This window comes from Canis aureus, chromosome 8 (assembly GCF_053574225.1).
Source record: "Canis aureus isolate CA01 chromosome 8, VMU_Caureus_v.1.0, whole genome shotgun sequence".
NCBI classification, from domain to species: domain Eukaryota; kingdom Metazoa; phylum Chordata; class Mammalia; order Carnivora; family Canidae; genus Canis; species Canis aureus.
The window spans coordinates 44,271,681-44,553,215 of NC_135618.1; the positions used below are offsets into that span (position 1 = coordinate 44,271,681).

The window sequence follows — 281,535 nt, forward strand, 5'->3', positions numbered from 1 at the left end:
TATATATACATAAAGACTCAACCAATGTCTACTCAAGGGGCCAGAAAAGTAAATATTTGAGGCATTCCTGGCCGTATGACCTCATCACAACTGTTCCACTCTGCCACTGTAGCATGAAAGCAGCTGTAAACAGTTGCAAATGAGTGGACCTAGCTGTGTTTCAATAAAATTTTACTTCTCAAAGCAGACAGCCCCACTGGATTTTTGCTGGCTGGTTCTACATGAACTCTTCAGGGATTAAAGAGAAGAATCTGTGTTATAGAGCAACTATTATATATACCAGGTGGCAAAATAACTTGCCCAAAGTCACGTGGCTCATTAGCAAAGGTCAGGACTTGAATCCAAGACTCCAAAGCCCTGGCTTTTGTGGCCACATTGCACTGACTGCACTAGGATGGTTGTTGGTTCCAGTGATCCCCCTCCAGGTCCCTCAGCGCCTGTACACCCCTATCCCCACTGGCATTCCAGCCTCCCCCCACCCCCGCCCTGCGCCTGTGGAAGCCTGCTCATCCCTGACCGCATGCAACCTGCCCCATTTGCCTGCAGCCCTTCCGAGCAGCCCACCCTCCCTGGATCTCCCTCCCATCCACCCGCCCAGACAGCTGTCTTGCTGTTTCCTTCCCCCGGAGCTCAGTGCTGCTCTGTCAGCAACACATTTCCCTACCCGGGAAAGAAGAAATCGAAAATTTTGTTTTTGCACAAGCTGTCCTCTTCGCCTATGGCTAAAATCCCAGAGAACAGGAATAATAACCAAAGTCGTACATAAAGTCGATATATATTGAGCTGGCACATGAGCCGGCAGCTGATTAGGTGCTGGTTAGAAACTGGAGAGGCAGGAGGAAGAATGAAGAGCCATCTCCAGGAGTGGATGGAAGCAAACACAGACCCTCCTGCAGGAGCATGGAGTTCCCTTAATTCAGCCTGGCAAGGGAAGCGGGGAGACTCCAAAAGATGGGAAGCTTGTAGGAGCTCATCAATGGGAAAGTCACAAGGAAGGGCATTTCGGTGCAAAGGTCTAGAAGGAGAGCATGGTCCTGGTGAAACAGCCAGCAGCCTGGTGTGGCTGGCCACCAGGAGGGAGGGCTGTCTGTGGGCATCTGGGGTTTCAGGCTGCCCAGCACCTCTTCCCCCTTCTACACAGGAGCACCATACTTTCCACTGCACAGTCCTAGTGGGGCTGTCAGTCAAGGTGTCCCACCCCCTCACAGCAAGCTAGACCATTCAGATGCTCCCGTTTCTGGAATTTGCCTCAGGAACACAGAACACAATGAAGGAAAATGCTTGGGGGCATTGGGTTTACTCATTTCTAAGATGATGCCTCGCAGAAGATCCCTTTGCTTCTGTCTTAAATTTTCTGAGCCTCTCCAGCCCCTGTCCCTTTCAAGGCCTGGCTTCTCCAGCTTGTCCTTCCATTTGCTATGAGACCCCCCACATGCATTGTCACACCTTTTAACATCAATCAGCCATTGCTGGTTCCAGGGGCTTCTAACCAGGCCGTCCAAACTGGTGCCAAGCTGCATAGGGTCGGGCGGTCATGGGAGATAGTAGAGAAGGGATTGGACGATTGGACTTTAGAGTGATTGAGTCTGGTGTCAGAAATGCAAGGTGGGCAGTTACTGCAGAAATACAGGTGAGCAACAAGGTGGCCTGAACTGTGACAATGACGTTTGGAACCAAGAGGAGGGTTGTGGTCCAGCCCAATGCCAGAGATGTGCATCATTCATTCAATCACAAGCATTTCTCTAGCACCTGGCATTTGCCCACCTGCCTGCTTCTTGGTCATCTGCCACTTGTCTCCTGCAGTAGCTGCACAACAAACTACCCCAGAAGTTGACAGCACAAGTTAATACAATAAGCATTTGTTATCTCCTGTGAGTTGGGAATTTAAGGGAGGCCTCGGGGGTTCTGGCTCTGGACCTGTCTCAAAGCTGCAGCCAGGATGCCAGTTGAGGTTGTAGTCATCTGACGGCTGGACTGGGGCTGGAGAGTCTGCTTCCAAGACGGCTTGGTCACATGGCTAGCAAGTTTCTGATTGCTGCCAGGAAGGCTCAGTTCCTGCCACATGACCTCTCCATGGTTGAGCATCTGCACGACATGGCAGCCAGCTTCCTGGAGCAAGTGATCCCAGACAGAGCAAGCAGGAGCCTGCGATGCCTTCATGACACAGTCTTGGAAGCCACACATCTGCTGCTTTCTATTCGTTATAAGTAAGTCACGAATCTACATGCGAGGCAGGAAGGGAGGCACATCAAAGAATTTATGGACATATTTTAAAACTACCACAAAGTCACAATACTGCTCTTCCTCCACCTGCCATCTCTATGGGATACTCAGGCAACTCAAGCAAATAATAACAAAAGCCCCCATCTGCTGAGTACCTACTATGTCCCAGGACTGTGTTGGCTTACTAGGGCTGCTGTAACAAAGTGCCACAAATTGAGTGGCTTAAACAACAGAAATTTCTTCTCCCACAGTCTGGAGCCTGGGGGTCTGAAATCAAAGTGTTGGCAGGGTGGGTTCCTTCGGAGGCTGGGAGGGATCTGTTCATGCCTCTCCCACTTTCTGGTGGTTTGCTGGCAACCTTTGGCATCCCTTGGTTTCTGCTACATCATCCCAATCTCTGCCATCCTCTATTTGGTGTTCTTTCTGTGTGCATGTCTATCTCTTTCTCCAAATCTCCCCTTTTTCTGAGGACACTAGTCATATTGGATTAGGGCCTACTCTCATGACCTCATTTTACTTTGATTATCTCTGTGAAGACTCCCCATCTCCAAACCAAGTTACACTTGGAGGTCCTAGGGTTAGGACTGCGGTATATATTTTTTAAGGAGGACACACAAAAAAAACCTGTGATAGGCTCTGTCCTAATTCCTTATATATTTAAATTTTTTTCTCCTTGGGGCTCCTGGGTGACTCAGTGGGTCAAGCATCTGCCTTTGGCTCAGGTCATGATCTCAGGGTCCTGGGACGGAGCCCCACATCAGGCTCTCTGCTCACCAGGGAGCCTGCTTCTCCCTCTCCCTCTGTGCCTCCCCCTGCTTGTGCTCTCTCTGTGTCAAATAAACCAAATCTTTAAAAAGAAAGAAGACGAGGGGACACAGACATGGAGGCAAATTCCACATGAAGACAGGAGCAGAGACTGGAGGGACGCACACCTGCCAGGAAGCACCCAGGGCGGCCAGTCACCACCGAAGCTGGGAGAGAGGCAGGGAGCAGATCCTTCCGGCAGACTTCAGAGGCCCCCAGGACAGTGAGGGAAGGAATTTCTGCCATATAAGCCACCTAGTCTGAGGTCCTTTCTTGCAACAGCTCCCAGGAAACTCCTCCACTCAACCACAGAGGCTGGATTCCCCTTGAGCCCTCCCATGCCGGCCCTGTTCTGCCTCTCTCTCTCTCTCTCTCTCTCTCTCTCTGCAGGTTCAATCACATGCATGTGAGTTCTCATCTCTGGGTCTGCTTTCGAGAGAGCCTGACCTAACACAGCTTCAAATTTCTGAAACAATTTGCAGCCAGACTCTCCCCAGGCCAGTCCTCTGGGAGCTGAGTGACTGCAAGCAAGTGACTTCGCATCTCTGACCTGCAAAACAGGGCCAGCCTTGAACCTTCCCCATCAGGGGGCCTGGAGTATGTAAGCACGGGTATGTAAGCCTGGGCTTGGGTGCCATGTTCTGCACTGTGTGGTGGGAGCGGGGTGGGCAGTTCCCCAGGCAAAGCAACTAAACCCCCAGGCAGGCTCTCGAGGCACATTCTGGAAGATGAAGACTCTCCACGAGCCCCTGGCTGCTCGGTGGTGACCAGAATTGGTGTGTGAAGCGTTCCCAAGATAAAAGGAGCTGATGACGAACCATATAATCAAAGTGTATTTGTGAGATGTGAAGGCTCACGAAATATCTTAGGATAAAACAGAGAAAAACGCAAATTGGAGAGAGGGAAAGAAGATAGACCACAAAGGCCGAACAGCCTGCATTGGGACCCTAGAATAACAGTCCCCATTTCTGTCCCCAAGGGTGGTGCTGACATAGGGGGCAGCATTGCAAGGGAGAAAGCATTGAATAATCCTGCCCTCGGTCATCCAGAAAGAAGCCAGAGCTCAGCGAGGTTGCCCACAGTCTCCTGGGCGGGGGGAATCTCAACCCCAGGTCAGCTCCAGTCCAGAGCCTGGACTCCCAGCCCCTGCCTCCCTGATGCTGCCCAAGGTCCCTCCTGACCCTGCTTTTCTCCAGCCTCCAGCCTCTTCCATCTCCACCAAATTCAGCATTTCAAATCACAGGCATTTTTGGAGGTTCCTACTCAATACAGCTATGACCCCCAGAGGAATGATGGTGTCTCACAAACAAACAAGAAAGCGTCCCCATGTGACAAGCAATGGTCATCCATCAGGCCATCATTTTCCTGGATGACTGCCCACCTGCGCAGATTTCAAAGTGCCGCGAGGAAACAGCTAACTACAGCTCAAGCTGGGAGCATCTCTGCAGTTAGTTTTGGTGTATGAATGACGTAATGAAAAAGTACTCTGGTGGCACAGGGAGAGATTTAAATGCACTTCCTCCTAGACAGGGCTGGACAGAGTTTAGAATTTCACCTGCTAGGTGCATCCCTCTACTTGTCCAAGTGAAGTTGAGGCTGTTTGAACAAATTCATGGCATCTTTTTTGCTCCACGTGGGGCCAACACAGCTGAATACAACTGAAAGAGCAGATGTAAAGTTGCTGAGATGGAATCACCCCAATGTCCATCACCGTAGTGTGAATAAATAAATAGCAGTATATATTTTTTAAAGGTTTTATTTATTTACTCATGAGAGACACAGAGACTGAGGCAGAAACAAAGGTAGAGGGAGAAGCAGACTCCCTATGGGGAGCCCGATGCGGAATTCGATCCCAGGACCCCAGGATCACAACCTGAGCCAAAGGCAGATGCTCAATGGCTGAGCCACCCAGGCGTCCATAGCGATATGCTCTTTCCATGAAATATCATGCTGCAGTGAAAATGAGTGCCCTGCCCCACCTATGGCACAGACTAACCTTGAAGCACTGGGCAACAATACTCAAACGCAAAAGAATAGACAGTTTCGTATGAGTGTGTTTTAAGTCCAAGAAGGCAAAACTACACTATACTGAGGGTGTGCATGCACAAGTGGTAAAACTCTAAGGACAAACTAGTAACTGAGCACCTAAGTTACCCTCGTTACCTAAGTTACCTAAGTTACCTTCTGGGGGTTCTGGTAATGCATAGATTTTCACCCGGTAGTAACACGAGTGTTGGCTTTATAACTATTGTACTTTACACGTATGTCACGTGGGTATATCACAGCAATGCTGTATTTCGTAATGGGTTAAGACAGTCCTTATGGGGTTGCAGATGAAAACAACAACGAGGTACCCTTACGCACCTGTTAGAATCGCCAGAATCCAAAGGCTGACAACGCCAAATGCTGGTGAGGATGTGGAGCAAAAAGGAAGCCTCATCTGTTGCTGGTGGGAATGCAAGATGGCAAAGCCACTTTGGAAGACAGTTTGGTGGTATCTCATAGAACTAAACATACTCTCACCAGGTGATCCAACAATCGTGCCCCTTGGTATTCTCTTAAGTGAGTTGAAAACTTAATCGTCATACAAAAACCTGTCTGGAACAGCTTCATTCTTAATTGCCACAACTTGGAAGGAACCAAGATGTGCCTTGGTAGATGGGTGGATAACTAAGCTCTGGTCCATCCACACAATGGAATGTGATCTGTCTCTAAAAAGGGATGAGTTCTCAAACCATGACCAGACATGGAGGAAGCTTAAATGCATATCCCTAAGTGAAGGAAGCCAATCCGAACAGATGGCATGCCATAGGATTTCAACTATATATGACCTTCTGGAAAAGGCAAAACTATGGAGATGGTAAAGAAATCAGTGGCTGCCAGGGGCTAGAGCGGAGGGAGGAATATATGAGCAGAGTGCAGAGGATTTCGGGACAGTGAACACACTGTGTATGACTATGATGATGGACACATGTCATTATGCATGTGTCCAAACCCACAGGATGCACACCACCACCAGGAGTGAAGAACAAGGCGACCTATGGATTTGGGGTGATGATGACGTGTCCCCATGTGTGGTCCTCAGTTGTAACAAATGCGCCCCTCTGCAGAGGGTGTTGAGAGTGGGGGAGGCCCCACGCATGTTGCAGGAGGGGCCTAGGGGCATATGAGAAGTCTCTATAATTCCCCTCAGTTCTGCTGGGAACCTAAACCTGCTCTAACAAAATAAAGTTTGGGATGCCCGGGTGGCTCAGTGGTTGGGCGTCTGCCTTCAGCTTGGGACGTGATGCTGGAATTCCGGGATCGAGTCCCACAGCAGGCTCCCTGTGGGGCCTCTGCCTATGTCTCTGCCTTCCCTCTGTGTCCCTCGTGAATAAATAAATAAAATCTTTTTTAAAAATTTAAAAAAATAAAGTTTATTCATTTTTTTAAAATGTCAGAAACGAAGGAGAGGCGAGGAGGGAAAGGTGTTGGGCCTGTGACCTTACCTCTCCGGCCTCATCTGTAAGATAGGGATAGCAAGCCTTCTGTCCTCGGACCCTGCTACAATGACCAAGAGTGATGCACTATGCAGGATGCCTGGCCTGCCTTCCATTCCTCTGGGATTACCAACCAGGACTTGGCTTTGTGTTCCAGAGTCACTTCCCCTTACAGCTCAAGAAGATCAGCCCATGCCCAGCTCCAAGGAAACAGACATATTTTAAATAAAATGAATTAGAAATCAGATGACAGACCCAAGAGGCTGTTGAGAAGTGGGGGCCCTTCTCTGGGGACATGGCACATTAGCCCCCCTCCCTGCCCCTGGCGTGCTCTTGCCGCTCTCGGTGCTCAGAGATGATGTACCCCACCATTGGGGCCCCCGGCGATTACCCCAGGACCTTACAATAAGTGCCAGCCTGCAGCACTGGGATGCCTTGGTTGGGCAGGACCATAACTGGAGGAGGGAGGGAACCCAGCTGGGAAGACATGTGGCTGCTCGGTGTCCGTCACCAACATCCTGGATCCCGGATAACCTAGCGGGAAGAAGAAAAACAGCAGGCTTGTGACGACTGGAAATATTCATTACTCCCCAGACACAGGAGAGAACAGGGCGACTCTGTAAGCTCATCTCTGAGGAGAACGTTTTGATCCAGGTCTAAGTGGATCAGTAAAACCTTTCCTGCTCAACACACACAGGGGGTGGGTAGAGGGTCCACGGCCAGCCTCTCTGAAGTCGGGGTTCCTGATGACTCCAGCCACGTTCCCAGGTTCTCCAGGCTCTCGCTCATTCTGCAACTGCAGGTGCTCAGCATTATAAGGACGACCAGGATGGGTAAGGCCCTGCTCTCATGCAGCTTACATCCTAGCGCAAGAGACAGACGATGAACAAGTAAAAAAATGAGTAACAGAACATTCCAGAGAGCAACAAGCCTATGCAGAACATAAAACAGGGGTGTGAGGAGAGCCCCTGCCCACCCATCCCCACCTCCCCGGCCCAGGCAGGTGGTAGGGGCAGCACCGAGTGGGCCAGGAGAGCTCTCTGAGCAGGGCGCTTTAGCTTTGGGCCCAGCCCTGAGGAAGCCCATGGAGCCCACAGAGACCGGGCTGGGCACTGGCACCCTGAGCCGCGGCAGGAGCGGAGCCTAGAGGCCCGAGCCAGTTTGGGACTCTCCCGCTAGTCTGCTAATGGAGCATCACCAACAGGGAGGCTTCAGCAACAGGAATGGATTCTCTTGCACTTCTGACCACCCGAAGTCTGCAGTCAAGGTGTCCGCAGGGCTGGTTCCTGCAAGAGGCTCTGACGCAGAGAATGCTCCACGCTCTCTCCCGCCTTCTGGGATCCCCGGCTTGTAGCCACATCCCTCCAATCTCTGCCTCAGTCTTCACAGGGCCTCCTTCTCTCCACGTGCCTTCCTCTTTCCGTAAGGACACTCCCAGGATGGTGGGTGATTTCATCTCAAAAATCCTTACCTAGTTACATCTACGAAGACCCTATTTCCAAATAAGGTCACATTTGGAGGTTCTAGGTGGACAGGAATTTTTGGAGGCTACCATTCAGCCCGCTACACACTGGAAATGGTATGATTTTAACACTGCGGGGGGTCACCTCCAATGAAGGAGGTGAAGATTGGCTAGGTGATCCTCAAACAGTTCGCAAGAACAACAGTAGTAGGCGATATGGATTCATTACCATAGCCCCTCGTCTACCATAGCCCCTCGTCTGCACCATTTATTTCTGTGCTTGCAGGGCCTGACTTTGGACAGGCGGCCCCAGGACATTTTCTCTGGAGTCACTCTGTTCATACACAGCTGACCAGAAAAGCCAAGGAATTAGCAGCCCCAATCAATGACTGTAGGATTTTGGGATGCCTGGGTGGCTCAATGTTTGAGCATCTGCCTTTGGCTCAGGGCGTGATCCCGGGGTCCTGGGATCGAGTCCCACATCGGGCCCCTCGCAGGAAGCCTGCTTCTCCTTCTGCCTGTGTTTCTGCCTCTCTTGTGTATGTGTGTGTCTCTCATGAATAAATAAATAAAATCTTAAAAGAAATAAAAAAAAGAAATGACTGTAGGATTTGGTGTACAAATTCCCCGGTGCTCTCACCTCTCAGGTGTAGTAACTCAGAAGCCCATGTTTTACCTAGGTTCCAAGAATTCCCCAACAAGATTAAACTCCAGGGACCTGGAGCCTTTGCACTCAGCTGGAGGGAATGTAAAATGGTGCAGCCACTTTGGAAAACGGGCTGGTTGTCCCTCAAAAAGTTAAATATAGCATTACCATTGGAGCCAGCAGCTCCACTCCTCAGTATGCAGCCAAGAGAAAGGAAAATTTATGTCCATATAAAAACTTTACATGCGTATTCATAGCATCTTTATTCATAATGGGCAAGAAGTAGAAACAACCAAATGCCTATCGACCAGGGAAGGCACAAACAAAATGTGGTCTATCCGTCTAATGAAATGTTATTTTGTAGTTAAAGAGGAATGAAGCAGTGAGCCAAGCTACAACACGGATTAACTTTGAAAATATGCTCGGTTAAAGAAGCCAGACACGAAAGAGTACCCATTGTAAGATTCCATTTCTATGAAATACCCCAGACAGGCAAACCCATAGCCAGAAAGCAGATTAGGGGCTGCCAGGGAAGAGGGCAACTAGGAGTGAATGCTCATGGTTTCACAGTTTATTTCTGGGGTGATGAACACGTTCTGGGATGAGATGGTGGTGACAGCGGGATGGCCCCGTGAATACATTAAATCCACAGATCCGTACACCCGCTCATTGGGGCTGCTGTAACAGCACGCCAAAGAAAGAGTGGTTCATAAGCCATGGAGATTTCCTTCCCAAAGTGCTGGAGGCTGGAAATCCGAGGCTAGAAATCCTCCCGAACCTGCCCCCATCCTATCTTCACCCAAGAACAAACCGCTACATCAATCTGAAGACATCTTTCCAGACCTCTGAGCATTTACATCAGCTGTGTGCATCCTAGAAAAACAAAACCATGTAATATTTGGTGAGCATTTTTTTCTTATATAACTGATATTTATACACTTTGTATGGTCCTGCAATGTGCTTTTTTTTTTTTTAATCTAACAACATGACTTGGTAAAATTAGTGAAATTCAGGGATTCTTCAAAATGTAACGGATGCTATTAGATCACCCCAAGGGGGCAGGAGAGTCATGCCTGGCACCTTCCTCGTGTTCTATTTTTGTTATTCTTTCTCAAAACAACACTTCAAGATAGGTATGATTTCAATTCTGGAGAAATTCGAATGTTAAGTTCTAGGGAAGTAATAACGTGCCCGACCACCTAGCATGTGGAACGTTCCCCGCGATTCCGAGTGGAAAGGACTGGCCAGCGGCCCCACTGAGGATTCGAACCCAGCGCTGGCGAGCAGACAGGTCAGCTCGGTGCCTCTGGGCCCAGAACCAGGAACCAGAGAGCCAGGCGATGATCGCTGCACATTTGCAGCAGGTGTTATTAGAAGCTAGAAGCGGGCAGAAGGCAGGGGGCAGAGTTATAATCGCCTAGGGGAAGAGCTCTCCCTCGGAGGACAAAATCTTCCAGCGCTGATTGAGAAAACACATGAAGCATTCGGTAAACACAGCACCTTTGGCAAGGGGGCTGCTCTGGATGCCCCAGCCAGTCATAATCACCTGACGGCAATTTCCTGCAGCCTGGCTTCTCATCACACATCTGGCAGTGCGTCCGCCGTCCTCTGTCGCATACATGATTTGTCATTAGCCCAGGCGGTGGGGGTAATGTACACGCCGGCGAGTGTGAGCTAGCACTGTAACCCTGGGGTCGCCAAGCCTTGGGAGAGCCACTGGAGGGAGGAGGCATGCAGGAAAGGGCCTTTCACTGAGGCGTCATCCAGCAGGCAGGCTTGGACATCTGGGAGATGGCCTGCCAGCTCCGCCATGCAGAAGCTGGGTGACTCCCAGAAAGGCACTGGGCCTCTCTGAGCCTCCGGGGTGGTCGTGTGGATGGAGGAACTGAACACGAAGGGGACAGCAGAGTGGCTTGTAAATAGCTGAGTGGTGGAATAGGGAGAGACCTCTCCAGACACCTGCAGAGCTCTGCAAAGAAGGGCTGGCTCTCCTCCCCCTTTATTCTGATAGGCTCCTCTCCAGTGGCAAAGGACCTCAGGACCTCAGGACAAAGTGGCATAAACAGTAACCCTTTTGTTATGTTCCTGGATTCTGTGGGTCAGGAATTCAGGCAGGGCACCGTGGGGCTAGCTTCTGTTCTAGGTTGTCTGGGAGCTTCAGCTGGGAGGACCAAGAGGCTGGGTGTGGAAGGGGGGGGCAGTACTCACAAAGCAGGGGGCTGAAGAGCTGGGTCCAGAGCATCCCTTCCAAGATGCTTTCTATTGTGGGTTGAACGGTGTCTCCCCAAAAGATATGTTTCAGTTCTAACCCTGTACCTGAACACAACCTTATTTGGAGATAGGGTTTTTGCAGATGTAATAAGGTGAAGATAAGGTCATGCTGGGTTAGGTGAACCCTAATACAGTAACCAGTACCCTCACAAAAAGGCAATTTATTTATTTCCTTAAAATATTTTATTTATTTACTTATTTGAGAGAGAGAGAAGGGGATGGAGGGAAAGGGAGAAGCAGGCTTCCCACTGAGCAGGAGCCTGATGTGGGGCTTGATCCCAGGACCCTGAGATCATGACCTGAGCCCAGAGGCTTAGCAGACTGAGCCACCCAGGCGCCCTGAAAAGGCAATTTAAACACATACATACACAGAGGCAGAAATTGGAGTAATGCATCTATAAGCCAAGGACTGCTGAGAGCCATCAGAAGCTACCTCCTTGCCTCTGGAGGTAGTGTGGACCCAATGTTTGTGTCCCCACAAATTCATATGTTGAGGCCCCGACCCCCCAGTGAGGACATATTTGAAGACCGAGCCTCTAAGGAAGTAGGTAAGGTTCAATGAGGTCCTAAGGGTGGAGCCTGACTGTGGAGAATTAGCATCCTTGTAAGAAGGGGCACCAGGGAACCTGCTCCCTCTCTCCTTGTACACATGAAGCAGAAGCCAGGTGACAACGCAGAGAAGGCAGCTGCCTGCATCCCAAGGGGAGAGCTCTCACCAGAACCCGACCACGCTGGCACCTCGGGCTTGGAATTCCCAGCCCCCTAACCTGTGAGGAAGTAAATGTCTGCTGTTTAAGCCATGATGTCCATGGTGTTCTGTTATGGCAGCTTGAACCGACTAATACAGAGTCTCTGGAGAGTACAGGGCCGGTCACACTTGATTTCGAACTTCTGGCCTCCAGGACTGTGGGAGAATAAACTCGTGTTGACTTAAGCCATCCCATTTGTGGTAACTTGTTACAGCAGCCATAGGACATTAATACAGTTTCATGGCTCACATTCCCAGGGCCCGGAAGGATGAAGAAGAGATTCACCCAGGGCTGTTGACAAGAATTTATTCTCCCACAGTTCTGGTAAGAAAACTGGTCAGCCACGTGCAAAAAGAATGAAACTGGACCACTTTCTTACACCTCACGCAAAAATAAACTCAGAATGGATTAAAGACCTAAGTGTGAGACCTGAAATCATAAAAATCCTAGAGGAGAACGCAGGCAGTTAACTTCTTCAACATCCGCCCTAGCAACTTCTTTCTAGATGTGTCTCACTTGTTTCTGCAAGGGAAGCAAAAGCAAAAATAAACTAGTGGGACTTGATCAAAACAGAAAGCTTCTGCACAGCAAACGGAACAATCAACAAATCTAAAAGGCAGCCTACAGAATGGAAGAACATATTTGCAAATGACATAGCTGAGAAGGGGTTAGGATCCAAAATATATAACGAACTTGTGAAACTCAGCACCCAAAAACCAAATAATCCAAGTCAAAAAAATGGGCAGAGGACACGAACAGACATTTTTCCAAAGAGGACATACAGATGGCCAACAGACACATGACAAGATGCTCGGGGTGATGATTGGGCATCAGGGACATGTAAATCAAAACCACAATGAGATATCACCTCACACCTGTCAGAATGGATAAAATCGGGCAGCCCGGGTGGCTCAGCAGTTTAGCGCCACCTTCGGCCCAGGGCATGATCCTGGAGACCGGGGATTGAACCTGTCGGGCTCCCTGCATGGAGCCTGCTTCTCCCTCTGCCTGTGTCTCTGCCTCTCTCTCTGTGTGTGTGTGTCTCTCATCAATAAATAAAATCTTTTTTAAAAAATGGATAAAATCAACAATACAAAAACCAGCAGGTGTTGGCGAGGACATGGAGAAAAAGGGACCCTCGTGCATGGCTGGTGGGAACACAAACTGGTGCAGCCACTGTGGAAAACAGTGCAGAGGGTCCTCAAAAAATTAAATAGAACTCCCCTATCATCCAGCAAGAGCACTCCTGGGTATTTACCCAAGGAATACAAGAATACTCCTTCAAAGGGATACACACACACACACACACACACACACACACACCCGTTTCTAGCAGCATTATTTGCAAGAGCCAAGATCCGGAAGCAGCCCAAGGGTCCATCGACTGATGAATGGGTAAAGGTGTGGCACAGACACAAAGTGGAATATCACGCAGCCAGAGAAAAGAATGAAATCTTGCCATTTGCAATGACACGGATGGAGCTACAGTGTGTGATGCCGAGTGAAATTAAGTCAGAGAAAGATAAATACCCTATGATCTCACTCATGGGCAGCATTTCAGAAACAAAACACACGAGCAAAGGAAAAGCAGAAAGAGACAACCCCAGAAACAGACTGTTAACGATAGAGAACAAACCGATGGCTACCAGAGGGGAGGTGGGGGAGGAGGAGGATGAGAGAGTACACTTACGATGACGAGAAAATAAAAATAAAATTTAAAAAAATAAAAATTAAAGCTTCTCCCCCCCAAAAATAAATCACGTCTAAGTATAAATCTTTTTTTAATTTTTATTTATTTATGATAGGCACACAGTGAGAGAGAGAGAGAGAGAGGCAGAGACACAGGCAGAGGGAGAAGCAGGCTCCATGCACCGGGAGCCCGACGTGGGATTCGATCCCGGGTCTCCAGGATCGCGCCCTGGGCCAAAGGCAGGCGCCAAACCGCTGCGCCACCCAGGGATCCCTAAGTATAAGTTAAAAAAAAAATAAAAATTAAAGCTTCTCCCCCCAAAAAACTAAATCATGTGTAAGTATTATAAATTTAAAAAAAGTAAAAATTAAAGCTTCTCCCCGCCCAAAAAATAAATCACGTGTAAGTATAAGTTTTTAAAAAATAAAAATTAAAGCTTCTCCTCCCCCCAAAATAAATCCCGTGCAAGTACAGTTGCCATTTCCTGGGTGCTCGCAGCATGCCGAGGATGATGCTAAGTGCTTTCCGAGCATTATTGTGTTTCCCCTTTCCGATTCAGAGAAGCCCAGCATGGGTTGCAGATGTGAACCAGCAGCTTTTTCTCTCCCCAACGCATTCAAAACCTAGTGGGGGAGACGGTAAACAGGTCTTGACAACCAGAGTCACAGGCGCTCTGATGGAGAGAGCTGGAGGAGGGGGAATCCAGGAAGGCTTCCTGGAAGAGGTGACCCCAAGTAGCCTAGCCCCTGGCCCATAGCCTACAGTAGGATCCTCGTGGCCCGACGTGCAGGTCGGTCTGTGCCAAGCCTCGTGAATGGCGAAAGGCGCAAAGTCCCAGGGCTGCAGGTCTAGGCAGGGTACCCGGCCCCGCCCCCCGCGCGGCTCCGCAGGTGGGCGTGGCCACGGCGCGGCGGCGGCGGAGGGGGCGTGGCCGCGCCTGCGCAGACCGCCCACAATGGCGGCCGCCTGAGCCCGGCGGGGAGAGGCCTCGGCCGGACTCCCTCCTGCAGCCCGCGGCGGGTAAGCTCCCGGGACAGGCAGCGGGATGGGGACGGTGCAGGGAGCCTCCTGGCCGCGGCCTGGCCCTGACGCCAGCCCCCACTCGGCCTCGCTGTCCCCTGCCGACCCGGGCCGGTGGGAGACGGGGCCGCGCCGCCTTGCAGGTTTCGGTCCGGGGGTCCAGGCCGCCCCCGGGTCGCGGACCAAGACGGGAGGGCGAGGCCGGAGAGGGACTGCCCTGTGGGCGGCACTGAGGGAGGCGGCGAGACGGGAGGGGTCCCCGCAGCCCCCGACTCCGGGCGCCGAGTCTGCGCAGGGCTCCCGCGCCCCGGGCCGCCGTCCCTCCGCCCCTCCGCCGCCCCGACCTCCCTCGCACCTGCCCCGCCGCAGCCGGTTCCCCGCCGCAGCCCCGCCCCGCCGCAGCCCCGCCCCGCCGCAGCACCTGCCCCGCCGCAGCACCTGCCCCGCCGCAGCCCATTCCCCGCCTTAGCCCCGCCCCGCGTCGGCTCCTGCCCCGTGTCAGCCCCGCCCCGCGGCAGCCCCGCCCCGCGGCAGCACCTGCCCAGCCTCAGCCCCCGCCCCGTGTGAGCCCGTAGCAGACGTGCGCCCAGGGCCCCGTTGGTGAATGCGTGAGTTGACCAACACCTGGCAAAGGGAAAGCCTGGGAGGCCGGGAGGTCTTCTAATCCACAAATAGGAGACCCTGACTGGGGGGCCCGAGGGGAGAAAGGATGAGCCTGGCCCCCGACAGCCTTGGAGAGGCGAGCTGCTGCGGGATGAGCCTCAGCCCCAGGGAGGCCCATCTGCAGGCTGGGGGTCCATTCCCCCCCTCTCCAGAGGCGCCCGGACTGAAGCCATCCAACTGTAGCATTCCCAGAGACTCTGAGTCAGCTGTTCCTAAGTAGAAACACTGGCTCTTCTTGCCTTTTTCCACCCTCCAGCACACTCTCCAATAGTAATTACTTTTTTTTTTTTATTTTTGTTTATTCATGAGGGACACAGAGAAAGGCAGAGACACAAGCAGAGGGAGATGCAGGCTCCACGCAGGGAGCCCAACGTGGGACTCAATCCCGGGTCTCCAGGATCATGCCCTGGGCCAAAGGCAGGAGCCCAACCGCTAAGCCACCCAGGCATCCCTAGTAATTACTATTGCTGCAACAATTGACACTTACTGTCGTTACATGTTGGCCGTTTAACTCTGTCCTGAACCCTAAAACCGATGGTCTCATTTAATCTTCACACAGGCGGGGGGTGGGGGGGGGCAGGTAGGTACAAGACACTACTGTTCCCAGATAACTGGTCCTAGGAGAAGCCCTCTAAAGGGATCCCACTTCCTGGTTCTCAGTCGTAGGGTACATTTCTGGGAAGCCCGGGTAGTTTGAATTTTAAAACTAAAAATTCAACCAGAAATGAAGAATTTGAGTTTGATTTTTTTTTTGTCTATGTTTAAAAAGAGTTAGTGTCGAATTATAATATTATGCTCCTTCGTGGGATGTGATTTTTCCAACGAAATTGCACTATAGCAAGGAACAGCAAGCGTCCTTTGGTTGTGTTTGACTTTCAGAGCGTCGTCACAGAGGATCTTTTTTTTTTCTTCTTCTTCCAAAACTGTATGTGGAAGTCCTCAGGATATCTTTCAGCCCTGGGAGAGCCACATCTACCTTTGAGACATTTATTCCTGTCTTTGGATCCAGCCTAACTGTTCCAGACCACATTGGTTGAGGGCTTTTGCCTGAGGAAGGAGCATTTCTCCTCCATCGCTTTCACTGGCACTGTGAAATCCTACATCATTTTACTAGATTCACAGCATCACTTCTCAATCCACTTACTTTGTGCCGGCTTCTGGTGTCAAGTGAGAAAGCCAGCATGGAGGCTGATTTAACAAGGGATCAGCTTTTCCACAAAAATTTTTTGTGGGGGGACACCTTTGGCTTCCCCATGGCACATCCTTAAAGGTAGGAACTCTAATTAGGTGCGCTCAGACTGTGAGGACAGCCCAGGTTACCGTAATCCCACTTTCCAATTGAAGAAATATAGGCCCGAGAGGTTTCATGCCATGCCTAGGACACACGGCTAGTGCATGCACCTACCCAGGTAGGAACAGCTCCTGTAGAAGGTCAGGGGTTATCAGCAGGTTTGGGCCAAACGCACCTGAAACCAGCCCAAGACAAGGAGTTAACAACTGCTGTGGGGCCACAGACTCTGCTCAGTTCTTTATGCCCCGGGCACCCTGTAAGGTGAGAATATAGCCTAGAGGTGAAGAAACAGGTCAAGAGAGGTGAAGTGATGTCCCCCAGGTCACATGGCGACGATTCAGAAACAGGTTTACACCCACTCCGCCAGCATCCCAGCCCATGGCTGTGTGTTGCTGCCATGCAGTGAGGCAGACGTTTAGTTGCAGAGGGAGCCTTCCTGTTTTGACCCCTTTGCCTCAGAGGTAGTTTCCGCAGCCGTTGGCTGTGTCACCTGCATAATCTCTCACATCTGTACCTCACGGGTACAGTGATTCCCTTGGCTGCTTTATCTTTGAATCTCCGCTTGGTGGCTCATTCTCTTTCTAATTTAAAAAGAATGCTTTAGGGGCACCTGGGTGGCTAAGTCGGTTGGGTGTCTGCCTTCAGCTTGGGTCATGGTTCCAGGGTCCCGGGATCAAGCTCCATGTCAGGCTCCCTGCTTGGCATGGAGTCTACTTCTCCTTCTCCCTCTGCTGCTCCCCCTGCTTGTGCTCGCTCTCTCTCTCTCCCCCCCCCATCAAATAAATAAGTAAAAACTTATTTAAAAAAAAAAAAAAGAATGCTTTAGAGCAACAAGGGTATTTGGGCAGTTGAAGTCAACTTCTAGAATTAAAAAAAAAAAAAAAAAAAAAAACCTAAAGGAGAAATAACTAAATGCAAAGCGTAAATTGTGATTGAATACTGTTTTAGGAAAAGCCAGCTATAAAAGCATGAGAAATGGAGAAAGTTGGCTATGGACAGGGTTGGGGTTTTAAATGGTACAAAGAAATCTTAGGTTATCTTAGATCTGCTACTGATCTTGTGGTTATATGACAGCATGTCTTAAGAGAAAGACAGTATGGGGCACCTGGGCTCAGTCGGTTTAGCGGCTGCCTCCGGCTCAGGTCATGATCTGGGAGTTCCAGGATGGAGTCCTGCATCGGGCTCCCTGCTCGGTAGGAGTCTGTTTCTCTCTCTGCCCCTCACCCCACTCATGCTCTCTCTCTCATTCTCTCTGTGTCTCTCAAATAAATAAACAAAATATTTAAAATGGGAGAAAGAAACTGTAGAGAAATTTAGAGATAAAATGTGGTGTCTAGAATTTCCTTTTGGTTCAAGGGAGCAAAAACCCAGGTAGACAGATCAATTGACCCCATATGAGAAGGTGTTGATGACCACTGGATCTAAGCAGTGGGTATATAACAGTTTATTATGTTATGCCCTCAACTTTCTTGTCTCTTTGAAAATTGTCAAATGCAAAAAGTAGGAAAAAATTAAAAGTGAAGGAAAACTTTATCAGTATAAATGGAAATCTGGATCCTTTGCCATAAATAAAAGACTCCTGTGAAACTGAACACACTGTAAACAGAATAACACAATTCTAGCTGGATTCTTTTCCCTTGCAAAGCCTCCGAGACTTTCTCCTTTGAAAGAAAGGAGAGAATCCTTGAAAAATTGAGAGAATCAGAAAAGGGAAGCATCTTCCCCCAGAGAAAGTTATTTACTACCGGGTTGGAGAGTATTTACAGTGCTCCCCTTTGGGACCTGCTGTCCTGAGGACTTGATCTTGCCTTCCAGGTGCTGCTGTCCCATGATTAACGTGGAGCCCGGCCATGGTAGCTGGCCCCTACCCCAGCCATGGACGAGGTTACGTTCAGAAGTGACACTGTGCTCTCAGATGTCCACCTCTACACCCCAAACCACAGGCACCTCATGGTGCGGCTGAATGGCATGGGGCAGCCCGGTAAGGTCCTGCAAGTGTGCAGAGGGGCCCAGCACCCTGTGGATCTGTTTTGTTTTCTACTTTCTCATATTCTTCTTTGGGGGGAAAAGATCAGCAAGTTTACATTGTTCAGCTGCTACTCTTGTTGGGTTGAGTAAACACCTGTGCTTTCCTGAGCACCTACTCTGTGTAGGGTGCGGGGAAGTGGATGGCAGTGGTGGGCAGGACCTGCTGGGAGTGAGAAGGGAACAAGCCAAGCCCTGCCCTTGGGGAGCCTGTTGCCCAGTTTGGGCTCCTTTTGCCCCACCCCAATTCAGGCCCCTCTGTCACTTGGCTGGATGCCTCCAGCTCCTCCCACCAGGGCTCCTTGGCTCTGCTCTGCACACCTTCCCCTACTCATCTCCCCAGCATCCAAGGGGATCTTTTAGAAATGTGACTCACATCAGCGCCCTGATTGAGACCCTCTGGTGTCTCCCTCTTGCTATTAGAATAAAATTGGACTCTTCACCCTGGCCTGTGAGCCCAGGCTGACCCAGTGTGTTCACACTTGCCTTTCTGTGCTCTGTTCTGTTCCTCACACACTGCATGCACTTCTTCCCTTCCAGCCCTGACTCCACATGTCTCCTCACACGGGCCCTCCCCAGCTTTGACACCCTGTTTCCACTTGTGATGTGATTAATACTCCTCTTTCCCTCATGTCCCAGTCTGGGCCCTGAATTCAGAAGCCTGAGATTCATGGATGGATCATTGCCCAGCCTGGGTCAGATAGCCAGGGGAGAGGAGGACTGCAGCCCAGGTCTATCCCCTCTATCCCTTGTACCTCCACCTCCAGCCCACCTGTCTGGAACACATACTTGTCCCAGTAACTTTCCAGCCACAGATGGGGGAGGCGGCATGGTGTCCTTGTCCTGTCCTCTGGGCTGGGTCTGTGTCTTACCTTGGCCGTGTCAGAAGCTGTGTGGCCTCGTCAGCTCCTTTCATCCCCCCAAGCCTCTGTGTCCACGTTCATAGGGTGGAGCTGGCACCACTGTCTTCATAGCGCAGGAAGGGTTAGGGTGATGGAGGCCGAGCACTTTCTCTATAGATGCTCGTCAAATGCTAGCTGCTCTCAGTGAGTGGCCCCAGCTTCTCGGCTGAGTCAAACGGGCTTTTTCTGTGGGCATTACTATGCCTGGCCTTTAGAACTCTGTCCCAGTGGAGATCTGGATTTTCTGCAGGGAGGAGACAGCCCGGAGATACCGTGTTCGTCTTGCCTTTCAGTTTTCCTGTCCCAGTTCAAGCTTCTGTGGAACCGAGACTCTCAGACAGACTCAGGGGCAGAGGGCGGCAGTCATGGCACGGTTCCCGCTGAGGACACGCCCCCACGTGGGTCGGGCAGTGCCAAGCCCCCTCTGGGGAGTGGCTGCAGGATTGACACTGGCCAGGAGGGTGTGGGAGCTCAGCTGGACGAGGACGGGGATTTGGACGTCAAGAGGAGACCCCGGGCTGCTACGGACCCCGAACCAGCAGGGCTTCCAAGAGACAAGGTACATCCCACGATTCTAACGCAGGAGGAAGATGACCCCCTGGCAGACGAAGCACAAGAGAGCAGCCCCCACGATATCATCAGAATAGGTAAGTACAGGCAGGCTGTGTTCTAGGCCATTCCATTGGGGGTGGTGCGGAACTCACTCCAGAACCCTACTCTGTGTCTTTCATGGATTACCTCTCTTCCTCACGGCCTTTCCAGGGATGAGCGTCCCCATTTCACAGAGGCAGGAGCTGCAGCTCAGAGAGGTTGAGGAACATGCCCCAGGTCACACAGCCAGTCAGTGGCAGAGTGGCGATTTGCACCCGGGTTTGCCTGACACCGCAGCCTATGTTTGTATGTCACGTGATCAGACCATTGGAACGTTCTGTCCTGGGGCGGGGAGGTGGAGGGGGCATGATGACTCTTTTCACTCTCAGCCTTCACTTGATTAGCTTCGCTGAGCAGGGAATGGCAGACTTGGGTATTCTATACCGAGGGCTTGGTCTCTGGTGTGTGTGTGTGTTTGGCGTCCTGGGAATTTACCTTCCTGACCTTCCTGCAGGCTGAGAACAAAGTCCCACAGCAGAGGGCCAGGGTATGGCCAGGTTCCTGGCCTGTCCATATCACAGACCTCGTGCTGAGGCCCTTCCTTCAGCATGCTGTCACTCCTGCCCGGCCTGAGGGAGCCAAAAGGCAATTAAATGCTCAAGCTCCAGGGATAACCCCGGTTGTGCCGTCCCCGCTGGAAGGTGTGATGTGAGGGACCAGATCTTGGACTCTGGCGCCCTGCAGATCTGGGCTTCAGCCCACTCCACCCCTCACGAGCCAGGTGACCTTTGACCCACAGAGCCTGTCCCGTGTTTGCACCCATAAACGGGGTACAGAATACTGCTCTCTGGTGATCATTCGGTAAATAACGCCCAGTATGTGCCTGTACCGAGCCTGATACAGAGTCGACCCCAAGCAGATGTCTGTCTCCTGACAACCATTTTCCTCTGACCCCACAGACCAGGCCATTGTTTTCAGGTTATGGACCCATCTAAGGAGCCGATTAAAAAACACCCGGAGGGGAGGGGCGCCTGGGTGGCTCAGCCAGTTGAGTGTCTGACCCTGGATCTCAGCTCAGGTCTTGGGTGAGTTCAAGCCCCATGTTAGGCATGGAGTCTGCTGTAAGAAAACAAAACCCAGAGGGGAGGAGGATGTTTTTTTCCAAATCATTTGAGAGAATTGTCAAAACCCTATAAAGGTTTTCCATGGACCTTCTAGGAATCCATAGATCCAAGGTTCAAAATAAATTATGATCATTTCCTGGAGAAAAGACAAAGAAACTGAGACCCAAACAGAAGAGAAAGAGGCAGGGTTGGAACTCAGATTCTGAGTCCTGTGCCTCTTCCCTTGACTCAGTGAATTGGGTAAGTCCCTTAATCACTCAGGACTCAGTTTCCTTGTCTGTAAAATAGGTATAACTACTTCCAGTTATAAAGAACAAAGAGATGGCTCCCATAGAGCTTTAGCACAGTGCCTGGCACATAGTAGCTATTCAGTCAGTGTGATCTGCTGTCAGCTTTAGTCCCTGGGGTCTGCTCTAAGTGAGGAGACAAGATACTGGATGAGAGAGAGTGGGGTCCCTGCAGGTCCAAAGACCCTATCCTGATGGGAGCAGGATACAGACCAGACTCTTAAACAATCTTCCTCACCCGGTTTGCTAAGCTTGGTCTCTCACGGGTATAATCCTGAGGCTGGGAGGAGGCCCACCCAGGGGATGGTGCATGGTGGGGTGCAGAGACTGGGGAAGGGGCCGGCTGGGGCAGCTGACACCGAGGGTCTGGAGCAGGGCTGGAGAAGCAAGGACCCTGAGGAAGCCGCTTCACTGCCTGCTCTCTGCTGCAGGCGCCTTCACCACAACAGGCAGGTCCTCCCCACCCCCAATGATCCATGGGCACCCTTTCAGGTCCCACTCTACGCCTGCCACTTCCCAGCTCTGCCCACAGGCCACCTGCACCACCTCCGTCAGCCTCATTTCCTCACCTGTGAGGTAACACTCAAGCCTGTTTCACTGGTGGTTTTGAGGATTAAATGACAGGTTAGGGGATCCCTGGGTGGCGCAGCGGTTTGGCGCCTGCCTTTGGCCCAGGGCGCGATCCTGGAGACCCGGGATCGAATCCCACGTCGGGCTCCCGGTGCATGGAGTCTGCCCCCCTCTATCTCTCTGTGTCTATCATAAATAAATTAAAAAAAAAAAAAATTAAAATAAATAAATAAATAAATAAATAAATAAATAAATAAATGACAGGTTATTCACAGAGCATTTGGCATGGTGCTAAGCTCAGAGAAAAAGTGCTTTCCCTATAACTTCTACAAATGCCTCAGCTTCAGTATCTTCATCTGTAAGTCGAAGCGGTGGTAGCTATTTCACAGGGCTGCTGTGACCCATCAGGAACAGCCTGCCTGGCCCCAGGCCTGGCTGGGGGACATCTCTCCACTAAGTGTTTAGTGAGTTAACTCTGTTGTTGGTGGACATGTTTTTATTCCACTTTCAAACCAGGTAGACAGGTACGTGTTGGGCTTCAGGAACCTGAAATCCTGAGGGGAGTGTATTGTACTAAAAGTGACCTCTTCCGAGCCACCAATATCCAGTCCAGCCAAGATGCTGGTGGACAATGCCTCAGTCATCTTCTATTTAAGGATCAGATTTTAAGTCTCCATGCAGGGCAGAAATCTTGGGTCAGATTTATCATGGAGAAGCCTGCAGAGCAGGGGCCCAGGTCCCCAGGAAGACTACACATGGCCGGGTTTCTCCCCTCTAACCTGGGGACAGATGGCTACTGCTTCCGTTGAGCACCAGACAGACAGGTTTCCTTCTGTTCTGGACCCCACTCAGCTTTATCTTTAAAGATTTTATTTATTTATTCATAGACACAGAGAGAGAGGCAGAGACACAGGCAGAGGGAGAGGGAGAAGCAGGCTCCATGCAGGGAGCCCAATGTGGGACTCCATCCCGGGTCTCCAGGATCATACCCCAGGCTGCAGGCGGCGCCAAACCGCTGCACCACTGGGGCTGCCCCCCACTCAGCTTTAAACAGGACTCTGTGAGATGCTGGTATTTGAGAGCTCAAGGGTCCAAAAACAAGGGCCTTCAGGCTGCCCCCCTCTCCTCGTAGGGCAGACCCTCACAGACAAAGTGTGCACAGCACCACCCGTGCTGCTTCTGACCCTGCAGTTCTCCTCTGCCCTTGGCCCCTTCTCCTATTTGTCACAAGCACGTGGTCTGATCTGGGCAACTCTGACAAGGACACAAAGCTACCCCACCGTGCACGTGTTGGGCATGTTTTAATTTGATAGCCATCGCCGTCTTGCTTAAAAATACCAGGGCTAATTCTTCTTTAACAGCAAGGATGTTTGCCACGTTCCTTTTTCTGTTTGGTCTCATATTTCTGTTCTCTCCCCTGCCCCCCACACCACCATCAGATTTTGTCTTAATACGTTTTGTGCTTGAGAATGCTTCTTACCATAGTTCACCTAAGAAAGGACATAAATTCCAGCTTACTTTGCTAACATCTGGTGTGGTTCTAAGCAGAAGAAATACTTGGAATGCACTGTGAGTCTTGTCAGCATAGAGACCCAGACAGCACAAATACGCTGGGACTGTAGTGCCCAGTCACGGGACATAGTAGGGTGGAGGGCGGGGTGTGTGTTTGGCTGGATTGGGCCAGGACGTGCAGTGACCCTGGTCTTCGGGCTGTGGGGCAGAGCTTCCCTGTTATCCAGGCAAGCCTCCGTGCCTGGCCTGGGAGTGCTGCTCACACACTGTACTCTCCCGACTGTTGCACGGCCCATGTTCCTGCCACCCTGCAGAACGCCCAAGGCCAGCGCTCATCAGGCCATGTTTGCAGATTGCCATGCACCTTGTCTGTCTTGTGTCCTATCTGTCCCCATTTTCATGGTGGCCCTTTCTCTTTTGGTTTCCATCCTGTCCAGAGCACACCATGGCCACCCCCCTGGAAGATGTTGGCAAGCAGGTGGGTAGGTCCTGTCCACTCCCTGTGGCCCCAAAGGGTCTCCTCAGAGCCTCACGTCGGCTGTCATTCCTTGTCCATCTCACCCCCAGGTGTGGCGGGGTGCCCTGCTCCTGGCAGACTACATCTTGTTCCAACGGGACCTCTTCCAAGGACGCACCGTGCTGGAGCTTGGGGCGGGCACAGGGCTGGCCAGCATCATCGCGGCCACCGTGGCACGTACCGTTTACTGTACAGGTAGGCCGCCATCCCAGGCTAAGGGGAGCAGTCCCTTCACAGGGCGTGTCCTGACTGTGTCAGAAAGTGAGGGGGAACAGCTGGAAATTGGGCCATCCCAATTGGGTGTGGTTGATTTTGCCATCCCATTCCGCTGGTTCTCTCCTGGGTTGTTTTCTCAATAACAGCAGGATGGCCCAGTGCGCCCGCAGGTGCAGGAGCACTTACACGGCAGGAGACATCGCTGTCCTGCTGACACCACCTCTCACACCCTGTGAAAGCACGGGTGGCTCAGAAAACCAGGATGGATACGCCTTTTATAGGCTTGAAAACAGGTGTACATTTTCTTCCCAGTTATAGACATCGTGCCTACTTTATTTTTTTTTTTAAGATTTTATTTATTTGAGAGAGAGAAAGAGTGAGAGAGAGCATGAGCAGGCGAGGAGAGGGAGAAGCAGGCTCCCGCTGAGCTGGGAGCCCAATGTGGGACTTGATCTCAGGACCCCACAATCATGACCTAAGCTGAAGGCAGTCGCTTAACTGAGACACCCAGGCGCCCCAAGAAATTGTGCCTGCTCTTAGTGGAGACTTGTAGGATGGGAAATCAAATTGACTCATACTTTTACAATCCCCAGATTTGTTCAGCAGTATGCAATTTATTCAGCGCCCACTCTATGCCAAACACAGTCCTAGATGCAAGAGATCCAGGAGTAAATAACAGAGTCGCTGTCCCCCAGGAGCTTTAGAACCATTACTTTCACTGTTTGTGTATGGTTTTTAATCATTTTTCCTCTTTTTCTTTGAGTGTGTATACTCCCAAATAGTAGCTGAAATCAGATTGTGTATTCATTGCTATATGTTGCCAAAAACGTGGAAAAACATTTCTTTGAGAGCGTTTTTCAGAGTCATCAGAAACTTTTTATAAGTATGACTTTTAATGACCAGGTACTATCTCATCTCTTTTTTTAACCATTTTCCTGTGTTTGGGCATTTTTGGTTGTTCCCATGTGCTTTGGAGTTTTTGTTTTTCTTTTTGCAACGTTGTCAGGTGCACCATTGTGCGATGATCCTCAGACTAGGTGTGAAGCAGGTGTGACCCTTTTTAAGCTTTTGATACATATTGCCAAGTGATTTCTTTCTCAGTTTTTTATTTTGAAACAGTACTAGGCACACATAGAAACTGCTAAAATGGTACAGAAAGTGCCATAGACTCCTCCTCTCCTCCCCTCAGTGATGGCATCTCATGTACCATAGTTCACTGATGAAACCAGCAATTTGATGCGGGCACAGTGCTCCCAACTACACCCCACTGGCCCATGCGCTTTTTCAGCTTTTTCCTAAAGAGTGTACCAGTTCGTAAGAGGGTAGGATTTCATCAGGTAAGTGTCCCTGCACTTTAAATCTTCAGTGTCTGCTAGGCAGAAAGGGGACATCTGCTGCTCTGGTTTGCACTTCCTTGATTCCTAGTTCCCATCCCCATGGCACACGTCTTTTGCTTCTGAGACAGGAAAGGGAAGCTAGGGATCACCTATGATGCCGGCACACTTTCCAGATACTCTGCATTAGCCACTGGCCAGGAGTGTACAGGGCAGGCCCCCGGTTCCACTTCATGCCAAGGTTCACATAAATTGTCAACAAGTACTTCCCAGAGTCATGTTATCATGCAACACCCAAGAGCTTTACCCTGTGCCTGGTGCCCAACAGCAGCACAGAATCAAATTGTCTTATCTTTGAGAGGGAGGTTTCCTGGCACAAAGAAGGGAGCTTGGATCTACATGGCACATTATTGTTAGCAAAGCCTTGCACGTGCTTCAGTGCCCACTCATAACTTCACAGTGACCCCAGGCAGTAGCCGGGGCACCTGTCCCCATCCATTGTCCAGATGAGCAGACTAAGTAAGAGTAAAGTCAGGTGGCTGGCCCCAGGTTGTACACACAGCTGCTCACACTATGGGTGGGCAGGGCCCCCGTGGTTCAGACTGTTTTCCATGAAGCATAGGGAGGGGCCAGCAAAGGGATAATTTGGGGGCAGCTCCAGGGCTCTGGTCTCCCACTGCTACTTGGCCAGAGGTGCTCCTCTCTTGTATGTTTTATGTGTTAGAACCCCACAGAAGATCTGTTTGGACAAAAACTCCCATAAAGACTTACAAGCTACTGTCAGGCACACACCACCAATATTCTCTCCCCAGTGGCCCCGGGAAAGGAATAGGTGTGTCCCTTTGGTGAGCGGGGATCTCCCCGCCCCCATTCAGGCTCTGCAGGTTCCTTGGAATGGAGAGTCCTCAGGGGGTGGCAGGACAGGGTCGGGGCGTCCACAGCTATAGTGGGCCAGCCAGATGTCACTTACACAACGTTCTGTACCTGCCACACATACATTCTCCTAAGTGAAAATCAGATTTTGATAAAATGCCCACACCCCACACTTCATCAGGGATGCAGTATACAGAGTCTCGGCTCTGCTGAAATGAAAGGAAGCACCAGCTCATCAGAGCAGCAGTGGCTCAGGAGACACAGATGGCCGAGACAGCGAATCATGCTCCCAAGAGCACGTCCCCAGCCTGCAGGAACCTGCTGTGTATCTCCATGAATCACATCCAGACACCGCACCTGATTGACACACGCTCAGAACTGGAGCTCTCACCACTTCCCTCTGGACTACACAGAGTCCGTCCCCACCAGCACCATCATCTCTTAAGGGAAAGATCCTTAGAAAGGGCCTTAAGGTGAACATACTTAATTTTGGCTGTCAGCACATGGGGAAACTTAACTTTCCATTTTGCACCCTTCTGCTGTCAGGCTGTCGAACCTGGAGAGGGGTGTGGTGATGGCTGGTGTTTCATGGCGTGCCCTTCTGTTATTTCAGATGTCGGCGCAGATCTCTTGGCCATGTGCCAGCGAAACATTGCCCTCAATGGCCACCTGACTGCTGCTGCAGGTGAGGCCCAGCGGCCCTTCTGCCTGGGTGAGAGGGGTCTGTGTTTGGCAGGTGGGACACTGAGAGCTGGGGTGTGCCCACTGCCCTGACACCCCCATGAATGGAGGGAGCACGGTCCTGGCTTCACAGAGCTTTGTATCCGATGACTCTGCCCTCGAGCCATCCCCTCCTCCCCATGCCCACTGCTGCGTCCTGCTTCAGCCCTCCCTCCCAGACAGCACAGCGGCCCCCGCCCGATCTCTCAGCTCCTTGTCTGATCCAGCCAGGCTATCCTCCCTGTAGCATCTACAGTGACCTTTTGAAAATGTGAGCCAGACCCTCTACTCCCCACAGAAAATCTTCAGGGGTGCAGTCCAAGCTCTCCCTCTGGCTCCCAAATCTCCTAGTCTGACCCCTGCCTGCTTTTCCTTTTCTCTTGACAGCCTTATTGTCCAGCCCTGTGTCCAGTGATCTGAGCACTCGTTTCACGTGCTCTTCCCTCTGCCCAGACCGTTTCCCCACCCCCCATCATCCTGATTGTTGGATTTCTGCACCACTCGCAGAAATGAGTTGATGTGATAGATGCCGGCAGCTGCTCCTCACCGGACTTCTGTCCAGAGCATCTCCAAGCAGCTTGGGGGATACCTTCCCACTCAGCTCAGGTCACTCCAGCCCACGGGCTTCGGACCCTTCAGAGGTCTCCCCTTGCAGTCTGAGTGGACTCTGAACTCCTCTGCCAGTCTCATAGCCTGTGGGGGCCTGGCCCTGCCATCTATCACCTCTGCCTCACAGGACCCCTCTGTTCCTGCCGCTCCAGCCTGTCTGAGAGCCGCAAGGCCTCCTGTTGCTTCCTCATCACGCCCAGACCTCCAGACTTCCAGACGAGGTCACGGGTCTCTACCAGAGCCTCATTTCATCTTGAACCATTGCATTTTGACGTTTGTGTGACTGGTTGATACATATCTGGCAGCCCACTAGGCCACACGCTCCATGGGGCAGGGGTCTGTGTGTGTGACGCCCTGTCACATTTGCTGAATGCCTGTCAACAAGAGCTGGAGGGGAGGAGCACACAGGACTCAGCCGCTCTTGGAAGCCTCCCCTGACACCCTAGTCTGACACCAGAGCTCCTGTCTCCTGTGCCCCTGGCACGTCCCCTCAACCACACCCTGACCACACTGCCTTGTCGGTGCGTGCTGACCAGCCGCTGCTGGGCCCCAGAGACAGGGACGCACCCCAGAAACCTCTGTACTCCCTGTGTTCCGTGCCAGACCTGATACCTGGCACTCAGAAATGCTGAAGGAAAGGAGGGATGTAGAGAGGACGTTGATGGAGAGGTGGAGGGATTTTGGCACAGAATGGGAAGTGTCACCCTTTTCCTTGTTTTGAGTTCTGCTTGTTTTTGCTTTTGCAGGCAGTGTAGTTAAGGTCAAAGAACTGGACTGGCTCCAAGACGACCTGTGCACAGGTGCATACCTCCCTGTCCCCCTGTCACACCTTGAGGCCATCAGCCCTGTGTCCTGGGCTGAGCAGAGGGTCCTGGCTGGTGCCGCGGTCCCTCAGTACACAGCCACTCCGCTCTCTTGGCTGATGAGTTACAGCTGCTGGCAGCCTCCACCTACTGTGTCACTCAGACTCGCAGTGTCCCTGTACTGTAGGCCCAGTAGTCCCTGAGTTACAGGTGAGGCCTGACACTCTGGGTTAAACACCTGCCCAGGCCTGGGAGGCAGCCTCCCACACAGCGCTGTGTCTTCTGTCCATGGCAAGGAGTCCTCCATGTGGCTTCAGGGCCGATTGAGGGGGAGAGTTTTCTGAATTTATTATTCACTGTTTTGGACCTGCATGCTCACTCACTCCTTGTATAAAAACTTCTTTTCCTGTCAATGGCAGGCGAGGAAAATCGTGGCTCATTGACTATCCGTCATCTGCCACGCGCTTAGCCCCGTAGGCCCTCTGTCTCCCCAGCAGACCTTGAGGGCAGCATTACTACACCCATTCCGGTGCAGAATGAAACCCAGAGAGGTGAAGCACCTCTCTCAGGGCCACACACCAAGTTTGTGGGGGCAGCAGTGCCTGCCCCTCAGCAGCGGAGGCAGATCCCCGGTCCCACGTAGGCAGCTGTGGCCTGAGGCTGGGGCGCTAAGATTCAGACCTACCTGGCAATGCCCGCCATTTCAAGCTACCCCCAGCTCTGTTTCCTCTCCTGGAGAGAAGAAATTTATTCAGCCTTTATTTATTCAGCCTTTATTTATTCAGCCTTTATTCTTTATTCAGCCTCAGAGCTGGCCTGCAGAGAAAGGAACGTGCCTAAAATGGCCTTTCTTCTTTCATAGACCCGGAGGTCCCCTTCAGCTGGTCTCAGGAGGACGTCTCCGACCTGTACAGCCATACCACCATCCTGCTCGCGGCCGAAGGTAGGACATCCTGATCAGCAGCGCCAGTATGGTGGGGAATCAGCACATTGAGCCCTCCCCTGAGCCCTCTCCAGTCTCCCAGGCGCCCCCCGCACCCACTTGCAGTTTTCAGCCCGAGAGCTTTCCAGTCTGAGCGTGGCTGTCGCTGCATGTTCCTGGAGACCCAGTGCAGGGCCCCGGGGTCCTCCGAAGGACACATGCCCCTAATGGTTACATTTTCCCCTCGTGCCCGTTCTTTTCCCCACAGTGTTTTATGATGATGATCTCACCGACGCTCTGTTTAAAACACTCTCCCGCCTCGCTCACAAACTGAAAAACGCCTGCACAGCCATTCTGTCTGTGGAGAAGAGGTGAGCTCTGCACCCCCAAGAGCCAGACTCCCCCTTCTGGATGCGTTCCATCAGCATCGTCCTGTCACTCACTGAGCATGTGCCATGTGCCCTCCGTGCCGCCCCTCACACGTGGCCTCCCGCCACCTGCCGGCCAGCCCTGTGCCTGGGTGCTGCCGTCCCACCATCACTGGTGGAGAGAGGAGGGCTTAGGGGCAGCAGGGAACCTGGCACAGCTGCTCTGTGAGTGGATGAGTGCCCAGAGCCAGGACACTTGGCCACGGCACTGTCAAGGGCCTCTCTGAATGTCCCATCTGGACGCCGCCTGTATCCTCAGGGCCCCAGGCCTGTCTACCCTCTTCTGATGCAGACAGAGCTCCCCCACGACACGTGCACTTGAACATCCTGAAGCATTAGGGCTCCCATTGAGGGAGTGTCAGTTTTGTGGTAGACATAGTGCTACACCGTTTTCTCCAGTTCTTATGCTAGGGCACAGCTTTTCTGAAGGCACTTTGGAATAAGTAGCAAAAGCCATAAAACTGAGGCACTTGGCTGGCTCAGGCAGTAGAGCATGTCACTCCTGATCTTGGGGTTGTGAGTTCAGCCCCACATTGGGTATAGAGATTACTTAAAATCTTAAAAAAAAAAAAAAAAAAAAAGTTATGAAACCAACGATACTCACCCAGCATCCAGCATCTCGAAATCCACCCCATTGGAAGCACTCATGTCTGTGTGTGCACTGTCCTGGTGTGGTCATCACAATGTTATTCATCCCGGTAATGTCAAGGAGCTTCTTCAAGGCACAGGTGACCAAGGGCAGCACACGGACCTCACTTAGATGCTGATTTTATAGACAAAGGGAAGCCTCGAGAGCGTCAGGAAATGTTGGGCCCTGACTGGATATTGGAATGTTAAAGAATTATCCTTGAATTTGTTTTAAGTGAAACAGAAGCAGAAGAGGGCTTATCTTTTCGGGATGCATGTGGCTGTACTTCGAGAGGAAACACCATAATGGCTGGCATTAGCTTTTTAATAATCGGGTCTGGACGTGTGGGGAGGCAGGGCCCACAGCGGCCCCGAGCTGGCAGTGGTTGACGCCGGGACAGTTCATCACACTGTTGGAAATCTCTTGTAGTGAGAGACCTTGGAAAGAAAAAGGAAAGAGGCAAAGAATTTGAATTTCAGGTCAAACCATGTTGCAGGTTCGGGTGTAGAAGTGGCCGTGTGGCCAGGCTGGGAGGACCGATCCTGAAGCTCCCCACCCACCACCTCCCAGCACCCTTCGCTGCTGCTCTCAGGCCCTGCCCTTTGTTCATTCATCACCTGCACCCTGTGTGCAGATTCTGTGCCGGAGGAAGCTGGGGAGGCCAGCAGGCGGTGTTCTGCGTCCACCTCCTGCTCTGCTTTGGAGCTCAGGGCAGGGCCTGTCTTTCAGGCAGTGGTATCTGCGGCACCTGACTTTGCCTTTCTGAGCCTTGGTGTCTGTGTCTGTAAAATGGAAGCGCCTACTGTGTCCCCTCCCAGGCTTTCTAGATTCAGGAAGGAAGTGCACTCAGTACACAGTAGCTGCTCCGTGCAAACCCACTGGAGGGCAGTGAGGTCAGGGAGGCAGCAGGAGGGCAAGGCGTGTGTGTCGGCTGCTTGTTTGCAGGCTGAACTTCACACTCAGACACCTGGACGTCACGTGCGAAGCCTATGACCACTTCCGCTCGTGGCTGCAGCGCCTGGAGAAGCTTGCGGATGGCCAGCTGCGCTTTGTGGTGGAGCCGGTGGAGGCCTCCTTCCCGCAGCGCCTCGTGTATGAGCGCATCCAGCAGCTGGTAGGTGCGGCCCCCTCTACACGCGGGCCACTGTGGCTGTGCATGACGCTGCTGACCCCAGGGTCCTCCAGATGCGGGCCCCACACCCTGGTGCTGTCGGGCAGAGGATCAGCTGGCAGCCAAAGGCTGTGGTGGGGTCTCCCCACTTAGGGGTCTTCCACCTTAGGGGTCACTGTGTCTGCAGGTGGGCCTGCAGTTGTCACCTTGGACTTCACACCACATTCTATCTCTGAGCGATTCAGGGCCCAGAGGAAGCAGGGCTGAGCCCAGGAGGTGGTTGGTGACCCAGGAAGTTGGGATGAGGGGCACTTGGTGGGGTTCTTGATGCAGAAGCCGCAGTGCTAGAGGCCACATCTTCACTGTGGGAGGTACCCTGGCCTCGCAGACTGGGCATGCTTGTCAGGTGACCAGTGGCCCTTCTGACCGGGCACAGGGGGCCATCAAACTAGGCCTCGGAGTAATCATCCTAGTAATGGTCCTCAGGCCAGGTCCCAGGCCAAGCTCCTCCCTCCCCTGCCTCAGTGGATGCCAGACAACGGGAAGTCACCCTGCCAGGCAACAGCAGAGCTGGGGCTTAATCTTACAGCCATGTCACTTCCTATTAGAATTTTTAAACCCAGCTCATGGGGAAAATCTGATAAATCAAAATTACCCTTGAAAATCCCTTATAGGGGGATCCCTAGGTGGCTCAGTGGTTTAGCGCCTGCCTTTGGCCCAGGGCGCGATCCTGGAGTCCCGGGATCGAGTCCCACATCGGGCTCCCAGCATGGAGCCTGCTTCTCCCTACTCCTGTGTTCTGCCTCTCTCTCTCTCTCTCTCTCTCTCTGTCTATCGTGAATAAATAAATAAATAAATCTCTTTAAAAAAAAGTCACTAAAAAATATTAAAAAAAAAAAGAAAGAAAGAAAGAAAATCCCTTATAATTACCAGGAGCTGCAAGTCCCAAGGTCTGGAATGCCTGGCTCCTGTTCCCTTTGCCTCTCAGCTGTGACCACCCCTTCCCTGGGTCTATGGAAACCAGTCTTAGATATGAGGAGAGGGGAGGGCTGGGGTGGCCAAGGGCTGTCCCTCTCACGTTCCCCGTCGTGTTCCCCAAACAAGCACAGCACTGAATTTGTGTGGTTGCCATGCATGAGGAGCAACCTTCTGTTCATGGCTACGCCGCCCCTGGACTGCCTCCCTGTAGATGGCAAACAGTCTACTCCTGCCAGCGAGGACTCAGGTTTCCACTAAGAACTTGGTGTGTTTTTGTACCTCCTCCACCTGCCGTGTCGAGAGGAGCAGCACATGGCCAGGAAAATCAGCTCCTCATAAAATGCAGAAGTCACAGGAAGTGACACCTAAGATCTCCCCAAATGGAAAAATTGTGATTCGCTGCCATTCTTCTGGTCCATCTTGATGCATCTTGGGTTGATGCCAGCTTTAACTCCCATAAACCCAGCTTCTCTCCCAGAGTGAGGCAGAAAGAACGGCCCAGAGCAGCAATCAGAAGCAGCTCCCCACCCCTGCGTGAGCTCGCATGCTGCCCATGGTTCACGTGTGGTTTGACTCTTCTCCTTTGCTAATTACTTCCCTCTGACGTAGTGAGGTCTCCTTCACAAACCTCGGGAATCTGCTTTCTCTGTTTGCTGCAGGAACTCTGGAAGATCTTTGTGGAACCGGTAATGTGACCCATCATCGCATCCACAGACATGGCTTCTCAACTGTTCTCAGAATACGTTTCTAATAAAATTGAAAGCTCACAAAGTAATGTGTTTGAGGTCGTATCATTTTAGAAATGGGGCAAATGTAGTGTATATGCCCCAGGACTGTCTTCTGGAGTCAGTTGCTACCTCCCAACAGCAGCCAGAGAATGTTCTTGCTCTCGGCTGGAATTCCAGTCCAGTTAGTTGCATGTTTTCTGTGCTGCATGTTCCAAGATACCTCAAGAGCGGAGACCGTGTCCGGCAGGTGTTCTCAGCTTGATTCCACTAGAGTCGATTACTTCAAGCTCCCTGGCGGGCAGGGGATCCAGGGCCGGGCCAGTAGCATCTAGTGCTCCCTCGATTATCTGCTTGCAGACCTATTTAACATCGTTGCCACAGTTACAGTAGGAACACTACACAGTATGCGGTACAGGAGCCTCACTGCCTTCCACAGCTATGTGTGCCCCATCCCCATCCCTCAAGTGAGGGCCCGTTCAGAGGAGGTGGCAGGAGCCAGCAAAGAGGCTTTTCTTTTCTGTTTTAGCTCATTATAACCAAAACCGGGGTGAGCTTAGAACAGACACAAGAGGGGATCCCTGGGTAGCTCAGCAGTTTAGCACCTGCCTTTGGCCCAGGATGTGATCCTGGAATCCCAGGATCAAGTCCCACATCAGGCTCCCTGCATGGAGCCTGCTTCTCCCTCTGCCTGTGTCTCTGCCTCTCTCTCTCTCTCTCTCTCTCTCTCTCTCTCTCTCTCTTGCTCATGAATAAATAAATAACATCTTTAAAAACACACACACAAGAGCAGCTCTTCCTGGTCCCGTGGGCTGACCCAGGGTGGAGCCGTGATCTGCCTCACAGCCTTCCCTCCCAGAGCCCAAGCTTCCCCTCCTCCCCTTGGGCCCCTTTCCTGCTTCACCACATGTGCATATCTCTGTCTGACTTTTTATCTTTTTCTCTGTGCCCCTCCCACCTCAACCCCTCCCCATTGCTTTACACCCTTTCCCACCATTTCTCCCTCCTCCTCCTTCCCAGCTCTGGTCCCACCCTCCTGCTGCCTTGGCCCTCCTCGAAGATCCCGGCCCACCCCGGCTCCCTTCCTGCCCCGCACAGCACAGATATCCCCTGGCACCTCTGCCTCTCCAGCTCCATCCAGACACCAGATTAACTCCCTCCATCTTCCCAACAGCTAGGACATCAACCTGGTTACACCCATTTCACAGTTTGAAGACTACTGCTCTAAAAGGAAAACATCTCCATGGGTCAGAGCCCTGTCTGTCTTAGACATCAGTACATTCCTGCCATATGGTGTAGCCCAAAGTGGGTACTCAACACCTACTGTTGAATGAGCAATGGGTAGGAGCTGGTGTTGGGGAGACTGCTCCATCACAGACACTGCTGCCTTCAGGGGCATTTGGCAGTGTTTGGAAAGGGCGATGGGTGCTGCTGGCCAGGGATGCTGGTTAAGCATCCTGTAATGCACAGCCAGCCCCCCATGCAGGAGTGCCGAGGTTGAGGAATCCTATTAGGAAGAACATAAGCTTCTTTAGGAAGGAAAAACTGGTCTCAGCTGAACGTGCAGAGAAGGTGACCCAAGAGAATGAGTCTCACCCTCCCCTCTAGGAGTGGGAAGAAGAGTCACACACATCATCTCTAAATCTTCCAAAGACCCTAGAAAGCAGAAATTAACCCCACCTTACACATGAGAAACCTGAAGTTCAGGGCAGTTGGGCCACCTGCCGGACATCGCACAGCCACCAAGTGGCAGAGTTGGGCTCAGAGCCCACACTCTCCCTTTTCCCACAGTGACTTTCCCGGCCCACCAGCAGCAGCAGCCCCAGCCCCAGCCTGACTCGGAATCTGCTCTTTGACAAGACCCCAGGGATTTGTGCACAGTGAGTGTTTCGGGAAGCTAGCCTTTGAGCTTTTCCCATTTTCTGAGTTTCCTACACAAAACCATCCCCGATAGACTTCCCCTAATTGGACAGAGTTGCAGATCATAATGGGATATATTAATAACGAGTCCTCCAAACAGAGCCCCACGAGGCTGATCCCCCAGCTGGCGATGTGTCAGCACTAGCTGACGTTTTCCTGGCACTCCCGGGGACAAGCCCATAAATGTAATTGGCACTAAGCAATAGAGTCACCGCGCCTTTCACCTGGCACATTAGGGTGAATGCTTTCATGTCTAAAGCTCTTGGCCTGAAAGCGTCCTCTAAGTGGGGCCCAGAATTAATCTTGATCCACTATAATTCAAAGCATCGTCAGGTTTTCATTTCTCGGAGTCGAAATGCACCCTTCTTGCTGTGTTTTACGGCTTTGCTTGAGCCTCTAGAGGTGTTCGTTTGGCAGCTGTATTTCAGAGTCCTCAAACCATCGGGATATTCTGCTAGGGAATTAACCTTGATAAACCACTGCACTTATTTTATTATTTTTTATACAGTGCAACCTTTTCGGAGAATATATGGCCCAAGGAGGGAACTTGGTTGTTCAAGCCTGTGCAGGAAAGATTTAATAAAACCAGCAAACAGTGATACTGTGGCCTCCATCACTTCTCAAATTACTGTGCACACAAGTCACATGGGGTTTTGCCAAAACGCAGATTCTGACTCAGGTCCCTCTGGGTGGGGCTTCATGCTGGAACTTCACTAGCTGCCGGGACTTGCTGGCACGACTGGTCCAGCAATCACCGTGAGGCACTCAGCTAGGCCGTGTCATTCCTGGTTAAGAGCACAAACTTGGGCTGGGCAGACCCGGATTCTGATCCTGGCTCTGCCCCAGACCTGCCAAACAACCTGGGGCAAGTGGCCTAGCCTCTCTGAGCCTCCGCTTTCCTCATCTGTGAAGCAGTTAGGCTTCTGTCCTGAGAGTGATTGTGAACGTGATTACTAGATAATCCACGTGAGATGTACCAGGGAAGTTTTCAATAGAGTGCGGGTATTGTCCTAATACAATTTTTTGGTTCAAGAGCATCTTCAGCTTGTACGCTGTGGCCTAACATCACCACCTTCTAGAGAAATCTTTGTTCCCATATCCTCCAGCAGTAGCTGGGCAAAGAGCAAATGTGAAAAGTCATGTGGAACAGGCCTGCCTTAAGTTTGGGCTCTGCGTTACACACTAAGGGTCACTTTGGACACCTAAAAGGCCCTCGGAATAGTCAGGCCATCATCCACACCGCGGACCCCAAGTCCAACGAGACACCCCGTGGGCTGCCGGCAGGAAGAGACATGTTTCCTGGGGACGTGACCTCAGAGACCAAGTTCTTTATAAAGTGAAGATAAAAGTGGGCCGTGGTGCCTGCCCGTCTGCAGTGAGACGGTCGTGTGCCGGGTGACCTGGACTCTAAGAGCTCTAAGCTGGTGAGCAGACCTTGGCCTTATGTGACTCTGACCTACAACATGGGTAGGAGACCCAGCTCCCCATCTGTGCATCAAGGTGACCCACACACGTCTTGACTCTCAGCCGCAACAGCCATACATGCCCCTACCTTGGGTGCAGGGTGAAAAAACCGTGTGCTTTGTCCTCCCAAGGGGATGACACCCCTGTGCGTGCTGGTTTCCTGCCCTGTATGCTCCTAGAAAGCTAAGAATGTACTTTCTCCTTAGTTAGGTTGCAGCCTCCTGCATCTCAGGAGGGACTGCCGGTTAGAACCCACCTCTGCCACTCGGCCAGTGCACCTGCCCAGCAAATAGCGGTGCCACAGACATTGGAAGGAGCGGGAGTTTCAACCCTGGATCCCGGCTCAAACCAGGGAGACCTTCCAGATTGTGCTGCTTCTCACATGGCAGCTCAGGGCAGCGTCCCAAAGCAGGTATCAGCAAGGGTCTGCTCAGCCGACATGGATTAGTGATTCTGCCCAGGAATACTGGGCTTGGAAATCCGTGGACTGTTAGGTGGTGTCGCAGCCTGGCTCCCAGCAGGCCGGTACCATCAACCTGACAGTTCTGTGCACCGAAGCCCTCTGATGCACCCCCAGGGACCCGGCTGCTCTAGAGGGTAGTGGGCAGGGTTGTCACCGCAGACCGTGGGCTTGCGTAGTAAAAAGTGCCCTGGACTCTTGGGGACAGCCCCGATTTCTGTCCCCACACAGACCCTCATTCTTGTCAGCCCAGACTGGCATTCAGTCCTGTGATTGCCTCACTGAAGAGATGAATAGAAAGGGTGGAAGGGGAGGGGCCCCAGGTGACTTGGGCGGCTGCGTCTTCTTCCAGAAAGCCTTTCCCAGGTGTCCACAGCCCCTGAGCCTTCGATGATATGACCTTTTATTTTTTTTTAAAGATTTTGTTTATTTATTCATGAGAGACACACACACACAGAGAGAGAGAGAGAGAGAGAGGCAGAGACACAGGCAGAGGGAGAAGCAGGCTCCATGCCGGGATCCTGACATGGGACTCGATCCCGGGACTCCAGGATCATGCCCTGGGCCAAAGGCAGGCGCTGAACCACTGAGCCACCCAGGGATCCCTGATATGACCTTTTTAAAACTTGGTGTGATAGGTCTGTTTCCCTGCATGCCTCACTCACAGATGGTGAGCTCTGTGGGGACAGGACTGGCGTCGTTCAAACCCAGGCCTGACACAACCCATCATTCTGTAAATATTTGTCTGCCCTTCTCCATCTGCCGGATGCTGACTGGGTGCCTGGGAGGCAGCAGGGAGCGAGACATCTCACATCCATGCCCTCGTGGGGTCCAAAACTAGATGAGGCAACAGGCAAAAAGCATAAACACATAGCGTGCATCAGGTCGTGTCCAGAACGATGATCCGAAAACCAGCAGTATGGCCTGGGGCTGACTGCTCGCTGCAGCCATGGCAGAGCGTGTTTGTGGAGCCCACTGGGCAGGATGCAAGCATCTGGCAGTTCTGGAAAACTCAAATCATGTGACTGAGGAAAACGCCAAGGGGAACGGTAGTTTTGCCCTGAGAGATGTTAACCAAATTTGGGTCTTCTATGGCGATTTCATCTTTGGTTTTTCCTGCGTATGGTAAACATCCCTGCTTCTCGAGGTGTCACCCTGCGTCGTCGATGTCATCTGACATCTCAAGGTCATTGGCTTCGTCCCTCGTTTGTGAATTGCACGAGACCGACCTGTGCTATCGATTTTTTTAAAAGTACATTTTAGTGGTTTGAGCCTTATAAACTTGACGAGGTTGATGAGGGCAATGAAGAAAGGTAAAGCCATCTAGCACTAGGTGAGCATCCGAAAAGGCCAGGTGAGGGTCCGTGAGGGGCCAGGCGAGTGTCCGTGAGGGGCCAGGCGAGCATCTGTGAGCGGCCAGGCAAGGGACTGTGAAGGGCCAGGTGAGCGTCTGAGAGGGGCTACATGAGCATCCGTGAGGGGTCAGGCAAGCATTCATGAGGGGCTACATGAGCATCCGTGAGGGGCCAGGCGAGCATCTATGAGGGGCTATGTGAGGGTCCTGAGGGGCCAGGCCAGCATCCGTGAGGGGACAAGCGAGGGATTGTGAGGGGCCAGGCGAGTGTCCGTGAGGGGCTACGTGAGGGACCATGAGGAGCCAGGCGAGAGACCTTGAGCGGCCACTCGAGTATCTGAGGGGCCAGTCAAGGGACCATGAGGGGCCAGGCAAGTGTCTGTGAGGGGCCAGAAGAGGGACTGTGAGGGGACAGGCGAGGGACTCTGAGGTGCAGGCAAGCATCCATGAACAGTTTTGTGAGGGTCCCTGAGGGGCCAGGTGAGCGTACTTGAGGGACTATGTGAGTGTCCTGAGTGGTGACATGAGAGTCCATGAGGGGCCCGGTGAGCCTCCGTGAGGGACCATGTGAGTGCCAATGAGGGGCTACGTGAGGGTCCTGAGGGGCCAGGCCAGCATCCGTGAGGGGCCAGGTGAGGGTCCTGAGGGGTGAGGCCAGTGTCCGTGAGGGGCCAGGCAAGCGTCCGTGAGGGGCCAGGTGAGCATCCATGAGGGGCTATGTGAAGGTCCTGAGGGGCCAGGCCAGCGTCAGTGAGCGGCTAGGCAAGCATCCACAAGGGGCCAGGCGAGGGACTCTGAGGGGTCAGGCAAGCATCCGTGAGGGCCCAGGCTGCATCCATGAGGGGCTACGTGAGGGTCCTGAGGGGCCAGGCCAGCATCCGTGTGGGGCCAGGTGAGGGTCCTGAGGGTTGAGGCCAGTGTCCGTGAGGGGCCAGGCAAGCATCCGTGAGGGGCCAGGTGAGCATCCATGAGGGGCTATGTGAAGGTCCTGAGGGGCCAGGCCAGCGTCAGTGAGCGGCTAGGCAAGCATCCATGAGGGGCCAGGCGAGGGACTCTGAGGGTCCAGGCAAGCGTCCCTGAGGGGCCAGGTCAGCCTCCATGAGGGGCCAGGCGAGGGATTGTGAGGGACCATGTGAGCATCCCTGAGGGGCTATGTGAGGGTCCTGAGGGGCCAGGCCAGCGTCCTTGAGGGGCCAGGCAAGCGTTCATGAGGGACCAGGCAAGGGACCAGGAAAGGGACTGAGGAGCACAGCGAGCATCCGTGAGGGGCTACGTGAGCGTCCTGAGAGGCCAGGTGAGGGACCGTGAGGAGCCAGATGAGCATCCATGAGGGGCAGGTGAATGTCTGTGAGGGGCCAGGCGAGGGACTGGGAGTGGCCAGGTGAGTATTTGTGAGGGGCTACGTGAGTGTCTGTGAGGGACCAGGTGAGCATCCATGAGGGACCAGGCGAGTGTCTGTCAGGGTCCAGGCAAGCGTCTGTGAGGGGCTACATGAGGGACCTTGATGGGTCAGGTGCGGGACTGTGAGGGGCCAGATGAGCATCTGTGAAAGGCTATGTGAGCGTTCATGAGGGGCCAGGTGAGCATCTGTGAGGAGCTAATGAGCGTCCGTGAGGGGCTACGTGAATGTTCATGAGGGGCTACGTGAGCGTCCGTGAGGGGACAAGTGAGCCTCCAGGAGAGGCCAGGGAAGCATCCTTGAGGGGCTACGTGAGCGTCCGTGAGGGGCCAGGCGAGCGTCCGTGAGGGGCCAGGCGAGTGTCTATGAGGGGCTATGTGAGCAGCCGTGCGTGGCCAGGAGAGCGTCCATGAGGGGGAGGCTAGGGACTGTGAGGGGCCAGGTGAGTGTCTGTGAGGGGCTACGTGAGCATCCATGAGGGGCCAGGCGAGTATCTGTGAGGGGCTACGTGAGGGATCGTGAGGGCCAGGTGAGGGACCGTGAGGGGCTTTGTGAGAATCTGTGAGGGGCCAGGCTAGCGTCCTTGATGGGCTACGTGAGCGTCCGTGAGGCGATCGGCAAGCCTGTGTGAGGGACCATGTGAGCGTCTGTGAGGGGCCAGGTGAGGGTCCTGAGGGGCCAGACGAGCGTCCGTGAGGGGCTACGTGAGGGGCTATGTGAGGGACCATGAAGGGCCTAACGAGAGACCGTGAGCAGCCACTCGAGCATCTGTGAGGGGCCAAGCGAGGGACCATGAGGGGCCAGGCGAGTGTCTGTGAGGGGCCAGAAGAGGGACTCTGAGGGGACAGATGAGGGACTCTGAGGGGACAGATGAAGTACTCTGAGGGGCCAGGTGAGCATCTTTGAGGGGCTATATGAGTGTCCTGAGGGGTGACACGAGCGTCCATGAAGGGTTCGGAGAGTCTCCATGAGGGACCATGTGAGTGCCCGTGAGGGGCTACATGAGGGTCCTGAGGGGCCAGGCCAGCGTCTGTGAGGGGCCAGACGAGGGACTGTGAGGGCCCAGGCGAGGGACTGTAAGGGGCCAGGCGAGCATCCGTGAGGGGCCAGGTGAGTGACTGTGAGGGGCTACGTGAGGGTCCTGAGGGGCCAGGCCAGCATCTGTGAGGGGCCAGGCAAGCGTCCGTAAGGGGCTATATGAGCGTCCGTGAGGGGCCAGGTGAGCATCCGTGAGGGGAGGCAAGAGACTGTGAGGGGCCAGGCGAGCATCCATGAGGGGCCAGGTGATTGTCCATGAGGGCTACGTGAGGGTCCTGAGGAGCCAGGCCAGCGTCCATCAGGGGCCAGGTGAGCGTTCATGAGGGGCCAGGCAAGGGACTGTGAGGGGCCAGGCGAGCCTCTGTGAGGGGCAGGGTGAGCCTCTGTGAGGGGCGGGGTGAGCGTCTGTGAGGGGCCAGGTGAGCGTCCGTGAGGGGCCAGGTGACCATCCGTGAGGGGCCAGGCGAGCATCTGTGAGGGGCTACGTGGGGGTTCAGGGGCCAGGCCAGCATCCATGAAGGGCCAGGCCAGCGTCCGTGAGGGGCCAGGCAAGTGTCAGTGAAGCGTCCGTGAGGGGCCAGGTGAGCCTGCGTGAGGGACAATGTGAGTGTCCGTGAGGGGCTACGTGAGGGTCCTGAGGGGTGAGGCCAGTGTCCATCAGGGGCCAGGCGAGTGTTTGTGAGGGGCTATGTGAGGGTGCTGAGGGGCCAGGCCAGCGTCGGTGAGGGGCCAGGCGAGGGACTCTGAGGGGCCAGGTGAGCATCCGTGAGGGGCCAGGTGAGAGTCCATGAGGGGCTACGTGCGGGTGCTGAGGGGCCAGGCCAGTGTCTGTCAGGAGCCAAGCAAGAGACTGTGAGTGGCCTGGCGAGCATCCGTGAGGGGCTACATGAGGGTCCTGAGGGGCCAGGTGAGGAACCCTGAGGGGCCAGGTGAGCATCCATGAAGAGCCAGGCAAGGGACTGTGAGGGACCAGGCGAGTGCCCGTGAGGGGCTAGGCGAGGGACTGGGAAAGGGCCAGATGAGCGTCCATAAGGGGCATGTGAGTGTCCCTGAGGGGCTACGTGAGGATCCTGAGGGTCCAGGCCAGCAATGTGAGGGGCCAGGCGAGCGTCTGTGAGGGGCTATGTGAGGGTGCTGAGGGGCCAGGCCAGCGTCGGTGGGGGCCAGGCGAGCATCTGTGAGGGGCCAGGTGACAGACTCTGCGGGGCCAGGCGAGGGACTGTGAGGGGCCAGGCAAGCATCTGTGAGGGGCCAGGTGAGGGACTGAAAGGGGCCAGGCGAGCATCCGTTAGGGACTACGTGAGCCTCTGTGAGGGGCCAGGTGAGCGTCTATGAGGAGCCAGGCGAGCATCCGTGAGGGGCTATTTGAGCGCCGTGAGGAGTCAGGCGAGCGTCCATGAGGAGCCAGGCAAGGGACTGGGAAGGAGCCAGACGAGCGTCCGTAAGGGGCCATGTGAGCATCCCTGAGGGGCTACGTGAGGGTCCTGAGGGTCCAGGCCAACTCTGTGAGGGGCCAGGCGAGCATCTGTGAGGGGCCAGACGAGTGTCCGTGAGGGGCAGCTGAGCGTCTTTGAGGGGCCAGACGAGGGACCGTGAGGGGCCAGGTGAGGGACTGTAGTGGCCAGGTGAGCGTCCGTGAGGGGCAGGTGAGTGTCCTTGAGGGGCCAGGTGAACGTCCCTGAGGGGCCAGGCAAGCATCCCTGAGGGGTTATGTGAGCATCCGTGAGGGGCCAGGTGAGCATCCGTGAGGGGCCAGGCGAGGGACCGTGAGGGACCAGGCTAGCATCTGTGAGGGGCCAGGCGAGGGACCATGAGGGGCCAGGCAAGTGTCTGTGAGGGTCAAGCAACCGTCTGTGAGGGGCTCAGTTGGCGTCCGTGAGGGGCTAGGTGAGGGTCCATGAGGGTCTATGAGGGCTAGGACCAAGAGGGGCTAGGCGAGCACGTATGAGGGGTAGGTGAGCGTGGATGAGGGGCAGGGACCGGGTTGTGGGGGGGCGAGGGGCGGGCTGAGAGAGGAGCCCAGTCTGAGAAGGAGCCCAGGGTCTGAGAGAATGAGAGGATGAGTGAGTGAATGAACAGAATCCCGGAGCTTCCAGGGCTCCTTGCTCTGGGCCAGCCAGTGGTGAAGACAGGTGCGGAGACTGTTCTTGGCTTCACGTGCCGGGCAGCCTGAAGGTCATTTTTTCCTCCCTGAGGTTGCAAGTTTGTGAGGCTTGAGGAGGCCAGCCTCATGGGCTCTTCACTGTGGGCTGGCTCCATGGAGGACCCTGGCCACGAGGTGGCGCACCAGCCTCATGAACTGACCTCGGGAGCTGCCCCATGGAATCCAGGGCAGTCCTCAGTGCCTTAGTCGCTGGCAGCTGCTCCAAAGCGTGGGTCCCCAGGGACTCTCGAGGCACCCTACGTAGCCTGCTACGTGCTGCACAGTAGCATGTTGGCTCTGAGAGCTGCCCGGTGGGCTGAGGCTTAGGAAGCATACGTAGGCTGTGTGAGGCCAGGACTAGAGGTAATGGGGGTGCGGTCTACACCCAGGTCTGTCGGATTCTGTGGCCAGCATTTTTCTATCGCCTCCTGCCCAGAACAGGGACTGTTTGCTGAGGGCCAGAAGGAGTGATGTGGATTGGAGGCTGTGCTGGGCCTTTGTCCTGGGGGAGGTTGAGGCGCGGGTGCACCAGGAATTCCACCCAGGCTCTACGAAGCACAGACATCGGAGCCAGGTAGGAGCTCTTCTGCCACCAGGGGCGTCTGGATCCGGGCGGGCGGCGCTCAGAGTTAGTCAGGCCAGGTGGTAGTGTCTCCCGCTTCAGAGCTCACCAAGAAAGAGCCTGGAGCTGACAGTCTAGATGTCGGGGCCACAGTTCGAAGGAACCGAGCCTTCTCCCGACGCCCACTTCCGCTGGAGGCTCCTGAGAGGCGGTCGCCCTCAGCGGGTAGAGCATGGCACATGGCGTCCGAACTGGGCTCAGACCAGCCCCAGCACTACGCCTGTGAGCCTCGGCACCCTCATCTGTAAAACGGACTCAATACCGACCTCACTCTCAAGGACGTACTTGGTGAGCACGTGAAGCACCTGGCACATAAACTGGCCGGGAGGGCCGGCGCAGGGCACGGTGGCCGTGGCCATCTCCGTCGCCATCTGGGGAGGGCTGCCAGGGTAGGGCAAGGCCGCCATCGCCGTAACCGTCATCATCGTGACTATTAATTACTTGCTGTTGCATTGCTATTAACTGCCGGTGGCAGGGGTGGAAGCTCTCCAAGCGGGCGCCTTGCTCAGCGGTTAATGATGGCCAAACAATCACCCTCGCCTCACCACTGTGCCTGAGTGTTACTTGACTGACAGCATGGGTTATTTTGAGGAGAGGAAAAAAAAAATCAGTCAGGCTCTTGCTGTCCCTGAAAGGTTTCCACGACAACGCACACCTGGATGTTCCAGGCGGAGGATGGCCCCTGGGGGAAGAGTCAGAACCAGACTCCAGGGGTGGGGATGGGGTCCTCCCACTCCTAATCTGCCGGCTGTTTGGACAGCCCTGAGCAGGACACTTTACGGGCTCTCCCTCTTGAGCCCCTCCACAGCCCTGCTACCATTCTAACCCCCACTTTACAGATGGAGAGGCAGAGGCTCAGAGAGATTGAAATGGGCTAACATATTCGGTGATTTGGGCCTTTCTGGGTTTCACTCGTCAAACTACAAGAGCCGCACTAGAGCGGGTTTCTCAACCTCAGCACTGTTGACATTTGGGGCCAAATAACCCTTGTTGTGGGGCGGTCCCATGCACTGTAGAAGTTTAGCACCTTCCCTGGCTTCCACTCATTGCCGGGAGCATCTCTCTCCTCCCAGTTGTGGCAACCAGTCAGGGGAGGTGCTCAGAAAGTCAGGCTGAAACCCAATGGTCAAGCTCCCCGTTGGGCTGCCCTCGGTCTGTGGGCAAGGAAACCAGGAGTCAGAGGGACGAGGGGCCCCCAACAGGATTGCTGGAGGCTCACGGGCGGGCGTTCAACTGGTGGCTGGGCGGTTTCCGGTGTAGCCTGTAAGCCCTCCAGACCCCAGGGGCCTTACTTGCTCACACGATGCCACCAGCTCAGCTTACTGTGCTGTATCACAGACTTGGGGACAGGCCAAGGCAGCCAGGCCAGCACAGCAGATGTCAGGTCTCAGCGACAAGTAGGGAAGTGGCATGGGGGGAGGGCTGTGGTCTCCCTGGGGTTACAGAGGCGAGTACAGGGTATTTCAAGGAACGCAGCTTTGATGCGGTGGTCCCCATCAAGGGGCCTTCCGTGGAGCCAGGATTGATTTCCCAAGCTATGTGCACAAGCTGTCACATTCAGTCCTCTGAGCAAACCAGCAAGAAGAAGCTGCCAGCCGCCTTTAAAGAACTTAGGTCAGAGTGTCCGTGACAGGCCCTAAGTCACACAGCTACAGAGCAGTGGTAGGTCTGGGGCTGGAACCCTGGAGAATCCAGCTCAGGAGCTGCTCCCTGGAGCCAGTGTGAGGTCTGGTACCTTCTGGCAAAGCTCTTCCATCTATTGCTTCTGGATTCAGCAGGAGAAGGAGCATTTGCACGCCCTTCACGCCCGCCAACTCCCAGGGAGCCTGGGATTCATTTTCAGGAAGACCTTTTTCCATGGGAAAGGTCTTTTAAATATCAGTCAAGCAACTGTCTAGTTCCCACCAAGTCCAGATCTTTCTGGGGCGTTCAGTTTGGAAAGAAAGAAAAATAAAGGAGGCCATTTCCTCTAATATGTTGTCAGTTCAGTTAAACATATACTGAGCCCTGCTCTGTGCTGGGCACTATGCCTGGCACCTGGCGTGGGGTGATGAGTAAGGCCAAGGGCCTGTCCCTGTGGAGCTTACTGGCCAGAGGAGATGGCCCTGAAAGAGATCCTTTAACAGCCTGCCTGACACACAGTAAGTAGCTGGTCAGCAGTTTTGGTGAGAGTGGGAGAATAAATGGGCAAGTACACACATGAGCAAATGAGGACTGGAATCAGTTTGTGAATTCGTGATGGAATGACGGAATTTATGAATACGTAAGTGCTATGGAAATGGTGAGCACAGACTATGGGAGCCTAGAGAATGGCATTTTAAAACCTCAGCAGTGACCAAAGATGAGGATGGGACAGAAGGAGGAAGAAATCCAAAAAAGTCTGGAACACTGACAGCACCCAGTTCTGAATGTAGAGCAACAAGATCTCTCATTCTTTGCTGGTGGGAACACAAAATGGTACAGCCACTTTGGAACAGTCTGGTGGTTTCTTACAGGACTACACATACTCCTGCCATATGACCAACCAATGACACTCCTTGGTATTGACCCAAGGAGGTTGAAAGCTGGCATCCATGCAAAACCCTGCACACAGGTGTTTATAGCAGCTCTATTCTTTTTCTTTTTTTTTTTTAAGATTTTATTTTTAGGGACGCCTGGGTGGCTCAGCAGTTGAGCATCTGACTTTGGATCAGGTCGTGATCCCATAGTCCCGAGGTCAAGTCCCACAACAGGTTCCCCGCGGGAAGCCTGCTTCTACCTCTGCCTGTGTTTCTGCTCCTCTCTCGTGTCATTCATTCATTCATTCATTCATAAATAAATAAATGAATGAATAAATATATCTTTAAAATATTTTATTTTTTTTTAATTTTTATTTATTTATGATAGTCACACAGAGAGAGCGAGAGAGGCAGAGACACAGGCAGAGGGAGAAACAGGCTCCATGCACCGGGAGCCCGATGTGGGATTCGATCCCGGGTCTCCAGGATCGCGCCCTGGGCCAAAGGCAGGCGCCAAACCGCTGCGCCACCCAGGGATCCCAAAAATAAAGATTTAATTAAGTAATCTCTATGCCTGATGTGTGGCTTGAACTCACAACCCCAAGATCAAGAGTCATATGCTCTACCGACTGAGCCAGCCACGAGCCCCATAGCAACTCTATTCTTAATTGCCAAAACTTGGAAGCCAGCGAAATGTCCTTCTTTAGATGAAGGGATAAACAAACTGTGGTCTATCCATGGAATATTACTCCGTGCTTAAAAAAAAAAAAGAGCTACCAACCCGTGACAAGCCACAGAGGAGACTTAAATGCATATCGCTTAATGAAAAAGCCAATCTGAAAAAGCTACCTACTGTATGATTCCAATTATGTGACATTCTTGGAAAAGGCAGAACTATGGAGGCAGTAAAAAGACAGTGGATTCCGGGGGCGAGGGAGAGAGAGCGCTGGCAGGCAGAGCACAGAGGGTGTTAGCCTGTGGGATGCTGTAATGACAGACACACGGCATGAACCTGTGAATGCACAGGAGTGAACCCTGATGGAAACTCTGGACTTTGGGCATTGGTGTGGCCATGCAGGTTCATAAGTCCTAACAAATGTCCCCGTCTGGTGGGGGAGGCCGTGCATGTATGGGGACAGGGGTGCATGGGAAATCTCTCTACCTTTCCCTCAATTTTGCCATGAACCTAAAACTGCTCTAAAGTCATTTGATAGGAAAAAAAAAGTAAGAAAAATACCTTAGCCATTGATGGTAGAGAGGGTGGGGGGCCCAGCCACTGCCAATGCTCTGCCCAGCATTCTCTATGTCTTTGCACACTCACTTGCCTTCAGTCTGTTACTGCCTGAGACTCAGCCTGATGTGGGCTCTCTATGGCCATCTCTGCCTGTCCAGCTCAAAAGGGACAAGCTGGAAGTGCTGGGGAGTTGACACCCTGGGCCAATTCCCAGCACTCCCAGCAGGATGCCACCCTGGTTGACAGCTGTGATCACATTATTGCCTACCTTTCCCATCCTGGCTCACTACCCTACCCCTATTGGTGTCTCCTGGGTCCCTTCCCAGATAAAACCCTCAGGATCTTGTCTCAGGGTATGTTTCTGGAGGAACCCAAAATATGAGTGATGATTATGAGAATGGTCATGATAATCACCAGTATTTGTGGAGGACCTCCTGCAAGCCATCCAGTCTGCCACATGCTCTACAGATGGTTCTCCCATTTGACACGCAGGCGAACCCAGTCATGCAGGCATTATTATCATCATCCTCATCGTCTAAAATTCCTCATTGTCACAGCTAGATCTCCAGAGTTTAAAGATACAACTGCTCTACCGCTCTGTGTCCTGGTTTTTGTCTTCTGTTGTCTGTAGGGAGGAGAGGGAGAGAGTGGAGTAAGAACTTCGAGATTTGCTGGCCCTGGGGGAAGAGTTTGATCTGTTTGATGAGATTTCAGCAGGGAGTTGATGGACAGCTCTCGGAGGCCAAGAGCTCCCCCAGGGAGAGATGAGAGGAGTCAGCACTCTCCCTCAGCATCCTGCTTGATACTGTCCTTTTCACACAATGATATGGATCAGTATTCATAGAGCACCTGCTGCATGCCAAGTACTGTCCTCAGAGATCTCAGAAATGCCATAGGTCTCAGACATGCCAACAAAGTCCTCAGAGATCTCAGATAAGACATAAATGCTTAGCTGTGTTCCCCAGCAGTGGAGATGAGTCAGGGAGCCACACGCCTCCATCTGCAGTGTCTTCACATGTATGGGCAAGAAGAATTGGGGTGAATACAAGTGCATCTCCAGCCCCAGGAGGAAAGGACCTAGAACGTATTAAGCTCCTTCCGTATTGTTGAAACTACATACGTGTTATTTAACAAGAGGCTTCTTCACCTCAGCACTAGCCACATTTTGAGCAGGATAACTGTTGTTGAGGGTTGCCCATGCATTTACTGCACCTGGGAAGCCCCTCAGGCATGAGAATGGAGCTGGGCAATGACACAGTTCCCCTGTCCTTTCAGTGTGTCCCGAGCTAGAAGGAGAACTGCACTATTGTGTTTCTTGGGGGCTGGCAGCTCTGAGGGACCCAGTCATCACAATGACAGTGGAAGTGGAACAAAGCTGTGACACATCCGTGACATATCAGAGGTAGTAGCTGGGGATGGCACACTCACCTTACGGGGGTCGTGCAGGTAAGGAGAGCCAGAGGCAGCCCCTGGGTCTTCGAGGAGCCCAGCACAAGGGACAAAAGCATGGGAAATCCACCCTGCCTCTCTCTTAGCGTTCTAGCCTCCATGCAGATGTCACATCCTTCCAGGCGACCCCCTGGTCATCATGGCTGTTGTACTTGCTCCGACTCTGGGCACATTATCCTACTTTTCATTCCCCCCAAAGCACTTATTGTCAGAAATTTGTTTCCTTAGTTCATGTTTGCCTTTCTTATCCTCTCTCTCAGGCCTATGGAAGATGGAAGCCCCATGGAGGAGGGACCTCAAATCCCCAACCCTAGTACAGCTTAGCACCTGGCACAGAGTAGATGCTAACTGTGTCTTTGTTGACTGGCTGACTGAATGAACAGACAAATTACTGAATGAGTGAATGAGAAAGCTCTGGGCAACCTCACACAATTGGGCGGGTCACTTGGGGAAGCTGGTAATAACAACAGCTGCCCAATGTGTGCACATCCACCAGGCGCGGAGCTGAACTTCTGTCATTTGCCCCAAACGGTGACCTACTCTGCTAGATACGTTTTTCTTGTTCTAGTAAAATACATGTAACACAGCATTTACCAATTCATTATTTTTTTAAGATTTATTTATTTATTTGAGAGTGAGAGTGAGCAGGGGGGACGGGCAGAGAAAAAAAGAGAAAGAGAGAAGAGATAAGCAAACTCCCCACTGAGCGCAGAGCCCAACAGGGGGGCTCAATCCCACGACCCGGAGATCATGACCCAAGCTGAAATCAAGTCGGATGCTCAACCGACTGAGCCACTCAGGCGCCCCAGCATTTACCACTTTACAGTAAACAGTTCAGTGGTGTTAAGTACATTTACCATGTTGTGCAGCCATCACCTCTGTCTAGTTCCAGAACACTGTCATCAACCCAAATGGAAACCCCATTTCTACTACCATTCCTCCCTATCTTCCACCCCCAGCCACTAATCCACTTTCTGTCTCTGGATTTACCTATACTGGACATTTCATCCTGGATCCATACAGCATATGGTCTTTTGTTTTCAGGGTTCATCTACATGTCATGTACCGGTACTCCATTCCCTTGTATGACTGAATAATACTCCACCGTCCAGACCTTCTGCAGTTTCTCCGTCCATTCATCAGCTGGTGGACACTTGGCTTGTTTCCACTTCTGGGCCACTGTAAGTAGTGCAGCTATGAACATTCATATACAAGTTTTTGTTTAAACAGCTGGTTTCAACTTTTTTTGGATATCTACCTAGGAGTGGCATTGCTGGGTCATATGGTGACTTATGTTTAACTTTTTGAGGAACTGCCAGACTTTTCCACAGTGGCTAATTTGTATATTCTCACTGGCAGTGTGTGAGGGTTCCAATTTCTCCACATCCTTGCCAATACTCACTATTTTCCATTTTGTTATTACCACCATGCCAGGGAGTGTGAGGTGGTATCTCGGGGTGGTTTTGATTGGCATGTTCCTAATGACCGATGACGATGAGCATCTTTTTATGTGCTGGTTGGCCATCTGTATGTCTTCCTTACAGAAATATCCATTCAAGTCCTTTGCTCATTTTTGAATTGGGTTGTCTGTCTTTTGGTTGTTCAGTTGTAAGAGTTCTTTATGTATTCTGGATCCTAGACTCTTTTCTGATATGTGATCTGCAAATGTTTTCTCCCATTCTATGGATTGTCTTCTCACTCTCTTGATGATGTCCTTTGATGCACAAAAGCTTTTGGTTTGATTAATTCCAATTTATCGGTTTTTTCTTTTTTTTTTTTTCTTATGCTTTGGTGTCCTATTTAAGAAGCCATTGCCAAATCCTAAGTCATGAAGATTTACAGATCTCTGTGTTTCCTTCTGAGAGTTTTATGGTTTTAGGTCTTATATATAAAAATATAGGTCTTTGATTGATTATGAATTAATTTTTGTGTACAGTGTGAGGTAAGGGCCCAACTTCATTCTTTTACATGTGGATATTGTGCTGGACACTTTAATTGTTCAGTTCAAAAATGAGAATACAGACTGAAAGGGAATAAATGACTCATCCAATGTCATCATTGGATCCAATTCACTACCAAGTCCCCAGCCAGTCCCAAAAGCCCTCCATGATATCCATGTACTATTTTGTGAGCTAGGAGTGTGGAAAGCATGGACCTAAGAAATAAGGCGCACACATTCTAGTCTGGTTCTGGGCAAGTTCATCCCCATCTCTGGGCCTCCATTGCCTCCTCTGTACAATGGGTGGCCCATCTCTAAGGGCCTTTCCTGCTCAGACTGCTGGCACCCTGAGAGCTTCACATTCCATTGCCCTCATTTCCCTTCTCAGAAATGCTTTTCTGGAAGGAGCTCCATCCTGGGCCAAAGCCAGCCCCTGGAAAACATTGTCAGCATCCCCTGCAAGACACCTGCAGGCCCAAGCAGCCCCGTAGGAGAATTGGGACTGTGGAAAATGCAAGGGGAGCTAATGTGAGAAAGGCCTTGCCAGCATGCTGACAGTTTTCTTCACAAGTGTCACAATGAAGCTACTTGAGAATCAGCTTGCAAAGCACCTGACTGCTAATATCCCTCTCTCACCCTTCCTTAACCAGAAGCAATGTAGCTACTCTTGAATGCCCAGTACCAGGGCCTAACTCCCAGTGGGTGCTGTGCATGTTTGTTCCCCCTGATGGTCTTGGACCAGGCCTTGGCAAACTTTTTCTAAAAGGGGCCTTGTGGTATATATTTTTGCCTTTGCAAGCTGTGTGGTCTCTGCTACAACTACTCAGCTCTGCCATTATAGCACAAAGACAGCCATAGACAATGCACAAGTGAGGGGGTGATATCACTGTGTGCTAATAAAACTTTATTTATGCACAGCGAAATTTGAATTTCATTGTTATTTTCATGTGAAAGAAAATATCACTTATTTTTATTTTTTCCTACCATTTAAAATATAAAACCCACTTTCTACCATAGCTTGCAGGACATATAAAACACATGGTAGGCTGCATGTGGTTAAGCTTTTGCTTTTTTGTTTTTCATTTTAGATATTTTTTTTTTGCTTACTATAGGAGCAATATATATTTGTTATAGAATAATCAGAACTTGGTGATATATAAATAAAGTAAAACTATAATCATCTATAATTGTAATATACAGTTCTAACTATACTAGTGAGCATCTTTTTTTTAATCTGTCTCTCTCCCTCTCACTATCTATCTGTATTGGTGCCTTCAAAGTGATAGCCCCTAGCTATATATGACTATTTGACCTGAAACAAAACTCAGATAAAATTTAAGTTTCAGTTTCTCAGTTGACTAGCACACGTGAAGTCTTCAATGCCTAGGTATGGCTAGTGGCTACCATATTGGATGGCACAGACACAGAACATTTCTGCCATCAGACAAGGTTCTGTCGGACAGCACTGATCTATCTAGGTCTATCTACATAGATTTAACAAATACAGAATGATACCAAATAAACTTTTTTGGTGAATATCTTTGTTCACTTAATATTTTGAGATGACATTTTCATACCATTCAATACTCAATACTTATGTTTTACTAGAGGCATTCTGTTCATGCAACAGATGTCCCTTTAGAGTCTCTGTGGTTGTACATTTGTTTCCAGTTCTTTGATACAATAAACAAAATGACACTAAACCAACTTAATCACTAAACCTTTGCACCATTCATTGTTCTGGAAAATGTTTTTAATAGGAATACCCAGTTTCTCTCCAGGAAGGCTTTGATCATTTGTACTCCTCTCAGCAATTCATGAAATTGTCCACGTCCATGAAGCCCCCACAAATAATTGTAGTTATGATTATAAAAATTAGGCAATTTTGGTAGATGAACTCTTTCCATCTCTTTAACATGCCTTTCTTTGACAAACTTTATTCCCTCCTATATTTATTGACCATTTCATGTCTTTGGGTGGGTTTGAGGCAGTAAAGAGCATTTCTCTGTATGACTTAGGCCAAGAAAAAAATTACTAGATTTATAATCCAGGCTTCATAAAGCTCTGCAAGCAAGATGGCAGGATAAACATACCACAAAGATTGGGAAAGCTCTCTTAATTTCGGCAGAATCTTGGATCGATCACTTTTTCTATCTGTTCCTTTGAATGATTATTGTTTCCTTTTGGTCCCTATGGTCATAGGTCACACTAGAGGGCAGGTAAGGTTTTTTTTTTTTTTTTTTTACTATTCTTAAAATTTTGCTTATTTGCTTGTTCATTATTTGTCTGAATTCCTTAATTTCTAGCACCACAGTCCTTGCCCAACCAGAGATAGGGCAGCCTGGATTCCTGGAAAGCAGCAAGGAGGGTATCAGGTTTCTGCAAGATACCAGCAGACTAAAGAAATAATTACTGATCAAGATGAATAAGGAAAAGCAAACTGTGTTCTTTCGTGGCCTTTGAGGGTCTGGAATTTCCATTCATTGTGAGCTCTGGGTGATCTCATATTCTGATGGGCAGTTTCTGCGTCTCTGACTACCACTGAGTGAAGGTGTCCTCTTTCCAAATACCTTTAGAAAGCTACGAGGTTATCACACATTCACCCTTTAGTATTAACTAGCTTTCACACCACATTTTAAGTTTTATAAAATCACCTCCATCACACCTACAATCTCACTTACCCCACGAAGGAGGTACTATGACTATTGTCTTTATTTGCTGTTAAGGAAAGTGAGGATCGGTAGGTGGGGTGACCCGCCGTAGATGATGCACACAGAACCATGGACTCCTAGTCCAGTGCTCTTTGCATTGCCTCCAGCGTGCACAAGCTATTTCTCTTGCAGAGCTGGTGGGCCAGGAGGTGTTAAATGAATGGCAGCTGGGAGGGCTGAGGGCGAGAGCCGTGAACGCCCACCCCGGGGGGCGGAGAGGGGCAGGGCATCATCATACACGGACTCTGACTCCGGATCTAGGGTTCCAGAGCCAGGGCGCGGGGCGCACGTGGGGCAGCTACGCGCACCCGGAGCCCCCGGGACCCGGGAAAGGGGGCAGGAGGTAATTAAGGTCTAGGTGAAACCAACCTTTTAGGGACGCGCCCTCCGCCCCCGCTCAGACGGGCTCCCCTCCCGCCTGACGGGGGTCCTCGGCCCCCTCCGCCGCCCCAGCCCCGGCTCCCGGCCCTCGCGCTCCCTCCTCCGGGCCCCCGGCTCCTCCGCCCCCGGAGGCCGGACTCTGCCCCCGCCCTGCCCTCCCCCTCCCCCTTCCCCCTCCCCCTCCCCCCGGGGGCGGTGGCCCGTGGCGGGCGCGCTCATTGGCTGCGGCGCGAGCGAGGGCCGGGGCCGGCAGCGCCGATTGGCCGGCGAGGCTCGGGGAGCCAGGAAGCCCCGCGAGTCGCTGGGGGAAGCGGGGCAGAGGCTGGACGCGCCGGAGCTCGGAGCGCAGGAGCCGCAGGTCGGAGCCGGCGGACCGGAGCCCGCGGATCGGAGCCCGCAGACCCGCCGGAGCCCGCGGATCGGAGCCCCGGCCTGCAGGTAAGGGCCCGGCGCCGGGGCGCGTGGGGCGGGCCGTCCACGCGAGATGCAGTCCTGCGGCCGTGCCCCCAGGGAGCAGAACCGGGGCGTCTTCCCCCAGAATCGGGGCCCTCTCTTCCCGAGACGCGGGCCCCCTCCCCCAAAACGAGAGGGTCTCTCACCTCCCAGAGAGCAAAACAGCTTCCTTTCCCACCAAAAATGGGCTTTTTTTTTCCTCCTGGCCCCAGGCTCTAGAGCTAGGATTCCTCTCCCCGTTTTGCCCCTGGAATGGAATGCACCCTCCCAGAGTGGAGTCCAGCCTCCACACGGATTTAGGCCCCCCCACCCCATCTCTTCGGAGATGCGCCTTCCGCCTCCCTCAGAAACTAAGTTTGGGTCTCTTCTCCCACCCCTGCTTCGCCAGGATGAGGGTCTTCTCAGCTCGTAGATAGCAGTATCCTCCCTCCCATGGAAAATGAAAGCCCCCAGCTGTCCTGGGAGATACGCCCGTCCTTACCACAGGAAAATCTCAAGGCAGAGACTCTGGCAAGTCACCCTCAAACCCAGTAGGGATCTCCCTGCATACCTCACCTCAGCAACTGGACTCTGGGATTTGCCTTCAGATATGAATGACTCCCTCCCCCACCCTGCCCAAGACCCCCTTCCATCCCTTACAGAGGTATGGTTGCCTCAGACACCACCACATTAAAGCATTTTGGGGAGGTACCCTCTTCCTCCAACAGATGTAAGGTCAGGGGCTTTCATACTCAGCAATAGGACAAGGGCCTGGCTGCCCATCTGGACCAAGTAGCCCACCTCACTCCATGTCTCTAACCCATTCAAGCCAACAGCCTCTCACTAACACCCTACACCCACTCTGCTGGCCTCTCCCTAATCTCATCTTTCCCCGCCTATACTCCCACACCTCACTGCCCCACCTAATCCCATCCCACCTTCCCTCTCCCACCCTGGCCAGAGATGAGACCAGAGGAGGTTTAAGAATGAAGCCCTTAAAGCCAGGATCCTGGGCCTAAGGACCCTTCTAGTACCCTCTGAACTCTGACAGCAAGATGGCCTCTGAGGCAGCAGGACCACTGGGGACCCCACCCTCACCCCCACACCCCACACAAAGGGCTGGTGTTCAAGATGTTCTCCTCTGGAGAAGAGAGTGTCAGAACACAGAGAGGGTCCAGCTTGCTCCCTGGGGTTGCCCCCTTCCCCTCAGCTCCAGTGGGCACTGCTCAGTGGAATCCCTGGGCACTTGGCCAGAGGAGGTAGATGCTGCAGGAACCATCCATCAGGCTGGAGATACTGCTGGCTTTGCTGGGCTAAGGGTCAGGATGTTGGTGACTTGAGGGGGGTGGTCAGAAACCGGCGAGGGTGGAGGACAGGAAAGAGAAAGACAAGGAGCTTTGCCTTGCTCTTTAGAGCTGTACTCAGGACATGGGGTATGGAGAAATGTGTGTCCGGGATGACCAAAGAGGTCAGCCCCAGGGAGAGGTTAAGTCTGGTGTCTCCAAACCTCAAAGGGCTTCTAGATTAAAGATCCTGCCCCTTCATTTAACAGTTGAGCAAACAGAGGCACAAAAAGGGAAGATACTTGCTCAAGGTCATCCAGCCCAGTGGGTGGCAAAGCTGGTCACAGTCTCTCCAGGGATTGTGGGGTGCTGGCGTCTGGAACGGAAGCTCCAGTCCTCACGTTTACAACTGGGACTGACGGTACTGACCTCTCCACTTGTCAGAGGAGGTGCAGAGGCTCTGAGTATGCCACGCAGCCAGGAAGGGGCAGAGCTGGCACTGAGGGGACCCTACCCTCACCCCCACCCCACACAGGCCACCTTGAAGAATCCATTCCTGGGGGTCTGCACTTAACCACTCACCCCATGGGAGCTTTTTACTGAGCCCACCACCAAACTGACGCTTGCCAAAAAACAAATTGACCCAGGATGAAAAACAAGATGGGTTGCAATATACTGGTGCCTGAGACCACTGCAGGAGCCTCAGTTGGATATCTGGGTTTGTTCCAGGAACTTTGGACAGGCCCCTTCCCTCCTGTCTCTGCTCAGGGTATGATTTCTGTTCCTGAGGCACTGAATGGGACCAGAGCTGAAACCAGCAGCAGGCTCTCCAGAGCCACCCAGCTGGGCAGCAGTGACCGGGTCCCTGCAGATGGCTGGGTCTTGAGGAGGGGGCTCCCCACTGCCTCCAGCTGAAGGGTTGGCTGTCATGCTTCAATTTAGAACAGGGAACCAAGTCCAAGGAGCTGAGGTGAAAGTTCAGAGCATGAGGGGGAAGTGGAGTGCATAAGGGTTAAGAGATCGGTCCCTGGAGCCCTCTTATCTGGGTCTAGAGCCCAAATCTTCAACTCGGTGTGTGCTCTTGAGGAGATTATTAACCTCATCCCATAAAAGGAGTTAATCTTCATAAAGTGCGTAGCTTCTCCTACAAACGGGTAGAAGCAATGGTTCTGATTTCAAGTGCAAAGTCATAAAACCTTTGTGCTTTTAGGACCGCAGACCATAAAGTCAGATGGAGCCTTGAGTTGACTCCTGCCTCCTGCTGGCTGGGGATCCTTGGGCAGGTTACTCCCTCTCGAAGGTCCCCCTCCCTCATCTTTGAATGGGATTTGTTGAGGGGTGGGCATCAGTTGAGAGCTGCAGAATGGGCCGTCTTATTCTTAGCAGTATTGACCCTGGCGTCAGAATAATTCTCTGTCTCGGGGGCTGTCTTGTGCACTGAGGGTGTTTAGCTACATTCTTGACCCTCTCCCTACTAGATGCCAGTACAAGCCTCTCCACCTATGCCAACTAAACTGTCTCCAAGCACTGGCAGACATTCGGGGGGGAGGGGCGGAGAATCACATACACACACACACCCCACTGAGAACTGCTGGCCTAACACACATCCTTGATGTGTCTTGACATAACACAGCATCCTTCCCCTTCCTCCAGCTCCTTGTTCTGCCTTCTGCATAATGGGGGGTAGGGGATGTCCAGCCGCCGAGCCTCTCAGCCTTAACCACAATCTCTGTCCTTCACATCAAACAGGACTTGGCCACCTCCAGAGCACCTCCGTGTGCATTGCTCTGGGCCTCCCCATTTTACAGCTGAGCAGACTAAGACTCACAGAGTTAAATGGCTTGCCTAAAGGGACTACCCCCTTCCCTGCTAGAGGTCAAGGAAATAGTCATGCCAGCAACAGTTTCAGAAATAACCTGGTTCCGGAGCCTTCTTTAGAAGGTCATCTGTGAGTCTCTTCTAGAATTCCAACTACCCTCCCACTTCTAGGACTCTCCTATAGCAGTCCGCACTCATGCGTGCAGGCCAGCGAACACAGGAATGTCTGCTGCAGGACTTTGCAACACCAACAGAGGGAGGGGCTACATTACCGTGTATTCACACAGGGAAATGAGTGGTCACTGTAGAAAAATGAGGGCAATGTATATTCCTCACCTGGAAAGTTCTCCAAGATATTTAGTGAAAACAATAAAGTTGCAGAATTAATATCTATAGTATAAAAAAATATATGTGAATGCATATGAGAATGATTAGTCAGGCAAGCAAGGGACATGAAAGGGGCATATATATATATATATTCATGGGGGAAGAAAAAGAAAAGAATCCTCTAACCAGCTTCCCATGCATTAAAATTGAGCAAAGCACAGCACACAGAGGTTGACAGACTTCCTCCAGGTCACTCTGCCAAGAGGTATGGCTGAGGGACTCCAGCCCACAGGAGGAGCCCTGTCACTGTCCCCAGTGTCAGCATGCTGGGCACAAGCGAGGTCTGAGGACCACACACTTGGGAAGTGCTCATGCCAGCAATTCCAGCGGCTGAAACTCAGGCCTCTGCACTTGCTGAGAGTTCGGGAGCCTTGAGACATGAATCTGAGGCTTCCCCGCCCCAGGCTGAACTTCTGCCCTGGCCTTGGAGAGCTCCTTAGAATTCCAGTGGGCTCTGGGGTCAAAGTGATGACAGCTGAATTGGGCTCCTACCAGCATGATGGCTTCACACTGTGACCACTATACCTCTCAGCATCTCATTCCCCACCTTGGAAGACAGGATAATAATGGAAAGCAAAAAAAAAAAAAAAAAAGGAAAGTAGTGGGAGGAGGGGCAGTAGTAGGACCCCCTTCTTGGGTTATCCTTAGAGGATCAACCAAAACTGTGTTCCAACACCTGGTCTTCTCTGCTGCTATGAACATATATGTACAAGTTTTGGTTTAAAGACAATTTTGGTTTTAGTTCTTTTGGCTATATACCCAGGAGTGAACCAGTTGATCATAGGATCAGTCATCTGGTAATTCTTTAACCTTTTGTAGAACTGCCAAACGACACCATTTTACATTCCCACTAGCAACGTGCGAGGGTTCCAATTTTTCCACATCTCTACCAACATTTGTTATTTCCCACTTATCATTCTTATTACTATTACCGCCATTCCAGTAGGTGTGAAGTGGTATCTCATTGTGGTTTTGATTTGTAGTTCCCTAGTGACTAAGGATGTTGAGCATCTTCTCATATGCTTTTTGGCTGTTTGTCTATTTTCATTGGAGAAACGTCTATTTAAAGTCCCTTGCTCATTTTTTAGTTGGGTTGTCTTTTTGTGGTTGAGGTTTTTCTAAAAAAATATTTTATTTATTTATTTATTTATTTATTTATTTATTTTTAATTAATTAATTAATTAATTAATTTAGAGCATGCAAGTGGGGGCAGAGGGAGAAGGAGAGAATCTCAAGCAGACTCTGCCTTCAGTGCAGAGCCCTCTGTGGGGCTCGATCCCACAACCTGAGGACATGCCCAGTGCCAAAATCAAGAGTCAGATGCTTAACTGACTGAGCCACCGAGGCTCCCCTTATGGTTGAGTTTTAAGAGCTCTTTATATACATAAATATATGTTTGTGTTGCCATTTCCTCCTACATGTAAACATTTGCTCAGCTTCTATGGGTCAGGCAGTCCTGCGACCTTGGGATATTAAGATGACTACAACACAGTTACTGCCTACAAGGGGCTCACGGTCTAGGACAAAGTTTCTCAACCTCCACTATTAACTTTGAGGGGCTATCCTGTGTATGATAGGATGTTTAGCATGATCCCTGGCCCCTACCCCACTAAATGCCAGTAGCATAACCCCCCCCATGTTGGGACAACCTAAAATGTCTCCAGACATTGCCAAATGTCCCATAGCAACAAACTGTCTAGTTGAGAATCACTATTTAGAAGCTAAGACAGATGTGTATATCTGCAATTTCAGTCATATTTCTTGTGCCTAAGAGAGTTCACAGTGGACATTCAGGACATACTTGTTGGATGGATGGACACAACCATTTTGTTGGTTGGATGAATGTGTTAATGAATGGATGAATAGATGAATCCAATTTATAAAGCCCAGACATACGCCTGAAATTCTACTATGGAAAAACAAAACACTGTTCTTAAAAGTAGACCACTATACCTTAAAGTAGAGCTTTCTACCCTTTTTCTCCACCTAGCACAGCAGCTCTCATGCTTGACCATAAGAGGCCCCTAGAGGGCTTGTTAACACACAGATTGGTGGGCCCCACCATGAGACTTTATGATTCAGTAGAATCACTGGCCTAGCAGAATGCTCCCAACCTGGTTTCCATGTTCTTTGAGAACATGGAAACCAGAATCCCCCACCTTGCCAACCCATCCTTTCTCAGAGGTCTATGGGCTTAACTACCAACACCTCCCATTTCGGTCCTCACATTTATTGCCTTGAACTATTGGCAGCATGCAGGAAATCTGTTCCTTAGCTACATTGAGAATTTCTTCAAAGCTGGGACCCATTGTGTCCTAGCACCTTGCTTCTGGAAATGTGGTACAGCGCCCAGCAGCATCTCAGCATCTGGATACACATGTCAGCATCTGGAGAAATGCAGACTGTTGGGGGCACCTGGGTGGCTCAGTCGATTAGGCAACTGACTCTTGGTTTTGGCTCAGGTCATGACCTCAGGGTCATGGGATGGAGCCCCAAGTCAGCTCCATACACAGCAGGGAATCTGCTTGAGATACTCTCTCTCCCTCTGCCCCTTCCCCTCCCTCTAAAATAAAGAAATCAAAAGAAAGAAAGAGAGAGAGAGAGAGAGAGAAAGAAAGAAAGAAAGAAAGAAAGAAAGAAAGAAAGAAAAAGAAAGAAAGAAAGAAAGGAAGGAAGGAAGGAAGAAAGAAAGAAAGAAATCCAGACTGTAGGCCTAGCTACACTGGCCTACAGAATGCAAATCTTTATTTTAACAATATCCCAGGTTGGCGGGGATAGGGTGGGGAGGAGGAGTGGGACTTAAGACTCATGGTCACATTCAAGTTTAGAAACCTTGTCCTAGCACATCTATCTCTATCACCCTCACAACTCAGCTAGGCCCCCGGCTTAGCTTTGCCACTGAGTTACATTGGCAGGATTTGTTACAGTGTAAATGGTGTCTGGGCTGGAACATCATCTGGGCATTATTAGTCATTCTGATTTTTGCCTTACGCATTTTGTCTCTTGGAATGTCTAAGCTGAGGGCTTGACCCATGGGAAAACAGAGGCCCAGTGGGGCAGTGCCTTGCTCAAGGTCGCAAAATGACCATGATGCAAAGTGGAGATTGCCATTCATTCTCTCAAGGGGAGCAGGACCCAGAGGGGTTGAAGTGTTGTGGTGGTGACACAGGAAAGCATGGCGTGGGAGGGGGGCATTCTGAACCTGCTGGGTTTGTTCTTCCAGAGTAGAAAAATGGGAGATTACTTAAAAGTAGGCCAAGAACCAGAAGGTGAGTGGTATGCTTTCATTTATTCAACAAGTATTTATTAGGTATTCAGCAGACATTATATGCCAATGCAATGCCAGACATTGGCACTTATATATGGCCTCATCCTTAGTGGCTTCTGTCTAGGTAAGCAGTCTAATTGCCTGACATTTGTTCATTCGTTAATGTGTCTGCTTGTTGCACAGTTTCCATGTGTCCTGTAGAGTACTAGGGGAGTATGTGTATGGATAAGGCAGAGATAGAGACCCAACTGCTACACCAGAGGATCTTCTAGGCTAGCTGTGGGGAGACAGACCAGAACAACTGCTGTTCAGCGAGATGCGTCCTGGGGAGGTTGGGGGTACATAGAGGTTGGAACTCAGAGAAACCCTAGGGATGCTGGGGAAGAAATTGTGGGAGGAAAAGGCAGGAAAAATGTTCTTGACAAAGAGAACATGAATAGAAGCTCAGAGACTTCACAGAAAACTGTTAAAAGAAAATCTTCAGAGATAAAGGTAAAATCATGACTTCTATGCAGACACAAAAACAGACACTTGTTTAAGATTGTATTATGCTGGGGCACCTGGGTGGCTCAGTCAGTTAAGTATCTGCCTTCAGCTCAGGTCATGATCCCAGGGTCCTGGGACCAAGCTCCATTATTGGGCTCCTTGCTCCAAGGGAAGCCTGCTTCTCCATCACCTGCCCATCACTCCCCCTACTTGTGCTCTCTTGCTCTCTCTGTCAAATAAATAAAATCTTAAAAAAAAAAAAGATTGTATTAAGTTCACTCAATGAGGGAACTGGACAGATGTTAGAACCAGTTTGAAGGCAAAGTCAACTAAAGTACAATTATGTATGGAGGAAATGAATGCTGAAATGAATTGTAAATGGAGGGGGGAAATGATTGGACAAGACTGAATTTGCTTGTCTTATCAGTTTCCTGCAACTTACAAAGGACTGGAAAAAAGAGCTCAAAGATAGTGAACAGGACTAGAATCACATAACCCGAAAGTTTGTATTGTATGCAGATAATGCATAATATTCCATTGAAAATTAACACAGTTTTCCCCCTGTACAACTACTGTTCAGGGGTTGGGGGAGGGAGGCCTCTGGTGGAGCACAGGGTCGGTGAGTGAAGAGAGGAGCAGCTGCAGGAGAACCAGATCATGGACATCCAGGTGGCCCATGAGAGTGAGCAGACTTGACGCAGAGACAAGTAGGGAACCACGGAAGGGTTTTTAAGCAAGCAGATGCCCTGATTTGATTAGCACTGGAGAAAGATCCTTCTGGAAGCTGGGTGGAGAGCAACTATAGGTGGGTCAGAGAAGCCTGATAAAAGATGGGATGATGGGGATATCACCTAGAGTAAGGCTTGGCAAATTTCTTCTGTAAAGGGGCAGATAGTAAATACTTGAGAGTTTGGGGACCGTACAGTTAACAGTCACTATTCAGCTGTACCAGGATGGCAGCTAGAGACAATGTAATGAATGGGCAGGTGTGTGTTCTAATAAAACTTTATTTAAAAAATGGGCCAGTGAACCAGATGTCTCCCCCTACCCAAACCCTCCCCCACAGCTTGTCCATCTCCTACCTAGAGTGGTAGTGGAGTGGCTAGAGCTGTCCATGGTTTTGACAGGCCTACTGTATGCCCTCCTCCAGCTGGATCTTTAGAAGCCATTGGCAGCTCTCCTGGCGGGAGCCTAGGGACACTTTCCCCCATCTGCCTTTGAGCACAAGTTCCCTGAAGGAACCAGACAACCCCTGGGGCAGATCGCTGGCCTTTCAGCAAAAGCTTTTAGGACCTCATAACTCCTCTGGGGACAAGGTTGGCCATATAGCCTCTTACAAGCAGCCAAAAGAGCAAGCCACCTCAGGAGGGCTGTTCCTCTATGGGAACAGAGTCTGCTTCCCCTCTCCTTGCCCAGAGCTGTAAATAGCTCTCTGCTGGCTTTGCAGGCTGAGCGCCCTTCTGGGGACAGGCTGGAAATGAGCACACCAAGGAGCACTTGTGCAAATTACTGCCTGCATGTGGGTTTGTGAGCCTGGCATCCTGCCCCAGCCTGAAGTGCACAGTCCTCCCAGGGCCTGAAAGCCCATCTCACGGGAGATGGGCATACACAAGGACACGGGCGTTCTGACCCGGGGACAGGGTCCAGGAGGGATTCAGAGCGAGGCTGTCAGAGTAACGACAAGCCAGAGGGAGGAGAGGAAACATCTCAGAGGACCTACCCTCATGACAACAACCCGTAATAGTGGCTGCTCGTATTTGCTGAGAACTCAGTGGGTGCTAAGGCTATCCTGGGAGATTTATGTATATTTTCTCAGGTCAATGCTCACAACACCCCCGGAGGAAAGACTGGTCAGGTTGCAGAGGGGGAATGCAGGCGCAGAGAGGATAGCATACTCGCCTGGGCTCTCAGAGTAACAGCAGCATGTCCGCAGAGAAACCCAGGTGTAACCCTGACCCCCACGGATGCCGTTGGGTGGATCGTCCCCACCCCGTCTGACCTCCCTTTACTTCTCAATCAGCCAACAGGAATAATAATATCTTATCCCTTGACCAGCTGCTGTGGCAAATTAGAAAGCAGAATTAAAAAGTCAGAAATGCCAAGCAAGAACAGCGATAGGCAGAGGAAAGTCCAAAGTGCTTCCTTCAGTAGCCACTGCCCACAAACAACTTGGATCATTTGCAGCCATTGATCCCTTTCAGTCATGTGCACCACCCCCACCCTTGAGGGTCCCCTGTGAATGTGGGTTGGGGTCTGTTTCCTGGATGCTCCTAGGGGTCAAGGGAAAAGTCACAGGTTTGGAAAGCAGCCATGTTGCAGCTTGCTGAAGGCCCTGCAGATAGTGACTCCTGGACCTCAGTTTCCTCATCTGTAAAATGGCAGCCATGCTAGCCCGTCTTGAACATATTGGTGGTTACTGGGTAGGAAGGTCAAGGCAAACGTGGTTGAATGTTTTCTACCTGCCAGACGCCATGGCTCTGTTTGGATGATCTCTTAATGCTCTCAGTACCCAGATGGGAAGGTCTTCTTTTGTGGATGAAGGCAGAACCAGAGAATTTTTTAAATCCCTTGATCAAGGTCAGAGGTAGGACCAGAATCTGGACTTGATCTGGAACCTGCCTGGCTCCAATGCCTGTCCTCAAACACGTGACCTCCCAGGGCCAGAGAGTCAGAATCCCGCTCCTCACCTTCCCGTGCCTTTATCCACCTGGCCTATACGTACATACTTTGTTTTTGACTGGTGATTTATTTTCTGAATAGGCAAAGTAATGCCTGGTAAAATGCTCAGCCAGTGCAACCTTAGCCTACGAAGGAAAAGTAAATTTCCCTCCCTTATCTGCATCTCCTGGGCCTCTTCCTCTCTCCCTAGAGGCAGCTCCGTGTTTTAAGAGGGGTCACTGTTTTGCACGTTGTTTTTTTGTTTTAGAGGGGGAGGGTTGGAGGGAGAGAGAGAGAATCTCAAGCAGACTCCCCGCTGAACACGGAGCCCAACTCCAGGCTGGATCCCAGGACCCTGAGATCATGACCTGAGCTGAGATCAAGAGTTGAACACTCAACCGACTGAGCCACCCCAGTGCCCCTCACGCTTTGTTTTTTATCCTTAATATATCACAGAGACCTCTTCTTACCCCGTTTCATGGCCGCAGAGTATTCTGTGGTGTAGGGCACTTACTTACTTACTTACCCAACCAGCCCCCGGCCATGGGCTCCAGCTTGGTGCCAGTATCTGGCCATCCCAGAGGAGGCCGCAGTGCACATGGTCATTTCACACACGTGCAAATATTCCTGTAGGATAAATTCCTAGAAGTGGTATTGCTACATCAAAAGCTGTATGTGTAGGTTTTTTTTTTTTCAAATCCTTTCCATAAACCCTTTTCTTATTAAATATAGCATACGTAGGGAAACAAACACAAAATGCAAAAGAACAGCTCAGTCTTTTTTTCACGAAGCCAGCGGTCCTATAACTGCAACCAAGTCAGCAAGTAGATCGTCCACTGGGAGCCGGAAACAGCAGGCTCCACATGCCCTTCTTAATTGTGATCCCACACCCATGGAGCCCCTTCCAGTCTTTCCCAGAGCCCATCCCTGCTCTTGCATTGTGCTCTTGCACGTGTTCCACCTAAGGATGTGTCCATTCATGACATGTTAGTTTTGCCTGTTTTTTTTTTTCCATTGTGTTGGGTTGTGTCTAGCTTCTTCTGCGTTGCTGTGACCACTGGGATTTTATACATGCTGTGCCCTGTGGCTTCGTCCATTCATTTTCATTGTTGGCCAGTAGTCGGTGTGTACATGGGCCATCATTTCTTCATCTACCCCACTGCTGGTGGACACATGCATTGTGTGCAGTGTGAGGTCTGTTTTAGTCTGCCCAAGCCACCAAAACAAAATACCAGAGACTGGGGGGTCTTGAATAATAGAACTGCATTTCCCACCGTTCCAGAAGCTGAAGGTCTGAGGTCAGGATGCCAGCACGATCCAGTTTTGACAAGGGCTGTCATCCTGGCTTGCACACGATCCCCTTCCTGCGATGTCCCCACATGGCAGAGACAGCACTCCGACATCTCTTCTTCTTATAAGAATACTTATCCTACCATGAGAGCTCCACCCTCACAACCTCATCTAAACCTATTTCCCAGAGGCCCCGTCTCCAGATACCATCACACTGAGGGTTGGGGCTTCGATGTATGAAGGAGGAAACAACACAGTCCAGACCAAACTGTTACACATAGTGCTGCCATGAGCACAAAGTGGCTGCCCAATTCAGACTCCACCAGCCATCATGAGACTTCACTTGCTCCATATCCCATCCAGCTCCAATACCTTGACTTGCTATTGTGTTTTGTACTTTTAGCCATTCTGGTGAGTGTGTACTGGTTTTTAAGATTTCCGTACCTACTCACTGATTTTGATCATCCCTTCTATGTGTTTCTCGGCCGTTTGCATTTGCTCTTTAATGAAGTGCCTATTTGGATCTCTTGTCCATTTTTCTTTTGAATTGTCTGTTTTTTTTTTTCTTTCTGCTTTGTAAGAGTCTTTGTCATGCTTGATAGTGATCTCTTTGGCAGTCATATGTTTTGCAAATATCTTCTACCCTGTGGTGCAATTTTCATTTTCAGTGGTGACTGGAATTTTTTAATTTTTGTATAGCTCACATTATCATCTTTTCTTTTATGGTCAGTGCTTTTTGTGTCCTATTTCAGTAACCCGGGGTCATTCATAGTACCCCCTCTTATCTCCTAAAAGCTTTCACATTTTACCTTTCAGATCTATGTCTACTACGCCCGGGGATGATTTTTATGTGCGGCGTTAAGGAGGATCATGACAAGTTTTTCCTTCCATAGGGATACTCTAACTGACCCAGTATCACTGCCACTTTGTCAAAGGTCTGTTCTTCTGCCCTCTGTTCTGTTGCCTTGTTAAGCGTGTCTTTGTCCCCACACCATGTTGTCTTAACCACTAGCCTTAGAGTATGATAGAACATGGCCAAATTGCTTTCTGAAGAGACTTACCAGGGGTGCCCAGTGGCTCAGTCAGTTAAGTTTCTGCCTTCAGCTCAGGTCATGATCCCACAGTCCTGGGATCAAGTCCCACATCGGGCTCTCTGTTCAGAGAGGAGTCTGCTTCTCCCTCTCTGCCTGCCCCTCCCCATGCTTGTGCTCTCTCTCTCTCAAATAAATAAACAAAATCTTAAAAAAAAAAAAACAAAAAAACTAAACAAAGAGACTTACCAGTCAACGCTTCTTAAAATCTAACAAAAATGTATTGAGGTCCCAATGTGGTGCCAGACAGTATAATGTTGGGGATACGATTTTTAGTATAAACACAGCTTAAAGAGTTTTGCAGTCTTTAAGCAGCCAGACATGAACCAAATAAATAGAAACAGAGATGCCATGTCAATGTGATGGTGACACAAAAGGCAGAGGCCTTGTGGGTTTAAGAGTGTGTGAAGAGGGGGATCTGATCTGGTGGGACAGGGTCAGGGAAGCCGTCCTAGAAGAGATGCGCCATGTGTTGAATAGAAACTAAGGAATTAGAAGCAAGGGAAAAGCATTTGGGGTAGTGGGAACAGCATCTGCAAAGGCTCTGAGGTAGAAGCCTACATAAGGCAGATACCAGATCCAAGGGGCAGACCCAGAGGGAGAGAAAGGGAGTATATGTGGGAATTAGAACGGTGAGTGAGGCCAGACTTCCAGGCCTTTGAACCATGTTCAAGGTCTGGTTTTTGTACCAAGAACCATTATCCTGAGCAAATAACAAGAGTCCCCTTGAATCTTCCAGATTAAGAGCAGTCCCAAGAGCCCTTTCAGCACACCTAGGGTTGCTTCTTTGCAGGAGAAAATGTGCAGCAACCTCTGGAGTGATGCCTCTGTTCATTTAACATCATCCTGCAGCATCTGGAGCTGAGCAGTTGGGTTTTGCCAGCCGTGGAAGGGACAGCTCCTCCACACAGGTCTGCCCGGGTGCTGCCAGCAGCAGCGTCTACCCGGCACTGTGTCAGGTCTGGAGCCCTTCTGCCCCCAGCCTGGCAACCATGTCTTGCCTGCTGGACTCCGCTGGGATGGGCCTGGTGCCAGACACCGTGCCACGGGCTGGAACTGTTCCTCTCACTCTTCATCACCATCCTTGCTCATCACCCCAGGGAGGCACAGGTATCCTCACTCCATGGATGAGAAAACGGAAGCTTGGGGAGCTTAAGTCACTTGTCTAAGACCACATAGCTTACAAGGGACAAATGTGACAGTTGCTGGCTCTCTACAAATTTAATTTCTAAACTTGAATGGTACTTTTTTCTTTTCAAAGAAAGGAGTGGGTCAGACTGGTGAGCATCACCACAGCCCTGTTCTGAGTCAGAATTCTAAAATGTCCCCAGATCCATGCCTTGAGCTGATGAGTATCTAGGCCTGAGACACATCCCCCCCACACACACCCCGCCCCGATCCTGCTCCTGGCACTGCTGTTGTAGTTTGGGGTTTGGGTTCTTTCTGTGCCAAGCAGAGTAACTGAGAAGGTTTTAATCAAGGTGTATGTCTGCTGGGGTTTTATAGAATTGGGAAGTGAGGAGGAGCTCTCTATACACCAGAGCTCAAAATCTCATTAAATGGGTCCATCCCTGTTTGGAGACAGGAGATCCAGACAGAGCCGACAAGATTGATGTTGTTTTCATGAATCTGGGCATCTGTTGTGTTCCTTGTGAGTTTTCAAGGCAAGGAATTTGTTGAGAGAACGAAGAAGCCAGGAGCTCCGGGAAGGTTTCAGAGCTCAGAGAGATGGTGCAGTTTGGAAATAAGGATTGGCTTTCCCCTCTCTGGTGGCATATGTCAGGGGGTAGAAACCAAGCAGAATATAGATTTCTGTGAGTCCCTACCTCTGTCAGACCATGCTCCCTCGATGAGCGCACAGTCTGTGTGCTGAGCATCTGTTCTGTGCGTGGCAGTCAGTGCGTGTGCTGGGTGCCGCAAGTACCCTCTCAGGAACCCCCTCACTACCCTGTGATGTGATTTCAGACCCATCTTGTTGAGGAAGAGCCATGACCAAACTTGCACCAAACTCCCCAGAAGCCAAGAGCAAGAGCTAGAATTTGAACCACTCCACCAGAACTGCTCTGTGGGTTCCCTCATATCTCCTTGGGTGGGGGGATGACCTGCCATTGTTCCTCAAGAGTAGGAGATTTCTACTGGGGCAGATGTGCCTTGCCCTCCTCCCATGCTAGAGGCCATTTGTCACGGTCTGGAGGTATTTTGGGTTGTCACAGCATGGGGGGAGGTGGCAATATTGGCACCCAGTGAGTAGAAAAGCCAGGGATGTTGCTAACCATCCAGCAGCCTCCACCACACACAACAAAGAATGACCTGATACACAAAACCCATAGTGCCAAGCCCGAGAGACCCTGCTTGAAAAGCACGCCTTTTCCATACCCTCTCTAGAGTTATTAGAGGACATTTCCACTGGGGAGCACCTCTCTCTCTAGCACCTTGTCCCTGGTGATGGGTTCTTACAGGGTTTCTGGGTGTTCTCCCGCTAGGATGGGAGCTCTGGGTTGGAGGCAGTAAAATGCTTTTGATAACATCAGTAAGGAGGGAGCAGCCGAACCCGTGATGTTGAGCTCAGCATGGATTTTAAAACTCACCATTCCAGATCCTGCATTCCAGGCAGCTTCCAATAGTGCACATACGCCCCTGGGTTGTTGGGGAAGTTGAGAAAAATCCCCGGTGGGGGCCTGAAACCCGGGGCACCTGCCATGTCACATTCTTGCCCTTCTTCTGAGAATGAGGAATGTTCATAAACTCAGGCCATGCTGCTCAGCATGGCATGCCAAAGGTCACGTTTACTCAGGGGAGCTGTCCACAGGTTTATCTCGAGGGGATGAGCAGACGTGCAAACCTCCCCTTGCCCTTCGCATAGGGATTCCACTGCCTTGCACAACCAGATGAACACTTTCCTCAGTACAGATAGGGAGAGATTCACTTGGTTTAGACCTTTGAAGGAGCCAAAGGTATGTTGTAGGAGATAGTAGACAGTAACTGAATTTTGCTGGGACTGGTTATCATTAACCTGGAGAAGGTTATGAAATGAGGCATGTTCCCCTTCCAGGTGCCCGAGTTGCCAGGAAAGTCCGGCCAGGGCTCAGCTGGGGGCTGCAAGGACCCCCTGTGCATCCTGCCCCTGGCGTGAACCAGCAGAGCCAGCTGCAGGGCTCAGGGATGTACGCACACGAAGCCCGCCGCCCTCACCGTGAGGACTAGCTATGTGGGTGATGCGGAGGCTCGCCTCTGCTTTTCACAGGGAACAAAAGGGCACAAGAAACCCTCTGACTAGCCTCTGTTGCAAGCGCTTTACAGTTATTCTCATTTAACCCCCAAGGTAGGTCCTGTTCTCATCGTCTTACTAACAAGGAAGCAGGCACAGAGGGCATAAGTAACTCGCCCAAGATTATATGATATGGTTGCAAATTTTGAAATTTCCATCTTAAGTGATTGAGAGTTCAAGGACAGTCTGACCCAGAGACGCAGCCTCTTTTTGGGGCAGGCCCCCCATCATTCATAGAGGAAAGTCCTCTTGCTGCCCCAGACCAGGGTGACTGCCTCTCTTCGGGGAGGTCCTTCTCAGGGCCGTCCTTGTCACAGGGGCTTACCACTCTCTGTCATATTTCTCTAGCATTCAGCTGTGAATCCCATGAGGACACAGGCTTTCTAGGTCCTCTCCGTATCCCCAGCATCACCCCAGGAAGTGGCATAAAATAAACACATGGCCAGTGTTTGTTGAATAATACATGAATACGTTCTTTGGATGAACTTTTTCAGAGAAGTTCTTGACAGGGTTTCGTGTACATTCAGGTCCCAAATATGCTTGGAGGGATTTCTTTGGTTTCATCTTGCCTTTTTCCAGTAAGCTCATTGTTTTGAGATCCTTGTATATTCACACATTATAAGAAATACAGGGAGATTCCGTATACCCTTCACTCAGTTTCCCCCACTAGTAACATCTTGCTAATGTGTAGTCACAACCAGAAACTCGGCATGGATGCCGTCTACCCATCATATTCAGAATTCTTCAGTTCTGCGCACATGCATCTTGTATGTTTCCAAACAACGACGATTTCTGTCCTCACGAGGGTGCCAGCTAAAACAAGGAAAGTAACAGCATCCCAGGGTGGCTCAGCACTTGGGCTGGGGTCTTCAGAGGTAGAGGCTGTGGATGGTGAGGTAGGGCCACCCTGTGGGTGCCTGGTTACCTGTGGTCCGGCTACCTGGGCTCAGAGACGGAGGACACTGCACTCTGAAAGCATGGTGTGGCTGTCCCCTAAAACGTGCCCTAGGGGGAAAGACAAAGGCAATGTGACCTCTCAGCCATGAGAGCCTTGAAGGTGACGTCTAATAAATCCCTGCATGCAGCCCATGTGCTCCCCAAGTACCACCTAAATCCTTGTCCATGGGTCTGAATCCCCACTCAGCAGTAAAACCTCAAGCTCATCAGTTAACCTCTCAGTGCCTCAACTGTAAGATGGGGGTAGCCATTGTATCTACCCTGGTCATCATTGAGGGGATTAAGTGAGGTAATACAGGGGGACACTCAGAAGAGTGCCTGACACGGAGTTAATTGCTCAGTGGAAACCAGCATTACCCTTGACATCATGCCTTTACATCAAATCAATTTGCTGTTTTCACTGCGCTTCGTTCCAGGCACCCATATCTGCATACTGATGCGGTTTTAGACTCTAGGACCCGGGGTGACTCAGTGGGTGTTGGGAAGTGACGTGACTCTGAGCCTATTTGTTGACCTGGAGAATGGGCGTGATGATAGGACCCGCCTCACAGAATTTGTTGTGAGATTTTGGTTGTCGAGACACACGGCTGACCCTCTGGAAATGGAGCCCTGTTCCTTGCCACCTAGAACCTCTGATAAGGCATCAAATTGCTCATCTTCTCCAAGCCTTGTTTTTTCACTCCTTTAAGTGGGAGGGTTGGACAAGATCTGATTATCCGGCTTTCAGTTTTAAATTTGAGATTCCCAGTCACCGCCACCACTTTGCTGAAAGAGGGTCTCGTGTTTGGGTGCGATGGTGCATCGGAATTGGCTGTGACAGGTGCCTCTGAAGGCCGAGTCACCCCCAGAGTAACTTAGAAATCTGGCCATGCACCACACCCAGGCAGAAGCATCCAGGCAGAGAAGGAAAAGGAAAACGTGGCGGGCTATCACATCCTAACACCGGAGTTCTGGTTTGGGGACATAGCTCTGCGCTCCCTTCTTCACTCCCAGGCTGTGCTTCCTGTTCCAATGTACTTCATGGGGACACAAGGCCTGGCAGGCCACATGCTGCCCGCACTGCTCGGCCAGGGATACCAGGCTTGAGCCCGAGCCACTGGTACTGGGGCCCCTGGCATCCGTGCTCGTGACCAGAGCTCTTTATTCCCAGTCTCCTCTAGCTCTGCTGGGGAACGTCCTTTGGAAATCAGAGTGGCACGTCAGTGCCACGTGGTTTTAGGGGAAAGTTGCTGAGTGTACAAGACGTCTCCCCACTTGATCTGGCATTGTGGGAGAAAGGGGGGCACTCCTCAGAGATTTCTGCTTAAAGACCGAATGAGAAGCAGATGGTTGGTTCACACTGGCTGTGATAAGAGGCAGGTGCCTTGCCGGAGTTTTCATTTCCTGCAGGAGCCAAAGGACGGTAGAGATTGCGCTCCTCCATCTTTTTAGAATCACCCCATAGCACCGTGCTCGTGATTGTGGAAAAGCCAGGCAGCCAGGCTGATGGGTTCAAATCCCAGATGCCACTTACTTGCTGCAAGGGTGGGGGTGAGTTTGACCTGAACTACTCTGAGCCTCAGTTTCCCTGGCAGTGAATGGGAATGAGTCTTGCCTGCAACAGAGCGCCACTAAGTCTCGAACGAAGAGCACTCGCGGTGAGCACAGGCACAAGCAGCTACTGGTGATAACCGAGTGCAGCAGTTTGCCCCCGGACGTCAGTTACCTGCCGTTCCTTGGAGCAGAGCCGTGGCCCCAGGAGAGTGGGCAGGCACACAGGCACAGAGTCTCAGAACCTGGGCCTGGGATGGACCTCTGTGCTGATCCAGCCTAACCAAGCTCTTCCCGATGCTTAAAGCCCCTCTCCTGCATCCTGGAAGGGATGTCCAGCCCCTGCAGGGGAACTCATTCCAATGCAAGAAGCTTTCTTTGTTGTGAACCTGAGATCTGCCCATTTTGGTTATTTCTCTCTTGTTTTGTAATTTATCCAAGACTACAACCACAGTACAGGCATGCCTGGAGCTCAAACCTGCATCTCAGCACACAGCTCATGCCCATAGCCTCTAGACCCTCTTACCTCTGTCATTCAGGGTTCATTCCACTTTGCCCAGGACTCAGCAGGCCTCTGGACACACACAGGGCCAGTGTGACCTTGCAGGGGGAATCCCAGATTAGAAGGTTGCCTTTGGCCTGTGAGCTCTCCAGAATTTGGGGGATCAGCCATCTGACCGTGTTCCTGGAGTCTGAGCCAGCCCTTCTTGTCTGCAGATGCTGACTGGCTGATGGGACCACTGCAGGAGAGGTGTGGGAGTGTTCCCGGCAGCTGGGTGCCCTGCAAGACAGATGTAAGACAGGCCTGTCTGAGCTACCCAAGACCGCCTACTTCCCCAGAGGGAAGCTGCCCAGATTGAATGATCATTTATTGATCTTAGGTTTCCCTTGTACAAAGTCATCCTGCCACCCCCATTCACAGAACTGTCCACATCCCAAGGACATAGCAACATTCAACACATAATTTATGTTGTGCACCCACTATGAAACAGAGGAGAGCCAAAGAGATGAGGCGCTGGCATTCCAGGGCAGGAAGACAATCCCGTCAATAAACAAATGAGAAAACAGTGACAGGCCATGACAACAATAACGTTCGCAGATGGGCAGTCACCTCCCCTCAGGGAGGGGAAGCTGTTAGCCGAGCTGAAGAAGGCGCTGGCTATTCAGAGATGGGGGCACAGCAGGTGTATGGCACAGGTTTGGGAGACATTGAGCTTCATCCTTCCGGCTGCCCCGGAAAGTGGATTACATGGGGGCCACAGTGGAAGCAGGAGACCATTTAGGAGGCTGCTTGCAGTTGCGGTAGCTTGGATTTGAGTGGGGACAGAAAGAGAAGATGTCCTGGAATTGTCTGGAGTGACATCAGGCCACGAGGGGGGGAGTCAGTGCCTGGGTTCAGACCCAGGCCCGAGTGGTACATCTGCGAGCTGGGCCTCTCCTTCCCTCGCGTGCACATGTTAAAGTGGAGGACACGACCGTTTGTAGACTAGAGGTGATGAGAACGGGGCCTATGACACATGACTGGGTAGAAACACTCTTTGAGATAATGCACACATTTGCCAAACTTGAGACAACAAAGTACCATAGACAAGGTGCCTTGAACAGCAGGAGTTTATTCTCTCACAGTACCGGAGGCCAGACTCCAAAGTCAAGGTGTCAGCAGGGCCATGCTCCCCGCAAAGGCACGAGGCCTCCGGCTCAGGTGCCTGAGTATTCCTGCTGCCAGAGGGAGGACAGAGAAGCTGAGCCTGTGGCCCCTAAAGCCAGGCCCCATCATAACCTGCTGAGAGAGGAGAGCTGCATGGGGGAGGCAGTCGGGCAGGCCAGCAGGGTTGGCCAGAGCAGTGGACAAAGCGGGGCTACATCCCTGGCTGTAGGTCTCTCCTTAGACCCGCCTGATAAAACAGGTATAGCCCCTTGTCTTAAGGAAGCTGGCTCCCAGTGACCTGCCAGAGCTAACAGTAGGGACCAGAAGAGCCAATATTTGGCGCAGAACTGGTGTATTTTCCTTCCTATGGCAAGTGGCCCCTGGAGGGCTCTCCCTCTACCAGATGGCTCCCACAGCGTGAGCCTCTGAAACTCAGTGGCTTCAGACAGCGCTGCATCATTATGTCCCCCACCCCTGCGGTCTGGCTGGCCTCAGCTGGACGCTTCTGGCTTGGGGTGTCTCATGCAGTGATGGGCTGGGTGCAGCTGGAGCTGGAATCATCAATGGGGCTGGACGTCCAGGATGGCTTCTTTACCCCCCAGCCTGCACTGCAGTGCTCCTGACCTCTCCCTCTATGTGGGTGTCAGCCTCCAGGACCTCTCCTGGGACTTGGGCTTCTCCTGGCCCAAATGTGTCCCAGGTAGTCCCTTCTTCCATGGAGGCAGACAGAGGTCATGCATGGCCTGGCACCACGTCGCTTCCACCACGTTGTTCTGTTTTTACAGTTCCATCATGATATGATTCACATACCATACACTTCACCACCTTTATTTTTTTTTAATGCTATAATTGATTTTATTTTCTTTTATTCTAAAGATTTTACTTATTTATTCATGAGAGACAGAGAGAGAGGCAGAGATACAGGTAGAGGGAGAAGCAGGCTCCATGCAGGGAGCCCCATGTGGAACTCAATCCCAGGACCCCAGAATCACGCCCTGAGCCGAAGGCAGGCGCTCAAACACTGAGCCACACAGCCATCCCCACTTCACCCCCTTCAAAGTATACAATTCAGCAGGTTTTGGGTACATGACATTATTAAGATTTTCAAATTGTGGTTAAATATATATCGCAAAATTTGGCATTTTTCAGTGTACAATTCAGTGGCGTGAATTACACACACACAGTGCTGTGCAACCTTTACCACTGTCTGGTGCCAAAGCCTTCTCATATCCTCAAACAGAAACTCTGCAACCAGTCAGCAGTAGCTCCAGCAACCAGTAACCTTAAATCTACTTTCCACCTCTGTGAATTTGTCTGCCTCCGCTCTGTCGTGGAAGTGGACCACACGCCAACCTTCTAGGTCTGGCTTCTGGGTAGGAAGCCGTGGGGGGTGTCCTGGGAGTTTGGGCATGAGCGGCTGTGGTGGAGGTGGGATGACCAGACAGATTCTGGATTGGTTTCCAAGGCAAAGCCAGCAGGATTTCCGATGGGTTAGATGGGATGCCGGAGGGGGGCCCCCGGAGGGATGGGGTGGCCCGGAGCCTCATACAGGCAACTGAGTTGGGCACCTCTGTTGCCATCGTGTCATTTCTATGGGAACCTGCTATTTGTGGCGAGCGATACTGCTTTCCAGACAGAACAGCGATGTGAAATCATCAAAGTGTATTTGTTAAAATGCGAGATCATTTGGAGGGAAAGGGTCTTACGAATACTGGCAAACACAGCAAAGCAAGGCGGACTGCAGGTGCCGCGTCTGGAGAAGCATGACCCTCCGGCACTGGTGACACGTTGGCAGAAAAACGAGACACTGTCTGCTGCGGGAAGCGGCAGGGTGCTCTTGCCCTCTCGGAAAACCCAACTCCATGTGGAAGGGGCCGATGCGGACCATCGGTTTGTTGTGGGGAACACGGGACAGATCTGCAGCTTCTTGGCCGCAGTGCCTGGACGGAAGGTGGGCAAACTGTCCACCAAGGGCCAGCTGACAAGTGCTCTGCGGGTTCGGTCCCCGCTTCTCTGCTCTGCCAGCCTCACCCTTCAAGGCAGCCACGGCCACCGCAAATGATCGAGTGTTCCAGAAGTGTCTATTTGCAAAATCAGGCAGCTGGCCGGCATTTGGAGACCCTGAGCCTAGAGTCTGAATCCTCTTCAGGGACCTTCTGTGAACCCCAGGCCTGCCAACACTGAGCTGAAGCCCGAGCTTCCCGTTCTCCCGTGGGCCGGGGTGAGCCGAGCAGCCCCGTTTCGTGTCCTGTTTTCGAGTCGACTGAACTCCTGCTGGCATTGACCCACTTAAACCTCGTAAGCATTTCCACCTGGGGATTGGAATCCAGTTTGACCTGGTTCCGTGCCAGAAAGTAATCTCCTTTTTAGAGCCCATTTGGAAGCCCGTCTCCTCTTTCCACACCTTCCGAAACCATACCGAATGTGGATCGATTTTGAAGTGCCTCTGGGCTCTGTGTTAATGCCATGTCAAATTATTCATTAGTTGTTTTCCTATAATTAAATGTCTAGACGCACTCGGCTGCCATGAACTGAGGTTGCACTTACCCCTCCTCTGCCTTCTTTCTGTATATTATTATTTGAGAAAGCCAAAGGGGCGTCTTTCCTCCAAACATTGGAATAAGCTAATAATACACGTCACAACGATGATTCAGAAAATGCAGAAAAGTAGACTGTCACCCCACAGATGAAAGATAAAAGTGTTGAACAGGAAATGCATTTCTTTCTTTTGAGCCTTGCTTCCCCATGTACTGGCTTATGGTTTTATTTTCTGCCTTGACAAAATTATAGCCAGACTGCATGTAAAATTTCCCAGTTCTTTCTCTCGCGTTGCTTCAAAAATCGTTTCCCTGCGTTTTTCTGCAGTTTCGGTAAATAAATGAGCTATCGTATCACAGCTTTTTTTTTTTTTTGGGCGATCCCTTACTGCTGGTTGCTTACATTATTTTCAGTTGTCCGCTCTCGTAAACTACACTGCTGTGACCATCTCTGAGTACAGACCTGTTCCTCTGTTTAGGATTACTTGCATTAGCTAAATTTCTGGAGGTGGAATTATTTGGGTTTAAAATATTTAGTATCTCTTGATTCCTTGTGGCTATATTTTCCAAAAAGGCTGCACCCAGGGACTCTCCAGCAGGATGTGTTTGGAGAGGCAGGGGTGATGTTCTGACACTCAGAACTGAGATCAGAAAGGCATTAACATAACTTTTGGTTGGTCTGTTGGTTTTTCCTCCCGGAGATCATTTCAAAGAGAGGAAATTGGCTCCACACCTAACACACAAAGCAGTTAAGAGAGGAGGCAGGCTGCGTAGTCCCATAGCGAAGGATGCCCATAGCGAAGGATGCTATTTCTGCATACTAGCCTTTGCCCACATTTCTTGGTAGAGCCTTCAGACCCTTTGGGTTAGGACTTTGCACATAGTAGGATATCAATAACGTTTTTTAAAAACAGGAGTGTCCTTTGGGCAAGTTTCTTTTCTTCCAAGCCCTCAGATCTCTTATCTGTAAGATGAGAATAGTAAGAATTCATTCAGCAGACACTGAGCATGCCTGTCATATGTGCCAGGCACTGTGCCATCTGCTGGGGATGCATTGCATCTCTGGGGAATGGCAAATGGCGAATGGCATGAAGGCACACTTTCAGGTGATACACAAATAAATATACACGTGCAAACGGTGGTGAGTGGGAAGAAACAATACTACTCTAACAAATTACAGTGGATACTTTTACTTCTATGCAGTTAAGAAAAAAGCTTCTTGGGATCCCTGGGTGGCTCAGCGGTTTAACGCCTGCCTTCGGCCCAGGGTGTGATCCTAGAAACCTAGAGTCCCACATCGGGCTCCCTGCATGGAGCCTGCTCCTCCCTCTGCCTGTGTCTGTGTGTGTGTGTGTGTGTGTGTGTGTGTATCTCATGAATAAATAAAATCTTAAAAAAAAAAAAAGAAAAGAAAAAAGCTTCTCTGAGATAACATAGGATGTTTGAAATCTGAGGTGCACATGGAAGTTGGCCAAGCAGGAGTGAGGGAAGCAGTCCAGGCAGCAAGAATAGCCCACGCAAAGGCCCTGAGGCCAGAGAGCTTTGTACTTTTCCAGGAATCGGAGGCAGTGGTTGCTTGGGCAGCATCTCAAAGGCCTCATGAAAGCCTGGGAACCAAAATTGAGCTGAGAAGTGACCAGCTGAAGGCGAGGAAGCAGGAAGGTGACTGTCCCAGCGGTCGATGACCATGGTGGTCTAAAGGAGGTGGTGGAGACGAGTCCTATTTCAGACACAGATCAGAGTTCCCTTTTAGGCTCCTTTCTCTGGTTTCATCCTCCAGCTGATGACCAGGTAGTTCTGGTCATGTTCAAGAAGTCAGCACTAAAGAGCAGTTGGCTTCTAAGCCAGTTTGTGAGAGGCAAGAGTGAAGACTGCATCTCTGAGACAGCAGCCACACCCTGGAACCAAAAAACTGGCTGGACTGAGCTCTGGTGCATCCCAGCCAGGAGTCGGGGATGCTGGCAGCACCAGAGCATATATCTCTCAGGCTTTGGCTAGAATCACCTCAGAATGAGTCACAAGGTGAGCACCACCATCCCCATCCCCAGCGAGACACAGCCAATTCTTGCATGTCACAGATCAGGTCAGATCTGGCCTGAATGGGAGGAGCAAGCGAGAGCCAGCTGGCTTTCCCACATGTGATCTCATGAAGGAATGGGAAGCCACCACTATGTCCGACAGGGAGCTGCTCGGAGTGTAGATGCTGGACTAGACAGGTCCCTCTAACTCACATCCCGTCAAGACTGGTGGGGGAATCCAATGTCTGCTTTATTATCGATTCTTAAGGTCCCAGGCTGGTACAAAGTTCAGAGTAAGTTGCATGCTTTTAGCTAATGCTTAAATGATCTTATGTATTGATTAATCAGATTGTTTAAAATTAAGTGCCACAAGTCAAATCCTCCTCTAAGGAGTTTAATTTTTACAGACCCACATGACTGGCCTGTTGTAATAGGATATTTGGCATCCATTGGTGGCTACATTTGGGGCCAGGTTTCTAGATGAACTTCAGTTCAAACTGCAGCTCCTTAGGCAGGTAATTAATTCTATGACCTTGGACATGTTACCTAAACTACCTGAGCTTCATGTTTCTCCTCTGTAGCTCATAAGAGCACCTGCTTCCCAGAGTCATGAGAATAAGTGGTGTCGATATATATGAAATAATTAGAACAGGGCAAGGCATATAGCAGGTGCTCAACAAGTGATGAGGTTTGGATGCACAAGCTGCATTCTCCAGCAAGCCACCACGTGTGGCTCCTGAGCCTCTGAAGTGTAACTGGTCTGCACTGCCAGGTGCTGTAGGCATAACACACACACTAGATTTCAAAGATGTAGTATGATCAAAAATAGTAAAATCTCATTGATTAGTTTTCATATTGATTATCTGCTGAAATGATGATTTGGGGATATATCAAGTTGAATAGAACATACAACTAGCATTAATATCATCTGTTCCTCTTTTTTTTCTTCTGTAATATGGCCACTAGAAAATTTTAAATTCCGTCTGTGACTTGCATTTCTATTTATTTTTGACAGCACTGATCTAACGGCATGATTTAAGAAGCAGGAATAATTAAGAAATGGGAAAAGCATAGACTTTACAGAAGGATTTAGGGCTTGGGGCACCTGGGTGGCTTAGTCGGTTAAGCATCTGCCTTTGGCTCAGGTCATGATCTCAGGTCCTGGGATCGAGTCCCATGTCTGTTGGGTTCCCTGCTCAACGGGGAATCTGCTTTTCCCTCTCCTTCTCCCCCTCCTCCTGCTTATGCTTTTTCTCTCTCGCTCTCTCTCAAAAAGAAGGAAGAAAGATTTATGGGCTAATCAGGGTAGTACCATGCTCTGTATGCTACTAGGGAAGTCCCCTAACCTCCGTGTGCCTCGCCTTTCTCATCTGCAAAGTGGAAGCAAAAATCCCTACCACAAACAAGTTTTGAGTCTTGAGTGAAACCGTGTGTATGAAGTGCTGAGCTGCATCCTTGGCCCAGGACAGGTGCTCAGACACAAACAGAGGTTATAGCCTTTGTTACAGGTGCGGGGTGTGTTTAGCATCCCAAGGGGGCAAAGTAGATCCTGAGGATACCTTCATAACTACTTAGTGGTGCAGCAAGCCGACCATGGCATGCTGTTTTCACCCCCGTTGCCACATTTGACCTTCAGAATGACCCCGGGAGCAATAGCTCCTCGTGGAGCTGAAGGAACAGAGGCACAGGGGCCCTTTAGGGTCTGAGCAGGAAGCGGAAGCCAGGTGTTCTCCTGTCAACCTTGTGCTTTCCGGAAACTTGCAAAGTTTTCCAGGGACAGGTTTCAGTGTCGTTTCCCCTCCAGTTAGATAGCATCCCCAGGCATCCCCTGAACCAAAAAGAAGACCAGCACCTAATACAGTCCAGCAGTCTGCAGGGCAACCTCACCTGGTAGAGCCGGTGGGGTGCTGTGCATTATGGAGGCGACTTGAAAGGCAGGAAAGGCACCCCTGGGCCTCTTGCTCCCCAGCCTGGTGGAGAGTAGTGTTGTTGCTTGTGGCGGAGAAGAGGAAGCTCCCAAAGCCATGCGCCCTGGACACACTGGCACCCCCTTATGTCTCAAACCAACCGGGTACCCAAGAGTACAAGCTTCTGGGGCACAGCAGACATGCTGCATTGCAATGTGCTTTAAATTAATATGTTAGACACTTTCTCTCATCAGCACATAAAGCGCTACCTCATTCTTTTTTATCGGATGAATGTTATTCTGTGTTATGGATGCACCAAAATTTATTTAGCCAGTTCCCAGTGATGGACATTTAGGTTGCTTTCTGTTTATACCAATGAGGCAAATTCCTTCAAGTAGAATGATGCTTAGAAAAAGTGGTTGGGGCATTTAAAAGTTTGTGGATTTGATTAAGTGCTGTCCAAAGTATGCGTATAAATGGGTAGCCCCACCAACAAGGTATGAGGTGCCAGTTCCCCCACACCATCAACATGGCCAGATAGTTCACGTTGGGAAGTCCATGTGGAAAAAGCAGAGGGAGGGTGAGGTGGCAGCTGGGAGGCTGGGGCAGCTGTCCAACTAGGAAACTGGGTACTGAACCAGGACAAGAGCAAAAGAGGGGAGGGTGGAGGATAGAGCTACAGTGGTGCTGAATGAAGGTAATGGGACAGAGGAACCAAGCATGGGTCTCAGGTTTCCGACTTGAACAAATTGGATCTGTTCACTGAGATGCTGAACATAGGAAAGGGAACAAGTGTGTAAAGGGAAACAATGGTTTTAGCTGAGAACCTACGAGCTCAATATGCAGGACATCCTGTTGGTGGTGTCTGCAGGCCCAGGGAGGAAGATTTGGGGATGGTAAATCTGTGGAAATCATGAGTGTGCATGAGATCTTCTTGGAGTGCATGGATGGATGAGTGGGTGGGTGGATGGATGGACAGACAGGTGGGTAGGTGAGTGGATAGATAGACAGGTAGATGGGTAGACGGATAGATGGATGGACAAACAGTGGGTGGATGGATACGTGGATGGATAGACAGTAGATGGGTAGATGGATAAATGGACAGGCAGACAGGTGGGTGGGTAGATGGATGAGTGAGGGGTAGATGGGTAGATGGATAGATGGATGGACAAACAGGTAGGTGAGTGGATGGGTAGATGGACCAACAGGTGGGTGAGTGGATAGAAGAAAAGATGGATGAGTGGGTGGGTAGATGGATGGAAGGATAGATGGGCAGAGGCAATGACAGACAGAAATCTAGATTTTATTCTGTTTGGATTAAACCATATGAAATTGCTGTCTTTATTGTTCACAAATGACAAAATACTTAACTTGATGCAGGCTAAAGTATGTGAGGGGGAAAGGTACGTCATGCCGTCTGCAATTTACTTTAAAATACATCAGAAGTAGAGAGGATTAATGGATGGATAGCAGGGTAGATATGTGATAAAGCGAGCGTGGTACCATGGCATCATCAGAAGCTGGGGGTGGAGGCGGCATACAGGTATTCACTGTCAAATTCAACTTTTCTTTATGTTGGAAATTTCCACAGTAAATTCATGGAAAATGATTTTCAGTGGTCAAATGTTGGCAATTTCATGTGGTTTCACTTAATATGTATTCCTCATTTGGCCAAGAGAGCTTTCTGGGTTCCCATCTGTGGCATCAACAGATCTGCCTCACAGTCTCTTTGGTCTTATTCTTCCCGGAGTTGGGGACTGGGGGTCGGCGTTCCTCCCTCCTGGAGTTAATGTTGAATTGCCCTAATGAGCTGATTACTGCGCCAAGTTCGTTGGTATCTGGCTTGTAATAATTATAGATTTCCTCTGCGATTTGATCCCATTGGTTGCCACAGCAACAGCGTAATAGCTCAACTGAAGTACTGTCACGGTGATTTAGAACCAACATGTCTCTTGCAGCCTCCAGTCTGGGTGCCCCCACCCCCTTGCTGTCGTCATGGCAACTGATGAGCAGCACATGACCAAAAGCTCTGTGTCTCCCTCCCTCTCCCCTCCCCATATTGCAACCATTCCCCGATTCCTCTCCTGGACCCCTTGTGGACAGGCATTGACCCCAGCTTGGCTATACTGGGGGGCTAGAGTAATCGATGCCCCAAACCTTCCACGGAGAGTGGGGGGTTAGGTGGATTGTCAGAGCCAGAGCCACCCCTCTGGCCCCCAGGGGTCTTGGAGATGACTTGGTGCCCCTCAGAGCCCCTTCAGGTCTGGGGCCATGCCATAGGCAGGATCTGCTGCATCGCCCCCATAGGAGGGCTGGGGGGGGTGGTCATTTAGAAATCCAAAGCCGTGGATCACTGATTCATACTCCAGGGGTCCGGAGCCTATGAGAGAACAATCTAGGAAGAGGCTCCTGGAAGAAGGGGGGGTGGACGGGCAGAGAGCCTATTTAGAAGGTCCTGGGTCAGGTGCCTCATCCTTCCGGTTTAAACTGAGCTGTACTTAAAACATCTTTTTTAAAAATCCATGTTCTATTTTTCTCTGTGTGTTTATCTCTTTTTTTTTTTTTTTTTCAGTCTCTGTCTGTCTTTGTTTCTGTGTGGATCTTTTCCTTTCTGTTTCTGCCTGAAACCTCTTTGTGAAGCCACCTCTCAGCCTCTCACTCTCTTCCCTCCTCCTCCTTCACCCCCTCTCCATCCCCCTGCCTCTAGCATTTGCTGGGAACCAGCTGAGAGCATCCTTTGCCCAAATCTGCTTTGCTTCTGAGGCTCCTTTCCTCCCCCGGTACCTGAGCCCATGTTTCAGGGACTGCCTGGAAGTCCGGAGCATCCTCCTGAGGGGGAGCTGGTACCTGGAGGCACCTCTTAGGATGAACCCAGCCTTTCTCATCCCTGGGACTCTGCATAATGGCATAGAGCAGGCGGGAGCTGGGCTTGCTGCAGGACCCTGACTACCCGGCACTGTGAGTGCAGACGTGTGTGCATGCGTGCGCGCGCGTGCATGTGTGTGTGTGTGAGATATGCATTTGTGCATATCTACTGGTATGTGGAGGTATGTGTCAATGTGTGTCAGTGGCTCTTATCTGTGGTGCTGGGTATGCGAGTGTGTGTGTGCATGTGTGTACCCATGGTCATGTGTGCAAGTGTGCCTGTGTATGGCTTTTGGTCTAAAGGACACACAACTGTACATGACAGATTTTTCAAGGATGCTCAGTGGAAGGAACACAGTGGGATGAACCCCTTTAAAGTGGGAACAAAATTAACAAAAAGTGGTATTAAAATGACAGATAAGCAAGTCGCTTTTGCCAGCCGGCTTGCAAAAGCACTTCTACACGTGTCCGCCTTCTGTCCCCAGGAAATGAAGTAAGGGTCACCTTGAAAAGCTCTTTTTGCTCAAGAGCTAAAATAGATCCTTTCCATCCTGAGGGCTAAAACAGCACACACACACATGCACCTGTGTCTTTGAAACTCGGGAACGGGAGGCTCAGGGGATCGCCAGCAGGGGTATTCTGCTTCGCCCGCCAGGAGAGCGGAGTTTGCAGGGAGACCCTCTTGCCTGACAGCCAGGATGGCCTGTACCATGCACCACGAGCAGGTAGGAGAAACCTTTGATGGCGACTCCCCTCACATCTCACACTTCTGTGGTCAATTAGAAGTTCATTGTGAGTTTTTCTCACTGCGGCAGCCCATGCCCCAAGGGGCGGCAAGAAGGAAGCAGGCTCAGAAAGCAAAATTTCACTTGTAGGGCAGGACATGGCAATCCGGGTGACTTGCCGTTTTGTAGTTAGTCTGTGAGAGCTGGCAGCTGCGCCACCCCGGGAAGGGATTCCTTCATGCTCTGCCTGACCCTGAATCCCGGGGGGGACTTGGCAGCTGGCTGCTCAGAGTGAATGCTAACATCTCGGGGAGAGGATGGGTCCGGAGGTGGACACAGCCTCAGGAAGGCTGCAGGCCAGCGAGGGACAGACTCCAGTCACCTGGTGCCACACCCTCACCCTCAGAGGACTGCTACCACTTGAACCTCCTTGAGGCCAGCACTCTTGTGGCCTCCATCTGCCATGGCCTCATCTCCTCAGTCCATCTGCCAAAGCCCTCATCACCTCCTCCGTCCTTGCCTCCAGGAAATCTTTAACTTCCACCCGAGTAGAGCTGCCCCCAAATACCTTGTACCTCCAGCAGCATGTACCCTGCAGACCTTTCTCCACGTGCCCATGAGCTGCAGTTTGTTTCACAAGGACTTTAAGAAAAATATCAATGAGGATGAAATACATACAGAGCAACTGGCCTGGACGCTTAAAAAATCCATGTCATAAAAGGCATAACGGCTGAGACATGGTTCCCAGTTAAAGGAGACCAAGAGCCATGTGAGCAGACGCAGAGAGCCGTCCTGCCGTGGCGCCTGGAACACAAAGGACATTTCAGGTTCAAGTGGGCGAACTTGAACGTGGGCTGTTAGATAATAACATTGTGTCAGTGACAAATCACCTGAGCTTGAAATACTTGTGTCTCAGATCACTTGTGCTGAGAGCACATGGAATGCTCTTGTTCTGTTTTGTTTTTTGTTTGGTTAATAGAACGATAATAGTAACTACTTTAGGGGATTGTTTGGAAAATTGAAGGTGCCATATCATATGTAAAGAGCTTAGCATGGGTCCCAAAGTAGGCGATTGGTAAATGTAGTTGCTGTTGCTGGTTACTCTTTTTTTTTTTTTTTTTTTAAGATTTTATTTATTTGAGAGCGTGAGAGAGAGCATAAGCGGGGCATCAGGGCAGAGGGAGAGGGAGAAGCAGGAGAAGCAGGCTTCTGGTTGAGTGGGGAACCCAATGAGGGGCTCCATCCCAGGACCCTGAGATCATGACCTGAGCCAAAGGCAGATGCTTAACCAACTGAGCCACCCAGGAGCTCCTGGTTACTCTTGTTAGCATTTTCCAGGCACCCTGTGATTGGATGCAAGTGAAAGGTCTTTCTCATCTGCATCCAGGACCAGCTTCCCTGGCTTGTGACCCATATGGTCACACAGGGCCCATGCTCATGGAACCCCATTCACACTTGGTTTAGTACTCTACTGTCACTGTCTTCAAATTCTTAATCATTCTTGACAAGGGACTTCGAATATTCATTTTTGCACTGGGTCCCACAATCACCCAGCCAGTTCCCTCTGCACAGCCATCGGGAGCAGCTCTTAGACTAAACTCCCTGTCACCTCATCACAGCTCAGAGAGTCCCAACCAGGCTCGTACATTGCTCCACTCCAACCCCAACACAGTGCGTCAGCCTGCAGCATCCAGCACAGCGGCCGCTCCCCATGTGTGACAGTCAAGCACCCTGAGATGAGGCTAATCCAAATAGAGATGTGTTGTGGGTATAAAATTTATACTGAATTTTAAAGACATCATACAGGGAAAAAAAAGGAATATAAAATATCTTAGTAATAATTATATTGATTACATATTGAGATGATTTTTAGATACATCAAATTAAATAAGATATATTAATTTGACCCGTTTTTATTTTTATTTTTAAATTTTTTTATTTTTAAGTAATCTCTACCCAATGTGGGGCCCAAACCCGAGTGGCATGCTCTACCGACTGAGCCAGCCAGGTGCCCCTGTTTTAGCTTTTTTGGCATGGTCACTAGAAAGTGTAAAACGACTTAGGTAGGTCGCATTTGAGGCTCGCATTATATTTCTGTTGGACAGCGTTGCCTTCAACCAGATTACCTACTAGTCCATCATGACCTGAAACCAAACCAGGCCAGCAAATGAGAGCCCAGTGGATCAACTTCCAAGGGCATTTTTTTTTTTTTAGATTTTATTTATTTATTCATGGGAGACACACACAGAGAGAGAGAGAGGGAGGCAGAGACACAGGCAGAGGGAGAAGCAGGCTCCATACAGGGAGTCCGATGTGGGACTCGATCCCGGGTCTCCAGGATCATGCCTTGGGCTGAAGGCAGGTGCTAAACCGCTAAGCTACCCAAGGATCCCCCCAAGGGCTTTTTTTTTTTTAAACCAAACTCCAGCCCTGGTGCTCCAGCTTAGACCCACATCTCCCCGCCAAAATCCACCAGGCACCTCTCTCTAGTAGGGTCATCGCTGCTGGCCAGCCTTTTGTAACTCTTGGCTTTCTTCCTGAAATGCCCCAACATACTGATTTTTAGACCCTAAGAGTTTGTCGAGTGGCCTAAATATATTTGCAAGACAGAATGGTGGGCAGAAAGAACCCTGGACGTGGAATCAGAAGAAATAACTCAAGAATTAAAATCCCAGACCACCCCTTCTTTGTCCGGTGAACCTGGGCCCTGTATTTAACTTCTCTGTGCAGGGAAGCAGAACAGCACTGGCTACAGAGTCTCGCAGACCTGGGTTTGAAGCCTGGCTCTGTGGTGTACGAGCTGTGTGACACAAGACAGGCCCCTGTCCCTTAAACACACAAGTTCTCCGACCTTCCGGAATCCACAGCAGAGGGCTGGCACCAGCCTCTCACATTTTGTTTATTTGTTTTGTGTTTCTTTCCCCACCTTGATGGTTTCACTCCTCAGGGTGACCAAGAAAGAACGGAGATGGAGTGTTTGTAAATTCTCTCGTGGCTCTTTGGTGTTGTGGGCCAGGTGTTGACAGGCTTGAAAAGCTGCCTGAGAGCCAACTGGGGAGGGGGGCGGTCCTCAGTTCTGAGCAGGTGGATGGATCCCCAGTCATCTTGGTCCCCCTGCCTGTCCCCTTGCCATGGTGACCACCGGACACAGGCTGTCTCAGTGGGACCCCACAGTCGGAGTATTCCACTCCATGGAGTGCAGCACGTTTGGTGAGGCTTCTCCGTGTGACATGGTGCTAGGTGCTGGGGCTGCTGAGCCGAAATCAGTCACCTACTAGCAAGTGACACTGATGATCCCCCATCACAATATGAAATTATCTTATTTATGGTCTGCTCCTTCCATTGGAACAGAATGCAGAGACGCTGCTGTCTGGTTCAGCACCCCTGCCTGGGTCCTTAGGGTTTCAGCGTTGTGTCTTCAGGCGGCAGGTGATCAGGAAATGCCTGACAATGAATCCATGAATGGATGAACGAGTGAGTGAATAAATGAATTTCCCTGGCTAAAGGGAGAGACAGAGATGGTCTCTGTCTGTCGACATTATAGGTGAACCGGAAAAGAATATGTAATATCAGTTTATAGATGACATACGCATGACAAACGTTAGCAGTTGTTGAAACAAGGCAGTGGCTACAGCCAGGCTGACCCTGAGTATTTGAAAGTCTTCATTAAAAAATAAACTTAGGTTGCTGGAGAGATGCAGATGAGTGGCATGTAACCCTGAATTGGTGAATCAGGAAGGCTTCCTGGTATAGGGAGCCAGAGGTGCACTATGAAAAATTACACAAGGGTAAAGGAAATATAAACAGGAGGCAGAGGCAGGATGGGGATACAGGAAGGACACTTCAACAGACATTAGTGCCTGGGTGATAGATGACCTGGAGGCAGGGAAAAGCAGAATGTGAGCAAGTCAGTGTCACGGGGCAGGGAGGAGCACCTGTGCACCCAGCCAAGCAGCTGGGCTTTACTCCGGGGATAGTGGGGACCAGGGAGTATTCAAGTAAGAGAGTGGCTGGGAAGCCGTGTTATGTAAGACAGTAAAATGGTTTCATTCAAGCCTTCAACCTGTTTCCCCAACACTTCTCATTTCCCCTGGAGGATGACCGGAGTTTTTGTACATCTCACTCAAGGAGTAGCATTGTAGGGATTTGCATTTTTTTTACTTAGCAAGTTTGTTTTCCCCTAAAGGTATCAAAAAGTCATAAAACAGGGGTGCCTGGGTGGTTCCTGTGGATGGAGCGCCCAACGACTCTTGATTTCAGCTCAGATCGTGACCTCAGGGTCATGAGATCGAGTACCGCATCAGGCTCTGCGCTCTGCACTCAGCTCAGGTCTGCTTGAGATTCTCTCTCTCCCTCTGTCCCTCTCCCCAACTCTCATTATTTCTCTCTCTCTTTCTCAAACAAATAAGTCTTAAAAAAAAAAAAGTCATAAAACAGGAGCATTTCTCTCAAAAGGAAGGAAGGAAATATTTGGACACCTGGGCGGGTTTCCCTACCACGGAAGGTGCCAACCCAGGATGAATTCCATCACAATTTTCTTCACTCCGGATGTTTGTCTCTATGTGGACAAAACATAGGGAACACAGTTGTGTTTGTTTTTGGACAAAAGTGACGCTTGTCTGGCCTCAAAAGTTGATAACCCTTCTTCCCCAGGCTTATATCTTTGCACTCTCTTTGGTGCCGTACTTTGTCTTCCAGGTGCCCCACTCCTTTTGCTAAATAAGCTAAACAAGGCACTGTCAGCTATGTGGTTCACGGCTCCCACCATCTGCCCTCTGGCATCCTGTGGGAAGACTCCGAGCACTCCCTAAGTGAACAGATTACATTTTCTGTCTCAGAAAAACAAGCTACCAGATGGGGAGGTAGGGCTGGGCCTGAGGACTCCTGAAGTCGACACACAAGGGCCATCCGAAAGGCCTGCCTGTTTGGCCAGGGTCATGTGATTGACAGCCACTGTGGTGCACCAAAAGCACGGGGTGAGCCTGCCTGTGTGTGACTGGAATAGTTTTTACAGAAGGTGATGAATCGGGGTGCTATTTCATGACTACATCCTTGGACCTGCCCTCCCTCCACTGGCTCACCCATGGCAAAATGCTTAAAGAGTTAGCCAGAAAAATTAGGAAACAAGAAAGGGTAGACAAACTCTTTTTCACAGATTAAAGTTTCAGATACTCTGCACTACTTCTCCATTACCTAGAGCTGTCCTAAATACTAAGGACTCTAAAGATGGCAGTTCTTCCACCGAAAAGACCTTCCATTCCATTGGGTTCCTCGTAGAACTGGGGCTTCTGCACCCTGGAAGGGACGGCAGGGACAAGTGTTGGGGCACAGGGGAAAGTCCAAGTGTGGCCTGAGGTTGGAATTTTCAGTGAGGGCAATTGTAGGTCCCTACTGATGAACATGTGGCCAAAAGATGAGAATCTTTTTTTTTTTTAAGATTTTATTTATTTATTCATGAGAATACACAGAGAGGAGAGAGAGAGGCAGAGACACAGGCAGAGGGAGAAGCAGGCTCCATGCAGGGAGCCCAACGTGGGATTCGATCCAGGGTCTCCAGGATCAGGCCCTGGGCTGTAGGCGGCGCCAAACCGCTGAGCCACCAGGGCTGCTGCCCCAAAAGATGAGAATCTTTGGGAAGACTGCAGACACTGATAACTGTTGGTTTGAAATTCTTCGTTCTTGTTAAAAAAAAAAAAAAGGATGCATCGACCTGAGTTGTCTGATGAGATTTCTAGGTAAGGACTGAAGCCGCCACCCTGGGAATAGGGCCAGGTCTCGGCTTTCAAGCTGACCCAGCCCTGGGTCTAGCCCAGCTCTGTTGTCTTCAGCTGTGTGACCTTGCACAAGTGGCAAAACCCCTCTGAGCCCCTCTCCCACCAGAGAAAATGGGAAAAGCACCATTTACCTTTCACGAGAACAGGCAGTGTGTTGAGCCTTGACACGGCAGGCATCTGTCCATTGAATTGTAGCAGATCCCTGGGTGCACACGGAAATGAACAATCCTTTAAATTACTGAAAAGGGAAGACTTTTCCAAGGGTCGGTAGGAACACAGGTACGCCTCATAACTCGAGTGAGCAACAGTATTTCCAAGTCACTGGCCCTGCAGAACTTGGAGGGAAGAAATTGGCTCCTTTTGTTATCAGCTGTGGTATTTGTACCCTTGGCAGGTCCTGGAGTCCTTAAAATGAAATATTTTCCCTGAATAGGAAATGTATCTCCTCCAATCACCCGACCTTATTTGTTTGCTGCTGTTGGCTTTCCCACGGGAACACAAGTTCCCTGAGAACAAAGTGGGACATGTCCTCATTCAGCGTGGCATCTTGGGGGCCCTGCCTCAGTGCTCCAAATGCACTTGTGGAACTGAACAGATTTTAAAGGCCAGAACTCTCTTCTGCGGCTTCGACCTGGGGTAGCTTCTTCCCCGTTGGCACAAGCATCCTTTCCAAACAGATTCTGTTCCTTCCATCCTTCCCCCTTGTAGGGCGAGAAATACAAAACTGACTTAACTGTTTGCAGATGCTTCTTTCCAAATACTTGCTACCCCCAGAACAAAGGCTCTCTGTCTTTCCCTCTTGGAGGGCTTGGATTTGACGCCTTGTCTGTTCTCTTTCCCCTTGACCCTATTCACAGGCTGGGGGCCACCTGCCTTCCAGCTTCAAAGCACTCAGCCTCCCCCGCTTATGATTTAAGTTCGCCTCATTCTTCCCGATGGAAGCTGGTGGGCAGGGCAGGTGGGCGAGCTCCAAGACAGAAGCATGAGGATGGAAGAGGTTGGGACAGACCAGCTTCTCTGTCGTGGAACTTGGAAGGTCAGGCTCGTAGCAGGGAGCAAACAGCCCTTCCCAGCACTTCAGGCCATGGAGCACCTTCCCTGCCAGGCAGAGGGTTCTTTGGAAACTGAGGAAATAGTGTGCCGTGTCTTCTATGTCCTGTGTGCCTCCTTCAGGGGGGCCCTGACCAGATCGAGTGCCTCAGGACCTCTCGGGTAGCTTCCATTCTTCCCATTTCACAGATGGGGAACCTGAGGCCCTAGTGAGTTGCACAACCAGTCCAGAGTCATCAAGCTCGTATATGGCACATCTGGACTCCATTTCTGGCTTGCGTGACTTTCTCAACTGCACCTCTGCCTTTGGTAGGAGCCGACACTTGCCCCTGCCCAAGAATAGTATCGCCCTCCCCTTGTACGAGTCACCAATGATTGTATGATGCCGCAAGAGGCAGGGCATAGGACACCATGCTCGCGGGGAGGGAGGGCTGGGGCCCATGCTGCGGAGACAGCCAGGGGAGGCTGCCGGCGCTGGCAAGGGAGGAGGGAAGCCAGCTCTGAGATAAAGCCTTCTGTCCCAGCGCCATCCATCACAGCCCCATGAATGAGGCCCTGTTAGCCATCTGCACAGGCCCAGGGCTCCCGCTTTGTTGGTTGCCATGGTGACCCTTGGCCCTGACAACAGAGGCGCACTTGGCTGTGTGTGTCATTGTGTCCCATTGAGTCTGCAGAAAAGCCGACAGACAGCCAGGGCTGCAGACAGGAAAGGAACGTCCCATGCCTCGGCCAGCGCTGTTGTCTCGGCCCCGAGAGAAGATAGGAGAATGAGAGACAGAGCATCTTTTGGGGCCCCAAAGAGGCCTGGGGTCCATTGCTAGCCAATGATGCAGGCAGAGAGTTCGTGTTCGCCGGGCCTGCTAGGCAGCGTAGCAGAAAGGTGAGTCAGACACCATCTTCAGGACATTTATGGAGTGGTTGCTATTTATTCCGGGAGTGTTTACAGCTAGGCACTGCCCTGGGGCTGAGGATACAGCAAGGACCCACGTCTCACGTCTCAGTTCAGTTCACACTTCGCTAGCCTATGAGTTAGGTTCAAGTGGTATTATCCCCGTTTTACAGATGAGGAAAATGGGACACAGAGAGGTTGCTTAACAAGCCCAAGGTCACACAGCCAGCAGAGGAGCCTGGTTTCACATTCAGCACCCTGCACACTACTTCTCCAGACAGCCACCACGGGCTTCTTTCTTCCTGGATTTTTGAGACATTTAACTCCTAAAGTCAGAACCCTCCATTTGGGGATCCCTGGGTGGCTGAGCGGTTTAGCACCTGCCTTTGGCCCAGGGCGCGATCCTGGAGTCCCAGGATCGAGTCCCACGTCGGGCTTCTGGTATGGAGCCTGCTTCTCCCTCCTCCTGTGTCTCTGCCTCTGTGTGTACGTGTGTATGTGTGTGTGTGTGTGTGTGTGTGTCTATCATAAATAAATCAATCTTTAAAAAAAAAAAAAAAGAACCCTCCATTTCCAGGGATGTGGGGACCACACAGACCCAGGTCAAGTGCAAGGTGCACCATACACCTCTTAGGGCAGTAAGTCTCAGCCTCCCTTGGGAGCTTCACCAGTGCCCGTGTCACACTCGTGAGACTGTGGTCTAATGCTGGGTGAAGCCCATCATTGTTGTTGATGCTCCTGGAGATTCTCATGGGCAGCCGAGGGTAAGAACCACTGGCTTTGAGCTCAGGTACCCTGAGCCTGCCATCCTGCAGATGGCTGAAATTACAAATAGAAGGTACATTGCATATAGTAAGTGAGCTGTTGATGTATTTTATTCTTTCTCCAGAGCATTTTTTTTCTTTTTTTCTTTTTGCCCTTTCCCTGAATTCTCCTTACCCCATTGATTTAAACACTACCCCGGCCTCTCCTCATCCCATCCCACCCTCCAAATGTACGAGACAGATAAGAGGAAGCAGAGAGAGCTAATTAGCATTTTAATTAAAGAAAGGGGGACAGGGAGAGGTGGGTGGGCCTGGAGGGCTCACTGTCTGGTTAGACCAGGGTTTGCAACATGTTCTGACTGAGACACACAGTAAGAAACAGCATTTCTTGCAGGTGCCCTGCATGCCTCAAACAAAAATCACCATTGCCCGCCATGCACTTGAGTGGTTCCTATTCTCTCCAGTTTATGGGTTAATTTAAATTTCCCTTTCAGTTCTGATCATGTGTGATGCTCACCTGCCTTTGACACCTAGCTGATCTCTATCTCTAGATGTTCAGATTGCACAGGGCGCGGGGGGGGCAGAGCAGGGACATAGATGCTCAGATGCTCACACTGCCTCTGGGGCAGGAGCAGGGGGTCAGGAGCAATGCAGTGGGGCTTTGGGCATGCCTGCCAGGTGGTCCTCAGGGGCATGGAGACTATGCGATCCAACATGTGGGGAAACTGAGCCAAGAGAAGCACGTGTCTTCCTGACCCAAGGGAGGGCTGTGGTGGACAGTCATGTACACAACAACTTCAGACTTGGGCAGAGGGGAATATTATTGTTAAGTTGTTTCAATACAAATCTGAGACCTGCTCACTAATCTTCATATGAGTCCTCCAATGGGTCATCTTTTTTTTTTTTTTAAGATTTTATTTATTTATTAATGAGAAACAGAGAGAGAGAGAGGTAGAGACACAGGCAGAAGAAGAAGCACACCCAATGCAGGGAGCCCGATATAGGACTCGATTCTGGGTCTCCAGGATCATGCCCTGGGCTGAAGGCGGCGCTAAACCACTGAGCCACCCAGGCTGCCCAGGTCTTCTTAAAAGGCAGGTGTTGGTGTCTCCGTTTCACAGCTCAGACATGTGTTGAGTTCACTCACTGCATAAATTGACCTGGGAACGGCGCTGAGGTCTGGGTCCCGTGGAGAATAAGAAAAGCTTGATCCCGTCTCTCTTGGGGTTTGTATTTTTCTAAGTGTGATTGGAGTGTTTCAGGCAGGAAAGTGATGTGAGATGAATTATCCTTAAAGAGGTTGAGGACCAAGTAGAAACTGATGGAAAGCAAACAAGTGAGGAAGCCAAGAAAGCACCGAGGGTGCAGGTGAGACGATGCAGCCGTGGCCCCTAGCAGGACCCTTGGGCACCAAGCTCCCTGCCGTCACCGTCAGACGAAAGGGAGCCTTCCCTTGGGACCTCCTTTCATCTGAGAGGCCCCAGAGCCAGTCCCCAGGGAGAGTCTGCCTTTTCTTGGGCCCCTTTCCTCCGTGACCCCAGAAACCTCCACGGACCTCAGACCACCGAGCTCTAGAACCAAGCACTGCATCATCGGGCAAAGAATACAAAAGGAAGGGACAAACCAGGGACAGAGGAAACTCAAGTGCCTGACGCGCCTATGATCCCTCAGGCTGTATACATCACTTGTGCCCAATTCCCAGCACCACCAGTAAGAGAGGCACCGCTCCCCCGCATCCCCTAAATGAAGACACTGAGGCTCAGAGTGCTTTCGAAAGTTTTGCTCTGTCAGTTACATAAGACAGTAGAGCTTTATAGCTGGAGCCCAGGCTCCGGGCATAGCACACGTGTGTGGAGTGCCTGTCACAGCACACACGACAGACATCATTCATCTATCACAGCTCTGTTTCTTCTCTGCCTGGGTCACCGTTCATCACCAGCACCTACACACAGCGCCGGGCATATCACGGGGTGCGGCGATATCTGCTTGGCAAATGACCCAAGCAAGCAGGGTCAACGGCAAGCTGTAGTAGGCAGGAACTCAAAGGCAGGCCTGCATGACCTCAGTGTGTCCTTATTCCACACCCTTGTCTTGTCGTCTCCCATCTGTAAAAGGGGAGGGCCAGTCCCATAATTCTCGCGTTTCCTTTTATTTTTTATCCTGGTCAATTCACGTAACAGGATTAACCCATTAACCGTTGTAAGTGAACACCTCAGAGCCTTTTGGCACATTCACAGTGAGGCAGACATCGCCACCAGCTCCAGAACTTTCTCATTATCCACATCAGAAACCCCGTACCCACTAGACAGTCCTCGCCACTGTCCCCTCCCCCCAGTTCTGGGAGCCACTAACCTGCTTTCCATGTCTTGGCATGTACCTGTTCTAGACATCCCATACAGATGGAATCAGCGTGTGGCCCTTTGTGTCTGGATTCTTGCACTGAGCATCCTGTTTTTGAGGTTCATCCACTTTGTAGCATCTGTCAGCACATCATTCCTTATTTTGGTGTGGAAGGGCTCCATGGTGTGGACAAACCCCAACTGGCTGCTGATGGCCACTCGGGTGGCTTCCACCCTTGGCATTGTGAATGGCGCTGATACCACTGTGCGTGGGCATGCATTTGTTTGAGCTCCTATTTTCTATTCTTTGGGGGTGTACACGTAGGAAGGGAATTGCTAGCGGTGCCCAGGTGGCTCAGTCAATTGAGTGTCCGACTCTTGGTCTCAGCTCAGGTCTTGATCTCACGGGTATAAGTTCGAGCCCTGCACTGGGCTCCGCACTGGGCATGGAGACTACTTAAAAAAAAAAAAAAAAAAAAAAAAAAAAGGAGTGGAATTGCTGGGCCATGTGGTAACCTGTGTTTAACTTTCCAGAACCTGGAAGTCTTACAGGCTGGGGATTTAGAAGGTGGTCTCTGGCTCCTTCCTCCCTCTCAACCCTCACCCCACTAGGTGCCCCCCAACATGCCTCAGGAACACCCCCCTTCAGTTCACAGTGACCCCAGCATCTCACTGACTGTGGCTTGTTCTGTGCACCCCTCCCCTTGTCCTGTCCTGGCTGACCAGGACCCTTCTGAATGAGACCGGAGCGCTGGGCTCCCCCCCCACACACAGAGGGTCTCCAGCCAACCCTGGGCCTCACCTTCCCTTCCACTCCTCGGTGATGTCCCAGACGCCCTCCCTGTGCACCCGACTCCTACCCATTCCACGTCTCATCACCCCTGAGCGCTTGCTCAAGCCTCGACCTCCTCTCTCCTCCATGGCTTCTGAAAATCTCACCTTTGAAGGTACAACGTGGTGACCCCACACTGGCATCGTAACCCCCACCAGAACAAATCTGCCTCTCTGCGTTCCCACTTGCACCTTTTTGTACCAGCAAAAGTCATGATCTCATCCCACCATGTACAGAATTACTTGTTGACAGTGAACTGGAAAATTTTTATGTACGCATCTCGCCAGGTTATTTTAAGGATTTATTGACATGAAGGGGAAAGTAGCCTAGTACATTAAATTCTCCCATGGTCTCCCCCTCCTTCCTCTGCCACTAAATTATGAGCCTCAGGAAGAGAGCGTTTTACCCATCTCAATACTTACATGATGCAGTGCCTTGCCTGTAACAGGCACCTAATTAATTTTTGTTGATTGAATTAGCGAGCTAGAGAAAGCGAGCGCATGACATCAGTTCTTCTGATTGTTGGAAACGTATTGTGCCGAGAATTCATGTCTGATAAAGATCAGGTTTTGTTATAAGGTCAATTTCAACTGCAGGCCACTGAAATGTCACCACCATATATTTCGCATTGTGACATTTGTAATTGAAAGTGTGCAGGTGCGACTCTCACTTTTGCAGAGCATTCAAATGTTAATATGAGCGTTCTCAGAGATTCTCGCATTTTCAAACACATGTTTAATGGAAATTAAATTGTGTGGAGTCTTAAGTGCTCCCGTTTGAGACAAATGGCTTTAAATGAGAGACAGCAACCGCTTGTTCTGCATAGTCACTGTGCTGCTAAATTAACAGGCTTGCTTTGAGCTGGATATGCTGCTGGAATAGATTAAAAAAAAAAAATCCATTGAGTTATCAAGGAAAGAGTATGGTTTCTCAGTTAATTTATGGTCACACTTTCCAGACCCGTGCTCTCCCCGATAACATTTTCTCTGGTGAAAAGCAACAAAATCTCCTCTCTGAACGAGACCATTTGTATTCATCAAGCCCCAGGATCTTATTGCGGCAAGGTGTTTTGTTATTCGCTGAATTAATCAATGTTGTAATGAGCAAAAGCAAGGGCTTTGGGGTCGGACAGTCCCGGGCATTCCTGTAACCAAGGCCAAATCATAACCCTTCTGAAATTCCATGGTCTCATCTCCAAAACGGGGGACACCCTCCCCGCTGGATGGTTGGGCACATTGAGGGGGATAAAGTGCCCTCCAGAATCATACCCAGCGCCCTGAGACGACAGTCACTTCCACCTGGACCGCATCCCAGATCGGCCACCACCGGGAAAGACTTCATCCTTAGCCACCCTGCCGGCTCAGGTCCACCTGCAGTGCTGAAGAGGAGAGCCACAGGCAGGCACTCCCAGGGCACCCCCAAAATGTGGAGCTCGGTCTGAGTCTCTAACCATGCTGTGAGCCAGACTCTATAAGCAAAATAAATCCAGATACTCAAGCTTTAAAAAAAAAAAAAAGGTTGGGAGGAGGAAAAGACGGTGGAGGGAGCTTTCTTCTGGACCCGGCGGATGGGAACACTTCTCCCGCAGTCCTGATGTTTCCTTTCATTTGGAGGGACAGCTATGAGCCTGACACTCCTGGCCCTCCCCCCACCGCACCAGCTCCCCCCCAGGGATAGGGGGACTCAGCTTGGCCCCAGCAGGCCCAGCAATGCACAGTGCGCACGCGGCCAGGCAGGGCTGCAGGCTTGAGGTGGACCCAGGGAGCCTCTGCGTCCAGGACCCTCTACGTCCTCTCCCGCAGCTGCTTCTCGGCTGCACATTGTTCTGAAACACCCGGTTTGCATGCCGGCTCCTCTCATGGGGTAGAGGGGGCGCCCGGGTGGCTCAGTGGTTAAGCATCTGCCTTTGGCTCCGGTGGGTCGTGACCCCAGGGTCCTGGGATGGAGCCCCACATCAGGCTCCCTGCTCAGTGGGGGGTCAGCTCCTCCCTCCCACTTGTGCTCTCTCTTGCTACCCCCCCAAATAAATAAATAAAATCTTTAAAAAAAAAAAAAAGATGAAGCAGGGGGTGGACCCCACAACTCCCAAGGCTCTGGCCTATCCCCGTCCAGGCTGCGGCCAGTGGGGCACACAACACAGACACGGCTGCCAGGTATGCGCCCCTGTAGACAGAAGGGGGCCGTTTCTGAGAGCAGGGAGGCACGGTGTGCTGAACAGACACCCCAAAGTTACCTCCTGCACCCACTTCCCAGGAAGCACCTCAGTTGTCTCATCTGTGAAGAGTTGACACTGACAGAGCCACTCATCCCCTGGGGCTCTGGGGATGAAACAGGGTGGTGTCTGCAGCACAGCTAGGTGCTCAGGACATGGTTGTGCTTGGAGGGCAAGCACTGCCCCTGACCGATCCCTGTGCCCAGTGCCCACCAGAAGGGTAGAGGGGCATGTAGTAGGTGAGCTGTGAATATTCACGGAATGAGTGAGTCTCCAGCCAGTGCCAACACCACCTCCTTTGTTCAGTCCTTGCTTCTAATATTGTCCCACGTCCCGTTAGCTCTGGGGGTACTGGGTCAGGAGCACTGCCTGCACATCGTCCTGAGCTTGGTCGCAGACCCGCCCCCACGTGTCCTCACCCTGCTGCTAAGCCCACCGCCACCTCAAGTTGGCACTTCGTCCGTGCTTTGTTGCAGAGTGAATGGAGGGACATGTGTGAAGTGTAAGGACTCAGTGACTCTGGGGTCAGACCTGTTTTCAGACCCACCATTAACCTCTCTGTGCCTCAGTGTCCCTATCTGTAAATAGGGGACCACAAAGCCTTGTTGTGAGCACTCATAACAAAGATGAATGTCAGCAGTGTCCTATGCAAAGAGCTTAGCCCAGTGTGCTGCATGCAGAGAGGACTTGGGAAACAAGCTCCCTGAGTCGTGAGAAGTGAATGGCTCCATCGCTGTTCTGAGATCCAACACGATATACCTGAAAATACACACTCCAGATACCAAAGCAGGGGTTTAACAAGAAGACCCACAAACCAAAAGATGCAGGGGGAACACACTTGAATGGTGGCCTGGGGATGGGGTGGGGGGAGTGTAAAGGAAAACAAACCAGGTGGGGAGGGGTTGATCCAGGCCCACAAAGCAAAGGGTGACTAGCAGGTCTAGCCAGGGAGGGCAGGACTTCGGAGGGGTCTGGGGTGCTTCAACATGGCTGGGCAGGGGGGGCATGGGAGCTCAGAACCCTCGCTCCCTGGGTTTCAGAGCAGGGTCCCACATCCAGGGGAAGCCCCTCCATCTCCAGCAAACTCGAGAAGGCTGGTCACACTAGAGACATGCACTCCCCGATACTGCACTGGGTCCCGAGATTCCCAGACAGCCCTGGGGACCAGTGTTCTGTGTGGAGACAGGGCAGGGGGGCCCAGCCTCCCATGTCATGTGGCCACTACATCTCCGAATCTTCCTCCATCTGAGCCCTCCCATCTTGCAGACTGGGCCTGCTTGTCCTGGATGGATGACGCCCTGAGCTTGTCAGCTCGCTACAGGGGGATCTCTGTCCCCTTTCTGGTTTTCCACCTAGAAAATGTGTATAAGGATGCTGCCCAGGGTGTGGTCAAGGCCAAATGAAAACACCTGTGAACAGGCTTTGCTCTTTATTTAAAGAACCGCACAATTAACGTGGATCTTGAACTCATGACCCAGACAACAAGAGTCACATGCTCCTCTGACACCCAGCCAGGTCCCCCTGGCCTTTGATTTTTCAAGTGTATGTTCAGTATGAAAGCAAAGGACGGGATGTCAGAAGAACCTTCTCCACTACATGGGGTGTGGCAGGGAGTGGGATGCTTGGCGGCAGGAAGGTGCTGGTGGCTGGCCTGACTGTGCGTTTCTGGTTTCTTTCAGGGTAGAAGCGTGTGAGGGAGGCCTCTGTTCCTGCAGGAGAGGACCATGGCCTTCATGTTGCTCCGCCGGCGGCTGCCCTGCACCTTCCAGCACAACTACCACCTGCTTGCCCCCAGTAAGCCGTGGGGGGTCTTGGCAAGAACCGGTCCTGATGGGAAACACAATCCAGACTGGGGATGGACGGGCTGGGACAGCCGTTGGGGTAAAGGGACTGGCCAGCCAGTGCCTTGGGGGCTGTCTTCCCCTCATGCACAGTAAAACTGTCCCCATCACCACCACCCCCATCTCCCATCCCCGCCATGAGCTCCTGGCCTGAAAGAACAGCTCTGTAGCGAGCAGGAAGCTGATCGGGCCTGGAGCCACGCTGCTGACTTGAGTGGTGGCCCCAGCAGCCGGAGGGTCCAGGTTGTCCTCATAGAGACTGTTGGGGAAAACATATAGCTGAGCTTGCTTCCAAGAAGCAAGAAGGCTGTAAGCATCCTCGTGATTGACCTAAAGGCCAGGTGTGCTTCAAGGGCACTGGATAGGAGGCGGCTGCCCCCACCGCCCTCGCCCTCACCTCCACCCCACACACCCAGCTGGCTCGCCCACCCTTCTGCCACATCTCTTATCACTGAGTTTAAGCAGCTTAGCCAGGCCGGCCTCATCAGCTTGCAGGCTCTCATGAGACCCCTCCCAGTAGTCCCACGAGGAAGGCACGCATGAATCCCGTTTTACAGGTGAGGAAGCTGAGCCTCAGAGAAGCCAATCACATGACCAATTGAATGCAAGTCAGTCTGGCTGCAAACACTCCTCCATGTGTTTCCTTGGGGCTTTGGGGGGAGAGGGGCTAGCGGCAAGCCCCTTAGGGGAACCCTACACCCCACCCACAGCCTGTCCCATTCTCTCAGAGCCCCATGCTTTGTCATCGTGGTGTCCCTTTCTTGCTGGTCTCATCTACCTTCTGAAGACTAAGAGCTGGCCATGGCCTTGGTTGGCATGTTGAATGCTGGTGTTTATGTCCCAGGTGGGATAAAAAGCAGGTGTGTTCTTGCTCTCTCTCTGTCACACACACACACACACACACACACACACACACACACAGGAGTATTATATTAGGTTTGGTTTTATTTTTTTTATTAATTTTTTTTATTTATTCATGAGAGACAGAGAGAGAGAGAGGCAGAGACATAGGCAGAGGGAGAAGCAGGCTCCATGCAGGGAGCTGGACATGGGACTTGATCCTGGTTCTCTAGGATCACACCCTGGGCTGAAGGTGGCACTAAACTGCTGAGCCACCTGGGCTGCCCTAGGTTTGGTTTTAAAATAAATCTTTTAATTTTGGTTGATCTTACAAGTACAGAGAAATTACCAAAATAGTACAGAGAGATCCCATGTGCCCCAGTGTCCCCCACAGTTACCATGCTGCATCACCAGGCTGCCCTTGTCAGAACCAAGAGGCTGACCTCGTACATTACTATTAACCAACCTCTAGACTTCTCTGGATTTTACCAGCTTTTCCCTTGATGCCTCTTTGGATCCCAGGATCCCGCCCAAGTTCCCAGAGCGCACTTAGTTGTCACGTGGTCTCCTATGGTCTGTGAAGGTTTCTGCCTCCCCTTTTTCTTGACCGTAATAGCCTCCAGGCATTAGGTTTTGGGGTTTAATTTTGCCTTATTCAGTTATAAGAGAAGCACATTAACACTTACCCATTATTATGTTAAAAGTAAACTGAAACCTGACTCAAATGTCACAGGTTTGATGTGCTCCAAGCAGAAGGGAGAATCGTCCCTGGCGCGTACTGTTGAACACCTACTGGGTGCCGAGCACTGTGCCAAGTGCCAAGGATACAAGAGAGAGTGGCCTGTGAGACACCAGCCTGGTGGCTCCCCTTTTGCTGGTCACTCTCAAGGCCATGAGGGCCTCCCCAGGGAGACAGCAAGGAAAGAGCAGTAGGTCAAGACTCCTACAACTGGGCCTCGTTCCATCAAGTGAGCCTGACCAGTGGGCAGGACCCTGAGCCTCCATTTCTCATCAGGAAAGTGGGGATGGTCCCGGTGTCCTCCCTCCTTTCATATGTCTTTTATCAGAAGGAACAGTTCATGTGAAAGCACTTGTTTGTGCTTACGCTAGGTGGGAAGTGGCCTTACTCCCATTTTACAAGAATTGATAGGGAGACACAATGAAAAAAGGAGACAGAAATGATTAAATCAGAGGTATCAGCTCTGCATTTTCTTGGCCAGAGCTGAATCTTTTTTGGCACACTTGTACCAGATATAGAGAACCATACTGTGAGATTTTTTTTCTTTTCTTTTAGCTTGTCAATTAAAGATAACTAGTCATAGATGGATGGATAGGTAGATAGTTATGAGTCTTTTAATACTAAACCATAGTGTTGGCAAAGATACAGGTACATGTGGACTCATACACTGCTGATGGGCAAGGAGCAATAAGGAAATAGTTTTTAAATGATAGCTAACCTTTAATCCATTTAGTCCCCTGGGAGAGGAAAGGGAGACTCAGAGAAATCATATAACTTCCCGGAGCTTCAGTATTAACAAGTGGCTGAACTAGGCTTTGAGTTGAGAGCCAGGCTGGCCCCAAAACTTGCAGCATTAACCACTGTATTAGTTATTTATTGCCTTATGACAGCCCCAAATTTAGCAGGTTAAAGTAATGTGCATCTATTATCTCACAGTTCCTATGGATTAAGAATCTGGGGGGCAGCTTAGCCAGATGCTCTGGTTCCAGGTCTTTCATGAGGGTGCAGCTAAGCTGTTAGCCAGGGCTGTGGTCTCATCAGAAAGCTCACCTGGGAGCTGGGGGATCCATGTCCAACCTCACTGCCGTGGTTCTGGCTGGATTTGGTGCCACGTGGACATCTCCACAGAGCAGCTCACCACACAGCACCTGCTTCCCCAGAATGAGGGAGAGCAGGAGGGTGCTTCAGCCCCCCACCACACCCACTATGTTTAGGTGTTTGTGTGGGTCTCCACCTGTCGGATCACTTGGAAACTGTTAGACACAGTGGCTTATGGCTGAGACATGGCCTTGTTTCACGCCCCATCCCCCCAAATCACTGATGATCGTGTACTGGCAAATGGAGTGCAGAGACTGGGAGACTAGACAGCAAAGCAGTTATCTTTGGGTGGTGAAATTATTGACATTTTCCTCAATGACCATGTTATAAAAAAAAAAAAATAGGTGGCATGCTGTCTCCCTGAGAACAGGAGAAAGAGCTGGAACTTTGCAACTCAGAGGCAACATAGTGCACAATTCCCTCTGACCATCCCATACCTTTGATGCATTTGGCAAAAGACCTGACCAGCCCAAAGAGTCCCCTGCCCTTCAGAGAAGCAGGACGCTCAGGCAAGTAATGCAGGAGACCCTCTATCACCAAGTTCATCCTCAGCTCCTGCGGTCTCCGGTTTGGCAGATGCAGACACGGATAGTAGCTGTCCCTTCAGGGCTCAGCAAAATGACTACCAGGGAACCAGAAAGAAATGAAGAGCCACTGGGGATGGATCGACCCCTGAGTCCCCATCATCCACAGGAGTCCCTGTCCAAGTAGCCACTTCTGCTTTCCCAGTCTGCCACAGTGTTCCTGTTCCCAACGCCTCAGTTCAGGTTAAAGGAGAACCCACATCTCCTGAACAAGATGAGAATGTGAATGCTGTGTCATGAGGCTGTGAGTTGCAATGTGTCCGAGGAATTACTGCAAGCTAACAGAGAGAACAGTGCCAGTGGTCCAGTTTATCCAGCCATCCCTGCAACATCATCCTTCTCAGGGCTCACAGAAGATTTCCAGGAGCCTGGCCAAGAACTGAAGTTCTCCGTGGACCAAGGAAACACCAGGAACAGAGGAGACGCCCCTCTTCATAATCAACCCCTCTCTACACCAAACATAGATTTAAAAAAGGTGAAGAGCCACCCAAAGACAATAGTGGGTCTTCCAAGGTTGTGGTTTGCATCAGAAGCACCCTTGGAGAAGGAGGCCCACTCTCCAGCTGGCCGGCCTGCACACGGGCAGAGTCCACTCCGACATCAGCTGGGAAAGAAACTCAGGAAGAAGGCTCTGTGGGCTGCTCACTTCCTGAAAACAGTGACACTGGGCAGGATGTGTCTACCACTAGCCCTGCAAGGGACGTAAAAACAGGAAGGTCAACCAAAGTGGCGACCCTGGGAAGGCAACAGAACTAGCCCCAAACAAGTGTCAGGGATGAGAAGTCCTAGAAATTCCTAATGCTCAGTTTCAGGCAGTGGCCATTGATTCCTCTGACTCTGGACAAGAGAAGCCAGATGGTCATTCTAGAAAGGATACTTGAGACTCCACAGAGAGAACTCATTAGAAACGCGTCGTTGTGGTTGTGATGAAGTTAGTTCTACTAGTGAGACTGGCCCTTTCTGTAAAGGTGGTGTCCCTGTAGGTATGGCACAAACTCTGTGATCTCCTCCGTGAGGGGATCAAATAACTCTTTACAAGTATCCTCAGAGCCCGGAGATGATGGGGGTTGCCCCCCGAAGGAGCTCTGAGGGGCACCCAGCCTCAGTGAAGAATGCAATGCAGATGCTTGAGAACTTGCCCGTTCAGCAGAGGAAAGTGTCCAAGCTTCTGTCTGGTGAGTCGCAAGTGCGTGGTGTCTGTGAGGGCCGTACCCCCGAGTGAGCTGCCCCCTGGATCCTGAAGCCTCTGGGGAGTCTCTGCCCTTCACACTGGCTACAGCGGCCGCACCGTCTGCTGCTACAGCACCACGATGTGAGGGTGTCTGGAGCAGCCACAGCTGGAAGGGCCACACTAGATGGCCAGTCCTCTGTGCGGGTCTGGCGGACGCCCTGTGGTCACCTTCAACATAAACAACAAACCAGACCTTGAGATCTTTGAATGCCGTGGCCCCCGGGCCGTCAGCCGTCTCGCCACAGCTTAGGAAGGGGCCCCAAAGCAGGCTGTTGTTGGGTCTCGGGCGTGTACCACTAGATGCATGGACCGGAGGCGTCAGAGGACCCCAGCAAACCGTTCTTTGCACGAAGGTGGTATATGGCCTCGTGTACAGGGGCTCCTGCCCAGACCACTCAGCCCATGCCCACAGCATTCGTACTGGTGACCTTGCATGGATCTGTGAAAGTCACAACGGGAATACCCTGTGCGAACGTCCTAGCAGAAGAGATGGTGGCCGCTTACCTGGAGAAATTTGTCCGTGTCTGTGGGGTACAGTCGCACAGTTGATGGGAGGTGTTTGGAGGACACAAAGATGTGGTTATGTGTGTGACCATCCACAGGAGTAAGACTCATACCGGCTGACATCATGCCAGGATTCAGGCCACAAGGCTACATCCGACGCAGACTTACCGGTCTCGTGGCACGGTTGCTCTCTGACGTTTGGCCTTTGTAGCTTGTTCAGAACAACATCTGCTTGCTGACTGCACGAGCCCAAACTTTCAGACCCTGAAATGTAGCTGCAAGAAGTGCAATGCTCTTCTCACTGCGAGGAGGGAATCCAAACAGGATGCTGCAGGACACCCAGAACGACGTGCGGAGAATAACAGCAAAACTGATTCATCAAGTTTTTTGCCTCTCCTCTTGGGAGGTCCTTAAATTGAACTAACTTCACATCAGCCCCACACAGAGGCCCCAGTTTTCCCTTCTGCACAGAAGCAAGGGAAGGAGGAAGTGGCTTGCAGCCGAGTGTGCCAGCAGCAGAAGTCTGGGCACGTCTATGGGAAGAAGGTTACACTTGAAGTGCTTACTGGAGGCTTTGTCAGATTTTAGGGAACAATGCTTCTCTGGGACAGTGTAGAATGTAATAATTATGCTACTGGTAGGCTCCAGATGTTTATCGAAGATATAGATCTTCATCGGTTAAAAAATAATAATAAAGGGATGCCTGTGTGGCTCAGTGGTTGAGCACCCACCTTCAGCTCAGGGCGTGATCCTGGAGTTCAGGGATAGAGTCCTGCATCGGGTTCCCTGCATGGAGCCTGCTTCTCTCTGCCTATGTCTCTGCCTCTCTCTCTCTCTGTGCCTCTCATGAATAAATAAATTTTTAAAATCTTAAAAATATATATAATAATAATAAGTAGGGTGGACAATTGGGGAGAAGAGATAAGATTTTTTAAAAAAGAAAAGAAAAGCAGAGCAAACAACTCCAGTTGAACTTGACCTTGACTTCGGCCAGGTTCACATACAGAGCCCTTGCTGTTTGGGAAAACTGGCGCTCATTTATGACTCTCACTATCAAGATTAAGAGAACATTAAAAACATTTGATGGCTGTTTTTATAGTTTGGAGTTAAACATTGACTCTGGATTGGCGAGGCCCCAGCGGGCAGCAGGCATTGTCATCAGACCCGGAGAGCTGGGCTGGACCCCACCGTGCGGGGTCTCGGGGGTGAGGACACACGCCTGCGTCCTGGCGGTGCTGCTCTGCTCATGACCGAAAATGCTGGATGGTTCAGTATTAATTCACACTTTCTTTGTGCCTCTAGGAATTTGTCTTTGAAGGAAGTGGGTTATTTTGCTGCAAATGTTTAATCTCAGAGCCCAGCACTAGATGAGATGAGAGATAGTATCTGGGAAAGGAGAGGTCTGAGGGACAGCCTTGCAGCTTAGCCTCTTACCAGCTGTGTGACCTTGGGCAAACTATTTGACCTCTCTGAGCTTCGGTGTCTTCTTCTGCAACATGGGAATAATCATAACATCTACCTCCCAGGGGGCTGTGAGGCTTAAGTGAGACGTTGCCAGGCATGCTCGCTATAAATACCCCATGAATGGACATCTCTGCTCATGTGACTTGTAAGCCATCCCATTGACCATTTAAATCTTATTACTTTCTCTTGTGGTTTATAACATTACATATCATCATAAGAGATCGGCGGTGCCTGGCTGGCTCAGTCTGTAGAGCATACTGCTTTTGATCTCAGGATCGTGAGTTCAAGCCCGACGTTGGACATGGAGCCTACTTTAAATGCTTACGAGAATAGTTGTTGTATTGGTATTTGGTTATTTTCCCCTACAAAAAGTCAAATTGAGATAGAGTAGGAAAAGGAAAAGTATTAGACATGGGTTCAAAACCTGGCTCTGAGGCTAACTAGCTGTGCGGCTTTGGGAAAGTTGCTTAACCTCTCTGCTCCTCATCTATAACCTGAGAACCATCTCTCCTGAGAGTTGTGGATAAATGAAAACAGTGGAAGGGAGCTCGCCTGGGTAGGGCCTGCCTAGCACACAGTGGGGGCTGAATCTGTGTCGGCTGCCCCATCTTCCCGTGTTCGATAGCACAGCTGCCCGCCAACTTACCAGGCTGTGGTTTTCAGGATCTCTGCCTGGAGGCCTTGGCCCTCTTCCATCCTCACCCACGAAGACTTGGCACATGGCAGGAACCGAAACAGACCTGTCTGCCTGCCACCTGGCCCTGGGCTTCCCTGTCTCGTGCCCCATCCATCCCTGATCCCTGGGGATGGGTTCTCCATCTCTCCCCCCTGCCCCTCCCACCCTGTCTGCTCGCAGCCTCGACGTCCTCATACCCAGAGCTCCACACAGCCCCACTCACTCCCGTCGTTCCTCTCAAGACCCTTTCAGCTGCAACTCCCACTGGGGCTGCTTCCAGTGCCGGCATCTCCACTTTCCAGATCCCAGGAAATCTGGCTGCTGCCGCATGGTGTCAAGACACTTTCTGGAGAAAGGAAGAGAGGACCTGCGTGTCCTCACTGGAGGACAGCTTGCAATTTTGAATTTTTCACTTTCCCTCTTTACTGAAAACAGAGCAGATCCACATCAGTCCAGAACTGTTTTTTATACAAACATGTGTCCCTGTTTCATACAGGTCTAGCTGGAATCAGTTTGGACCAGTAAGAAAGAAGTCATCAATATGTTCCACGAACTTTTACTCTCTGCTAACAGAACAGACTCTGTAGGGATTCCCTTTTCATTTTCAGATCAAACAGAAGACAATAGAAGCCGGCTGCTTCATGCTTTAAAATAAGAGTACCACTAGATTTTAACTGGACTTTATGTTCAAAGGGCTACAGCTTGTTGCATAATTAATTCAGAAGCCCTCTTTGATATCCAGAGCAATTATGGAAAATTAAGAATGAATTTGCGTTTTCTAATATGGTTTTGTATACTTTGGCAAGCTGTGTGTGTGTGTCCGAGAGAGGGAAGGAGGGACAGAGCCTAGCACATTCTTTGCTTCTCTGAGTTTTGGTTTTCTCTCCTATAAAACAGAAGCAACAATGTGCCTCTCAGGGTTGCATAAAGAGAAATGAGATGGTGTAGATGACTTACACAAAATGTCTAGTGATTCCCTATTTGATGCAACCCAAGTAAGAGGAGCTAACATTTCCCAGCCACCACATGTGTGCCCAGGGTCAGTCACCCCACACTGACCTTGGGTTCACCACAGCCCTCTTTCAACCAGGGCTCAAGATGTGGGACCGAGCTGCCCTTTATCTTAGCCATGTGCTGAGCTCAGAAGCCTTTGTGGGTCGAGCCTGGGACCAGCCCCCCCCCCCATGCATTAATTACTGTACAAAAGTAATGTGCAAGCCAATGACTTGTGCCCCAAACTTTTGTTTAAACAACAACAACAACAAAAAAACATAAGTGGGGAACCACCTGAATTTAGACATTTGATTATTCCTTCCTCGGTGATTTTTGAATCTCACAACTAGGGACATAACTCGAGGGGCCATGCTACCAGCATCTGGTGGGTGGAGCCAGGGATGCAGCTCACCATCCTTTAGTGCCCGGGATAGCCACCACGACAGTTATCTGGCCCAAAATGCCATTCGTGCTAAGGCCTCGAAACTCTGGCTTATGTATATATTGGGATATATATCTGGGTATAAGTTAAATTTTGACAACATTTGGATAATTTTTATAATCTGCGCTTTCACATGGTAATACCATGGCCATCTTCCCACGTCCATAAAAATTCAGAATTTCCAGGGGCACCTGAGTAGCTCTGTCGGTTAAGTGTCTGACTCTTGATTCCAACTCAGGTCGTGATCTCAGGGTTGTGAGATCGAGCCCCACATCGCACTCTGTGCTGGGTATGGAGCCTGCATAAAATTCTCTCTCCCTCTCCCTCTGCCCCTCCCTGCTCATGCTCTCTCAAAAAAATAAAAAATAGAATAAAAATTTCCATGTCCATGAAATGGTGGAATATGTCATATCGTGTTTAGCTGCTCTCCACTGTTGAACATTTAGGTTGTTTTCTTGTTGAAAGGCAGTATTATTATAAATAGCTTTAACCTACATTTTGTGTACTGGTCCCATTATTTTCTTAAGATGAATCCTAAAATGAGACTGCTTAGTTAAAAGGAATAGAAATGTGTCATTAGCTGATACATCAGCAGGACATGAGCATGCCTATTTGCCTACAACTTTGCTAGCACTGGGCTTTCCCATGGGTTTTTTTTGTTTGTTTGTTTTTAATCTGTTGTGTTTTTGTGGTGCCCAGGTCTGGCCAGAGTCTGTGTTCATGGATGGTCTGACTAGGATGGGGTTGAGGCACTGGCACTGTCTCCACTGGAGACATCAGGCACCTGTTAGGACGGAATTCTCATTACAGCTACTGTTACCAGGGATTCTCATCATCTTTGTTTATTACAGGCTCCAGACACATCAGTCAGGCCGCAGCCAAAGTTGATGTTGAATTTGACTATGACGGGCCCCTGATGAAGACAGAAGTCCCAGGGCCTAAATCTCGGGTGAGTTGAGCACACTTGAGTGGTGTTCATAAGAACAAAGTGAAAGGGGTCCAGGTGGTAAGAACACAGTGAAGCATAGGGACCTGCATTCTTAGCTGCTTTTAGAGAGCCTGCCACTAGAGATGCAGGACATTAAATGAGGCCGTTCTGCCACAAGAAGTCAAAGAGGCCTTCTCAGAGGAGATGTATCAGTTACCTATTGTCACAGTAATGCTGTGTAACAAACAATCACAAAACCTCAGTTGCGTTCAGATTGCCTATGCATCTGGGGTTAACTGGGAGCTAGCAGGACAGCTCCGTCGGGCCCATCTACATGCCTGGGGGATGACTGGCCACTGGTTGGTCTAGGCTAAGCTTGTCTTGGGTCTCTCGTCCTCCAGCAAGCTGGGCTGGGCTCGTCCTCATGGCGATGGCAGACGAGAGCACATAATGGGTTTCCTGAGGTCTAGGCTCCACATTGGTCCACCATCACTCCTACCTCATTCTGTTAGCCAAAGCAAGTCAGATGGCTTGCTCGGAGTCTAGAGTGAAGGGCTGGGGCAGGACATCTGACCAAGATGGAAGAACGTGGCATGACAGATGGCACAGGACAGGGAGAGCAAAGGCCCTTGATCTTGACCTTGAAGGATAAAAAGGAAGAACTCACTAAAGGAGCGCCATTCTGTTGCAGGTGAGGGGAACAGTATGTGGACAGGTGTGCAAAGTGACAGGACACAGCATATGAGACACATTGGGTAGCTCTGGATCCCTAGAGTATATGTTATTGTGTGAGATGGAAGAGGTGCAAGACGACTCTGATGAGGAAGGTTGGCACCTCTCAGAGATGCTACAAAACCTGCATATAACACATTTCAGAAGGCTGACTAACCTTGATTCTGTTTTGTGATGCGCTATACTATTTCTAATGTTTGCATCAAAAAAACAACAATGTAAACCTTTTTAATACAAATTGGCTTTTTTCTTGGCCAATTTGCAGATTTTATCCACAATGTCTTTTTTTTTTTTAACTGTCAGAAGATACCCCTTGTGTTATTGCAATTAGTTTATAAATCTGGAAATCTCATGTATTAATGCAAGTGATTGTAGTTATTTTGATAGCATTTTACTAACAAAAGAAGGGATATTTTTCATGCATATTTCTGTGAAGGAGAGGTGCATTTTAATTTCATTGTGGTGAAAATACCTGGAATGATCATTTTATATTCTTGTCATTAATATTAATTTCTATTTTTTTAAGATTTTATTTATTTATTAATGAAAGACACAGAGAGAGGGAGAGAGAAAGAGGGGCAGAGACGCAGGCAGAGGGAGAAGCAGGCCCCATGCAGGCAGCCTGATGCTGGACTCAATTCCAGGACTCCAGGATCAGGCCCTGGGCCAAAGGCAGGTACTAAACCACTGAGCCACCCAGGGATCCCCATTAATTTCTATTTTTATGTGGAAACATGATTTTACGACACCAATTGCTGAAGTTGATTTTATGTTGAATTATTTTTAGAGATTGAATCTATATAGTAGTAAAGCAACTAGTTCCCAATTCCCAATACATAATTCCCAGTTTCTGTATAGACTTGTACATGTGGTTTTTGGAGTGTTTAGACTATAATTACAAGTGGTTCTTTGATGTGCAAGTTTATATTTTCAGTTAATTTTATTTTTTATAACAGGATATTAAAGCCTTTTTTCCCCAAATGAAAAGGGAACCAGGGTGCCTAGATGACTCAGTCCATTAAGCATATGACTCTTGAGCTCAGCTCAGGTCTTGATCTCAGGGCTGTGAGTTCAAGCCCCATATTGGGCTCTACACTGGGTGTGAAGCCTACTTTTAAAAAAAGAGAGGGGGGGGGGCCCTGGTGGCTCAGCGGTTTAGCACCACCTTTAGCCCAGGGTATGATCCTGGAGACCCGGGATGGAGTCCCACATCGGGCTCCCTGCATGGATCCTGCTTCTCCCTCTGCCTGTGTCTCTGCCTCTCTCTCCTTCTGTGTCTCTCATGAATAAATAAATTAAAACTCTTTAAAAAAAATTTTTTAAAGGAAGGGGGAACCTATGCTTTTATGAGCACTAAACACCTTTAGCTTAAATATTTTTAATGTTTTATTTTATTGCTATCCTTCCAAGTTTCTACATTTCTGTTTACAGTGGTAATGTAGCTGGCAGGAATAGTTTCCTGCCAACTATTTATATTAAGCAATTTTTTAATAATTGTAATATTATTAAATTACCTATGACTAATTACCTATGAGGTTATTGGCATAAGGCTGGGGAGAAGCCCCAACACTTGGAAAGACATGAAAGACTTGAACCTTCTTTGGCAAGAGTGTGTCCTTGCTATAATGCTTTTTGCTCTTCTTGCCTGCAGGAGTTAATGAAACAGCTGAATATAATTCAGGTAAGTGAGGATGAGCTAGCATTCTCTCCACTGCTTCTCTATTATAACTTAGCTTAGGGACACAAACACTTAGGCTGTGCTGGCTCTTAAAAAAAAAAAAAAGAAAAAGAAAAAGAAATACAACTGATTTTGTTCTAAACCTTTTTTCTCCTAATTTCCCTTGTGATCTCTTTTTCAACTCATTTGTTATTTGTGTGTTGTTTACTTTTCACATTTTGGTGAACTTCCCAAATTTCTTTCTCTTACTGATTTCCAATTTCATTCTATTGTGGTTGGAAAATATATTTTGTGTGATTTCAGTCCTTTTAAATTTACTGAGGCTTTTATTTAGTCTATCCTGGAAAATGTCTCACATGCACTTGAGGAGAACCACTGTTGGGTGGAGTGTTCCATAAGTGTGTGGGATCTATTGGTTTAAAGTGTTAAGTCTTATTTCCTAGTTAATCTTTTGACTGGTTGTTCTATCCACTATTGAAAGCCAGCTATTAAAGCTGCTAGCTATTCTCTTATAATTATATTTTTCTTCAGTTCTGCCCATTTTAGCTTCATGTATTTTGGGGCTCTGTTTTCAGGTGCTTACATGTTTATAATTGTTACATCTTTTTAAGTGGACTTCACCTCTAGAAACATTTTTGTTTGTTTTACAGTTGATTTCGTCTGATTAATATAAACCATTTCAGCTTTCTTAGGATTGCTGTAAGAATCATGTATCTTTTTCCATTCTTTTACTTTCAACTTATTTGTATTGAACTGAGAGTACACCTTGTGTAGACAGCATATAGTTGCATCTTTTTATCCAGTCTGACAGTTTTGTTATTATTGATATATTCATATCTTCCATTTTACTGTTTGTTCTCTGTATGTCTCATATATTTTTGTTTCTCTTTTACTCTGTTTTTTTTTTTTTTTGCAGTAAGTGGATATCTTCTAATGTGCTGATTTCATTTCTTTCATAATTGGTTTCTTCATGGTTGCTCTAAGGCTTACCATTATCTTAACGCCAGAATCTTCTTCAGATTTATTTTGTTTGTGATATATAAAATACAAACTTACACCTTAGTAAACTATCATAAAGCAAACCATTCATGTAAGCACCCACAGATACCCTCTGTGAAACCGCTGAATAGACAGGACATGGTTTACTTCACCAGTTCAAGCTTCATCCTGAAAGATGGAGAATCTAGGGGATTGCAGCAACCCTGAATCAGTCCCTGCTTTCTCCAAGAACGCAGAGGCTGTGCACTTTTTCTGCAATTATGAAGAGAGCCGAGGCAATTACCTGGTTGACGTGGATGGGAACCGGATGTTGGACCTTTACTCCCAGATCTCCTCTGTCCCCATAGGTAAGAGCTGAGAAATCCATCCTCATATGTATCTCCTCTCTGTTAGCCGTGACTGCCCAGACTTTACATGTTCCTTCCAGCATGCACATCCCTGTGTGCCGCCAGACACTTCCCTCAAGGGCAGAGAAATGGAGCAAGTAATTGGTAGAGGGTCTAGTATAGGGACTTTACGTGACTTCTCTTCTCTCATTTACTCTTCCTTGAAACCCCACAGGGTGAATATGTATTAATACCTCCATTTTGTAGACAGATAAGCAAAACTCAGAGAGGTGACGTGGCTTGCAGAAGAAGCATGGCTAGGACGTGAGCCCAGGTGTGCGGGGCCCTAGCCTTTAATGTCAACTGTCTTAGGTCTTGTAGAAGAGCCTGAGGCATGGGTTCTGTACAAGTTGCTTATTAAGGGCACAGTCTCAGGAGACAGAAAGGAAGAGGGAAAGGCTAAGAAGGATGAGGTCTCAGCCAGAGACTAGCCATAGCCTGACACACAAGGGGCTCTGGAGCATGAATTGCACCCCAGAGTTGGTCCCTGACTGCATCAAAGAGGCTGGCCTTTTTGTAATCCAGTGCATTCCAGCTGCCAGCAGGAAGGACATGGCTCATCTCTCGGGCAAAGTGGCTTCCATTCACCAAGGGCAGTTTTCCAGAGAAAGAGGCGGATGGAGCTCTTACTGGTCCCCACACAGGCAGTTGGGAAAGGGGTGGCCTGCCCAGTCAAGGTGAGCGGTGGGGGGCACCAGCAGCGTCTGTCCCACCAGGCTGACCTCTGGGCCATACAGAGCGTGACTTGCTGCTGGAGGAGAGTAGGGCAGACGATGGGATGGATAAGGCTGACTCAGACACACAGGTAGCTGCTGCGCTCAATGGTGTGTGGGCTGAGCGTCTCATTGGGTGAAGCCTGTCCCTCCATGCATGGTGCCAGTCCCTATTTATTTCCCATTAAGATGCAATTAGACAGTAAGGTGACTCATTCCTTTTGGGCAGCTCATCATTCAGACACACTATGGTCTCCAAAGGCATTTTGGGTTCTGTGAACAACCTTCTTCGCATTCCAGATTGGTGTGGAAGGGCCAGTTCTGGAGTTCTCGGGGTCAAATCCTAGCTCTACCCTGTAACAGCCATGGGCTGTAGGCCGTGCTCTTCCCAGCTAGCTCTGTGTCCTCCCATCCCCAGCCCCTGTGGGCCTCCCTTAGTCTTCATCCCCATCCAGATGCCAAATGTGTAGGGGGATGTGGGAGACCAGGCCAGCAGAAGTTGAGAAAGCATGGGGAGTTCTGAAAGTTCTCCTCTGGTCATCTTCTCTCCCCTATCTGGAGTCTTTAAAATGATTTCTCCTAACGTAACTGCTGTGAACTTGCCACGTGCGTGGCACCCTACACACTATCCCATTAGACCCTACAACCGTCCTGTCACAGTAGGTCTTTTAACATCATCTCCAGCTTTCCTGTGGGGGCCAGGTCTCAAAAGGTCACAGCATTTGTCCAGCATGTCCAAGGAGCCCAAGGATTTGAACCAAAGGCCCTCTGCCTCCTAAAGTTTCTTCTGTGATAGCAGCCTCACAGTTGGCCGCCTTGCCACACCCCACCCCGCCATGCAGGGTCCCACAACATTAAAAGCCCAGGCATGGATTTTCCTGATCAGAGGGACCAGCTCTGCTCTCATCTCTCCCTCTGAAGTCAATAAGACAAGCTGCATCTGTGGTTTAATAAGATTTTTCCTGGAACTGGCTTATCTACTGAGGCAGAAAAGTCATAAACACCCAGGCAGCATGATAAAGAACCAGAGCTGAAAGACCTCTGGCTAAAATACAGTTGGAAAAAACCCACAGAGTGCTTGTTCCTTCCTTGAGTAATGAGCACCCTGCAGCCTTGGGCCTAGGATGCCCTTGAGAAGGGCAGGAGGGCAGGGAGGCTGCTCACAGCTCTACCCGCTGGGCCCCCCAGGTCACTGCCTCAGCACACACACCTGTCCACCCTCCTCCAAGCAGGCAGAGTGAAACCACAAGGCTCATCAAGTCATTCACTCTTTGATGCTGCAGAGGAGAAAGTCTCCCCAGGGTAGTGCTGGGACCTTATCACCCCTCTGAACTTGCTAGGCTCCTCTGCCAGAGTGGAGCAGGCCCTAGGCCCGGGGCCCTGGGCAGGCCTCTCACCAAAGGGATATGAGTCTCCCCTCCAAGTAGTTCATTTAAGGCTGCCTGGCTGGCTCAGTAGGTGGATCATGTGACTCTCAATCTTGGGGTTGTAGGTTCAAGCCCCGCATTGGGTGTAGAGAGTACTTAAAAGAAAAAACTAAATCTTAAAAAAAAAAAAGTTTATTTAAACTAAAAATGAACTGGTTTAAAGAAAATAGGTACAAGGTATGCATGGTAAAAATTGTGATCCTGGAGACCAGGAGTTGCCCTCTCTGTCTCCTGCACTAAGACCCACTGGCTGGTCTCCCTTGCGACAGTTCTGGGCTCTTGCCCGTGTTGCTGGATCTCCACCTCATTTGTTCGCTTAGCTACTGTGTACCGAGCACAATACTTGGCCACTGCCTTGGAGGGTCCTCCAATCTGGTCCCCTGACCTCTGTGCCCACCCCCCGACACACACAGGCCTGCTCTTCCCAGTGGAGTCATTGCCAGGATTGGGAACGATAAACAGAAGCTGAAAATAGGGACCCAGGACTCTGGCCCCAGTGCTGTGAAGTGTCCCTCCTCCTTTACGATAAATGCCTCCCCTGACCAAGCATCTGTTGTGTGCAGCGGGCTTTCTTTCTTTCTTTTTTTTTTTTTTTTAAGATTGTATCTATTTATTCATGAGACACACACACACACACACACACACACAGAGGCAGAGACATAGGCAGAGGGAGAAGCAGGCTCCATGCAGGGAGCCTGACTTGGGACTTGATCCCAGGAGCCCAGGATCACTCCCTGAGGCAAGGCAAATGCTCAACCGCTGAGCCACCCAGGGATCCCATGCAGCAGGCTTTCTGTTCCTCATGGCCCCTGGTAGATGTTAGGTTGCTTTCAAACCTGGAGATACTAGAGCATCATGGTTAAGATGCGTGTGCATTGGTCACTGTACATGCGTGTAGGGCGAATACACAGAAGGCCAGCTGCTGAGTCAAAGGATGTATCCTGAGCCTTGTCGTGCAATCCCAGGCTCAGCCTGCACAGTCGATGCAGTCGATTCTAGGAAGCAGTGAATGTACAAAGGGTGGTGCGTGTGGGTCACAGGTTACAGGCTGCACCATTCATTCGCTTGGTTCCTGAGCAAATGTGTGTTGTGATTCAACTCCAGCAGTGGCCTGGGGGGGGAAGGTGAGGGCCGCATCCACAGTTCATCACACTCGCCTCGGTCCTGAAGTGAGCCTCAGCCTTGCATTCACTGCCTTGTCTGTGTCTAGCCCCCTACAGCTCAGACCTGGGCGTCAGGATCAACTAGAGAATTTGGGAAGATCTCTGGCAGCGGCCTGAGTTGATCCTGAGTCCAGAGGTCTGGGTGGGCCCCAGGAATGGGTCTTGTCTGCAAGGGATAACGAGGCCCCTCATGAAGGGATTGGGAGGGGGTGACAAGCCGTGGGGGAGGGGCGCGAGGACCCTCTAACCAGGACTCTAACCGAGCCCTCTCTCCCCAGGCTACAGCCACCCTGCTCTCCTGAAACTGGTTCAACAGCCTCAAAACGCGGTGAGTCCTGGGTTATGCAGTGTTCATGGTGATCCAGAGGATCACTGGGCAACCCTTCATTCATTCCACAAATATTTATTGAGCACATACCATACACTAGAGACTTGGAATGCCTTAGTGAGCAAAACCACAGAGCCCTGCCCCATGGTCAGTTAACCACACACATGAGCAGGGATCTGCATCCAGAATGAAGCAGACAGTACTGTGTTGGTGCAAAACAATGATGGTGGCAGCAGAGGTTGACATCTATCGAGAGTGAAATGTGTGCCAAATGCTGTGTTCAACACTTTGCAGCTGTAATTGTTGATAAGTCCATGGGGCAGGGCCCCATTGTCATCACCATCCTACAGATGAGGACACGGAGGCACAGAGAAGTCAAGGATTTGCCCAAGGTCACACAGTGAGAGGAGGTGCTGGGACTAAAACCCACAGGAGCAGGGCTTTCCAGGGATTGAGGGGGCCGGGGGTCAGGGAAGGGTTCCAGGGAAGTGACTGAAGAGGAGGAGAAGCCTCCAGGGCCCCTGCAGGGAGAAGGGAATGGGAGGGAGAGCAATGGTGAGGACAAGGAGAGAAAGAGGACAGGTGGCCAGAGCGGAGCCGCAGGGACCGGACAGGGTGTAGATGTAGGGACCACATAGGCCGGATGTCAGTCTCGGGGCATGGGGACGCTCGGAGTGGCGGCCAGCAGCGTCCCCTCTTCAGTTGTGAGAACCAAACCTGCCTGCAGACACTGCCACGTCCCCGGCGGGGGGGGGGGGAGTGCAAGTAGAGGTGCCCTAAGACTCGCACCCCTGACCCCTGGGGGGCACACTGAGTATAACACGCTGAGCAGCGCTTCCCCCCAGGTGCACTGCTCGGTGACCCTTCCCGTATAACCCGGTGTCTCTCAGCTCTGCTTTCGTTATTACTTACGTAAGGAGCCTTCCTAGACATTCTCTTCCTAGTTGTTTCCGCCGTGGCGTAACTTCAGTGCCTCCGTGTTTCCTGCTGCTGCGTGGCCTGAGTCTGGCGGCTCAGCTGAGCACTCTGCTTGGGGTCTCACAAAGCTGGAGGCTCTGGGGCAGAACCTGCTTCTGCGCTCACTCGGGCTGTTGGCACTCATTCTCGGGGTTTCCACGCCAGCAGTGCCGGGCCAGTCCTCTCTGCCCTCCTCCTGCTTCTGAACAGAGGGCTACCCTGGTTGCACTCAGCCCATCCAGAAAATCCAGAGTAATCTTCCTATCTGATCTGATCAAGGACTTTTAATCCCATCTACCCAAATCCCCTTTGCCATGTAAGGCAATCCCGTCAGGGATGGGAAGAGGGTGGGGCATTTTCCTGGAGGCCAACATAGAGCCTACAAGTCCCCTGCCAGACACAGACCTCAGAGTGGGCTGTGCGCTCCCGTCACGGGGAGGGGGGGGGGGTGCTTCACCCCCGGGGAGAACGCATCAGTGGCACCTGCTCCCCACAACATGCCCCGCACCTGGCTGCCAACCCCTTAAGTCTGACGGCGTAGGTGCATCTCTAACACGCTTTACCACCTCGTAAGCGGAGTCCTGCAGCCGGTGGTCGCACTCAGCCTATTTCCCTCTGAGTCTGTCTGTGTGATTCATCCCGGTGTGTAGCCGCAGACCAGCCGTGCCCGGGCCATTGGAGCGTCCTCCGTGTGTGCATCCCTGCAGTGAACCGGCCTGTCCTACCGCCGGTGGGCCTTTGGGTGCTTCCCCATGCAGACACTGGTGAACGTTGGAGAGCCTGGGTTTTGGTGGCCACGTTCGTGCGTCGCCGCTGGGCTCTGCTGGCCTGGCGCTGGCCTGGCAGCGTGCACATGCAGGTGGCTCCGGCAGCTCCAGCGGCTCCCACCAGCCCGTCCCTACTGCGCACCCTCCCCGTCCTCGCCTGCACCAAGTGTCACTGCGGGGCCATCATCCTACTCAGAGTGACACAGCAAGTGGGGCTCCTGAAGAGAAATCTAAGCCAGGTGGACGGTGGGGGTCAGGCGCATTGGGGACCCGGCTCCCAGGCTTGAAGTCCCTCCCCTTTTAACCGTCAGACTTGAAGGTGACAGGAGAGAACCACATTTCCCCTGAGGGATGTCCCCGCCCTGCCTGGGAGGGGCTTGGGCCTGGCTCCCCCCACCCCCTTGACGCACCCCGCTCCCCCCCCCCCCCCCCCGCCCACCCTCCCGGCCCCCAGTTCAGGGGCTGCTGGAGCAGAAATGGGCGTCCCCTGGAGGTGCCTGGCGAGCCCATTTGGGAGGCTCCATGGGGATGTTTACATTCAAAGCCTGGCTTTGTTTCGAAACGTTGTGCAGATCCCAGATGCCTCAGCAGTTGGTGCTGAAAAAACTGTGTCAACAAACATGTCACACACATTTGCGGTGTCAGCTGCATCCGGAGGCAGAATCATCCCCGAAAACACGTGACTTCGGGGCCCAGGGATTCTGATTCCAGGGGATGCCCTGCCCCCACCCTTCTCTGCCAGGATTCGTGTCCCCTCCCCTTCTTGCCTCTCACCCCTCACCCTGTCCAGCCGGCCCTGGCTTTGCGTGTCTCCAGCAGCCCCTCTCCACCAGCACCCCCACCCCGGAGGGCCCGTGCTCACCGCCCCCGAGCTGCGCCTTGCCTAGAATTCCTTCTCCTACCCACTGCCTCCAGGATGCACCCCAACTCCCCCACTTCAGGTGCAAAGCCCTTGGTGGTTTGGCTCCTGCTTCTTCAGCCTCATTTCTTGACATTTGTTCAGTCATCAATTATTGATTGAACACCTCCTGCGTGCTGGGCACTGTTCTGGGTGCTGGCGAGGTCAGGGTCTGTGCTGACGGTGTTCTCCTGCAGAAGTCTGGGTTCGGCCAAGTGAAAGGAGCCCCTGGGCACAGTCTCAGAGAAGTGGGAGCTGCCCTAAGTTCAGGGGGGTACACCTGGGGCACCAGGCTGGTGGACCATTGGCTGACATGGTGGGTCTTCCAGATTCTTGGCTAGAGATGCACTCGGCAGCGATTATGGGACTTTGCCCATCGAGGACAGGTTCCTGCCAGGTCATTGTAGTCCTACGAAGGGGCTAATCAACCCTTTTGTACCCCAACCACATCACCCTCAAACTCCAATGTAATTACTTCATGTGGCTGCAAAAAAATGAAACAGTGGCCCCTGGATCCAATTTCTGGGTTCCTGCCCCAGTTCCAGTTTCTTGTGTCACCAGGGCCACTCGTTACAGTGCCCACAGTTCCTAAATGATCAGTGCACAGTCATTGCGCTGAGTGATGAGTGCAGCCTGACATCGATGACACCTGGGACTGCTGACCTGGTCCAGTCAGACACCTGCCGCCACCGTCACCTCCTGGCCTGTCTGCTATTCATCTAGACTGAGCTGCTGCCTCATCTTGCACTTTGACGCATCACTGGCTCCGTACAGGCAGCAAGGGAGACGTCCCCCTTTTGGAAGATAAGGACTCTGAAGACCAGAGAGGTCACCCTATGCCCCAGGTTGCACAGCCTCTTAAACCAAAACCCATTCTCTTCACACTGTGCTTTAGGACTGCTGAGCCTGACAGCAAGGGTTCTAGAAACCTGTCCTCATTTGATTCTGCTACCCAATGTCCCAGATACCCTCTGTTCTTAATGTCATGCTTTGTTGAACAAGAACACCACCCCCACATCTTCCCTGGCCCCAGAAAGGCAGTCAGGCTACCAGCCAGCACGGCCCTCCCCTCCGTGAGCCGCTCCCCCCACTGCCTGTGACAGCAGCTCGCCTTGACCCTGACCTCACGATGCGCTTGGTTTCCTTGGAGCCCCACTAACAGCTGGAGCAAAAGGAGATCCCCCTCCAGGCCGCTCCAGGCCAGCCAAGGTCTCTCTGGGTTGCACTGGGCCGACTCATATCCTGCATTAACGTTCTCAGGCAGAGGCTGCCTGCCGTGTCTGGCAAAGGAGTGGCTCTGAAGTCAGCGAGCCTGCTCGGAGTCTTGATTCTGCTCCAACCTGCTGTGTGACCTGGGGCGGGTTGCTTGACCTCTCTGGTCCTTGGTCTTCCCAGCTCTACAGTGAGGAGGGTTAACGTCCCCAGCCACTTACCCTAGACTCACCCAGGTGGTCACAAAGCAGAAAAAAATAAGAGTATGAATCCGCCCCGATTTCTAGCCATCCGAGCCCAATTCCAGAGCCACCAGGAGGGCGCATCTGAGGGCTCCCTGTCCAGCGAGCGCTACCTGGATTTGCCCTAAGATGACTGCACTGGTTACGTCTGAAAGAGAGGAACCTGAGCAGCCCCCAGGCCGGGTCATTACCTGTGCATTTAACGAGGTGATGCGACCATAGACTAGCTTCAGGTGCCCAGACAAGGTGGGGACGGTGCCCACCTCCCTTTCACCCAGTTCGTCAGTGCCGACATCTCTCTCCCCACAGCACCTTGTCGAAACTAAGAAATTAGCACGTTGTGTAGTGCAGACCTCGTTCAGATTTCCCCACTTTCCCCAATAGTGTCCATTTCCTGCTCCCGGGATCCAGTCCAGGATGCATTCAGCACAATCCCTTTTTAAAACCCAGATCCACTCCTGGGAACCTCGCTGTTTACGCATTGTGCAGAGCCTACCTGGACCCTTCCCGACCCCAGCCTGGGGCACTCAGGATCTCCAGGGGAGGGGGCCTCTGGCCTTATTCCATCTGAGCCCACAGACTCACCCCACGGGGTCTGCATCTTTCCAGAATTAAATGTTCTCCTTTATCCTCACTTTAAAGCACGTCTCTGCAGCCCCACAAGCCTGTAGGGAGGCTTGGGGCCCTTGGCCCGGCATGTGCCTCCAACTTGTCATTGTCTGGGCAGCTAGTGGCCACGCCTGTGTTTTGAAGCCATCAGGCAGGGAGGGGCTGGTTTTCTTCAAGAATGCAGCTACCTGAGTGTGGGACTGTCCCTTGGCCAGAGGTTGTTTTAAGAGAATTCTGGCCAGCATTTTATAGTGGGGTGACTTCCCATTGAAATCTACATTTCCCTTTTCTTTTGAAATTTGGAGGCGCTGGCTCCCTCGGCCTGCAATCCTGCTTCAAAGTCACAGGGCAGAGCTGACCAACACTAGGGCCAGGCAGGTTCACCTCCGAGGCCACCAGGCCCCCTCGTTTTCGAATTATCAGAAGCGAGTGCCCATTTGGAATCAGATTTGCACTGTCAACTCCCTTGCAGAGGGAAATACTCCTCTGGACCCACATCTATCAAAATTAGAATAAAACACCAACATATATAGGGAGTCAGGTAATTTTTCTAACACTGGTTCTTTCATGCTCCTCCCATCCCACTTCTGAAGAGCTGCAGCCTGCATCGTGATCAGATGGCTCTCCTAAGCCCGGCTCGGTGTGGAAATTCCAGGACCAACACTGCCTCTTAATGCCTTTCCCCCACCCTTTTTTTTTTTTTTTTTTTGATCAAAGTATAATTTACATGTAGTAAAACCCATCCTTTGTGCTCTGTAGCTCTGTGGGTTTCACAAACACACAGTCGTGTAGTCGCTGCCCAAATCCAGGCACCTTCATGCACCCACATTCATAGCACCGTGCCAGATGCCAGGCCTGGACGCACCCCGAGTGTCCATCAATGGATAGAACAGTGTGGTCTCCTCATACGACGGGATATTATTCAGCCTCACCAATCCTGAGTCACTCTGCACCACAGATGAACTCCGAGGACATGATGCTCAGTGAAAGCAGCCAGTCACCAAAGCCAGTGTGTGAGTCCACTTAGACGAGGGACCTAGAGTCGTCGTCAGAGTCCTAGCGACAGAAACATCGGTGGTGGTTGCGGGACTGGGGGGAGAAGGGATGGGGAGTCGGTGGTTAATGGGGACAGAGTCCTAGTTTTGTAAAATGAGAAAGTTCTACAGATGCATGGATGGGTGCATGACAACATACCTAACACTGCTGGACTGTACCCTTAGAAATGGTTAAGCGGGTACGTTTTATGTCACCTGTTGTTTTTTTAACCACAATTTTTAAAAATCCAGACACAGCACAGTTCAGCACCCAGACATTCCCCCAACCCGGGCCAGCCCCTGGCAACCATGCGCTGCTGTCTCTCTTGCTAGTCTTGCCTTTTCCAGAATATCCTAAGAAGGGGACAGTGGGGCGTGTGCCTCTCTGACTCCAGGCTCTTTCAGCATCATGACTGAGCTGCCCCTGTGTTCCCCCACATGTGTAATAGATGGTTCCTTCTATTGTTGAGGGATATTCTGTGGTGTGCAGATACCCATTCCCTTATCCTTCCTCAATGCGGGGACGTGCGGGTCATTTCCAGTTTGGGGCAAATAAAAATAAAACCCACCATAAACATTCACGGATGATCACGTCCTTGTGTGCTTTCATTTCACTTAGGTAAATGCCTAGGAGTGGAATTGGCGAGTGACGGGGCGTGTGTGTGTGCACGCGTGCGTGCGTGTGCAAGGGCACGTGTTCCACATTGTAAGAAACCGCCACGCCGCTTCCCAGTTTGTTCCCACCAGCTGTGAACGAGGGTCGTGGGTGCTCTGCACCGTCGCCAGCACGTGTTAGTGTCCACTCTTTGTTTTTGAGCCATGGATGGGTGGATTTTTTAGATCATAATTACAGTGTATAAAATTAGAATTACAAAATTATGATCATAAAATTGTGACTTAATCATAATTCACAGGAAGTTGCAAAAATAGTACTTTTGCAACTTTTGCTTCCCCCGGTGGTAGCATCTTCCGGAACTACAGTGCAATACCGCAACCAGGAAATATCACGGTACTTCTTACACGTGGAGCGATCCTAGCAGATTTCTCTGACGGTGCAGGGAAGCCAGCTGCTGCCAGCACCTAGCGAACACCGTCCGCCCACCTGAACACACCCGCTGTGAATAGCTCGGTTGGTCTCTGGCCGGCAGGGAGCCAGGTCAGGGCTGAGAAGTCACTGTGGGTCTCCTGCCTTTTTGCAGAGCACATTCATCAACAGACCTGCCCTGGGCATCCTTCCTCCTGAGAACTTCGTGGAGAAGCTGCGGGAGTCCTTGCTCTCGGTGAGTTCAGGGGTAGGGCGGGTGGGAGGACAACCTGCTGGGACCCACAGGGAGGCCCTTCCGGTCTCTGGGAGGGGGTGCCCGCAGGGGGAGGAGAGGATCCAGACCCACTCCTTTGAGGATGGGGGTGTTAGTCTTGCTCTTGTGCTGGTTCTTTCATGAAGGGCATTTTTAATTTTCCTCTTGAAGAGAAGAAGGGATTCCTTGTGCGCAGGAAAAAGGAACCGGGGGGATTGATATCTATTGCTTGATCGGAGCTTTGCGTGTTATTCAACCCTTCCCAACATTTCGGTTTTCGTGGTTGCAACAATTAAGGTCATTCTGAACCTCAACTTCCCACCGTAAAATGTGGGTGTTTCAGGGGATGGCTGTGGTGCCAGGCAGGACAGTCTGGGCTGCTCTTCGTGGTTTTGTCCTCCTTGCCCTCCAGCCTCAGGGCCTTCCTGGGCTTCTCACCACCCCCCTGGAAGAGCCCAAGTCAGCTCTCCTAGTCCTGCTCTCGGGAACCTTCCTGGATCCCTCCCAGCTCCCCACAGCCTCCAGCGTCCAGCGTGCACCTCTGCAGAAGTTCAGCACCAGCAAGGGCCAGGTGGAAGTCAAAACAGAGCCAGCCCACAACTGTCTTTCCCTGCAGGTGGCTCCCAAAGGGATGTCCCAGCTCATCACCATGTCCTGCGGCTCCTGCTCCAATGAAAATGCCTTTAAGACGATCTTCATGTGGTACCGGGTGAGGTTTGGGGCATGAGCATGTGCACGCACACACACACATACACACGGGCTCCCCACCCCCAGCCACACACTCGCCCCTTGTCCAGCTGTGCATCCTACCCGGCCGGAGTACGGAACAGCAGTGACCATGGTTAAAACCCAGAGAGGGCCACTGCCTGGATGGGGCTTCCCAAACATCCCATGGTGGGTGGTGTAAGGAGCTGAGTTACCCAGTGTAATTACACTGGTTTCCTTGGCATAACACACCTCAGCAGCTCTTAGTTGTTCCAATGGAAGAATAATGCACCTGTGTGTTCCTCTACTTACTCTGCTGCGAGCACAATGAACCCTCTCGTGCTTTGGTGCATAGGTGCACCAGGCAGTGTATAGGATCAGCCCCGAGAAAGCACTCGCTAGGGATCCAAACTGAACGTGGGTTTGCATACAAAGTGGAAGCCCCTCTCCCCCCAGGGAGTCTGAGATTTCGTCTGTTGTGTTTTGTCAGAACAAGGAAAGGGGTCAAACAGGTTTCTCCAAAGAGGAGCTGGAGACGTGCATGATCAACCAGGTAAGCACGGCGGGCCCTTCTGCCCAGGCCATGGGACAGCTGCCACAGCCCCTCCAGCTGGTGCTGGCTGATGGACCCCGGGCTCTCGGGGAGCTCAGGCTGGACAGCTTCCACAACAGAGATGTATTTTCTCCCAGTTCAGGAGGCTGGAGTCCTAGGGGCAGCTCAGTTCAGTTCCCTGGGACAGGCTTTCTGCATGGCTCATAGACGGTGCCTTCTCACCGTGTCCTCATGTGCCCAGGTGCCTCATGTGCAGGCGCTCTGATGCCACCCCCAGGACCCCCCCAACCCTGACCACCTCCCAAAGGCCCCTCCTCCAGACACCATCACAGTGAGGGTGAAGGCTTCCACACAGATATCTGGGAGGCGCACATTGTGTCCCTACCGAGGGATCCCCAAGCATTCCCACTCCCTGGTTCATCCCCCTGGCATCAGGGCTGAGTGGGGCCCTTCCTGGCCAGCACTCATCAGTTTCCCAGGACAGCTGCCTGAATTTGACTGAGGAGCCTTTAATATACTTTCTAGAATCATCCAAAATGTCAGCACAGAGGCACGTACAGGGGCATTCTCCCCATTGGCGCTTATAGTCGTGATAACCGGGAAAGATTGGGAACCACTTGTATATCCAGTTACGGGGGATGGGGGACAGAGTGTAGGGGTTCCAAATGGAACCCCAGCGGTCCAAAGAGGCGCCAAAGAAGCTGGTGTCGGAGGCGGGGGCTGGCGGTGGGGGTACAGGGAGAACAGGGTGGGTGGATGCCAAGCTCCCCAGCCAGCTTCAACCAGACCAGGCCTGTCCTCCCTCATTCAGTGATTTAGACAGAAGTGTCTGCTGAAAAAAAAAAAAAAATCAAGAGCCACTATACTCAGTGACCCCCTGCACATACCCACAGCAAAAATAGTCACAAAGGGTTTCTCTTGGCCTGGAGACATACGTGCTGTAATTCAGTGAAAACAGTGGAGGTAAATCGCACAGACACTGTGCTGTCAACCACGTAAATAAGTACACGAGAGATTACCAGAAGAAATCCTGCTAATACGTTTACAGTGAGCTGCCTCTGGGTGGTAAGGTTGTTTTTGGTTTCTTTGCATGCTTCCTTAATTTTTTTTTTTTCCTAATCTACCCCTTTCTCTGTGTTCATACAAACCTGCACAAACTTAAGCGTTTTCTTTTTCCTTCTGGCCATCTTTGAAAGCAGTGGATTGTGCCGACCCTCAGTCTCATCTGACACCCACGGGCATCTTGTTCCATCAACGTTTTTAGATCCCGTTGCTCACATTTAGTGGCTGCATCGGGGCAAACAAGGAAAATGACAGGAGGGTATTCCAGAGTTTGTGTGGAGGCAGGGGGGTGCTTTCCTGGAGGTCTCAGGGACCTGGAGATGAGCCCGCCTGAGAAAACACTGTGTGCGCCTCCCAGCAACCCTGGGTCCCGGGGTTACTTCTGCAGCCCAGAGTCGGCCTGAAGCCACTGGAAACGGGTCTGGCCAGGTTAAGGGGTTGGGAAACAAGGCTGCTGTGCCATCGGCAGGGAGTTCCTGCGTCCCTCCCGAGCCCAGGGCAGCCGCTGTAGGAGGAGGCCACAGCCCCGCAGACCCCTTCCAAGGGCCTGGAGCACTTCTGGTGAGATGCCTGGTCCAGCCCCGTGTCCCAGGAGGCACCCGGCCCCCCTGGAACAGTGGAAGCCAGAGCAGTCTGCTGGCACGAGGAGTTCAAAACTCCAAAGCCCCCATAGCCCAGCAGGGGATGTCGGGACATAAGGCAGCATTGGGCCCGGGGCAGCTTGCTCGCCCAGCCTTTGTGCTCAGCCACCTGCTCTCGCCACGGGAGGAGAAGGGGCCCAGATGATGCAGAGCATGTGAGAAGCCAGAAGTTTAGATACTTATATTAAATCTCTCGATTAAAGAATTTTTTACTTGACTTCATGGGCAAAACAAAACGCCTATGGGCTGGATGCCAGACCTGCGGGCTCAGTCTGTAACCTGGTCCTGAGAAGGGAGCGCGGTTCTTCCAATGCACGTGTGTTCCGCTAGGTGTGCAGGGCCAACAGTACAGCCCCCATCCCTACAGCAGCGACTGACAACCACTGTTTCTTGGTCCTAGGCCCCCGGCTGCCCCGAGTACAGCATCCTCTCCTTCATGGGCGCGTTCCACGGGAGGACCATGGGTAAGGAGGACCCGGCGTGATCCCCCGGTGGCAGTTAGGGTATGAGTGACAGCAGCAACCGTAGTGACGCTTGCCGTAGCTCCCACCCTGACAGTTTTCACGTAGTGTCTCAGTGACACGGGACGCCTGGGTAGCTCAGCGGTGTCTCACTGACTCCACGCCGTTTCTGCAGAGCGGGGGTTGGGGATTGTCATTCCCACTTCACAGACGTGGAAACCAAGACGCCGAAAAGAAGGAACATCCCAAGGCCATCCAGTGGCAGAGCCAGGACTTAAACCCTGGCTCCGTGCCTCCAAAGCCTGGGCTTCATCTGTGATGATTCAGAAAGTAGAACACATGCACATGCACACACACGCGTGCACACACGCACACATGCACACGCACACACGGGCCCACGGGTTCTGCTTTAGCTTCGGGGTGTCACCGGAACTGCAGGCAGCAGGCCTCCCTGGGTGTTGGAAGACGTGGCCTGCACTGCCTGTCATCTCCTTTTCAAAGACTGTTCCTCCTACGTCCCCAAGCCAACCACCTTCTGTTTTGCTGGCCCAGGATGCTTAGCGACCACACACTCCAAAGCTATTCATAAGATCGACATCCCTTCCTTCGACTGGCCCATCGCTCCGTTCCCACGGCTGAAATACCCTCTGGAAGAGTTTGTGAAAGAGAACCAGCAAGAAGAAGCCCGCTGCCTGGAAGAGGTAACCCGGGACTGTGCACATTCTCCCGCCTCGTCTCCTTACCCCCGGGGAGGAGGAGCACAGAGTTCACCTGGGACCCTCGTGGCAGTCTCTGGGGGGGACGCGGAGACAGACACCTTGTGTCCCAAACGTTCCACATCAGGAAAAGTAATGAGACACCTTGATTTTGCCTCCTGGCATCCATCTCCCTGTTTCGGGTACTGATACCTTATCGTTTAAGCTTCTTTGGGGGCAGGCTTCGTGACTCCAGAAAAAGACTTTATGAGGCTGTGGCGCAGCCCATAGAAAAAGTGGATGCCAGGGACCCTGGAGCCCACCGCTTTCCAGCCTTCTCCCAAGTGCTGGGGCTGCTTTGGGGTTGCAGCAGGGGCAGGCCAGGGCCTGGGGACGGGCAGCGCCGCAACCAGCAGCCATCCTTTAATCTGTTCCACATACTGGGGTTCCATGTTAGGCACTGGACAGAGTCTTCACTGGGGAAAAGAAGCTGGAAACTCTTCAGCTTTGGAATTTGAGCTCAAAAGAGGCTGATTTGAGGCTGGTCAGCCTCTTAGACTTGTCATCCTTTTCAGTTAATAATTAACACGTCCTGGGTGGGAAGCAAGGTGCTGGGTGCTGGGTACTTGTGGCAAATAAAAGAGACAAGACAATGGAGGCCATTCAGCCCTGTCCAATAGAAATATTTAACTACACATCATTGCAGTTTTTCTAGAAATCACAGGTTTTAAAACAAATACGTATCCGAGAATCTGCACAGAAGAGACTCTCTTACCAGTAATGGTCTCACACTAATGACCCTGTAGCAACAGCGGCGGCAGCAGCGACCCCTTCTTTACACCCGACCCTGTGCTGAGTGGTCTCATTCAGCCCCCCCCCCCCCCCCCCCCGTGACCAGCGCCCTGAGTTTCTCCGCCAGGTGCTAGCACCAGGCCCAAGTCGGGCACATTCCCACCCACACGAGCGGCTCTGAATGGATGCGATGAACACACGTTTAGCATCGCTTCGGGGGCAGGGGGTGGAACCCACCTGCCCACCCGCAGATGCTGCTCTGGGGCTCCCGCCAACTGTTGTTACTTGTCCCCTGGGAACACAGGTGGAGGATCTGATCGTGAAATATCGGAAAAAGAAGAAGACGGTGGCCGGGATCATCGTGGAGCCCATCCAGTCTGAGGGCGGAGACAACCACGCATCCGACGACTTCTTCCGGAAGCTGAGAGACATCTCCAGGAAGGTCAGTGCACAGGGCACAGGGCCTGTCGGGGCCATGGGCCCTCTGCAGTGGGTTTTCCAGAGCAAAGGGTTAGCCCTGGGATCCTTGCCCATGTCCAGAAGGTCAGAGGCTGCCCGGCGGCCTCACGGTATTGGAGGCAGGAAGGGAGGGAGTTTCTCCATAAAACCTCACTGCAGGCTCAGCCTCCACCCTGCCAGCTAGTCAGGGATGTTCCCCATCAAGAGAAGGCCTCGGCCTCCTCCTTGTCTCTCTCCAGACCCATCTCCTCTTGCAGCCCAGTGTGGTCCACTCAACAGACACCAAATGAGCAGACTCTAGGTTAATACCACGTGTTTACATGTGCAACTGGCACATCTAACCAGTAAGATGAGTTGCTCTAAACACAGATTCTCAGCAAGTAGTAGTCGGGGTGGTGAGCAGAACTGGCCACAGGCCAGCTGGAGCCTGGGAGGCAGGCGTCAGCTGCTCTGCTGGAGGAAGAAGACCCTGCGCGGCCTGAAGCCCAATGCAGCGCTGCCACGCTTCCGTTCAGGACGTCCTAAAGTGACGGTCCTATCCCAGCTCAGCAGTCTGAGGACAGGTTCAGACCCCGCTGCGGCAGAGCTGCTCTGCAGGCCCAGGAGCGGGGGCTTGGTCCACAGGCCAGAAGGCAGCGTGCCTCTGGGTGGACGCGGGGTCCCAGGCTGGTCCGGGGCTGGTCCTCGGTGGTGGGTGCTGATGTGCCCCTTGTCTCCCGTCCTGACCAGCACGGCTGTGCCTTCTTGGTGGATGAGGTCCAGACAGGAGGCGGCTGCACTGGCAAGTTCTGGGCCCATGAGCACTGGGGCTTGGCTGACCCAGCGGATGTGATGACCTTCAGCAAGAAGATGATGACCGGGGGCTTCTTCCACAAGGAGGAGTTCAGGCCCAACGCCGTGAGTAGCCGCCTGCCCTCCCCTGGCTCACCACCCCTGGCTCTTCCTCCAAACCAGGAGCAGAGGGGACCCTGGCCGGGTCACACCACTCCTGACCCATGTAATTAGCCAGTGGTCATGCTCACCCAGCTCTGTGCAGGGCGACTTCCTCGCAGCCACCGTCAGTCCCCTGCTTCCCATGTGCCAATACCATAGTGTTGGTAGCTGCTGCCGTGAACTGAGCACGCGCTCTGTGGCCGGCCCAGTACTTTTAATTCTCCCAGCAATCTAAGCAAGTAGGTGTTATTTTTCTCTCCTACTTTACTAATGAGGAATCAGGTACAGAGAGGTTAAGTAAGTTGTCCAAGGTCACATAGCCTGTGAAGTGACAAAGCCAGGATTCAAACATGGAGCCCACGCTCTAAACCACTGCACTGTACTGCCGGGTATCCACGGGGATGCTCATACGTACAGGCACACAGTTATCAGGGGCCCAGGACCCTTTCCTCTACCATTCCTGCCTGTGCCTTCCATCCTCAAGGTTGCCTCATGATCCAAAATTACTGCTGGAGCTCCAGCCATCACATACCAATTCCAAGCAGAAGGAAGAAAAAAAGAGGGAAGGACAAAGTGGCCCCCGTCTTGTCTTTAGAAAGCAGCCTTCCCAGAAATCCCACAATATTTCTGTTTCTAACACTTTGACTGAGATCTGGTCACACGGCCACTCCTGTCTGCAAGGGAGGCTGCAAGTGTGTTTTCGGTGTCTCCCCTAACACCTGCGTACTTCATAGAGGAATAAATGGGCGGTCATGGTGAGTGGCCATCGAGCCTCTCCTGACTCCACCACCATATTTTCTGGGACAAATCCCGTACCTTCTCAGACTTGGCTCCTTTGTATAAAGTGAGGTCACCGTAGTTACGGGCCAACTGTCGCGGCTTCCCCAGGACCGAGGGACTGCCCGGGGCATGGGCCAGCTTGGCCTCCCCAGCAGCAGCCCCTAGCTGTAGGAAAGAACCCAGGGAGATGCCGTGTGTTGCCCTCCCTGAGCTTGGTCGATGCTCGCCAGGCTCGTTTCTCTCCTAAAGGAGGGACGGGTGTGTCTGAGGGAAGCAGGGGGCCCTCCAGGGTCTGCCTGTGTGTGAGCCCCTCCGACGCCCCGTTCCAGCCCTACCGGATCTTTAACACCTGGCTGGGGGACCCGTCCAAGAACCTGCTGCTGGCCGAGGTCATCAACATCATCAAGCGGGAGGACCTGCTGAATAACGCAGCCCATGCCGGGAAGGCCCTGCTGACGGGGCTGCTGGACCTGCAGGTACCCCCGACCCCGGCCGCGGCTCCCCCCACCCCCGCCACCATCTCCCGTTCCTAGGGGCTCCATCCCTCCCCCACTCCCAGTTCCTGGTTCCCTTTGACACCAAGTGCAGGCATCCGTCGCCCCACTCACATTCCCCGCAGCGTGTCGCCTGGTCCCTCGTCGCGACTGCCCTCCTCTTACACGCCACCCCGCAGCGGCACCGTCAACAGGAGACGTGGGAAGCCCCAGAAGCCATTTTAAACGTTCTAGTAACCAAACAGTAAAAGGGAAGGAGGCAAAGTTAGTAATGACAGAGTTTCCTGACCCATTACACCCTGACTTGAGCCTGCCGTCAGCACAGAAAATACCGAAGGGGGCATTTCGCGTTGCCTTCCGTGTACCAAGACTTCGCCATCCAGCCCGTCCTTCACCCTGACACCCTGGCACAGCTCCCCTTGGACTTGGCACATTTCAGGCCATGTGTGGCCGCCGCACGGGACAGCACAGCTCCCGGTTACACTCGCTTGTCCTTGTTACTTCATGCTCCCTGCCTGCCACCCGCCCCCACCCAACACACGCATGCACAGGCACGTGCACACACGCACATGTGACTCTCCCAGACAGGGCAGGGGCCGTCGGGGGCCCAGTCCAGCCCAGGAGCTGGAGGAGAGATGACTCTCCAGCGCACCGGTCAGAGAGCCCTTCTGCCGGGATCTGAGCGGAACCACCAAGGGGTTATGGCCGTGGTGGTGGTGGTGGTGAGGGGGGGGTCAGTTGGTGGTGGTAACAGCTTCCATTTATTGAGTGCCCGCTGCATGCCCAGACTGGAACAGGGGCTCTCGTACGCCCGTGGAGTTAAGTCCAGTACCAATACAGTGAGTGGAGCCACCATTACTATCCCAATTTTACAGAAGAGGAAACTGAGGCGTGGAGGGGCTAGTAGCTTATCCAGAGTGACACAGCTTCCCTCTGGCACCCATGGGCTTGGAAGCTGATTCTGGTGGACTTCAAAGGCCGAGTTCTGTAGGTGCCTGGGTGGCTCAGGTGGTTAAGCATCTGACCCTTGATTTCAGCTCAGGTTGTTGTTTTTTGTTTTTGTTTTTTTTTTAAGATTTTATTTATTTATTCCTGAGAATACACAGAGAGGAGAAAGAGAGAGAGAGGCAGAGGGAGAAGCAGGCTCCATGCAGGGAGCCCGACGTGGGACTCGATCCCGGGTCTCCAGCACCACGCCCTGAGCCATAGGCGGCGCTAAACCTCTGAGCCACCGGGGCTGCCCTCAGCTCAGGTCTTGATCTCAGGGTCGTGAGCTGGACACGCTGGGCACCGAGCCTACTTTAAAAAAAAGTCATGTCTCTGCCGGTGTTTACTTCTCTGATGTGATCAAGGACCTAATGATAATGGTTATTTCCATTAATTGAGAACTTGCTAAGCTCCAAGCATTGTGTTAAGAGCCTTATCTCATGTAATCCTCAGAATAGGTGGACTTCTCCTCCTTTAGAAGGAGGAGAAGAAAGCCAGCCCACCCCCATTAAATTTAAATTCCAGTAGTCTGAGGCCCAGGGGGCAGGCACAGGACTTGGCTCCAGACACCGGGCAGTGGCAGGAGCTCCAGACACCCTCCCCCCACAACATCCCAAGGTAGGGATACCAGATTTAACAAATCATAATACAACACCACCAGTTAAATTTGGAAAATAGCAACTAATTTCTTTTTAGAGTGAGTATATCCCGTGTACCATTTGGGACATACTTATACTAAATTATAAGTTGTTGATCTGAAATTCAGATTTAACTAGGTCATCCCGCATTTTTTTTTTCAGGCACTCCTAGCTCAGAACAATTTGAACTTAGGAAAACATAATGATGCTCATTTTCTGGGTGAGAAATGGGAGGCCTGGGGAGGTGAGCAGCAAGGAGGCCAGGCTTTAACCCCAGTCCCGCCTGACTGCGGACTCTGAACTGGTAAAGTGTGGCTCTTGGAACAGCTGAGACCCTCCAGCAGGTGCAGTGGGTGGGCTCTGTGTAGAATTTCTTTTTCTTTCTCTCCTCCTGGGCTGGATTTGCATTTTAACTGGAGTTGGGTAGAGGTGGGTCTAGGAAAAGCCTTTGCAAGAGTTGTGCCCTTCCTTCCTCCCTCCCTCCTCCCTGCCTCCCCAGATGAGGGTTCTGTGGAAACCTCCCGGAGCCAACACTGGCCGCTCACTTTGGGGGGCCCCAGAGGCTCATCTAAAGGGATGGAAGGGGAGAGGGCCCTGTCAGGACCCTACAAAGCTTTAGGCAAGAAGGAGTTACAGAACACCCCAAAACGATGAGCCAGACAAATGGGTGAAACAAAAGGATGCCTGTGGATATGGAACAATAGTTGAGGCCCTGCCATGAGGAGGGGTTGGGAGGGAGCTCCACGTCCTGCACTGATTAATCAGGTCAGCAGACACTCAGCACACGTGTGCGTGTGTGTGTAGATGAGACCATGTCCCCAGAGACAGCAAGAATATGGGACTTGTGGGTGGCTCGGTCCATGAAGTGTCTGCCTTCAGCTCAGGTCATGATCCCAGGGTCCTGGGATGGAGCCCCGGGTCGGGCTCCCTGCTCAGCGGGGAGCCTGCTTCTCCCTCTGCCTCTGTCCTTCCCCTTGCTTGTGCTCGCTTACTCTTTCATTCTCCCCCTCTCTCTCTCTCTCTCTCAAATAAATAGTTGAAACCTTTAAAAATAGAGGAGGGGGGAATATATTTGAAGCGCTGCCTCCCAGCCAATAGGCAGGTGCCCAAACGAGCAGAGAAAGTGCTGGAGTGACTGCCAAACCTCAGTTCCCCAGAGACCAAAGAGGCCCTCCTCTGCTGGTAGATCAAGGATTCAAGACCCTGATTGTAAGTGCCTAGCACAGCGCCTGGCACACACATGGGCCCTTACCACCACCAGAAAGTGGCATCATCTCCACTCTCCACCGAGGGACTGCAATGAGATGACACTTGCCCCTTGGCTCTGCCCTCACTGTCCTGAGGTTTTTGTTTTTGTTTTTTAAGATTTATTTATTTTAGGGGGGCAGAGAGAGAATCGATCCCACAACCCCAAGATGAGGACCTGAGCCCAAATCAAGAGTCAGATGCTTCCCCGACTGAGCCACCAGGCACCCCTGCCCTGAGATTAGTTTGGGTCATGCCTTCGCATGGACGCTGGAGTCGAGAAGGAGCAAGATCTCCCACACCCAGTGGACATAACTGGGAAGCTAACTTCCTCAGGCTGCTGGGCAAATGACCACAAGCTGGGTGCTTTAAAATAGGAATTCATTCTCTTGCCGTTCTGGAGACCAGAATCCGAAGCCGAGGTAGCAGCATAGGCACTGATTCTGGAGGCTCAGAGGGAGAACCCATCCCACGCCCTGCCCGGCTTCTGGAGGTTGCCAGCCATCCTCGGCAGCCTCCGCCTGTGGGAACCCAGTCCAGCCTCTGCATGCCCGTGTCTCCATCCAGACCTCCCTCCTATAAGGACACCAGTCCTTAGTGTTAGGGCCACTCCCATCCAGTGTGGCCTCCCCCCAACCTAATTCCATCAGCAAAGACTCTACTTCAAAGTAGGGCCACATTCACAGGTTCCAGGTGGGCATGACCTCGGGGAGGGAGCACCATTCAAGCCAGCACCCCGTCTCAGAGCCTGGAGTGAGGATGAGCTTCCTCTCCTGCCAGAACCACAGCTTCTCTAGAGGAAGCACAGATAAAGATGGCTAACGTCCTCTGAGCCCCTGCCAGGGGCCAGGCCCGGCGCTTGACACAGAGATCTTGTGTCGCTGAATTCCCACCATGGCCCATTGGGAGATGACAGAAGCTTCAGCTTACAGAAGAGGAAACTGAGGCACGGGCCACTTGCGTGACTGGCCCAAGGGTGCATCAGGAGAAAGAGGCAGAGCAGATTTGGGACTCGGGACTGGAGGTGTCCCCAGCCAGAGCCCATAACCCCACCACCGTCCTGCCAGACCCAGGGCAGCACCGCACAGGTGACAGGCTTTGACATCACCTTTTCCCCCCATTGCAGGCCCGGTACCCCCAGTTCATCAGCAGAGTGAGAGGACGAGGCACCTTCTGCTCCTTCGACACTCCCGATGAAACCATTCGGAATAAACTCATTCTAATGGCCAGAAACAAAGGTAAGCGAACAGGACCGGGAGCCGAGCTTCACCGGGGTCCCAGGTCACCTGGTGACAGCGCTGCTCGGGGCGCCTTGGGGCACGGGCCAGCAGGGGGTGCCTGGGGCTGAAAACAGTCCGGGTGCTCTTTCTCAAAAGAAGGGAAAGAGGCCGCCGGGATGTCCTTACACACTCACTCCGTAGCTATTCTCGGAGCCGGTGAGTTGCAGCAACACGGGAGAGAACTGAGACGGGAGTGAACTAGACCATCAGGGCCCTTCCTTCAAGGAGCTTCTGGCCTAGCAGGCGGGGACGGGGGAGACAGCATCCCTAAACCACCGGCTGCAGGTCCCAGCAAGGAGGACGGGGTAGGATGGAGAATTGGGGGGGGGGGGGGGCTCAAAGCCAGGAAATCAGGAGAGGCTTCCTTGAGGAGGAGGCAGAAGCGTGTGCAGTTGTCTGAGGCCCAACAGAGCCCCTGGAGACCGGGAAGCCTCTAGAACAGAGGGTGAGGAGGGGTTGCCAGGTGCACATCACCGTGGCCTGTGGAGCCCGTCCAAGAGGCTGGGCTCCTCCCTGGGCTGGGGGGAGCCGAGGGGGAGGCTCAGTGGGGTCGGAGTGTGTGGGCAGAGGGCCCGAGGTGGGTCAGGCCCAGACGGGCCCTTTGTGTCTCAGGATCCCCGAGGGGCAGGGCTAACCCACCTCCTTCTTAAAGTGAGGAAGTGGGTTTTGCAGGTGCTGTGAGGCCTCGACCAGGGCACCCAGCCAGTCAGTGCGGAAGCCTCTGGACCCCAAATCAGCAGACCCGGCCCCCCTGGGGACAGCCCGGCCCCCGCACCTGCTCCCTGCCTGCCTGCCCTTCTGTCCTTTCCCTGTTTGCTTCTTTCCTTCCTGACCCCACCACGAGGTTCTGGAAGGCGAGGACTTTGCCTTGGGACTTGGGTCTCAGCGGGCCTGGCTCGGGGGCAGCAGCAGCGGGGCAGCAGTGCAGGCATGTGAGGTGGGAGGCGGGAGGGAGAGAAAGAGAGCCTGCTGGGCAGGCGGGTGGAGGGAGTGCGGCTCTGCGCCCCCCCGCTGACCCCCTCCTGCCTCTGCTTTCAGGCGTGGTGTTGGGAGGCTGCGGGGACAAATCCATTCGATTCCGCCCCACTCTGGTCTTCAGGGATCACCACGCACACCTGTTCCTCAATATTTTCAGCGACATCTTAGCAGACTTCAAGTAAAGAAGCCATTTCCACTACGCAATGAGAAAGCCCCGATCTCAACTGTTGTCAAATTGATTAGTTTGCCTAATTCATGTCTTCACTTAAAGTATCAGAGGCGAATGCGTAAACTGAAGGGTTCTTCATGGGGAGGGGATGTTCGTGGTGGCTTGGGGGGGAGGGGGGGAGGGGCTGGTTTTGATTTTCCTCCCTGCAGAGCCAATGATGCACATTGGTCTAAGCCCAGAAATTCTTGCGTGAGCCCTGGACGTCGTCTTAGGCAGGGGCCGTGAGGGTCCTGTGGCCACGGATCTGCCGGCCTTGACCCCCCACGGTTTCTTTGGAAGCCAGGCAAGGGAATGACAGCTGCTCCTGGGACTGGGGGCTGGGACCTGTGGGTTCCGGTCCCCCCTCAAGTGCCATATTCTGTGATGTAGGATGCTGGCCCCCCTCACCCTATGCAGACAGATGTGCTGTCCCCTGCCTGCCCGGCCTTGGAGCCCTGAGCAGGTCCCATGCACGGTTCAGTGAAGGACAGGTCAGATGGCACGCAGGCAGGACAGCAAGGACAGCAGGCTTGAGCTTGCAGTGTGTGGAGGGGCCCTGTGGCCTCCCTACGATGGGGCCGCTCCGCTCTGTGCAGCTGGGGATCCTCTAAACTGTGAATTCTGTCCTGGGTGGGGCTTTGCCTCGAAGCATCTCCGGGTGCCATCGGTGGCACTTCTTACCACCCTCCGTTCCCCAAACACTGTCCCCTCTGTGACCTGTCATCCCAGGCCTCGGGGTGGGGGGCACAGCCTGAGCATCCACAGGGACACGCAGGAGCCAAAAGGTCGGAAGCACAAGCCAGTTGCCCGGAGCGGAAGCCTAGGGCCTGGGGCAGCAGGGCCACCTCCTCCTGCGTCCTCGGGCATCTGGGGTCTGACTTATAGACCCCACGCCCGGGGGCACTGTCTCTAACTTCTCCTCCACCTCTGCTCCACCTGTGAGCAGCCCCGCAGGATGGCAAAGCTGTGCGCAGCTCCTCCATCGCAGGGAATCCGCCTCTGAACTAGATTTCTTCTCGAGGGAAGCACTGTGCGTGCAGGCGCCAGAGCTCCGCGCAGAATAAAGATCGCCTGTTGGTCCAAGGTGGTCTCCTTGTACTTGCCACCCACCCCGCGTGAGAGGTCTGCCCGACGTAAAGGGTACGTAGATTACCAGGCAGATGAGGGCTACGTGCTTAGTTGTACTGGTGCTGAGGCTAAGGGGCCTCTTGTGGAGGCAAGACATTCCTGAAACCGAGGTGACCCCAGACGCTCCTAAAAAGAGCATCTGGTTGTCCCACAGCAACGGACTGGTGTTCGGTGGGCGGACTCGGGAAGCCTGGCTGCCCTCCCTGCCCGATAGGAAGCGCTCCATCTCCAGGTGCGTGGCCGGCCGCCTCGGGGGTGGACATACCAAGGTTTTCAGTCCAGTACTTTGCTCTCCTAATAACTAATCATCCAAAGACCTCAAGCTGGTGGTGGTTGTCTTGTTGTCTCTCTTTCTTTTCTGCTTCCACCCTCCAGCAGACTCGGTCATTGACCTATTTCTGTAGAGAATGAAAGGCACCGGCACGTCTAACAGGCACGGTCAGAGCCATGGGCTGTGTGCGCTGTGCATCTCGCAGTCCACGCTAGCCGCCGCTGTTAAGAAGAACTCTGGTCTTGGGCAAGGCTGTCCGGGCGCGCTGTCCCCCTCTCTGTGCACGGTGTCGCTCGTTCGTATACCCATCCGTTTACTCTCACTCCTTCATGGAACTTTCGTCAAGCCCCTGCTCCACCCCGGGCCCAGGGCTAAGTACTAGGAGTACAAGGGGAAACGCAGCATAGTCCCTGCTCTCAAGGGACTCCCGTGTCACTGGGGAAGACAGACCCTTAAGCCAGCAATCAAAGCCGAGCAGCAAGTGCTGTAACAGACGTGGGGGAAGACAGGGAAATCAGACAGAGTGCCAGTCAGGGTCAGGAGGCTTCAGGGAGACAGTAGCACTTGAGCAGGCTTTTTTGTAGAATGAGCAAGAGTTCTCCAAGCAGACGAGGCAAGGAGGAGGCGGAGGAGTGTCGCAGAGACAGGAACAGCACGTTCACAGACACATCAGTCCACGGTCTCCCACCTTTCACTGGGGTTCCAGACCCCACAGGCAATATCCCAAGATTCCAAGGCCTTATTCAACAAACAAGCCAGATGCAAACCAAACCATAATTCATTTATTGGCATAAGTATGCTTTCTCTGGAGAACCCTAGCGCTGGATGCAGACGCTCGGTTAAAGGTTCCCAGAGTCTGACAGGTTTGCAAGCCCGGCCGCAACCAGAAACTCCGCTCTCTTCGGTGGAGGGAGTGGGCTATACATATTTTGTTCTCTCCCACGGGGCCAGCGTAGAGGAATAACATCATTTCACCTGGAAAGTCATTTCCAGACTTACTCCTTACCAAGGGAAGTTACTTCTCGTGAAACTTTTTAAGCCATTTATCAACACACTCTCGTTGGCTCAGGGCATAACAGGAGTTCCCGAGGCATCCTCTCTTGGGGGGTGGGGGTCAAGCTGGAAGAACTTCAAGGCAAGGAACTCTCAGCTGGGCTCAAGCCTGTAGGGGGAGAGGTGGGTGAGGCGGGGAGCCCAGCCGACAGCTTGCCGCCTGGGGCCGGGCCCGCGGAGAGCTTCTGTGGCCGACGGTCTGGGAACGGAATCCATCTCCATCCGTGCCATAGACTTCAGTAACTATCTCTAGCAAGTCTTGTCACTTTTCCAGAAAACAAGGTCCTGTAATAGCAAGTCTTAGCACATCCTCACTTTTATTATAAATGGGTGTTTTTTTATAATTTTTACTGACACTCAGTAACCATGCAAAATTGTGCACAACATTAATATACCTGTATATCTGTACCTATCTCTACACACACACACACACACACACACACATCGGCTCATGGTAGAGAACCACAGCTAGGGAGTACCGCCGACTTACGCATTCAAAGTGAACTTGTTTACAGTATTCTGGTGACAGTGCCAATACATGATAAAGAAATTAACATGTCACAATGTAACTGATGACCATACGCACAATTCCGTGAATTAAATCTGTTTCCTGTGTTAATCGGTATTCTTAAATTAAAAAAAAAATTTATAACGGAAACATCTGCACGAATGTGACCTCTTTGGGGTTGGAAACAGTTTCCTTAAGTGATTGTCTGGCAAGTACGTATTCAGTACCTATTACAGACCTCTGAGGGATGTCCTGGGGGATTCGTCGGCCTGCACAAGCCTGCCTCGGGCTCAGGAAGCACCGTGAGGCCACAAATTTCACAGGAGCTTGTTGAGGACTTACCATGTGACAGGGGCCCAGGGGTGGACGAGGCGTGGTCCCTGGGCTCAGCTCATCCTCTGGCAGGACAGAGGTCACAGCACCCCACAGGGACCGGAGTACGGGCGGACCCCGGATGCTGTGGAGGCACCAAGAAGAGGCCCCAGGTCGGGGTGGAAGTTCCATCTCCAGGGTCGAGCGGGAACTGTGAGTGACTCTGAGGAGGGATGGAAGGCAGTGCAGACCAAGAGCAAAGCTAACCGGAGGCACGAAGGCAGGGTGAGGGCAGGGCACTCAATGGTGTCATCACAGAGAGACCACAAGAGCCAGAGACCAGACCGAAGAAACGGGCAGGACTCGGCCCCAAAGGCCTTCTGCGCCCTGCCTAGAGGCCTGGCGTTCCCACCCTCTGGTGCAGGAGCTGCAGGTTCGGAGCAGGGGGTCACCCAACACGCTGAGCACTCCTGTGAAGTGACAGGGAGGCCAGTCAGGAAGCGACGACAGTCAAGGTGACGTGGCGGCCCGACCTGGAAGCGGGGTCATGGGCTCCTGCCTCACCGGTCACCCCCGCGCTGCGTCAGTGACTGTGGGTGGCTCTGACTCTTCTCACCTGTAAAATGCATGGTGTGGATCATGTGGTTTTGCAGGTTCCTCCCCAATCCCGGACACTCAGCACGTCTATAAAGGAATAATCTCGGAAGGCAAGATTTACCATCAAACATATTTTTCAAATAATCACATAGAGTAACGGGAGTTATCATTTGGTGAGCATCTGCTCTGTGCCAGAGTATTCTGCGGGGGCTTTATAATTTTCATGACAAACGCACGAGCTATGTACTTGTATGCTTGTTTCTAAGATGAGGAAACAAGGTCAGAGAGGTTGGGGGAACTGCCCCAAATCACACAGCTTGGAAGCCAGGATTTGAAACAGAGATGTATGTATGAAGGATGGTATATTAGTTAAACAAATGTGTGTGGCCGCCTTGGGATCGGGTGAGGAGAGGCACTGTCCCGCACTCCAGGACCTTCGTGTCGGCCAGCCTAGCTGCCAGCCCGGCCACCAGCCTTGGAAAGTCAACCTGAACCGGTCAGTGTTGCTGTGAGCTCCTAATGTACCTTCCTTTTTCTTCTTCTTCTTTGTTTAAAGATTTTATTTATTTATTTGACAGAGAGAGGGAGCAAGCACGAGTGGGGAGGAGGGGCAGAGGGAGAGGGAGAAGTGGGCTCCCCAAGGAGCAGGGAGCCCGTGACTCGGGGCTCGGTCCCAGGACCCCAGGACCATGACCTGAGCCGAAGGCAGACGCTTCACCGCCTGAGCCCCCCAGGCACCCCTTCCCTAAGGCGGGTGGTGGAAGGCGTCAAAACGTCAAGGTTAGAAGCAGACTCTGTTTTCTACTTACTGTTCTGCTTCCTTGCCAGGGAGGGAGGGCGCTGCAGGGGAATGACCTGACTCGGCTGCTTTCTAGCTGGGTGACCCCCAGCAAGTCACTTCACCCCTCTGAACCTCTTCTGCCAAATGAGGTCGCTGCTAGTGAGGCACACTAGGACTCAGCAAGTGCTTCCCTGGACCAAGCGTGATTCTAAGTGTGTCCCCAGAAGTCAGGCGGTCCTCCCAGGCACCCTCGGGGGGGGCCGTGGCCATCGCTGCTTCCCGGACAAAGGACCCAGGGCATGAGAAACCTCTAACCGGGCACAGTTACCAGGTGGCAGGACACACAGTGTGTCGCATACGGCTCTGAAGAATGATATGTTTCCGTCACCATCTAAAGGTCCCGCTCGTGGATATTAAATCTATTTCCCGAAGCGGATACAGGCCCAACGGAGTCCCGGAGTGGATCTCAGCTGTTAATCAGCAAAACGGATGTTTTGTCCCCAGAGTTGGTTCAAACACGGCCTCGTGGCCGGGGCCCTGCCTGGTGAATCGGGCCCGATTTTATAGTTGAATGCCACAGGATCAAAACAAGGCCATAAAAGCTGGACTCTGCCTGGGGTTCAAAGGGACCCTGTTGCTTTCCATCTGGGGACTCCAGTCCTGAAGTCACAAAGCAGCAGTGAAAGGACAGCTCGCACCCCTAGCAGTTCAGCCCAGACCGCACCCCCCAGCCAAGCCCCCCAAGTCAGCTCTGGGAGTGCGGTAAACACGGCCACCGAGTGGCGCGTACCAGGCCCCGTGACACGGAGGTCTTATCTTTGTAGCCAGGGCACTAGGACACCAGCTGTGCGATGTCCCCTCGCCACGGCCTGGGGGTTGGTCTGCTCAGGTGGCTACCACAGGACGACACTGAGGGCCTACCAGCCCCTGGCGCGCTCCCCAGGCACACACTGCCACCGGCCCCCACGCACAGAGGGCAGGGAGAGACCGAATAGGGAGGCACCCCCGCAGGGGGTGGCAGGGCAGCAAGCTGGGGGCCTCAACTGGGGTGGCTGCAGGAGGGATGCGACCCACACCCGCCTACCAGAACCTGAAGAGCTGATGCAGGGCCGTAACCAGGTTAGTGGTGGCCACTGGTCAGGGCTGCGTCCTCGGGTGGCTCCAGAAACACAGAAGTCAAGCGACACCAACACACACACCAAGGCCAGGGGACGGGGAGGAGCCCCTGACTGCCCGGGGCCAGTTCGAGGGTCAGTGGGCCAGCTTGCCCTCCAAGGCCCCCCCCACCCCAGAGGCTGGCGGCTTAGACAGTGAACATGTATTTCTCACGGTTCCGGAGGCTGGAGGGCCATGGTCAGGTTCTCAGTGAGGACGTCTTCCTCGTTATGTCCTCACATGGCCTTCCTGGGGGGGGCAGAGACACAGAGCCCCTGTAAGGGCCCTAAGCCCATCATGGGGACCCTAGTCACCTCCCTAAGGCCCCACCTCCAAACCCCCTCACACTGGGAGTTATGGTTTCTTTTTTTAATTTTTTAAAGATTTTATTTATTTATTCATGAGAGACACAGGCAGAGGGAGAAGCAGGCTCCCTACAGGGAGCCCGATGCGGGACTCAATCCTGAGACTCCAGGATCACACCCTGGGACAAAGGTGGCACTAAACCGCTGAGCCACCCAGGGATCCCCCCCCCCTTTTATTTTTTGAGTTATGGTTTCAACATATGAATTTTCCGAGGGCCTATACACCTTTCTGTCCATAGCAAGCACCATACGGACAGTGGCATGGTGCAGTCCACCCCCTGCCCTGCAGCCCAGGGCCCGGAGCCGCCCAGAGTCCAGGGGGTCTCAGCAGACAGGCAGGAAAACCACTCTAGAAGGGACAGACATGACTGTCACCAGTCTCCACAACTGAATGCTTCCCGATGTCAGCTCAGCTTCGGAGGCCAGGATGGGAATTCGTGGTAGAGAAACTTTTCACCCTGAAAGTTGACGTGAAAGGGATCTTGTCTTTCACTGCATGTTTCTTCATTTGTTAAGATGGACAACACGCTCCTCATGAAAACGTAAAACCAGTATTAGGTTATAAAGTTGACCGTGGACGCCTTCCCTCCAACCCATCCACCCCCCCCACCCCCGTCCGTAACCACTGTGAACCAATTAGAATCTACGGGGTTTGTACAAACACAAAAATAAGACCACACGAAACTATACTGTTCTATGACTTGTTTGTCCACTTAATCACTACCCTACGCTTGGTTATCTTTCCGCATCAACAGATAGAGTTCAACCCCATTCTTTTCTTTTTAGACGTATTTATTTTAGCGAGAGCATGTGCACGTGGTGGGGAGGGGCAGCAGGAGAGAGACACTCAGGCTCCCCGCTGAGCGCAGCCTATCTCGGGGCTCCATCCCATGACCCGGAGATCACGACCTGAGCCGAAACTAAGAGTTGGACACTTAACGGACTGAGCCGCCAGGGCGCCCCTCGACCTCACCCTTTTTAAGGGCTGTGTAATATTCCATCCCATGGCTCCACCAACACTTATTCACCCGTGCTGCCTACTAACAAAAACTCAGTTTACTTCCACTTTTGTCATTGCTATTCGTTTGTTTTCCTATTAGAGACATTCAGTGAGCATCCTCATAGGTCTGCTTGGGGTTTTTTTAAGTACTTATTTATTTAAGACCAACTTAGCAACCGAGCTAGTGAGAGCACGAGGAGAGAGGAGAGGGAGAAGCAGGCTCCCCGCTGAGCAGGGAGCCCGACTGGGGCTCCATCCCAGGACCCCAGGATCATGACCTGAGCTGAAGGCAGACGCTTAACCGACTGAGCCACCTGGGCACCCCACTTGGGTATTTCTATTAGATCACTATTTTGGAATTGTCGTCTAAGTGGGGGAATCACCAATATATCCACCACCTGAATCAAAGGACCCCTTGCATCTCCTGAGAAGCTGCTTTATCATCTGCTGTGTGGCTTTCAGGAGGGTAAATAAATCTCAGTGATTCTCAAAAGTTGGGGTGCCTTGGAATTACCTGGGAATCATAAAAATACAGATACGCAGACAGCCCGGGTGGCTTGGCGGTTCAGTGCAGCCTTCGGCCCAGGGCCTGATCCTGGAGTCCCGGGATCAAGTCCCACGTCGGGCTCCCTGCATGGAGCCTGCTTCTCCCTCCGCCTGTGTCTCTGCCTCTCTCTGTGTGTCTCTCATAAATAAATAAATAAAATCTTAAAAAAAAAAATACAGATAGCCTGGCATCTACTAGAGTGCGCAGGGGCGGGGACTGGTGGGTTTCGTTGACTTTGCTGGTGTCGATTCAGGGGAGTTTGGACGGCTCCAGGGTTCGGCCGCCCATGTGCTGCAGGAGCCCGGCGGTGGTGGAGGTGCCCAGGGATCTGGGCCGCCAGCTCGCGAGGAAGGGGATGGAGCGATGCCTTTGCTGTGTGTGCCCTCTGCTGGTCCTGTGTGAGCAGACCACACACGGAAACCCAGGCTCTTTGGGGCCAAGGCTGGTGAGAACGGGGCTCCCACCTCCAGTGCGGCGACGACGCTCCAGCGCAGCGCCGGTCAACCCAGGCCACACGTGGGAATCGCCAGGGGAGCCCTGACAATGGCAACGCCTGGTCACGGGCCCGCACAAGGATATTTTTTTTAAAGATTTTATTTATTTATTCATGAGAAACAGAGAGAGAGAGAGAGAGAGAGAGAGGCAGAGACACAGGCAGAGGAAGAAGCAGGCTCCATGCAGGGAGCCCGATGTGGGACTTGATCCTGGGACCCCAGGACCAGGCCCCAGGCCGAAGGCGGCACCAAACCGCTAAGGCACCTGGGCTGCCCCACAAGGATATTTTTAAAAAGCTCTCCAGGTGATTCTGCACGCGGAGCCAAGAGCTGAGAACCACTTCTTTGGGGAAAAAAAAAAGTTGGCCCAGGAACACGAGGTCCCCGAAGGCAGGAGTTGACTCTGCTGTTTTCTGCCCTGATGGTCTATTTCTGAAATTCCCAGCCTGGCTGCACTTCAGAATCGGCTTCACACTTGTCAGAAAGACAGATTCTGGGGACCCATCCAGACAGAACTAGAATCTCCAGGGCCGAGGTTCACGCAGTCGCTAGCTTACAGCTAGACCAGCCCCAGGGGTTATCCAAGTTCACTCCTGTCTTTAATGAGGTCCGAGTCCAATAATTAATACCTTTTAAGACTTTTGATAGTAAAGACTATCTTTGGGGAAGGGGGTTCACAGTCACGGAAGGAGCTGGCAAGCAGATGAGGGAACCCTATGAAAAAAACCCCACAGCCACACGGAACTGCTATATAACAGACTTCTCTGTACAACGAAATCTTCACTACGTCTTGAGCATGAATAATAAGCCCCCTTACACCGGGGAAGAAACTGGAGAGACAGAGTCCTGTGCAGACATCTAGGCAGAGAGACTGTCTCTGCCTGGACGTGGTCAAGGGCAGAGTCGTGGAGAAGGGAAGACAGCTGGGGTACGGGTGGGACCAGACCACGTTAGGCCTTGTTGGCCATGGTAAGGACTTCAGTTTTGGGTTTTTGTGTTTTTTTAAAGACCTTGTTTATTTATTTGCCACACACAGAAACAATGAGAGCACAAGCAGGGGGAGCAGCAGAGGGAGAGGGAGAGGGGGAAGCAGCCCCTCCCTGCTATGCAGGGAGCCCAAAGACGAGGGACTGGATCCCGGGACCCTGAGATCATGACCTGAGACGAAGGCAGACGCTTCACTGGCTGAGTCACCCAGGCGCCCCAGGACTTCAGTTTTTACAGCAGTGATGTGATTTTTTTTTTTTTAGGATCACTTTGGTGATCTCAGGGTCCTGAGATGGAGCTCTGCATTGGGGCACCATACTCAGTGGGGAATCTGCTTGGGGATTGTCTCTCCCTCTCCTCCTGCTCACACTTCCTCAATCTCTAAATAAAACAAATAAACGCTAAAAAAAAACAAAAAAAACAAAAAAAACAAAACAAAACAAAAAACACACAGGATCACTTTGGCTGCTGTGAGAACAGACTCTAGAAGGGGAAGGATCATGGAGGCAGCAGGGCGCAACAACCCAGAGAAGCCGTGAGGGCAATGTGGATCAGAACAGCAGGGGTGCACAGGTGAGAGGTAGCCAGCTTCTGGTCGTATTTTGAGTCAGCCCCAAACAAGAAGGCAACGGAACCACGTGCCGTTTCCCCTGAAGAGTGAGCCGGTGCTCCCGAAAGGGGTCGAGGCCCCCCAGGACGCCCAGGCTCTGGGTCAGGGCTCCATGAGTGTTCTTCTGCATGCAGAGCCCTTACATCTGGGAAAACCAGATAGTGGGTGGGTGGTGCCCAATGTCCCCAGACACCTGAGGAACACAACCACACACTCCCCAGACTAGGGTCTCCAACCACTGGAATCAAATCCATGAACCTCCGACCTCACGTCTGCATCTTTACTACAACAGAGTACAAATTACCAAGCGCTGATTCTTCTTCGGGGCACCTGGGCGGCTCAATTAAGGAAGCGTCTGCCTTTGGCTCAGTTCACGATCCCACAGTCCTGGAATCGAGCCCCACATTGAGCTCCCTGCTCAGCAGGGAGCCTGCTTCTCCCTCTTCCCCCACACCCCAATAAAAAATAAAATCTTTAAAAATAAAAATTAAAGCTCCCACAATTCCTCATCCCGTTCTTGCCTTTCTCTGACCCTGCAGGCTTTCCCCAGGTGTTAGGATCAAATCCAGGCCCACCCCCAGCAGGCACACCCGGCTCTTGCTCGTCTCTGCCCCCCACCCCACAGCTCGCGGTCACCGAAGTCCCCCATACACTGGTTCACGTCCGTCCTCCCTCCCCCAGACTCCCCCAAAGCCCCCTCTTCATGGCCGGCGCTGAGCAGGGCCTGGCATGAGAGATTTGCGCAGAATGAAGGGCTGATCTGGAAACTTGCAGGAACAGATGGTCCTGTGTTATGGGCTTTACTCACGTCTGTGAAATGGAATAAATTAACTACAGAAACCTAACTTCTTTCGTGTTAGTGACTTTTCCCAAAATGCCATGTTGTGTCTAGGGAGAAGGCTCTCTTCATATACTTGATATGCCACTTTTTTTTTTTTTTTAGGGAGGGAGGGCGGTGTGTGTGGGGGGGGGGGGGGAATAGGGTAGCAGAGAGGCAGGGAGAGGCAGGCAGGCTCCACGCCCAGTGTGAGGCCTGACCCGGGCTCCACCCCACGACCCTGAGATCATGACCTGGGCCAAAATCGGGAGCTTAACCCAGAGCCCCCCAGGCGCCCCATGATAGGCCACATTCTTTTGTAACAATGGGGGGAAAACAGAAACGACTTACACAGTCAAGGTTAAGGGAGCAGCTGCATCCACTCCGTGGAGTATTTTGCAATTCCTGAATTTGTTTCTACGTAGATTATTTAAATGAAAACATTCAAATAATTACCTGCACCTTTTATTTCAGGTAAGGTACACTGCCTGTTTTCCCCAATTCTACAGAGATCTAATGGACATTCAACACTGTATCAACGTGCACAAGGACTTGTGTTTGCATTTGTGTGTGTTGCACAGGGATTACTACAACATGGTTAGTTCACAGCAGGCATGTCACATAGTAACAAGATTTTTTCCCCTGTGACAGAATATTTTTAATGGTTTACAACTAAGACAGTCACATGTTACGTGCAGCAAAACAACCCAAACGGTTCCAGGGACAGGACATCGCTGTTTTTAGGGAAGCCTGGCCGTGCAGGGAGACCCCGCTGCACACCCATGAGGATGGCTGTCATCCAGAACGACGTGGAGAAACTGGAACCTGCATGCATTGCTGGAGGGACATAAATTCACACAGCCACTGGGGAAGTTCAGCAGCTCCTCGGAAAGGTAAACCTAGAGTTTCTGTATGATCCAATAATTGCACTTCTCACACTTGAAGGAACCGAAAGCAGGGACTCAGATTTCCGTCCACCAGTGTTGACAGGAACGTTACTCACAATCCAAATGTCCAGGGCAGCCCGGGTGGCTCAGCTGTTTGGCGCCGCCTTTGGCCCGGGGCCTGATCCTGGGGTCCCAGGATCAAGTCCTACATCGGGCTCCCTGCATGGAGCCTGCTTCTCCCTCTGCCTGCTGTGTCTCTGCCTCTCTGTGTGTGTCTCCCATGAATAAATAAATAAAATCTTAAAAAAAAAAAATCCAAATTGTCCATCAATGGATAAACAAAATACGGTCTACACGTACATTCTTCAGCCCCAGAAAGGGACGAAGCTCTCCTACACGCTACAGCATGGATACACGAAGCTCTCCTACACGCTACGGCATGGATGCACCATGAGGCCAGAAAGTCAGCCGAGGGAAGCCGGACATAAAAGACCACAGAGTGTAGGATTCCATGTACAGGAAATGCCCAGAATAAGCAAATCCAGAGACAGAAAACGAGTGAGTGGTTACAGGGGCCAGCCGGAGGGCGAAATGGGGAGCGATGTTTAATGGGCACAGAGTTCCTCCAAGAGAGGATGAGGGAGTTCTGGAGATGGGACAGAGGAGGTGGCCGCACCACGTCGTTATGTACTTTAACGCCACTGAACCGTATGCTGAAAGGTGGTTACAGGGATAGATACATTTACACTATGCATATTTTACCACAATAAAAAAAGCCTGGAAGTCCGTCCACACAACAAAACATTTAGTTACTGACTTCTGGGTGGCCGAAGTATAAAGATCAGGTCCTCCTTCCGCTTTACTCCGTCAGAGGGCATAACAAACACGTAGGAGTGACTGCAGGGAAGGGCAGCGCATACAGTAAGCTGCAGTTTATAACATAATGCACCAGAACACGGTTCGTCTCGTCTATTGGACCGCAAAGCCCAGCGACAGGAGGGCCCCCAGGCGTGGGGGGGCAGGGCGTGCTCACAGGGTGACACCCGTCCCAGGGGCTGTGCGGTCACCATCTGGGCAGTTCCTTCCCAGCCCTGAGGGGAAATCCCCACCGGCAGCCTGGAAGCCTGGCACCACACCGACCTTGACAGTGACCGTACTCTCACTCCCAGCCCGTGAGACAGGCAGCCTTTCCCTTTCAAGGATGCAGACTCGACATCCTGCCCCGGGACAGGGGGATGAGCGCTCACAGCACCCGAGTGTTCTCAACCCAACCTCCGGGCCCCCACCGCACCTCCCCGCCTTCTGGTTCACTGAGTGAACCGACACCGCTTCCTGCAAGAACTGGCCGTTAGCAGAAACTTCTCCCACGACCTGGCTCCATGTCCCAGGCAAGCGTGAGATGAATTTGCACTAAGGACCTCTCCTAAACCCGACTACTCGTTCCTGCCCCATGAACCTCCGCATCCCAGAAACAAGGCCCTGGAGGCCCTGACAAAGCCTTCAGCTGCCTGACCCCGTTCTTCGGCCTCACCCACACCCTCAGCCGTCCTGCCGGAGATCCGGCAGCTCATTTGGGGGTGTCCAGTGTCCCAAACACCCGTGTGAAACGCTCTCTGTCCAAGACACGTCCGTAGCGCAGAGTGAGGTAGAAGGTCTGCTTCCCACTGTACTGCTGGATACGCATAAACAGCTCCTGGGGCCGGTCGCTGGTCTCTGTCATGGGCACCACATCAGCCACGGGCCAGTCCGTGTCCTGCCGCCGGCCCCAGAAGGTCAGGTGGGCCACCCGCAGCACGGTGCCCGCCTCGTTCACATACAGGATGCCCACCAGCCTCCGGAAGAAATGGCTCATCCAGCAGAGCATGGCCAGGGCGAAGCCAGCTATCCCGCCCGCAAAGTACAGGGAGCTGAGGGTCATGAGGCCGTGCGAGTACCAGTAGAAGCCAGGCGGCAGGGCCAGCAGCGTCAGCGCCGTCTGTGCCACCTTCAGCCGGGACAAGTACCCAAAGGTTCTGATAGCATCAAACCGGTAGATGATCTGGAATTTCTCTGCCTCCGTGCCTGCTGCCTTCTCCTTCAGGGTGGGGGCCCTGCTCCCCAGCCACCTCCCAGGATCCTGCCCGGTGCGGCACCACAGCCCGCAGATAGGCCTTCGCCATGCTGCTGCTGGGCCTGGCAACCGTGGCACAGCTCGGAGGAGGGCAGCCTGGAAGGGAGAGAGACCATTGCTTTTTTGAAACTCAACCATGAGAATTGCAACATAAAACATCTGCAGAGCATCCTACCTAGAGGTTCCTGCCAATCCTGCGAGGCTACTACTATTGCCAGAGACACAGGGAAAGATGCTTTAAGCTCGTGTGATCTTCACACAAGCGGTGCCAGACAGGTACCCCTACAGTTGACCCTTGAACAATGCAGGGGCTTTCGGACACCAGCCCCCCACGCAGTCAAAAATCCACATGTAACCTTCCACTCCTCAAAAACTCAACTACTAATAGCACAGTGTTGACCAGGAGCCTTACTGGTAAGTCAAATAACACGTATTTTTTGTTACATGTATTTTATACTGTATTTTTACAATAAAGTCAACTAGAGAAAAGCATGTGATTTTAAAAATCAAGGTAGACAATCAACGGGTGGCTAAGCCATTGATTGTCTACCTTTGGCTCAGGGAGTGATCCCAGGGTCCCGGGATCAAGTCCCACATCGGGCTCCCTGCAAGGAGCCTGCTTCTCCCTCTGCCTGTGTCTCTGCCTCTCTGTGTGTCTCTGATGAAAAAATATATAAAATCTTAAAAAACACAAAAATCAAAACCATAAGTACCTTTACAGTACTTCACTGTATTATCGACACCATTAAGTTTACCTTGTTTACCAGATGAACTATCAGTAGCTACGTTGTCTTATGCACAACATATATAACATATGCACAACATATATGCACTGTGGATAGTATACACGTTACTAACACTAGACACAAAAAAAGAAAGATAACAAGAAAGGGAGATTTCTATTTATTTGTAAGGACAATGATTCATGGATTGTAACAGAGAAGCAGTAATAGGGTTGCTTTATGGCAGCCTAACGTAATCGATAATACTGTTTCCCAGGAGCCTCGCCTGTATGTACACTAATGAATGAATCATCCTTATAAAAGTTTTATGGCACACAGGGTTACAGTCACTCATAATACAGTATCAGAAACACTGTTCTTTAAAGAAAAAAACCACTTAGCTGTGATGATAGTCTGATATGCATTTTCTCCAATTATAGGAGGGGAGAGAGGGGGGCGGGAGGAGGGAGGGGGTGAGGGGCACGCGTCAGGGCAATGTAAATCTTTGAAAGCAAAGTTACCAAACCGTAAGAAGACACGGCGTTTTTATATTAAATACCACTCACCTTCGCCTCTGAGGCTAGGCTACCCATTTCCAAAGGAGTCTTGCACATGATGTTGTACAGGATGAAGACCCAGGAGGAGGGGGGCAGGGGGGACAAGTTCTTGCCGCACAGGGACTAGATTTTCACGTGAAGACACACACGGAATAAGCAAGTTTAACTGTGCGGCACGAGGACTACTTACTACGTGGAAGCGGATCAGCGGGAAGGCCTTCATCCTCCTCACCATCTCCCGGCTGAGTAGGCTGAGGACCGGGAGGCAGAGGGGCTGGCCCTGGGGTCGCAGGGGTGGGACAGGTGGAGGAGGCTGAAGGGCAGGCAGGAGAGGCAGGCACGCTTGGGGTAACTTTACAGAAATACATTGTAATCTCGTCTGACTTTTCTGCTTTTTCATTTCTCTGAAGATGATTCTATAGGGTACCAATCCCTCTTCCACCATCTGCTTTAGTCTCAGTGCCCGTATCACAGAAGGGTCCATGTCGGAAAAGAAGTCGAAAGCCGTCTTGAATAATCGAAACCCTTCTGCCAGGTTTTCTGATGTCAACTTGTTTTCCACCCCTGCGTCTTCTACACCCCCCTCACCTGGCCCTGGTCCACAAGCTCTCATCTCCACCGAGGCACCCTCAGTGAATCCCTCTGGCGTGGTGTCTATGGGTTCTTGAGGTGGGAACTCATTGGTGGCCTCTTGGTTGGCAGAAGCTGCTTCTCCTGCTACCGGACATTAAGCCAAACCTCTTTCTAAAATTATCAAACCATCCTTTGCTGGCATTAAACTCTCCAGCTTTAGTTCCTTCACTTTCCTCTTGCTTTAAGTTGTCATACAGCAACTTCGCTTTCTCTTGAATCATATTAGAGTCTATAGGGATGCCTTTCTCATAGCAATCCTGCACCCACATAAAAGCAGCATTTTCAGTACGAGATAAAAAAAAAGCGTCTCGGGATCCCTGGGTGGCACAGCGGTTTGGCGCCTGCCTTTGGCCCAGGGCGTGATCCTGGAGACCCAGGATCGAATCCCACGTCGGGCTCCCGGTGCATGGAGTCTGCTTCTCCCTCTGCCTATGTCTCTGCCTCTCTCTCTCTCTCTCTCTCTGTGTGTGACTATCATAAATAAATAAAAATTAAAAAAAAAAAAAAAAAGCGTCTCGCAAAAAGTGCAAGGTTTTCGCGCCTGCAGGCGTGGCTGCCTCGAGGCTTCCCGGATTTCTTTGACAATGGCCCTTACGCTGGATTCGTTTATCTTGAAATGATGGGCAACAGCAGCCGCAGACTTTAATTTACGGTACATATCGAGCAATTTGACTTTTGCTTATAACGTCACGACTTTTCTCTGCTTCTTGGGAGCACTTCCAGAATCACGAGCAGCGTTTCGTGTGGGTCCATGGTGTTATTCAAGGTTTACGGTATTGCACTAAACACCATGAAAAATATGCGAGAACCACGGGATCACTTCTGCCATTCAAATTGACTGGTGACAAACTGCTTGCGTGGAGACGATGAGCAGCGCACACCGTTTTAAGCTCATACGACACCTGGGCTCACCAACAGGGGGTGGCTGTGGGATTATTACAGTAGAACGGGGCGTCCTGTCGTTTAATTTTATGCAGTCAGGATTTATGACTGCATCTCTGTTTGTTTTCCTCGACTGTGAGTGATGCCGTGCACAGTCTCTAAGTGTCTCTGTGCGTTTTGATGAACTTTTTATAACAAACTTGTGCATACTGTATGGCAGCAAATAACAAACTAGTGTCTACATGTATTTTAGGCACTTGTGACATACCTAGCTTTTTATTTTTATAGTGTTTCTAGGCTATGCCGTTGGTCTGGCTGGTTTTTCAAATTGCTGCAAATCTCCAAAATATCTTCCTTCCAATGTATTTATTTTCAACAATCCGGGCAGCCGGGGTGGCTCAACGGTTTGGCACTGCCTTTGGCCCAGGGCGTGATCCTGGAGTCCCGGGATCGAGTCCCACATTGGGCTCCCGGTGCGTGGAGCCTGCTTCTCCCTCTGCCTGTGCCTCTGCCTCTCTCTCTCTGGGTCTCATGAATAAATAAATACAATCTTTAAAAAAAAAAAAAAAAAAACAGCAATCCACATAGAAGTGGGCCCAGAGGACGCAACCCCGTATTGTTCACGGGTCAAGGGTACTTCCACTTTACCAGAGGAGGTTAGGCACAGAGAAGGTGAGAGGTTTACCCAAAGACACACAGCCAGCGAGCGGGGCAGGGGCTGGCTCTCAGACCGGCCCCCTTCTCCGCAGGCAGCTCCAAGAGGCACAGGACAGGTGGCAGGGCCCGCGTCCATCCGGCAAATACCTGGGGGCCGACTCCGGGCTGGGCCCCGGATGCACAAGGCCGTGGGAACGTCCTCCCCGCACGAACCTCTGCGACACCTGTCGTGAGGCCTCCTCGGTTCTCCGTCCGGTGAGAGCATCCTCGTGGCGGCTGAGGGGGAGCGCTGCCTTCCAGGCCCGGCTGGGGAAGGGCGGGGGCGGGAGGCGCCAACCCACCGCACGAGGGCTGCGTCCGGCGCGCGGCTCCCCACCCGGGCTGCGAGGCCCGCCGCCCTGGGGCCCGGCCCCGGCTCCCACGGTCCCCGGCGGGGGCTCCCGGGGCCTCCCCAAGCCAGACGCGCTTTCGAAGGCAGACGGGCGGGCGGGCGCGGCGCGGCAAGCCTCAACCCCCGCCGGAGCCCGCCCACGCGCGGACTCTCCGAATCAGAACTCCAGGACTCCCCCTGCCCCCCGCCACCCCGAGAGCGCACCGCCCCCCCGCAGTTCCCGCCACACGCCCTCTTACCATGGCCGCGCGGACGCCGCCGGAAGTGAACCCCCTGTTGCCCCGGAACGTCTAAGGGCGCCTAGCTCGGCCGTAATAGGACGCCGGGTGGGCGCGCGTTGCATCCTGGGACTTGTGGTTCCGAGAGGCTCTCCGGCGCGAGTCCCCGGCACTGTGGGAGGAGGAGAAAAAAAAAAAAAAAAAAAATCATCCTCCTCCCAGCGTGCCCCGCGGCGCGGGGAGGAAGGGGCCGAACCCGGAAGTTCCGGGTTGCCGACGAGTCCCGGATGGAAGGCGGGGACATGGCGGCGTCCGGCTCGGTGCTGTGCCTCTTCGACGTGGACGGGACGCTGACGGCCCCGCGGCAGGTGAGGCGGCGCCCGGCGGGGTGCAGAGCCCCAGGGTGCTCGGAGACACGGGACGGGGGCCGGAAAGCCCTCGAATGCAAAAAAAAAAAAAAAAAAGTGGCTGGGGTTGGAAAAGGCAGCTCCGGACTCTCTCCCCGCCGCGCTGCATTCGAGCCCAAGTCAGCGCCCCCAGCCGCTAGCGGCGTCCCGCCCTCCGCCCTGTCGCCTGCGAGCTGTCTGAGCTGGACCCTGTTGACAGCACGTCGCTTAACCTCTGAGTCTCAGCATCCACGGCTCCACGTGGGGACCTTCCCGGTGCCGGGCGGGGCTCTCGCAGAAATGGAATAAATTCAGGAAGAGTCTCTGGGGCGCAGCAGGCTGTGCTCCGTAACAGTCCGTGAGCGCTGCCGCCGCCGCGACCCTTCCCCACCCCACTCCGGCGCGAGTGATGGAGGGGACCTGGGCTTTCCTCACGCCGCCCGCTGAGAGCCTCCTTCGACTCTCGGGAGCTGGCTTCCCACGCCCGGGTCTCGGCCGGGGTCGACCTTTGCGGCGAAGCTCAGGCTCACACCAGCCCTGGCGGGGGAGCTGGTCCCTGAGCCGCAGACTTGCCACCCGACCCGAGTGTCCTCACGGCCTTCGCAGCCTCTCCCCGCTCTCTTCATTTTGGCCAGAGGGTGGCGCCGGTGTGCTCCACGCGTTTCTGCACCAAATACGTGGGACTTTACATGACATCGCCTTGCCTTTCGTTTTCCTCTTTAAGATTTTATTTATCCGTTCATGAGAGAGACAGAGACGCAGGCAGAGGGAGAAGCAGGCTCCCTGCTGGGGAAGCCGATGCGGGACTCCGTCCCAGGACCTGAGCTGAAGGCAGGTGCTCCACCACTGAGCCACCCAGGTGCCCTCGTTTGGCCTTCCTTTTTTTTTTTTTTTTTTTTTTTCTTTTCCGTTTGGCCTTCCTGAGCCACAGGTTCAGTGTCGCTCCTAACCACATTCAACTGCAAGTTATTCAAAGGCCTTTTCTGCTTCAGAGGCATTGGCCGGCTCGCACCTGTGGACGGTTAGAAGCCCTTGGCTATCTGGAGCCAGAGTCAGCAATTCCTTGTTTGTGAAGGGCCAGATAGCAAAAAATGATTGTGTTTGCCGACTACGTGGTCTGTAGTAACTGCTCACCTTTAATGCAAAAGCAGCTGTAGACCTGATGTAGACACAGCATGGATGTGTTAGAACTTTATTTAGGGACGCCTGGGTGGCTCAGCGGTTTGGCGCCTGCCTTCAGCCCAGGGCCTGAACCTGGGGTCCCAGATTCAAGTCCCACATCAGGACTTGAAAAAAATCTTTTTTAAATATTTTATTTATTTATTCATGAGAGAGGAGAGGCAGGCTCCATGCAGGGAGCCCAACGTGGGACTCGATCCCAGGACTCCAGGACCATGCCCTGGGCTGAAGGCAGGCGCTAAACTGCTGCACCACCCAGGGATCCCCCTGATTTATTTGTTATAAAAACAAACAGCTGCTCACTTTGGCCCATGGGCTGTAATGGTCTAGGGTTCACATTCCAGACCTTTTTACTTGACACCATTGGACCTTCTCACCCTTTCTCCTTCTTTCATCCCACAGATTAATCTCCTTTACCCTTTTAAACATAAGGAACCCGAGACTCTGTGAAACTGTGACCTTGATTTCTCACAGCCCATCTGGTACAAGCCTCTGGGCCACTGGGCGTTGTTATTTGCTAAGTTGGCCATTATCTGCCACCGCTCTCAGATGGAAGCTGCGCTGGCTGCTGGTTATGCCATTTCCGGAAGGTGCTTAGGTCTCCCAGAGGGAATCAGGATAGATAAGCAGGAAGTATGAAATAGCAAAGAAACCTGCGACGCATTTCCTTAACACATTTGAAACGTGATACTCTTTGCAGCAAACAATTTTAATACTGAAAAAAAAAAAAGTCTAACTTAAAGAAAGGAGATTGTTTCTGTGTGCTGGGTGTTCCAGGTAAAAAATAAAATTATTTTAGCAACAGGGCTATTCATTACACAGCCTTTCCCCCTCACCCCCCAATACATACGTTCTCAAACACTGATAAGCGTATTACAATCCGGAAGTGGAAGAATGGGTTATCTTGCAGGTGCTGAAACACGATACAGTATAAACAGGGGTAAAATACAAGTAGAACAGAGTCCACAGCTTCACACATCTCACTATTTTAGTAGAATATTCTTGTGCCGAGCACTTTTCCTAAGAAATGCCATTCCCTCCAAAAAGCTGTTGAGACTTAGAACAAAAGGCTGCGAAAAGAAGCAGTCATAAAGCTTGAGTGAATTGTTTTTATCTTTATGTCATAAAAATTTCAAACACACAGGGGCGCCTGGCTAGATCACCCAATAGAGCATGTGACTCGATCTCAGGATCGTAAGTTGGAGCCGTGTGTTGGGTGTAGAGATCACTTGAAAATAAAATCTTAAAAAACTAAAATAAATAAAAATGTTTAAAAATGTCAGAAGTACAGAATCATGGAGAACGTAGTATGCAGAACAACCATATCGCCCCCACTTAAATTCAGTAACAAATGACATTAACTTTCTCTCCACCTTTTTCTTCCGCTGTATCGCTTCCAAAGCCACGGTCATCATGGTGCTTCACCCCTGAGTATTTGAGCCTGCATTTCTTGAAGGCATCATGATGACCGTAGTGCCATTATCACCACTGACAGAGATTGTCATCCATTCCTACATATGATTTAATGCCCCAGTCCAGCAGTTGGCAAACATTTTCTGTAAAAGGCCGAAATTCACCTTCAGAAGGTGAATTTTTAACATTCTTTGACCTCAGTTTCAAGTTTGTGGAACTTTCTTCGTTTCCCTTTTTGTCCAGGATGCTTTATAAAGAATTCCTTGTGATTACCAACACAGGAGTTGTTTGGGACTGTCACAACAACTTTGATGTGTGACTATTTTGCTCTAAAGATCTCCCTGCAGTGGATAGTTTAGATGCTCTGTTGTGCTCACAAGCAGCTGGGTCTTCTTTCCTGTCAAAAAATTTTTGCTGCCACTTGGAAATGAAGAGGTGCCTTCTGACCCACACACATTGCAGACACGTTTGATGGTCACAATACCACAGAGCTCCTCAGTGCACAGGGGTTCAGATGAAATAAATTGCAGGGATGCCTCGGTGGCTCAGCGGTTGAGCATCTACCTTTGGCTCAGGTCATCATTGTGGGTCCTGGGATCGAGTCCCACATTGGGTTCCCTGCATGGAGCGTGCTTCTCCCTCTGCCTGTGTCTCTGCTTCTCTCTCTGTATCTCATGAATAAATAAATAGAAAATCTTAAAAAAAAAAAAAAAAAGATAAATTGCAGCTTTGGGTTCTGCTTGAAAATGGAAATATTGCATTTTTAGTGTTTTGCAATCCAGAGACTCTTCCCCACTTCCGGCCATTCTAACGTCAGGAGTCTTCCCCGCATCCGGCCATCCTGACGTCAGGTGTGAGTAAGCCACTCTGGGGCCTCTGGGACCCATTTTCACGGTCATTGATTCATAGAGGCTGCCGGTGCACTCCTCGATTTTATCTGCTAGGTCAAGATTCCACTGGAAGATGTAGAAAAGATTGCTCTGTTATAAGCCTTTTTGTGCAGTTTTATTCTATGTTTGTGTTACTCTAAAACATTTTTTTTTTTTAAGAAGATTGCACTCTAGATGTTTACATATTGAAGTTGTGTTTTTGTTTTTAATTTCTGCTCACTTCACTTCTAAAGATACCTCGTGTGAGGGCTACCCGGCTGGCTCAGTCAGTGGAGCATGTGACTCTTGATCTCGGGGTCATGAGTTCAAGCCCCATGTTAAGGGTAGAGTTTACTCTAAAAATATTAATAAAGTAGGGCATCTGGGTGGCTCAGTCAGTTAAGTATCCTACTCTTGATTTTAGCTCAGATCATTCAGGGTTGTGAGATCAAGCCCTGCCTCGGGCTATGCACTGGGCATGGCGCCTACTTAAGATTCTCTCTCTCAAAAAAAGGTTGGAGGGGGGGGATCCCTGGGTGGCTCAGTGGTTTAGCACCTGCCTTTGGCCCAGAGCTCGAACTTGGGGACCCGGGATCAAGTCCCGCGTCGGGCTCCCGGCATGGAGCCTGCTTCTCCTTCCTGTGTCTCTGCTTCTCTCTCTCTATGTCTATCATAAATAAATAAATAGATAGATAAATAAATAAATAAATCTTTAAAAAAAAGATTAAGTATTCCCCATGTGAATGTATAATTCACATTGCTAAAAGTAACAAAATAACCGTAAAAAACAAACTGGGATTAATACAGGGATATCTTGTCATGTTCATAATTTCTTTTGAATTAGTGCACAGTTTGGACTTTAGCGTAAAATTATACCATCGAGACCACTATTGATAGGAGCTTTTCTTTTATGAGAGGCTAAAAAAAAAATCTAGTGATTTTACTCTTGTACTTATTTTTAGTTTTGTATGATTAATCCTTTTTTAAGATTATTTATTGGAGAGAGAGCACAGAGGGAGAGGGAGAAGCTGACTCCCCGCTGAACAAAGAACCCGGCATGGGCTCGGTCCCAGGACCCTGAAATCATGACCTGAGCCAAACCCAAACGCTTAACCGAGACACCCAGGCGTCCCAGTTTGGTATGATTATAACAAATCAATTCTGAACGTCCTCTTTAAACTTACCACATTTTGTTTTAAAATCAGCAACTTGGGCAAGTCCATCGCCCCTCCCTCCCAGGCCAAGGTGCCCCCGCCCGGCAGCCGCCCCGCCCCCCCCCCCCCCCCCCCCCGCCCGCTGCACCCTGCCCCCTCTCCGGACCCCCGACCCTCCCCCTAAAAAAAAAAATCAGCAACTTGGGGATCCCTGGGTGGCTGAGTGGTTAAGCGTCTGCCTTTGGCCTAGGGCGTGATCTTGGAGTCCTGGGATTGAGTCCCGCATCAGGCTCCCTACAGGGAACCTGCTTCTCCCTCTGCCTGTGTCTCTGCCTCTCTCTCTCTCTCTGTCTCTCATTAATAAATAAAATCTTAAAAAAAAAAAGTCAGTTCATTCAAAATTGACCCTGCTCAGTGAGGAGTCTGCTGCTTGCTCCCACTCTGTCAAATCTTTAAAAAAAAAAAAAAAAAAAAAGTGACAACGCCTGGGTGACTCCGTGGTTGAGGGTCTGCCTTTGGCTCAGGTCATGATTCCAAGGTCCTGGGATAGAGTCCTGCGTCGGCTCCCCACAGGGAGCCTGCTTCTCCCTCTGCCTGTGTCTCTGCGCGCCTCTCTCTCTCTCATGAATAAATAAATAAAATATTTTTTAAAAATAAAATAAAATCAGCAACTTAAATCCGTAAGTGGAATACAGCATAGCATTTGAGAGGAATGCTCCAGATGTGTGTGTATCAGCATAGAATGGTCACCACAGCTCACTGCTCAAGACACGGAATGAGGCCACTTGTGTTTCAGGAAATAAGACCTATTTATATTTTTGTGCATTTGGACAGGTATATGAAGGTAGAGAGGAGCAGCACACAACAGCTGTTAATAGATCGCTTGCATGTTTTAAGCTAGGTAAAAATAAATAAAATTTAACACATTTTCTACTGGTAAAAAGTTGATGTCCCCAAATGACAACTATAATATTTGAACCTACTATACGGATCTAGAGCCTGAACTGGCACGCGTGAAAGTCAGGGTTGTGTCACTGTTACAGTTTTAGTCTCCTGGTTACTTTACAGCTCAGGATTTTTTACGTTCCTTTTTGTAGAAAATCACCGAAGAAATGGATGGCTTTCTACAAAACTTGAGGCAGAGGATCAAAATTGGAGTAGTAGGTGGGTCAGACTTTGAGAAAGTGCAGGAGCAGCTGGGAAATGATGGTAAGTAAACTCTACGTTGTTGATTACAGCTTCCTGTGAGGACCGTAGGGCCTGTGGCCATTAAGGATCATGGGCCGCCCTGAGCCCTCCTCCCGTGTGGCAGGCTTCCTGCTCACTGGTTTGGGCAGACATTCTCTCTGCTTTCTCTTTCCTCTGTTCTTAATCTTAGAGGTAACTTTCTGGAGTTGGTGGTGAACCACTTGGTACTCAGACACACAGCCAGGGTCCCCCAGAAGTTTGAGTGTGTGTGTCACCACCTGGAATACTTCCTGTTGCCCCATCCACTCTCCTAGCTCAGCTCAGGCCCAGTCTCCTGACCATCCTCACCCAGGGGTGGAGGTGCACTCCAGGTCTAGGGGCCTCCTCTCCGTTGCCCTAACACAGTATTTCCCAGAATTCCCTAACCAGGAGTCACCTGGGCTGGTCCCCTACCTATTGAACCAGAATCCTCAGCACAGGACCCCTTTGCTGCAGATTCTGAGGTCTCCAGGGCCTGGGAGTGTTTTAGCAGCTCCACCCAGGACCTTGTAATGCACAGTCCTGCCAGCACAGCACTCTGCTTGTTGGAAACTGTCTGGTTACCCGTTTTTCTTGAAACTACACAGACTATAGATTGCTTCTCTTGTGCCTCCAGGGTTTCTGGCCTGTAAGCACTGGAGGGTGGAGCGTAGATGAGTTGATCATTCTTGTGGACACTGTTGACGTTTTGGGCCAGATCGTTCTCTGTCGTCGGAGGCAGTTCTGCCTACTGTAGGATGTTCAGCAGCACCCCTGGCCTCCACCCACGTGATGCCAGAAGCACCTCCCCTGCAGTATGACAACCAGAAATGTCCCCAGACTTTACCATGTGTTCTCTGGGGTAACAAAATCACCCCCAGTAGAGAACCGGTGTTTTAACTATAATATCTTACAGTCCAGATCTGGGTAAGCTGTTTTTATTGGATTAGTTACTCTGAGCACAATCAATACATTCTCTTTAAAACTCTTTGTTCTGCTCACACTTAATCTTCCTTGAAGATACTCTACTTAGAAACACTAGAAACAACATAATGGGGCATGTTAAGCCCTGGAAATCCTGTTACTAGGACCCAACGGCCCTTTCTGCCTCTGGCCATATTTTTAACCAGAGGCTCAGAGAGGTTTTATTTCAGGGTAGGGCGTTATCTGTAGATTTCAAGGACTGTAAGTCAAAACAACAAAACTGTTCACGAGCTAGAAGAAAGTAGAAGATTCAGCTATATCAGAATCACCTGAGGAACTTGTGAAAATCCAGATGTGAGGGTCCCACCCAATACAGGAAACCTGGGAATCTGCATTTTCGCAAGCAACTGATATTTGGGAACCCATTTAGATTCATGTGAGTGGGCTCCAAATCTGGCTACATGTAAGAATCACCTAAAGACCTTGTTTTTAATTTTTTAAAAAAGAATCTTTTTTTAGGTTTTTATTTTTAGCCTAGCCCCTGCATGTTCTGATTCAGAAAGCCTGAGAGCAAAGCCTGGGAACCTGTGCATTCTCAGTGCTGCCCTGGTGAGGCAGACCCGCAGGGAGGCTGAGGGGGCCATCCTTAGGTCCCATCTTCCTCTCCAGGTGCAGAGGGCTGAAGGCAGAGACGTGAGGGGCCGGCCACCAAGTCTCCATTTTGCAGCCTGGCCACCATCTTGCACACTTGTAGTTAAGAGTCTTAAAAAAAAAAAATTATTTTAAGGTGCTTGTCCTACCCTCCCAATCTGTTAAGACAAGATATTTCACAGTTCTTACTGGAGTTCAGCAATGTTATTGGTGATGCGTGTTAATCCAGAAATAGAAGCTCTGGCTGCAGTTCCTCACACACTAACTTTTCTTTTGTTTTGGTTGCAGTGGTTAAAAAATATGATTATGTGTTTCCCGAAAATGGCCTGGTAGCGTACAAAGATGGGAAACTCTTGTGTAAACAGGTAGGCTCTCAAGTATCCAGAGGACTATATACTATTGTTAAAATGTTTTCTAAAAAGATATTTGACATTGGATGCTTCTGGGAGGTGAGGAGCAGGGGAAGGAGTGAATCTCCACCCTGTATTCTTTTTTTTACATCTTGAATGTCGAACCATGTGACTATCGCGTTTTCAAAATTGTCAAATTTTTTAACTGTTTTTTTAAGGATACTTAATCTGATTTTTCTCTTATGCTGGCAGAGACTAGGGCAGGCTGCCTCACAACAAGCATTTTTAAGAGGTGCTGTGTGGGTCTCATTAGTAATAAGATCGTTCTACTCAGACATGAGAGAAAGCCTAAGTGGAACAACTACATTTTCTGTCAGCGTCTGTAGATGTTTTAATTGAATAAAAGCAGCAATAATAAACTCTTTGGGCCTTTCATGAAGTATTTGAAAGATAATGAGCACAAAAATCTTGAGTAATGAAGCAGAAAATGCTTTAATGAAAGCCCTTTGTGGTTTGTCTTGTTTTCAAGCAGGAAAAGGAGAAAGGGAGTGGGGCGTGTCACCCTGGCCGCCACAGCAGCCGGGTGACCCTCGGCCAATAGTGGCTGAAGACCTGGCTTTGCTCTAAAGTTATTCTGAAAACGCCTCCCCCTGAATCAAGTAACCCCAGTATTTTCTTTGTCTAGAACATTCAAGGTCACCTGGGTGAGGCCCTAATCCAAGATTTAATCAACTACTGCCTGAGCTACATTGCGAAAATTAAACTCCCGAAGAAGAGGTGGGTTTTTGCTTTTAGCCAAGACGCAGCACCAGCAGGTAGAGTAGTGTCATTCGCTGGCTTTGTGCTAGTGTAAGTCCTGGGCCCCGTGCTTAGTGAGGAATTCCTGGAAACCTTCTAGTGGAAAATGATCACGTAAGTGACGGCATTTCCACATGATGGGAGTCGGAAACCAGACGCTTTCGGAGGCTGTGGATCTGGGGGAAGGCCTATAAAACAGCAGTGTGAAAAGCAGCATGAGCCCCAGACCCAGGAGCCCGCCTGGAGGCCCATGCGCGGCCCTGTTTGCTGGGCCCAAGGTGCGAAATGAAATCTGCATTAATTGCTTCCTTTGAAAGTCTGGTTTCACCCTGTAGAGTACCTGCACTTCTGGCTTCAGTAGCCTCTGACCTGGCAGCTCGATGCCCGTTCAACACGGCAGTAGTCAGCTAAGCGGTGCACGCCCCCACCCCCATTCCCCCCATCTTTCCCAGCCCCCCCCTTGTTCTGACCTCCGTAAGCATCTGATTAGGGGACCCACCTCTCGCTGTCGATTCCCATTTTGATGTATGAACAACAATAATGTCCGTTCGTGCCCACGGTCAAAAGATGGGCAGATGAACCCATGAGCTCTAACAGTGGCTATTTCCCGGTGGTGAGGTTACAGGTGGCTACTTGGAAATACTTTCATTTTCTTCTCCGTTTTCTGCCCCTTAACATGTAACACCTTAAAGAGGAGGGAAGAAATATGTTTTAAGTGGCAGCTGAATTTCAGGACGTACATTCTCGAGACTGCTCAAGACTACCAGAACCTCCACTTGGGGTCAGGGGCATCCGTTTTCAAATCTCAAATGTGGGAGCTATAGATGAGACAGGCTAGACCCGGAGTCAGTCCTGGCTGCAGCTGGGTAATGGCAGGTGGGGGTTTCATTATCCTAGGCTGTATACTTCTTACATATGTCGGGAAGTCCCCACGGGAAAAAGTGAAAACATAGTGTCTTCCACCCCCATCCAATTCAGTCTTTTCTTTGGGTTAAGCATGAATGGAGGCTAAAAAAATTTTTTAAAAGTCTAAGTCTATCCCTTCCTCAAAGAGATTATCATCCTAGTAAGGGAGACCGGTGTGTAGAGCTTTAATTTCACATTAGCATGAGACACCCCCCCAAATTCGGGAGGCAGAGCTGAGACCCAACTGGATCAGCACTTGTGTACACCTCTTAGCAGCCCTCACTGAACACCCCATGTAGGTTACGCAGGGGCAGCAAGGCTTCAGGTGAGTCTAGATCTTCAGGGAGGAATTGAACACTTGATAAACTGCCTTAACCCTGGTTTTTGAGAATAGAACCCTTTCTAAAATGCAGCAGCCTCCCTTGGAAATGAGAGTGATACTGCATCCTTGAGTCGGGGAGAAATCATCGAGCTCTTTTTCTGACAGTTTAGGACCTGCGGCCCTAGGGTCACCCCTAGGAATAATCACTAGGGTACCTATAGAAGGTAGAGGGCACAGGGCTGCTCTGTACCCACTCCAGGACGTCCCAGGCGCGGGATTCTTGAAAAAGCATCTCATGCACACACGTTGTTGTATCATTTGCTTCTGTGCAATTTGTGTGCAGCCCTGGGAAGGATCCAGCCATTGAGATTTTGCTGCTTTTATTTTACCTGACGAGTATCCATGGCTTCCCAGTTAACAAAAACTGGGACATTTGATTTTCTCAAGACTCTAGAGGTGACCAGAAAGACTGCCTTTGTGAGGCTCCGAGAGGCACCCAGAGTCACACCTCGCCCGAGGCCACTTTGGCCTTGAAGCAGTCCCTCAGCTCAATACTGCACGTGTGTCCCCAGTATTTACAGGTGGCTGGTGGCTTGAGATCAGGGCTGGGCGTGGAAGACAGGGCCCAGGGAAAGGGTTTCAGAGGTTCACAGGCATCAGCGTTTAGAACTAGGAGATACCTCTGAGCACACAGTCACAAAACACTTTAATTGCATCATAAGGATCGGTAGCTCGCAGTCATTTGGGTTTTTAAAAAACTGTTTTGAGATTCAAACTGGAAACACGGTGGGGGGGGGATTTTTTTTTTTTTTAAACATCTTTATTCAAAGTAACTAAAAAACCGTTAAGCTATTCTCATTTTCTGTGATCAGATCAGCCATTTAGTAGCAGCTGGCCACAGGATGTTTCCTTAGTGATTTCTGAGGCTGGTAGGGCGGCCCTCGGAGCATTTTCCCCATAGCTCTGGTCAGATCGCTGTGTTCAAGAGGTCACTAGCGAGAGTGTTGGGCGCACTAATTTTCAGACTCCTCAGGGCACTTGAGAGATGGTAATCATTTCATAGCTCTTTATTAACGACAAAATTCACTATCCAACAGCAGTAACGACCACATGTGCAATTTTAAGTTTTCTACATTAAAAAAAAAAAACAGAAAATGGGGGATCCCTGGGTGGCTCAAGCAGTTTAGTGCTTGCCTTCGGCCTAGGGTGTGATTCTGGAGTCCCGGGATCGAGTCCCACATTGGGCTCCCTGCGTGGAGCCTGCTTTTGCTTCTCTCTCTCTCTCTCTCTCTCTCTCTCACGAATACATAAATAAAATCTTAAAAAAAAAAGAAAGGATCACTGGAAATTAATTTTAATCATGTTTTATTTAAGCCAATGTAGTCAAAAATAGTCATTTTAACAGTGTAAATCATTGTTTTTTTTTTTTATTTTTTATTTTTTTTTAAATCTTTTTTTTTTTTTTTAATTTTTATTTATTTATGATAGTCACAGAGAGAGAAAGAGAGAGAGGCAGAGACATAGGCAGAGGGAGAAGCAGGCTCCATGCACCGGAAGCCCGATGTGGGATTCGATCCCGGGTCTCCAGGATCGCGCCCTGGGCCAAAGGCAGGCGCCAAACCACTGCGCCACCCAGGGATCCCCAGTGTAAATCATTTTGAATGAGGACGACATTCCTTTTTCATGCTTCATCTTTGAAATCTAACCTCAATTCAGCTCGGCCCCACGTGGCTGAGCACAACCCCGTGAAGTGTCCATCACACCAGCCCCTGCCTCCTGGAAGTTTATCCATCTATAATGTCGCCCCCATAAGTAATGTATCTCCGGGCCCATCCCCTTTCCTCTCTAGGGGCACTTTCATTGAGTTCCGAAACGGGATGTTGAACGTGTCCCCCATTGGGAGAAGCTGCAGCCAAGAAGAACGCATTGAGTTTCATGAACTTGATAAAGTGAGTCCCTCAGACACAGCCTGGGTCTATGGAGAGAAGATGTGCAGCCTGGTGGCCCGTCGTTGAAGGGTGCTTTCTGAACTGCCACGTGGTAGATAAGCGGTATCTCTTTGTTTTTCTCAGAAAGAAAACATAAGACAGAAGTTTGTAGCAGACCTGCGGAAAGAGTTTGCAGGAAAAGGTGTCACGTTCTCCATAGGTATCGTGCACTTGGGCGGGTTTCGGGCTTTGGGAACTGTTTGCCAGGGGTTTGTTGTGGGCCAGTGAGCTCTTGAAACTGGACTGTGCCCAGCGTGAGGGTGGGCAAGGGGGTTCCAGAGGCAAGCTCCCCTGTGTGGTCAGCCCTCGTGGAGACTGGCCCAGGCTGCTGGGTTTGGTTTTAACTTCTCACCCGACAGGATCCCTCCTCCCGCACCTCTCCTCTTGGCCCAGAAGAGTGCTAGGCTGAATAGATTCTGGAATCTCAGGAGGCGTGAGCAGCAGAGAACCTTAGCAGTCAGTTGGGTTGGTCTTATAGGTCAAGAAACTGAGGCCCTGGAAGGAAAGGGGACTTAGTCTGAGTCCACAAAGGTTTTATCTACAACAGCAAGCCAGCGTGCGAATATTTCCAGTGTCCGACAATTCTTCCCGCCGCGCTGGCGTCTCAGACTCAGCTGTTGGTCGAAAACATTGTCATATGCTTGAAGCAAACGGATTTCTTGCGGCACAGATGAGTCATTACTTAAAGCCCTCTCGTTTTACCACCTCTACTAAGTATACAGTTGGAGGAAAACTGGAAGTGCAAGGGGATTGTGTCTGATAGACCAGTGGGTAGATTTTCAGGTGTTCTTGAACTGTGAGGTGAACATCTGCTTGCCACAGCTCTCAGAGGCTTTCCTCACCACCAAAAGCTGCCTGCCAGTGACCTTCCACGTGGGTTTCCCAGGACGCACTGCATGCAGCCTGCTTCTAGGCAGCATCCTCCAAGAACCAGAGCATGTTAAAGCTCGAGGCGGCCCAGCTAAGTGAAGCTGTTACCCCATTTTTCACCAGCCTGCTTCATTAAGACCCACGCACTTGATGCAGCAGTTGAACGCAAATGCATTCCTTGTTCTGAGCTGGCAGTGTGTCTCACTTTTTGATTTCAGGTTGAAATAATGTTGGGGAAAAGCACTGCCACGTTAATTTCTAGAACCCGCCACTAAAGTAACATGAGTAGCAAACAAGGGTATTAATAATCCACCTGGGCCTTCCAGTTGCCCAAAAGTAGACTGCGTGGTCTTTTAGCGACCTTGGCCTCCTTCCCACCTTTAGCTTCTGTGTCCTCCCCCTCCCATCCCCCCACCCCATCTCTGCAGGAGGCCAGATCAGCATTGACGTCTTTCCTGATGGCTGGGACAAGAGGTATTGCCTGAGACACGTGGAAAATGACGGCTACAAGACCATCTATTTTTTCGGGGACAAAACCATGCCTGTGAGTACAGGAGTGTGTGTTGGAGGTGGATTGTTCAGTTTGGGCTGGAGAGGGGGACATGGACCAGTGGGCCTTAACCCCCCCACCCCCCCGTGTGGTCGGCACTGGCCCAGCTCACACTGAGCAGGGGCTTCTGTCCTGGGAGAGATGCAACGAAGCCTCCCTCCCTCCCTGCTCAGACATCAGACACCTCCCTGGAGGCAGAGGTGGAGATCAGGAGATCACTTTGAGGCCACATCCCTCAGTGCTGCTGTCTGGTCCTCTGTGCCTTTCAAAGAGCCCTTGGCCATTTTTACGTCGTGTTTCCACTGTGTTTTTCCCCCCAGGGTATTGATTATGAGTTGAGCACAAGGTGTCCTAAATAATAGGAAGGTGGGGAGTCTTGGTGTGAAATTCAAGAGACAACCCCAGGGATTGTTTAGAGGTGGGCATGACCCACACTGTTTAGGGAACTGTCCCTGTCGGAAGTCCCAAGTCCCAGACTGACTGAATCTGAAGTAGGGCTGAGAACAGAGCTGTGTCAAAAGCCAGCGCCAGTAGGAAAACTGAAGGAGGGATTTCCCCAGAGCCACCGTGGCAGCAGGACGGAGTTCTCCTTAGGACAGGTGGGCTAAAAAAAAAAAAAAAAAAAAAAAAAAAAAAAAGGACAGGTGGGCTCCGAGAGGGGGCTCGGACCAGACACCCCTGCCTGGCCCCGGGCATGCCACCATGTGAAGTGATGGGACTTACCTTGCCATCAGCGGTCCTGGGTCAGGCCTTATGGCTGTCCTGCTCCCAGCAGGTGTGTCCTAGGTGCTACAGATTCAGAGTTTTTTATCCCTCTGGTCTCTCATCCACTGCAGAGTACTTGCCCTCCACTAAGGTTTCTCTGGTGGACCTGCCTGCCTTTCAGCAAGGTCACCGCCTACAGTCTTCTAGCATGAAGGGAACTTCTGATCAGTATGGTCTCATGTCCATCATTCTAAATGATAAAACCAGGATTCCAGGGTGCCCGGGTGGCTCATTCAGTTAAGCGTTTGACTCTTGATCTCGACTCAGGTCATGATCTTGGGGTCCTGGCATTGAACCCTGCATTGGGCTCCCCGTTCAGCAGGGTGTCTGAAGATTCTCTCTCTATTCCCAACCCCACTCGCATGCACTCACTCTCAATCTTTTTAAAGGGAGGGGTTTCTGGGGCTAGGCTCCATCGGTTGAATGTCTAAGTCTTGATTTCAGCCCAGAATGTGATCTTGGGGCCTGGGATCAAGCCCTGCATTGGGCTCCCCACTCAGTGGGGAATCTGCTCATCGCCCTCTGCCCCTCCCCCTGTGCACATTTTCTCTCTCTCTCTTAAATAAATTATCTTTAAAAAATTAAACAGGACTCAGAAAGGGTTGGTAACTTGCCCACAGTCATACAGCTCAGGACAGAGCTGGTGGCACTAGAACAAACCACCTGCTATTCAAGCGCATAGGCTTTCCAGTCCAACCAGCCATTCCTCTGGCCCAGCGGGGAGGATTCTCTTCTAGTTCCCAAACATCATGGTGCTGCTTTTCGAGAGGTGTGTTCTCTAGCCTGGTTCTTAATGACAGAGAGAAGTGCTTTACAACCGCATCCTTTTGGTGAAATTATTCAGATGCGGAAATGCTTTGAAAAAAGCCTGTTTGTGACTTTGATGTCTTTAGAGAAAGCACATGAGTGGGATCCAAGGGAGGGCCGGGCCCTTGCAGCTCCGTGCCAGCCCCGGCAGGCCAAGGAGAGAGCTATGCAGGCAGGCGCGCCCAGGTCTTCCTTCGTGATGACACTGTGTGCGCACAGCCGTCCGAGGCCCCAGCTGGGCCTTTGCAGGATGGAAAGCAGGTCTTGAGATCAGCAGAGAATGCATGCCTTCTTTGGGGAGTTCTCCATCTGGGCATGACAGAGTGTTCTGTTCTGTTTCACTGCAACAAGACCACATATTGATTCTGTTGGGTTTTTAGTTTTACCTACTTTTTAAAAGTGGATACTATTTACAGAGGGTTTCTTTTTTCCCTGGGATTGTTAATACACATTCATCACGGGGCATTAGAGAAAGTCCGAGGGAGAAAATGGGTCACTGTGGTCACAACTGATCTGCCTCTGAGGCTTTTCTCTGTGCACGTATGTGATCCCGAAACTGGACTCTGCGTGCTCGTTATTTTATTTTCTGCTGTGTTCTCAGTACATACATTAGTAAATATTTGAAAACAAGATTTCCAGGGCCAGTATGACCCATTTCTCCAGCAGAGGCCCTGGGGCTGTGGTTGCTGACGCGGCTGACACCGTGGTTACGGTTCTCTGCTCTCACTGATGCGGTCGGTCAGTGGCTTCCTGGAAATGGGAAGTAATGGTCCAGCTGTCTAAACCTTTAAACAAGCACAGAGCCATCCAAACGCTAGCTCTAAACTTATTGCAGTCAGGGATAGAGATTTTGAAAGCAGTTTTCTTTCTTTGCACCAAGGCAAATGTTTTTGCTGGTTTCCAAGGCAACAACATCCGAGCTGAGAGCTGTCAGTAACAAGCCATTTCCCAGGGGTGCCTGGGTGGCCCAGTCAGCTAAGCATCCTACTCTTGATCTCAGCTCAGCTCTTGATCTCAGGGTTGTAAGTTGGAGCCCCGCGTTGGGCTCCACACTGGGCATGGAGCCAATTTAATTAAGGAAAAAAAAAAGCCATTTCCCTGCCAAGCACCACAGGCTTAGTTAGAGGCCTGCCTAGCAGCCCCCTCTGTCTGCCAGGATCTGGTGTTACACGAAGCCCCCTCCACCCCTTCCCTGCTTGGAACTTCCCAGAGAGCAAGCAGGGTGAAGAAAGACTTGGCCTTTGCTTTTCTAAAGGCACCTCCACCCCCTGCCCTCCCCTCCCCTCCTCAGCCCATCCCCGCCACATCCTGCCCATCAGCCACAACAACCAGGATCTTTGAAAACCCAGCTCTTTATAGATCTTGGAAACTAGCCTTTTATCTGATACGTCATTTGCAAATATCTTCTCCCATTCTGTAGGTTGTCTTTGAGTTTTGTTGACTGTATCTTTTGCTGTGCAAAAGCTTCTTATCTTGATGAAGTCTCAATAGTTCATTTTTGCTTTTGTTTCTCTTGCCTTCTGGGATGTATCTTGCAAGAAGTTGCTGTGGCCAAGTTCACAAAGGGTGTTGCCTGTGTTCTCTAGAATTTTGATGGAATCTTGTCTCACATTTAGATCTTTCATCCATTTTGAGTTTATCTTTGTGTATGGTGAAAGAGAGTGGTCTAGTTTCATTCTTCTGCATGTGCATGTCCAGTTTTCCCAGCACCATTTATTGAAGAGACTGTCTTTCTTCTAGTAGATAGTCTTTCCTCCTTTGTAGAATATTAGCTGACCATAAAGTTGAGGGCCCATTTCTGGGTTCTCTATTCTGTTCCATTGATCTGTGTGTCTGTTTTTGTGCCAGTACCACACTGTCTTGATGACCACAGCTTTGTAGTACAACCTGAAATCTTTCATTGTGAAGCCCCCGGCTCTGGTTTTCTTTTTTAATATTCCCCTGGCTATTCAGGGTCTTATCTGATTCCACACAAATCTTAAAATGATTTGTTGCAACTCTCTGAAGAAAGTCCATGGTATTTTGATAGGGATTGTATTAAATGTGTAAATTGCCCTGGGTAACATTGACATTTTCACAATATTAATTCTTCCAACCCATGAGCATGGAATATTTTTCCATCTCTTTGTGTCTTCCTCAGTTTCTTTCAGAAATGTTCTGTAGTTTTTAGGGTATAGATCCTTTACATCTTTGGTTAGGTTTATTCCTAGGTACCTTCTGCTTTTGGGTGCAATTGTAAATGGGATTGACTCCTTAATTTCTCTTCCTTCAGTCTCAGTGTATAGAAATGCCACTGACTTCTGGGCATTGATTTTGTATCCTGCCACACTGCCAAACTGCTGTATGAGTTCTAGCAATCTTGGGGTGGAGTCTTTTGAGTTTTCTATGTAGAGTATCATGTCATCGGCGAAGAGGGAGAGTTTGGCTTCTTCTTTGCCAATTTGAATGCCTTTTATTTCTTTTTGTTGTCTGATTGCTGAGGCTAGGACTTCTAGTACTATGTTGGCAAATTCAACACAAATAAAAAATAAATTTATAAAAAAAAAGAGAGAGAGAAAGGAAGGAAGGAAGAAAGAAAAGAAAAGAAAAGAAAGAAAGAAAGAAAAGAAAGAAAAGAAAGAAAAAGAAAGAGAAAGAGAAAGAAAGAAAGAAAACAAGAAAACCCCAGAGCTCTGAGTGCAGCTTCGAGGCTCCGGGCTCTGGTGTGGAGTGCTTCCCTTTGCTGCAGGGAAGGGATAACAAGGGCACAGAGAGACACACCCCACCCTGCTATGCAGGGCTTCCCCTGGGGGGGCTGCCTGGACCAACTTCCTCACCAGCCTTTCCAACTTCCCTGGCAAGACAGCTTCTGCTGGCTTAATGCTTCCTGGCTTTAAGGCAGTTGGAACCTGGAAACATTCTAACACTTCATGAACATTGACAACTGATTGACTTTTTGACTCAGTGGATCCTCTTGCGTGATTTAGCTGTCTGTGAGCGGGAAGGGCACACGCAGAGCTGCAGCATTGGGCAAAAGCCTGCGTTGCTGTGAGAGGGACTGACCAGTCACGGGGGCCCACGCACATAGCAGGATGCCCTGAGCTATACAGACAGCTGACGGAGACCATCCCTGGGATTACATAGGTGAGCTTAAGAGGGGGAAGTAATCTCTCTTCACATTTGCTTTAAGCGCATAAAGGGACCCAAAAAGCAGATGACAGACCTCTTGAGGGCTGGGGACAAGGTTGGAAGAGAGACTTACCGCTATGTCCTGTTTTTAAATTTTCAACTGCATGCATGTGCTATCTGTTGATAAATAAAGCTTTAAAATGTCAAATCGAGAAAAAGAGGAAAAGTAAAATGTTTAGTTCCTAAAGCACTTCGGTGTCAGGCTTTGAGCTGGGTACTTAGACGTTATGTCCTCTGGTCCTCGGGCAGCCTGGCATAGCAGGCAGGGCGGGGTGCAGTGCAGGGTCAGCACCAGTGGCATCCAGAAATCTCTTATCACTTTCCCACATCACCTCCAAAAGGCTATTAAATCATGTAACACTTGGTTTTCCACAGATGCTAAAAAAGAAGATAGGTCTTTAAACTTAAAAGAGGTCCCCGTCGGACTGGTAGGAAGAGGCAGCTTTGAATCCCAGAAGACCCAGATCTAGCCTTGCGGCCAGCGTGGGACCACACACGTCCCTGTGTGTCCATGAGCCATGGTTCCTCTGAAGCAGCAGGGAGCAAAGGGAGGTTCTAGAAGGAGGGTGGCTCCCCGGGGCCCAGCTCCCCTCTCCCAGGAGGGGAGCCAGCCTGCTACCAAGTCTGCAGCTTTTAATGAAGTTTTAAAAAGCCCATGAGATTGGGCTATAAGATTGCTCTGAGAGGTTGGGGGCCTACAGGGTGAGTGGTGCATGTTGAGCCTCGAGTTCCTGGCCAAGCTGTGGACAGAGTTGGCCATTGGCCATGACCTGGGCATCCTCGCCGTGCCCAGTATCTCCCGCACTCGCTCTCAGGATGCCCAAGGGCCTGAGGGCACTGAATGTGTCCTGTGCACAGCAGACCTGCCCTACTACTCCTGTGTTGCAGTGCAAAATCTGAGACCCAGGTCTTGTGGGGCTAGTGGCAGACGCAGGTAAGCATGGAGGCGGGGGGAGTCCCTCACTCCCAGAGGAAAACCACTGTTCCCCAAGAGTTCACAAAAGTAAGTTGGACCGGGTTAGAAATTTAATGGAGCTGAGGGCCTGGCACCAGCTCCCCCGCGGGAGGACAGGAAACAGGACACCAGACAGGGGTCCCATAGGTGCAGGGGGTGGTTGTTGGGGTCCCCGCTGACCTAGCTGCCTTCTGGACACCAGAATCTGTGGTCAGCAGCCCCTGCTATAGCTCTTCCTTCAGAGAGACCCCAGCTTCAGGCCCCTAGAGCGAGGCTGGCCCTTGGGGAAGTCCCCTGGGGTCCAGTGGCTGATGTCTCCGTCCATGCCAGCCCCTGAGGGTTGCCCCGGGGGCATCAGCAGGACAGCAAGCCAGCTCACTTAGTCACCAGATTGTAAGCCACAGGATCACATCCTGGAAGTACCCTGGAATCCCCTAATTATTTTCAAGACATGATCATGGGGCCAGGCTTTTTTTTTTTTTTTTTTTTTTAGCATGACTATTTACTTCTTTTTAGGGAAAATCAGTATCTAAGAGCATACATTTTTCTGAATATATTTGAAAGTGGAGCCTGTTTGCATCCCCAGCTGATGATCACATGTTGAGCAAGCAGCCTTATACCAGTCACGTGGCGTGCACTCACATCCAATTGGCTTCCCCACCGTGGCACAGTGGCCAGGGACCCTGGCCCCAGAAGTACTGGTAGAGCTCCCGCAGTGACTGTCACCCCAGCCAGGGGAACATTGCCACCACAGGCCTTTGAGGACAGAGCCCGTGTCCCTTTGGCCTTTGTACCCTGGTACCTAGGGATTTGATACATCCTGTTACACTGACCGGAGATAAACGTCCACACGCGGCAGGAGTGGACTCCGAGCTGGAGGGGGTCTACTTGTTCTCCAGATGGGTGTTGGGAAGTCCAGCGGGTCCTGCCTGCTTCCTGCCGAGCAGGGCACACGGGCCAGGGACACTCGATTCCTGTTCCCTTCCTCACCTCCACCGTCAGGATCATCGGGGAGGCCACAGCGTGTGCGGAAACTGGCTGGGTGGCTGGGAGACTGGACTCCGTGTGAACAGGGCGGACACTGCCTTCTGTTTTTCTGTTTTCTCCTCAGACCTTGGCCTTGTAGGGATTTAAATATTAATGGGCTGTTGGCACTGAGCTGCAGGCCTCTCCTCTGGGCTCTCGGGTAACACAATCTGGCATTCATCGCTTCCAGCTCTGCTCCCTTTGCCGAGTCTCAGAAACGGGTCTTCCCTACCTGACCCTAGTGACCTGCAGTCCCCGTGCAAACCAGGCGTTTGGAATTTCCGGTTCTCTGAAGCCTAGTTCTAGAGAAGGGACCTCACTCTGGCTTCGTGTTGTGCTTCTGCTTCTCCTGCCCTCCCTCTGACTCTGGCATGTGACCTCGAGCTCTGTGCAGCCCCAGGGAGCAGCGCTGCACCTCAAGGCACAGAAACCAGGTCCCCTGGCAGGAGAGGAGATTCAGGTCTCGGGTTGCTGACTCTGCTGAGCAGAGACGGGGCTGGGAGAGCTGGCCCAGCCCGGTGGTGGTGGCAGGGGGTGGGGTGGGGGTCTCATTTTCATTCTCTGGACCTGGTGCCATTGGGTTCTGCAGAAGAGCTCACCCTCCCATCCATTACCACCCGACCCCTCCAGGAGGGCTATGGGAGAGGCCAAATAAGGCATCTGTTAAGTGCACACCTGTCCCTGCCTGGTGAGGTCTCCAGGGAGGGGCAGGTGCGGCAGCTGCAACCCCTTCCTGCTTGGGAGTCAGTCCCTCGTTCCCCCGGGAAAGGGCGCCTGCCCTGGTACCCTGGCTGGCTGTCAGCCTCCTACCTGTTGTGCTCCCGCTCCTCGTCCCCATGCCCCACCCTACCCCCCACCCATCCTCCAGAAGGTGAATCTGATCATGTCCCCAGGTTGCAGCCTTCTGGGCAGCTTCACATAAAACCCCAAGTCCTCACCTCCCAGGCCTGGTGGGCCACTGAGCCGCCTTCCCGGGCATGGCTTGTCCCCTCTGCTTCCTGCTCTCTCCCTGCCCCCAACGCAAGCTGTGAAAGCCGCCGGGACCTCGGTTTTGTTTGCCCTTTGCTGGGCAGTCAGTAGATGCTGGCCAGGCCTCCTGGGTTACTGCGTGAATACAGACTCCTCCCTCCTGCCAGCGTGAGCGAGTGACCGGGAGTGACCGTGTCCCAGGTAGATGTGTGGTTTTTCTGGAGAGTGCACGAGTCTGTTTATACTCTTAGGGTCTCTGCGATTGTTTCTACCCTCTGAGCTATTCCTGAGAGGAATCTGGCTTTAATTCTGAGAATTACATGAACCGGTTTCACATTGACATGCTGGGGTCGCACCTGGCATATGAGACGCTCGGAGGGCACAGGAACCTGTTAGGACCCCAGCAGCTCCCCCATCATTGGTGCTGGGAAATGACCCCTCTCCCTAACATGACTCCTCCTCCTGGCGCGCTGGGCCCAGGCAGCAGCACCCCCTAAAGCCTGGGGAGGGGTTATTCCCACAAAGGTGAGAGCAGTCGTCATCACTACTCATCACTACATCTGTCAGCCCATCTGTCAGCCCCGTCAGCCCCTTACAGGAATGTCAGGTTTTTCCTAGAGAATCTTAATGAGAAAAATCCATTATTTTAATCATATTATACACTAAATGATTTTCCCAAGGTTTTGAGTTAGAGTGACCAGTTTTGTGAGAAAAATACAGGAAATTGCACAAGAAGAAAAGCAGGGGCTTTCTAGAAGCTTTTGGTGGGGGTGCGGCACAGACTGGAGGACCCGTGACCCCGGGGCCCCCCCTATGGGGCCTGGCACAGGCAGCCTTGCCCTCCGCTCCTGGAAGTGGCCCGGGGGAAATAATGCTACACAAGCCTGGGGCCACATGAGCTGAGGGGCAGGCACTGCGGGCGGGGTGCCATGTTACCCCCTGTCCAGCAGCAGGGGGCTTCCACACAGTTCCTGACCCCCAACCCCGACCCGCAGTACCAGCAGGGTCTACACTCAGGCTGCCTGGCCCACACACCAGACACAGCAACTTTCCATTGAAACGAGTCAAATGGCATCTGGGCGGCTCAGTGGGTGAGCGTCTGCCTTCGGCTCAGGTCGAGGTCCCGGGGTCCTGGGATCAAGCCCCATGTCGGGCTCCCCGCTCAGCAGGAGCGTATTTGTCCTCCCTCTCCCCTGCTCATGCTCATGTTCTCTCTCTCTCTCTCTCTCTCTCAAATAAGGAAGGTCTTTTAAAAATTTTAAACAAATCAAAATCAAACCCAGTTGCTTTGTTGCCCTGGCCACCCAGTGTGCAGCAGTCACCTGCAGCTGCCATCAGCTCGGAGGCCGGGGTGTCCAGGTCGCAGCGTGCTCCCAGGGCAGCGCCGCAGTGGGCTGTCCGCCCTGCCACACTGCCTGACTGGTGAGAACGGCTTGGGCACGGTTGAAACACAGTGGCACAGAGAGTGCTGTCACCTGCTGCGTTTGCTTTATAGAAAAATAAGCCTGAGACAGATCTTCACAAGAGCATCGTGATTTCTTTCTTTGGCGTAATTACATGTTCCAAGCTAAATTGCAGTTCAAGGGAAGGTGAGAAAGCCTCCCTGTGATGACTGTGCTCATGTTGTTCCCCTCCTGGGAGCTTAGGTAACTGAAGCCATGGTCCCTGCCGGGAGAAGGGCCAGTTCCTCGTTTGCCCGGCGGCCCACGCCTCCTTCATGTCTTTGCAGGGAGGGAATGACCATGAGATCTTCACCGACCCGAGGACCGTGGGCTACACGGTGACAGCGCCTGAGGACACCCGCAGGATCTGCGAAGAGCTGTTCTCCTAACGGTCCCTCACCTGAGGGAGGGCAGGGCGTCCCACTGACGGGCCTGACGGGTCACGGGTGGCCACACTTAGGACCCCTCCCTCCCTCCCACACCCCTGGCCCACGCCAGGCCCTCCACACTGTCCTGACGGAGTGGCCTCCACCAGACTAGTCAAGAATGGCTCGAAGGAACACCTCCAACCAGATTTCATCCCCGCCCCTGAGGTCAGACCCTCCATACGTGCAATCACAGTACACACGGTTTTGGGGGAACTTTCCCCATTGTTCTAGAACGATACAGAAAGAGCAAATGTGCCCAGGCCCTCCCTCCTGGGTCTTGTGAAAAATGTAACAGGTATGAGTGCTTGGACCCCGCGTGTCAATACCAACAGAGGGATCTGGTATTGGGAAAGGACCAGCTGTTTACAGCCATCCCCCCCAGGACAGAGCTTCAAACCGCCTTGTGAAGTGAAGCTCCTGCCTGAGCATCCGCTTGGGGGACTTTGAAGCCCAGGGCACTGAGGCCACTGGCCAGCACTGAGCTCAGCAGTTGGTGGGACGCAGCCCACTGCTGGCCTGCCACACAGGTGAGCTCAGAAGTCACTACACCTGGGAGAGCCTGCTGGGTCTCCGACCGTCGCCATGGGAGCCCGTGGCCACCAACAGCCAGGTGGGGAATGGGCAAGCGGCCCTGCCCCTGGATGCCCTGCCCCTGCCCTGGCGGCCTCCCCGGGGGCCCGACCTCGCATGTCTCAGGGATCTCGTCAGAGCCTTGGTGCTTAAGAGCAGAGGAGCCACACTGGCTCTGCACATCGTTGCCTGAACCAGTGTGTCTGCCCCAGCCTCCCCCGGGCTTGGACCGGAGAAGCGGGGCGGTGGCTGCGCCTGCGACCCTCACTCCAGCTTGGAGGTCAGCCAGGGCCCCTGTGGCCGGAAGGCAGCTCCAGGGTCCCGAGGAAGAGCACTTTCCAAGGAAACGGTTCACAGAGCGCTTTTCTGAATCTGGACCCGTCAGGACCCACAAACCCTCAGTCCACTCCAGCCCCAGCACGGCCTCCGCTCCGGGCTGGCTGACCTGCTGGGGTCTGCACCCCCGCCGCCCCACCCCCACCCTCACCCCACTGGGTGCTTCCATCTCCGCGTCAGCTGGCTCCCCCAAGCTTATGTTAGCGTGGGGTCCCGTGGGGGGAGGTGTACATTGCTCAGTGGTTCCCAGGACGCGGCCACCCAGTGGTACCTTTTCTCCTTGAATTTCACAAATGATACTGTAATGACCTTTCCCGATGAAAAGCAGCAAATTAAAGTGATTTTATTGTTTCCTAGTTCTCATTCTGATGACTTTTTCCTTCTGTGACCATCTTGTGAATGGGGACGTAGACGGTCAGCTGTGCTATCTCCTCAGATTCTGGAAGGAAAACCCAGCCCTTGCAGATCCGAAGGCCTCTGCTTCGGACACTCTGGTGTTCCTGGGGTTTCTGCAGCAGTGGGCTCTGCTCCTCCCGGCTGGCACAGCTCCTCGCCTTCCTGTCCACGGGGTAAGATCCACCCCTCCCCCAGAGTCTCCTTGTTACAGCAAAACAAGACCACGGAGTCTTACTCCCACTTGCCCTAAGCTTTGTAACTGGAGATGGCCCTGCCTGGGCTGCCCCACGCAGGTGCCCGAGGTGGCCTGGCTGGGCCCATCCCTCCCCGGGTTTCCATGGTGGCTGCCTGCAGACACTCAGCGGCCCACCCCCGGAGGGAGCCCCTCTCACCATCCCTGGGGCCGCCCTCCATGCTGCCAGAATTTCCTCAACCTGCCCCCACCTGCCTCCGTCCCTGCGTCCCGGCCTCGGCTTCCCCAGCCACCTGCCCGTTCCTCTCTCCTCGGGTCTAACCTAACCCCCACCCAGGGCCTCCCCTTAGCCAGGCTCTGCAGCCCCACACACACTGGTTCTGGGGGCGCAGATCCCGGCTCTGCAGCTGACCAGCTCGTGACTCTGAGGGACTCAGGACGGGTTCATCCCGGCCCATTGGCTCCTCTGCCCCCACCTCACAGGTAACCTGAGCGGGCTCCCTCCAGCCAGACTGGCACTAACAGCACCAACCCCCAGGACGGCTGGGGGGTGGAGGGGAAGCCAGTCCCTCAGCTTCTGCTCCCCTGCTCCCCTGGCACAGATGCCACGAGCAGTTTCAACACAGTAGCTAAGCATTGAGCAAGAGAGAAGCAGAGGTTGGCCCTGAGCGGCCCTGCCCCGCCCCAGGCTCCTGGAGGGAGAAGCCCCCAGGGAGTCCCTCCTGCGCTCCTGAGGGAGGGGAGAGGGAAGAAATGGGGTGACTCAGGATCTGCAGGACACTGCCAGGTGTCTCCTCCAGAGGACAGTGGGGCGGGTTTGGGTGAGGCAGAGGTAGCCTTGAATCACTTCCTCTCCCAGGGCTTTCTCCCCACCTCCCTCCCAGCTCCTTGACCTAGGCCCCATCAGGCCACTCGGGGCGGGCAGCCAGGCCCCCAGGCTCCCTCCCGCAGCCGCCCCACCCTTCACTCTTCACTGGAGCTGGATTCCCACACCTGCAGGTCTGGGCACTGCCTTCAACAAATCCCCTCACCCTGAAGAAATGCCCACTTCACCTTCTCCCTAAACAGGTTCAAGGGCCTGGTTGTAATTTTTCCTAATACGCCTTGAAAATCAGCACTGCAGTGAAAATACTCACCTCTGCACCCCCAGAAATCATCTGTCCTCGGTTGGGAGACACTGGCTGGGGGGGAACGTTCCCAGCCTGACCCAGAGCAGCCCTGCCCTGCACCTCCCCGCTGCGTTCCTGGACACCCAGACCTCCTGCTGCCAAACTGCCCTTCTCTGGCCTTCTCTGGCCCGCCCTGGCCGTCGCCCTCACGGCTCAGGCTCACACGTTCCAGTGCAGATGGGGCATCCGTCCACAACTGCCGGAGTAAGTAGACTTTGTCATCACCAAGCCCGACCCTACAGCTAAGCTGCCCAATGCCTGAGAATGATGATTAAGGGGAAAGGGATGATCCCACTCGCTTATTCACCACCCAAAAAAACCAGCCCGTGGAGCGGAATGACACAGAGGATGACTGTGCCTGTGTCCGCCCCCGTTCGGGGAGACGCCCTTACCTGCTGGCTTGAAGCCGCGGTCAGCCTCGACCTTCACAAACAACACAGCCTTGCACAAAACACACTTTATTGAGAAAAGGGCGGCTGGTGGGAGGAAAGATGTGCATGGAATCCTGGATGCCATTCCCAGCTCTGTCACCAACATCAGACGTCCTCCCAGAGCCTCGAGGAGCTTCTGTAAATGGAGACTCTCGTGTTGGAGCAGGGAGGGGTCTCGCAGAGCCCCCACTGTGTGCCAAGGCCAGGACCAGGTCACGGAGACCTCCAGGGGCCCAGAAGGGGGCAGGGGCACGAGAGGCCAGGAGGAAGCTGACCAACTGCTTGCTTCACTGCACAACACACTCAACCATGTATCTTTTTAAAACTCACTAGTCAGCAAACTAGTTCTACCTTCTGACCCTTTCCAAGGGATGCCGTTCCCAGACCGAAAGACCAGTCCACAGCCTGGGACACCTGATGAGGACCTTACCACCTCCCACCATCCCCTGGCCTGCCCCCGCGTGCAACATCCCCGTCTGCCCCGAAGCCAGCTTTAAAGCTGACAAGTGGATTCTGGACTACACATATTTCAAAAGATTATTACCCAGCTATTTCTATTTTTAAATCACAACTAACACCAAACCACCAAAAAGAAACTCCTAAGGATGTGATTTGGGAGAAATATCTACAAAGGTTTGAAATGTCGGCAGCGGAGTGCACACAGGGCTGGCTCTGGCTGAGAGCCTTAGTTATGGAAAAAGGAAAGAAAAAAAAAATCCCAAGGAAAGAAAAAAAAAAAAATCCCAAGCACTTCTTAACACCAGTTTTCAAGAAAAACCCATCACGGAAGGTGCATTTCTCCAACTTTTGAGAGGACCAGCCCTGCCCAGAAGCAAGCTGCTGACTCCCTTCTGGATGAATCTGGACAAAGGTCTGATTTTAAACAGAGACCCTCCCCCTTCTCCCACCCGCACCCACCACCTAAAGGCCAGGATATGAAATCCTCCCGAGTGATGACCACTCCTCCAGAGGGCAGAGGGAGACCAGCTTCTAGGAGAGGAAGCGGCTGAGCACGGCGTGGCCAGGGGGAGGGCTCCGGGCCGTGGAGAGAAACTTTTCCCCAGATGCCCAGTAGTGACGCTTCCACTTGCAAAGGCACCAAAGCACCCCTCCCCCGCCTCCCGCTCCCTGGCCCCAAGGAAGCAGTAGAGGAGCATCAGGAGAGCCTGGGGCAGGGCCAAGGAGAGGGACCAGGAGGGCGGACCCATGGGTAAGAAAGCCTCCCAGGAAATGGGCAAGGCCCCTGTCAGCCCCGGATGGACTGGACCCGGGGATTCTGAGTCTCCAGTCCAGGGGCTCAGAGGACTCTGTGGGCTGGGGAAGCGCCGCCTGACCCCACCCCCTGGGCTGGGGTGAGACCCTCCACTCAGCCACCAGCGGTCGCCCCTCCGTTTTCCATGCTTTTAATGCTTTTCAGATGGTGAGAGGCTGTCGTCATGGTCAGAGGCTGTGCTGGTGGCTGAGAGCACCCCCGGGCCTGCCCCCCACGCTCCTTCCTCCAGGAGATACTTGAAAGGGACCATGTTCCCCCTTTTGAAGCCCCATCTCAAACGGCAGGTCAGCATCTCCAGTTTGGTCCTGCCTCCTCCTCCCCCCAGTCACCCACAAGGCCAGGAGAAAGGGGCGCTTCCGGCATCCCCTAGGAGCTGACGACATGGCCGGACCAGGTCTCGTGCTTGGTGCCCGGGGCTAGATGGGTGATGACCACCTCGACGGCCTGCAGCTTCTCATTCTTGGGAGGGATGGAGCACATCTTATAGGTGACCTCGTCGCCTTCCACGGGGACGTACTCCCCTTCCACGCTGCAGGGGTGGGGAGACCGCACTCAGCACGCAGAAAGGCCCCGCATGCCACACCCAGGACCCCTGCCCCTGCGGGGCAGAGGGCCACCCTTCCAGGGGAACCCTGCCCCCTGCCCTGCCACCAGAGGGAGCCACCATATTTCAGTGGCGACGTCACCCCTGGATATCACCCCTGGCCATCACCCCTGGCCTCCCCGACGTCATCCCTGGATGTCACCTCTGGACGTCACCCCTGGCCTCCCTGACACTGAGGCCGAGAGCAGACTCAGCCTACGCAGGTGCTCACACTCTGTCAAATGTAGGCGCCGTGGGCCTGGGGACAGAGAGCCTATCTGGGCCAGAGAGGAAGACGAGGAGGCCATCACGTCACAGGTGAGAGCTGGCACGGCCAGTTTCCAAAGCACCTGCGGCACACCCACCCCGGTCCCAGGAGCCCCCAGAAACCCAGATGCGTGCACCTCTGCCCGCCCCCGCCGCCGATCCCCTGGATACTCAGCAAACCTGCAGGGAGGTCCCTCTGTGCTTACAGCTAGGTCCACAAAGGGTCCAGGGAGATTCCTGGACTTACTACAGGCACGAGCCACCATCTCGCCCAAGGCCATGTGGTGCCCATCAGGCTGCCCACCCCCCCGGGGCGCCTCCACGAGGAAACCTCCCTTAGCTCTTGGAACTGGTCTGTCTGGATGAAGAGTCACATAGCAAATGGTGCTCCCCTTTGGTCCCCAGGGAGCTCAGGGAAACACCTGCTGCCCACTTCTGGCAGTGGAACCAGACATCCCTGAATCTCCACCTCTGATTGGCTCCCCGCCCCCACGTTTTCCCTACTAACCCATTTTTGCGCAGTGCGCCGTGCACATTCTTGTAAACCACTACACATCCTTTCTGGAAAGACGCAAGTACATCCACACGTGCGCTCGTACACACAGCAAATGCACCGCGTTGGCACCTTCCTCGAGTGTGCACCATAGAAGGGCTGGTGCAGTGCCCGATGTGTAAGAACGCGGGGGGGGCGGGGGGGCTCTGGAAGGGCTCATTCGCCCATCCCAACGTACACCTGTGACAGTCCCCTACCTGTCTGCAAAAATGTGGCTTGTACGTATCGCCTGGCCTGCTGCGTGGGGTAGGGCTCAGGCTGCCACGGACTGAAAGCTCGGGGGAGGTGGGGGGGGTGCGAGAGGCCAAAAAAGGGGGCAGGGGTAAGGGGGTGCCAGATTAGGCCCCACACATCTGAGGGCGGGACTGAGGCACAGGCTGCTGGCCGCATTCCAGCCCCAAGGCCTCCGATGTGTGGGCCCCACCCTGGGCCTCCCAAGGGTTTCCACACAGGAAGGAAGGGCGTCAGGGAGCCAGCGCCAGGGGACGGTCCAGCTCCACACTTCCTTCCTGGAGCACAGGGGTCGCACAGCCCCCGGCCTCAGCAAGCGGTCCCCCAGGTGAGCAGACCAGACCCAGGCCAAACGCAGCTCCCAGGGGCGCCCGCCCACCCCACCCACCTCAGACCCATCCCAGGGGTTCTCCACGCTCTCTCCAGCTTGCTCTCTCCCCCACCAGCACCTGTGCACCTACGCCTGCACGCACAGCCTCCCCCACCCAGCACCTGTGCACCTACACCTGCACGCACAGCCTCCCCCACCCAGCACCTGTGCACCTACGCCTGCACGCACAGCCTCCCCCACCCAGCACCTGTGCACCTACGCCTGCACGCACAGCCTCCCCCACCCAGCACCTGTGCACCTACGCTTGCACGCACAGCCTCCCCCAGCACCTGTGCACCTACGCCTGCACGCACAGCCTCCCCCACCCAGCACCTGTGCACCTATGCCTGCATGCACAGCCTCCCATACACGCAGTCCCACACCCTCACATGCAGCGCCCACCAAATCCCGCCCTCCCCCTGCCTCCTCGGGGCCTAGGCAGCACCTGCCCCAAGCCACCCAAACCACCCCTGACTCACTCGGAAATGTGCAGGAAGATGTCGGGGCCGCCATCGGCCGGGGTAATGAAGCCGTGGCCCTTGGAGCGACAGAAGCATTTGCAGACTCCTTTGTAGACAGGACCTTGAGAAGCCCGCACCGTCCTGACAGAGATGGGCAGAGTGAGATGGGGGGACCACCACCAGCCCTCCAAAACAGCCACCCACTCTTCTGGGGCCCACCCAGCTCATCCCTGAACACTCCCCCAAAAAGCTGTGCCCCAGCCCATAGCCAAGGCCACAATGTACAGCCATGCAGGTTGTGCACTGCACAACTCTGGGAGCCATTCACGCAGACTCTAATACGAGTGATCCTGATGACCCTGGCAAATTTTCTCAGGCCTCAGTTTTTCCATCTGGACAGGGGGTTAGACCAAAAGCTCTCTGAGCATCCCTCAAAGGATTAGTCATTAATTAACTGCTCCTGGGGCCCGAGATCTGGATCCGCCAGGCACCGTGCACGTCCTCTGCAGCTCTACGGCCAACCTGCTACTGTCCCCATTTTGCAGGTCAGGAAGTTAAGGTCCCACAAAGGAAGAGGCTTGTGTATGGTTAAAACTCAACGATTTAAGATCCCCCTGGTTTCCTGTGTGTCACTACTGCGGCCTGGGGCAGGCTCAGGGGCCCGTGGCAGTGCCCCGCGGAGTTTACAGGGTGCCTTCCCAGTCTCACCATTGCTCCTTCCACCCAACCTGTTTCCCCGTGTGACAGATGGGACCACTGAGGCACAGCGGTGGCCAGACATAATGGCTCTGGGCAGCTGACCCATCTCAGGAAGATCTCCCACGCTAGACCGAGACTCACGCTGAGAAGGTCCTGGTCCGGCGGGTGGGCAATGGGCTTGGGACCACGTTGCCCCGAAGAGGGGACGGTGACCGATCTCGGGACTGCTGGGTGTCCAGTAGCCCGACTGAAGTCTGGTGGGTGGGGGGCTGTGGCGGCGGAGGCGGCTCAGATGACATGGCTAACCTAGGGGGAGACGGGGGACTCTCAGGGGCTAACGCCTTGCCAGGAGGGCCCCAGGGACACCCCCACCTGACACCGATTGCTCTGGGCTGGGGAGTGCAGGCGCCAGGCTGGCCTGGCCCCTGCAGCAACCGTGGACCCCCGTGCCACCAGCCTGCCGGGAAATGCCTGCCTGCCCGGTGACAGGGGCGCCATCCGTCCCCTCTACGTCCCCAGCGCGCAGCGCAGACCCTGGCCCACTCGGGGCTCTCGGTACCCGCGAAGCGGAAGGAGGGAGGCAGGGCAGGCTTGAGCGGCAGCCAAGTCACCCTCCAGCCACTCACCACCTGACCCGTGCAGGGCCGGGGGGGCGGGCAGAGGGAACGGCTCGCGGGGTCCCTCCAAGAAACCCCGGACCCAGCCGGGGAGCCACTGGCCCCAGGTCCATGCCTAGGGGCTGCCACGAGCCTGTACCAGGACAGCGAGCCTGAGGGACCCAAGGCGGCGGGCGCCACCGGCCGCTGGGGACTCCAGTTCCCTGGGTGACCCCCCGTGCATCAGGCGGGGGTGGGGGCACAGGGGGCTCCACAGCTGCTCCCTGCTCTGGCAGCCTCGCCAACAGCAGGACGTCGCCCCGCACTGAACACGTGACCACCAGGTAGCTGCTCCTGCTGGGCCTTGGCTCCAGCTCCCGGGAAAAGGCCCAGCGCAGGAGCCGGGGGGCCGGCGTAAGGCCCTGTCCTCTCAGGGACCAACTCCCCACCTGCAAAGTGGGGAGCTGAGTGCACGCCTCGGCCCATGCGGGGACCCCGGGGGTAGCCCTGGGCTCACCCTCGGCCCGTGCGGGGACCCCACCCCTGGGCTCACCCTCAGCCCTGCACAGGGACCCGGGGACAGCCCTGGGCTCACCCTCAGCCCCACGCAGGGACCCAGGGACAGCCCCGGGCTCACCCTCAGCCCCACGCGGGGACCCGGGGACAGCCCTGGGCTCACCCTCAGCCCCGCATGGGGACCCGGGGACAGCCCTGGGCTCACCCTGGGCCCACGCAGAGCGAGGGGCACCACAGGCAGCCCTGCCAGTTCTGGGCCGCCTGTGGGGTTTTCAAATTTAAAACAGGGGTTTGGGACCCCCAGGTGGCTCAGGGCATGACCCCAGGGTCCTGGAATCGAGTTCCGCATCAGGATCCCCGCAGGGAGCCTGCTTCTCCCTCTGCCTGTGTCTCTGAGTCCCATGAATACATAAAATCTTAAAAACCGACGCAGCTCTCTCAGACCCGGCCTTCCAGCTGCTCTTGGAAACCGCCTGAAGCTCTGACGACCCTGAGCCCCGTCTGCCACCCGGTTCCATCACCTGGAGCGACCCCCCACCCCTGCCCCGGGGCCCCCCACTCCCCCATCCGGCCCTGGGTCTGTCCCGCTAGGAAGGGAGGGGGCCGCGGGCCCTCCAACGCCAGGGACACAGCTACCTCCTGACCCTTCTCTCCGCTGCAGCCGTGGCCAGGGAGGACCAGGGAGCCCCCACCTCACAAAGAGCCCGGCCGCGGGTGGGGGCCAGGCCTCCAGCGTGACCCAGCAGCGCAGGTCATAGAGTCCCGGAATGTTCTGACGCTCGGGGTTCCGCGGGGGCCCCCACCGGTGCCGTCCACACCCCCCAGGCCGTCCTCAGCAGCCGGGCACGCCTGGCCTCACGCCACCCGGGACACCGAAACCACATAACACACGCTAAGCCCTCAGCCTGTACCTGGCACACGGGAACAGCAACTGTCCTCGTAAGGTCACTCCGCAACAGGTGGCTGGTGCCGAGGGCCCCGCTCACGGCACGAGACACACGGCACGAATCTGGAGCCAGGGAATAAACAGCCAAATAAGTAAATAAATACAATCGTCACGGGTCCCCCAAAGGGCCGGTAAGAAACAGGAGGTGGAGGGTGACAGACAGGAGAGGCTGGTCCAGTGGGGCGCACGCTGGGCCCCGAACGGTGAGAATCCACCGTTTCAAAACCAGGGAGGCTCTTCCAGGGAGGGGCGCAGCCCGTGCAAAGACCCTGGGGTCGGAAGGGCCCGGGTGTGGCTGCGGGCCAGCGAGGCGGCAGTGTGGCAGGGCCCAGGGACGGGACACCAGCATGGGCACCAACAGCATCGTGTGCGCCCACAGTCTCCATGCCCGTCTGGCCATCTGTCTGTCCCGTGCCCCTTACCATGCCCACCTTCCCCTGAATCAATGGAACAGGCCCAAACTGGGGGCCCCCTTCTCTCCAGCCCAGCATCCCTGAATCCCCAAGTGCGCCCAACCCTCACAGGTGCCAAAGGGAGCGCCTGGCCTCAGGGCTGGGCCACCTGAGGGCAGCCTAGGGTCCCTCCGAGTCCAGCCCTGGGGCTGGTGGACAGCGGGGTTCCCATTGGAACCAGGGGCGTCGGCTGGCAGCCACCGGGCACTCCGTGTCCGGCAGGGGAAGGTGACCGCCGCGCTCCCTGGGCACTGCCAGAAACTGGGGCGTGGAGGCCACCACCGGCTGGGGTGGGGGGACACGGGGAGGCCCTGGGACACCTCAGCCCATCTGAGGGGAGGGAAGGGCAGCTGGGGCAGCTGGGCAGGCCTGGCCGGGGGCCACCCCGCCCCCCGGGGGCCGCAGGGGACAGACGTGAATGGCCTCTGTGTGGGGGAGGCCGGGGCAGAGTCCAGCTGTAAGGAAAACAGCTGGGGGAGGGGGCAGCCTGTCACCGGGAGCCAACCCCGCAGCAGCTGCTGCCTCCCTCCCCCACCTCTCCCACCCCCCACCCCCTGCCCTGTGCAGACAGGGAGGGGCCTGCAGAGGGCCCCCCACCCCCCCCATAGGGAGAGGCCTGCAGAGGGTCCCCCACCCCACCCACAGATGAGGAGGGGCCTACAGAGGGCCCCCACCCCCCCCAGACTCCCACCCACCCCACAGACAGGGAGAGGGTTACAAAGGGCCCCCTACAGCCCCCAGATAGGGAGAGGGTTCCCCCACCCCCCAGACGAGGAGAGGGTTACAGAGGGCCCCCCATCCCACCCCACAGACGGGGAGAGGGTTACAGAGGGCCCCCTACCACCCCCAGATGGGGAGAGAGCCCCCTACCCCCCCAGATAGGGAGGGGCCTACAGAGGGCCCCCCATCCCACCCCTAAGAGACCAACCCCAACAACTGCTCTCCCAGGTGGCCAGACTCGGAGGAGGCAAGGCCCACCCTCTGGGACACCCCCCCCCTCCAGGGCACACAGGTGCCTGAAGCCCAGAGCCCACCTGGACCCAATGTCCCCAGTGTCCCAGTCGGCGCCCACCCCGCGTGGGCCTGTCACTGGCTGTGTGAGGCCAGGTGGGGCCATGTCTGTCCCGCAGGCACACGTCCCCCCCCACTTCCCCCCCCTCCCCCCGATCGGCCACCAGCTCGGCCACCCGAGGACTCTGTCCCGCGTGGGCCCCGGGCGCACAGGAAGCGGACCCGCAGTCAGCAAACCCCTGCCCTCAGGAGCTCAGGCCTGGGCCGGACACCCCCAAGCTCAGTGTCCTGGAGCCAGCACCTCACCCACCTCTGTTCGACCCCACTTCACTGATGGGAATACTGAGGCGCAAAGGGTCCAGTCACCTGGGTCCCCCAGCCGGCAGGGACCTGGGGAGGCTGCATGGAACTGGGGAAACAGTCCAGAGAAAAAGCAAGGGGGGGAGGGAGCGTGGGTGAGCAGCTGCATTTCCAAAGCAGGGGTCTGAGCAGGGGGTTGGGGGGGTCGGGGTGGGGGCAGGCTCCCTTCCCTCACTCAGCTCCCACCCCAGGTTGTACCCGGAGCCCAGGGCCAGGGCAGGGGGACCCAAGGTCTAGAGTGTGGGAGCCAGGAAACCACCCCCACCCCACTGCCCTGGGGGAGGGGTGTGTCTGCAGGGCCTCCTGGGAGAGGGGGAGGTGGGGGCCTCAACCCAAAATAGCCTGTGAAATTTTCCACAGGCCACTGGTCCTCCCATCAGGGTCTCAGAGTCCAGCCAGGCACCAGGCTCTGGCCCTCCCAACCCCTCCTCTCAGCCGACCCACCTATCTGGGGACTCCGGACACCCCTGCGGGCCCCGTTAGCCCCCATCTCCTGCCCTGAGAACCCACCAACCATATCAAGGAGCAATCAGTCTCCAGCCAGGAGACTGGGAGTCTCCACCCCAGAGAGGGGAGCCTTGGCAGGGTTCTCACTCATTGACACTTTAGTGAGAAAAAGTTTGCCCTTTACTTCTCAAGGCTCCATTCTGGGTAGCTCTCACACCTCTCCTGGAGGGCAGGCAGATGGGGGGGTGGGGGGAGCTAGGGGAACAAGAAGTGGGGTTCAATCACGTTGGGTGCTTGGCAAGGCCAGTCCACTCCAAGCCTAGGCTGGAAACTGGGGATGTCTGGGCTTTGCGTGGGTTTCTGGCTGGGGAAAGCCTGGGCTGGGCATTGTGTGGGGGCATTTCCCAGCTGCAGGGCCAGGCCACTGTTGGTGGCACGTGGGGATGGCTCCCGAGGGGCCCACACAAGAGGGGACGGGGCGCCGGAGAGCCCCCCTCCCCCGCGGTCAGGAAAGGGGACAACAGTGAGGCTGCGCTCCTCATTCACCGGATGTCCAGCGCCCACCACCCACCAACTTCCATGTCAGGCTCTACGCTGGGCATTCACTCTAGATTCATCCCCTAGATGGTTTACAGGTGTGGAAACTAAGGCACAGAGAGGGTCTCACACTTTAGTGTGCCCTCGAGTCTGTGCCGATGGTGGGAAGCCGCACATCTGATTCCGAAGGACAGGAATGGGATTGTGTGGCTCTAAGGCGCTGCCACCAGGGAGGGAGGGAGGGAGGGAGGCAGCTGCTGCTGGGCCCTGGTCCCCGTCCCTGATCCCCGGACACCCAGCGGCACCAGAGTGGGCTGGGTGCGACCTGCCCACGTCCACAGCCAGCAGGTGGCAGGGCCGGGGCTGAAACCCCGAGTGAGAGGGTGGAAGGGAAATGGGGGGGGGACACAGGGGTGAGGCTCTGCATGAGTCACCAAGTTACCCCAGGGCACCCGGGATTCCTCCTTTGTAAACTGAGTCTGAGACTTGCTGCCTCCCTTCCCACCTTCCGCCCAGCTGGGCCCCAGCCTGGCACAAGGGAGGGCTGGCGACCGCGGCCACGGGACAGCGGGGTCCCAGGAAGCAAGAGGCCCCAGGAGGGGACCCGAGGCAGCCACCTCCCCCCTCCATTGTTCAGGAGAGGACGGAGGGGAGGCTGGGGAGGGGCAGGGGAGGCCGGGGAGGGGCGCGGAGGGCGAGCGCCAGCCACCGCCGCCAGCCACCGCCCCGGAGCAGCACAACAAGGGGGTGGTCAGATGAGGCCGAGCCCAGCCAGGAAGTGCCCCCCCAGCTCCCCCAGAGTGCCGGGCGGAGGCCGGAAACCTCTGGGCTCCCGCGTGGCCTCCGGACCCCCCCTTCTGCCCCCTGCACCCCGACCCCCCCACCCCCACCGGCTAGGACCAGCCCCACGGACAGAGAAGGTCCCCCAGCACCAGCCCCCGCCCTGCCCACCCGGAGCCAGCAGTCCGCCTGCACCCCATCACCCCCAGGTCACACACCCCTAAGCGCACCCCCGCCTCCATCCCCCGGGAGCTTGGGCGGCTTCAGGCCCGGGCTGGGCTCCTGCTCCCCCCATGACCCCGTGCCAGCGACCTCCGCGCTGCACGCCTGTTTCCTCATTTGTCACCTGGGACAGTAATGCAGCTCCCAGGCCCCCGGACGCCAGGCAGACGGCGCCGGCTACAAAGGGCCCGGCGACAATACCCCGGCCCCCGGGGGTGGAATTGTCCGGCATGGGGCGATCCAGGATAATCCCTGCCATTGCTGTCCTTGCTGATGGGACACAAACCAAAAGCCCTGACTTGGTCACTTTGCGGGACAAAGAAACACGGCTCCCCTCCCTGGAGGAACCCACCCTCCGTGGTGACCCGGGGCGAGGGGAGGCTGCGTGGGGTCTGAAAAGGGTCCCTTCTGGGGGTGGGGAGGGGTCATTCCTGGCAGAGGCACCTGCCGGTGCCAAGGCCCAGGGGCAGGAAGGAGGCTGCGGGCCGGGGAGGATAACAGAAAGCCCTGTGCACAAGTTTGGGGCTCAGGCAGCCAGCGGACGGTTTAAAGGCGGCGGTTGATCTGAACCGGTTGTTTTTACGCGTTGCCTCTGGCTTCGGAGCGGCGAGGGCTGGGGCGGGGCTGGGGGGACAGGGCTGGGGGCGCAGACACAGAAAGACCAAAAAAAGGCCAGTAAATCCACGACAGCCGCCAACGTTTCTCCCGGGACTGGGCGAGCCTGCTGCTTGTATTCTCTCTCGCCCCGTAGCGACTGGAGTTGCAGCACGAGTGTGCAAGTGGGGAAACTGAGGCTCCTATGCGGCAGGGAGGCACGTCCAGCGACGGGACCGGGGGCCCTGGCTGGGCTCGGCGGATCCCCGCGCCCCCCTCACCCCCCCACCCACCGCACCCCAGACACACATCCCCTCCGGCCCCAGAGAAGAAAAAGAAAAAAAAGAAGAAAAACCAAACAGCCTTGCATTTCCGGCCTGCAGCCGGGGTCGCCGGCGGGGCGCGGGGCAGGTCTGCGGCTCCGCCCAGGCCCCCCGCGCGCGCCGCCCCCACGGCGCCCCCGCCCGCGCGCCCCCCCACGGCGCCCCAGGTCCCGCGCGGGAGGGCACCGCGGCGGCCTAGAGCCCCGGCCCGGAGCCCCGCGCCTGCACCCGGGCCGGCCTCGGGGGCGGCGCACGGAGGCCGAGGCCCAGTCCCGGCGGCTCCCGCCGCCCCGGGGCGCGCACCCCGCCCCCCCGAGGGCGCCCCGAGAAGCTGCCTACCCGCGCCCCGCGCCCCGCGGCGACCCGCTCGCTCCGCCAGCTGCTCGGCTCCGACTGCGCGGGCGGAGGGGCCTGGGGGCGTGGCCGGGGGCGTGGCCGGGGGCGTGGCCGGGGTCTGGGCCACGCCCCCGCGAGCTCCCGGCCAATGGGGCGGCGGGGCGGAGAGCCGGCGGGGGGCGGGGCGGGGCGGGGCGGGGCGGGGCGCGCGGGGGCAGCCCGACCCGAGCTTTGTGTCCGCGCGCGGGCCGCGGGGCTGGCGGGGGAGCGCGCACGGTCCCCCCCGCCCGCTGCAGCCGGAGTCCGGAGGCCCGGGGCACCGAGCACAGGGAACCTGGAGCAGGAACGGGAGCAGGTGGAGGGAGCGGCTTCCACCTGGGCGCCCGCCTTCAGCCCAGGGCGTGATCCCGGGGTCTCGGGATCGAGCCCCGCATGGAGTGGAGCCTGCTTCTCCCCCCTCTGCCTCTCTCTCCCTGTGTGTCTCTCAAGAATAAATAAATAAAATCGTAAAGGAGGAAAAAAAAAAAGAGGGAAAGCTATTGGTTTGTTCTGTTTTATTCTTAACGTGCACCCCCCTCCTAGAGTACTGGAGTCCCCTGTCTTATGCAGGCAAAGGACAAGACTCTCAGGTTCCAGGATAGGAAACTGAGGCACAGAGAGAGGTGACGGTCACCCCCCACCCGCCGCCACCTGGTCACACTGAGTCGCAGCACGGGGGTGGTGGGGGGACCCCCTAAAAGGGAGCCCAGCCCTGGAAGGAGGCTCCGGTTGGTGGAAGGGGGGAGGAATCCCGACGCTGTCCTGGCACTAGGAGGGGAGGTGGCACTCGGGTGCCTGCCTCTCAGTCTCTCCCTCCCTTGCCCACAAAGAAGAGACCACTGGGGACGCCGCAAGAAGACAGCTGTCCCCCAGCCAGGAGGAGGGGCCTCCACCAGGACACCAATTGCTGGCACCTTCATCTGGAACTTTCCATACGCCAGAGCTGTGAGAGGTCGGTTTCTGTGGCATGTGCCACCCAGCGTCTGTGGTGTTCGGCCTTCCTCTTCCTTCGCCACAACTAGCCATAGGCTCGGAGAACTTCACACCCAAATTTGGTGCAGTTCTGGTCTTCAGTCATTTGCTGCGTGTGTTGTCCGCCCCCAGGCTCTGTTTGGGGTGCGGAGAGCATCCAGAAGCAAAAAGTGCTCACCCAGTACCCACCCAGGAGGAGTCACCTCCCGGTGAGACAGCAGGTGAGACAGCAGGCCAGGGGGGTGAATAAGGAGGGCCAGCTGGGGGGGCTGGATAAGCCTCTGTGGCTCAGCGAGTGCCCTGCCCTCGGCCCTGTCAGATAAGATAGGTCCCAGGGAGGTGTTCTCTCTCCCAAATTGTCACGGCGTGAGCCTCCTGCAGCCCGAGACATCAGGCCACCATCTGATGACACTGGCCCAGTGGCCAGACTTGAGCCAGCCGCCGATGAGGAGATCCGGCCTAACTTTTCTGATAAAGACCAATCACCTATCCAGCCATGTGACAAATATTTATCGCACATGTGCCCTGATACAAGCCCTGGGCTACACAAAACTCATGTGGGTCCTGTCCCCACCCCCAGAGAGGCACAGTCTAATAGGGGAAGCAGATGTTAAACCAGTCATCACAATGTCAAATAAAATCCAGCAGTACCCACAGCAGGGACAGTCGTCGGGCTGGAGAAGCCAGGAGAGGCTTCTCTGGAAAGTGCTGGCTGACCTGAGATCTTCTGGAAGATCAAGAACTAAACAAAGGAAAGGACATTCCTGAGGAAGGTTAGAGCAAGTGCAAAGGCCCTGAGGCAGAGTGCTGTAGGGCTGGACTCAGAGAGAGAGAGAGAGAAAAGGAGTGTGAGGTGAGGGGGCAGGAGCCGGAGTGGGCTAACTTGATGGGTCTTAATTAAGGAGCTTCATTTTGTAGAGGGATGGCAGCAGGTGGGGTCTAAAAGCAGAGGTGAGGGGCACCTGGTTGGCTCAGTGGTGGAGCATCTGCCTTCAGCTCAGGGCGTGATCCCCGGGTCCTGGGATCGAGTCCCACATCGGGCTTCTCACAGGGAGCCTGCTTCTCCCTCTGCCTGTGTCTCTGCCTCTCTCTCTATCTCTCATGAATAAATAAATAAATAAACTCTTAAAAAATCAATGAATGGATAAGTCAATAAATAAATAAAAGCAGGGGTGAAGGGAATCCCTGGGTGGCTCAGCGGTTCAGCTCCTGCCTTTGGCCCAGGGCATTATCCTAGAGTCCCAGGATCGAGTCCCACGTCAGGCTCCCTGCATGGAGCCTGCTTCTCCCTCTGCCTGTGTCTCTGCCTCTCCCTCTCTCTCTCCCCCTCTTTATGTCTATCATGAATAAATAATAAATAAAATCTTAAAAAAAAAAAAAGCAGAGGTGAAGTGGAGACTCCCTCCACCCCAGAGTTTAACTCCACCCACCTGCCCCCAGTCCCTTCCCACCATGACTTGGGCCTCCACCGTCTCACCAGGAGCAGCCCCCTCCCATGGTTTGTGCTTCCCCCTAGTATCGGTGCCCATGTGTGTTTTCTGTGCAGCAGCCCAAGTGAGCCTTCAAAAGCAGAAATCCAACTGCTACTAAAGAAAAAATTGCTTATGACGTTTGTTAAACACGGTGAGACGCACTTTAGTCAGGACCGCGGTGAAGGGTGCAGGGGCCACTGCCATGGGGTTCTGCGGTAAGGGAGAGGGACGCAGCCCCGCTCCACGCACATGGCCGGGACACGCTGGGGGGGCGGATTTAGGACAAGCTGGAGATGGGGAGGCGGCTAGGAGGACCCCCCCAGGGGCAGGGGGCGGAATGTGGCTGAGTGGCCCCGCAGGATCCTTGCAGAACCAGGCCTGGGCAATCAGGCCTTCCATGGGAGGTGGCAGGGGATGAGGAGCTTGGGCAGATCCCTGGGGCTGGGAATTCTGGCTAAACCAGCCTGACGAGATTCTTGCCAAAACTAGACTCCATGGAAAGGATCAGAAGCTCAAGTCCGGCCTAGTAGGGCAGAGGGTGCAGAGGGACGTAAGTGAGGTCTGGTTGGGGAGAGAATCTTGTCACCATGCCCCTCCCCTGCTCAAGACACTTCAGTCACTCCCTATTGCTCTTTATTTTTTTTTACGATTTTATTTATTTATTCATGAGAGACACAGAGAGAGGCAGAGACACAGGCAGAGGGAGAAGTGGGCTCCTGCGTGGAGCCTGACATGGAACTCGATCCTGGGACCCCGGATCACGCCCGGAGCTGAAGGCAGACGTCAATCGCTGAGCCACCCAGGCGCCCCCCTATTGCTCTTAAATGCAAGCCAGACTCTGCTGTGACACCTCAGATTGACTCCTCATAAGAAAATGCCAGCAAGGGCACCCGGGTGGCTCAGTTCTGAAGCGTCTGCCTTCGGCTCAGGTCATGATCTCAGGGTCCTGGGATCGAGCCCCACATCAGGCTCTCTGCTCAGCAAGGAGTCTGCTTCTCCCTTTGCCTCTGCTGCTCCCCCTGCTTGTGCTCTGTCACTGTCTCTCTCAATAAATAAATAAAATCCAGGGACGCCCAGGTGGCTCAGTGGGTGAGCATCTGCCTTCGGCTCAGGGCGTGATCCCAGGGTCCTGGGATCGAGTCCCGCATCGGGCTCCCTGCAGGGAGCCTGTTTCTCCCTCTGCCTGTGTCTCTGTATCTCTCTGTGTCTCTCATGAATGAATAAATAAAATTAGAAAAAAAAAAAAAAACACACCAATGCTCCAGAGAGGGCCCCAAGGAGGAGCCCAGGCCCGCCTCCAGCATCCCTCGTGGGGCCCTGGGTCCCGGCGACAGACCAGATCTAAGCCGGCTCCCCCGTGGCCTTGAAGTGTGGCCTTGGGCTGCAGGACACAGGGTAGGACAGGAGTCCTCAGCCCCCAGGGCAGCCCCTGAAGGGCAGAGGGGAGGGGCTGCACAGCTCTGGCAGAAGAGGCATCCCCGACAGTGCAGGCTGGTGCTGCCCCCTGGTGGCTGTGGCCTCGGTGGGGGGCTGCTGAGGGCACCCCGTCAGCTCTCTCATTGCTTCCCCCTCAGGGCACCTCAGTGCACAGCAACCCTTGGGAGCGGGGACCGCCGTCCCCCCAGAATCCCCAGACAAGGGGGCTGTCCCCACCCCACGATGTATAGCCTCAGCTCTATACGAGGACCCTGTTTGCTGGGGCAGGGGATCCAGGGGATTTTAGGCCAGTGGAGTAGGGGGGGGGGGGGGGGCCCGGGGGCGATGAGTGGAGCGTGCAGCCCGTTCCTTCCTTCCTTCCTTCCTTCCTTCCTTCCTTCCTTCCTTCCTTCCTTCCTTCCTTCCTTCCTTCCTTTACTGTCTCTCCGTCACTCATTCGCACGTCCAACCTATGTTAACTGAACACCTTCTGCATGCCAGGTGTTGGGGGGTGCAGCAAGGTCAAACCTCAGACACCAACACATACAGGGGTGTGGACAGGCTCTCGAGGACGTGCCCCCAATCCTGCCGTGGAACAGAGAAGAAGCGATGGTGAGCTGTCACCAAGTGGTGGTAAAAGGGCCCGGCCATGCAGGCAGGAACATGGAACTGGAAGTTTCAAGACTGTGGGTTGGGGGAGCCACAGGCATTGATTGCTAAGAGAGCGAGAGCAAGAGTGAGAGAGAGAGAGAGACAGAGACTGAGATCAGAGGGACAGCTGGCGGGGGTTGCTGGAGCCGGGCCCCCACCTGAGAGGTGGTGTCCATGAAGACAACACCTTCGTGGGAATTAAGCAAGGGCTTCCTCCAGACGCCCCTTTTTCCCCATCAGCTGAGAAGCAGTTGTAACAATGCACAGATCTGCCCCGCCCGCAATGTGCGAGGCACCTTCTAGGCCAGCCCCCCAACCGCCCTGTGCACAGACGCCCCCCACCCCCCGGCCCTTGGCCGGTGGCACCTCCACTTACCACACCTCGCAGCTGGCGTCCTGGGCCGCGCTGATGCCTCCAAGGAAGCTGGTCTCCCCAGGGAGGGAGCTGGGCGCCCAGGCACGTGGAACCTCCCCCCATTCCCAGCTGGAGCTCCTCCACCAGGGGGATGACTGTGACCAGCAGGTGGCACTGCGGGAGCCCGGGGACAGCCCGAGGACAGCCCGGGGACCTTATAGATGCGTATATATTAATAAAGCAGGTGCTACCCAAGCGTCTCTCTCTATCCCTCTCTAGGTTCCATAAGCTGGACTGTAGCGACGGTCCCAATTCTCCCTCCCTCCTGATGATGTCACGTAGCTTTTGGCATCCCCATCCCGGGAGGGTGACCTGGGCCCTGCTACCTTTCTAGAAATGGGGGTGATGCAAGCTCACCCACAGCCACTGGCTTTAAATGCCCACAGTTCCAGCAAGCAGCAGAAACCCAGTGGTCTGTATCTGCCCCAGTTCCAAAGTCCCGCACAAGGAAATCGGGTTGGCCTAAGCCAGGTCGGGCTTCCACCCGCTTCAACCAGCCGGGCCCTGGGGTGGCAGGAAGGGCTGTCGCTGCCCGTTCCTGGGGGCGGGCAGGGGGCTCAGAGACGTGAGCGCGTGGCTCAAGCATAATCCTGCCCATAAATACCACAGCGCGGTGCTGCGTCATGTAAATAAGTCTGCTCTGGGGGAGCCGGGGTGGCTCGGTCGGTGAGGCGTCTGCCTTCGGCTCAGGTCATGATCCAGGGTCCTGGGACCGAGTCCCTCATGCATCGGGCTCCCTGCTCAGCAGGGGCTCTGCTTCTCCCTCTCCCTCCGCCTCTGACCCTGCGCATGCTCTCTCTCTCAAATAAATAATAAATAAAATCATAAAAAATAAATAAGTCTACTCTGTATTGTTTTGTCACTGAATTTGTTGGCATGCATTCACTTGTTTTTATTGGCTTTCCACCTTTAGAAATGTCTTTTTTTTCCCTTTTAATCTAATTACTTTTTGCTCTCCCCCTTCCCAATTTTATTGTAACAAAAAATGCGCAAGCGTACAGAAAAGTTGAAATGATTGTGAAGACCCCCATGCCCACCCATCACCTCAATCCTGGTCGACATTTTGCAAGCTTTTCTATTTTTTTCACAGATGTATCCATCTAATAATCCGTCAACCTTTCTTACCTTTCAATGAATTTATTTTTTTTTTAAGATTTTATTTATTCATGAGAGACACAGAGAGAGAGAGAGAGAGGCAGAGACACAGGCAGAGGGAGAAACAGGCTCCATGCAGGGAGCCTGATGTAGGACTCGATCCCAGGACCCCGGGATCATGCCTTGGGCCGAAGGCAGACACTCGACCGCTGAGCCACCCAGGCATACCCTCCCTCATGCCTTTTCTGTTGATAAATCCACAGCCCGGTTGTCAAGCCTTGGTCTGATGGCTTCTATAACTTTTGTCTTATCAAGAAGTCCATATAACAAGGATCGTACAGTACGCACTCAGATGCAAGGGGTCTTTCACACAGCATAATGCATTTGCGATTCATTTCTGTGGTTGCGTGAATGATGCCTTTTCATTGGTGAGTCGTAGTCGAGCACGCGAATATACACCACAGTGTGTGTATCTGTTCCCTTGTTTGTGGGCACCAAGAGCGGTCTCCAGTTTGCAGCTTGTGGGAGGGGCAAAGCAAGAGAATCTTTTTTTTTTTTTAAAGGATTTTATTTATTTATTCATGAGAGACACAGAGAGAGGCAGAGACACAGGCAGAGGGAGAAGCAGGCTCCATGTGGGGAGCCCAGTGGGGGACTGGGTCTCCGGAATGAGATCACGACCTGAGCTGAAGGCAGACACTCAACCACTGAGCCACTCAGGTGTCCCAAGAGAGAGAATCTTAAGCCCCGACACTGGGCTCGATCTCATGACCCTGGGATCATGACCTGAGCCAAGGTGCAGGCTTAACTGACTAAGCCATTGAGTCGCCCAGTTTGGGGCTATTTTAAATAAGGCTGCTCTGAGCATTGGTGTATATCTTTTATGTGTGTGGATTTGTCTCCCTTCTCCTGAGCTCACACCTACGCATGATATATCTGGGTCATCGGATAGGCTTAGGTTGTTTTTGCAAGAAACTTCCAGATTTCGTATGCTCCCACTGATGACAGACGATGAGAGTTTGGGGTGCTTGACATCCCTGTCACCACCTTCATGTCAGTCTTTGAACATTTTTAACAATCCAGGTGTGCAAGCTCCAAGAGTTTGGAAAAATGAATACACTTATGTAGTCATGATAGAATCTTTCCATCATTTTATTTTATTTAAGATTTTATTTATTTATTCATAAGAGACCCACAGAGAGAGGCAGAGACACAGGCAGGATAGAGTGGGACTCGATCCTGGGTCTACAGGGTCAACCCTGGGCTGAAGGCGGCGCTAAACCACTGAGTCACACGGGCTGTCCAGAGTTGGCTTGTGATCTCTCTCTCTCTCTCTCTTTACTCAAATAAATCAACATCTTTAGAAATAAAATCAAAAAAATAAGAATTTTACCAGTATGGCAGCCCTGGTGGCGCAGCGGTTTGACGCCGTCTGCAGCCTGGGGTGTGATCTTGGCCAACTGGGATCGGGTCCCACGTCGGGCTCCCTGCATGGAGCCTACTTCTCCCTCTGCCTGTGTCTCTGCCTCTCAATCTCTCTCTGTGTCTCTCATGAATAAATAAAATCTTTAAAAAAAAAAAAAAAGAATGTAACCAGTAGCACCTATGGTTTTTACATTTCCTAGGTGGCCTGTGATGCTGAACACCCTCTTGTGTGTGTGTGTGTGTGTGTGTGTGTGTGTGTGTGTGTGTATCAGCCACAGCCACGTTCTCTTTTGTGAAGTGTCTGTTTGGGTCTTTTGTCCACTTGTAATATTGCATTTTTTAAATTGTTCAGTTGGGAGTTCTTTTATATTCTGAACGCCTGCGCCACAAGTATCGTCTTCCTGCGTGTGTCTAAGCTCTTTGTCTTCCCCCACCTCGTCTTTGGGAGAGCAGGTGCTTTGATGATCCCGTCTTTCAAGTTTTTCTTTTTATGGCCTGTGCTTTGTGTCCCGTGGAAAAAAATCTTGATATTCAGCCACGTTTGTTTGTTTTCCGTTACTTTCCGTTGTTCGGCGTTGCTTTTTTCTTCTGTGCGTGCTTCCTTTTAAATTAGTAAAAGCCGTGATATGGTTCCAAAGTCAAACCTATAAAGCGAGGCGTAGAGAGAACCTGCTTTCCGCCTCATCTCCCCCAACGTCAGCCTTTAGCTCTTAAAAAAAATCATTCCTTGATTTCGTCTTGATTATATATATCCCTCCCCATCTCCTTACACGCATATGCGCACACTTACACACTAACTCTATACATATATATGCGTGTGTGGTTATACAGGTATAGTTATACACAACTTCTTGGGTTTTTAGCAATATATTCTAGAGAAACTACACCATAGTAATTCGTGAAATTTGTCCTCTTTTCAATCTTTTTCTCTTCTTTCCTTCTTTCCTTCCCTCCCTTCCTTTTTTTTTTCTCTCTCTTTTTTTTTTTTTTTTTAAGATTTTATTTATTCACAAGAGACACAAAGAGGCAGAGACACAGGCAGGGGGAGAAGCAGGCTCCCTGCGGAGAGGAGCCCGATGCGAGACTCGATCCCGGGACCCAGGGATCACGCCCTGAGCCAAAGGGAGACGCTCAACCGCTGAGCCCCCCAGGGGCCCCCTTCCTTTATTTTGGATAGCTGCAGAGGAGCCATACACGGACACTCGGGTTCCTTCGAGACTTTTCTGTTGCATCAAACAGCCTCGTGTCAACGTCCTTTGGTACTTTTGCTGGTCTGTCTTTGGGATGGGTCCCTGGAGCAGTATCGCTAGATCCAAGGTTCCCACATCTCTAAGTGAGCTGCACATCCCCTGATCCCCCTTCTGGGTCCTATGAGGAGGCCCATCTCCCCCTCCAGACTCGCCGGTAAGTTTCGGTCTGGGCCAATCTGAGAGCCGAGCAGGGTTGTTTGGGACACTCCCCCCAATATATATATATATTATATATATATCTTCCCTATAGAATTCCAAGTAATTTAAGTATATATATATATATTTTAAGTATATACATATAATTTAAGTATATATATATATATATTTTAAGATTTTATTTATGCATGAGAGACAGAGAAAGAGAGAGGCAGAGACACAGGCAGAGGGAGAAGCAGGCTCCATGCAGGGAGCCCGACGCGGGACTCGATCCTGGGTCTCCAGAATCAGGACCTGGGCCGAAGGCAGGCGCCAAACTGCTGAGCCACCCAGGGATCCCCTCCCCCCAATATTTTATGGCAACACGAGAAGTCGCAGAGTTTACTGTCTGAGCACACAGCCTTCACTTTGTGCCCTTGTTGGCACCAATCCTGGCCTTGTCCTTACTGGCCGTGACCCTCGCCAAAGCCCCGGGCACAGAGGCCGCCCCCTACCAGGGACAGTGTCTCTTGGGGCTACACCAGCCAATCACCGCCTCGCAGGCACCACGGTAGCATCGACCATTCGCTGTACCTGGCTCGCGTCTCACAATCTCCCAACAATCCTCTAGCGCAGCAGCCGGGACCCCCACTTGACAGCTGAGGAGGCCGGGGGGTGCAGGGCTGGAGAGTTAGCACCTTGCCCAAACTCACTCAGCTCAGCGGGCAAGAGGGGCCGTCAGACATGCGGAGAGACGTGCGTGAACCGGTGCACCTGCGTGTGCCGCACGGGCACATGCATACGGAGCGCGGGTCCCTTTCTCAGCCACAGGACGCGACCGGCCACACGGCTGGGTGTCCGCCTATGTCCCTGGAATCAGAAGCCCCGGCTATGGTCAGATTCCCTTATCCTGCAGGCCCCGAGTGGCACCCCGGCCCACCCCCGCCGTCGGGAACCGAGGGCTGGTTTCGGGGGGTCCGGGGAAGGCGGTGGGGCGGGGAGCAGAGCCACCTCCACAGGGTCTTCCGGCTCGACCTGCAGGGAGAGGAGACACAGAGCCCGGTGACGCCCCACATCACAATGGCTGTTTCACCCCAGCCAGGCCTGGGAAGAGGCGCCAGGGGGGCCCCCACTCTGGTGTGAGGGCAACCAGGCGGCGCCATGGGGTCCCCTCGGGACAAGCGCTCGGCTGCTCTGGGCTCGGAACCCGACGCCACCCGGATACCACTGCTGGAACAAAGGTCGCCCGGAGCACCCCGGTGGAACTATCCCCAGGGTGAGATGTCTCCCCATCCTGGGCACAAGGTGACCTGGGGGCCCCCGGGAAGCAGGAGAGGATGGGTCCCCTTGCCCGGTGGGGGCTGAATCCAGTCCTCCTGCTGTCACTTCGCATGGTCCTCTGCCAGCCTGGGGACCCTGTGACTCGAAGGAGACAAAATAGGGTTTCCAGCAGCCGGTGCCCTCTCTTAGGGTGTTAACAAGGAGTCAAAGAAGAAGACGAATGACTCCCTTGTTTCGGGTACAGGCTGCCCCTCGGGTCGCCTGCCCACCCCAGGGCCAGACACAACCTAGACTGGCTGGGGTGGGGGGGTGCGGGGGGCCTGGCCCTCCCGAGGAGATCTTGGCCAAGTCGCCCATTGGATCCAGCCATCTCTTTGGATCCAATTTCTTTTTTTATAAGATTCTATTTATTTATTCATGAGAGACACAGAGAAAGGCAGACACAGAGGCAGAGGGACAAGCAGGCTCCCTGCGGGGACCCCGATGTAGGACTTGATCCCAGGACCCCAGGATCACACCCTGGGCTGAAGGCAGATGCTCAACCGCTGAGCCCCCCAGGTGCAGCTGGATCCATTTTCTGTCTGGAGAATGGTTTGAGAGGATTAGGAACTGGTTGGTGCAGGGCTGGCTGCTAACTCAGCCACAAGGCCAGGTGACAGGTTACTTCCTCCCTGGCCTTCACTTTGCTCACCTGTGAAATGGGTACAAAAGTCAGCCTCAGACGGGACTGCTGGGGACACAGGCCTGCTATGACATCTCCTGTCCCCAGGAGTCTAGGCCGTGTGGGAGAAAGTGGGGAGGGGCTTCCTGTCCCCCGGCTGCCCCCAGTGTGGGAAGAGGCACTGGGTGGTGGGTGTCTGCAGCAGCCCCTTCAAGCCACGAGGCCCCTCCCCCGGGAGAGGCAGGTCCCCATGCAGAGGGTCCGCGTGGTTCCCCGTAGAGACCCCGTGAGCCCCACCCATGGACCAGAGGGTCATGTCGACGACGAGGTTCCCACCCTTCCTGCCCCAGACTGCACCCTGGGTGTCCGGATCCCGGAATCCCCTGTCCAGACAGCTTTGCACCTGAGGGCTCAGCCCCGGGAGCTGCAGCCGGCGGGCTGTCGACACGGTTGCGAGAGGCCCCTGGGGGGGCAGGAGGGACCCACGGCCGGGAGGGATGTGGGCAGGCCTGGGCCCGGACGGCCCCTCCCGGGAGGCACGTGGACCCCGCCGTCTTGGAGCCGTCCTGACCAGGGGCAGAGGCCTCACACGCAGGGCCGCCCCGCATGTCCTCAACTTCCATACCTGCTGGCTGACCTCGGCTGGCCTCGGGCAGGGGCTTAACCTCGCTGAGCCGGGTCTGCACCTGTGCACCACTGGAACCCTGCCGCCGCCTTCCTCACGGGGCTTTTGGCGAGTCCGTGCGGCGAGGTCGTGTCAAATGTGCAGCAGAGTTTGGCACGGAACAAGTGCTCCGTATTCTATTTTTAAATTTTTATTTATTCATGAGACACACACACACACAGAGGCAGAGACACAGGCAGAGGGAGAAGCAGGCTCCCTGAGGGGAGCCCGACTCGGGACTCGATCCCAGGACCCCGGGATCACGCCCTGGGCCAAAGGCAGGTGCTAAACCACTGAGCCCCCCCAAGGATCCCTACATCTGGTTTTGTTTGTTTGTTTGTTTTTGTTTTTGTGATAGTCACAGAGAGAGAGAGAGAGAGAAGCAGAGACACAGGCAGAGGGAGAAGCAGGCTCCATGCACCGGGAGCCCAATGTGGGATTCGATCCTGGGTCTCCAGGATCGCGCCCTGGGCCATAGGCAGGAGCCAAACCGCTGCGCCCCCCAGGGATCCCCCCGTATTTTTTTTTAAGAGAGATGATGGGCCCCGTGCGCTGCTTACATCCTCAACTTCTGGCAGCGCCTCCAGGATCTTATATCCGAGTCCGTGAGGGCACATCTGGAGCCAGAAACGCCGGGTTCACACCTCAGCTCGGAGGCCACCGGCCCTCATTCCTCCAGGCCTCGCCTTGCTGTAAAGTCGGGGTCACCGCGAGGCCGCCGCCTTGCCAGCGCCCCCGGGTCTGAGTGAGTCTCCTTCTTCTCTCCCCAAGGGCCTCCTCCTCCTCCTGGTCCTCGGCCTCCAGGTGCTCCGAGTCCTCTCCCGTTGTACATCCAAAGCCCCCAGGCCTTTCACCCCGGTGAGTGCCCCACCCCCTGGCTGACTCTGCCCCCGCAGCGCCTCCCCTGAGAGCCCTTCTCTGCTGACCCCCCAAGCTGCATGACCCCCACCGCCGGCCGTGCCTCCTCCTCCCCGACGTGAAATTGGCGGCACAGGGGCCTGGTCCCGGGTGGGCACTCAGGCAAGGCTTCTGGGGCAAAGTCCTGGTGAAACCCCCTTCCCTACCCTGCTAGGTGCTCCCGCAGCCCCCGCCCAGGGTGGGCGAGCCAGGGAGCCCAGAGCGGGCGCAGGTCCCCGGGCAGGGCCACCCATGCTAGGTGCACAGGTGCCCAGAGGCCCGTCGGTGTTCCAAACCCCGGCCCCCCTCACCGCTGACCCCTGGGAAGGCTGGCTAGCTTCCTTCCTTGCTTTTCTTTTTTTTTTTTTAAGATTTTATGTATTTATTGGTGAGAGACCCAGAGAGAGAGGCAGAGACACAGGCAGAGGGAGAAGCAGGCTCCATGCAGGGAGCCCGATGTGGGACTCGATCCTGGGACTCGAGATCACACCCTGAGCCAAAGGCAGACACTTAACCTACTGAGCCACCCACTTTTTTTTTTTTAAGGTTTTATTTATGTACTTACTTACCTACCTGAGCGGGATGGCTTTCTTAACCAGCTTAGCCCCCACCAGAGGCCCCCTTCTCTGCACACCCCACAACTGCAGAAACGGCCGCAATGTTTAAATAGCTAAATGCCCATTTTTTTTGGCCTCTCTGTATGACTGGGAGAGGGGGACACAAGGATGCCGACAGGTAGGATCTAGGTTTTGTTGCTTCCCCCACCACGCTTCACCGAGGTTGTTCGGAGCTTTCCACCAGGGGCGGGGACTCGAGAACACGCTGGCTGACGTCACGGACACCCCGGCAAGGGGGTGGATTGAGCACGCTACCCCTGGGGGGGCTCACTGAATCGTAGGAGCCCCCGGGGGAACCCAGAGAGGCCCCCACATCCCCCAGGTGACCCCTGGCCGGGGAGACAAGGTGGAGGGAGGTCCGAGGGCTGGTGGCTGCGGGGGGCGGGGGGGGGGCGGCGACAGGGCAGCGTGAAGGGAGGTGGAGCCGAGTGGGCAGGAGGGCCCACCGAGCAGGGCGGGCAGGGGGCTGGGGTCTGAGCTGCCCCCCCCCACCCCCAGGGCTCAGCAGCTTGCCTAGGATGGGGTCTGCTACCCCCATACAGTCCGTATGTCCCTACTGCGGGAACTACATCATCACAGTGACCAACCCGGTCCCGGGGACCCTCACCTGGCTGCTGTGTACAGGCTTCTTTGTGTTTGGGTGAGTGCACCCCCCCCCCGCCCACCTTTATCCCCGAAGGGGCCCTGAGCATCCACGGGGACAGAGACAGATGGCCTGCTGGGTTGGGGGAGGGCTGCCTGTGGGGCAGACGGGCAGGGCAGGCGCAAGGGCAGGCGGGGGGCCCAGGTGAGGACGTCGAGGCTGCACCCCCACCCCGCTGCTCCTGAGGCTGCAGGTGCTTCCTGGGCTGCTGCCTCCTCCCCTTCTGTGTGGACAGCCTGATGGACGTGAAGCACACATGCCCCGTGTGCCAGCACGAGCTCTTCCGCTACCGTCGCCTGTGAATGTCCGTGAAATAAATGTCCATTAAATGCCGCTTGTCTGCCCACGTCTATCCTGCTGGGTGCCTGCTGGTGCAGGGCGGGCCGGGCGAGGGCTGGCCAGGCGCCTGGCACACAGCGGGTGCTCAGGTAGCCACAGTGAACGAATTTTGGGGAGCCTGGTGTCCGGTGCCCCTTCTCGGGCTCCGTGGTGTCCCGACCCCGGGGAATCCACAGCGCAGTCAAGCCGTCCCTTCCCAGCAGCCACGGCCTCACGTGTCCAGGGGCTTTGGCAAGTGCTTGGGACAGTGAAGGCCCTGAGCTGGCAAACAGGATCCCCCGGGGTCATGCAGGGTCTGCAGGGCAGCAGGTGGGGGCAGGCACAGCCTATACGGAAACCTGGCACACAAGCAACGGAGGGAGGGCTGTGGGTCTTTTTTTTTGTTTTTTTATAATTTTATTTTTAACTAATCTCTACACCCAATGCAGGGGCTCGAGCTCACAAACCTTGAGATCAAGGTTGGCTCTTCCCACGGAGCCAGCCAGGCTCCCCCCCCAACAAAGGAATTTTATTTTGCAAAATAAGATGGTTATCCACCCACGTTTTCAATGGAAATGCATTTCCTAGAGAAGGGGGAAAGGAAGTGGGTTTATCAGGGGGCAGGAAAGACAGGGAACGGGGGGAGTGCCCTTCTTGGGATTTAAAATTTTTTTAAATTAAAAAAAAAAAAGGAACTTCACCTGCTGTGATGCTCATCACCCCCGGGGAGGCAGGGTGCCCCGGTCCTACAGATGCAAAGGCCCAGGCAGAAGAGCCCTCGGCTCCAGTGACCCGCGGCTGCAGGTCCAGGGCCTGTCCCCCTGCAGCAGAGATGGGAGGGTGTGTGTGTGTGTGTGCGTGTGTGCGTGTGGAAGAAGTTCCCGGAAGCCTCACGAGGTCACACAGCCTGTGGGGACAGCCCTGGCCTGGTGTCACACTACCCAGGGGGCTGCAGGAGCTCTGGGGCCGGATCTCTGCCTCTGGATGTCAGCCAGGCCTCCGGCCGAACCCCAGGGGCCCTGGAGGACAGGGGGAGCACTGGTTCCCGAGCCAGCTCCTCTTTCCCAGCAAGGTGTCCAGGACGAGGTGAAGCATCTGACCCATGGGGGGCACTCCGTAAGGAGGGACCAGCCCCTGTCTGTGATACAGCGGGCCGGCCAGGTGCACCCGGGGAGACAGAAGGGCCCCAGGCAGACAACACAGGTGGCCGCCCACCTAGGCTCAGCGCCTGAAGGAGACGGTGCGTCCCACACATGGCAGGACGCCGTTACTGGGGGAGGCGGGCGGCGGGGACCGAGGCCAGGGCAGGCCCGCCAGCCCCCAGCACCCAGGGGAGTCTTCCTGGGACTGGGCCCGTCTCTGGTTTGGAGGAGCTGCATGCCTGTGCAGAGGCGGCCAGGCCACGTGGGGACAGTCACAGGCGTGCCTGGCTCCGCTGACGAGGCCAAGACCGTCTGGAACTGGAGCCGGAGCTGGATGCATCTGCAGAACTTGCCTCGAGGCTCTTGGACGGACTCCGGGCTCACTAAGCAACTCGCTGGTTCTGACTGGGATTCCCAGAGAGGTCCACGGGCGGTGGTAGCCGGTCCTAGGACAGGTGCCTCTCGACGTACATGCGGCACTGCTTGTGGGGCCTCAGGGTGCTGAGTTTGGGGGGCCTCCTTCACTGGCTTGGCTCGGCCATAGCCGTGCTCCTCTTCGGGGGCAAGTGGGTCCCTGGGATGCCCTCGACGTCCGGGGTGCGGGGGCTGAGGCGGCCAGGTCTGCACGGAGCAAGCGGGGAGCCCGGCCAGGTGGCACATGCTGGTCACCCTGGGCTGCCCGGAGGCTGCACGGCGTGCTCCACGGTGACGACTGTTACAGGGTGGCTGACGGAGCTTTCTCAGCTACTCTCCCCCCCGCGCTTGGCCAAAGCCCAGGGACGGGACTGGGGCCCACCCCGCGCGGCCTGCAGGTGCAGGCGAGCCCCCAGCCTGGAGCGCTCAGGAAGCTGAGCAGCGGTGGGGCGCGGGGGGGCACTCAAGCCAGGCTTGGAGGCGACCAGCCCCCACGCAGCAGCCAGATACAGCCCTGGACCAGCTCCCCACGGCGAGGACGGGGCCCCCGAGGTACCCTCCCTGCCAGCACCTACCACATCTCTGAGCCTAAGGCAACTCCGGCCAGACGGCGTGTGCAGCCTGGATCCAGCTCAGGGCCCTTCGGGGCACCCCACCCCTGGTAGGGGCCCTCCCCGCCAGCCTTGCTCTAATGGCTCTCCACACCCCGGGGGCCCGGCCTCACGGCCTCCTCAAGGACCTCAAGGACGGCGGGGAGGGCGGCAAGGCAAAGGGCGCCGGGAAGGTCTCGATTGCACTTTGCTCCCACCGGAAAAGGAGCGCCGCAGGCTTCGCAGGGACGGCAGGTCAGGCTGAGCAACGCCGACGCGGGCAAGAGCGGTCAGCGCGGTTTTCCCGACGCGGCACATGCCCGCCGCTTGTGGCACCTGGAGTTACACGGCGGGCGGATGCTCGAGGTGCCGGAGATGTTCCCTGTGTCGTCCGTGAGGGGGCTGTCCCGGGCACCGGCTCCCCACCGGCCCAGCTGCCACGCAGGCCTCCTTCCCTGCCACGTCGGGGCCACGAGCTCGGACGGCCTCTGCCTGTCGGTACCAGGTGCCGCGGGACCCCGGGCTTGGCCGTGTGCTGCCTGCAGTGCGTGGCTGCTTCCAGGCTCCCGTGGCGTGGAGCCCCCCGCCCCGGGGCACCCACGGCCAGCGCCCCCCAGGTCTCCGTCCCCAGAGCCACGCAGCCCTCAACCACATGCCTCAGAGCGGAGATGGCGGCAGGAAAGGCCTGAGGCCTGCTCGGAAGACACGGTCCCGAACCCACCATCCGTAGGTTCCATCCCAGACGTGGGCTCCGTCTCGCACCAGAGCCGCACCTCCCAGGGGCAGGCCCGCGGACCCCGCTGTTGGGCGCTGGAGCAACACGCGCCCCCTCTCGCTGGAAGGGCTGGTCCCTGGGACCGCGGCCTGGGCGCTCCTAGAGAAAGGCCAGCGCCCCCACCACCTCCGTCGCCTCGGGAAGGCGCTTCCTGCCTACGGGGACTGTTCTGGAAGGAGATGGCAAGGCTGGTATGCTGCTCACGGGTGGACTGAGGCCGCCTTTCTCCGCCCACTTGCACCCAGGTTGCAGGTCACAGGTCACATCACGCTTCCCAAGGGGCTCCTCCTCGTCAACTGACGGGAACGTCCTCGGGGTGTAGAGTGAGCGGAAGCTGTTCCCCCCTGTACCCCCCACAAACACTGTGAGCTCAGACGCCCAACCCCAGAGCTGGGAGGGAACGGAGCAGTAAACGCACGTGGCCACACCGTCAAGTCTTTCGTAAAAAGTCCCTTGATAACCCGAGCACGCGCTGTGCCAGCTACCTGGCCAGGACCAGAACTGAAGTCCAGCTGAACGGAACGTCAACCCTTCACGCTCAACGTCAAACATGCAGAGAAAGATCCTCGCCGGCCTGGGCACACCTACCCTCCCTACGGCCCGAGGCCTACACCTGGACCTGGAAACAGACCAGCCCAGAGTCCAGAAACCCGCGCCGGGTGGGCCGCGCGGCCGGCTCCCCAGGGCTACGCCTCCCACGGTGCCGGCAGTATTTCCGAGTCGCCTCACTTGTGCCCAGGTTCCCCCTGGAAAACCTCCTCTTGCTTGAGCTCAGACCTAACTAGGAAGAGGCAGGATCAAACACCCGCAGGAAACCAGGGCTGTCGGGTGAGCAACATGACCGGCGGTGGGGGGGACATGGGCCTCCCTCAACCTCCACGTCACTCACCGAATTGTCGTTTTTATAGAAAATTTTATTCAACATACAACATTTTCCAGCAAAAAGGCAATATACAGGAAGAGTTGGTGTACATTGCTGCTACAGAAACAAACAAAAATCCTGGAAAAGGATGAAAAATAAGTGTGATCTGCTGATTCTATTTTACTGCACTCAAAACTAGACACGCAGCCGGCATTAGCTCCAAAATAAAAGGAAACAAGGCTGGGACTGAAATAAAACTACACACAATGAATATCGACATCGGTGAGTCACTTAGATGCACCCAACAAAGTCACCTCCTCCCAGTGGCGAATTGTACATGTTCATTCATTAAATATACAATTTCATTTCTCTTTTTTTTTTTTCCTTTTAACTTTTTTACAAAGTCAACAGCTTACTGACTAGTGAGCATGCCCTCTTTGCTAAAAGGCTCTCCTTCCTTTTCTCGTTCCGTCTGTTCCGTCTCGAGGAACCTCTACGGGCAACTGCTTCCCCCGCACGAGTCAACTGTGGAGAAGGGGCAGCAGAGGACACCGTGATCGTACTCGGTGGGGCTCTCAATGTCAGAAAAGCCCCCGGACTGCCTGTCGGGACTGTACTGGTGTGTACTGGTGCTCGGGGCCTCCACGTGGCGAACGGGCTGCAGCACGGCGGCGGCTGGCGGAGTGAGGACACGGGGACGGAGACCAGGCAGCGGGCGGGGGACCGAGGAAGGGGAACAGTACACGCAGTGAAGGAAAGAGCACTATTTATTAGGTTGTGAGTTTCTCTGTTTTGCCTTTACAGATGCACAAAAGGTCATGGCAAGTAGAACTGAGGGAAATACGTCAGACGAGCCTATACGTACGAGCGGCCGCAGGGGCCGGTGACTGCGGCCCCAGGAAGGCAGCCAGGCAGCCTCGCTGGCTGCGAACACACCAGAGGCCCACAGCTGCGCGGCCCTCGCCTCTGCTCCCCCGCTACGCTGGCAGTCGCCTTGCACTGTGGTTACCAGAAAATAACTCTCATTGGCATCCAAGCTTTATAAAAACACCTTCATTTTGCTCAAAAAGGGCAGTCAATAGATACAGAGAAGCCAAACTGAACAGCCTCAACAAAATAAAATTAACATCAGCAGCAAATCCTCTTGCTGAAGACTTCGGATAGAGTGCACGTGTACCAAAGTTCTAGGCTGGTAAAAGGGGGCACACACCCACGCACGGCCCCTCGCCCTGCACACACTGAGTAAGGAAGTCAGTTATGGATTTTAATGGCCTTTTCCAGGTAAGTGTAGCGACTCCTCTTTGGGGCTTTGTTGAAGTGGTCGAGCCCTAGCCAAGGCCGAGGATGAGACATGTTACCTGGTGGAGAGAGAGACATGGCTGAGACCGGACGGACGGCCACCCCGGAGCCCAGGGCACCTCCACCCCGCCTGTGTCCTAGAGGAACCCCAGTCACACGCCGTTCCTCCCTGCCTCAGACAGAACTGGACCCCAGGGCCGCGGGAGGGCTCTTACCAGGTTGGGGCTCAAAGTCTTTCAAGTTCACTTCATACTCATCCTCATTTATGTACTGGTGTCGGCCCATCATCACAATGGCAAATTTAAACTGAAAGACAGAAGGGGCCCTCCTCTGTGAACTCTGGGCACAAGCAAACACACACCTCTGGCCAGTTGGTGTACACTGGCTGCCTCATGAGCCAAGATTTCGGGGTGCTGCCCCTACTTCCCTCGCAAGTGCCCAGGACGTGCGTTACCTTCTCAAACTCCTTTTCCTGGATGTCTAGCAGACTCTGAATCCGTTTCATGACTTCTCTGAAATGTTCGCCCTACAAACGGTAAAGGACACGTGTGCGCACACTCGCCTGTGCCCCTTTGTGGATGCCACCAAAGCCCATCATCAGCCCACGGGGCAGGAGGCCACATTCAGCAGCATGAATCTCAAGGCACCACGAGATGTCACGTTTTGGCGAGCAGATAGATACTCGACCAATTACCAAACACCCTCACCTGGTGTATCCTGAGCAAAAATGGAATCCCGAATGTCCCGAACACCTCTTTGTGGAAGTGAGCCACGGTGACCAGCATCTCATTCTCCTTGTCTATGTCCACCTGGTCCAAAGGGATTTCCTGGGGACATGGAAGGAGACACATGGAGCTGAGCGACTCCGTCTATGCAGGACAAACGACGCATCTGCTTTTGACTCACTGCTCCAACAAGGCAGTCAGGTCCTATCTCTGCCCCAAGAATGACGAGAACTCAAGAGCTGGATGCTCTCTGCATTTTTAAAGGAAGCTCTGGATTTTCAGGGACCGGATAATGGACTATTCCAGTAACTATGGAAATTTCAGCTGCTCTAAAATCAATAGGGAGGCCCAGCTTCTGACCACATTTACTTGGGGCCCATATTTAAAATTTACACCCGAGCACAAATACAAATCCTCTGCGATCCTTCCTTATATGGGGACCCCGAGGAGTCAGACCCAGAGACGGGACAATGCTGGTGCCAGGGCAGGCAGGCAGCTGTGAGATGGACAGCAGGGGGCCGCTCAACACGGTCAGCGGGCTTCACGCCGCCGAACTGTACACCCTTTAAGTGCTTACAATGGAAAATTTTGCGTCTATTGTATCACAATAAAACATTAATTTCTCAAAATCTGGAAGAATAAAATTAACTGCAGGGATCACCTCTACTGGTACCATAAACACTTGGGCCACGTCTGCAAGTCGGTGATACGTGAGGAGGCGGGCAGGTGGCCGTCCCACCCGGCCAGGACGCCGACGAGGGCGAGGACGGGCCGGTTACCTCTATTCGAAACGTTCTACTCGTCGCCGGAGATAAGCATTCCAGCAGCTCATCTTCCTGGTGCACACCAATGATCTTGTAGCTTACGATTTCTAGCAGCCTGCACACAAGAGGGGGGGAACCACATCAATTCGTGCGAGAGGAAGGAAGGTTAAGTAGCTTCCTGAAACAATTCTTTAGTAAAAAGCTACTGACATTTGCTTATTTTCTCCCTTTTAGAGCTGAAATGTCCAAAACGCAGGCGTCCCTGGGGAGCACACAGAACCCTGCGTGGCAGCCCCATCTGGGCACAGGGATGGAGCTGAAAGCAAGTCTCCAGGAACCACTCACATCGTTCCCACAACGGTTCCAACAGGGCGGGACTGGGGGTGTTTTTCTCCCGCACCCGTTAGAGAATAAGAATCTCATTCTTTTATTAATATCACGGGGCAAACATTCCCGGAACCAAATAGCCTCATGGCCTGTTGTGTCCTGTGAGCAGACGGCAGGGCACCGGGAGAATGCCTGCCTCTGAAACAAGCCCAGCCCATCAAGCCTGGGCCTCTGTCTTTAGCCAGAGCATTAGCGACGTGGATCAGAAGCGCCCTGATTTCTCAAATGCAACCAAGAGCAGCTCTGTCCACTTCCAGCTGATATTCCATCTGGATCCTCTTCACCGCGTGTGGCTTTTCTACCTGCATCTCATGTGTACAACAGCTTAATAATAATCAAGAGACGGGAAGGAGGATATGGCTCAACTGTGAAATATTTATAAACTGCCACGAAAGCCTGGCCAAGAGCTGGTCTGACGCTCTGCGCCACGGGCCAGGCGCCCCACTCCACCCCCGGCCACATTCGGCTTCAGAAATACTTGCCTAAGCTTCCCTGACGCCTTCTCCCCGAGCTCAACAGCCTTTTTACATTCTTCCAGCAGGTCCCGGACACACCCATGCTTATCGGGATATAGTGTTATTTCCTAGGAAACGACAAGATTTGAAAGAAAACCTGAGGGGTGTGCTTGAACCCATCCACTTTGCTGGAGAAGAAACTGTAGAGACGTTCAGTGGTCTCTGGCTACCCACCACTGTCGCCCTGTCGCCCCCACCCCCAGGGCTTCACCCTAGGCCCGGAGGAGAGTTTAAGAAATGCCACTTGGATGCAAAAAGGTTGCCATTTATAGGACAGCTTCTCAGGACGCTGCCCACGGAGGGCCATCTCCTAGCCTGCTTGTCCCAGCAAAGTGACAACGGGACACAGTGTCAGCCTAGGTGGTGACCACAGGTGGACCTGAGGATTTCAGGCTGTCGGTTCAGCCCCAAAGAGCATGTTTATGGCACAGGGTTGGCAGAGCTACAACAACGAAACACTTGAGTGCAAACAGGGACAGACTTTCTAAAACCACCACCTCAAGTGGGCGGGCATGCCCTCAGTTAACAGTGGGCGCCAGCACCCACCCGCCCTCAGGCTGGCTGCTCACGGCCAGGGGGCCAGCAGAGGCAGAAATGGTTCGAGAAGCGGCGGTGGTGGCAGGAGGGGGACAGAGGGCCTCTAACACCTTCCTGTTTTAGTTTTCAAGGGCTAGACAGACAGAAACACACGCCCATGAAAAAAAATCCTATCATTGGAAAGCACATACCTCTTCCCTAAACTGGCTGTTTAACCAAATACACTTAAAACTTCGTCTGTTTTCAAAGTCTGTGATTTTCATCTTAAGCTAGTAAGAAAAGAGAGACTGTTAGATACATTTCCACAAAACCCAAGCCTTCTCCTTATGACCCATGGTTACATGAAATGGGACTCTTACCTGCTGATAGTAAAGCTTCTTAGGTTGTCTAGGCTTGAAGAACTGTAGGAGATCTCTTAAAGTCCCTTCGTAATTATGTCTAAGAGGGTTACCTGGGCCGTCCCTATAGCTGCACAAGAAAACAGCATATACAACAAACGACTTGTTTATTTGCCTACAACAAATATCCACGAGTGAGCATAAAAGCAAACTCTGGCCTTATGCCTACATTCAAAATTTGGGCCTGGCTTCCCTCAAGACTCCTGTTTCCCAAGCCTCAAATCCCTCTGGTGGCCCACCTGCGTGCCCTCAGCAATGGTGACACAGTGCGGGGCCACCACGGCTGGGACGGGCCCCATCTCGATGCATGGGACACGTGTGGGTGCTGTCGCTACCGGAAGCCCGGCTTTAGAGGAGGCTGCCAATTACTAGGACATCTGCGAGCAGTGTGGTCAGGACGTGCGTGGTGACGGCTATCGGAAACTAAGCAATGGCATGCCAGCTGCCATGGCCAGCTACTTATTAGAAGTAGTTAAACCATAGGCGGGTCAACTGTGGACGGTTTGCAGTACAGACCAACAGCGAGTGACCGCGGGCGTGCCTTACCCTTGAGACTTGAAAAACTGGAGCAACATGGGGTCAGTGTTGAGTCTCTGTGCTACTGTCTTTGCGACCTGGGAGGAGGGAAGGGACACAAAGTCAGAAAAGAAGGCTCATCTTGGGGAATCAACGGAGATCTGCTTACAAACTTTATCATTAACCATTTACCCAATGTTCTTAAAAAAATGTGAAATGTACAGCCTGAATTTACATGGCCTCAACATCCACCATCTACCAGGGATAAACTCCCCAGTGTATCCCCATGGGGAGGGGAAATTAGCTGCTAAAGGATTTTTGTGCCACTGCCCCCCTTTTAAGTAGCCTGAACCCAGAACTCTGAGATTAAGACCTGAGCTGAGATCAAGAGGCAGACCCCTAACCGACTGAGCCACCCAGGTGCCACCTTTTCTTTTGAAGGTTACTTAAGTAAACTCTATAAACGTGGGGCTCCAGCTCATGACTCCGAGCTCCTCCAACTGAGCCAGCCGGGTGCCCCAAGGGTTTCTCACATTTAATGGTGAGGACTACAGGTTTAATTTCCAATGGCATGTTCTAACTGAGGCCAAGTGGCTGTAACAACAATCATCTCTGAAACCGAATTATGCCGAGGTAGATGGGGTGGGGGCCGGGAGGGTGACGAGCAGCTGCTAGCCTCGTGGCAGCGACAGCACTACCCACCCCCCCCCCCCGGCCCCTGAACCATCTCAGACTATGGGGCTGTTACCCTTCTTCCAGAACCAAACCCATCAGCCTCTTCAGCAACCCTTTCTTTTTAAAAATAACAAGCTCTCAGGTATGGAATCTGAAGGGGAAAGGGCTTTTATTTATCAAATACCTGAAAATAATTCATTCGGTTTGATAATGTAACCACAAATCCAGGATCATTAGGGATTGTTTTATCACAGAAAATGACATCAACACGGTGGTAGAGGTCTCGGAAATATTCTTTTGCAGTGGGTAATTCACTGTTATCATTCTCAGGGTCATCCCTGGGGGGAGAAAGAAACAGTTTCCGGACTGAACCGAAGTCCAGGCCAGGGGTATCGGTAAAAAGCAAACTGGCATCACCTCTCAAACCACAGGACAGGTGTGCACAGAAGTTCTGACTAACATTCGAGGATGCTGAGAGTCTGTCCCAGGCGAGGGTGCTGTGTGTGTGCTCTGAGCCTCGCGCAGCGCCAGTGCAGACGGCCTGCTCCCTGACTCGATACAAACACGTTTCACGCACAGGGAAGGACTCTGGACCATGCTCCTTAACCAGGGGCTGGCAGGCGACCACTGTCACACTAGGGCAGCCAGGCTGAGTCGTCGCTAAGCCTAAAATATTCACTACCTGGCCAAGCCCCGCTCTCAGCCACTGCACTCGGGGGCCCCCCACAACCAGTGCTGCAGGATGCCGCAGCCAGATGGCTCCTTCAAGAGCACGGGAAAGGCTGCTTTCAGACAAGGCGTCTAAGACCGCAGGGCTGCTGCTTTGACACGCACACGGATTTAACGCGTGCAAGTGCACACCGGGGAACCTCACGTGAAAGGCAAGGGAAACCATCCTCCTAAGAGCTGCCATGCTCATCACTGATTCTTAGGACCTGAGACCATTCGTCAAATGAGGGAAAGGTTCACTGCCTGTGACCCCCACAAACCAAGAGAAGGCCGACTTCTGTCAACATTCTCAGCTACTTCAAACAAAATGTAACTCAGGGTTTCAATCCAGTTCTGTTTCTTGGTTCTGGGGCTCCTAGTACAAAGCGATAGAGTCCTTCAAACACTACTCACTTCTGGAAGACGATAATGTCACCGTCCATTAGTTCATCAAGGGCTTTATCGAGAGACACGTCGTAGTCCTGAATTCTCTCTGTTAAATTCGGTTTAACTTCCTACAGTAAACGAGATGAGTGGTTGCAGGTGAGCGTCTGTCTAATGTCCTCCCCGAGCATCCTCTTCTCTCTGCCCTACGTTTCTAGTGAGTGAAGACGCTAATGGGAACGTTACAATCCACAAAGAACTAACGATCAGTGAGCCTTACTGAGGAAAAATCTGAGACTTTCAGATGTGACCCTCAGCTCGACCCCGCCCGAGGCCCCCACCACTTTGTGGCAGACTTCCCATGACAACCAAGTCAGGGCTAGCAGAACAAACAAGAGCCCTCCCCAAACCACCCAGGATAGATACACTGATTATGGAAAAATGAGCCATCCAAACCTCATAGAGGATAAGGCTAGTATCCTGGATAAATCCTGCTCTGTCACACATAACCGGAAGCAGGTCACCTGGGTTCAAGAAAAACAGAGTTCAAAGCTGTAATGGACCAAGACTTCAGCATGACCAGCTCCAGGGGTGAGCGCAGTGAGGACTTACGTATTTTACAGGATATTGGTGTGTAGATGTGCCCACAGTAATTTAAGCTCCGTGTTTTGGGGTCATACATCTTCAAAAATAGCATGACATCATCTATAAGGTTAATAAACAGGTTTTGTTAGAATCTTAACACTTGGGATGACGTTTTAAAAATATTAATGTTAAGCTTAGTGGCAATCAAAATGACAGCCTACGGCACCCGAAACCTACAGTGTCAGGCGAGGTTAATCAAAAAGGCTGAGCTGAGGACTACGGCACCACTCCGACCATCGAGCCCCTGGGAAACACTAATCCGAGGCAGTGAACTCATGAGGCGTCTTATTTTCCAGGCCAGGTACCAACTAGCTAGCTGAGCGTCGCCATGAGAAAATGGCAGCATGTGTGTCTGTCAGCACAAACAACTGAGCACTTTACGGTGAGCGTCAGCAGACCCATCTGCCGTGGGTCAGACAGCGCTGTGCCAGAACAGAGCCAACCCGCTCGCCGACGCATTCTCTGCGGCCGCCTTTGGACAGTGGTCCACAGTGGCTCCCAGGCGTGAATATTCACTCCCTGGCCCTCGGCAGGAAGAGGCTGCCAGCCCTGCTCTGTCTCAGCCTCCGTGAGGCACGCGGCAAGGGCGGACACGAGGACCCAGCCCTCGGATGGCACCTCCACCTCGGACGGCACCAGGTGAGGTGCCACCACTTTCTAGCCACCAGTAGTCTGGGAGGCCCACCGGGCTTCGCCAGGAAGCCTGAGCATGAGGAGGGGTTGGGGGACATTTCTGGAACCAGACTTCTTGGCAAGGGAGGAATGCCTAACCCCGTGTGTGTCTAGACGCTGGTATGGGAAGCCAGCTCTGCTGCGTGGAGAGCACTTACGATCTTTGTCAAATTTGGGTAACGTGGCTCCACTGGCAGCCAGCTCTGGATCAACGGTTTCCAGGAATATCGTCCACGGGTTTTCATTATCACTCAGCTCAATCATCTATTTCCAGAAGAGATGCCGGTTTTAGAATATTTCAGTAGCTAAGTGAGAGCGAAGACCACACCTGCCTGCACGTAGGTGGGCCAGAGGCGGACCAATAGGCTGCAGCAGCGCACAGTCCCCAGCACCTCCCGGGACTCCAACCAAGACACACAGCGCCCGTGACCCTCACCGTCTTGTTGCCGTCTGCCTCGTTATCCAACATCGCCGGCCGTTTGGTTCCGTTGCTCCTTGCCTGCATGGGCCATAATCGAATTTGATCTTGGGGAAATCCCTGAAAAAAAAAGTTAAAACTAAATTAATTAAAAACAAAATAAGCTCATATTTTAATTCCGTAGGAATGTAATGGTTCTAGGATTAGAAGGGAAAAGACCGTTACAGCTCTCCCTGCTGACGTGGACAACGGAGACCTGGCCTTCAGGGTTCCCAGTGCCAGGGCTTCGATGCCCGGTGCCACGCCGTCCACTTAGGAAGGAGGGCAGGCGGCCCCCGGAGGCCAAAACAACCCTCCCCAGCACGACCGGCACTCACCATGGTCTGCGAGAGGTTCTGCACAAATTCAGCCAGGGAGGAATTTTTCAATACTTTGAACACAGTGTATTTCACTTTTTCTTCATCGTACATATCATTTCCCTGGTGGCCACAAAACTGGTCCTCTGCGACTATCTGAAAATACACAAGAAAACACACAACAGAGTTCCCAACGGACGCACAAATGCCAGGAGACCACCCCAAGGAGAACAAAGTTTCCACAGTAAAATGCAAGGAAGAGCTGGTTTTTTGCTTCCATGAACCTTCCTCGAGAGGCCCGAGGAGAAAAGCATCAGGATGACGAAGGACAGAATCCGGTGTTCAGTTACAAAGTGCCAAGAGCTCCACGTCCACACGGCCACTCCTCCCTCCCCTGAGCACTAGCCGGAGGCCCGCTGTGTGCCAGCGTCTGGAGACCACGCGGTCAGAACGCGTGCACGAGCACCTCTTCCCCGGCAACCAACCTGCTGAAAGCAACAGCTGCTTCCCAATATTGCAACCGAACCAGGAAGCCAAACCGTCTGGAAACTCACCTCCCTGTCTAGCTCTCCTTCCCTGCCCATCACCGGTCACGCCTCTCCTTGGCCCACCGGGAGCTCGCCCTCCCGTGCACCCCTCCTGAGGTGCTCCCCTCTCTGCCCCCCTGCGCTCCTCATCCACACCCTGACACAGCGCTGCTGGCCGGGGGCCCTGAGCGGCCCCTCAGGTGCAGATGCTCAGGTGGCAGCCCCGCCCCGATGAGGCAAGAGTGCGTGGAAGCCTGGCTGACCTGAACCTGCATGTAGAGGTGGGCTTCCTGCCGCTCCTTCCGCTTCTGGGCCTCGATCCTCTTCTCTTCTTGGAGTCGCTCTACCAACTGCTGGGGGATGTCGTGGTCGGTGACAGCTTGTAAAACCTCACCTGCACGACAAATGTGGCTCTGCTCACCTGTGTACAGGCTCTCCTCTCTGTCTCCCACCTCCTCCCCCCACCACCCTTATGAGGCTCCAGGGTCCTGTCGTGGTTAACACACAATCTTATCCGAGTGAGGTTACTAGGGACCTCGAGGCCACATCAGAACCCGCATGCGCCATCCAGTTGGCCCGGAGACGCCGTGACCGAGGCCACACGAGGACAAGCAGCAGAGCTCAGGGCCACGGGGACGCAGGGCACGCCCCAGCTCTACTCACTCAGCTTTGATTCCCTGATGTACACCAGCATGTATGCGTTCGTGCAGTGCCGCACAGACAGGTCGTCATCGTGCCCCCCGTAGTTGTGCTCGATGGCCTCCTCCTTCGTACACCTGGACACCACGTCGTCGTCAAATTTACACCACTGGCGAGGGAAGCAACGAGACGCGGCAGAGATAAAGCGCTCTGAGAAGCACACGGAGCAAAAGGCAGTGTATTCCTCCAACCTGTGAGGTGACGGTGTGCAGGCCCAGGCACGGCTGCAGGCAACTGGCCCCGTCACGAAGCTCACCGGCACCTCGGCCGGAACCGTGAAGGTGCCTCTGATGGCGACCCTGTCATATACTCCAACGGCCCATTTCAATTTAGATTCAATCTACCACCAGTACAACTCTTTACAGATTTGAGAAAATCATTCAGGGCACACCCAACTCTGCTAGTAAAATGGAAATTTTACGGTATAGCTATAAAATTAAATGAGACATTTGATCCTATCTCATGACATACCACAGCCAAGTGAGGGCCAGACTTAAAAAAAAAAAAAATCAGCAGAGTTCTATGTAATACTTATTTTCAATCTCTTCACTGTGGGCTGAGTCATTTTACATGCTGCTACACCCTGCAGTGAAAGGTTCATCGTGGTCTGGTGCTGTGTGGGTCCCTCTACCAAATCTCAGCTGGAGTGAGGCAGGCTCGGCCTCTGTTCTGTTCTTCACTGACCCTATGGTCCTGGACACAGACCCCAAGGAGACCCTCATCCTCTCAGGAAGACTCTGAGAGCAGATCCATGCAAACCAGGGGAAGATGAAGCATCACAACTGCGGACAACCAGGCACGTAAATCATCACTGCCTCGCCTGCCCGGCCCCAGGCCGTGGATGATTATTCTGCTGGTATTCATAAGTGCAAAATTTGTGCCTCACTTTACATGAGGGAATAAAGGTCCAACATTGGATACTAATAAGGAGAGGCATACACAAAGCACAATCACTAATTCACTATCCACCTTTAAGTATCAGCAACTAATGCAGGAGAGCACACAGATAAATCAGAGCCCAGGGTGAAATCTTTTGCTACCCAGGCAATCGGGCAGGAAGAGGAAAAGGCGAAGCTGAGCGTCAGGGTGAATGCCTACATGCCATCACATCCAACTCTGCCCCCTGCCCAGCACTTACTTTGCCATCCCCTTTGGGGTTTAGATAAACCACATAATGTCCACCATGATTATCTCCACTGTGAACCAGGACTGCATGAAGAATATAATTTGCAGGGTCCTTAGGATCTGTTTTTTGCAAAAATTCATCGAGTGGTAACTGTTCTGGGAATTCAAACCTATTGAAAAACATTTTAAAAGAAATCCAGGTTTATTAACATGTGAAATAGTTTACCTTTTAGGCTTTACTTATTGCTAGGCGTTCTAATTTACTGACTCATCTTTATTTGGACAAGGAAGTATCAATGTGACTCAGGAGGCCCCTGAACAATTTCTAAGGTAGCTTCTATTCATCTGAACAAGTTAATTCTCCATACAGCAGTACAAAATTTGAAGTTAGGTAGATGGAAATGCTTCTTTTTTTTTTTTTTTTTTTTTTTTTGATGGAAATGCTTCTACATGCACTGAGATGCCTAACAGAATTTTAAGCTGAGGGTATTACACAACAGCCAGCCTTGGGATGGATACACACCATGACTTTTCTAGGATGTGCGTAATTCCAAATGTTATTAACAGATAATTCCAGCTGTCCAGGAATCAGACCACAGAGGATATACTGTAGGTTTGGGAAACATGGGAAATTGAATCTGAACGGGGAAGATATGTAAGAAAGGATCCCCTATAACCTTCTGATTTCTAAACACATCCTGAACTCGATTCATTTTTAGATTACTGGGTCCATAAATATTTTAACACAGTCAAAATTGGTCACGAGGAGTGCCTTGAGAGGGGGCCGGCAAGGACTCAGAGGAGAGCGTGTGCACAGAGTCCGAAGGGGCAACTGCCCCGGCACTAGCCCAATGCTGCACTCAGCAAATCTGGCTGGGCTGCCAAATGTTCAAAATTCCTAAAGGATGCCAGGAATCTGGGCTTTTACGTGAAATCTCATGATTTTTTTTTAAACGCTGGCAACTAATGCCAATAAAAACAGAAACAAAAGCAAGGTAAGGACCCAATGAAACACCTGAGCAGGGTGGACTTAGTCTACAAGACGCCAGTATGTGAGGTCTGGTGGAGACAGTTCCTTATAAATTCCACAGTGATGGGCAAGAATGAAAGAGCAAAGACCTGGCTGGTGGCAAATAATTTGGATCCCGTCCTCCTTCAAGTTTGATTGGTGAATAACCAACCTCTATCCTGTGCCCAAACTAACCAGGACAAAACTTCTATATTCTAAACCAGGGAAGGTAGTATGTACTATCACTTTTTTTAACCTGGCATTTTAGGAATCTGGAAAACACCTGGAATAAAGCACACACGTACATCTACATCATCTTCCTGAAAATTCCAGCATATTCTAGAAGTCAATGCCAACTGAGAGGTTACAAAGTATTGGAGAATCCTATTTAAACAAATATAGCAACATCAAATTCCACTCCTGAGGTAACAGTGATATTCTGGTGAATGCACCCTTCCCTCAGGGACCTCCTCCTGCCACAGTGTGGAAGAGGCTGGTGTTCCCTAAGAGGGAGCTATGGAAGGAGCAGCCTCTGAAATCTCATAAGGGAAATTATCCTTTAAAACCATAGTTCTTGGGATACTGAGGCAGGAGAGAGACCGAAATACATCAGAGTTGAACTGAAAACATAAACAGACGAAATAAAGCACTGGGACTGACCCCCAAGGGCAGGCGATGTTCAATCTTAACTTTCACATCCCACTATAGATTACCTATCATTGATCTTGATATTTTGGTCCGTCTGAGGGTCATACATAAATCTCATCAGCTGTAGATGTAACACTGGTGGCAAAGTTAGGAATTTCACACCTTTCTCTGCTTCCTGAACATTGAAAAAGAAATGCAAGTTTAGTTCAGCCCTACTTAGTCCTTGAAGCAAGGACAGCAATAGTGGTCGGTGAAATCTGGTGGGAGAGGAAGGGGTTTATTAGGTATCCAGCAGGGGTGCTTTTAAATTGTTTAAGAAAAGCCTGGATGGCTCAGTTGGTTAAGCGTCTAACTCTTGATTTGGGTTCCAATCGAGATCTTAAGGTCGGGAGATCCAAACCTGTGTTGGCCGCCATGCTCAGTGGGGAGTCTGCTTGAGATTCTATTTCCCCCACCCTCTCCCCAGTTCACACATGCGCACACTCTCCCCCCGAGATAAATAAGTAAGATGTTAAAGAAAACCAAAACCCCAAAGACAAAAAGAGAACCAGGCTTATCAACAGTGAACAAACTGGTGGTTGTCAGAGGGCAGGGGTGGGGGAGGGGTGAAACAAGTGAGGGAGGATCAAGAGATACAAAATTCCAGTTAAAAAATAGGTCACAGATACAAAGTACATTATAGGGACAGTCTGGCAACACTGTGCTGTGGTGAGCACTTCCTAATGTATGTAAAACATCAAATCACTATGTGGCACACCTGACACTAATATTAATACTGCACATCGATGAGACTGCAATTAAAAAATAAAGGGATGGCCTGGGTGGCTCAGTGGTTGAGTGTCTGCCTTCAGCTTAGGTCATGATCCCGGGTCCTGGGATCGAGGTCCACAGAATAAATAAATAAGATCTTTATTTTTTTTTATTTTTATTTTTATTTTTTATTTATTTACTTATGATAGTCACAGAGAGAGAGAGAGGCAGAGACACAGGCAGAGGGAGAAGCAGGCTCCACGCACCGGGAGCCCGATATGGGATTTGATCCCGGGTCTCCAGGATCGCGCCCTGGGCCAAAGGCAGGCGCCAAACCGCTGCGCCACCCAGGGATCCCAGACAAGATCTTTAAAATAAAAAACATACAATGTTCTGCTTAGATCATTCTCTCAGGTTTGCTACAGTAGCTTGCATGGGAGAGATTTACTTTGCATTATATTCTGATGCCCAACAGGGGAACGGCTAAGCAAATTGGGGCTTAATCACTTGGGGCTGTTTTACACAATCATTAAACACTATGGGAAAGAAATATGAAAAGAACACCAAAAATCATTAATGGGAAAAGCAGAAGCTCAGGACTACAATGATGTGATCACCTGTGCTTACAGACACCTGGCTGGGGCAGCCCCGGTGGCCCAGCGGTTTAGCGCCACCTTCGGCCCAGGGTGTGATCCTGTAGACCCAGGTTCGAGTCCCACATTGGGCTCCCTGCATGGAGCCTGCTTCTCTCTCCCTCCCTTCCTCTCTCTCTCTCTCTCTGTCATGGATAAATAAATAAAATCTTTAAAACAAAACAAAAAACCAGACACCTGGCTGGAATAAGCACAGGTGCTCAGAGGTAAGGGTCAGGAGGACGCTACTAACCGGCTTCCTGCCCCTGGGCTCTCAGCATCTTCAATTCAGAGCACATGTTGCAGAGTGCGCACTGGATGCTTACAGTCCAACCCACTTCCGAAGACTGTCCTCACTCAAGAGCAGCAAGACCCTCACACTAGCAAAGTGGCCTCTGTGGAGTGGGATGTGCCCTGCTTCTGAACAAGGCCTCCCCTGGAGGGGACCAACCGACTCCATAGCTCCCACAGCCCTGCCCTCACCTCAGCCAACTCTGGTTTCCTCCTGTAAATAACCCTCTGATAACCCAACCACTACCAGACCACGGGGGCTCTCATCATAGCTCAGCTTCCAATTCAGGCCTTCCCTCTGGGGCTGGCTAGGTCCAGTCGGAAGAACCATCACAGACAAGGTTCTTTGACATCACATTAGTGTAATTAAGAGGACAAATTATCTTTGGAAAAATGAAAACCCAGGAGCTTCCTGCCACACAAAGGAGTGGCATGGTTTTGATAAACTTTAAAGGACAATAAAAGAATTGTTTCTCTACCATGGTCCCTTGAGGCTACGATTCCAAAATATGTATTGCTCACTCAGACCCCAAACTATCCAGTGTGGACCAAGGCAATTCTTGTGAGTTGACCAGAGTGTTCCCTAAGCGAATCTAGTTGCAGGTTTGCAAAGTGACTTTCTGATCCACAACACAGCATCCTGAGCGGCCTAAGCAGAAGAGCAGATCTGTGGCCAACTGCAAAATAGGCACATCAGCGCCACAAACTGTAAATTAGCAAGCTTGGTATGGTAAACACAGGATGGTCTGGGAAATTATAAACTGGCTGAGCCCACGTGTCCAGGTTATGCACCTGCAACACAGACTCTGGATGGCTGCATCTTGGAGGATGCTGCTGACCCACTCATTCGCCTGACTGGCAGGCAGGAACATATAGTCCATGTCTCTCCACCCAATTGTGGACTGACCAGTCACCTGTCCATAATGCTCACTGCACTGCCAGAAGCTTAGAGTCCCTGCAAGGCCTTGTGGAAGACAAGCAGGGACACCCTGTGTTCACAGAACAAGCAAGAGAAAACACGCTGCTCATTCTACAAGTAAGGATCCTTTAGAAAACCCTCTCATGAATAAATAAATCTTTAAAAGTAAACAAGAAAACTAACTACATCACACATATACGTGCCAAAGTACACCACAAGCAAAAGCAGAGCCCGAGCAAATAAGAAAGTCTACAACAACAGGAAGCTGAGGGAAAGTTCCCAGGGACACCAGTGAGGTGAGGAGCGGGGTCTTGGATGCAACAGAGACAACACCACAGAGCACCAGGACAGGGCCTCTCGTGCGCCAGGCCCGCCTGAGCAGCTGCACAATCGGAGGCCCCAAATACAGTGTGTGCACTAAGAAATAAAATCCTTTGAGCTCTAAACTTGAGCAGCACATGAAAAGGTACAAGTAACTGTTTCATCCACAAGTGACACAGAGGATGTGGAAACACAGTGAGTGCCGTGGCAGGTAAGGTGGCACACAGTTCCCACGTTACCTGCAAGCCGTGTTCCCCGGCGTCGTATTTATTGTCACCATCTAGTTGCTCTACGGCCACGTAATCCACGAATGATTCAAATACTTGAAAGAGAGAAAGAGAAGAAAGTCAGCTAATGATTTCACTAAAGTCTTGATGGTGACACCACCGTCCCGATTACTTGGGCCTGCTGGAGGAAAGCGGAGAACCGCAGCTCCTGGCCTCTGCCCGAGACCCACCAATACCCACTGTGACCCTGCCACTGCTCCACAGGAGTCCCGAACCTCTAAGAACACAGACACGGTTTCTTCAGGGTGTTGCAAGTGATAATGTGGAGTCAAATGTTTTACTAACTTTAACATGACCAAGTAACATTCAAGTGCACAGTTTGACCCAAACACTTACCAAAGCTATAATCAAGACAGTACAGGTAGAGAAGGGGAAGGTGGGGACGAGAGGGACAGGCTGGGACAGTAAGTAATAAGATGAATTGGGGCTAAGGACCACATGGGGAGCACGGGGACTAGAGCCGCTAGCCTCCTATTGAGTAAATGAAATTCGCTACGAGATCAGAACTCAAATGCTCTGACACGCACACAAAGAGGACGATGTACAGGCATAGATGTGCTCACTAGGATGGAGTGCTCCTTTCATAGTACGTCCAGAAAAATCACAACGCATGCTGTGAACATCTTACAATTTGGTCAACTAAACCACAGTAATGCCGGAGGGTGTGGGGGAGGGTGTAGAATTCGTGCAAGGATGACCCATGTCCCAGAAGAAAGAGTCTAAAAACAAATCCACACAGATATGAACACCTGACTGCTGACAAAGTTGCAGAGCAAGGGGAGAAGGTGATGGGTTCACCAGAGACCCACATGCGGAGGATCAGTCTTGACATCCTACCACATGCATACAACCCATTCTGGGGGCAGCCCGGGTGGCTCAGCGGTTTAGTGCCACCTTCCGCCCAGGGCCTGATCCTGGAGACCCGGATCGAGTCCCACGTCGGGCTCCCTGCATGGAGCCTGCTTCTCCCTCTGCCTCTCTCTCTCATAAATAAATAAAATCTTAAAAAAAAAAAAAAAAAAAAAAAAAAAAACCATTCTGGGTGGATTATGTATACATAGAAAAGATAAAACAACAACAACTAAGGGAATATCTTATGACTTCAGGGCAGGTGTTCTTAACATAAAAAGCAAAGAACGAAAGGCTTGATTTCACTAAAATTCTGAAATGCCCTTAAAGGAGCAGCACCCCTCAAAGAGTGAACAGAGGTGAGCCCCACATAGGGGAGCGGCTCTACCTGCAGCCAGGCCAGCATCCAGAGTGGGGTGTGGAACCCCCCTCCTCCCTGTTCCTGCCCCGCCTGGCACCCGCTCAACTCTCTCTCCTGCGCTGAACAAGTTCACACCCTGGACCATGGGCCTGGGACTGTGAGCCTCAGAAAGCCCTTCAACTGTCCAGCTCACTATGTGGAAAGAAACCCAAATGGGGCCCTATCTCCTGAGAGCCTGAGGGCCCAAGGCAGCTGGACTCTGTAGTGCACAGAGTGCACAGGAAGACGGCGGCAGCAGTTTGTAGAAGGCTCTCCTGGAGCCTTGTGGGGTGGTCATCAGCAAGCAGAGGGATGACATGATTTGAGGCCAGGGGAGGAACCGCCCAGGACAGGATGACAGTCCCCAGAGCTTACACCTGCCTGACAATGGGGGCTCTGCTCCCTCCAGCCACAGTGAAAAGCCTCCTTGTACGTGAAGCTCCAGGCAGAAGGCCCAGAATGGCGCTGCCCAGCCGTAAGCACCAGTAGCCCTAACTAAACACTGTGGAGCTCCCATCTGACGGCATGAAAACCAGCCTCCAAAGAACTACACCATGTCCAAGTCATCTCAACGTGCTCCAGAACAAAGGTCAAGAACATCCAATACCCAATGAGAGAAGAATTACCATAGCAGGCATCCAAGAAGATGCCCAGACATGCTAGGAAGCCGGAAAACAGCCCCCAATAGAGAGAAAAGTAAATCCACAGAAACAGATCCATAAATCACAGGTGACAGAACTGGTCAACTAGGACATTAAGTTACTAGGAACTATTCCTGACATTCAAGAAGATATCCCAAAGACCAGCAACCACTTGGAGAGGTGACAAGGTGACTGCCCTTCAGGGGAACATATATTAAAGCGGAGACAGCCCCATACTCCCACTATGATGTTCAGTGTGATGAACATGTTCTGAATGGACACCCCCCCTTAGAGCCAACAATTACGCTCACCGTGAACGCACAAACACATATGGGAGCCGGGCCCAAGAGCAGTGGGGGAGCCTCAAGCCCAACAGCCACACCCTGAAAACCCAAATGTCTATCAAGGAAGGTGTGGTCTGGAAACACCCGTGAATACTCCTCATGTGGAATACTGGAAAGCAGCAAAAACATCACACTATTGCTTCTCTCGTCCATAGGATGTGGAGCACAGGAAATGCAAAACAGAGGCTATATCCAACACGATCTGATCTTTATATTTTAAACATGCAAAAATAACCTGGGGGGGGGGGTGTTTTTTTTTTGCGGGGGGGGGGGGTGTTAAAAGCCCAAACAGTGGTTTCCTTTGAGAAGAGGTGGTCATGGCCAGGAAGGGCCAACATCTGTGCTGCAAATGCTGAGGTGCTTGACCTGTGTGCGGGCACGAGCCTGTGTGCACGTGGGTAGCTGCACGCCTATCACCTGGGCAATGTTCTCTAGCTGTGCCATATTTCAACAAAAACCACTTGGGGAAATGAAGTATTAAACCAAAACAGAAATTAGCAAAAGGTTGTGCCATGACGTTCAAAACTTACTATTTTTCTTTCCTTTTATACTTAGCTGGATATCGTAATAATCTTCTCTTCTATCAGATCGATAGTCTACTTCTTTGCACTGGATATAGGACTACAAATAAGGAAAATAAGATGGCTTAAGTACTGATTGTCAAAATAGTAGCATTCTTAAATCGTTTAAAATCATTGGTGAAAACTGGTAACCACATACCACCATTTTGCCTCTGAATAATTTAGGTATGGTGCCCTCCACACACGTGCCTTTCATCTTATTCTCCACATTATCAAGCAACTGGAAGAGAAAGTTTTGACTTTAAGAAAATGTTATGCTCAATTAACATACCATAATTTGAAACTTGACTAAGAAATTTCAATGGTCAAAGAAGATCTAGACTATAAATATTATGACCTTTAGCATGCAATTATGAAAACATACAAAGTCTTCTTTCTTGGTTGGGTATTTACAAAAATATCTACATGCAACAGTTGAGATTAACCTCTATACAGCCTTTGGAATGAATTAGTAATCTGTAGTGCCTTTAGAAGCATTTTTTATATTCATTTTACCTCTGTGGAAAAGCATGTAAATTGAGCACTAAACTTAACTCGTATTGGTCCACACCAAGAGATTAATGAGGTTGAGCCTGTCAACAGGATTGACTGGTTTGTCCATGGATATTTAATGAACTGGATTCAATCCAGCTAGTGCTGCAAAAAAGAAAACACACCTTGCCCAGCCAATCACCTTGAATAACCATTTCATGTTGTGTATGTGTGTCTGCATGTGTGTCTGTGTGTCTCTGGTTACAACTGGAAGGACGGGATTTTGCTAGTGCCTAAAGATGGCTCTGGGGAGAATCACCTGTACAGATGGCTGCTCAGTTAGAACTTCTGTGCCCAGGAGTCTGGACGCTACAGAGTAACAATGGAAGCACTATTCTACAGCGAAGCAGAGAGCTCAAGAGCTCGGGACAGCTACCTAAGCTGATCTGTGGTTCCTCCGATTAGTAACTCAGGCAGATGTACCAACTCAACAAATTCAAACGATGCTACTACCTATTGCTACTGAAATCCAAGTTTCCCCTCATACTGTCCTCTCCAACAATTTTCTTTTCAAGCTTTCTGGCTTGAAAATGAGACAGATGCTGCCTCTTCTTCCTGGCCTGGTTGTGTCCCGAGAAAGGATGGGCGCATCTGAGTTGCACTGGCGTGAAGCAGGCCTGAGCTTTGACTCGGTTACCACTTCTGAAAGTGCTTCACAACAGCCAATGTTAAGGAGTGCAGGATTACAGCGCAGAACTTACCACTCGACACAGCTCTTGAACGTCGTGCTGCATGAAGCTATCTAAAGTTTCCCACCTTGGAAAGAGAAAAGGAACGTTTATATTTAAATTTCCAAATTTCAAGCAAGAACAAATTAGGCAACTCAGACTTAAAAAGGTAAACTGGGGGGGGGGGGGTAAACTGCATACTCGGCCATTATTCTTCAATTCATTTTTTGAGATTATTTATTTTGGGGGGCCCAGATTAAAAGATATATTGGATTTTATCAGGCCACCAACATCTTCACAGCTTTGTCCTGTTCTGAACACCTTGCTGTGTGTGAGAGGATGCTGTCAGGTGGAGAATCAGGTCTCAAGCAAAACTCTGAAAAGAGCCTTTATGTCCCAAGAGGACAAAGCAAAAATATGGTGATAAAAACACTCAGATGGACTTAAAACTTAAATGCCTACACTACACTCTGGATTCTCCTACTATGCGCTCTTTATTCTTCCTTGCAGAAGGAAGCAGAACAGAAAGGCAGATATCCGATACATACCCGAAGGACTTCGTTAGCTTTTTTGTTCCTACAGGCTTATCGCTGTGCTGTAATTCGTAGAACACTCTTTGTAATGCTAAGGGGACGCTTTTGGATGAATCATCACCCTCTGTTGGCATCATGTACACAGCCTAAAATAATTGATTAAGAAATAAAAGTGGAATTTTATGTGAAAGTAACATTTCTAGTATCACAATGGCTACGGTAGTTGGTTGGGCTTCTAACTATCCCCCAAAATAGGGCAGAAAGTTTTTTTTTTTTTTTTTTTAAATCATGAAAGTCTTGAGAGGCAATATAAAAAAAAATACAAGAAAGTAAAAAGGAATTTAAAAATTACCCACGGCTCACCATCCAAAGAGAACCACTTTGAGTTCATACCTCTTGGAGCAACACTTTTTAGCTTAACATTACTCGTGAACAGATGTGATAAGACCTAAGTGCCACTGTAATGATCCACATCCAGCTGTCCCCACACCATCCTGTCGGGGCAGCTACGGTGCTGTGCCGACGGAACAGGAGAAGCCAGCAGACCAGCCAGCGGCCCCCCCATGACCAGGAGTACATGTTGTCTGTACTGCTCCATGCTGTTCACACGGCATTCCTAAAGGACAGACGACTAGCTAGGACAGACGACTAGCTACACTGGATGCAAGGGACATCTGTGGTTTCTACTAGAATTCTCATGAACGTTAAGTTTTACCTGTAAGTGAAAACTACACTTCATAGCCAGGGGCTTTTCAATTCAGATTGGATATAAAACTTCCCAAATGTCCCTACCAATGGCTTTCATATTTAAAAAAAAAAAAAGAACAACTTTATCATGGGGCTACAGAGCCCGCCAAAGCTAGGTCTGTTAGCTGGCAAACGTCTGATCACCCAAGTTAGCTTTACGAGCTTCCACACGCTGGAAGTGGGGCCCCTCTCTGGAGACAGCACTGTGGTACTGGGAGAGACACGGCAAAGCCGGGGGGCAGGACTCTCTGCCTGACCCTCAGTACTTGAGCAAAAGGGTGGGTGGAAGGTTGAGGGAGAGAAATACCATCCATTTACCTTTCGTAGTTGATTTGTGAAAAATAAAGTCTGCAGCAGGCTGTTCATGTAACAAGTCGCTCCCTGATTCTTTAAACCGACATAGCCCGTGTGCTTCTTTGAATCCCACCTACAAGATCAGTTCGAGGTTGAGGGAAAACCGCACAGGACACTTCCTCGCTTCTGCAGTGTGTGTGGAGTGTTCTGGCGAGACGCCGGCGTGTGGCCGACACCGCACTGCTGTGCACCATCACCTCTCTCCCACCATCCTGACACAGGAACGACGGCCACGCACCCCGCCATGGCAGAAACTCACCGCCAGGCCCCCAGGGCGCCAGGGGCACCAGGGCCAGGAGTTCTTAGCACGGTCATGGGCCCTGTCCACCCAAGTGCACGAACCCGGTGCTGGAGGAAGCGGCTTAATGCTGCCTTTTCCCAAGATCACCGCTCATAGGAGTCATTGAATCCTATCAGACTGGCTCCCAGTGTGGTCCCACTGCGTGTGTACTGGCTCCCAGTGTGGAGTCAGCATGAAATGCCAACAGACGAAACCCGTCTTTTCTGCAGTCATACACATAAAGCTGAGACAGGCACGTACACTGGGCCAAGTGTTAGTTTGGGCTTCTCAACTCCTAGTGCTTTTTCCCTAGTCTACGGTGGGGGTTGCTGAGGAGAAGAGGTACATATTCTCAGAGTTAGCAGCCCTCACTGCTTGCTGCCCCCATCGTAACAATAAGCCAGAGAGAATGCCAGTTGAAACCACCCCCTTCCCCATCTCCCTCTGTACATAATACAAAGACACAAACACATTTGCCATCAAGTGTGAGCAACATTAGAGATGTTTATTGTTGGTTGCGGTCAGGGTCAATAGTACTTCCAGGGGTTACTCCATGACCTTGCTGACACGCTCACACGTGCCAAAGTGCCCTGGTTAAAGTGTGTGGGTGGGTGTGTGCACCTATCCGTGGATAATTTTAAGAATTGGCAGGAAAATCTGAGAATCCTACATTATAGAGGTTATTTTAAAAACCATAATCAAAGATTTAGGTGATAATGGTTGAATAGGTTTTGGTAAGACTAAAGTAAAAATCTGTTTTGATTGGGAAGGCTGAAAAACCCAATCTACTTTTTCAGTCAAGAGAAGTATATCATAAACAGAGGAAAGGTTTTCAAAATGGGGGTGGGGAGCGCCCTCACAAAAAATTTAGTTTCTTGCTTTTGCCCCCACTCCTGACATCTGAATACAGTTTGAACTCTGAAAAGGCTAGTCAAGAAAAGCTCGATTCCTCCCGAACACACTCCGGGACCACACCAGCCAGGACCCGGACCAAGTAACAGTTGCTTCTCGGCAGCCCCACGGCTCTCTGTCCCGGTCTATCCAGGTCATCCCACACACACACTCGTGCCAGAGCCACGTGAAGACAAAGTGACGTGGGCAAGAAACTGGCACCTGCCGCTCAACTTCTTCCCAGATTGCACTTGACGGCCTCACCCCTGGGCCTTGAAGTCAGTAGGGCCCCACAGCCCGATTCCAGCTTTCGGCTCAGCCTCCACACCTTCTGGATGTGCTGCCCAACCCCACACTTTCCTGCCGGTGTCTCTGCTCCTGTTGCTCTCTCTGGTCCCAATCCCTTACCCTCCCCGTGACAAGTAACCCAAGCCCACGCTTCCTGTAGGGCCGGACACTGCTCGGGCACATAGACCGGCCACCACAGAGGCATAATCGCTTCTCTTGCAGGTCCTCCGACCTCGGCTCCACCTCGCTCACCACCTCCAACCCATCATTCCTCCTCTGCTTCCTCATCATACCCGCCACTCCCAGACCTTCACATCCCTGCCTTCCTCAAAATAAAACCAGGGTGTTTCCTCTGTAGTTATTTATGAACTGGCATGAACTTCCTCCGTCCCACCAGTCTGAACATTCTTTGAGGACAGAAACCTGTGGCTGTCTTGCCAACCACAATCACCTTCCTAGTGCACAGCAATGTCTGGCAGACAGAACCCACTCCATAAACTATGCCAGGCGAAGGGGCGAAGGTGAAGTTGGCAGACACAGCTGGGTATCCCCCATATGTGTGCCAAGGGGCAAGCGCAGAGAGGGTGCGTATCTGTTAAGTATATGCATCTGTTAACATGTTAGTGCGTCTTTCACTCTTTCACCACAGCAGAGATTTAATAGCACCCAATTAAAGAAAAACTTACGCAACTCCATGGGGAGCATCCGCCTGTACAAAGACTTCAAAAGTAACTTTGTCATCATCTATAAATCCTTTCTCAGGATCAGTCACTTCCTATAAAAAATAAGAATATCCAACTTGCATGAGAACACACGAATGCCCACTTCATTCCAGAGAAAATAACCCTGGTGCCCTCTACTTAGAGGAAAACATTACTTTTTCTAACCCTCAAATTGTGCTAATTTTGCAGTGTTTGGTTTGTGTTAACTAGCGTCCTCTGAACAAAATCAGTAAGAGCCTGGTTCCCGTAGGAGGCATGCGGGAGGCAATGGGGGCTCATCGCCAGGGCACGGCCTTGAGGCATGGCTCCCGAGGCATCAGTCCCGCTTTCCAGAGCAAGGGCTTGCAGAGGTTCTGAAGAACCCACGCTGGAGAACCAAGAACTGAGGAGGTTCCCCGAAACTATGCCTCACTTGGGGGCCCCACCAATGCTGCCTTGTTGGCTGCTTAAAAATAAAAATCTCGCTAGCAAACTGGAGAAAACACGTTTTCGGACACCTGTCCCACTTAGGAAGCACACGTTTTGATTCTAGAATGAAGAGAAGGCTCTGAAGAGTGAAGGACTTGGGAAGACGGAGTAATGCTCAGATCATTCTGCGTAAATACTTGGTTACTTACGCTCCAGGCCATGAAATTGGAAAACCCCCAATCATTCTCCTTGTGGAAGAACAAGTGGCTAATGCGTCGGCTGAACGACTTCTCATCGTCTCTGTAATTTATTATCTTCAGCACAGCTTGCGCATGGCAAGACCACGACCTGTTCAAAGAAAATCTAAGCCTCAGTTGACCTATTTAACTAATGTTTGTACTTTTAAAATCACAGCACACAAAAATGCCCACGTTTTTCTTTTTTCTCTTTTTTTTTTTTTGGGAGGGGCACATTTACCTTTAATGGAGAAAGCATCTAAAAGGGTTTGGGGTGCCCCTATGCCATCTGTAGTGTCGTGACCTATGGTCTTATTTCCTTAAAAAGTTTTAAATCAGGTGCTATTTTTTTAAATTGGTCTCAATAAAAAAGAAATTTTTGCATTTTAGATACTGGTCTTTAGATTCTGTGAGTGACTAGTTTCCTGATCACATGGTAGTTTTAGGATCTGATCAGGGTGTTAGGTGAAAAGAAGAGAATGAAAAGATGAAGGCCATGCCGTCCAAGAGCCCCCTCTCACACACAGGTTCTGGGGCAGGGCTGTGCTGGGCACCAAATCCCAGCCACAGAAGTGTCCCCACTACTGTCAAGTTGGGCACAGATCACTAAAGGGCCTCTAGAGCAGTATTTGAAAACCAAAAAGATCCGGCCCTCTAAAGGTCCGCTAAGGACCTGGTGCTAAAGGAGAACTGCCCAGAAGCAACATGGCAAGACAGTTCCGAATCCATGTCAGCGCAGACGCGCGCGGCTCAGCGGAAAGAGCCGATGTTGGCATTTTTGCTGCTGCGGGCGCAGGCCGCCTGTACTGCACACAGACAGCTCACTGTTCTCTCAAACTACTGTCAGGCTAAAGTTGTCTGTCAGACTACAGTGTAGCCCAAATACTCACCAGAAATCAGATCATAATGTGAACATGGGAAGAAAAAATTTAACCTACATACAGGCCCTGGCAGCAGCACATAATCACGTGTGCATTTCTTATATAGTCACGTAAAAAAAACCAAGGAAATGCACTATGTTCCCTGGAACCTGGACAGAGCAGCGAGGGCCAGAGCCCTTGGGCAATAGCCTTCATGAGTGCTCTAAAGGGCCTCAGTCTGGGGGTGACTGGACAGACATGGGCCAAGAAAGCAGCCTTCTCATGGGCTCCTCGACATGGAACGAGAAGGACAATGGGGGACAAGTGACCCTCTCAAACCATATCAACTAAGCTTCTGATAGATGCTGAACAGTGACAGTTTTTAATTAAGGGAAGAATCAAACTTTTGAGAATGAATCAATAGGTAGAAAATGTGAAGCCTCTTATCTTTGGTTTCATCTGAATAAAGGGACCATGGAGACTTTTCTCAATTTGAAGACATTTTATTGCACACTTCTTTTTAAAAAATTATAGGAACAAAACAATTTTCTTAAAATAAGCTGGAGAGGCTCCTGTTATAAAGCCCTCAAAGGTTTTGATTCCAACTTTCTGATTTAACACAGAGGAACTGGTTGACACACCAAAGGGGAAGCTGCAGGACCTGAGGGATCTTCCTTAACTACAGTTGTCCTCTCAGGCAGTTTCTGGGAGGACGGGAAAGCCCGCAGTCCAGCGGTGAGCCAGGCCACATGGGCCCCAATTCCATGTTCCATGGGCTGGTAGATTCTAACATGTGAACTTTTGTGTTTTTAGTTGCAACACACACCTTTTCTAGTTTGGATAGAATACCTACCAGTGAATTTTAAAGAGGGAAATGTATGTCACCGAATGTAATGTCAAAAGGGCTATGCAGAGGCAGCAAGGAAATTCAAAACTGTTAAGTTCAGAGAGGCCGATCAGATCGGGCCTCCGATCGATCACGTAGCGTAACTATTTGTGGGTTTGTAATCGCATCATTTAAACTGTCTTACGTGGAATCAGATTCAGCATTGCACTGGAGAAAGAATCCTACGCTTTTTTGGTGTGGTCTGTCTGGATAAAAGCGTGGCATCACCATAATCTTCCATGGCAGATTTCGCACAAAACACGGAGGGCTAAGGACCGACTCACTCAGTCTGCTGAAGCGCTCCACAGTGAACTGAAACGTGGCCTCGGAGCGCCAACTCGTGTCTGCAAGAAAAGGCCACATCAGTCACAGGGCTTGGACATTGGGAGACAGCACCGACGGCCATGGGACACCGCGTGGGACCACCACCAACTGCGGGCGACCCGAATGCGAGAGCCTGACTCTGAGGGAAGTGCCGATGAGCTAGAACAGTGAGGTGACACACAGCTTCTGGGTGAGTGAAATCCCAAACCCAGAGGGCTAACACACGCCTGCCGGCTCTCCTCAATCCCACAGTTGGGTAAGAACTCATCTACTCTACTCTGGCAATTCCCGAGTCCTCCTTGGTGAGCAGACGGGCTTGGCAGAGAAGGCCTGGAGCAGCTCGGGTGACATCTGCTCCCCTGTGCCGGGCTGGGGTGGGCCGGAGTGGGCCTGGGTGTTAGGCCACCGGGTGGGCCCCGAGAGGAGCAGTGAAGGGGCCATGCACTCGCGGGTGCAGAGGGAGCAGTGCCCCGGCCACTCCTGCTGCAGGGGAGCACTGTTTGAGACATAAGTCTGGCTAAGAAGTGAGCCCCCAAATAAATGTTAACTTCATCAGTCCACAATTTTTGTGAAATACCAGCCTGGACTCCCTAAGGAGGATTAACTTAAAGAGAAAGAAATTGGTATTCTTATCCACATGAATCGTCAAAATTGTTAAATTTACTCAACAAGACGTGAAGGCCAATTTAAGGAATTAAGGTTTCCTCCAGTAGAAAGTGATGTATTGATATGGTGCCTCTCTTAGCAGACTTTCAATTAAAAGTCACACTTTCGTATTTCACCTCTGACTGACGGTGACTATTCATTTACAAGTGACACTGGCTGCTGATTAGCCCTGACAACCTCAGCAGTGTCCAGATGGATGCTTCTCAAAGTCATGTGAAGGAGCAGCCCTCCCCAGGTCACCGCGCCAATCTTACCGGCTGGCACTTTTATAAAACATCAGGAAGCTGCTACAACGAAGTCAAACTTCTATACAAGTCTCTAAATGCTTGCTCTCCGTTTCAGTACCTATCTGATTGCAGAAGGGCTACAGTTCACAGGGTGGCAGGTCAGGAGCCATATCTCAGAGAGACACAGTAGGTCTCCAGAATACTCTAAGGTACATGGAAGGCATTTTGTGGCTTGGCATCTCTCATCCCCAGGCTACTGAAGCACCTAGGGGGACTCTCAGGCTTGAGGTAAGAGCACGTTAAGCAAAACATACTGCCCTCCTTCATTCTTCGGTCTCCAAATTTCCCCAAGACAACCAGGTGCTCAGGATAAGGACTTCTCGGGGGTATGGAAATTGCTTATGTTTGTGACTATCTGAATTTGCTTTTAAGAAAAACATGTCCATCAATCCTCATGAGAGGGTAGTATTCTTTACCAAAGAAATAAGAACCAAAAGTAAGCTTGAGAGTTTGGCACTGACCCCTTCTTTCAACATTCTTTATCCCCAATTTTTCTGCTACATGTAGCCCTGCTCATGTAGAGCTACAGCCCTTCAGAAACAAGGGCTGCTCAGGAGGTGTGAGTCCTACCTAAGAGATGCAGCATGTACTCAAGCATCATTAAGTGGTAGGTATGACCTCAACCCCTTTGAGGGGCAAAAAGATAGAAAAGGCAAGAGATAGGTTCAAGGTCATGTCTTAGACTGGCTTAGCCACTATTTCACAGACTCAAATCACATGTGAGCAGCATTTCAATTCTGCAAGGTAGGCAAGTGCAGATGTACTCCCACTTTACAGATGAGGAAACTGAGGCTTGCTGAAGCTAAGTGGTTTATCTTATCTGAGGTGTTTCACAAAATGAGCACAGCAGGTTTTGGGACCTGAGATCTGTGGCACCTTAACAGTGACCTTGCCTCTGGTAAGTAAAATGTCATATCCCAGAGTTTAATATTCCCCAAAAGCAGATCTCAATAAAACTGGTCCTCTTTTTTGGGGACCAAAGAACTGCAATTAACCAAATAAAAATCACCTCAGGGCATGTACTCATGAGATCCTAAAGTGTTCAGTGTTCCCAAGTTCTGCCTCTCTTCTAACTCACCCATTTGTTTTCAGATACAATTCCACTCTCTGTACGATTACATTTTTACAGACAAAAGTCAAAGCCCATCAGAAATGCTTTTTGTTTTACCCCACTTCAGTCAAATTCCAAAATTAATCTTAAATATCAAATAGGCCCAAACAAAACTCAGCATGGTACCGAATCCACAAGATGGCAGGCCCTTCCTTCAGAGGCAGAGAGAGGTTCAGGAGCCCATGCCTGGCACCATCCTGCCTCACAGAGCTCAGCTCACACAAATGGATGTGAGCTAGATGTGAGATTCCACCTCACATTCAAGGCACACCCTTAGGACAGACTTACTTCTGAAAAATGCCAACCAGGACATTTAACATGAGATTTCATGCGAATAAAAATGTCACCTTATGGCTCTCAACTCTTTTTAAACTAATTACATAAATGAAAAATAACATTATATACCAAAAGGTCAAGACAGGAGGGCCTACAAAAAAGCAGAGCAGACTTGAAACCTATCTTTGGCAGAAAGACCTGGCCTGATCACACTCCCATGAGGAATTACGGGAGCCATAAACATCTTTGCCCAAGAAAAGAGATAAAAGGTACTCCAAGATCCTATTTTTGCAACTTCCCTGTGTCTATATATAATTACTTCAAAATTAAAAAAAAAACTTAAAGCAGTACACTTGAGATTCTGAAGGATGCCCCACATCCTGCAGAATTAGTGTTTCATCCAAACAGAGACTCTATAACCTGCCTGAATGCTGAATTTAGTGCATTACTCCATGCCTCTTTTTATTGACAAGGACAGGATGAGGAGTTTCTGCTACCTGCGGTCACCATACATTCTCAACATAAAAACTTGGTTACCCTCCACCTCCACTCTTGCCCTTACAGAGCAGCGTCCACCGTGCCCTTTGTACTCCAACCTTATCTTCCCAGGGCAAAGGCCAATGTAACAGACTAGGATCCAGTTGCATGAAAAAGGTAGAGGAAGATACAATCTTTTGTTTTAAATCAGAAGATTAGCTTAAAGAGTCCCCAAATGGCGCTCTTGCAGTTAATTTTATCAAACCTCAATTTTTTATTCTTTGCAAGTCCTAGTTGGCCCTCAGAAATTACTTTTGTTTCATGGGTACTGACAATCTACATTTGCAGAGGCTGCATTTACTCTAAAACTTCTCATCATTATCTAAGGAAAAACTGAGTAAGAAACCAAAATCAAAGTAGCATAGTAAGTGCAACCAGAAAACGACTCTGACTCTTGCTCATAATTCCATTAATAGGACTTTTAAATACGGCTCTATCTCAACCAAATTCCTGCCTGTGCTGTCAGCTACTTAACTTTTGTAGAGAAACTGCCCTCCCAAAAAAGGCCCTTCTGCCCAGTAGATATAAGCCTAATCCAATATTTCCCAGATTGCATGCCCTATTTTACAATGTCAAAAGCAGATTCAGCAAAGGGGGTTCTAAAGTTCAGTGTTGGGGAATCACTAACAAAACGAGTCTTTTGGAAAAAGATTTTAAGGTGTGGACAGTCCAGAGAAGCTCCATGATATGGACATTTGCTTGACCCAACACCGCTCCAACTTCCTAGACCACTGAATACTTCTCATCACATGCTAACATCCCACAGAAGAGAGTTTCAAAATACCTATTGGGATTGGGAAAATGCTGCCCTAAACTAAGGCTTCTACTCCTAGAAGCAAAACAATCTCCCTTCCATCCCCTTATCATCATAGAGAGACAATCTTTTCACTCTCCTAGCCTGGGCCTTTCAAAAGACAGCTAAAATCCCAAATCAGGAAGGAATACAGTGCCACTGAAGACCACTCTGCTTTGTCCTATAATGCCTTTTACCTGTCTGGTAACTCACTATGGGAGTATTTTCACTTTTAGGTTCTATGGTTTGGCACTATTACTTATTACTACTGATTTAGTAAAAATTGCCTCAAAAGGAAAGAGGTTTTATGTATACTATAATCTCCTAACAGTGGTTCTCAAGTGAGGCAATCTGGACCCCCAGAGACACCTGGCTGTGTCTAGAGACATTTCTGGTTGTCGGGACTGCAGGGAGTGGGCATGACTGCAGGGATGACACTGACATCTGATCACACTAGAACAGACCCCTAAAACCAAGAATGATGCGCCCAAAAAGGCAACAGTGCCAAGGTAGAGAAACCCTGCCCTTTATCTACATCTGTGCCTCATCCCAAGCCTTCCCCCCCAAAAAAAACACGTGCAGAAATATTCGTTTAGAATTGCTCTGTGGAACTAGACAGGGAGCTCTCTGCCTGGGGTAAGCCAGTTACTGCTCAAGTGACTGGAAGCCCTCTCTGATTCACACCGGGCCCACCGGGCCTGGCTGCACCTTCCCAACTGCACGCTCTGAATCACTTTTGGCATCTCCGGTGTCTGAAATGAAACCAAGAGCCCAGCAACCAAAGAGACCACACCCACACCGTTGCCCTTGATCTACGGTGGGAAGCGCACTCCACAGGTAACAAAGCAGCGGGGTTTAGACCACGCCTCTTTACCTTCCTCAGATATTGCCTCAGCCAGCTGCCAGGGGGTAAACCGCACTGTGAGAGAACTCTCAACTACGGCTGCAGTTTCTCATGGAGGCTGAACTTTTGGCAGGAGGTCTGAACAGCAGTCCTTCTGGTGGCGCAGCCCGGGACTGATGGTTCCTTTCAATTGCCCCGTTACTCCCCTGGGAAGGACACAACCCTCATGAGGATTGATGGACAGGCTTTTGACAGAACATGGTTTTATATTACACTGCAAGATTCCAGGGACTGCATAAAGCGATTACTGGCTGCTATCGACTCACGATTTTGACCTTGCAAATAAATGTACAGGTCACCTATCTGATAAATTATATAGAAGAAATGGCCTCAAAAGAAAGTGATTTCCTGGGCACAAAATGTCCATGCATATACCTCTGCATACACGTTTGGCACAGAAGATATAGACCAAAAGTTAGTGTGGGAGAATGAAACCCAAAGCTCGATTCTAATTTCACACCTAATGGGAGCGGGGAGGAATTACCAGCTACAGACAACTACAGTAAGAATGCAATGGAAACCCAAGTTCCAATGTCTAGAAGTATCTTGCTGCAGATAAAAAGGAAAGGAGAGTAAGATACACTTGTTCTGAACACTAACAGTGGCTGGGAAATTGCAAGCCTGAGTAAATCCCCATCTGCTACAAACTTCTGTATTTAAACCTTCTTGCCTAGGCTGGGGAGAACCACCTTACCCTGAAATAAGCAGGTAATCTTGAAATTCAAATCCAAAACGGGCTCCTAAATTTTCTTCGGATATAGACCTCCTGAAAACTAGCTATGCCTAAGAAACTCAGAAGTACTCAAGGAAGAAATGTGTTTCTGATTGTTTTCTGCCCAATGCAAGTAAGCAAACCACAAGTACTCACCATCCTCCATATCTTCCTCTGTGTTGTTGTGCCCATCACTCATGGCTACATTCCCGTTGATAACAGGGTTTTGAGTAATTCTTGGTGGGTCATCTGTGTCTCCAGCTTTAAAAAAAAAAAAAAAAAAAAAGAAAAAGAAATTCCATGGTTTTTACCTTTAGGTCTTGAATTAAATAAATAAAAACATATTTGTACTTCTGACGATTTCTAGTCACTAATATGATCCAAATGTGCCATAATAAACATGCCCTATCCCAAAAGGTATTTACTAATATGTTTACTACGAATTTTCATTGCTTTCAAAATGCTAAATGGACACGAACAACCAGTATACCACATTTGCTCCATTTGCAATGATATTTTGAAATAGGCTTCCTACTCATTAAAACTCAATCCCAAGAGGCACCTGGGTTAGTCAGTGAAGTGTCTGCCTTCAGCTCAGGTCAAGCTCCCTGCTCAGCTGGGATCCCACTTCTCCCCTTCCCACTGTTCCTCTCCCCGCTCATGCATGCTCTCTCTCTCTCTCTCTCAAATAAATAAAATACTTTTAAAAATAAAAATAAAACTCAATCCTAGAAAAAACATGGTTAACTAAATACATACATAGCAACGTGCAATGGAACTTTCTACCACATGTTAATGCTTTAAAACAGCAAAAAACTGTGAGTCCTAAAGTGCCATTGGACAATTATTGTAGTAACTGAAGTATAAATCCATGCAAAAACCAGAATGGGGGAGGTGGGGCAGAAGGTATGTGAAAGGGGGTCCCTAGGAGGATTGAGAAGCACATAAAAAGATGTGCTACAGATTTCTAAATGCTTGCTGAAATATGGCTTGACAAACATTTATATATAATCAAAGGCATGGATTCAAAACTCTGAAGCAATGAATGGCAAATATCATTCTCATCTCTATTTAAAAGCAATCTTCTTACACTGATGTAGGTCGTTGGCTTAAAAGGAAAAAAACAAAACAAAATGCTAGGTCAAGTGTTGGGATTTATTTATTTATTTATTTTTTTTTTATTTATGATAGTCACACAGAGAGAGAGAGAGGCAGAGACACACAGGCAGAGGGAGAAGCAGGCTCCATGCACCGGGAGCCAACATGGGATTCGATCCCGGGTCTCCAGGATCGTGCCCTGGGCCAAAGGCAGGCGCCAAACCGCTGCGCCACCCAGGGATCCCAAGTGTTGGGATTTAAATAGCCTTCGGTGGCAAACAGGGTCCATCTTTCATATGTAAACCCTCTCCTTCTTCCACATGTCAGAACAGCTCACTGCAACTAATGTGGCCCCCTTATGTTTCCTGTATGCATTCTGACTGAAATCAACAGTCTCAGCTACAAATAGGAGATGCGGTTTTTAAAACAGCTACCTAAGTGTGTCCTAGGCCTTCAACTTTTCAAAAACATTTCCCCCATCAGATCGTCAGCGGGTCTGATTCAGCACCACGGACAGCACCCTCCCCGTTCCCCTCTAGACACTCTCCCAAACCCCCAATTATCAGATTACATCTCTCAAGTAATTCCTGAATATAAACCATGTCTTTCCCCCTTAAGCATCTCAAAACACAACTCAGAAATCCTTGGAGGCCAAGAAACCAGTATTACCAAATTTGTGTCACTTCTAATCCTGATACTCTTGTTTTATTAACTATTATCAATATATACAATTAACACTTGTATTAAAGTTATTTTTAAAAACAGACGTCTGGGTGGCTCAGTGGTTGAATAGTCTACCTTTGGCTCAGGGCATGATCCTGGCATCTGGGATCAAGTCCCACATCCGGCTCCCTGCGAGGAGCCTGCTTCTCACTTTGCCTATGTCTCTGCCTCTCTCTCTCTGCGTCTCTCATGAATAAATTAAAAAAAAAAAAAAAACCTTAAAAAAATAAAAATAGAAACAAACATATACATTTTTGAAATGGTTCCTCCACCATCATACCCTCACGCAAACACACAAAAAAAACCTGGGGTTGGGGGTGAGGAAGAGAAATCCTTTTTGAAGTTGCTTAATTAGCTAAAACTCTAAACTCTTAAAACATATGTGTTTAAAAAGCAACATGAAAGATACGGTACTTTGAAATGTCTTTTATACACATTTATCATCCTAAATTAACATCAAACCATCATTAAAAATATTTTAGGGCAGCTCCCGTAGCCCAGTGGTTTAGCACTGCCTTCAGCCCAAGGTGTGATCCTGGACACCCGGGATTGAGTCCCACGTCAGGCTCCCTGCATGGAGCCTGCTTCTCCCTCTGCCTGTGTCTCTGCCTCTCTCTGTGTGTGTCTGTCATGAATAAATAAATAAAATCTTTAAAAAAATATTTTATGAGGAAAAACCCCTATGAAGCCCTATGAAATAGATTATGGCACATTCCACCAATAGAAATATTATGCAGCAGTGTTTTATAAAAGTTCTCAATGTACCCATATGCAAAGTTCTCTAAGCTATGCTAAGTTACAAAAAAGAAAAAGATACTAAGCAACCTTTGGTTATAAAAGACAGTTTGTTGGAATAAGAACAAATTCTCATTTCCCTTTACATGATAAACATTGGAAGGGCACATAAAGTATTAAAAGGCTCTCCAGAAGCACTGGTAGTAGGAGTCTGCACTATACACAGACTCACATCACATGAAATATACCATAAATCTTAAAATACTTTGCTTGATGTATGCCTGGTATTTTAATTTAGTTCCTCGGTTGAAATCTCTCCTACTACAATTGCCTTAAAATACAGTTTTTAGTGCATGACTGCAAAAACAAAAATCTCTATACAAAATAGAGCATCACACCTGTAACAAGGATGCTATGTAAATGTAAGCAGTCTATAAACCACAGCAGGTCATAGAATTCTCCAAATGACCTGTAATCCTGAAGATTCTGAGATCCAAGTGAATTCAGATTATAACTGAAACAAGGTATCTTCTTTAAAAGATACTTGAAATAAGAGTCCTTTTTTTTTTTTAAACCAGGAGTTATGGTAATTAAAAAAAAAAAAGAAAAATCAAGATCAGACTGGAGCATCTGGGTGGCTCAGTTGGTTAAGTGCCTGACTCTTGATTTTGGCCAGGTTGTGATCTCAGGGTGGTGAGATGAAGCCCTGCATGGGGCTCCACGCTCAATGTGGAGTATGCTTTGCCCTCTCCCTCTCCCTGCACTCTCATGTGCTCTTTCTCTCAAATAAATAGATCTTTTTTTTTAGATTTCATTTATTTATTCATGAAAGACACACACAGAGAGAGAGAGAGAGAGAGAGAGTGCGAGAGGCAGAGACACAGGCAAAGGGAGAAGCAGGCTCCATGCAGGGAGCCTGACGTGGGACTCGATCCCGGGTCTCCAGGATCACACCCTGGGCTGAAGGCGGCGCTAAACCACTGAGCAACCTGGGCTGCCCTCAAATAAATAAATCTTAAAAAAAAAAAAAATCAAATCAAGACCAAGTCAAAAGATCTATGGATCACAGCACTTGACTGTGTAGGGTAGGAAAAAAAGTGAGCCACAGTTTTTTGGAAGTAGGATTAACTACAGTGCACTGACAAAAATCTAATATTTTACAAATGAGGGATCCTATTCTAGTGTTAATTAAGACAGGATCATGGGGATCCCTGGGTGGCGCAGCGGTTTGGCGTCTGCCTTTGGCCCAGGGCGCGATCCTGGAGACCCGGGATCGAATCCCACATCAGGCTCCCGGTGCATGGAGCCTGCTTCTCCCTCTGCCTGTGTCTCTGCCTCTCTCTCTCTCTCTCTGTGACTATCATAAATAAATAAAAATTAAAAAAAAAAATTATAAGACAGGATCAGTTGGCCCCTAAAGGCAAAGTAAGAGAGTTCTACATTTGAACTGAGGTTCTCCTGAGCAATATCCCACCTTTTTACACATCTGTACTGGTCTGTTCAATTTGCTCTTTTCTACCCTCCTTAAGCATGAAGATGGTGGTCCAAGCCAGTAGCTGTGAAATGACAAAAAGTCCCTGGTAGGTCCACCACGTACATGAGAATCTGGCCAATAACAGGCCCCACTGATGCTCCCAACCAACTGCCACAAGGCCTTGGTAGAAAAAGTTGGCAACTCAAGTCTAGCTCCTAAGGGACTGAATATCCAGTTAAAAAAAGCTCCTCATAAATGAGTTAATTCAGCAGGAGGATTAAATTTTTAATTAAGACACAGTAAATCCCTGGACCTGAATTCAATGATGAAAGCACCCAAAGGCCACAAAAACTCTGTATTAGACTTCCAGAAATATCTCAAATGGCTTCCTTCATTATCATCAAAGAAGTGCAAGATTGGCGTGTATATGCATTTATTGCTATACATACGGTGATCCTATTCCTGAATTTTAAGTCTCATCTAGTTGGAATTTCCCCAAATGTGTTAACTCTCATTTGGTCAAATCTGAACCACAGCACTACTTTTTTGACACACAATGGTCTCAAATAAGATTGGGAAAATGCTTGGTGAGCACTTCCAAGAACAATATGGCATGCTTCAAATAAAAAGACAAAAGGTCCCAAATGTGCCAAATATCTGAGGGGGAGAAGCAGTGATTATTTCAAAATATATTTATGACACTCAAATACAATCAAAGATCATTTCCATTACTTGAGACTGGTAAAGCTTAAGTACCAGAGGCACAATTTTAATATATATACAATAGGACACAAAATGCCTTTTCTGAAGACTAGAAATACACAGGAGGCTAGGGTGGTTGGTTACAGACCCAATACACTTCCTCCTCTTCCTACTGAGGAGCCCATGCTTATATTCAGCTTCCCTTCCCACTAACTTCCATTTGTGAGGTCATAACACAGTACCTACTCAACAAAGAACACTTGCCAATTGCTATGGAAATGAGGTGGTGCTAATTCAGCGTCTGAATCTCACTCCTGGATGAAATAAGAAAGAGCAGAATTTCAATTTGCTGGCTTTAACATTTTCTGTCACTTTACAAAAATTACTGAAACCTCTCCCCAAACAGCCCGAGATGAGGGGACAAACCAACACAGTTAAGACCTCGCAGCAGCCTTCCAAGTAAGAAATTCGTGTACCGCCACCAGGTGGTGCCTAGACCACAAAGATCCAGCCACACCTCAGATTCAGTCTCTGCTCAGGCCCCAGATTCCTCCTCAAACTTTCCAACTAGTGTGATACAAGCCAGTGAACAAAACACTAGCTCAGTTAAAAGGCTAGACTATATGGGTGCCAACACAGAGTACACAGTCTAACTCCAGTTCATCTGGAATTCCAAGTCAAAAGCCCTCTGACTTCTGTGAGTCCTCCTTACCTGGTCTCCTCTCCTGGCACCGAACTCAGTTTAAGGAACCTTACAGGGGATCGATCCCTGGGTGGCTCAGCGGTTTAGCGCCTGCCTTTGGCCCAGGGCACGATCCTGGAGACCTGGAATCAAGTCCCGCGTCGGGCTCCCTGCATGGAGCCTCCTTCTCCCTCTACCTGTGTCTCTGCCTCTCTATGTCTATCATGAATAAATAAATAAAATCTTAAAAAAAAAAAAGAACCTTACATAAAGTAGAGGTTATCATGGTAAATGAGAACACTGGTATCTCCCTGCATATTGATCTCTTAATTAACAATCCCAAATATGTTTAGTAGGGGCAGTTCAGAAATAACAGTAATGGTTCTGGAAATCCATTAGCACCTAATAAGAAGCCCCATCTGAGCCTCCCCCCAGTCACCTTCTTGTCCAAGCTTGTGATTCCCCGCCATGTCTGCATGGCTTGATAGTAGTGTCTGCAGGGGCTAGGGAGGGGAGGGTTCTCTCGTCTCCACATCAGAGTGACTGCATAGAATCTCTAGGAGCTCCACCTCAGCATTCTTTTTGTTAAAGCCCCCTCCCCCCACACACACACTCAATTCTTGGGTTCAGGACAAGGAATATATTCAAGCAATCTCATCAATTTAGATAATCACTTCCAAAAGGCAAAGTGGTCCAGAAACAGAAAGAGGATGTTAATGGGGAAAAAAGTCGACAGTGGGGTTACTATTACTAGGTTCCTCAGCTGCTGCTGTGGGTCCCTAACAGCGTGGGAACCTGGCTGAGGGGAACACAGACCTAGAGCTCATGTAGTACCTCTCTCCTGTAAACCCAGAATTCATCCAAAAGTGAAAGTTTACTTGAAAGAAGACAAAACAGAAAACCCTTAAGCATAAGAAGCAAGGAATGTAACTGATATTAAATTTTTATGTGGAAAATCTAGACATGAAGCATCCACCTCAGCAGCCTGCAATTCTCACACAATTCAAGGGAGAAAAGAGCCGCCTGAGAGCGAGCGTGGTCTGTGCTGGAGCAGGGCAGCAGAGGAAACAGGATGTCAAGTCTGCTGGAGTGTTTCATGAATCTGTAAAACTCCATTTACTTACTGAGCCCCCACTGAGTGCCAGGCCCAGTGCAGACATTCTCAGGTAACAACCACAAGCTCCCTTTACCAGTGGACTCACTGGCTTCAGGCTACAGCTGGACATGAGGGGCACTGTCCCCAGGGGAGCCCCGTCCACATTCTTGGCTCTTCCTCCAGAAGACCAGCTCTGCCCACGTGGTCTGTCCTCCAGAAGGAGTGCTCACTTCTTAGATACAGTACATGTTAGATGGAGCCCCCAAATGAACCCAGAGGCACCAGGCAGGAAGAAATAAAGTAAAAAGTCCTGAGGAAAGAGGCATGGTGCTGTTTTCTTTTTGCCGTTGTTGTTTATTTAAAAGAAAGGGGGGGGGGGATCCCTGGGTGACTCAGCGGTTTAGCGCCTGCCTTTGGCCCAGGGCCTGATCCTGGAGACCTGGGATCAAGTCCCACGTTGGGCTCCCCGCATGGAGCCTGCTTCTCCCTCAGCCTGTGTCTCTGCCTCTCTCTCTGTGTCTCTCATGAATAAATAAATAAAAAATCTTAAAATAAAATAAAAGAGAGAGAGAGAGAGAGCTGGGGAGGGGGGGCCAGCGGGAGAGAGAGAGAGAAGATCAAGCCAACTCCCTGCTAAGTGCAGAGCCCAGTGCAGGACTCCATCTCATGACCCTGAGATCATAACCTGAGCTGAAACCAAGAGGCAGATGCTGACCTGACTGAACCACCCAGGCACCAGGGCCTGATGCTGTTTTGAAGGCTGAATTTCTTGATATGCTTTTTTAAGTGTCTACTCCCAACATAACCTATACTCCTACAAATTTCTACTAGATCACCCTGACTTAATTCTGTATTAAACATACTGTTGACGGATTCCTGGGTGGCTCTGCCTTCAGCTTACCGCGCGATCCTGGGGTCCTGGGATTGAGTCCTACATTAGGCTCCCCGCATGGAGCCTGCTTCTTTGGCTACCTATGTCTCTGCCCGTCTCTCTCGTGAATAAATGTTTAAAAAAAAAAAAAAAAAACCAACATACTGTTGAGATAACTGTGGATAACTGTTGAGATAACTATTTTTTTAAGATCTTATTTTTTTTTAAAGATTTTATTTATTTATTCATAGAGACACAGCTAGAGAGAGAGGCAGAGACACAGGCAGAGGGAGAAGCAGGCTCCATGCAGGGAGCCCGATGTGGGACTTGATCCCGGGTCTCCAGGATCACGCCCCGGGCTGCAGGCGGCGCTAAACCGCTGCGCCACCGGGGCTGCCCAAGATCTTATTTGAGAGTGAGCGAGCAAGAGAACATGGGAGGGCAGAGGGAGGAGACTCCCTGCTGAGCAGGGAGCCCCCATATAGGGCTCCATCCCAGAACCCTGGCATCACGACCCAAGCCAAAGGCAGCCATTTAACCAAAGGAGCCACCCAGTGTCCCATAGATTCACAATTATAGAAATAATAGAGATCCACTTCCCTTCACCCAGTTCCCCTGGCACCATTTTGGGAAATCATAGTTCAATTCACAATCAGGACACCGACACTGATGCAACACACTAACCCTGTTACTGTTCACTTGAACTTGTAAGACACGCATAGGTGTGGCTGTCCAGTCAAGACACGAACAGTTCCAACATAAGGACCCTTGGGTTGCCCTTTTTTTTTTTTTTTAGATTTATTTATTTATTGAGAGAGAGAGAGAGAGAGAGAGAAAGAGAGAGGCAGAGACACAGGCAGAGGGAGAAGCAGGCTCCTTGCAGGGAGCCCGACGTGGGACTCGATCCCGGGTCTCCAAGATCACACCCTGGGCTGCAGGCGGCACTAAACCGCTGCGCCACCCGGGCTGCCCTGGATTGCCCTTTTATAGCCACCCACACACCATCCCCTTTGTGCACACTCTTCTCCCATAACCCCTGGAAATGATGAACCTTCTCTGTCCCCATAATTTTGTCATTTCAAGAATGTTATATAAATGGATACAGTATATAACCTTTTGGAATGCCCTCCTCACTCAGCACAATTCCCTTGAGACTCAGGTCAACAACTGGTTTCTTTTTTTTTTTTTTTTAATTTTTATTTATTTATGATAGTCACACACACACACAGAGAGAGAGAGGCAGAGACACAGGCAGAGGGAGAAGCAGGCTCCATGCACCGGGAGCCCAACGTGGGATGCGATCACGGGTCTCCAGGATCGTGCCCTGGGCCAAAGGCAGGCGCTAAACCGCTGCTCCACCCAAGGATCCCAACAACTGGTTTCTTTATATACCGCTGAGTAGGATTCCATGGCAGGGACACACCATCTGAACCTGAGAACATCTGGGCTGTTTCCAATTTGAGGCTATTACAAACAAAGCTGCTATAAACATTTTTGTGCAGGTCCTGGTTCTATATTTATTTTTACTTTTGGATTTGAAAGAATGAAATGCTCACAGTAGCAAGGCAGGAAGAACAGAGATGAATTAAGGGAAATGATTTGTCCACTCCAATCCTGATGTGAAGGAAGAAGTCACTGTCTTACGCATCCTCTTTCAGGCATCCTTACTATTCCTATATATGTGTATGCAGCAACGTACATGCGTTTTCTGATGAACAAAAAATGGTATTAACATTACACGAATAAACTAGAGCTACCCCAAGTCGGTACACATAAATATGCATAGGAACTTAATTCTGAATAGCACCCACAACATGCCATGATTTACTCAACCATCCTCGGACCAAGACTACCTCCAGTTATCTATTTTAGATTTTTTGCCACTTGAATGATGCCACCATCTGTACTATGATTTCAGTCCTGCTACATTTTATCACCAGGTTGTCGTTCCCAAACACGTTGGACTCCCCGCCACCGCCCACGACCAGTAGATAGCCAGACTCCTCCCGATGGCAACGAGTGGCAGAGCATCCAAGACTACAAGGCTGCCAAGTGACACAGAGCAATGTATCAGATGACCCACGTCCTGCGCAACGTTCATGCACTTTTCAGGAGAGCTCTTCCAACTCTTAGCCCCAGCTCCCTCATTCCTGCTTTGGAGAATTCAAATACAACTCATCTGTTGATGCTCTGGCCCACAGCATAAATCCTAATGTACAGGACCTAGAACTAAGCTCACTGAGAGGAGCAAAGTGATAGCTGATAACCCAACAACAGTGAGAGGCAGAGCGCAGGGCTGGCTACAGACAGAGGCAGACCAGGAGACAGAGCAGGCGACTGATGCGTGGGACCCCACAAGTGGCACAGGGAAGGCAGTCCTGAGCAGGCCCCTGTGCAGGGGAGGGAGAGGCGGGACACTCCCCAAGTAACCAGAGACCCCTGAGAGCTGGGAAATGCTCCTGGCAAACACAGTATCTGGGAAGCCTCAGAAGCTATGGAGTCAACTCCAGGCCCTCTGGGGGATTCTTCTAGGGCAACACTGGGCCTCAGGCAGAACATGGAGGTCACAAAGGGGTGACAGTCACCCAAGGAGACAATAAGGTGAGGATGGTGGGCCCCAAGGCCTCTGCAACTGGCCTCTCTCTTCCAGGAAAAGAGTGGTCCCTAAGAGTGACCACTCCTCCCAGCCACCGGGTGCAAAGCAGCAGGTGCTGACCAGGAATGCTGCCTGTTTGCCACCCTCGCCTCCCCAGTCACAAAGACCACACACCTGGGGACCGGGAGGAAACACAGATGCCTCCCTGCCAGCTCTGCGTGCCTGGCGAGGAAAGGGGAGCCTCTCAGACGCAGTTTCTGAATGAGGTCCTAGATGGCAAGCTTCAACTGTGCTTCAAAAAGTTCCTCCCTAGTCCATCATCATTACATTACCAGGGATTCAATACATCTCCCTAAAACACGGGCATGCCCTGGGCGCCTGCAATTACAGTAACTACTAACTAAAACAACACCTTCATTACTTCCTTGCTGCGTGCCGTCCTTTCCAGGTGGGGGAGGAGGTTGAACAGCAGGCACCTGAGGCCGGGCAAGGCAGAGCCGGCACCTTTCTCAGTAGTTAGTCAACCTACTTATCGAGTGTCTCCTCTGTGCCCAGAGCTGGGCTGGGCCTTGGGGTTCAGGAGGGAACAGAGAGATAAGCCCCCTGGTCTCCTGCTGCTCGCTTTCTTGTGGGAGGAGACAAGAAGGGACAACTGCCAAGACGGGAGGAGAGCGCACAGTCACAGAGCCGCAGAACACTACCTCGTGGGGACAGGTGACATCTGCGTGGAGACCCCAGAGTGCAAAGGAGCCAGGCTGGCAGAGACCCCAGAGAAGCACACCCTGGACAGAGCCAACAGGGACAAGGGCACTGGGCGAGGGGAAAAGAGGGAGAGGAGGTCCAGATAGAAGGCAGGCAGGGCCAAGGCCACGGAGGGCCCTGATGGCTACAATAAGGGCTCGCTAGCAGGGCAGGCCTCCCGTGCCCTTCAGGGCATTGCGACCTGAGATGGTCCCAGTTCCCAGACCAGGGCCACCACCCCCAAGCATCCACCTGGTCGAGCCTGTCCCAACCATCACAGGCAGGTGGGTTCCATCAGAAGCTCCTCTGCGTCCACAGAGGATGTGGATGAGGTGGTTTGGTTTTGTTACTGCTTTTTTACTATCTTGCCCCCGGGGCTAGCCTGCCAGTACTGTTAACAATGAAACCATGGCTTAATCAATACCACAACTCTAAAGTGTCTGGTTTTACTCCTTTTATGATTTTATATACAATTTGGCTATATGCGTCCCCCATGAGGCTGGCTGGGAGCCCACTTTCAAGTGCAGTCCTGTCCTACTAACCAGGGAGGTCTCTGGTCCTCTGCCGTTGGTGGGCCACTGCAGGGCCCAGGGGCAGTGCACACACAGCTTCATGGAGCCTGAAGGTTCAAAGCAGACCCACTGTGTTGAGACCTGACAACTCTATACCCTGAAACAATCCTGATTTAAATTAGGTATATGAAAATAAAACCCCCAAAGACAGCCATATATAAATTTGTGTACCTTAAATAAAAATATTTGTTTGGGGCCTCCAGTCTGGCTTGATTATGTAAAAAAATCATCTATTCCCAAGAGGATCGCCCTAACTGCCAGTCATATCACACACTCTGGCGACTGGCGTGAATGCTGGCAGGCACGGAGAGGGCTACACTGCGTGGCTGAAGAGCTTGTAATTATGTCTGTGTTGCTTGCTCACACACACTGTCCTGTTCCACAGAAAAAGAGAAATGCCACTTATCTGCTTGTACAGCACAGACCACTTGTGGAAAAGAAAAGGAAGTCCCAGCATGCCCAGCAGAGACTGAGTTTCAGGGAAGCCACAGGACAAAGGTGGGAAGTATTTGTATCACACAATGGCCAAAGGATTAATATCCAGAATACACACAGTTCCTAAAACTCCAGAAGAAACAACCCAACAATGAATGAATGAATGAATGAATGAATGAATGAAACAACCCAACTACCACAAGGGAGAAATTCATAAAAAATACAAATGACTCTGGTGCCTGGGTGGCTCAGTTGGTTAAGCATCTGCCTTTGGCTCAGGTCATGATCTCAGGGTCCTGGGATCGAGCCCTGCACTGGGATCCCTACTCACCGGGGAGTCTAGTCTGCTTCTCTCTCTCCCTCTGTCCCTCTCCCCCACCTGTGCATGTGCTCTCTCTCTCTTCTCAAATAATAAAATCCTAAAGAAAAAAATATACATACAACTAATACATATGCTCAACTTCTCTAAGGCGAAACCACTGTTTATGTACCAGATTAACAGTGAAAAATCCTGGAAATGCACACTGATGGAGAGTGTCACAAAATGAGTGGTGTCAAATGGCTGTCAACTATTCAACCCAAAAGCTGTATTTATTAAAACCAAAAAGCTGAATATCCTTTTATTCAAATGTCATTCCTAGGAATCTATTCCAAAGAAAACTAACATCCATGTCCAAAGATCTAGACAAGCATTTCTTACAATGAAACACCATTTTTTTTACAGAGAACAGTTAATGCCCAATACGAAGGGTTACATATAGTATGAAGTGTCCAGAACAGGCAAATGTATAGGATGCTGATCAGAGGTTGCATGGAGCTGGAGGATGGGAAGGCAGGAGGGGTCATGGCGAGGGAGTGCAGGAGTTTCTTTTTGGCAAAAAAAATCTTCCAAGATTGACTACGGTGACAGCTGCACAACTCTGTAGGTATGCTAACTGCCACTGCATTGTCCACTTGGGATGAGAGAACTGCAAATTGTATCTCAATAAAGCTGTATCTAAAACGAGAAGAGCACTTAATAGAAATAAGCTACTTTGCATGGGGACAGAGTTCTGAGGGCTCCCGCAACAGCAAATGATGTACTAAACAACTGAGTCACGTCAGCTGAAACACATTTGTTCTACTTTCTGCAGTATTGGTCTAAAAAGAGTAAACATTTTGGTATTTTAAAATTTTAATTATCTACAAAATTTACTTATGTGTAGAAGTTCACTTTACACTCATGTAGTTTTAAAGAAAGTAAAACTGTAGTTAAGGGGGTATCCCACCAAGACAGGCATCCCTGAGTTACCAGGACGTCCCTACAGAATGAGTGAGGCAAGTGTATGTATCCACGACATAACGACGTAGACCCACTAGACCCACCAGACATTAAGCGCACAATGCTTACTTCTGGGGAATGGCATCTTTCTTCCTTGCCATCTTGCTTCCATGTTGTTAGTTTAGAAGGTTCAGAGAATACTTACTATCTTTTAACAATATAAAAACACACACAGAGCAAAACAGAGAGCAAAGGGTACAAACCAAACACGTCCTAACACCGCCCAAGAGTCCTTAGAAGGTACACCAGAGAAGGAAAAAGAGGGTGTACTGGCGGCACATGCAGAGTCAGGAAGGAGTGGGAGTTCTGGGACAGTCACGGAGCAGAGATTGCCTCAACTATTTGTGGTCTGGAAGCTGTCTACACCTTGGCAGATGGCAGCATCTTTTTAATGTCTGGATTTCCCTTAAGAACTTAAAAAAAAAAAAAAAAAAAAGGATTCTAGGGGCTGGGGGTGAGGTCAGACACAGAGGAGAGATTTTAAGCAAACTCCTGATTGTGCTAATTAAAACTTTTAAAAAGTAGGGACGCCTAAGTGGCTCAGTGGTTGAGCGTCTGCCTTTGGTTCGGGTCGTGATCCTGGGATCCGGGATCAAGTCCCGGATCAGGCTCTCTGCATGGAGCCTGCTTCTCCCTCTGCCTGTGTCTCTGCCTCTCTCTCTCTCTCATGAATAAATAAAATATTTTTAAAAAAATTTTTTTAGGTAGTCAAATAGAGCCATTTCAAATGGGTTCTCTATTTGAATAACACCACAAAGAGCAACCTAGAGGGGCCCCTGGCTGGCTCAGTTGACAGAGCATGTAGCTCTTGCTCTCTGTCAGGTCATGAGTTCAAGCCCCATCTAGGGGGTAGAAAGAACTTTTCAAAATAAACATAAATAAGCAAACAGCAACCTAAGATAGAACCCTAGGTTGTTTCTGGATTCCTTAACACACTGGAGCAGGCTGATCACCACTCACCACACCTCCTTCTTGCCCTCCTGTTGAACAGACCCACCAGAGCTATCAAGAAACAGCCACATTCAAGACTTTGTAAAACACCAGTGGCCACAGAAATTGTTTAAACTGTTCCTAGGAGGAAGACTAGTTTCCCAGAGAACAGCAAAGGAAATGTGGTTTAAAAAAAAAAAAAAAAAAAAACCATGGGGACAAGACACTTCAGTCCACAAACCAGTGGAGACCTTGACCTGCTGTGCACAAGCAACGTCCCTTTGAGAACTGGATATTCAAAAGGCAGGGTCATTAGAAGAGGAGACAACATGCTCGTGGACTGAAGACTCCTAGTCAACATATCAGCTCTCTACAAACTCGTCCTTCTGTTTGAACACAATTCCGGTCAAAATCCCAAGATTTTTTTTATACTTACAGATAAGCTGATTCTAAGTTTTTGTGGAAAAATGAAGGAGATACATACAGTAAATTAAACAATTTTGGAAAGAACACAGTTTGAGGAATTATACCACCCGATTAAACTCACTCAAAAGCTTCAGTAATCAACATGGCAACCAAAGTAATCACAGAAGAGTATTGTCTTAGCCAAGGAATGAGCACAGAGATGACAGGACAGTAGAGTCCAGTAACAGACCCATACAAATGTTACTATTTTTGACAAAGGGGTAAGCAACTCAATGGAAAAGGAATAGTCTTTATAACAAATAGTAAAGGAACAGCTGGACATCCATAAGCCACAAAAAGGAATCTCCACCACACACGTTACACAGAAACTAACTCATAATGGATCTTAGATATAAATATAAAACCTAACACCATAAGACTTTAAGAAGAAAACACGTGGGATGGGGCAAAGAATCCATAAAAGAACATTTTGACAAGCTAGACTTTGCTAAAACTAAAAGGTTTTGCTCCGACCAAAAGGATACCATATGAGAAAGGACAAGCTACAGATTAGGACAAAATGGGTGTATATCACTTCCCTGACGGAGGGCTTGCATCTCAAATACTTAAAGGGCTCTCAACACTTGACAGCAATCAAACCACCCAATACTTGAAAGGACACTTCAAACAGGATATAGGGATGGCAAATAAGCACATGGGAAGTTGTCTGACTAGCAGCTGTTAGGTGTGTGCAAATGAGAACCACAGTAAGGTATTACTACCCACACACTTGGGTGCCTAAAACTTAAAATACTGACAATATCAAGTGCTGACAAGGATGTGGACCAACCGGCTCTCTCATACAATAATGTGGGACGCAGATGGCACAGCAGTCAAGAGTTTAGCAGTTTGGTGTAAGGTTCACATACTGTGCCAGACGACCCAACCATTCTGCATCTTACTCTAAAGAAAGGAAAACTCCGTCCACACAAAACCTGCCACAGATATTTAGAGTGGCTTCATTCATAACTGACCAAATACTGGAGGCAAGCCAGATGTCTTTCCATGGGAACAGGGATAAACCCTGGTGCACGTGCACATGGGAATACTACTGAGCCACAGAAGGGAATGAAGGACTGACACACCCAGCGTGGATACTACCCTGAAGAAAGCAGCCAATCTAAAAGTTTACATGGTATGACTCCTTTTACATGACATTTGCAAAATGACAAAACAGTAAGGGACAGAGGACATATCAGTGGTTGCCAGGGGTTTGCACTAGATGGAAGATGTGACTACACAGGAAAAGCCTGAGGAGCATTTTGCAGGGAGGGAACCGCTATGTATCCTGATTGAGGTGATGGTTACACAAATCTGTACAGGTGTTAAAGTCACAGAAACCCGCCTGCAAGTCAATTTCACTTTATAGTAATTTAAAAAACAAAAGGGAAAAAATTCATCTGTAGGGCAGAGATAAGAAATAACCTACTAATTCTTTAAAACAACACTCCCTGGATATATGGTTTCAGATCCTTTTAACTATCTGGGAAAAAGAGAACTAAAAGATTTTATACAAAAGATGGACGGTCTGAATCTTCTTTGCCCCAAGACCTTCAGATGGTCTTGTACAAAACAGTGCACAAATGTCTGCATCAAATTTTTTTTTTGGGGGGGGGGGGGGAGAAGGAGCTGCAAATGTGAAGGAGCCAGGGAAGTGAGAGCTCAGAACTGAAAGCCAGTATGTTTAATAACAGGCGCATACTATGTGCCAATAAACTGAGGAACATCAAGAAGTGTGCTGTTTTACAAATCATGTTTAAATCCAGAATGATGGACGCCCGGGTGGCTCAGCGGTTGAGCGCCTGCCTTTGGCTCAGGGTGTGATCTCGGAGTCCCGGGTTCAAGTCTCACATCTGGCTCCCTGCATGGAGCCTGCTTCTCCCTCTGCCTCTCTCTCATGAATATATAAATAAAATCTTTTTAAAAATAAAGTGAATCCAGAATGATTTCCCAATGAGTTCCAACTGTTCCATACAAGCTCCTGGAAAATAGAGAAAGTGGCGAGGGGGAGGGAGCATGGAGGAGAGAAACAAAACAGATATTAACAAGTGGAATGGTAGCCCTTATAAAGGTTAAAAAGGTAAATAATAAAAATTACAAGTTATTTTTGGTTTAAGTGCTCCCTCCTTGAATTCTCATGCAATCTGTTACTCATCTTAACAGGATCATCTTATAAACACCTGCAAGTGATGGGGAGAAGATGGACAAATCTGGTGCCCACACCCCTGTCCGTGGCACTTCCCCATCACAGGGGGCCAAACAACAACACCTGCTCCCACCCGATGGCAGCGGCCCATGCACATAAAGTGGCCACCCTGCTGGTGGGGACAGTCAGGCTACCCTAAATACCACCCAACCATCTTCACCCATGCTTCTGGGAAGTATTAAGACTTTTCATACCTAACAGAAGTCACAGCTCTCTTTTTTTTTTTTTTTAATTTATTTTTTATTGGTGTTCAATTTACCAACATACAGAATAACCCCCAGTGCCCGTCACCCATTCACCCCCACCCCCCGCCCTCCTCCCCTTCTACCACCCCTAGTTCATTTCCCAGAGTTAGCAGTCTTTACGTTCTGTCTCCCTTTCTGATATTTCCCACACATTTCTTCTCCCTTCCCTTATATTCCCTTTCACTATTATTTATATTCCCCAAATGAATGAGAACATATAAGGTTTGTCCTTCTCCGACTGACTTACTTCACTCAGCGAAGTCACAGCTCTCTTTGTCCCAAAGAGCTTTCTCGAATTGTAACTACAACCCCGTTCCCAATTAAGTAACAGCACAAGGTTGCTGGGACACATAAATGTGACTTAGGGGACTTACACTCATTTTTTTTTTAAATGTTAACTGTACGATGTAATGTGTCAATATTTACAAGATCTGGGTAACTCAGTGAATCAAACTTTTCCAAACGACCAATGAATCATATAGAAAAGGTCCATTCCAAGTATAAGACAGGGGTACCTGGGTGGCTGAGCTGGTTAAGCCACTCTTCATTTCAGCTTAGGCCATGATCTGAGGGTCCTGGGCTCTGCATTCAGCACAAATCTGCTTGTCCCTCTCTCCACCCATGCTCTTATTCTCTCTCAAATAAATACACACTTACATACATACATACATACATACCAATGAATCTTAGTATAATAATTAATTTGGGGACACCTAGGTGGTTCAGCAGCTAAGCATCTGCCTTTGGCTCAGGGTGTAATCCCAGGGTCCTGGGGTCAAGTCCCGCATTGGGCTCCCCACAGGGGAGCCTCCCTCTGCCTATGTCTCTACCTCTCTCTCTGTATTTCTTATGAATAAATAAAATCTAAAAAAAAAAAAAAAAGTTACTTTGTAGGGTTTCAAACTGGCACACTGCAATTAACCTTAAGAAGCTACCAAATTTGGTGTAGTATCAAAGAACTGTCACAATTATCTTAAAAGGCTATTAAACTACTGCTCCCTTTATGAACCAGACACCTCTGTAAGACTGGGTTTTCTATTTCCACTAAAATACAGTGCAAGTGATAGAAAGCAGAGGCAGAGAGAAAGCAGAATCCAGCTGTCTTCTATTAAGCCAGACAATAAAGAAATTTGTAAAAATATAAAAATAATGCCATTCCTCATTAAATTTTTTTTGTTTGGGAAATATTTATTTCCTATAAAATGCACATTATTTGTGTTGCCATGTATTGGTTTATTATTCCTAAATGAGTAAGACTGGTCATAGTTATAGCTTTTTAAGACAGCAAATAGTGACAGATATAACCCACTACCTGAAAGCTCTTTGGGGTTCTCATCAATTTTAAAACTGTAACAGGATCCCAGTAACAAAAAAAGTTTGACAGTCCGAAGGCCAGACCAAATGGTGGATTTGTGTGGTGTGCTGAGTTAGCTACACTCCAGTGTACACACCCATGTGCCCTACCTCAGGAGCCACCATACTAGCCATCTGGAAGGTGGAAGCCATGGAGCCCACATCCCTGTAGGCGTGGGGGTTTCCCTGCCTGCCAGGCTGCTAGGGAACCTGGAAGTCAGGAGACGCTCACAGGGATGTGGCTCCAGCTCAGCCTGCTTCCCACTAACCGTCCCTCGCAGACTACATGCCCAATGGACTCCAGCACCATTAGCAACAGGCTGTGAGCAGGTCCCACGGTTGTGCATGGTAAAATCTAACAAATCCCTCAACTCTACTGCTACTCTGCTTGAACCCTCAAATGACACTGCTATCCCCACCCTGCGCAACCCAGTTAACTCAATGTAGTACTGAAGCGCATGCAGAACCACAGAAAAAAGTTCCAAATCCCTTTAAAACATGTTGACGAAAACCTAGTGCAGATGACAGAACCAGGAGAGCCCACACATCTGCCTGAGCCAACGCACACGAGTGAGGCTCCACAAGACGGCACATGGATACAATTCTGCGGTAGAGAAAGCAGACAACAGGACTCTTGGCGCAAGAAGCTGGACACAAAACAACACATAATGTAGGATTGCACTTATAGGAAACGTTGGGAAGCTATCTGAAGGGAGAAGAGACTGCTGACCACAGAGGCTGTAGGGAGAAGGGAGTGTCCCTAATGAATATAGGATCTCATCTGGGGGTAATGAAAATGTTCAAAATCTGATTGTTGAGGGTTGAACAACTGACTATACTGGAGCCCACTGGATGGTATGTGGTCAATGGGTGGATGGTGATGTATGTGGATTATGCCTGGACATAAGCTGCTATTTTAAAAATCATGGTGACTAACACATTTTATCAAAAGACTTCTAGAAGGGTAGTGTAAATCTAACCATTTATAACTGTTACCAAAGCAGGTAAAATCAAGAGTTAGCGTTAAACATTGTGGCATGTTCCCATCTGATTGAAACTAAAATACAAAAATGCAGTGCACCGAATGGTCTGTACTCCCTGGAGAGAAACTACTGTTCACAGCACAGAAATCGACCCAGGCTCTCCCCTGGTCCTCTGACCTCAAAGTCTGATGGGGAACAAAGCAAGCAGCCAGCACACAGTATGTTAATTACACTACAATGACCACGTCCCGGAAGTACAGAGGTGCCATTCCTAGCATCTACCAGAAGCCTTGCCTCTGGCTTTCACCTTAAATTCCCTGGAACACACGCTAGGCATCCAGGCACCAGTCCCTCTCAGCCCACTCCCCAGCACCATCGTGCCAGGTCTCCCTGTTTCCCCACAGCCGATGTAATCTTGCTCTTCACTTCCAGAACCCTACCTCCTCACCTCTGGTGGCACTCGCTTTCTACCCTGCAGTAATTATGTGCGCACAGGACCTATCTATGTCCCGATGACTTTCCTTAAGCAAAGACATCTTATTACTTTTGTGTCTTTGCGAACCACCCCCACCGCCCAAGGCCCTGATTGCAAGATTACCAGCAAGTCTGCACTCCGCTGAGCCGGTTTGGGGGAACCTTCTTCCTCAGTAATTACAGAAGAAAATGCTTGGTTTTCCATTGTGCCAGCCGATCCTGTTCAAGGCAGCATGCACGAGAGAGGCAGAGCTAAAATTCAGCTCACAGGCTGGGGCCGCAGCATCCCTGCCCCATCGAATGTTCTGTGCTAATGGTCACATTCCAGAGCTGTGCCACCCAATACCAAAGTCAGCACCCCCATGAGGCAGCTCTGGAGCCCCTGAAAGATAACTAGCGAGACTGAGGAACTGAATATTTTTTGTATATATTTTTTTTACTGGAGTTCGATTTGCCAACATGTAACACCCAGTGCTCATTCCGTCTAGTGCCCCCCTCAGCGGAACTGAAGATTTAATTTTAATTCACTTCAATCTACTCGGCTGTGAGTGGCTACTGGCTACAGTACTGGACAGCATAAGGCTAGAAATCACTGCATCCCTCTAAGCCTTGGTCTCTTCAGCTGCAGAGCAGGGGGCTGGACAGATACTTTTCTGCGTGAAAGCAAAATTCTGTGACCAAGTACCTTCTGATAACATACCCAAAATGGACGCAGCATTTCAAGGAAAATAAAAGGCCTTAAAAAAAAAACACAAACAAGCAAACAAAAAAAACAACGAAAGGACTTAATTCATCAAAAGAGAAAACAGACTGTAAATAACAGCCTCCGATTCCCCAGGAAACACTGGCCCTAAAACATTGAGATGTGTTAGTAGCAGTCCTCCTTCTTGACATATACCCTCCAAGGTCATTCAGAACCAACTCTAAAGTCATCCTAACGACTCAGTAGCATGGCAGGGACCATGCCTTCCACATCACCCTTCAGTACTGGGACTGAGTACTGAAGATGGCCACCAGTACCCACCCATGCTGGGTAGCACACACACTGCTGTGTTGGATACACAGACGCTGACGCTGTGGGACTGGCACCAGGCACCGTGACGCTCACCTCAAGATGAGACGCACCCCCAACTAGGACACCTGAGAGCCACAGCACTTATCTGCATCTTCTCCCCCCCCCCGCCCCCCCGCAAGTCACCTTGCCTGAAGGCCTCAATTTTGCCTACATGCTGCTCAATGTGGTAGCAGCTACCTGGGCATCAATGCACGTTATCCTTTGTTCTAGACATCTTCACTCCTGGCCGCTTCCCCTTGAGGCCAGAATTTGCGTCTCCCATCTTCTTCTTTCTTTCCTGCAGAAACTCAAGGACAAATGATGACCAATAAATATCCTAAATCTATTATCTGAGCCACGAGTTGAAAACACCCATCTGGTGTGATGTCCAAAAATATATACTTTTGGAGGAAATTATAGAAATGAAAGATCCTGTGCTCACACAATAAAAGATCTTGTATTGCACTGTGTGAGCAGAGGGGACATTCAGGAAAGCTAAGACCAAAAGGCCACATTCACTTGAGTTGCCTTCAATCAGGTACGTAATAAGCAAAGACTAGCATCCAGCCATGTAAGGGTTTATTTAAAACTGTTCTGCTATAGTTTTTGACTGCTACAATCACTTTCCAAATTAAATGTGCTTCCCAAAGTAGCCTATGAATATATTTTTTCCCCTGAACCCCCTGTCAGGGAAAGACGCCCAGAAGGAAAAATTCAAAATATGCCATAAAAACAATGCCACACAGCTAGCTGGCAGCTAATGAGGCAAGGAGGGTGGCCACCCAGGTCACCCCGCTTCTTTGAGCCCCTGCCTCATTAAGGAATCCAGGGCTCTGGTACCCAGGTCCGCAGAATCAGGGACTCTGAAATGCAGTATGACTGTGCCCTCGGCCCCCACTAAGCCTTCTCAATTTCAATTTTTCATCTCTCCATATACCCAGAATCCTGAATGGTTTGCTTTGGGGATGATTTATTTGAGCTCAGGCTCTTATTATAATGTGTTACTGAATACCTGATTCAGTTACCTTCATTCTCAAAGGAGGAGGAATCTACCTCTAAAAACCTACTATTTTGTTCTGTGTCTTCTCCTGCCACCATACTCAACTTGCTGAAACGTACACGCGACCCCAGCCAGGTCTGGCAGTGAGCTACTTTCTATATTCAAAGCATGTGGTGAACCACACAGAAACGTTCAGCTACGACGCCCAATCGCAGCATACCACTTTGGGGCGGTGGAGTAAGACGTGGGAGAAGGCGGCACAGGTGTTTCAACTAAGAAGCAGTAACCACAACTCTCCCGACCAAGGGGAATGACGAATTGCAAATGGCCGTGAAGCCAGACTGCAAGGGTTCAAATCCTATCACTGACCCCGAGTAATGACTCAATGCCTGGTTTTGCACTACTGTAACCCAAGGATGATGACGCACCTATCCCCGAGTCGTAGTAAGAAGCACAGGAGTTAATAATACGTGGACAGCCGGGCACAGAGAGAGAAGTCCTCAGGGAGGGTGAGCCGCCACACGCTCCTCCAGCCTCTCCAAAGCCTCCTACAGGTTTGAGGCCAGCTACCTATGTGGGGCACACAGCTGCTGCTTCTCACCCACATCCCTGCATCCTGTATTTCTGATTGCTGCTGGAACGGATTAGCATAAACAGTGGCTTAAACAACACACACGTTTCCTTTTTCAGTTCTGGAGACAGAAGTCTGAAAACGGGGCTCACTGGGCTAAAATCAAGGTGTCAAGAGCAGGGCTGTGTCCCTTCTGGAGGCTCCAGGGGAGAATCTCTTTTCTTGCCTTTTCCAGCTTCTAGAGACCTCCCCCATTCCTTGGTTCCCCTTTGCGTCCTCAGAGCCAGCAATGGCCTTCCCACACCACACCCACACCCAACACACCCCAACCCCGACCTCCTCCTTTCACACATAAGGACCCTTGACATTACACGGGGCCCGCCCAGGTAGCGCTGGATAAACTTCCCTTTACGGGTCCTCAATCCCCTTTGCCATGTAAGTAAGAGTCACAGGCCCCAGGGATCAGGACCTGGACATCTTTGGAGGCTATTATTCCACCTACCACAGATCCTACACCTGTCAGTCACAGGTCCTGATCCAGCCAACCTCATCGTGCTATTCTACATCAGCCTCCTCCTCAAATTCAGCTGTGTCCCCTCCTCAGCTAAGCCTCAGCTGACCGACCCTTCCCCAGGGAAGTCAGTCCCATCCCTACTTTGTGGCCCAGCCCCCTCCTGTCCACTGCTCCCCCAGAGCCCTCCCCTAAGGGCTTCCCCTGCACACATGCATCTGGGCACCTGCACTCAGGCAGTCACACCCAGGGGTGGCCAGCACCCTACCTGTCAGTTCAGAGGGGACTCCTATGTGTCTGTCCTGCAAACTGGGATCTGTGAGCGCCACAGCAAAGACAGCTCTGCTGCCACTAGGGTGCAATGGAGTCAGGAGCAAGGCTCAGTCCTTCGACTGTGTGGAAACCAGACAGGAAAGCCAAGAGAATAGGGCTAAAGATGACATGCCCTGTGCGGAGCCCACAAAAAAAGGTGCCCTCTGTGGACCTAAGCACAACAAAGAGCAAGCGGAGAAACTTTCCAGCCACCTGACTTTCCCACAACACGGAAGCACGGGGCAGTCTGGGAGTTGTCAAACTGGGCAGGACGTCACATAGGACCCCATTACACCTTGTGAGACTTTAGTGTTCATAGGACCCCATTACACCTTGTGAGACTTTAGTGTTCATTTGTTAATTGTAACCCAAAAGTATATATAACCCGCAATCCATTTATTTGAATGAAAGATAACTTGGCTATACATTTAACAGGATAGTTGAAGCTGTCCACAGATAAATTCTGCAAAATTGCTTTAGAAACCCGCTCCCCCATTCTCAGTGTACCTCTGTAGCACCGGACTCATGGTGTATTAGCAAAACAGAAGTGGTCTGGATAAATATCATCCCTGTGAGCAGCAGACGTGCCATCCACCTGAGCAGGAAGCAAGACTGTTACTTTAAAAACTACTCATGTATGCCGCATTCCTTCAAAGTGTGCGCATTCCTTCAAAGTGTGCGTATAGGCTTTCAATACGGGGGAATTGCTATTTCACACAAAATTGTGCTTGGTTACCATGGTGGAACGACAGAGTTACAAGTGTAATCGAGTTTCTCTGTATTAATGGCCTATACCCACACTTTCAACGAACATAAACAGTTTCTGTAATTTTCTTTCTCTGTATGTATGTTTGTTCTAATAACTGATTTCAACAGTTAATGTTACATTTGTTGAATTTAATAATAAACCGGGGCTTGTATTTTGTGGATCAATTTTATTTCACTTAAGTAATTTGCGCTGTATTTCTACAAAATATGACTTAGAAATTGTCCACAATGGGGCAGCCCTGGTGGCTCAGCGGTTTGGTGCCACCTTCAGTCCAGGGTGGGATCCTGGAGACCTGGGATCGAGTCCCACATCGGGCTCCCTGCGTGGAGCCTGCTTCTCCCTCTGCCTGTGTCTCTGCCTCTCTCTCTCTCCCTGTCTCTCATGAATAAATAAATAAATAAATCTAAAAAAAAAAAAAGAAAGAAAGAAATTGTCCACAATGGGCTAGAAATTAAGGCGGGGGGGAACCTGGTTCTTCACTACAAATAAATGGAGAAGCCCTGCTCTATAGGGTTTGCCCAACAACTACCAACACGATACCAATGCTACCAGGAACACCTCCAGCCAAGGATCCAACCAGATCATGTAGGTCAGCACCAGCTACTAACACTTTCTCCGGTTGGCAGATGTGCTGTGCACCTTGCTGTCCCATGTGATGGCCATCAGCCACATGTGCCTATGGAACACTTGAAATGTGGCTAGTTGGTTGAGGAATGGGATTTTTTTTCTTTTTAATGTAAGCCCTATAACCAACGTGGGGCTCAAACTCACAACCCTGAGATCAAGAGTCGTGTACTCCACCAAATGAGCCACCAGGCACCCCAATTTTATTTTAAACCTGAAACTGCGGCCCTGCAACTGGTGGCTGCTGTCATGCACCACACAGGCCCTTCCCCCCACAGGGCATCTGCTCCTGCCCTCATGTGAAAACCAGTGGATTTGGGATCCCTGGGTGGCGCAGCAGTTTGGCGCCTGCCTTTGGCCCAGGGCGCGATCCTGGAGTCCCGGGATCGAATCCCACGTCGGGCTCCCGGTGTATGGAGCCTGCTTCTCCCTCTGCCTGTGTCTCTGCCTCTCTCTCCCTCTCTCTGTGTGACTATCATAAATAAATAAAAATTTATAAAAAAAAAAAAAAAAGAAAACCAGTGGATTTCTGGAGAAAGATGGGTCTAACGTAGGAACATGATCTCAATCTGTTCTCAGCAGAACCAGGTAGAGACCTGGAATGCTTCAGAGAAATGAGGAATCCTTCTGGCTAGAGCAGCACACGACTCCAATCCAATCCAAGCAGTTCCTCAGCCACCACAGTTCCCAGCCTTGAGGGGAAGGGGCAGATCCAAGGCTGGGGCTCACAAAGAGGAGGCCACAACCACCTGCCCCTCCTCCCAGATGCTTCTGAGGGCATTCTGCTAGTCAGGCTTTTCCCACCCTATTTGTGCATCCTCTTAATCCTTAACACACTCCTCAAAATATAAGAGAGAATGGCGGAGAATCTTTGGGGGTATTTCTTACAAGTGTCTACGATGGTTACAAAACAGAGATATGGATTGAGGAATGTTTTTAACCACTTCACATACAGTTTCTTTGACTGAATACCATCTCCTGTCTCCTCCACGTCACCTGTCTCCTCCACAGTAAGAATGTAAGAAGGACCTAACGTAAGCAGCAAGCATTAGGACGACGAGGACTATGCAGCCGCGGGAACAGTCAAGACGTGTTACACGTACTTGTTTTAAGACAGCCAGTGCCCAGGGTCAATTAAGTGCCTTGAGAGAGAAGGAATTCCCCCAAGTGCATTGATGAAATATACCTGCAACCCCAGCGACACGGCCCGCGAGCCTTTTAATAAGGGAAGGCCTTCCACTGACGGGGTTTGCTCAGCAGACACAGCAGAGCAACAGCACCCCATTTCCCCCTGGAAAAGCCCCCCATCGACTCCTGAAAGTACGATGAATCGGGTGGCAGGAGGGGGAGCCAAGGGAAGTCGGATTACCACCCAGACACCTGTGGCTCCACCCTGGGGTGTATCACGCTCTGCAGTATGGGTCACCTTAATAAACTCATACAACCGATTTCCAAACCAGAAGCCAGTTTAGCAACCTGTTCGGAGAGCCAGACTTGCCCCGGTGGATGTTCTGAGGCCTGGCACTGCCCTACCAGTATCAGTACCAGTCAGGAAAAGGGATTTAGCCACCCGCATGCAATTCAAACCAGGGGAGGACCTGGGTTTTGAATATTCTATGCCAGGCAGGACAACCACACAGAACTGTTGTGGTGGCACAGTGGAATCTAATTCTCTACAGCTTTTATTTACTTATTTTTTAAAGATTTTATTTATTTATTCTTGAGAGACAGAGAGAGAGAGAGAGAGAGAGGCAGAGACACAGAGGAGAAGCAGGCTCCCTGCAGGGAGCCTGATGTGGGACTCGATCCCAGGACTCCCAGATCACACCCTGGGCCAAAGGCAGGCACCAAACCGCTGAGCCACCCAGGGATCCCCTCTCTACAGCTTTTAGATTCTCCATGCCCTCCTCCCCCAAAAGAACCGGCCATTCTTGAGACTCCAAGTTGACACTCAGGCTTCAAACACTGGGTAGGTGAAGCCCCTCAGGCAGGTGACCTGGGCTCTTCTAAAGGACACTTGGGCATCTCGGTCACTATTAGCAGCCGCCACCTCAGAAGTGTGGGCTGCACACCTCAAGGTCGCCCTGAGAACTGAACTGGCTACCACGCAGCGTTCGCACAGCCCAGGGAGGGCCCAGCCCACGCCAGGCACCGAGCTCTGCACTCACCGCAACCCCCGGAGCACGCTCTCCTCAGCCAGCCTCCACCCAGAGGAGGACGGGACTCCACTTCTCAGGGTGTGTCCTCCCAGACACTGCTCTCCCTCCCCAGGCTCCCACTGGTGCCTCACTGGGCCCTGCCCTCACCTCACTATGTTCTGGAAGCATTCAGCTCTTGCCCAGGTCAGTGTATTTCCTGACATAAGAAACTTTCTCCAACACCCAAGTTTAATTCACCGACCCTCAGAAGCAGGCCTGCTTCTCTTTTTTTTTTTTTTTTAATTTTTTTTTTTAATTTTTATTTATTTATGATAGTCACAGAGAGAGAGAGAGGCAGAGACACAGGCAGAGGAAGAAGCAGGCTCCATGCACCGGGAGCCCGATGTGGGATTCGATCCCGGGTCTCCAGGATCGCGCCCTGGGCCAAAGGCAGGCGCCAAACCGCTGCGCCACCCAGGGATCCCCAGGCCTGCTTCTCTTCAAGAGAATTTCAACACGTCTGACTTCTCATTAGCCAAGGCATGTGTTAACTTACTAGAAAAATGGCATAACTGACTCTTGCCTACGCATGACACTTAAAATCCTGCTTCCTCTAACTTTCTTAAGTCCAAAATAGTTCAGAACAAGTTCATGAAGCAGGTGACATTGAACACTTAACTCTGTCACAGGGCGCGTGAAGAAATACCTTGTTCCAACACTTGGGTCTCCAGAGTGAGATCCCTCTGCCTTGGAAATCAAACAGAAATAAATACCCAGGTTGCATACGACTCCTCCAAAAAACCAGAGAGAGTGACGAAAAGAAATTTAAAATACTCAGACGAGACCTTCCGTAATTTATGAAGGTCCAGCAATGCCCTTGTCTGGAAAACCACCTTTTCCTTCCAAAAGGATCAAAAATGCCATTTGAAGCAACTTACGTTCAAAGCAATAAAACCGAATTAGAAGCTATCAAAGCAACATCAGGTTTATGGCTTCAGCTTTCTCTTTCACACACCACCTTGTTTGCCAGCCAGCCAGCCACCATCCCACGGTTCAGGCTCAGAATTGCTGTTTCCTGAATGAGTATCTCCCAAGTACACTGACCAGAAAAGGAACAGAAGATGTCACCTTCCACACAAACAATCCAACATCAAGGAAGGGGGGGGTGTACAGAAGTGATGACCACAAGGTCCACAGGACTCTAACTGCAGGCCAAGCAGCCGAGACAAGCAGAAAGGTTTAAGGAGAAGATGATGGCACTGGAAGCGGTTCCGAACCACTGTCCTGGGGTACATGTCCTGTTTGCATTCCAGAAGGAGAAGCCATCAGCCCCAAAGCTGGGGCTGCACCCCACGAAGCACAAGTCTGCGTGTGCTCGGCACTCAAAGCACAAAGGAGACCAAGGCCAATCCTGAGGGTCCTCGTGGCCTAGCCTGGACTCTGCGACTTCCCACATCCAGGGAAGGCAGCACACCTGCACCCCCTTAAGCAGGGCAGTGATAGGGCAAAGCAGTCCTGTGGGCAGTCCATCTTCATTCACAGCTGTGTGAGCTGCAGGAAGGATGGAGGCAGAGACCAGTAAGAAGGCTATTGCAAAGTCCCAGCATGAGGCAACAGGGGCCTCACTTAGGGTGGTGGCTGGAAAACCAAAAGGGCTTGGTAACAGAATGTGGGGATCCAGAGAGAGAGCCGACTCCCAAAGTCTGGAGATTCGGTGACTCGATTTCCCAACTCCAGAGTCATCACTAGATGCTCTAAAAGTTTCCCAAGAACGAGAATACTCTTATCAGAGGGCCACTCAGCTGAGTACACGGCAGTACCCACGTACTGCAATGCCCCGGGTCCCATCTCCTCTATTACCCGTGTCACGTTTCTTAAAATATTAAGACAATGAACCTTAAGTAGCTACTGAGGCATCTCAAGCCCAGGGGTCCATAGTGGTGCCGAAATTGAGGCTGGTTAGGTTTTCTTCCCAATGCCCATTAGGATATAATGACCCCAGGGCATTTTTGCACACCCCCGAAAATCACATGCTTTGTTCCCTTCCTGGGGGGCGAGGCTTTACCATCACACAAAAACACCATGAACTGAACATCCACGTTCATGGTTGTGGTGTGCAGCACCTGACAAGCGCTCTGTGCCTCCACCCTCACAATTACCTGGCAAGATAAGACTGACCTCCTTTTCAAGGAAGCAGAAAAACTGAGGCATCAAGAGCTTAAGCAACGTGCGTGAGGTCACACAACAATTAAAAGGCAAAGTCCACACTCAAACTCAGGCGGGCCGAGGCTGTGCTCAGGCACCACAACTGCCCCGCCACGAAGAGCTCTTTACTCAATGGTCCCTCCTCCTCCCTTTCCGCAAGACTAATTCCAAAAAGAAAAAAAAAAAAAAGAAAAAAAAAAATCAAGGAGGAGGTGTTTGCTTCCTTCCCATATTTGTCTGTTCTCAATCTTGTATTTGTTCAGAGATGATCAAAATCAGCAGCCTGAGAAAATCAGGAGGGCCGATACCCACGGAGAGTTAACTCCCAATCCTATCAAAACCTGACAGGCTCTGTGTCAGACATTTCTAGGTTTGGCCTAATTTTGTCTGTATTTTTTCTAGGTTCTCAGAGTTGATCTTCGACTCTGGAGCTCCGCAGAGTTCTTTTACCAACCAAAGCTAAGGTGAGAGAAGAATCAATACTCTCATATTCTGTGATTTTTGTCTTGTTACGGTGCTCCCTGGAGAGGAAACTTGCATTTTAAATAGAATAAAATGTGCATGTTTGGTTTACCTGCGTGCACGTGTGCAAGGCAACTCACTTTCCGCTCCCAAACCTGCCTCAGCAGAAGAGTAACTTGAAACTCCACCTACCCACACGTGTTTGAAAGAAACAGAAACCCACTAGCACTGCTGCCGCCCCCCCCCCACGACAAAAACACAGACGTCAATGATCAATTCTTTGCAAAAACTGCAGATGACTCATTGATTTGCTCCCAGCTTGGTGTCCTGATGGCAGGGGTCTGGGTGTCGTACAAAAAAAAAAAAAAAAAAAGTCTAACGAAACCGTCTGTCCCCATTAGTCTGAGAGATTACACTCTGAAACAGAGACTGCTCACACAGGCAGGAGAACCAGGGAACAAACACCAGGGTATTTACATTTGTGCCTGCTGGTCTATGCAGCAGAAACAAGGCCTCGGGAAAACTTCCTGTTGACTGGACAGGGCATTAACACAGACCAGATTATCACCTCCCCAAGTACTCAGAGGGCAGAGGCCTGTGCGGCCTCCTCGGAGTTAAGACAATGAATAAACTGCTAGGCAAATTCCTTCCTGGCCAGACCTAATAACGCCACCCGTCCACAGTTCATCTGCCTCCCAACCCGAAACGTGCGATCAACTGCTCCGGGCCTTACAGGAAGCATGTGGCCTGACCCCAGTGAACTGCCAGCACGTACCCCCCATCTTCTCCCTCTCTGTCCTTCACCCTTCATAACTTTCCCAACGGCTCAGAGTGAGACATTTTTAAAATAACTAATCCCGAGCGTTGTTATTCTCCAGCGGATATGCAAGGGCTGTGCAGAGTTGGGTTGAAAGCAAATGCTATCCCAATAAAGTGGAGCAGGAGAGCAAACTAACATTGACTTATTGATGGGGGGGGGGGGGGGGTGGAGAAACCAACCAACCAAACCAGTCTCCCAAGCTCCTTCGAAACCCGCCCTGCCCAGGAGGGGCGGGTAGGATGCTCCTCACTGACAAAGCCTTCCCTTCCTCCGGCTGTCCAGAACCCTGACAGGTTCCAGCTGCTGATTCAACTGGACTCAGGGCAAAGATACCGGGCAGGTTCAAGGCACTACCACAGCCTGGCATACGAAGCCAACTAGAGTTGACGTTCGCTAAATCCCACCCCTCTAGCTTTTAATAGCCAGGATTCCTTCACGCTTCCGGATCCTAGACTACGCTATCTAAACCCACCACCTCGTTTCAGCAGTGGGAAGGCTAAGAAGGGCTGGCACAGACTGCCAAAGATACAGGCAGCTTTTTAAACCACACACCTGCAGGTGCTCACCGGGCGCTGACGATCGCAGGTCCCACAGAGACAAGGTACCTTCTGGATAATGAATCTGCGACAGAGGTCCGCTCAAAAGAAACGAGATCCTTAAGTTTAAGGAATCGGCAATAACCGCAACCTTTGCCACCCAACTTTGAGACACTAGCGAACGTGCACCTTACTGATTTTAGGGGTGGCCTTTCTAACGCAAACTCTGATGTAAAAATAAAACCCTAGGAGGAGAGAGAGTAGTCTTGGAAGCATGCACGGACTTCTGAAAAATCTTCCACCACCCTTCAACAGCTCTCCCACCTTACAGAAAGAAAAGCCTTTAGCACTCGTGGGCATGACTATTTCCCCAAACACACAGCTCTGTACCAGAAATAGGCTCTTCAGCGAGGTCCATGTCTATTACTTCTCACTCATGTTCAAAGACACTTGCAAAGCGGTTAAGACAACGTACAGGGGCAATCCGTGTGCCAGCACTAACTGGACTTTTGTCTGGACTGAGTGATATCCAACAAGAAACCAGAGAAGCAAGGCTTTTTTGTTACGCGGCCTAGAAAGAATACGCAAAACTGTCTCGGCAACACATGCCTGCGACTAGCTGGTGAGGTCACACGTGCCAAAGGCTCTGTGGAGCTACTGCCTTGCTGAGGCCAAGTGAAACACAGAGGCCGGTCCTTGGCGTGGACTCTGCTCTCCTGTCCCCCATTACTGCCATTGTTAAGTACCACCGGGAAGCGCTTTCTGCAGGCATTTCCACTGCTTTGCCCTCTGCAATCTGGCAAGCCTTTTTTTTTTTTTTCGGTGAACATCCAATTACCCGTGGTAAGTTATTCGCAGGGAAATACCAGTCACGGCTAAAGCGTTCCCACCAACCAGGGGTGCAGCGTCCCACATGTGTGGCCACCCCACGGGACGTGGGGTGCTTGGCCTCACTCAGCTTCCCGAGCAAGGTTCCATTCATTTATACAACCCAAGACCTCTGCTCAAAGCAAAGTAATAACACTCGCTGCCCCCCTGCTCATTCAGGTACCCCCCTTCCTTCTGGACCCCTGAAGGCAGGTGAGAGAGAGCTAGGACCTTTTGAGACCTCTTTGGCTTCTCTGCCCTTAAAAGCAGTTGCGGGGGTGGGGCATGAACCATAAGAGATGCCTTCCAAGGCCCCCTCTGCCTCAGCCCTGCAAACCAAAGACGCCTGACGCCAAACCTTTGCAACCAGGACCCTGCACACCTCAAGGCACCTGGGAGAACCGCTGCCACATGGACAGAAAATCCAGTTACCTCGGGGAGTCAGCTCTGATTCGGCCGCAGGTAGCCATGTGCAGCGGCTCGCAGTTTTTCACACACATACACACGCACACCTGGCCGGATGCGGAGAGGCGCTGCACAGAGTCAGGTACCAAACTGCCCACCCTACCCCCCTACCCCCCCCCCAAAAAAAAACCAGAAGCAAACAACTGATCGACCAACAGTGCTCGCTGGGCTCAGAGCTCGGGCCCGGAGCAAGCGCGGAGAGCATGTGCCCTTCCTCTTGCAGGTGTTTTTAAAAATGAAGCCCGAAGCAAGCTAGGAAGTGCCCGGTTTTGTTTTGTTTTGTTTCTTTTTAAAGAAAGAAGCGACCCGGGTTTGGTGGGGTGGGGGTGGGGTGGGGTGGGGTGGGGTGGGGTGGGGTGGGGGGACGCGCCGCGGCTGCCCCGGGGCGGGCTCTCCGGGCGGGCTCTCCGGGCGGCGCGCGGGCAGGTGCGGGCGGGCCCCGCGTCCGCGGAGGGGCCGGGCCGCCGCGACCCCGCGACCCCGCGACCCCCGGCGACCCCGGGCCGCCCCCCCGCCCGCCCGCGCGGGGCCGCGGACAATGGGCCGGGCCGGGGTCTCCGGGCGCCGCCCGCGCGGGCCGGCGTGACGGTGCGGCCCGGAGCGGCCCGGTGCAGCCTCCCGCCCGCCCGGCCCCGGCCCGGCCCCGGCCCGGCCCCGGCCCCGGCCCGACCCGGCCCGGCCGCCGCGTAAAGATGGCGAGCCCCCCGCGTGGCGCCGCGGCTCCCCCGGCCACAATGGCCTCACCTTCCATCTCCATGTCCTCGGGCTCGCTCAGCTGCTGCTCGCCCGCTTTCTGCTGCTGCTGCTGCTGCTGCTGCTGGTGGTTCATGTCGGCCGCGGCCCGGGCCTCGCCTGCGGGCGGCGGCGGCGGCGGCGGCGGCGGCGGCGGGGCGGCCTCCTCGTCCTCCTCCCGCGCGTCGTCGGCGGCGGCGGCCCCGGGGCGGCGGGCGGCGGGCGGCGGCGGCGGCGGCGGCGGCAGGGAGACGCGCACGTACTTGCTCGCGATTCGCCCAATCTCGGCGCCGAGGCGGGCGGGCGGCCGGCGGGCCGGGCCGGGCGGCCTCGTCGCTCCCTGCGGCCGCCGCCGCCGCCGCCTCCGCCGCCGCCGCGGGGCCCGCCTGCTCCCGCCTCCTGCGCCGCCGGGGCCGGGGCCGGGGCCGGGGCCGGGGCCGGGGCCGGGGCTGCGGGGCCGCGGGCCGGCGGGGCGCGGAGGGCGGCCGGGCGCGGGCCGCGGGGTCAGCCCCGCCTCGGGCCGGCGGCGGGCGGCGGGCGGCGGCGGAGGCGGAGGCGGCGGCGGAGGAGGAGGCCCGGGCGGCCGCGGCGGGCCTGCGGGGCCGGGGCCGGGGCCGGGGCGGCGGCGGCGGCGGCGGGCGGGGGCGGAGGCGGCGGCGGCGGCGGCGGCGGCGGCGGGCGGGCCGCGCTCGGGGCGCTGCGGCCTCCGCCTCCTCGGCGGCGTCGGGGCTCCGGCAGCGGACGCGGCGCCCGGCGGCTCGGCTCGGCTCGGCTCGCTCTCAAAATGGCGGCGGCGTGAAATGTCACATCCGCATGGGGGGCCCGAGAGCGAGCGGCGAGCCGGGAGCGGGCGGGCGGCGCAGGCGGCGGGCGCGGAGGGCGGAGCAGGGAGGCGGGGCGCCCGGCGGACCGCCCGCCGCCGCCGCCGCCGCCTCGGACCGCCCGCCCGCCGCGGCTGCGCTCGGGCCGGGGCTCGGGGACCCGGGGCGGGGGCACTGGGGCCGGGGGACCGAGGCTGCGGCTGCGGCTCGGGCTCGGGCTCGGGCTCGGGCTCGGGCTGGGGCGGGGGCTCGAGCTGGGGGCTCGGGGCTCGGGGCTCGGGGCTCCGGCCGGGACTGGGGCCGGGACTGGGGCCGGGGCTCGGGGCTCGGGGCTCGGACAGGGGCTCGGGTCGGGACCAGGGGAGCTGGGGCTGGGGGCAGGGGCTCGAAGGCTAGGGCCGGAGCTGGGGCTGGGGGCTGGGGGCTGGGGGCTCGGGGCTCGGGCTGGGGCTGGGGCTGCAGCTCGAGCTGGGGCAGGGGCTCGTGCTGGGGGCTCGGGTCGGAGCTGGGGCTGGGGGCTCGGGCTGGAGCTCGGGGCTGCGGCTGGGGCAGGGGCTCGGGTCGGGACCGGGGTTCGGGCTGGGGGCTCGGGCTCCGGCTCCCGGGCGCCGCGCCCCCCGCGCCCCCCGCGCCCCCCGCCCCCGCCGAGCTGCTGAGCCCCGGGGCGCGGCGCTGCGGGTCCCCGGACCCCCCGGCCTCCCGGCGGTAGGGGGCGAGCGCCGCAGCCCGGCCCGGGCCCGACCACCCGACCCCGGGGCCCCTCCGCGTGACCCGGGGCGGCGAGCAGGGCGGGGGACCCAGGCGGGAGGCCGGCACCCGCACCCGCACCCGCACCCGCCGCGGTCCCGCGGGCCCCAGGAGCCCGCGGGGACAACCGGGCTCTCGCTGCGGCCCAAGCCAAGTAGTGGAGCCCCTCACCGCCGCCCCAGGAGCTCCGACTGCTGTCACCGCGGCGTCTCAGCGTCTTTTCCTGGGGTGACCGAGGCAGCGCAGGTGGATGAGAACGTGGGCGAAAGCATAGACCCGTCCACGCACCTGTCCACCCAGGTGACCGTCTCAAGGGAGAATACGATTCTGCCCCAAAGTGGCCCAGAAGTCGTGGTTCCCGTCCCACTTCGCACCTCCCTCCTATCGCCCGATCTCCTTTCCCTGCACTTTTATCCAGTTTTCCCGCCGGGCAGCAACTGTCCCATCTCCCCACCCCAAAAAGAACGTTTCGTTCTCCGCTGCGGTGTCCCAGATGCGTAGGACACAACAAAGACCCAATAAGAACCTGTTAGATGAATGTATGATTCACCTGTGACGGGGCACCCCACCACCCCCACCACACGCACACGGGCATTTCATACACCCGAAGGTTTCCCACCAGGGGAATTTCTTGCTAGAACCGAGGAAGGCAGCAAACAAGAGGGAAGGAGTGACTTCACCAGGAATCCATCCCAGTCCCCGGGTCACCCCCAGATCCCCAAGAGGTGTTGTTATTCACACAAATTCTCACAAATGCTAATGAGCGGCTCTCAGATGCAAAGGAATCCTCCCTTCCAGCTCCCAAGAGGCTTGGGGGAGGGCAGAAAGGAACCTCGGGGTGGAGGGAGGGGTGGCAGGGAGTGACAAGTGATGCCTACCCAGTTCCGTGCCACCCAACCTGTCTTTGGGGCCTGGTTCAAAACGAACCCTGGAAGTCAATGAGTTAAAAGGGAGGCCCGGCCTGGTGGGCGAATCCAATGTGGTATTACTCCCATCCCATGAAATACTATTTGGCAATTAAAAAGGAGGAACTGGGGGATCCCTGGGTGGCACAGCGGTTTGGCGCCTGCCTTTGGCCCAGGGCGCGATCCTGGAGACCCGGGATCGAATCCCACATCAGGCTCCCGTTGCATGGAGCCTGCTTCTCCCTCTGCCTATGTCTCTGTGCCTCTCTCTCTCTCTCTCTGTGACTATCATAAATAAATAAAAATTTAAAAAAAAAAAAAAAAAAGGAGGAACTGGGAGATGCTACCAACATAGATAAGCCTTGAAAACATGGTACCCAGGGAAAGAAGCCAGACACAAAAGACCCCCGGAGCGAATGACTCCCCGTTACAGGAAACACCCAGAGCAGGCAAATCAGTCTATAGAGGCAGAAAGCAGATTAGAGGCTGAGGGGTTAGGCATCTGAGCAGTGTAAGCTCCCAGGCACCGGATTTTCTCTTGGGGTGTTCTGAAAATATCCTAAAATTTGACTCTGGTAATGGTTGCACAACTCCACAAATATGCTAAAAACTACTCAATTATCCACCCTAAGTGGGTGAATTGTATGATGCATGAATCATATCACAGCAACACTGATTTTTTTTTTTTTTTTTCAAAAAGAGTATCCTGCGAAGGCCAAGAATGAGGGAGGAAGACCAGAATGGAGGCTGATCACAATCTAGGGGAGGGGCGGAGATGAACTGAACAGGTGCGATGGATATGGAGAAAAAGAGGACAGGTATAGGTGGGTTGACAGGTCCATCTGGTGGGACTTGCTGATAGGCTGGAGTTGGGTAGGAAGGTAAGAGAGGTTGTTTTCAGCCTCTGAGTTGGTGGTGATTTATTACACAACAATAAAAAAATGAAAACACATAAATACTGTCTGCTATCCTAGCAGCATCTCAAGGGGAATAACTTCACTGCTATATCCTCAGCACCTAGCACAGGCCCTGGTGCACAATAGATGCTCAATAAAGACTGAGTGAATGGTCTCACCCCAGGTAATGTTTGCTTGCTGCTAGGAGCCAAGGGTTTGTTTGGGATACAGAGGATGCCCCACTCTCTTTAAAGGCCTTTCTGGGCAGCCCGGGTGGCTCAGTGGTTGAGCCCCTGCCTTTGGCTCAGGGTGTGATCCTGGAGTCCTGGGATCGAGTCCCATGTCGGGCTCCCTGCAGGGAGCCTGCTTCTCCCTCTGCCTCTCTCTCTCTCTCTGTTTCTCCCTCTGCCTGTGTCTCTGCCTCTCTCTCTCTCTCCCTGTATCTCTCATGAATAAATAAATAAAATCTTTTTAAAAAAATAAATAAAATTTTTAAAAAGGCCTTTCCTGGGACCCCTGGGTGGCTCAGTGGTTGAGCATCTGCCTTCGCCTTGGGGCGTGATCCCCGGGTCCTGGGATGGAGTCCCACATCAGGCTCCCCCAGAGAGCCTGCTTCTCCTTCTGCCTGTGTCACTGCCTCTCTCTGTGTGTCTCTCTCATGAATAAATAAATAAAATCCTAAAATAATAATAATAATAAAGGCCTTTTGTAAGGATTCAACGAAAGGATTCCTCTGCTCTTTCCTTCTGCTCTTTCCTGCCTCCTTGCCCTTATCTTTCGCGGAGGAGTAGCTGGTAAGTGGGGAGTTCACTTCTAGGCCACATAGGCTACTCGAGAAAAGCAATACCAGTGTCCTTTAGGGCCTCAGAAAAGGACCCAGACTCAGTTACTCATTCCAGAGGCCTCTGCGAGCCTATCTGCAGCTTCCCCTGGTGGAATCTTGTCTGCATGAGCTGTAAAGCCCATTTGCTCACAGAAGGGGTGTGTGTAGGGAAAAATGCTACAGAAGACACAAATCAGCTGAGTAATGCTTGCTTCCTGGGAGGTTGAATGCCAAGATGCTTCCAAAGGACCCAGAGCTGTAAAGGCCAAGGCTACTCAGGGCACCGTTTTTAATCGCTGCCAATTTTTTCTTCCTTAATTTCACAACCGGGGCGCCTGGGTGGCTCAGTAGGTTAAGCGTCTGCTTTCGGTTCAGGTCGTGATCTCGGGGTCCTGGGATCAAGTCCTGCACATTGGGCTCCTTGCTCAGTGGGGAGTGTGCGTCTACCCTCTGCTCCTCCCCCCTGCTCGTGCACGCTCTCTCTCTCTTTCTCAAATTAATAAATAAAATTAAATTTCACAACCCTTACCCTAGTTCAGAGACCAGGGACCTAAGGAAGACATGGGAAACTGGGGAGACAGGAACTGCTGGAGCAGCTGACTTGTCATTAGGTAGAGTCAGTAGGTGCAGGGAGGGGCCACCCTATCATTACTCTCTGAGCAAAACATATTTTTGCTGCTCCCCGGGCCTGTGCCATGACTTGGCATAAACAGCCGGTTGGTTTTTCTTCTTGAGAACCAAAATATTTATCTACCTGGCAGCTATGTTGGCCAGGGTCTAAAATAAGTTAATGGAAGTGTCAGAGGGAAAAATGGAATTCACGGGAGCTTTTTATTTTTCAGGATAACCAAATTCTTAGATAATCCGGGCCTGGAAAAATGGCCTAACCCCACCACCACCCAGTTAGTTAGGAGGATATGAACCTAGATGAGGCATTCGGCCAAGGTCAAGGTCATGAGGCTAGAAGCAGTTTGGGAGGGTAAGGGGCTTTCGGATTCAGAACCAAAAGACCTAGGTCTCACAGGAGATTCTGCAAAGTTGAACTTGGAAGCTAACCATCTCTCTGAACCCAAGATTCTTACCAGGGAAATTGAGGAAGACAGTTTCTAGCTAAAGGGGCTGTTGGAAGTCAAGTGAAATAATAAGACTTTAAATGCTTCATGTACCAGACATTGTGAGACCCCAGCCCCCAGTTCCTGGCCCACCATCCTTTCACACAAAACCAGTCATGGGTCAAAAACCTACTGTGTGCCAGGGGCTGGGCTGCCCTCAGGGATAATCAAGAACAGAAATGACCACAGGGTGTCTGTCTCATTGAAACCAAGTCACGTGACTGACATTTTCATGGGCCCTGTTTTGGGAAAGGAGAGGCAAAATGTTAATGCAAGCTCTTTGCTACAATGACCGCTCAGGGTTGGCCACGTGTGCGTGCAGACGTTAGCGTCTTGTTTTTATTTTTTGAAAAACAGCTCACAAAGATGCTTTGGTAGTGTGACTGGGCTGAATCAAAACAAAGATCCAGTGATAAGAGGCCATGAAAACGTGGGCAGACTTTGGTGCTTTCTTTTCCTCTTTTCTTTTCTTTTGTAGAGTTGTCGGTTTTTGGGAAAACTAGTCAACTAGTTTCTGAAAACTAGTTAACTAGTCATTATCCAGCCCTCTTGGTCAGACCCTCTTAGAAGGATTAAGAATATGGAACAATGGGATATTTTCAATTATGTGATTGGGGGGGGCAAGTTAACTCGGTTAAAGAGCACTTTGTGAGAGCCAGGGACTGTTTAGAGCATTCCATATGTTAACTCTTTTATTCTCAAATTAACCCTACAAAGCAGGTGCTATTTTACAGCTGAGTCAGTGCAATCTCCAGATTAAGTAACTAGTTCAAGGTCACACAGCTAGTGAAAGACAAGCCCAGATCTGAACCCCGGCATCTGGTTCCCCATAACCCAATAGAAATATATTAGTAAGAGAATTACTTTTGGGACACCTGGGTGGCTGGGTCCGTTAAGCGTCTGCCTTCTGCTCAGGTCATGATCCCTGGGGAGGGGGTGGGGGTGGTCCTTGCTCAGCGGGGAGCCTGCTTCTCCCTCTCCCTCTGCCTGCTGCTCCCCCTGCTTGTGTGTGCTCTCTCTCTGTGTCAAATAAAATCATTAAAAAAAGAGATTTCCTTTATACTCTCAATGTAAATCCCCAAATGTGATATCACTTCCCAACTGCATTTGCCACTGCTTTCTCATCCGTATTAGCTGGAAAACAGACACGGGGCCACCTTTCCACAGAACTGCTCTCGAATCCTGCAAAATCTTCAGCAAGCATCCTTTACTTCCAAGGCAGCCGCTCTGTTTTTATGTGGCCAACATTCACCTAAAAGTTTGTCACCTTAAGTACATCCTTGACAGAACTGTCTCAGCTTCAACTAGAAATGGAATAAGTAACTGGTCCCTTCGCCAGTTAACATGGGTTAAGTGACTACCCTACTTAATCCTCACAACCAGGTCAGTGCAGTACTCATCGCTAGGATTTATTGAGTGCTCTCCTCCTGCCAGGACCCTTCCAAGGACTTTACATGAACTCCTTCATGTAATCTGTCAACAACCCTGTGAAATAAAACTGTCATGCACCCCTCTTTAGAGATGACAAAACCAAAACAGTAGAAGGAAGGCGATCAGTGTCTCAGGCAACAAGTAGCAGCAGAAGGTTTTCTTCACAGAGGTCAAATGCAAAACCAGCACAAGAGTGATGCAGCCATTCCACTCTTGGGTCTGTAGCCAACAGAACTGCAAACAGGGTCTCTGACAAAACCTCGTAACAGTAAATGTTCATCATAGCACTATTCGC

The 281,535-nt window shown here is 51.8% G+C and overlaps 7 protein-coding genes, 2 long non-coding RNA genes and 1 pseudogene across 37 annotated transcripts; 6 read left to right on the forward strand and 4 right to left on the reverse strand.

Moving 5' to 3' along the window:
- The first annotated feature begins 14,204 nt into the window (after positions 1-14,204).
- METTL22 (methyltransferase 22, Kin17 lysine) lies at positions 14,205-53,157 on the forward strand. Of its 12 annotated transcripts, none has more exons than XR_013384898.1 (12): positions 14,205-14,344; positions 18,114-18,279; positions 19,519-19,872; positions 23,747-23,787; positions 23,877-24,021; positions 26,863-26,961; positions 28,325-28,378; positions 29,244-29,324; positions 29,572-29,674; positions 31,305-31,473; positions 49,799-49,935; positions 53,000-53,155. XR_013384898.1 is itself a non-coding variant. In XM_077906579.1 (12 exons), exons 3-12 carry the CDS (start codon positions 18,174-18,176, stop codon positions 32,704-32,706), a joined length of 1,284 nt encoding a protein of 427 aa, XP_077762705.1. In that variant the 5' UTR covers positions 14,281-14,344; positions 15,317-15,461; positions 18,114-18,173; the 3' UTR covers positions 32,707-33,219. The 12 variants fall into 12 exon arrangements, 10 of the variants coding, with proteins under 10 accessions (XP_077762704.1, XP_077762713.1, XP_077762709.1 ...); XM_077906579.1 differs by lacking the exons at positions 49,799-49,935; positions 53,000-53,155 and adding exons at positions 15,317-15,461; positions 32,575-33,219 and having other exon boundaries at positions 14,281-14,344; XM_077906580.1 differs by lacking the exons at positions 49,799-49,935; positions 53,000-53,155 and adding exons at positions 15,325-15,461; positions 32,575-33,219 and having other exon boundaries at positions 14,327-14,344.
- Positions 53,158-54,063: 906 nt separating this feature from the next.
- ABAT (4-aminobutyrate aminotransferase) lies at positions 54,064-139,617 on the forward strand. 3 transcript variants are annotated; one of them, XM_077906575.1, is made up of 16 exons: positions 54,064-54,223; positions 99,493-99,607; positions 109,077-109,174; positions 111,537-111,566; positions 112,792-112,909; positions 116,530-116,579; positions 123,498-123,578; positions 124,213-124,305; positions 124,792-124,854; positions 126,958-127,021; positions 127,571-127,719; positions 128,810-128,947; positions 129,694-129,861; positions 131,007-131,153; positions 135,168-135,279; positions 136,360-139,617. In XM_077906575.1, exons 2-16 carry the CDS (start codon positions 99,538-99,540, stop codon positions 136,479-136,481), a joined length of 1,503 nt encoding a protein of 500 aa, XP_077762701.1. In that variant the 5' UTR covers positions 54,064-54,223; positions 99,493-99,537; the 3' UTR covers positions 136,482-139,617. The 3 variants fall into 3 exon arrangements, with proteins under 3 accessions (XP_077762701.1, XP_077762702.1, XP_077762703.1); XM_077906576.1 differs by lacking the exon at positions 54,064-54,223 and adding an exon at positions 83,003-83,321; XM_077906577.1 differs by lacking the exon at positions 54,064-54,223 and adding an exon at positions 91,470-91,657.
- LOC144318972 (uncharacterized) lies at positions 92,687-97,180 on the reverse strand. 2 transcript variants are annotated; one of them, XR_013384905.1, is made up of 3 exons: positions 96,870-97,180; positions 96,024-96,474; positions 92,687-95,225 (listed from the first exon to the last, which is right to left on the reverse strand). It is a non-coding gene; the product is annotated as an uncharacterized LOC144318972 (long non-coding RNA). The 2 variants fall into 2 exon arrangements; XR_013384904.1 differs by having other exon boundaries at positions 96,024-97,180.
- Positions 102,607-104,182, forward strand: LOC144318106 (zinc finger protein 106-like; annotated as a pseudogene).
- Positions 139,618-148,607: 8,990 nt separating the features above from the next.
- TMEM186 (transmembrane protein 186) lies at positions 148,608-154,361 on the reverse strand. 3 transcript variants are annotated; one of them, XM_077906590.1, is made up of 2 exons: positions 154,211-154,361; positions 148,608-150,225 (listed from the first exon to the last, which is right to left on the reverse strand). In XM_077906590.1, the coding sequence occupies exons 1-2, from the start codon at positions 154,211-154,213 to the stop codon at positions 149,587-149,589; spliced, it is 642 nt and encodes a 213-aa protein (XP_077762716.1). In that variant the 5' UTR covers positions 154,214-154,361; the 3' UTR covers positions 148,608-149,586. The 3 variants fall into 3 exon arrangements, with proteins under 3 accessions (XP_077762716.1, XP_077762714.1, XP_077762715.1); XM_077906588.1 differs by lacking the exon at positions 154,211-154,361 and adding an exon at positions 151,599-152,346; XM_077906589.1 differs by lacking the exon at positions 154,211-154,361 and adding an exon at positions 151,418-151,566.
- A 38-nt stretch (positions 154,362-154,399) lies between these two features.
- PMM2 (phosphomannomutase 2) lies at positions 154,400-178,577 on the forward strand. Of its 2 annotated transcripts, none has more exons than XM_077906591.1 (8): positions 154,400-154,557; positions 160,288-160,399; positions 162,260-162,336; positions 163,007-163,098; positions 166,197-166,296; positions 166,420-166,495; positions 167,634-167,749; positions 177,175-178,577. In XM_077906591.1, the coding sequence occupies exons 1-8, from the start codon at positions 154,477-154,479 to the stop codon at positions 177,274-177,276; spliced, it is 756 nt and encodes a 251-aa protein (XP_077762717.1). In that variant the 5' UTR covers positions 154,400-154,476; the 3' UTR covers positions 177,277-178,577. The 2 variants fall into 2 exon arrangements, with proteins under 2 accessions (XP_077762717.1, XP_077762718.1); XM_077906592.1 differs by lacking the exon at positions 177,175-178,577 and adding an exon at positions 171,814-172,653.
- A 1,844-nt stretch (positions 178,578-180,421) lies between these two features.
- On the reverse strand, positions 180,422-192,046 carry CARHSP1 (calcium regulated heat stable protein 1). Of its 3 annotated transcripts, none has more exons than XR_013384903.1 (5): positions 186,596-186,737; positions 184,989-185,153; positions 184,167-184,289; positions 181,329-182,212; positions 180,422-180,546 (listed from the first exon to the last, which is right to left on the reverse strand). XR_013384903.1 is itself a non-coding variant. In XM_077906601.1 (5 exons), the coding sequence occupies exons 3-5, from the start codon at positions 185,144-185,146 to the stop codon at positions 182,050-182,052; spliced, it is 444 nt and encodes a 147-aa protein (XP_077762727.1). In that variant the 5' UTR covers positions 185,147-185,153; positions 186,871-186,968; positions 191,971-192,046; the 3' UTR covers positions 180,422-182,049. The 3 variants fall into 3 exon arrangements, 2 of the variants coding, with proteins under 2 accessions (XP_077762727.1, XP_077762726.1); XM_077906601.1 differs by lacking the exon at positions 186,596-186,737 and adding exons at positions 186,871-186,968; positions 191,971-192,046 and having other exon boundaries at positions 180,422-182,212; XM_077906600.1 differs by having other exon boundaries at positions 180,422-182,212.
- Positions 183,397-185,147, forward strand: LOC144318973 (uncharacterized). Its single transcript, XR_013384907.1, has 2 exons — positions 183,397-183,645; positions 184,126-185,147. It is a non-coding gene; the product is annotated as an uncharacterized LOC144318973 (long non-coding RNA).
- A 9,885-nt stretch (positions 192,047-201,931) lies between the features above and the next one.
- On the forward strand, positions 201,932-205,933 carry LITAFD (LITAF domain containing). 7 transcript variants are annotated; one of them, XM_077906594.1, is made up of 4 exons: positions 201,932-202,113; positions 204,215-204,301; positions 205,456-205,597; positions 205,836-205,933. In XM_077906594.1, exons 1-4 carry the CDS (start codon positions 201,999-202,001, stop codon positions 205,900-205,902), a joined length of 411 nt encoding a protein of 136 aa, XP_077762720.1. In that variant the 5' UTR covers positions 201,932-201,998; the 3' UTR covers positions 205,903-205,933. The 7 variants fall into 7 exon arrangements, with proteins under 7 accessions (XP_077762720.1, XP_077762719.1, XP_077762723.1 ...); XM_077906593.1 differs by having other exon boundaries at positions 201,936-202,113; positions 205,794-205,933; XM_077906597.1 differs by lacking the exon at positions 204,215-204,301 and adding an exon at positions 203,975-204,188 and having other exon boundaries at positions 201,980-202,113; positions 205,794-205,933.
- Positions 205,934-209,732: 3,799 nt separating this feature from the next.
- On the reverse strand, positions 209,733-274,668 carry USP7 (ubiquitin specific peptidase 7). 4 transcript variants are annotated; one of them, XM_077906572.1, is made up of 31 exons: positions 274,518-274,667; positions 241,894-241,998; positions 236,273-236,471; positions 234,355-234,493; positions 233,702-233,790; positions 231,521-231,629; positions 230,471-230,601; positions 229,956-230,010; positions 228,863-228,943; positions 228,673-228,763; positions 225,861-225,943; positions 222,774-222,883; positions 221,065-221,221; positions 219,891-220,035; positions 219,491-219,621; positions 218,722-218,856; positions 218,363-218,464; positions 218,085-218,190; positions 217,222-217,314; positions 217,066-217,133; positions 216,640-216,740; positions 215,702-215,855; positions 214,873-214,940; positions 214,288-214,396; positions 214,120-214,197; positions 213,359-213,459; positions 212,505-212,604; positions 211,708-211,827; positions 211,455-211,526; positions 211,216-211,306; positions 209,733-211,059 (listed from the first exon to the last, which is right to left on the reverse strand). In XM_077906572.1, exons 1-31 carry the CDS (start codon positions 274,600-274,602, stop codon positions 210,953-210,955), a joined length of 3,315 nt encoding a protein of 1,104 aa, XP_077762698.1. In that variant the 5' UTR covers positions 274,603-274,667; the 3' UTR covers positions 209,733-210,952. The 4 variants fall into 4 exon arrangements, 3 of the variants coding, with proteins under 3 accessions (XP_077762698.1, XP_077762699.1, XP_077762700.1); XM_077906573.1 differs by lacking the exon at positions 274,518-274,667 and adding an exon at positions 247,591-247,738; XM_077906574.1 differs by lacking the exon at positions 274,518-274,667 and adding an exon at positions 240,996-241,171.
- Between the last annotated feature and the right edge of the window lie 6,867 nt (positions 274,669-281,535).

Excerpts from the sequence above, each read along its gene's own strand:
- ABAT (XM_077906575.1), top strand. The coding sequence starts at position 99,538 with ATGGCCTTCATGTTGCTCCGCCGGCGGCTGCCCTGCACCTTCCAGCAC. Across the intron at positions 99,608-109,076 it reads CTACCACCTGCTTGCCCCCA|GCTCCAGACACATCAGTCAG; the intron begins GTAAGCCGTGGG and ends TGTTTATTACAG. Across the intron at positions 127,022-127,570 it reads GTTCCACGGGAGGACCATGG|GATGCTTAGCGACCACACAC; the intron begins GTAAGGAGGACC and ends TTGCTGGCCCAG.
- CARHSP1 (XM_077906601.1), bottom strand. The coding sequence starts at position 185,146 with ATGTCATCTGAGCCGCCTCCGCCGCCACAGCCCCCCACCCACCAGACT. Across the intron at positions 184,290-184,988 it reads CGGACCAGGACCTTCTCAGC|GACGGTGCGGGCTTCTCAAG; the intron begins GTGAGTCTCGGT and ends CATCTCTGTCAG. Across the intron at positions 182,213-184,166 it reads ATCTTCCTGCACATTTCCGA|CGTGGAAGGGGAGTACGTCC; the intron begins GTGAGTCAGGGG and ends CCACCCCTGCAG.
- LITAFD (XM_077906593.1), top strand. The coding sequence starts at position 201,999 with ATGGGGTCCCCTCGGGACAAGCGCTCGGCTGCTCTGGGCTCGGAACCC. Across the intron at positions 202,114-204,214 it reads CCGGTGGAACTATCCCCAGG|GGCCTCCTCCTCCTCCTGGT; the intron begins GTGAGATGTCTC and ends TCTCTCCCCAAG. Across the intron at positions 204,302-205,455 it reads CCCCCAGGCCTTTCACCCCG|GGCTCAGCAGCTTGCCTAGG; the intron begins GTGAGTGCCCCA and ends CCCCACCCCCAG.
- USP7 (XM_077906572.1), bottom strand. The coding sequence starts at position 274,602 with ATGAACCACCAGCAGCAGCAGCAGCAGCAGCAGCAGAAAGCGGGCGAG. Across the intron at positions 234,494-236,272 it reads AATGCTGAATCTGATTCCAC|GTCGTGGTCTTGCCATGCGC; the intron begins GTAAGACAGTTT and ends TTCTTTGAACAG. Across the intron at positions 218,191-218,362 it reads AGGCAGACGGCAACAAGACG|ATGATTGAGCTGAGTGATAA; the intron begins GTGAGGGTCACG and ends TTCTGGAAATAG.
- TMEM186 (XM_077906588.1), bottom strand. The coding sequence starts at position 152,021 with ATGAGAGCTTGTGGACCAGGGCCAGGTGAGGGGGGTGTAGAAGACGCA. Across the intron at positions 150,226-151,598 it reads CGCTGATCCGCTTCCACGTA|GCTGCCCTCCTCCGAGCTGT; the intron begins GTAAGTAGTCCT and ends TCTCCCTTCCAG.
- PMM2 (XM_077906591.1), top strand. The coding sequence starts at position 154,477 with ATGGAAGGCGGGGACATGGCGGCGTCCGGCTCGGTGCTGTGCCTCTTC. Across the intron at positions 160,400-162,259 it reads GGAGCAGCTGGGAAATGATG|TGGTTAAAAAATATGATTAT; the intron begins GTAAGTAAACTC and ends TTTTGGTTGCAG. Across the intron at positions 166,496-167,633 it reads AGGTGTCACGTTCTCCATAG|GAGGCCAGATCAGCATTGAC; the intron begins GTATCGTGCACT and ends CCATCTCTGCAG.
- METTL22 (XM_077906578.1), top strand. The coding sequence starts at position 18,174 with ATGGACGAGGTTACGTTCAGAAGTGACACTGTGCTCTCAGATGTCCAC. Across the intron at positions 23,788-23,876 it reads TGGAAGATGTTGGCAAGCAG|GTGTGGCGGGGTGCCCTGCT; the intron begins GTGGGTAGGTCC and ends TCTCACCCCCAG. Across the intron at positions 24,022-26,862 it reads ACGTACCGTTTACTGTACAG|ATGTCGGCGCAGATCTCTTG; the intron begins GTAGGCCGCCAT and ends CTGTTATTTCAG.